This window comes from Arachis hypogaea, chromosome 3, assembly GCF_003086295.3.
Source record: "Arachis hypogaea cultivar Tifrunner chromosome 3, arahy.Tifrunner.gnm2.J5K5, whole genome shotgun sequence".
Classification (NCBI taxonomy): Eukaryota; Viridiplantae; Streptophyta; class Magnoliopsida; order Fabales; family Fabaceae; genus Arachis; species Arachis hypogaea.
This window is the reverse complement of record NC_092038.1, coordinates 42,553,662-42,799,220: the sequence shown is the minus strand read 5'-3', so window position 1 is coordinate 42,799,220 and position 245,559 is coordinate 42,553,662. Positions and strand designations below refer to the sequence as shown.

General features: G+C 31.5%; 22 protein-coding genes and 2 pseudogenes across 29 annotated transcripts; 13 read left to right on the top strand and 11 right to left on the bottom strand.

Moving 5' to 3' along the window:
* Positions 1-3,739: 3,739 nt before the first annotated feature.
* LOC112790404 (vignain) lies at positions 3,740-6,933 on the top strand. Its single transcript, XM_025832789.3, has 4 exons — positions 3,740-5,315; positions 5,679-5,914; positions 6,025-6,165; positions 6,455-6,933. Exons 1-4 carry the CDS (start codon positions 4,853-4,855, stop codon positions 6,716-6,718), a joined length of 1,104 nt encoding a protein of 367 aa, XP_025688574.1. The 5' UTR covers positions 3,740-4,852; the 3' UTR covers positions 6,719-6,933.
* Positions 6,934-7,377: 444 nt separating this feature from the next.
* LOC112790406 (peptide methionine sulfoxide reductase) lies at positions 7,378-9,183 on the bottom strand. The gene is made up of 2 exons (XM_025832791.2): positions 8,762-9,183; positions 7,378-7,819 (listed from the first exon to the last, which is right to left on the bottom strand). Exons 1-2 carry the CDS (start codon positions 9,080-9,082, stop codon positions 7,568-7,570), a joined length of 573 nt encoding a protein of 190 aa, XP_025688576.1. The 5' UTR covers positions 9,083-9,183; the 3' UTR covers positions 7,378-7,567.
* Positions 9,184-11,422: 2,239 nt separating this feature from the next.
* Positions 11,423-15,342, bottom strand: LOC112790405 (BTB/POZ and TAZ domain-containing protein 1). The gene is made up of 5 exons (XM_025832790.3): positions 15,078-15,342; positions 14,874-14,986; positions 14,347-14,650; positions 13,776-14,095; positions 11,423-11,816 (listed from the first exon to the last, which is right to left on the bottom strand). Exons 1-5 carry the CDS (start codon positions 15,174-15,176, stop codon positions 11,678-11,680), a joined length of 975 nt encoding a protein of 324 aa, XP_025688575.1. The 5' UTR covers positions 15,177-15,342; the 3' UTR covers positions 11,423-11,677.
* A 10,433-nt stretch (positions 15,343-25,775) lies between these two features.
* LOC112790402 (probable pectate lyase 5) lies at positions 25,776-29,965 on the bottom strand. Its single transcript, XM_025832788.3, has 4 exons — positions 29,785-29,965; positions 28,427-29,197; positions 27,561-27,699; positions 25,776-26,784 (listed from the first exon to the last, which is right to left on the bottom strand). The coding sequence occupies exons 1-4, from the start codon at positions 29,904-29,906 to the stop codon at positions 26,563-26,565; spliced, it is 1,254 nt and encodes a 417-aa protein (XP_025688573.1). The 5' UTR covers positions 29,907-29,965; the 3' UTR covers positions 25,776-26,562.
* A 14,614-nt stretch (positions 29,966-44,579) lies between these two features.
* LOC112790401 (probable Ufm1-specific protease) lies at positions 44,580-50,139 on the top strand. The gene is made up of 13 exons (XM_072232890.1): positions 44,580-45,068; positions 45,182-45,526; positions 46,019-46,284; positions 46,469-46,556; positions 46,661-46,836; positions 47,512-47,602; positions 47,806-47,928; positions 48,090-48,137; positions 48,211-48,287; positions 48,547-48,635; positions 48,928-49,039; positions 49,299-49,401; positions 49,581-50,139. The coding sequence occupies exons 1-13, from the start codon at positions 44,897-44,899 to the stop codon at positions 49,808-49,810; spliced, it is 1,920 nt and encodes a 639-aa protein (XP_072088991.1). The 5' UTR covers positions 44,580-44,896; the 3' UTR covers positions 49,811-50,139.
* Positions 50,140-50,888: 749 nt separating this feature from the next.
* LOC112790399 (uncharacterized) lies at positions 50,889-56,401 on the top strand. Its single transcript, XM_025832784.3, has 11 exons — positions 50,889-51,309; positions 52,523-52,739; positions 53,088-53,180; positions 53,254-53,355; positions 53,430-53,597; positions 53,732-53,820; positions 54,312-54,433; positions 54,546-54,727; positions 54,952-55,236; positions 55,420-55,567; positions 55,758-56,401. The coding sequence occupies exons 1-11, from the start codon at positions 51,059-51,061 to the stop codon at positions 56,129-56,131; spliced, it is 2,031 nt and encodes a 676-aa protein (XP_025688569.1). The 5' UTR covers positions 50,889-51,058; the 3' UTR covers positions 56,132-56,401.
* Positions 56,402-56,458: 57 nt separating this feature from the next.
* Positions 56,459-60,588, top strand: LOC112790400 (CBBY-like protein). The gene is made up of 8 exons (XM_025832786.3): positions 56,459-57,264; positions 57,509-57,579; positions 57,711-57,869; positions 58,405-58,471; positions 58,781-58,876; positions 59,027-59,073; positions 59,455-59,535; positions 60,267-60,588. The coding sequence occupies exons 1-8, from the start codon at positions 56,929-56,931 to the stop codon at positions 60,388-60,390; spliced, it is 981 nt and encodes a 326-aa protein (XP_025688571.1). The 5' UTR covers positions 56,459-56,928; the 3' UTR covers positions 60,391-60,588.
* Positions 60,589-62,032: 1,444 nt separating this feature from the next.
* LOC112790398 (DNA-(apurinic or apyrimidinic site) endonuclease) lies at positions 62,033-66,538 on the top strand. Its single transcript, XM_025832783.3, has 9 exons — positions 62,033-62,395; positions 62,935-63,027; positions 63,297-63,441; positions 63,886-64,087; positions 64,646-64,724; positions 65,128-65,189; positions 65,536-65,622; positions 65,776-65,879; positions 66,164-66,538. The coding sequence occupies exons 1-9, from the start codon at positions 62,168-62,170 to the stop codon at positions 66,241-66,243; spliced, it is 1,080 nt and encodes a 359-aa protein (XP_025688568.1). The 5' UTR covers positions 62,033-62,167; the 3' UTR covers positions 66,244-66,538.
* An 11,248-nt stretch (positions 66,539-77,786) lies between these two features.
* LOC112790397 (lysine-specific demethylase REF6) lies at positions 77,787-86,884 on the top strand. 2 transcript variants are annotated; one of them, XM_025832781.3, is made up of 7 exons: positions 77,787-79,065; positions 79,994-80,072; positions 80,659-80,726; positions 80,984-81,134; positions 81,570-82,246; positions 82,796-83,371; positions 84,144-86,884. In XM_025832781.3, the coding sequence occupies exons 1-7, from the start codon at positions 78,210-78,212 to the stop codon at positions 86,498-86,500; spliced, it is 4,764 nt and encodes a 1,587-aa protein (XP_025688566.1). In that variant the 5' UTR covers positions 77,787-78,209; the 3' UTR covers positions 86,501-86,884. The 2 variants fall into 2 exon arrangements, with proteins under 2 accessions (XP_025688566.1, XP_025688564.1); XM_025832779.3 differs by having other exon boundaries at positions 81,570-82,258.
* A 1,330-nt stretch (positions 86,885-88,214) lies between these two features.
* Positions 88,215-91,799, top strand: LOC112790396 (zinc finger CCCH domain-containing protein 43). 2 transcript variants are annotated; one of them, XM_025832777.3, is made up of 6 exons: positions 88,215-89,192; positions 89,716-89,784; positions 89,967-90,086; positions 90,181-90,459; positions 90,697-90,966; positions 91,402-91,799. In XM_025832777.3, the coding sequence occupies exons 1-6, from the start codon at positions 88,545-88,547 to the stop codon at positions 91,606-91,608; spliced, it is 1,593 nt and encodes a 530-aa protein (XP_025688562.1). In that variant the 5' UTR covers positions 88,215-88,544; the 3' UTR covers positions 91,609-91,799. The 2 variants fall into 2 exon arrangements, with proteins under 2 accessions (XP_025688562.1, XP_025688563.1); XM_025832778.3 differs by having other exon boundaries at positions 88,250-89,192; positions 91,408-91,799.
* A 264-nt stretch (positions 91,800-92,063) lies between these two features.
* Positions 92,064-129,102, bottom strand: LOC112790395 (callose synthase 10). The gene is made up of 51 exons (XM_025832776.3): positions 128,503-129,102; positions 126,978-127,075; positions 126,677-126,840; positions 125,503-125,626; positions 125,079-125,189; positions 124,767-124,892; positions 124,053-124,142; positions 122,942-123,039; positions 122,742-122,859; positions 121,532-121,660; positions 120,655-120,731; positions 120,509-120,587; positions 119,517-119,609; positions 119,287-119,389; positions 119,071-119,194; positions 116,810-116,999; positions 116,660-116,712; positions 116,416-116,476; positions 115,870-115,951; positions 115,152-115,201; positions 114,060-114,146; positions 113,482-113,567; positions 112,845-112,872; positions 112,501-112,598; positions 109,753-109,834; positions 109,145-109,308; positions 107,955-108,075; positions 106,851-106,945; positions 106,663-106,753; positions 106,430-106,590; positions 106,225-106,334; positions 105,301-105,435; positions 105,091-105,159; positions 104,827-104,998; positions 104,027-104,141; positions 103,228-103,347; positions 102,287-102,402; positions 102,103-102,186; positions 100,530-100,642; positions 99,915-99,967; positions 99,646-99,822; positions 99,500-99,547; positions 98,535-98,693; positions 98,320-98,433; positions 98,116-98,204; positions 97,870-98,028; positions 97,464-97,566; positions 93,439-93,558; positions 93,187-93,237; positions 92,907-93,089; positions 92,064-92,541 (listed from the first exon to the last, which is right to left on the bottom strand). The coding sequence occupies exons 1-51, from the start codon at positions 128,708-128,710 to the stop codon at positions 92,305-92,307; spliced, it is 5,718 nt and encodes a 1,905-aa protein (XP_025688561.1). The 5' UTR covers positions 128,711-129,102; the 3' UTR covers positions 92,064-92,304.
* Positions 129,103-139,624: 10,522 nt separating this feature from the next.
* LOC112790394 (uncharacterized) lies at positions 139,625-144,407 on the top strand. 3 transcript variants are annotated; one of them, XM_029297036.2, is made up of 9 exons: positions 139,625-139,765; positions 139,867-140,023; positions 141,581-142,364; positions 142,480-142,593; positions 142,818-142,934; positions 143,036-143,122; positions 143,299-143,403; positions 143,494-143,636; positions 144,017-144,407. In XM_029297036.2, the coding sequence occupies exons 2-9, from the start codon at positions 139,886-139,888 to the stop codon at positions 144,278-144,280; spliced, it is 1,752 nt and encodes a 583-aa protein (XP_029152869.1). In that variant the 5' UTR covers positions 139,625-139,765; positions 139,867-139,885; the 3' UTR covers positions 144,281-144,407. The 3 variants fall into 3 exon arrangements, with proteins under 3 accessions (XP_029152869.1, XP_025688558.1, XP_025688559.1); XM_025832773.3 differs by having other exon boundaries at positions 142,477-142,593; XM_025832774.2 differs by lacking the exon at positions 139,625-139,765 and having other exon boundaries at positions 139,768-140,023; positions 142,477-142,593.
* Positions 144,408-145,186: 779 nt separating this feature from the next.
* LOC112790393 (adenine/guanine permease AZG2) lies at positions 145,187-149,578 on the bottom strand. Its single transcript, XM_025832772.3, has 2 exons — positions 146,242-149,578; positions 145,187-145,829 (listed from the first exon to the last, which is right to left on the bottom strand). The coding sequence occupies exons 1-2, from the start codon at positions 147,476-147,478 to the stop codon at positions 145,423-145,425; spliced, it is 1,644 nt and encodes a 547-aa protein (XP_025688557.1). The 5' UTR covers positions 147,479-149,578; the 3' UTR covers positions 145,187-145,422.
* Positions 149,579-153,220: 3,642 nt separating this feature from the next.
* On the bottom strand, positions 153,221-167,264 carry LOC112790392 (uncharacterized; annotated as a pseudogene).
* A 1,801-nt stretch (positions 167,265-169,065) lies between these two features.
* On the top strand, positions 169,066-172,124 carry LOC112790391 (uncharacterized). Of its 2 annotated transcripts, none has more exons than XM_072232889.1 (10): positions 169,066-169,272; positions 169,501-169,517; positions 169,623-169,707; positions 169,822-170,031; positions 170,429-170,551; positions 170,657-170,714; positions 170,839-170,912; positions 171,004-171,092; positions 171,179-171,251; positions 171,340-172,124. In XM_072232889.1, exons 1-9 carry the CDS (start codon positions 169,165-169,167, stop codon positions 171,246-171,248), a joined length of 834 nt encoding a protein of 277 aa, XP_072088990.1. In that variant the 5' UTR covers positions 169,066-169,164; the 3' UTR covers positions 171,249-171,251; positions 171,340-172,124. The 2 variants fall into 2 exon arrangements, with proteins under 2 accessions (XP_072088990.1, XP_025688555.1); XM_025832770.3 differs by having other exon boundaries at positions 169,067-169,272; positions 171,606-172,124.
* Positions 172,081-174,003, bottom strand: LOC112790390 (uncharacterized). Its single transcript, XM_025832769.3, has 2 exons — positions 172,933-174,003; positions 172,081-172,827 (listed from the first exon to the last, which is right to left on the bottom strand). Exons 1-2 carry the CDS (start codon positions 173,712-173,714, stop codon positions 172,167-172,169), a joined length of 1,443 nt encoding a protein of 480 aa, XP_025688554.1. The 5' UTR covers positions 173,715-174,003; the 3' UTR covers positions 172,081-172,166.
* Positions 174,004-174,642: 639 nt separating this feature from the next.
* LOC112790388 (elongator complex protein 3) lies at positions 174,643-178,587 on the bottom strand. The gene is made up of 9 exons (XM_025832768.2): positions 178,016-178,587; positions 177,113-177,182; positions 176,858-177,030; positions 176,595-176,769; positions 176,058-176,224; positions 175,689-175,908; positions 175,471-175,575; positions 175,175-175,327; positions 174,643-175,017 (listed from the first exon to the last, which is right to left on the bottom strand). The coding sequence occupies exons 1-9, from the start codon at positions 178,501-178,503 to the stop codon at positions 174,859-174,861; spliced, it is 1,710 nt and encodes a 569-aa protein (XP_025688553.1). The 5' UTR covers positions 178,504-178,587; the 3' UTR covers positions 174,643-174,858.
* Positions 178,588-179,492: 905 nt separating this feature from the next.
* LOC112776673 (aluminum-activated malate transporter 2-like) lies at positions 179,493-183,858 on the bottom strand (annotated as a pseudogene).
* A 3,455-nt stretch (positions 183,859-187,313) lies between these two features.
* On the top strand, positions 187,314-190,412 carry LOC112790387 (replication protein A 70 kDa DNA-binding subunit A). Of its 2 annotated transcripts, none has more exons than XM_029297035.2 (11): positions 187,314-187,603; positions 187,724-187,994; positions 188,072-188,171; positions 188,294-188,418; positions 188,496-188,589; positions 188,690-188,825; positions 189,050-189,213; positions 189,307-189,421; positions 189,515-189,712; positions 189,811-189,897; positions 189,976-190,412. In XM_029297035.2, exons 1-11 carry the CDS (start codon positions 187,454-187,456, stop codon positions 190,159-190,161), a joined length of 1,626 nt encoding a protein of 541 aa, XP_029152868.1. In that variant the 5' UTR covers positions 187,314-187,453; the 3' UTR covers positions 190,162-190,412. The 2 variants fall into 2 exon arrangements, with proteins under 2 accessions (XP_029152868.1, XP_025688552.1); XM_025832767.3 differs by having other exon boundaries at positions 187,332-187,603; positions 188,505-188,589.
* A 6,290-nt stretch (positions 190,413-196,702) lies between these two features.
* On the top strand, positions 196,703-205,325 carry LOC112776665 (uncharacterized). The gene is made up of 8 exons (XM_025820898.2): positions 196,703-196,877; positions 196,954-197,145; positions 198,746-198,841; positions 199,187-199,261; positions 199,397-199,835; positions 199,958-200,880; positions 201,270-202,487; positions 203,653-205,325. Exons 1-8 carry the CDS (start codon positions 196,703-196,705, stop codon positions 205,323-205,325), a joined length of 4,791 nt encoding a protein of 1,596 aa, XP_025676683.2.
* Positions 205,326-210,254: 4,929 nt separating this feature from the next.
* LOC112790384 (uncharacterized) lies at positions 210,255-217,801 on the top strand. Of its 2 annotated transcripts, none has more exons than XM_025832762.3 (13): positions 210,255-210,560; positions 210,675-210,703; positions 210,850-210,952; positions 211,180-211,351; positions 211,506-211,691; positions 212,046-212,206; positions 212,767-213,043; positions 213,659-213,867; positions 214,232-214,330; positions 215,016-215,533; positions 215,802-216,580; positions 216,780-216,978; positions 217,381-217,801. In XM_025832762.3, the coding sequence occupies exons 1-13, from the start codon at positions 210,410-210,412 to the stop codon at positions 217,531-217,533; spliced, it is 3,036 nt and encodes a 1,011-aa protein (XP_025688547.1). In that variant the 5' UTR covers positions 210,255-210,409; the 3' UTR covers positions 217,534-217,801. The 2 variants fall into 2 exon arrangements, with proteins under 2 accessions (XP_025688547.1, XP_029152867.1); XM_029297034.2 differs by having other exon boundaries at positions 210,346-210,560; positions 210,850-210,938.
* Positions 217,802-218,192: 391 nt separating this feature from the next.
* On the bottom strand, positions 218,193-220,870 carry LOC112790386 (probable ubiquitin-like-specific protease 2A). Its single transcript, XM_025832766.3, has 7 exons — positions 220,696-220,870; positions 219,602-219,848; positions 219,361-219,525; positions 218,849-218,980; positions 218,696-218,777; positions 218,508-218,618; positions 218,193-218,407 (listed from the first exon to the last, which is right to left on the bottom strand). The coding sequence occupies exons 1-7, from the start codon at positions 220,751-220,753 to the stop codon at positions 218,339-218,341; spliced, it is 864 nt and encodes a 287-aa protein (XP_025688551.1). The 5' UTR covers positions 220,754-220,870; the 3' UTR covers positions 218,193-218,338.
* Positions 220,871-237,136: 16,266 nt separating this feature from the next.
* Positions 237,137-242,520, top strand: LOC112790385 (protein ACTIVITY OF BC1 COMPLEX KINASE 8, chloroplastic-like). The gene is made up of 10 exons (XM_025832764.3): positions 237,137-237,601; positions 238,569-238,763; positions 239,006-239,053; positions 239,131-239,259; positions 239,494-239,618; positions 239,914-240,024; positions 240,447-240,555; positions 240,695-240,813; positions 241,468-241,621; positions 242,215-242,520. The coding sequence occupies exons 1-10, from the start codon at positions 237,524-237,526 to the stop codon at positions 242,347-242,349; spliced, it is 1,203 nt and encodes a 400-aa protein (XP_025688549.2). The 5' UTR covers positions 237,137-237,523; the 3' UTR covers positions 242,350-242,520.
* Positions 242,521-242,666: 146 nt separating this feature from the next.
* LOC112776659 (F-box/kelch-repeat protein At3g23880-like) lies at positions 242,667-243,800 on the bottom strand. The gene has a single exon (XM_025820891.1). The coding sequence runs from the start codon at positions 243,798-243,800 to the stop codon at positions 242,667-242,669; it is 1,134 nt and encodes a 377-aa protein (XP_025676676.1).
* Between the last annotated feature and the right edge of the window lie 1,759 nt (positions 243,801-245,559).

Genomic DNA, 245,559 nt, shown 5'->3' with positions numbered 1-245,559 from the left:
AAGTTATACAACTAGATTAAGTTCCAAGCCTTTTTAGTTTGGACTGGATTAATTTAGTAGTTTTAACTGGGTTATGGATGAAATTTGAAACTTTAAGATGGGTGTTTACTTTATCTTCTTCAAGGATCATGGACTTACTTGGAGTACAAGCAAGATAAGTAACCAAGAATGCAATAACCAATAAGGCCCTGGATAAGCTGTATTAATTAATGCATTTAATTGGGATGAAATTAAAAACAACTCTTATGGGCAATGTCCATGTGATCTTAAATAAGAACATCACTCTAATAAAGTGGCCAAGTGGGTGTGTTTATGTTATCTCCATACTTTTAGGTATCTCCAATACTCATCATCCCATGTTCATATATATAATTAGCCATACAAGTGAGTATTCTTAAAATTAAGAAATTTAATTAATTTAGTTTAGTTTAGTTTCCTTCCTTTTTACAAGTTTCAAAAGATAAATTAGTTCCTAAAAATTGGGAAACTCTGGTATAATTTTAAATAAAAATTGAATTTTGATACACGATCGTAGTAAAACTATTTTATACTTATATCCAATTACATGATGATGTCATATTAATAAAAATAACTATCTTTTATATTGACTATGTTAATTGTCACGATCATTCAAGAGAATAATTATAATTGCATGACTGTATAAAATATTTTATAGTGTTAATGCAAGAAAATTGAAGTCATTTAAATAATTCAAAGAAGACAAAGGGTATAGTAGTCCGTTTAATTATATAAAGAAGAGATACTATGCCTTTCTTTAATTTATCCTAATTAATTATATGAGAAATTACTTAAGGATTTTCCCATGCTAAAAACACTAATTGATCTTTCAAAAATTTTAATCAATATTTACTAAAATAAAAGAAAGAAAGAATACACTTAAACTTAGTTTAGGTAAAACTTGTGCTTTCAATTTTTTTTAAATAGGAGTGTTTCTGAAAATACCTAATAAATTATTTTGCAAAATTAAAAATTTAATATAATTTTATATTAATAAATATCTAAATTTACTCTTATATTATGTTTGTTTATTTTTTATTTTAAAAATTATTTAATCAAACATAATTTTTGTTACTTGTATTTATTAAAAAATATTTTTAGTTTAATTTATCAAACACAAATATTATAGCGTTTAAAAAATTATCTTTTAAAAAGTTAACTTTTACTAAACTATTTTCAAAAAATAAAAATTTTATAAAACCAGTCAATTAGTCTAATCTTAGTAGATAATATTTCTTGGTATATATACTAAAAAGTAAAAACTAAAAGAAAGTAAAAGGATATCCAAATAAGGTAAAGCTAGCTTGTTATCGGTGAGGCAGAACTAGATATATAGCTCTTTCACAAAATTAAGTTAATATAAAACAAAGTCTTTAAATGCAATTAAGGCACGCCACCGACCTTCTTCTATTATTTATTTAAAAAATAGATCTTTTGAGTTCGATGTTTTTATCTTCCAAAAAAATTTATATTAAAATTTTCAAATTTTATAAAAGTAAAACATATAAATTTTTATTTTAATCAGATTTATTATTTTTATTTAGACAAATAAATGCTAAAAAATATAATAAAATAATCTATATATCTTATTTTTATAAAGTTTAAAAATTTTAACGTAATAAAAAAATTTTAATGACAAAAATATTCGATGCGAAATTTTTTAGAGATATATTTATTTTTTCATATAGAATAATGTAAGTAGCTATACTAAATCTGTCTAACAAAAAAAAAAAAAAATAGCTATACTAAATTGACCATAATAGCTAATACTTCATGTATAAGGGAATAATAGGTTATCATGAAGATTCAGCTTTTCCAATTTGGGGATTGAGATTAGCGGCGCACCATGCATTACGTTACAGCAATCCGTCACAACAAGCAACAAAATTAAAGAACATGTTCTGATATTCAAGCTCATCAACACTCTATACTAATGCTTTAATTTCTTGTATGTTGCTTTTGCCTAATGGAACATTCCAAACCAACAAATAATAGCAAGTTCTAGTTTCTAACCCTTTAGCAATTGATTACCAAATTCTCCTCATAATAAACTACTACTAAGAGTTTAGTTAATATATATAAACATAAAATAATCTTATAAATTATAAGTGAAAGTTGATTATTGAATGACAGTCTAATTATACAATCATATTGAAGTAAATTTTCATTCAATGAGAGTATTATATATTCCTAGTAATTTGAAATCATAAAACCAAATTTGTTAATTTTGGTATTCAATATGAGTTTAGAAAGACGAATATCCAAATATATGTGTTGATATGGGATAATTAGATTTGGTAATTCTTTATCTTTTGATTGTCATATTTTTTAAGGTTTGAAAAAATCATATCAATTATTGAATTGGTAATGCTTGAAATTCAGGTGTTTAAAAGTTAAATTGATATTTAATTAGATATAATAAAATAATAGAATATATTTATATATAAAATATATATTTTTAAAAATATTTTTTATATTTTATTATTTTAAACTAATTAACTACAAAAAAAAAATTGATTTGACTATTTTTTTAATTTTTGATTCATTCATAGGATTGAAAGTAAATTAAACTAACTCATGAACCAATTTAAGTTTGATTGGTTAATAGTTAGATAAGCTAAGTTCATCAACTCATGAATCAAATTTGAACTTGAATTTGAACTCATATATTAAATGAGACAAGTTTGAGTTTGAATAAACTCAGTTCATTAGCCCATGAATAACTAGATTATGTATATATACATACTTGTTATAATTATTTATATTAATATATTTTATATTTAATACAATAAACATATATAATTATGATAGAGGACACAATTATAATTGATAGAGATATAAGTTGTTATTTATATAAAATTATAAATTATGTTTTTGCAAATTCTTAAATTTTTGGTGAGTTGGGTTTGAGTTTTATAATTAAGTTCGATTATAAGTGAGTCGAGCTCAATTTTCGTAAGCCGAACTTGAGTTGGGCCTAACTCGATTTACTTCCAACTCTATCCATTTACTTGCAACTTTTTTTGAACTGGATTGATCTTGTGGTCAATTCATAATTAGCTTAATTGAACTAATCATTTTCATAATCAGCATCTCAGATTTTCTTGTTGATAAATCAAATATTTCTCATTTTAAAATAATTATTGTGTAATTTCTTTAGAAGTTTTCCGCTACTAAAAAAAAATTCTCTATAAGTCGTTGGCAATTCCACTCTATTTTTTCTAATCTATGTAGTATTTTTACTTTAATTTCGATCATTTCCCCTTATAAATTTCATATACAAGAATTTTACCTTGATTTTGACTCAAGAACTTAATTCATCAAACATGGTAATAAGTAATAAATGTGTAACAAATAATTATGACATAAAGCAAGTAAGTTGGTCAATAAACGGAAATGTATAAAGGATTAAGGATTAATGAACTTGTGAATGTTATACATCATCACTCACTCAAAGCCAAAATCAAATGTTTCACTAAATAATATCAATTTCATGCTATCACTCTTACGAAATTTTATTACCACAAACGCACTAGTGTACATATATAGTTGACACTTAAGAACATATTTTCCTTGTAACATTGTGTGCTAAACTTTAGTAGTCTTGTGGATCATATCATATATCAGTTATGTAGATAAAAATAAAGATGAAATCGGTTATATCATAAAGTTTCCATTCTTCATTTCCAAATATATATATATTTAACATATCATATATTATGGTGATGGTGTCTCAAAACTGAACGTAACCATGCTTTCATATATCACCATCTTCTTATTTTAGTAGCGTGATCTACATGCAAAAAGAAAGATTATCCTTTAAGCATACAATAACAGAAACCCATGACACACCAACATTTTTTAAGAAAATTATTGTACCCTTTTTGCTTCCATACATAAGCCACATAATAATAACCCTACTTACTAAAAAGCTAGTTACCTAATTTTTGTGATTAAAAAAAATCACATTTTTTTTTAATTAGAGTAACTACCTAAATCAGTCTTTTTAGAATTTTAATATCAGATATTTTAGTTTCCAAGTTTCAAAATACACAAAATAATCTCTAATATATATTTCTATTAGACAATATAATCCCCTTCTAATTTAATCTATTTAATCGAAATAACTGTTTTCAAATTTTTGAAATTTGTCAGAAACAGTTTTGAGATAACTGTTTTAAGATTTTTTTAACTTTTCGAGGACTGTTTTATACTTTAATTTACTCTTCATATTAAATTGGAGAGAGACGGTATTGTCTAATGGATATAAACGTTGAAATTAAGGTAGAAAAAATCAAGATTTATGTGAAATCAAAAAAATAAATTAAGTACGTAAAATATAAAATCTTAATAAGATTTAAATCGTAAAATCGTCAAACCTAATACAAATTTCGTAAATTCGACTAACTCATTTAAAATCGTAATATCGAAAAATTTTAAGAATTAAATCGATATTCTAGCTACTATGGTCGAAAATGTTTTGTATATTTTGAAATCTCAAAGACTAAAGTGTCCAATTTTTAAGACTACTTCAAGAACTCATATGATAACTACGTTCTCAAAAAATTAATTTATAGCCGAAATTGAGAATTCAGTATAGGTTCTTGATTATTTTCTAATGACACATCTTGGCATCTTCCTCATTACTCATTGTTGATGTCCATAAGGAACATGTAACTTGCACATTAATATTTATTTATTTATTTTCTATTGTTCAATTTTATTCTCATTAGTTAGTTGGTGATAACTAGCCTTCATGTTTTCCACTATATAAACCCTTCACATCCTACCATTTTTCTTCACCATCTTTCAATTCAAAATCTAAGCATTATATATGGAAATGAAGAAGTTCTTATTAGCCTTTGCTCTGTCACTTACTCTGCTTCTCGGCTTGTCCTGGCAAGCCGAGGGCTTCGACTTCAGCGAGAAGGATCTCGCGTCGGAGGACAGCCTCTGGGAGCTCTATGAGAGGTGGAGGAGCCACCACACGGTGACTCGAAGCATCGACGAAAAACTCAAGAGATTCAATGTGTTCAAGGCCAATGTGATGCATGTTCACAACACTAACAAAATGGACAAGCCTTATAAGCTTAAGCTTAACATGTTTGCTGACTTGACCAATGATGAATTTAGGAGCTCCTATGCCGGATCAAGGATTGATCACCATAGAAGGTTCCATGGGACACTAAGAGGGGCAAAAGAAACATTCATGTATGAGAATGTTAAGGATGTTCCTGATTCTGTGGATTGGAGGCAGAAAGGTGCTGTTACTCCTGTCAAGAATCAAGGAAAATGTGGTAAGCTATGATACTCACTATTACTCACTAATCATATTCTCTTCTTATATTATATTGTCTCTTTTTTTCAACTTTTTAATGTCATGGAATAGATTGAGTAAAGATAATATGAAAATATAAAAAGCATAGTATACATATGTACAGAAAAAAAAATAATAATACACCATGTATTCAAGGACATTTCTATATTTTTGTGTACACGTAGCATGATTGATTAACGAAAATCTTAAAAAGTTTAGAAAGTTTATCAAAAACAAGGGTGATAATATGTTCATGGACATCTTTCATCTGAGCAAAAATTGAGGCTCTTGTATGACATTTTTTCTTGAAGATAATGGTGCTGCTTATGTCTGTCTGTTACAGGTAGTTGCTGGGCGTTTTCGACCATTGCAGCGGTCGAAGGAATCAACCAAATCAAGACAGGAAAGTTAGTATCATTGTCTGAACAAGAACTTGTGGATTGTGACAATGCAATCAATCAAGGGTGCAATGGTGGCCTAATGGTGTATGCTTTCAAGTACATCAAGGAAAAGGGTGGCATAACAACAGAGGAGAACTACCCTTATAAAGCAGTAAAAGGATCATGTGACACATTAAAGGTGAAAATCTTATGCTAAACTTTTTTTCTTTCTTTTTAAAACCAAGACAATAATAATTGGCTAATAACTAGAGAAGCTTAAAATGATGCTGAAATTCATTCATGTTGCAGGCTAATGATAAAGCCGTGTCGATCGATGGCCACGAGACTGTCCCTGCGAACGACGAAGATGCGTTGCTTAAAGCCGTTGCGAACCAGCCTGTGTCTGTAGCCATAGATGCCATGGGCTATGATATGCAGTTCTACAAAGAGGTAAGGAACTAGTTTCACCTAATGAAAAGTAAAACCTGTTCAAAGATTTGTAATCTACACTTTAGTTTAGTGCTTAAACAAAATTAAAGTCTTCTAATATCATATTATAACACTTTAATGATAAGATAAAACTGTTATAAGTTGAAAATCTTTGGAAAGACTAATTCTTACTCTAGAATTACAACAACTACTAGTGTAATTATCAGATTAGACTGCGTACATGACACTTTTTAGGTGCAGTTCTTCTCTGAACCCTGCATTTTTTGCTAATAATTAATTAACATTACAGGGAGTATATAACGGAACTTGTACCACACATCTAAACCATGGTGTGACCGCAGTTGGGTACGGCGTAACCAACGACGGAACCAAGTATTGGATTGTTAAGAATTCATGGGGAGATAAATGGGGAGAACAGGGTTACTTCAGAATGCAAAGGGGAGTAACTCAGAAGGAAGGACAATGTGGCATAAATATGTTGGCTTCATACCCAATCAAAAACTCCTCTGCTAACCCAACAGGATCTTCATCTTTTCCCATTGATGAACTTTGATTTGAATAACTTTACCCTTTGGAATTTAAGACCTTTTCATCAGTTCATGGTTGTTGTTCTTGTTGTTTTCTTGTGTGTTAGGAATTTGCCTCATAGCCACAGGCATTAATAATCAATTAGGATTATAACATTTTCATATGCTGATGTAACCTTCCAGACATTGAGGCTTGTGTCACAAGCAAATAAGAATTTCAAATTTGAAATTTCTAACCTAAGCTGCAATTATTCCATGGAAAGAGTTTGTTTCGACAAAGTGGTATGTTTTCGCTTTTAATTTTTTAGTTAAGAATTTTGTTTTTTGAATGGAGCGACTTCATATAACATTAACACTAAGCAGAACTAAATGTCATTACACTCGGCTACATAGATCAAACGACAATAACATAGAAGGAAAAAAAATTTCAACTGGCATGCAAATATTCAAGCCAAAACTAGCACTCATGTCTGCAAAAAATTATAGCTTTTATTTCAATTTTGTTCCTTGCAATTTCTCATGTAAGTTGGTTAAAACTTTTATTCATCTAAATATGATATCTTATAGCTTTTAACATAAAACTTTTATTCATCTAAATATGATATCTTATAGCTTTTAACATAACTGTTTGCAATTGTTCAAACCAAACCAAGACCAGCAAATTCGCAAGAAACAAATATAAACATTTACACAAATCAAGTTTGTATTACATTATTAACAACAATAACAAGAGAGTCTTATCACATTGTTAGCTACATGAATCGGACAACGTTATCAACTTTTATTTTTCAAGATAACATACCATGCTTTTAGAATTGACGGCGGATAGAAAACTAGAACTGTAACTTGCTTCACAAGTCATTGATTCATTCATTTCAACCATAGCACCTTATGGGATCATTGCAACCCTTTTCAGCAGATTGCTTGAGGCCTCTACCACCACCTTTCTCCAGATACTGCTGATGGTATTCCTCTGCTCTGTAGAACCTCTTTGCTGGAAGAATTTCTGTGACAATCTTGCCCTTAAATTCTGATTGCTTAGCTTCTTTTGATTCTTGGGCTAAACGAGCTTGAGTTTCATTGTAGTAGTATATTCCTGATCTATATTGTGCACCCACATCATTGCCCTGAAATATATCCATATGCAAAAAAATCACACACATGTCACATTAGTAGATTTCTGCAAGTTAAATTGGTTCCAACAGTAATGTGACATGTAAATCTTTAGGGAAACAAGGCACTCGTATTTTTTCATTGATTTCTCACGGTATTCTCCAATTCGACAGGACAAAGACTAATTTGCTGCTGTCGCTAGTAAATGGATTCTTGCATACACAATACAGAATTCAAAACTTCAACATTTGTTTATGCAAACTAGTGAACTAACTACTCCACCAACCATGTTAGTTCAAAGCACTTGTATTTGAGCCATAGGTGTGAAGTTAATTTGTATATTGCATTGTTATGGTTTTAGTAGATTTTTGTACAAGCTAAATTAGTTCCAATAGTTATGTGGCATGCAAATCTTTAAGAAATCAAGGCACTTGTCTTCTTTGATTGATTTCTCGCGGATGGTCTACCTCGACAAGCTAAGAAGTAATCCATCATTGCAGATATTGACTCCATTTAAAAGTCTATAGCTATGGCTTGTCGCTGGTCAATGGTTTCTATATAGAGAAAGTCTAGGAGCCAGCACTTTTATTAAAATTTGGCTAGAACTTAACTATCAGAAGGAAAATGAGTAATCTTATACCGTTAGATGTCATCTCACACTATTAAAAATGTTGATGATGACTAATTGATGGCTATACATCACAAATTCTGTAGGCCCCTAACATTCCTCTTCTATATATACAAGGCGGAATTCGAACCCTCATCACTCATCTAATTTAAATTGGATTAAGACACTTGTATTCGAAGCATAGGTGTGAAGATAATAAACTCTAAATTTCAAAAGAAGTAAAACCATATATTTTGGCAAATTTAAATCAAAATTAAATTTATTTAACATACAGAAAAACTTAATTAACAGTTGAAAACAAGAAGAAAGCTAAAAAGATATTAGAGACCTGGCGATTGAGTGAAGTGGGGTCATGGCGAGACCAAAAGAGATCCAAGAGAGTGTTGTAGGTGCAGAGTTTGGGATCGAACTGCACGCGAACGACTTCGACATGGTTGGTGGTTCCGGTGCAGACCTGCTTGTAAGTGGGATCATGGGAGTGACCCTGCGTGTAACCAACCTCAGTTTTGACGACACCAACCACTCTCTGAAACGCAAGCTCCACCCCCCAGAAACAACCCGCTCCGAACTCTGCGAACTCGTGATCCGGGTTTTCCGGTTTATCTGTGTCCGGGTCATGGGCCGGGTTCTGCCCTGTGCTTGATGCCATTCTTATTCAGTTATTCGTAATATGGCGTGCTTCTTCTCACTTCCCTTGTGACTTGTGAGTAACTGCGTATCTCGGTTGACTTTATAGCTGCGTTTAGCTTCGTAAAAAAACGCCATTTATTTTTTATTTTATTAATTTTTTATAATTATATTTTTTATTAATATTTTGTGTATAAAAAATTATATTTTATAATTTATTTTTTATTTTTAATTTATTATTAAATAAAGATAAAAATTGAAAACTCACGTTTTTACGTTAATAACTAAGAACTGTTACATGATTTGATAGATTTAATTAAATTATAATTTAATTATTTTTAATTATTAATTTTATATAAAAATAATTATATGTGAATTTTTATTTTAAATAAAATATAAAAATATTAACTTTTGTATTTTTGCTCTTTAAATCTTATTCTCAATATTATGTATTATTCTATTCTCAAAATTAAATATAATCTAAATTATCAAGAGTGAGTGAAAATGTGAAACTAATAGTTTTTTTTTATTAAAGATAGAAATACTCAAATCCACAACTTTATAAATAAGTATGAAAAGATTATGTCATTTGAGTTATATCTAGTGAAACTAATAACTTGATAATGTTAAAATATATGGATTTCATTAAGAATTTTGTTTATTGTTGATTTATATATTCGACTTTATTTAATACAATGTCTTCTAAAACTAATAGTATGATAGTATTGATATAATTATATCTAACTAATAAATTCTTATATATATATATATATATATATATATATATATATATATATATATATATTTAGAATAAGTAATTATTTTAATTTGTCAACGAGTTATAACTCAAATGACATAATCTATTCATGCTCACTTAGAGATCGCAAGTTTGAGTCTTATTTCTAATTAAAAAAAGTAACTATTTTAATGAGTTAAAAAAATGAAAAAAATGCTAGAAATATTCATTTTTAAAAAAGCAAATAATTTTATTCAAACCGATGTTTTAAAAAAACAAATTACTTATTGATTGCAACTTTTTACTTGTACACAATAGCTGTAAGCTATTCTTAAAACGTGTTATGAATTTTAAGCTTAGAAAAATACAAATTTAAAATGTAAATTATTATTTTTATTTATAAAACTTTAAAATATCAATAAATTTACTTATAAATAAAAGAAATTAGTTTTATATTTATAAAAATTAATGAATTATTATTTTTACTCATAAAACATAAGAACGTTGAGAAATTACTCTCTAATCATAAAATAAGTAGTGTATCAAATAAGATAGTATGCGAATGATTAATAAGAATGGTATGAAATAATAAATATAATGAATAGTAATATGAGTAGATTATATGTTGAAAGTGGCATTTGAATGGAATGAAGAGGGTGAACAACACCAACAAAATTGGTCTGATACATGCATGAATAAATGTGGATACAGTTTAGTCAACCTGGCTCGAAAGTCTTCCAACCCCATTGCACCACAAAATAGGAATGGCAGAACCAAATCAATAATAATGGGTAAGCATTTTTCAAAATTAGTAGAAATTTTAAAATTTATTTTGTAATAAATACATGAAAACAGCTATATGGGTTTTCATTGACTACCAAAAAATCACCAATATTAATACACTTTTTCTCTTCAATTTCACTAATTAAAATAAAAGGTTCAGCTTTGTTTGTACAAATATGCTTTCACTATAAAATGTGATTATACAAAGTTTTTGAGTAGATTTTTTTAAATAAATTTTGTAATCATATACATTTCACAATTTCTCAAAAACATAATACTAATTATTTTTTTTTTGTTTTTCATGATATTTTTCAATTGACAGGTAAGGACTAATTCATCTTGGATCAGAGTTTTATTTAAAGATTTGTCATTAACCCAATAAGTGATAATATACACAAAAAACAGGATTCTAATCTCAACACTCCTTTAAATGGATTAGTTAGCTAAACATAATACTAATTATTATTTTCGGACCTAAAACATAATACTAATTATTAACTACCAGCCAATAAACAGTCAGCCCAAGATACAATAGTGAGCACATCATTGACATAGCCCAGTTCCTTCATGTCACAAATTATGGCCCATTTCTGCAAAAATTACAAAAGAATCTACCTCAAAAACAAAAAACAAAAAAACATCTAAAAGAGCTGAGCCATTGATTTTAAAGTAACTTGGAGGTTCAAATCCTGTACTCACATATTCTTAACCAGAATTTCGATCCGCCATAAATTAATTCTTAATCAGCTAAATCAAAAAATACCATAAAAATTCAAAGATAAAAAATTTTTAAAATCCTTTAATTTAATGTCTCCTTATACTAAAAACATATCTTGAACTTAATTATATGAAGTACTTAAAACTTATTTATTCAAGAAAAAAAAATACAAAACTATAATTATTTTACAAAATTCGGAAAGAAAAAGAGGCAAAATTTTACAAACAAAAAATATACCCACCTTAACTCTACAAACAAAAAATATATAAAAACTTATTTATTCAAGGAAAAATATACAAAACATATCTTACATTAGTTAAGTACAGATATAATTAACATAAAAAAAAACTTGTGATGGAGGATTATTGTTTGTGATCCCTCTAGAATTTGTTGAACCCACACTTGGTGTTTGAGAGTGACAAAGATGACATGGCTTTGGCTGAAGCCACCTTCCTCACAAGTAGTCTCCATCTTCCATCATCTTTTCTCTTCTCTTCTTGCCTCTTCAATTCAATTTGTCTTCAAATTAATAAACATCAAAGTTATTTAAACTCAGACCACTGAATAGAAAATTCCAAGTGTAAGACAAGACAATCATCCTATGGTATTAGAATAAAACAAGACAGTGACAATATGTGCTTAATTATTGGATTCTCTAAGTTTTTTAATTTTGTCTCATTATATATATAGTTTTCCTATAAATTGAGTTTGATATTGGATTAAAATGGTCATTAAAAGATTTTATGGTCGTTAATTTGGTGGTAAAAAATCAACATTTTGAAATTAGTCTCTAAAAAATATAATAATAAATTAAATTAGTATTTTTTAGATAATGACGTATCACAAAATAATAATGTCACGTTTCATTATTTAATTGATAAAATAATCAATTTGATTTATAATTATATCTTTTTGATATTAATTTAAGAAATTAATTTTTTAAAAATTAAATTGATGTCTGTTTGATATTTCAAAAACTATTTTGACTATTCGAAATCTATTTTTGCAGTTGATATTTGAAGGAATTTTTTTTTAGTTTTAGTCGTTGAACTTTATTATTTATTTATTTATTTATTTTTGTGTCAAAAAAAGGACACCAACTCCGTGTGATAAACAAATAATTAGTATAGTCACCAAAAAAACAAATAATTAGTATTACTCTAGTTGTATTGCGGGTTTTAATTTTGAGAGGGAACCATAATATATTAAAAACAGAAAAATAAAATAATAAAGTTGAGAGGGAGCCTTCACTATCATGGTTCTCTCCAAGTTGATGATTATGCATTTACCATTTTATGCATGTGGACTTTGTGAAATGATTTAAAACTCCTAATTTGTTGTGGAGAGGGATATAATAGAGAATGACAAATTATAATAAAGAAAATAAAGCCACCATAGCTCTATAATATAAGCGAGTGGCTTGCATTGCTTATATACAATTTCCATGAATTTTAATATTTTAAATTTTGAATTTTATTTTAGAGAGTAAAGTGTGAGTTTTCATCGTTTATTTCATAGGTGTGATCAAAAGTAAATATGAGAAAGAAATTATTTAAAAAAAAATCATACCTTATCCTCTAAAATAAAAATTCAAAATTTAAAAGATCTAAATTCAATTTACTTATATATTACAAAAAAAATTTTAATACTTATTTAAATAGATAAATAAATAAATTATTTGACTTATTTTAATTAATTGCATTTATCAAAGAATCTAATAATAAGTAGCGAATCGTAATTGTAATAATAAACCATTAAATTATATATATATATGTGTGTGTGTGTGTGTGTGTGTGTGTGTGTGTGTGTGTGTGTGTGTGTGTGTGTGTGTGTGTGTGTGTGTGTGTGTGTGTGTGTGTGTGTGTGTGTGTGTGTGTAAAAGAAAATATGATTAGTGTACACTAGAACTAGATGTTTATAGATGTCTAATTTAATTTGGTGGTAGTATAATATAATAATTTGAAAAACATTAATGAATGATATGATAGAATAGAGAGTTTACTAGAAAATATAAGATACAAAAGTTTATTTAGATGTTAAAAATCTATTTATCTTAGCCAAGGACTCTTTAGAAAAAGATAGAAATGTCCACCTTTCCAAAGTTTGGGAGAATGGACAAAAAAGCACTAATTCGTTGAGACATTCTTTAATTTTTTAATTTTTTTTGTTATATAAAAAAGACTGAATGATAAATCCAACAATATTAAGATTTATATATATGTATTAATTTTATGTAAAAATAATTAAAAATTATTAGATAATTTTATATATTTAATTAAATTATTTGATATATAATATGTATTAACATAATTATTATTCTCACGTAAAAATATTTATATGTGATTAATCATTAATAATAAAAAAATTATACATATAGCTTATCTATAAAATTTTTTCATCTTATTTTACTCCAAATCACAAATCCCTAAATTAAGAAAAATAAAATAATACATAGTAAATTAATTTTAAATCTTTTACCTGCAAAGAGGGACCTTGCAGGAATCATGGCGATGGCAAATGGAGGAGTGAAGCCTAAAGAGCTGCCACATGCGCTTGCACCTCATGCAGCCTCCACTATTCCCGTTCGTACACGTGGCAAAGTGTTGTATCAAAGCTTGCATCCCCTGACACGTGTCACCAAACTTGGTGCATGGTTCTCTCCCCTTTCGAAGTTCCACATCGTAGGGCCCCACATTGGTGCACCCTTCCGTACAAATGTGTTCCAAACACTCCATTGCTTTACTCAGTTGCAAGTACACCTTCTCTTGTCTCTTCCTCATCATCAATCTCTTCTTCCTCTGTAAAATATCAACCATCCTTAATTATAAGGTAAAAATTTAGGTGCGAATTCATGTGAAGTTGATTGCTGAAAACTGTTAGATAAAATTTTAATCAAATTAATCAAATCATTTAATAATTTTTAGTTATCAACTTCTGCATTCTGCAGATGAATTAGCGAATTTCCACCTAATTATAATCTAATCCAAAATATTATACATTATATATGAATTTAATTTACAGCGGTGAGCAGAGTTTGAATTTGATTTACGTTATCGTTGTCGTCAAGAATACAGAGGATATCTAGCTCGAGAGCAGGGTCATGGTTCTGTAAGAATCTCCATCCCTCAGTTCTCTCCACCTTCTTGAACCGATCATCCACCAACTTCACGCACTTGAGATAAAGATCCGGTGCGTCGCAGAGCCGCGACAGTTGCAACACGTCTACCACGCTCTCCTCTGTCACGTGCTCCCCCACTGCTTTCACGCACCTTTTCTTCAGCTCCGGCACCGCGTACACGTGCGATAGCGCTAGAAGGTGCATTCCGTACTTCTCCATCTCCTCCTTCCTGCACCTGCATCATTACCTCCAATTAAAACATCAATTGCTCATTGATTTCTCTTTTATTTATTAATTACCTGTAAAACTAATAAAACTCAAGTGTTCACGTGTAGCTGATAACCCAAAATCATTAGACGATAATTTAGTAAAATCTGTCAAATTATTTAACAATTCTCACTATTAATTTCACATTAAATCAACTGCACCTGAATTTCTGTCTTATTTGTTATACAAACCTGAAGGAATAGAGGAAGCGTAGGAAGGCAATGACAGCTCGGTGCGGAACGCCGGAGATTTTGATGATTTTGTTGGACATTATGATGTTCTCTAAAACCGGTGATGCCGAAGCCTTTGGAATTGATATAAATAATTGATGAATTTGACATTTGATTATTCCATAATGATAATGGAAATAGAATATAATGATATAGGAAACTTACCAAGATGCTGGCATGAACTGGAATGGGTGTTGAGACTGAAGTGTATAGGTAAAGGTCGGGTTCTGGTAACACCCGGGTGGTAGTCATAAACGTATCCATGAATTATTTTCTTTGCTTCAGTTTATTATATTATTATAGTTTTGAGAGTTGAAAGTGATGACTATTTTGAATTTTTGATATATGAATAAGAGTTAGAAGAGTGGAGGGATGAATATTTGGGAATAAGGGTTATATTTATAAAAGGCACCTAACTCTGTGTGTGGAAGAGGCAAATGGGTTTAAATAATGAATATTTATATGTAGTTATTTTTATGTAAAATTAATAATCAAAATTTATTTGTAAATATTTTTGTGTGAAGTTGATAGTTGAAAACGTTAAATAACAATTTAGTTTAATATCTCAAATCATCTCATGGTTCTCGATTATTATCTTTAGACAAAGACAATTACATATGCATATTCACCAAAATTAATAGTTAAAAATGTTAAATAATAATTTAATCAAATATAATAAATTATTTTACAATTTTTAACTAATAATTTCATATAAAAATAATTGTAAGCAAGTTTTTACTGATTTAAAATTGTAAGATGTATTTTTATTAAATGAGTAATTGTATTTTGGAGAGTAATTCTACTAACTCTTTTGTAGTATTATCTATACTTTTGTAGTATTTCTATTATTTCTGTTATTCCTGCTATATTTCCTTCTTAAGCCTTTTTATGTTATATTTCTACAACAATAAAATAAAAATTACTTTAGAAAAAATTTCGACGGAAGTTAAGAAATTATACATGTATATATATTTTTGGAAATTACAAAATAAGAAAACTAAGATTATAATATAAAAATATTTTTAAATGAAATATATCAAAAAAATAAATATTAAAATATATTTTGACGAGTACAGATAATCTAGTAAAAAATTAGTCTTTTAATAAAAAATAAAAAAATATTTTATTTTATAATAAAAGAATATAATAAATAAATAAATAAATAAAAATATCATATACAATGTATATTTTTGTTACAAATTTAATTATAATTTTTAATCTTAATCTAGCTTTATTACTAGAGAAATTTTCTCATATGGTAAAAATGAACATAAATAAGAATTAATTCACCAAATACTAATTGATGTCTGATTTAGTGAAATTCGATATAGATGATTTAAAAGTTATTACATACATCAGATATAATTTAAAGTTAAATATCAGATATAATTTAAATTTAATATTTATTTAAATAAACTAATAAATTAACTATTCACCATCCAAATTAATTTGAAAACTTTGTTATGTGAACAAAGACAACTAGACAAGGCCATAACGATGTTTTTGTGCCAAGTTGGCAAATTGGCACTAACAAAGTAATAATAAAAATTGTTACATGGATAAACCATCCCTTTGATCAGGGTTTAAATGGCTCTTCGGGGTTAACAAGAGTCTCCCTAATTAAACAATTAACAACTAGTCATAAAACAAAAATAATTAACAACAATTAATTAACAATAATTAACAAAACTCACCCTTGGCCTGTTCTCATCCATTCCAACATTCCAAGTCATCAGAGACACACTCAAAATTCAAGAAGAAAAACCGAAATTTTATATAAAATAAAAAAATAAATTAAATACGTAAAATATAAATTTATAATAAAATGATTAGACCTAATGAAAATGTTATAAAATTAATTAATTTATTTAAAATCATAATATTAGTTAAGAATTAAATCGATATTTTCTCTTATCCTTGATAATGATGGGATCCACCTCTAAGAAAGATTGCGATTGAAGATCTAGGTTGTTTTAAATTCATGGGACGTCCACATAAACTAATGATTATTGGTTAACATCATTTTATCTCCTAAAAAATTGTACACTTTTAAAATCCTATATGGATAAGTAGTAAAGTCGTTTAATGTTTATAAAATGTCACTTTTTCCTTTTTTTTTTCTTTTTTAATTATAATTTTTGTCAGGTATAAAGTGACAACTTTAAAATTTTAAATGTTTTGATGTTATATGTAATCTTTTTTTATCTGTAAAGTTGGTTAGGTTATAGTAGTTCACTTTTATTAATGGCGTTTAATTTATTAATGATATGTTTAGCTTTTTGTAAGTACTTTCCTGAAATCTGAACCATAATTTCATGATGTAATGAGTTTTAAAAATAAATCTTATAAATATTTTAATAAAATATGTAAATTAAATAGTTGAAATATATTAAAAAGAATTTAAACTTTACATTTTTAACTTTTTTTAACTAATATTTTTAAGATATTTTTTAATTAAATAATTTATTTTATATTTTTGATTAAGTAGTTAAGAAAAAATAATATAAATTTTATAATTTTAAGGTCTCAATAGGGTATTTTTTTTAAAAAATTATTTAAAGTAATTATCCAAATACTCCTATAAAAATTTGGATCAAATGCGCAAGTGATATTAAAGACAAAAATTATTTTTCATTTAATGAAAAAATATTTTTATTATTTTTTCGCGTTTTAAAATCTTTCATAGACATTTATTAAGCTATCTTTTGTAATTTTTTTTATAATAAGATAAATTTTTAGATAATATTCTAGAAATTTGGCCTTCTTTCTCCCTTCAGATGATAGGGTCGAATTTCTTTCTTCCTGTCCCTTTTTTTTTCTCGGTGAATGAGAGTAAAATTCAAAAACAACTCATAAAAGGCCTAGGAAGCCCAAGTCAATAATTACAAGGTAATGATGAGTGAAGAATCGGGCTGTGTTAAGCCCAGATGATTTTTTGAGTTCTTGAGTCTTGGAACTAAAAAATCTAAAGTCCGAAACCTTACTGACCAGAAAACAAAAACACATTTCTTTTTATAAATCATGTTATCTACCTTTTAGTTTCCGGTAAGTCATGGATCCAAAAAAGAAATTAAAATCGTTCCGAATGTTACCGAAATTAATATCATTCTAGTGTAAATTAGTTGGTTTGAAGGGATTTGATAACAATTGAATTTATTGTTATTGTTATAAAAAAATTGGTTTTATTTTAGTTTATTAATAAATTTAAAAATAATCGATTCATTAATACGTCCAATAATAAAAAAATATTTTACATATATTTATAAGAACATCCTAAAATAAAATAAGATAAGATAAGATAAAATCTAATCTAATCTAAATCAAATATTATTGTTTATAAATAACATCAATTGTCACTAACACCACCATACTTGGTTGATTGTTTCTCATACCAATAAAATTATCAAATATTCTTGTTTAAGAACACTTTTAGCTTCTTCAAGTCTTCAACAATGTCTTCATCAAAGTTCATCATCATTCTTCTCATGCTAATTATGTCCATCATGATGATGCCACGTGTCCCTGCCACTACTGCCGCCATCCACCCAATAGAACACTGTTTAAGAAAAGCAATAAACCCTCCTTCACCACCACCTCCAACCGCCACTAAAAGCGAACTTAAGCTGTTGGATTTTTCTAGGGTTATTTGCCGTGACTCGTTCCGTCGTGTCTCGCACTACGTTAAAGTGATGGAAAAGTTGCCCTTACAATACATGGAGGCTCTTTGTAACATCTATGATGATGATCAACAAAAGGTTGAGGGTTTTGTTAATAGCGCATTCTTCAATTATAATACACAACAACTCATGAATGGTGAAACATGTTCAACGGTGAAAGAAGAGATGTTACGTTTTGCTCCACCTATTTGGGAAGATAATAACCAAGAAAAAGAAGATCCAATCTTGTATAGGTTATTATGATCGAATCATTGATAATATTAAATAAAGTAAATTCTGATAATTTTTTGTTAATTTTTTTTATGACCAGATATTTTCGTATTACGGTATATGTAGACAAATAAAAGCAATAATATTATTGAACGAATTGAACTAGCCTTCCATGTGTTGGTACTTATAGTTATTCAGATTTTACCAATTCATGTTTCTTTTATTTTTTTAGGTCTATTATTATCCTCTTTTTATTTTTAATTTTGTCTTCTTTCTTTTGTTTTTTAATTATTATTATTATTATTATTATTATTATTATTATTATTATTATTATTATTATTATTATTATTATTATTATTATCATAAAAAACATAATAATCAAACTTGAACTTTTTAGATTAGCTTAATGATGCTATGCTGACATAGAATTTTGAATTTTGAATTTAATATTTAACTATTTAAATTTTAAAGTTTATAATTTAGAATTTGATATTTTTGTTTATTATATTTTATTTTAAGTTCAAATGTACTAACTTTTAGAAAAATTGATTTTGTATTTTGGATATAGAAGAGGAAAATTTGAGAAATTAAATAAAAAAAATTATTTTTCGAAATTCTATTTTTTAACTTTAATTTTTTAAATACGATTTTTTTTATTTAAAGTTTCCTAACTCGGTGAACTTCATTAATTTTTTAGAGTTCACCAAACTCTCAAGCGAACTTCACCCCAATTCTCTCTAAAATCAACGAAACTCAAATTTTTAAGCCATTATCATTGCCTCCAAGAATACATATATAGAAGTATACAAAAGTACATAAATAACAAGCATGGCTTCTTCAACATTGGTGGGACAATAGCAACCATTATCATCGTCTCCAAAAATATATAAATACACGGGAATAAGTCATATTTAATAAAAAAAATTTCATTATAAATTAAAAAATCTATTATTTTTCTAATAAAAATATGAGTTATCCTTGTGTACTCTTTGTATACTCGTATGTACTTTGAAGATGATAATAATGGTTGTCATTGTCTGTTGTGAAGTATAAGAATTTGAGTCAGCTAATTTTATTTTTTTTTTAGAATTTGAAGTGAAGTTAGTCGGAGTTAGACAAATTTATCCTAAATCCAAAAAAAAATATTTAAAAAATTAAAATTAAAAAATGGAATTTTGAGATACTAACTAAATAGAGGCTAATGGTTAAAGCAACTCAAATTAAGAGAAGATTTGTTGTGTAGAATTAGGTGAAAATGAAGGATATATTTTGTTGGTATTAAAAATGAAGGATATTTTTTTTTTTTTGATGATAAAAATGAAGGATATTTAATTTGCAGGAGGTACACATGGCCCAGGTTACTGAGGCCCAACTTGAGAGAGTGGCCGATCACTATTCATCAAATAATTATAACTAATTTTCACAAAAAAATTGCAATTTTGGCCAATAAATAGTGCTAGAAAATAGAAACAAGGTATAAAGTATACATAAGGGTTTTTTGTGCGGTTTAGATCGATTTTGAGTTAAAATTTTATTCTATTTGAATACTAAATTTATTTGTGATACTGTTTGGATTGGATGATATTTTTAAAAAAGTCTGATCCGATCCGATCCAATTTCGAGCGGGTTGGATTTGATTGAATTTGCGGTTTTGTAAATTAAAAAAAATTAAATATATATAATAAGTCTAAACATCAAATTTTAAATAACCAATAATATTATAGTAAGTCCAAACAATATCTTAAAAAACCAATGATAATATAATAATAAAAATAAAATTATAAGTTAGTTAAAAATAAATAAATAAATCACATTTTGAACATAAAATATTTATTAAATAATAATGCATAAAAATTAAAAAATGTATAACGAATTGAATAATAATAATAATAATAATAATAATAATAATAATAATAATAATAATAATAATAATAATAATAATAATAATAAAGCAACAAATTTTTAATATTTTGTAAAGTTTGGAATTGAAGCAAAATTTGTGGATCTTCTTGAATTTTGACTCTAAGTATTACTACGATTACATCCTATATGTAAGTAATACCGTAATGAGAAAAAAAAAAGATATAGTTAAAAAAAATAGTGGTATAACTTTGTTTAGGTTAACATACATAAATTTTTATTTTGAGTATATATATATATATATATATATATATATATAGATATATTCCGGCAAAATGTAATAATATAAGAAAAATGTTTTAGAATAGAAAAGAATAAGAGAGATTTTGAGAAGAATTAAATGAGAGAGATAATTTTATTGAAAAAATTTTTAAAAAGAAAAGATACAATTACTAATATTTTGTTTGTCAATTACATTTCTATTAAAATTAGTAGTATAAAAAATATTTCAAATTTAATATTATGAAGAAAAAATAAAAAAATAATATAAGGACTAGTTTGATTAATTTTTTAAATGTTAGTGATGAAAATGACTTACGTCTAAACTTTCAAGGACTATTTTAATTATAAAAAACTTTTTTATATATCAAGTGACATGTGGCATGTGTTACTGACTTGCCACGTGGCATGCCACGTGTCACTGACCTGTTACGTGGCACTTAACGTGACACGTCATCATCCAACTAATGGAAGGATTAATTTGGCTTACAATTTATCTTTCAAGGACTAATATGACTAAAAAAATCATTTGAGGACTAAATTAAAGAATAAGTGATCTTTCAGAAACGAATTTGAGTATTAATCCATATATATATATATATATATATATATATATGAGATTTGTAACAAGTCAATTTGAGCAGAATGGGATAGACTGTGAGAAGCTTTAACATTAAAGAGAGCAACCACTTTTGCTACCAACAATGTGCGACTCATTTACATATTTCACCATATTATAACTAACACAGCAAACTTGAAGGGCCCAAATGGGCCCATTAAGATTTTATTAGTTTTTGGTACGTACTTTTATTGGTACCATCCATGCTTAGTTGCACATAATAATCATTGAAATAATTAGTTGGATTCGGTGAGTGGTTGTTTGTTGGAATGAATCTATTATATATGTTAGTTGTTACATACTCTTGAAGTGATGAGCTAGAATTAAATTACATCAGACAAATCAGATTTTGCTTTTACACACATTTAACCTTTTTTTTTACTAAATTTATACAATAATATTGGAATTAGTATATAAGAAATTTTTAGTAAAAAACATTAGTTTTTAATAAATTTTGATTATCAAACCGGTTGTAATCTATAATTTTATTCCATTAGATAAATAAATATTTACGTCAAATTCTCATGTTAAATAATTTAACCAAATCAATCACTATGTTGGTTTTTATTTAAAAAAAATAGTATAAATGTTCCTTTTTTTTTAATTCTCAGATCTCTTCATGTAGTTGAACTCTGTTAACCTCTAACGAAAATATATAACATAAAAATAGATTTGTTTAATAAAATAAAAATTGAAGATTAATTTAATAATTAAAATTTATTAAAAAAACTCTAAGTATTCAACTAAAGATTTCTTAATTTGATTTTGGATATTACTCAAATTTATAATTCTCTAAGTATGATCTATCTCTAGGTATAAAAAATCTTTGTCATACTCATTTAAGAAGTTGTAGGTTCAAATCTTCCTATATTCATCTGAGAGGTTACAGGTTTGAGTCTTCTTATCTTTGGTTTGGTAAAAAAATATATATATATAAATTTTTTTAACTATGCATCTATATGTTAATATTGTCAGAATGTCAGCTAATATTTCACATTATTAATTATTAACAAAAACTGTTAGTGGAGTGTAAAAAGATAAATATAATTAATTTATAATTTTTAAAAAATTAATTTAATGGATAAAATTTTTTAATAGCAAATTTAAAAAATAATTTATTTTTCATGGACTATATTAACCATTCATCCTCAATGCTTATGGATTCTCGAAGGTGTATGTGATATAGTCAATGGGAAAAGTAAGCAACAAATCTAACCGAGGCCTAATTACTAGGGTTTTTATGCATTAATTAATTAATTATTATTACTATTTTAAGTATTCTATTTACAAGTTAAACTATATTAGTAAGACAATATTTTATACATTAAAATTAAATATTATATATTATGTATAAATATATATATATTATTAAATTTATTTTTAATATATATTTTATATTAATAAATAATTTTAATATATACCTAATATAATTGATAAGATAATAACATACTATACAAGATCAAATCTTAAAAGCTATAATATAGGAATAATTAAAGTGTGAATTTAGCTCCTAAAATTGAATTATTTACCTCAAAGTACGATAAGCTACAGTTTCATAATTAACTTGTTGACTTTATACAAGTAATCTTTTTGTACTTTTTTTAAACTAAAAGTAAAGTTAAAACCTACAACATTCACCTAACTTCAATTCATTATGTTCTTTGTCACGTTAATTTGTAATTACACCAACGTGGCTTCCAATTTGTACTTTGAAAAATGGAGTTCCCCTTTGATTGCGGCAAGAATTCGCAAGGGAACCAAAATTCAAACTTGTACAAACCCTACGCATAATCATAATATAATGACTATATTATATATAATGTATACCCAATAACCTAAGATTTCAACCAGAAAAATTAAATACGGATAGACATAAAAGACACATGTATCATGCGAGTGTCAATAAATATTAACATAATAGCTTGTATTGACTGCTGTAGCAATCGTCGCAAAATTAACATTTTACGGCAATTTTGTTATAATCGCCATAAAATAATACGCTGTTGGAAATCCTTCACTAATCCGCACAACAATCGCCGCCATTTTCCATCTAACAACGATTTTTGAGAACTGTCGCTAAAAATTCGTCGCTATCTGCTGTTTTTTTTATAATATTAAATACACAAATATGACAACTCAATAAAATGTCCATATTTTATAGGTTTTTTTTGTCTTATTCAATTTTTAAGTGAAGCTAAAAAACACACAACTTTAATTATTTCTCTAAATATAAAAATAAATAAATTTATATTTTATGTCTTTAAAATATAAATTTTAGTTGTTATTTTGGAATATACTAAAAAGGTTGTTAAGAGAATTTGTCTATCACTCAATTAATCAAATAGATCGCACGTTTAAACTTTAATTTAAATCCTAATTTATTTATTTTTTTTAGAAAAGGATAGAAAAACTTAGAAAGCAATTATCATAGATATATATGTATTCTATTCTATTCTATTGCATGTAATCATGAAAATTCTTGAGCTTATAACAACACCACTATCCACTACTCATAATGTGCAATGCATAGAGCCATTCATTCAGAAGCTTCTTTTCCTAATTAGTTCACTTTTTCTTTCTCTTGTTTTTTCCAACACATAAATAATATAAATAAACCCTAACTAGTATAAACGGGTATCCTTCCCAATCAAGATCCACCATGTGAGAAAGCTCAATCCGGTTTCAATGGAAATGAATTGAAGTGTCCATTTATTTTGATTGCATGTGATTTGGTCAAGTATTGTTGCTACTATACTATAAACAATAAACTCTATTTTCCTTTTGTTTCTCAAAAAAAAAATATTTCTCATTACTCAAGAAAGTGAAAGAATACTAAAAAAAAAAAGAAAAAAGAAAGAAACTAAAGAAACTCTTGAAACAAAGTTTGTCAAAGTTGTGGTGGTATTCCAATGTAAATCTTTCACCTATATAACCACAATCTAATCAAATGCCTCCATACATCAAAAGAAGATCCACTAAATAGTGATGCACCCAATGTGCTTTTTTTCCCCCCTCCTATTTTAAGCTTTTACATTATTCCACCGAAATTTTTTCCCTTGTTAAATGTTTGAATATTTTGGAGGTTTTTGTACTATCATCATTCAAGGATATATTTAAAATATAGGCTTTATGCTTGTTTATACAATTTTTCTTTAATTGAGTATTAGTTTTAAAAACCAAGCGTTATATGTTTGGCTTTATATTTTTCGAATTTAATTTTGATGCATTGTTAGTATAAAATAATTTTATACATGCATTTAATTACATAATGTCATTTAACCGCATGAATAATCATTCAAAAAAATAGATATTATATTACACGATTATGTAAGATACTTTACATTATCAATATATCAAAATTAAACTTTTTTTTTGCCATATATATTGTAGTACAAGTATCATGTGAGAGACCTCATGGTAAATATTTTTCCAAAAAATTTCTCCTTCCCCAAATTAACATTTAATTTCAATGTCATTTTCTTGTTAATTAGATGAAGTAACCATACGAATTAAATGTTATTGTTTTAATTTCTTCTTTTTTTTTTGTTGGTGACTATTGTTTTAATTTATTCATCATGATCATATTTATTTATAGACAAATCTTATACTTTTTTGGTGATCATATTTATAATTGAGCAATGCTAGGGGGCCAGTAATTTTTGTGATTGTTAGCCATCAACTAGCCATCAATGATGATTTGATGGTGTGAGATTGGTGTGAGATTTCATCCAATGAGTCACCTTCCTCTGCTGGTTACATGCTGGCCAAAATTCAACAAAACTGCTGGTCCCCTATACTTTTCCTTTATAATTTATAAAAAAAAAGTACATCAATTTCTACTTTATTTATACCCTTCTGTTGTTGATTAGTTAACAGTTATTTTGGTGGTTGAACTTTATATATCGATTACTCCAATAAAGTCTAATTTGAATTATTTTATTTTATGTTGTTTTTGCGTTACATCACATTAAATTTTCTATTATATATATAATAATAATAATAATAATATAATGTCGTACAAGCCTTAACCTTATTCATATTCTTAGTCAACACTGTTCATGTTTGGTTTTTTTTTTTCTGAGAACGTGTCGGTCACATAGAACGAGGGATAATTTGGGAAATGGAAGAATATAACATAAGATTACAAAAATAGGTTAACTAATAATTCTTAATTAATTAATTTTTTGAAAAAGGAAGAGATTGTAAGTTTGTAACATAGAGAGATGAAAATTTTCTACTATATTATAATTGATAATGATGATGATGATAACAATAATATCAACTCTTCAACACTTGTTCTTTCTCTTAGACACCATCGAGATTCTCCAAACTAATTCATTTGGTTCTAAGAGTAACATGTGGAGGTTGTAATCATGACAAAATTACCAAAAAACCCAAAAAAGGAAAGGAGAAAAAAAAGCAAACATTACAAAACAACCCTAAACAACAAAAACCAAAAAAAGAAAAAAAAAGGGGAAGGATATGAAAATCAAATAAAAAGTAAAATATCCAAATCCAAATTGACCATATATATAGGCATTTTTCTTCAATTTCCCCTCCCTTTTTCTCTTTCACAAAATATATATTTTCTTAATATATAATTTCCTTTACTTCTTGGGAAATTATATACCATGTATATATATTAATAATGGATCAAGGTAAGCAACCAAATTAATTATTAATTAATTAACAAGTAAAATAATAAATAAATCCCTGAAAATTTATATTTTAAATAAATTAGTTTAAAAAAAAATATCAATAAAATTTTTTAAGATAATAAACGTGGACAAATTAATTCAAACTAAGATTTTCTACCATAATTATAAAGACTAATTTAAAAGTCGTGTGTCCACATCTACTATCTTAAAAAACTTTATTAGTATTTTTTTAGAGATTAATTTATTCGAAATATAAATTTTCAGGATTTATTTATCAATTTACTTTTAATTAATTAATAAATAACAATTTTGGTTGATGAATTAATTGTTGAGAATAATGATGATGATCAGCATGGAGAACCTTTCTTGCAAAGAAGGGCACCAGAAGAAGTAGTAATAGAAGCAACAAGAGAAGAGGGTCTAGCACTGAGGCTAGAAGCCCTAGCATAGCTTGAAGAAGCACCAGCACCAGAAGCTGTGAAGAATGCACCATTAACAAGCATGTCCCCTTCTGATCTCCAATTCCAATTCTTCCATTCACTCTCTGCTGCATCCTCATGCTTTGTCACCTTCATTATTTCATCATATATACATCAATCAATAAATATACAAAACCAATCAGTTTTAATTAATTAGATATTATTCAATTTTTTTATTATCATAAAATTACTTTTAACTCTCATTTTATAGAGGGTTTCAAATTTAAGATTTAAGATTAGTTGAATTTTTTACATATATGTTACTATATTTTTCTTTTAAAAAAACTTTAGTGTAATTGTTTTTGTGAAATATTATATCAATTTATATTATCTTATTCTTGAATGATGATGTGTGAATTTTATATTGGACTAATATAAAATAATAATAGAAATAACACTTTAAAGTATAAAATGAAAATTCTGAATTGTTAAAAAAAGATTAACAACTTCTTATTTAATAAGAAAAAATGTACATGTATACCTACTTATGTGATATAAAAACTACTACTATATAAAACCAATCTAACTCAACAATAGTCATATTTGATAACAATTTCGATTAGTAAATAATGCAGATTGTAAATAATATGAACAATAAATTATATCTCAGATTTATTAAATATGAATAAATTTAATTAATTTTAAATTTAAATTTTAAAATTAAAATTAGTTTTTTTATTTATTATTTACGTTGTTCAAGAAAATGTCATTCTCATATATTTTTTCATTTGATAATTGTAGTTAGTAATAATATTCATATATATGTTGGAGAAAAAACATTATAATTTTTTAAATTAAATAATAATAATAATAATAATAATAATAATAATAATAATAATAATAATAATGTTAATTGATTTAATTACCTCTTTGCTGAATCTATCATTGGGTGCAACAAATCTATTTCCTTGGCTATTAATGGTAGGGTTAGCACTTCCTCCAATAGCATACATCTCCCAATGGGTATAGTCATTATTCACCACGTGGAAGTATCCAAGCCTACACCTACAAAGTAATATAAAAAATCCACCAATATTTTTTCAAACTTGATTTCAACTCATGCATATGCAATATAAATATATATGGTCCCATATGGTAATTAATTAAGAGGGATATTGACAAAGTTTAAAGGCACCCATATCCCCCCACTTTCATAAATTTCTATCATTTTCACTTTTCCAACTTTTTTTTCTTCTCTCTTCTTTTATTTAGCTTTAGTGGATTTTATTGGGTGAGACTATAAATGTAGTTAGAACTTAGAATTGCAAAAGGTGTTACTACTATATTTGGACAAAAACTCCAACACAAGTTAGACAAATTCAATATAAAATAATATATATTTTATTATTTTAAATTTTAAATAATATCTTAAGTTTAAATCCTGTAAATGAAGAAAATAAACTTTTTTTATACTATTTTTATATTCTTATAGTTACTTCGACTATGTTACGTGTACACAAAAATCAGCTACTAAAGTCAGTCACTAGTATAAAATATATGTTGAAATAGAAATACATACGCATTGAAAATAAATTAAACTACACATGTATTTATATACAAATACATTAGTGACTGGTTTTAGTTGCTGATTTTAGTGTACGAAACTACAAATAACATTTTTGTAGTTAACCTAATTCAAATTATATTATTCAAATAAGCGAGCATTATTTTCCTCTCTAATTAGATATTTTATGTCAATTTAATGTTAAAATCTTTTAAATTAAGTAATTACCTTGGCATTCTTTGAACAAGACCTTCACCAAAGTGGTTGAAAGCAATAGTGACTTGCATGTTCTTGTCTTGAGTATATTCATCACTATGACCAAGCAACATAACCTTATCATGGTGTGTCATGTAATTGTTAGATATTGTGATTGCTGTGGACCCATGAATTGCATCAATCAACCCATCATTGCAATTGGACAATGAACAATGGTCCACCCAAATGTGGGCCCCACCGAAGATCGACACGCCATCGCCGTCCGATACGGTCCTCCACCCGTAGTGCCTAGGAGAGTCACGCACCATAGCATTCCCCCCTTGCTTACAATCATGTATGTTAATTCCATGTATAATCACATTTGTCACATATTGTATAGTTATGCATGGACCATTAGCAATGTGTACACTAGCTCCTCTTCCATCAATTGTCTTGTAAGAATTCATAATTAATTCTTCTTTCAGTGTGATTATCATATCCTTAGCGAATATAATCCATAACGGCTCATCCTGAATCACTGCATGGCGTAGGGTTCCGGGTTTAGGGTTTACTGGATCATCATTTCCAGAATCATCTACCACGTAAATCTTACCATCTCGACCACCAATTGCGTTCTTTCCGAACCCAATTGCGCAGTCGGCTAGCTTCTGTCTGTTCTGTTCCCAATTAGGATCACACCTCCAACAATCATCAATGGGGTTGCCACTTCCACATGAAAGGTACCCTAAGTTTCTCCTATCACTAGCTAACAAGCTCCTCCTAGCAATGGAGGCATTGATTTGCCTGAAAAAATTGAAAACAAAACTAAGCATCAATGTCATTTTCCAAAGTACATACACATTACTATATACCCACATGCCATAAGAGAAAAAAAATTGCATCTTTTTGTTGTTTCTTAATTATTCAAACCATAATGTCATGTCAAAAGAGATAAAATAAAAATAAAAATAAAATAAAATTACTTTAACTAAGATTCACTCCTTTATTTGTACATTAACTACTTTTGACTTGTATATATAAAGTTATGTATTGCACATGTAATTAGAACTATACTACTATAGGTTAATCTCCATAATAATACAAATCTAAAAAGTACTGATTTAATTAAAAGGTTGAATTTGAATGCAAGCTAGTAGCTATATCATCTAAGATATATATTACATGGTTACTTTATATTGTAAGATCATTTTTAGAATTAATACTATTGGTACACAAATTCTATTTTTAGTTTAAAAATGACACTTAAAAGTGAATAATAATAATAATAATAATAATAAACAATGTATGTGCATATAATATAAAATATTTTAACATATATATGGAGAAGAATTAAGTAGATCATTATATATAAATATATTTAGTTATTTTACCTATTCACCTCTTGAACTACCAATTCAGGGTCTTGGACAGGGGAAGAGGAAATGAAGGTAGGGATGAGAAAAGAGAAAACCAAGAAAACCAAAGAGAATAGAATGCTTCTTGATATCATCATAATAACAATAATGTATATGTTGATGCTGGGTTTGAAGAAAATAGAGAAGTGAATGAAGAAGAAGTACTTAGTAGAAGGTGTATATATAAAGAGAAATTTTAAACATGTGGGACCCACTTGCTCCCTGATTTATGCTCTTTGGGGGATTCCTATTGGCTAGTTTTTGCCGTTAAGCAAGCCCTAAATCATGGTGCAACATTTTTTTTCCAAAAAGAAAAAAAAATAAAAATAAAACACAGTCAAAGATGAAAATAAAAGATGTAGCATGGGTTTGAAAAAGAGGATGGTTGGTTGGTTACCTTGTTTTACTACAAAGTAAAGTGTTGTTTTACCTTATTATAAAAATATTTGATTATTGGACTAAATTATATTCAATTATTTTATTATAATATATTTGGTTATTTTAACGATTGGCTATTTATTGAGAAAATATAAAACAACATATATAAATATATAAATTAAATTATTATTTTTTTAATATAAAAATTTAGCAGCGAACAATTCTAATTGTAGAAGATGTAAATTAATTTAAAGGTAAAAATTCAGGTGAAGTCGACTTTATGTGAAACTGATACCTGAAAATCATAAGATGAAAATTTAGCTAAATCAGTTAAATTATTTAACGGTTCTCACATATCAACTTCACGTGAAGTCGACTGCACCTGAGTTTCTATCTAATTTAATATATATAAGATTGTGTAAGTTTGACAAAAAATTCCAAAATAGATATATTTGTAATTTTGAACAAATATTACCGATTTTTTTGTTCCGTCATCAATAATAATAATAATAATAATAATAATAATAATAATAATAATAATAATAATAATAATAATAATAACGAGACTTATGTGGTTGGTAATAAAAACGTTGTCAAAAATAAATAAATAAAATTAAGTTAAAATTGCTTACATTTATCTTGTCAGTAAAAATAAAGTATTTTTTAATTATTTTTAAAATTTTATATTTACCATCGATGCTAGTTTTTATCCAACTTTTTTGTACTTGTATCAAATTAATTCAATTTGTGATAATTTTTAACTTAATTTACCTATTTAATGGTTAAAATTGTCAGTATTTAAATAATATATCATGGTTAAAAAAATTAATTTACTCAAATATATATAAATATATAATAATTAATTTAGTAAATTATATTTTATGTTCACAATATATATATACACACTATTAGCACACATTTAAATCTTCTTAGAAGAAAATTTACCTATCATTTAACCAAATTGATCTTGGATCCCTTTAAAAAGTAAAATTCTCTTAGTATAGGTTCTATTAATTAATTAAACCGAAGTAGTGATATATAGAGGCACGCCCACATGATTATACACAACTGCTTAGTTAGGGTAGTTAATTAGGTTTTACCTACCTTATTAATAATTAATTAAGATCTTAAGATGGAGGATTGATTATTTTAATATAATATTAGCATGCGAGGGTCCTCGTGAGGGGTGGGTCCGTAATATAATAAAGACGTAGTTTACAAGAATAATTTTTAAATCCAACTGAATGGCACTTTTGATACTTGAAAAAAATTACTAAAATATTTAATTTTCATCATCGTATTTTGTATACTTATTTATTTACATAAGATATTTAGAAATATTAAATAATAATATTATAATGCCTTGTGAATATTTTAATGTAATAATTTTTCTCTGGAGTCGGGCATTACTTGCAATGCAACAAAGAAGTAATGTAATGGGGATCTTTATTTATTAAGTTAATCAAATTAAATTGGTTAGTTAAACAGTGAAAATAATAAATTATTCCTCTACCCAACAACAACAATAACAAAAAAGCGTTCTCCTTTTAGGTGGAGTTGACTATATGAATCAAACGACGCTATTGAACTCTATCATATTTATAGAGAGATCGTTTACATATAAATTTCGTTTGACCATCTCATGGATAATCTTCTTAGGCCTTCCTCTATCTTTCACCCATTATTCATCCTCTATCTCATCCACCATCCTGACTAGGTGTTCTGTCGGTTTTCTTCTCACATGTCTGAACCACCTAAGACGCGATTCTACCATCTTTTTCATAATAGATGCTACTAAGCTACTTCAACTCTCTCTCTTATATCTTCATTCCTTATTCTATCCAATCGCGTATGACCATTCATCCATCTCAACATCTTCATATCTGCCACACTTAGCTTATGTTCGTGCTCCCCTTTGACTGTCCAACACTCTATACCATAAAATATAGCCGGTCTAATAGCAGTGCGATTGAATTTACCTTTAAGTTTTAAATGCACTTTTTTGTCACATATAAAACCAGATACACTCCACCATTTTGACCAACCTGCTTGGATCCTATGATTTACATCTTGTTCAATCTCTCTATTATTCTGTATGATCCACCCAAGATACTTAAAACTCTTAACTTTTTGTATGATGTTATCTCCAATCTTCACCTCTATATTAGAGTTTTCCTTTCGCATGTGAACTTATATTCCATATATTCTGTCTTACTACGGCTTATGCGTAGACCATACACTTCTAAAGTTTTTCTGCATAACTCAAACTTCTTATTTAGGTCTTCCCTTTACTCTCCCATAAGAACGATATCATCGGCAAAATGCATGCACCATGGTACAGGCTCTTGGATATGTTTTGTGAGTACTTCCAAGATTAATGTGAAAATGTATGGACTTAAAGATGATCCCTGGTGTAATCCTATACCAATAGAAAATTCTTTTGTCACACCACCTTGAGTCTTCACACTAGTTGCAGCCCCATCATACATGTCTTTAATTGCACGAATATATGCGATCCTTACTCTCTTCTTTTCTAAAATCTTCCATAAAACTCCGTTGGCACCTTATCATACGCTTTTTCCAAATCAATAAACATCATATGTAGACTTTTTTTATTATTACGATACCTCTCTATCATCCTTCTTAATAGGTATATCACTTCAGTGATGGATCTGCCTGACATAAAAACCAAATTGGTTCTCTTACTTGTGTCTCTTGTTTCAGCCTCCATTTTATCACGTTTTTCCATAACTTCATGGTATGACTCATGAGCTTGATCCCTCTATAGTTTTCGCAACTTTGTATATCCCCTTTATTCTTGTAGATAGGTACCAAGGTGTTATTTCTCTACTCATCTGGGATCTTCTTCGACCTTAAAATCTCATTAAAACGCTTGGTTAACCAACTGACGCTTTTCTCTCCAATACCCTTCCAAACTTCAATCGGGATATTATCGAGTCCTACTGCCCTGTCATTTTTCATCTGCTTTAGAGCCTCTTTAACTTCGAAGTCTCGAATCCTTCGATAGTAGTCGAAGTTTTGATCTTCTTCTCTCGTGCATAACCGACCAAGGCTCGGTAGAGTCTTCTGTTCTTCATTAAATAACTCGTAGAAGTAGCTCTTCCACCTTTCATTGATCTTCTCCTCTTGAGCCAACACCTCCCTGTCTTTATCCTTTATACCCTAAGCCTGATCCAAGTCTCTTATTTTTCTTTCACGGTTTTTTACGATTCTATATATACATTTTTCTCCTTCTTTCGTGTGTAAGGACTGGTAGAGACTCTCATATGCTCTTGTTATTGCTTCGCTTACAGCCACTTTTATCTCTTTCTTAGCCGCCTTATATTTTTTCCAATTATCTGCATTGCAGCACAAAGACCACTCTTTAAAGCATGCCTTTTTGCCGTTATCTTTTTTTGTACCCTCGCATTCCACCACTAGGACTCCTTGTCTCTTTGTCATATCCCTTTAGATTCATCAAAACTTTCTTTTACTATTCTTCTAATAACTTCTGCCATCTCTCTTCACATCTCTTTTGTACTTCCGTTTCCACCCTACTTTGCCTCTTATTCTACCCGTCTTAGGAAACTTATTTGTTCTTCACCTTTCATCTGCCACCACCTAGTTCTTGGATTATTCATATGATGTTTTTTCTCAATTTTTGCTCAACTCAAAAATCCATGACAAGCATCCTATGTTGTGTTGTTAAACTCTCTCCCTGAATAATTTTACAATTAACGCAAAACTTTTGGTCGACTCTCCTCAACAAGAAGACATCGATTTGAGAGCTTGTCATGTCACTCTTATAGGTTATAAAATGTTCATCTCTCTTTTTAAATCATGTATTTGCGACGAGGAGATCAAAAGTTGAGAAAAAGTCCAAAATAGTTACCCTTGGTATTGACCACCCCAAAATCATGGCCTCCGTGAATACTTTCATACCCAATCGCTTCTCTTTTAACATGGTCATTTAAATATCCTCATAAAAAAATCTTATCTCCCGCAGTTATGTCTAGGACCAAACTCTCGAGATCCTCTCAAAACATTATCTTGTGTTGCTCTTCCGAACCTACTTGCGGTGCATAGGCGCTAATCACATGAAAAGTACCTCATTCCACCACAAGTTTGGTAGAGATGATATGATCTCCCACCCTCTTGACATCCACAACATCCTTCTTCCACTGCTTATCCACGATAATACCTACCCAATTTCTATTCTTCACATTTCCCGTATACCAAAGTCTGAATTCGGAAGTATCCAACTCCTTAGTTTTCGCACCAACCTATTTTGTTTCTTGTAGGCACATGATGTTTATCTTTCTCCTTGTCATTGTATCCACCACCTCCATGGATTTACCTATTAGAGTGCCTATATTCCATGTCCCAAATCTCAACCTTCTGTTACCTCGACCTTTACCTTTTTCTTTGTGAACTAGGTTATTTATTCTCGTCTGTTCACGAAAATGCGGACAACCTTTGTTCATTTAACCCTACACCTGGGCACTGATGCAACAACTCTTGCTCATTTGACACTATATACGAGCCATTTTAATTTGATAAATATTCGATAGAGTATTATTTTAATCTCCAATATTTAAGTTAAATTTTAATTTGATTCTTAGTGTTTTAAATATCCTATTTTAGTTTTAAAAAATTTAAAATTTTAATATTATTTCACAGTTAAATACTTAAATTTGACACGAAAAATTAACATATTTAATAGTTAATATAATATTTAATTTCAATAGTAAGTAAATTGATCTATTAATTCTCACTAATGTAAAAAAAAAATTATTCGTTAATTAATCAAATCAAATTTAACCGTAGAAAAATATTGAATCTGTTTAAAACTTGTTAGAATTAAAATAAGGTATTTGAAACATTATAGACCAAATTAAAATTTAACAAAATATTAAAAATAAAAATAATCCTTTACTCTAGATATTATTTTATCGATAGAAACTAATTAATTTTTTTTTTCCCGGTGGAAAATATTGACTCGTTTGATCATTTTATTCTAATGGGTCCATATGTTGCTTCAATTCAACTATTCAAGTGCTATGTTGGAAAATTGATTTTACTTGCCATTCTACGCAAGAATTGAATTACACCTTTGATTTTGATATATAGGCGGAGAGGAAGGAACAATTGAAAAGATAAAGAGAAAAAGAAGGCAAGTAGTTATTAGTAACAAGATTAGAATTAATATAGTATCATTTTTAATTTAATTATGAATTACTCGTACACAATCCTTCTGAGAGTCAGATGAGAATGTTGGACTTGAAGGACATTATTCACTTAAACACTAAAAATGTTTTCTAAGAGCTTATTATTATTATTATTATTATTATTATTATTATTATTATTATTATTATTATTATTATTAAGTGAAAATTCCGGTACAATTAATTTCACGTGAAGTTAATAATTGAGAATCGCTAAATAAAATTTAGTCAAATCAATCAAATTATTTAGAGAAAATATTAGGAACCAATATTAATTGTGTATAATAAATTAAAAAAAGGTAAAATTAAAATTAAAAATTAGATCATTAATTAATTATTTAATTTCAAATTTTAAAATTTAAAAATTAATATTAATATTTAAATCCATTCACATTATATACGGTTATTTCTAATCTTATCGTAACTTTCAATACACGTCCAAAACTCACCGTCATCTTTTCCGGTTCTCACCTCGCGTCACTGAATTTCTCGTCGGCCATACCGAGGCCGCCGCATCCTCCCACCGACACCGTCCTTACCTCTGCCGGTCATCCCGATGCGCCTCGTCCTCGACGCTCAACCTAACGTTCGTTGCTGCCACTATTTTTGTGCCTCTCTTCTGAACCAACTTCGCTTTCTCCCATTTCTTTAAGCCTTTTCTCATCGATCATACCACCATGCTCTTCTTCTTCTTCGATCTAAGTATGGTTAGCTTCTTTCATAATTTGATCCCTATATTTTTTTTAACTATCAATTTTACGTAAAATTGATTACACCTGAATTTTTATATTATTATTCTTATTATTATTATAAACTTATTATTTAAAAGGTGATACGATAAGCATGTACACCGACACACACTAGCTTTAATCACGAAATGTGGGTGACACCACATTGCATGCATCCATGGCTTTTTGTCACTTATTGGATTATATTTCATTATTTGATTTCATGATAGTAGCTTCCACACCATATATGCATGTTTGATGTTAATTAAGCATTTAGGACCATAGAGAGAACTATTGGGTTTCTCCTAATTAACTTTTTTTTTTTTAATAAAAGAGCCCAACACAATATGATAAAATAAATAGACATAGTAATAAAAATAAAAAATAGAACATAAAATCTGTCATTAATTTTTATGTTATCTCTGACATTATCATCAACAATAGTTAGAGTTGACATTACTCAATTTTTTGTAATTCTTAACTGATGGAATAATCACTTTTGCAAAATTTAATTTTTTTTAAAAGATTCTTTGATTCTGTTTTAGTCATCACCCACTTCTTGCATTTCTCCTTCTTTATGTGGTCACAGAAATCCAACTCTCAAAATATTTCTCTACAAAAAATAAAATTAAAAAATTTATTAAATTAAAAACATTACTATTTGAAAAAGTGATTTTCACTTTAGTAGTGATTTTAGGAATCTAATATTTGATATTAAGATAAGGACCCGTATAGAAGCATCATCTCACTAACACACAAATTTATTTATCTTTTGCTGCTTAGCTTTATATATATGATGATATTTTTTGGATTTTATGGGGTCCCCAAACACCATATACTTAGCTTTACTTGTTTGTCAAGCGAAAACAACTCAAAATAACGATTTTTTTTTAATCATAGGTTGCATGCGCAAATGAAACTCTTGTAGCCAAAAGATGAAAAATACAAATAATTAATGTTTTCATATCATTACTAATTAGGTCATACAATTTTTCTTTTTTTTTATTTACATTTAGGGTATTTATTTAATATATTTTATGTAATTTTTGATACATTTTTTATTAATGAATTTTTTTAAAACATAAAAAAATGTAGTACGTGCTCAATGTGTAGAGTTTATAATATAGGTTTTAAGCCTTTTGCTATCTAACAAAAATATACTTGGGAAATAAAAACGTCACTATAAAAACAAAAAGACAGTTCACTACAAAAAGATTGATTGACGGAATTTTTATTTTTACCAATAGATTTCAGATTATTGACGAATTTCGTCCCTTAATAAAAACTTTATTGACAATATTTTGACCACTGATTATCAAATCCGTCAATATATTTTGTGTACATAAATTCTAACAAACCAGTTAAATCTGTCTCTAAAATCCGTCAATAATTCATAATCTTTTAAGTAATGAATTAAGAACATATATAATAATAATAATAATAATAATAATAATAATAATAATAATAATAATAATAATAATAATAATAATATTATTATTATTATTATTATTATTATTATTATTATTATTATTATTATTATTATTATTATTATTACGGTTACGGCGTTACTTTTTCTGTATTCAAATACAATAATATTTGAAAGATAAAATAAATTAAATAAAATAATTTAAATTTACGTTAATTAATAAAATAAATTTAAACTTTCTTTTTCTCTTTATCATTACCATAAATAATACCGGCACTAGCTTAATTAAAATGATGTAATAAAAAATCATAGATTTATTTTTTCTTTAAATGTTATCTTTCCTTCAATTTTTGTGTCAACATCTTATCATTTAACGTGGTATCCTAGATTTACTTTTGCCTTTGATTTTGTTATATATATATATATATATATATATAATGGTGACGTATACAAAATACAGTGCTATGAATCTTGATGTATTTAGTTTTAAATGTCTGAAATTACGTTGACAGTGCCTACATTAAAGGCGACTCAAAATTTATTTTCTAATGTAAGACAGTTGAGCTAAACTTTTTTTTTTAATAATTATTGAATCCGTGATCAAGGAAACATTGTATTTGAATATATTAATTTCTGAGTATATTTGAAACAATTTTTTACGTAAATGTTATAGTATTATGTACCAAAAAATACTTAAACTGAGATAAAAAAGACTAAAAATACCCAAAATATAATCATATTATATTTATTAAATGAATAAATATAAAAAATTAATTTTTAATTAGCTACTATTACCTAATTTTTATCATAAAATTATTTTTTTAACCCTCATGTTTTTAGAGGGTTTGAGATTTAGAATTAAAATTTAAAATAAAAAATAATTTTAAAAAATTAATTGAAGCAATTTAATTTCCTAATTGTACTCATTATTATATATATACTTAAAGAAATGAAAATATGCATGAGAAGAAGCAAACAATAATATAATGGTGTATTGGTGTGGTACACTAACTAAACTAACTAAAAATTGATGAGACAAAAGCATATGAAATAATGAATGAAATCCGTGATAATGAGTATAAGGGAAGGAACTGAAAATTTGCCTCACTTTGAGTTTGACAAATGATGTTTGTGATTTAATTAATTATGGCCATCCATCCCCACTATTCTCCATGCTTTCCAACAACTAGCACATAACCTATAAGAATCAAGGAACCCTACCATTTTTTCAATTTTAAAACTTGTTTAGGCTGTGTTTAATTAAATATTATTTTTATTTTTTCTCTTCATACCTACTAAATTCGGTTCAATTCGTTTAATCAGTGTAACGTTTTTGGTTGAATTATTTTTTTCGCATACGACTTAGTCCAATAAAAATAACCTTCATCTTATCTAATCAGGTGCGTCGAGTCAATCACCATTAAATTGAGTCTGTTAAATCGATTTTTTATTTGATTTAAAGAGCAAGTTAAATGCTATACTACTTCAAAAGTCATAACCAATTCAACATGACATAACTACCTTTAAAATGAAAAAAGTAACTGTCTATAAAACATTAGAAGAAATACACTTTATTAATGATCAAGTTATTACCCTTTGTCATAAATATCTACACACTTTAAGTATTTATCATCTAATATTCTAATGTACACTAATTCTATTAAAATTGTTACTAACTTAAATATTAGAAAGTTGCTTGTAAATACCATAAATCATATACATATTGAACCATATATATTAGTAAAACTTCGGTATAACTGTCACTGTGTCACACGAGTATATTTTGGATAGAGTCTATACGTGCACAATATTTTTGGAGCTAAAAAATCTAAAGGGTTATAAAATTATAAATTTGATCATCTATAAAAAGAGAAATATCCCAAATAAAAGGAGACATAAAAAAGAACAGTGATAAAAGACTAATAGCAAAAGAATCTTAAAAGATTCCATTCTTATTAAAAAATTCTACTGACTTAATCGTTTAAATATTTTTAGTAGAATCTCCTGACGTTTAGATACCTATAAAAAGAGAAAAGGATCTCAGAATACATGTAATTTGTGGGATTAATTTAAAAATTCAATCAATTAATTTATCTTGTGAAAATGTAATAAATTTTTTGTTAAAATTTCTAAAATTTAAACTATGATAATATAAAGAGTTGAGCATGCCTACTCCTATCACTTGGACCCATACAATATTGATATTTCATTTGTTTTTTCTAAGGCTTAGTGGCATAAACAAACATATCACAAGCAAAATAATATCAATTAAAATAGTAAGAAAAAAAAAAATAGTGACAAACTCACATGCTTTTGACCTTTTGGGTCTAAAATATAAGGCTTGGTAGGTCCAAAATATATCCTCTCTTTCTCATGCACTTAACATAATTCTAAGATTCTATTTGCTAATATTAAATCTTCCGAACCGCAAACTTCGCCGGAATTTTAATGCAACACCCCAAAAGAACCATATATTCCATCATTACATGGCAAAATCACAACCTCTATTCTTTGTTTCTTTCACAAGAAATTTATTAAATAATACAATATATTTGGATTTCACACTTTGTGTGCAAACTTTGATATAAGATCTATCAAATGTATATGAATGAATTATGGAAATCGTGTTTGTGGGGTTCTTTTTGTTTCACTCTAATTAACAATGTGCTTTGTCCTTGTCGTTGGACCTTGTTGTCAACTTGTCATGCATTTATTCGGAAAAATAAATTAGGTTAGTATTTAATTAATTAATATATAAGGATAAAAATATGTTAAAAAATAAAAAAAATAAGGAAGGAACTCGAAGAAAAAAATTATACATGATTATTAATTAATTACATCTTATTTTTATTTTATTTATGACTTTGTGAAAACTCTATCATTGTTTTTTTTTGTATTGTTTAAAGATGTTTATAATAAAAAATAATCATTTTTATTTTATATTTTTGAATTTGTAAATGTTTCATAAATTTAAATTTAAAATTTAAGATAGTAGATATTCTATTTTTCCTAAAATTTATTTTCTCATAAAAAAATATTTTAGGAGAAACAACTTTGTCCAATAAGAGAATCCACATCTAATCTCCAAGAAAAAATTGTACTTAAAAAATGGAGAATAAATGAATTTGTGTGAAGATTAAATTAATTAAACCCCTTCAATTTAGGATATTGACATGTCACCAATGATCTCCACTTTAATAAACAGTAGCAGTGTGTGAGTACAAGTGTACAACTTGGAAAAGAATTTAATTAGTGTTTTTAAAATTTTAATTAAAAAAATACATATATAAATTCCAAATAATTGGGTTTAAATCACACTTTATCTAAAAGTTATTTAATTTTGGGACAAAAACAACGTGGAGGTCTTTGTTAAGCAGTGAAGGTGGGGTTCAAATAAAAGCACAGCCATGTTAGTTGGGTTCTGTTGAAGAAGAGAGGTGGTTAATTTAGGAGAGTGACTTTCACTAGTTTTCTTATTTTATTTTATTATTTATTAATAAAACACTCTACAACATAGAACTTTATGTTTAGTACATAAATCAAAAGTGACAAGACGTAACGACCTCTAAAAATAAAAATACGTATATAATATAATTAAAGAAAATTGTAACTTAGCCTTAAAAGAGAAATTAATCAAAGACAAAATAGAAATCGTATATATCACTCATAAAAAATAAACATAAATGACTAAGCAAGATAAAAAAAATAAAGTTTAATATATATATATATATATATATATATATATTATATAGATCAGAATTTTAAAATACAGATAATAAACTCTGAACTCGACTTTCAAAATTAAAACCGGCCAGAATATACATATTTATTTATTGTGACAAGTACTTGGCAACTCCAATTTATATACATACTTAAAAACACTACTTGATTCTCATTAATTAATATTATATATGCTTGTAGTATAGTCTATTTCTCATCAAACCCAATTTTTCTTTCTAGTGCACATGTTTCACATCAAAGCCTTCATTTTCCATCCCCTTAATTTGCTAATAATTCCATAAATTATTGCTTAATTAATGGGTTATTATAACTCAACTTTGTCCATAAATTGTATATTTATAATCAAATTACACCATTATAAAATGTATATTTGTATAGTAATTATTACTTTTGTATATCTTATTTAACTATGCAATATATAAGTTTTGTGTATATATGATGGTTTATCCCTCCTCTAAAATATTCCTTAAGAATGTTCATATTGTTTTAAATTGAAAAATTGGTGTATTGGACTAGAGCTTATGTGTTTTTTAAAATAGGGTAGGAATACACCAAGTTGTGAATTATGACAAAGACTACTACAACACTTAATTAAAATCAGAAAGTGATTAAGAGACTTAGCTTATATATATATTGTTCATTTACATGCTTAATATACATTTGAAACCAATATCATAAAATAAAATAAAATATTTTATCCTTAAAAGAATTATTTTTATCATTTTTTAGAATAAAATAACTGAGCTTATTCAGCTGGTTTTTAATTTATCAATTTTTTATTTTTCTAATTTTTTGCAACTAATTTTTTTATTTGAACAGGATTGATTAGGTAATTAATTTTTTTGTAAATGCGGTTGAATTGGCCAATTTGATCCAATTCTTAACAATGCTAATAAACACATTTGTTTTCTTCTTTTTTTTTTCAATATGATAAAATTGAAATTGGAAATTTTGAGGGTTTTAATTTTTAAATTTGAATAGGATAATGGTGAAAAAAAAAAGTGTCATTGGCATTGAGAATTGTAATCATATGAAGTGGAAGAGGAAGAATTTTGGAGGAAGGTTTTTGAAAGAAAGGGAATGAAGTTTGTGTAAGAGAAAAGAAAATAAAATGCATAAATGTTGAATTTTGTGTTGTTTTACTAAAATTCATGTGTTATTTTTTTATTAATTTTTGTGTTGTTTTCATAAAAAAATTTCCTTGTTTTATCAAATTTTCTATATTGTTATGAAAAAAAATTGTATTATTCTAAAAGAATTTTTGTGTTATTTTGTATTGAAAAAAATAAAAAGAAAAAAAACCTCTATATTTTTTGTCACTTGTTTAGAGACTTGATTAAAAATCATTTATACAACTAATTTTTTCATAAATGTATTTCCTTATGCTTGTGCCCTAATTAATATATATTTTAGGAAGTGTGCCTTGTTTATCATCTCATCCTCATACCGGTTTAAATAAAATCCAAGAAACATTGAAAAAGATTAATTATAGCATTTGGCTTATATTTATATATATAAGATATTAAATTATTAATATTAATTCCCCCCATTTCTTATAGCACTCCGTGACTTACTTTCAAATATGTCTATTGTTATTTTTAATTTATTAAAATCCACCCTCACCAACCCAATTGTTTTGCTGACATAATTAAATATAAAAAAATTTAATTTTTTTATTACTTCTTATATAGTTTTACCAAATTTATAATTAGGTCTTTATATTATTTTTTTCAATTGAGTCATTATATTACTTTTAATCTTATAATTAGGTTATTTTCATGTCAAAATTATTAAAATTAATAGAATTTTTTTCAATAAAAATTTGTGATCAAATATTTCATTTACAGAAAATATTTAGTTTATTCTAATATTTTTTATACTAAATAATTTAATTATAAAATTAAAAATAATATAAAAATTTAATTAAAAAATAAAAACTTAATTAAAAATTTAATAAAATTATAAAAACCAACAAAATAATTAAACCTAAAAAAAATTAACTATTTGTTTGTTAAAAGATGCATATCGGTCATCCGTTATTAATTATTAATTAATTAGATAACACTTCATTACTCTCTGGCACCAATTATATATGCATATGCTTGGCAATTGGCATTGTTGTTGTTAGTGATAAAGCTACTCTAAAATAAAGACAACCATAGCTATATGTGCACTTTTGTTTTAATTAACAATATTCATGATAGGATATACGAGCTAATTATCTTGATTATTAGAGCTGGCAAAAATTAAAGCATTGTTAATAACCAACATGTCATGGTTATGTAAATTTAGTTTCTTAATTGGGCATTCTTATTAAGTAGTAGTTAGTAGGAGAATTCTGAAGGCCTAAAATTAAATTAGATGAAGGTACGTATGCTAATGCACTACATATAAAAAAATTATCGACAAATTTAGTGACAGATTTTGTCTTATAGTTAGATTTTTATATACCGATTGATATTATCCGTTGATAAAAATTTCGTCGATAATATTGTACTGATAAATTTTTTTAATATCTGATTTATAAATTTAGCCAAAAACATAAAAAGAAAAATTAATGGAAGTAATGATGACGAGTAATTTCAACAAATAAAATTTATCGTTACAATCTGTCAGTAATAAATTATTTTTTTATTAGTGACGAGTGTTTTAAAACTACTTTAAAAAATATAAAACTAGAGTATTTTAAAATTGTTTTATGGATTTATTTAGATGTTATTGAAAAGGTAAAAATGTATAAAAAGAATTTCACTCTTATATCCTTAAAAATTTATAATATATTGTAGTTGCAAAGTAAACCTTCAAAATCAAAGATACCATGTGCTAATGATGTTATTATTTAGTAGCATTGATTTTAGCTCCATTTGGTTGATCACATATTATATATCAACACGTAACAATTTTTCCTAGTTATATCATGGGTAAGGTCTCTCTTTTGCTTTCTTCTTTCTTTTTTTTGCTTTATCAATCATCTTGGCAGCAATATTCATGATTTAAAAGTCAAAATATTATTATTTTTTTCAGTTGACCACAGTATTTTAGATAAAAAAACTAATCCATTTTACATTTGAGATTCATTTAATGAACTGTGACATGCACAAAATAGTAAGTCTTATCATTTTTATTTATTTATTGCTTGGAATGGGCCTAGATCCAAATTCTATGAAAAAAACGGAGGCCCAATTTAATATTGGCCCAAGGCGAGCACAAGACCAGAAACTAAACCGAAAAAAAAAACGTTTCTTAACATTTGTGTTTTGAACTGAGCAGACCAAATAGAGAGATAGATGCTAATGTGTTGATCAGAAACATTCACAATTAGAAGAACAGGGAATGGAACATCCTTTTTGTAAATATTTACAGAGAAGATAATAGATGTGTTGATTGTCTGACAGGTAAAAATTTAGAATTAGATGTTGGGTTCCACTTTTAGAATACTTCTCCAAATGAGATAGTAATTTTTTTGTCTAATGATGAATAAGGAGTAGCTTTGCCCCGTTTAATTTGTAACTAGGTCTCTCTTCTTTTGGTTTCTTTACCCCGTTTCTAAACCAAAAAAAAAAAAAAAGAGAGATACATGCTATTATTCCATGGCAGCTCACAGCAACCGCCGCGTGACGCTGCTATGCCGCCCAACCAAACACCTCAGCTCAGGATCCGACCCGAAAGCATACTGGCTCGTCGGATCCCCCTTCTTACCGCCGCTCACCGTCGCATCCCTCCTCCTCCGCCTCTCCTCCGATGATCTCCACAAAGAATCAGGTTTTCCTTCTCTCTCTCTCTCTCTCTCTCTCTCTCTCTCTCTCTCTCTCAATTTCAAATCTTAAATTCACTTCAACTTTTTCTCTGTCTCGCGTTTTGGAATTCGTAAACAGTGGAGCTTCGGACATTGATTCCTAAAGGCTTTGAAGTAATTGGAGCGCTTGCTTACGGAGCCGACGCCGACGCTCAAGCGGCAGTTTATGCTGCTCGCAGACTGAGGAAGCTTCTATACGGTGAAGAGGAAGGGGATAATCGACCGGTGATCGGAGCTGTCGCCGCCGGTTCCGGCGAGCTGAAATTTTTCGTGTCGGAGAGTGGAAAATCGAATAGCCTCGAAGAGGTTGATTCAGTTGTTGAAGAAGAACATTCGGAGAAGTATGTGTGGGAGAATGGTTGCTTGGTTCGTTGTGAGCTTCCGATCAAGTTGCCAGTATATTATCCTCTCAAGAATACGAGTGGTTAGTTTTATTCAATTTTTTGTTTCTTCTAATCTCTAAGTGTTCGTTTGGATTGGTGTTAATTTTGCTTTGCATGTTCTGCTGGGGTTGCATTTTGAAATTAACTTCAATCAATTTATTGTTTTTGCATTGTCATATAATGAAGCAATCTAGGGATTGGAAATTGGGGTTTGTGAGCTAGTACCGTTAATTGATAATACTTTGATGATGGAAGTTATAGAGCACAGGACTTATGAGATACAATGAAAACTTTAGCTCCAAGTAACTTAATTTGAGTTGCAAGATGCCTTACAACTAAGAACATATGTGTGCGTCCACATGTACGCGAGTAATAGAGAAATGTGAGCGGGGAAGAGTAGTGGATTATTTTGATTAGGTAAAGTCAGTTTTGATATAAAGGAAGAAATTGAGTATGTCTTAGTAGTGTGGCATTCCTAAGTTTTCTATATGATAGATGCATGCTTAACTAGTTTCTAAATGCAAATTTCTCAGATGTTGAGAAAGCATTTGTGAGGGCAATTGAGGCTGTTGTTGCTAAGTTAAGAGATTCACAGGCTGTGTACATGTTAGAGGCATTAAACAAGACCTCTATGGATCTACCTGCACCCATTGTAATTCGTGGTGGGCATTTAGACTTTCGTGCAGACCTCTCCAACATCTGGCCTTTGGCTGAGGGTGGTGATAATTTTGATGTGAACTCTCTACCGTGTTCATACTTTTCTGTCATCAGTAAAGGATCGTCAGGATTTTCTGTGGAGGTAAAATTGTTGATTATGATATTCTTCATTTTAATTGTTTAATTGCTGCTGATGTTATATGATAGTATTTGTGATTTATTTTTAGTGGTTATTTATTTTTTTTGGCCTGCTACCATGAATCATGCGCATTGTGAATTATGAAATGACTTCAATCATCCATTTTGTGATATTTTCTTCTTCTTAGAATGCAGATACCATCCAAGTTAGTGTTCTCTTTAACAGCTTAGGGCCATCATCAGCGTCTGCTGTGCCTGTTGCAGAGTACATTCCAGGTCAGGAATCAGGAGTTAGGGTCAAATTGATGTCCTATATCCTATATGTTAGCATGATTTTTTTTTCAGTATTTTTTTAACTGAAGTTGAATTATTACCTTCAGCCCAGGATGAAGCCAGGCTCCTTGTTGTGGATATTAAACTAGATGTACTCTGCTATGCTTCTAAGAAGCTCCCCTTGAGGCATGCAGTTTCAAGATTAATCATCCCTGGTTTAGCTGATCAGTTAAATGCATTGCAGAATTCAATGTTGCCTAACCTTTTGGGACAACACCCTCAGGTGAGGCAATGCATTCATATAGGCAGCTTGGTTTTTCATTCCACCTTGAGTCTAAACATTTCGCAAGAACATATTCCTATGGTTAATGGATATAGAGGTACATATTCATTTTTCTGTCCTGTATGATGCACCAGGATTATGTGTAATTGTGCTTGTCTGACTTTTTCATAAGATTTCATTAGAAATTGGTTTTATTGTTTTGGAATGGTTTATGAGCTCTAAATAAGGTCATGACAATGATTAATGGGTTACTGGATTCTCATTTATTTATGAGTGATGATTCCCCACCCAGTGGGATAAGGTTTTGTTATTGTTGTTGTTTGTATGAGTGATGACAGCATTAGTAATTTCATATTTGGATATATATGTATCAGTGCTAAGAGATACCAATGTGTCTGAAATTTCCCAACAGATATTATGTTATAGTAGATCAAGATATGATTTAAAAAATCAGATCTTCTTCTGCAAATGCTTGTCTGTGCTAGTGGGATATTTCAGATGCAATTTATGAAAGAATATTGATTTTACTTTTGTGGATAATATGTCAACATAATTTCTGTTTTTCTTTTTATAGTTATCTATTTTGCTAATTTTTATACTTCAAAATTTTATTTTCACGTGTATTTAATACATACTTTTCCTTTTTATTGACTAATAAGTTTTTTGAATTGTCAGATAAAACCTTATCACTTCAGTCCTCCTCATGTTCTGCATCCAATTACTGTTTTCTATGAACTGAGTTTCGGGGAGACAGAAATGAAGCAAGGTATGCTTCTGTAATGTGAAATGGATAGGATATTTCTTTTAACATTTACCTGTCTCTTTTAGAAAATACTATCACAAGGCTATTTTGCCTGCTGTTGTTAAGTTTCATAGAAGAATTTACGTATTCTATCTCCAGACTTTTCCTGTTCATCGTTATGATCTTATCATGCATCTCTGTTATATGAAATATTTTGCTCTCTGCAGTTGAAGTTAGGAGATCCTTACACACAAGGTTGGGATTACCTTTTGATCGACCCCTTCTGAGAATCGCTAACGCCTTGGATTTTTCAAAATTGAAAAATGGTGGTCTTGGCTCTCAACAAAAGGGTAATAAGTAGATCTAATTTATTTATTTATTTTTTAATGCTTTATAGGTACTGAGAATTATGATTGCATCTGCATTTCCATTGTTTATTTTTTAGTAATAACTCCGATACTTTCCTCTGTTTTATGCCTTCAGTTACTTAATATTCTTTTCGTAATATTAGGTTCAACTTTACTCAGGGATGTACACATTGGGATTCCAAACAGTGGGGGTAAGTGCTATTTTGCTCTGTGTCTCAATGTAATTTTTCTCTGACTCATCTGAAAATGTTATGGTTTATGCAGTTTCTGGGGGAAGTGTTTCTCTTGTTCAAGGTTCCTATGAATACTTTCATTATCTTCAGGATGGTTTTAATGATTCGGTAATTTCCATCTTTCTGCTCCCCAATGGTTTTGAAATTACATGTCTTCTTTTTCATGTTGGCCTTTATTGCAATGACATAAACAAATACACTCCATTTGTAATTACTGAGTCACTGGTTTTAAATTATCAGACAAAGATAATTTGGTTTTATGCAGTTGCAAATCACATCTTGAAATTGAATATAATTAAAGCAAAATGGCTCTTAACTCTATTTCTTTGTAGTATCACAAATTAAATCGCTTACTTTGATTTTATAGGGATGGGGTTGTGCTTATCGCTCTCTCCAGACTATCATTTCATGGTTCAGACTCCAAAACTACTCATCTATAGAGGTTCCTTCTCATAGGTATTTTCAGTTTGCCTCATCTTAAGGATGGATTTTGTTACTAGGGGATAGGTCATTTCATTTTAATATTTCTTAGAAGTAATTTAATCTTAGCTTATTTCCGTATTTTCTCTTCAGGTTTAAAATTATACTGCACTTTATTTTTTTCGGTTTGATGTAGTAGTAAATATATATCATTGAAGAGGTTTATAAATCCACTAATCCAGCCAAAATTCATTCATATCGCATAAAAATCTTGGCATGTCATACTTGTGCGAATGATTCAGACTGACAAAAATGCAACCTTTCTCAGAGAAATACAGCAGTCACTTGTGGAGATTGGTGATAAAGATCCTTCTTTCGTTGGGACACGTGATTGGATTGGTGCCATTGAGTTGAGCTTTGTTTTGGACAAACTTCTTGGCGTAAGTATTCTCCTTATTACAGTATTTGTTAACATTAACCTTTAGGTTAATTAAATGCTAATTGATTAAACGTTAACCTTTGGTTTTTCTGTTCCAACTGGACAACATATGCTGAGCCCTATGCAAAGAAGGCTATCTAGATACTTGATCTAATCTGAACAGAGTGCAAACCTTTTTTTTTGTTTCCTCTTTCTAAATCACCTATTTGAGTTCTAGATAAATGATTTGACTTGACTGGGTTGTTTTCTTTCTGAAATAGGTCACATGCAAAGTGATCAACGTTAGATCCGGAGCTGAGCTTCCAGAAAAATGTCGAGAGCTAGCATTGCACTTTGAGACCCAAGGAACACCAATTATGATTGGTTAGTCAATAATATACTTTTATACTGCCATCTGTCATTCATCTACAACATTTCCCAAAATGATTGGCTTAAATTCCAAAGTATATATTTTCAGTTGCATATTAGCTTCAATGATTTGTCTTTTGCGCTCTGATATTTTCAGAATGAGTTGCTCTTAACCCTCTGGCATCTAAATGCAGGTGGTGGTGTACTTGCATATACACTCTTGGGAGTGGATTACAATGAAGCAAGTGGAGATTGTGCGTTTTTAATACTCGATCCACACTATACAGGCACAGATGATCTGAAAAAGATCGTTAATGGTGGATGGTGTGGGTGGAAGAAAGCTGTCGATAGCAAAGGAAAGAATTTCTTCTTGCATGATAAGTTTTATAATCTCCTTCTACCACAGAGGCCCAACATGGTTTGATAGGATCATTTTCATGGAGGGTAACAGTTCCTAGTTTGTACCAATTTTTTTGCAATGGAATGGTAGTTTTTCATGGTTGGAATTTGATAGTTCAATTAATTAGTTGACTCACTTTTGGGTTGGTGTTTGTAACTGGCATTCTGCGACTGAAGTCTATTATATAGGATTTACCGCTGTTATCTATTTGAGTTACTTGGACAAGTAAATGTTGCGAGCAAAGGGTATTCCAAGATAATTAGAGTATTATTTTATCATTTTATTAACTTTTTTACTTTAGAGGAATTTGATCCTCCAACTATAATAGTTATAATAGTTAATTTTTGTAATAATGATTCTTTTAAAGTTTTGTAGTTTAATATATTAGTGCTTTGACTGCGTTCGATAAGAATTAAGTTGACTAATAAAAAAGGGTTACTGTGAAAATTTCTAACCAGCTGAGGGTTTTGACTATGGAAATATTAGTTTATAGTATAAAGGTTGTTTTTAGGTTATATTTATTGTTCCTTTTTATTTTTATCAAACATTAAATTATTTAATACTTTAAAAGATCAAAGATATTTTGTCAAATATTTTTGTGTTAGAAATTGATCTGTTAAAAATAAAAATTAGCAGGAATCAATTTGGATTATTATTATTATTATTATTATTATTATTATTATTATTATTATTATTATGCACAAAAAGTGAATTTATTATACGCCATCATTTTATCTGAAATTTCTTAATTTTACATAGAAATGAAAGTGTTTGAACTTTTTCTTAGAATAAATGAAGTTAATAGCTTAATAAGTGTGGTGTTCAGTAATAAAGATTTAGAATAATAAGTAGAGAATGGATATTATAATGTTTATCTTAATAATATTATTTTTTTAAATCTTATAAATGTATTAACCTACAACGTAATAAAATTATGTGTGAATTAAAATTATTAAAAATAAGATTAACATTTTCATTTTATGCAGGGAAAATGCAAGTTAGTTTGTTCCTTATATATATTTTTTAAGTCAAAATAATTTTTTTCATATAAAAAATATGAGCTAAACCATATTTATTATTATTTACAAAACTGTTTTTGTTTGGTTAAAATTTGGTGAGAAAATAAGGATAATGAAGTAGGAAATATCTTTCTCCCAAAAGTTCATTAGCAACGAAAAAGGTAAAACCGAAGAAAACGCGAAACCTAACAGAAAGAAGAGAAGACCGTGGTCGTTGTCAACAGAAAGTAGAGAAAAGAGTTCTGAGTGAAGCATGAAAATGGCGGAACAAATCGAAGCAAAGGTCGCAGCAGCACCACCACCACCAACAACAACAACGGAAGCTGCAGAGATTCCTTCTAGCTCCAATTCCAAGGGTCTTAACCCTACCAAGCTCGTTGTTCTCGCTGACCTCAACGATCCTCCTGAAGCCGCCGACGACGACGACCCCCTCCCTCTCCCCCTCCACCATAATCTCCCTCCTCCTCCACCGCCACCACCGCTTCCGCCGCCTCCAATCACCAGGTTTCCTTTCTTCTTCAATTTCTGTTACTTAAGTGTCATGTTTCTTGTGGCTTTCCCAGTCTACCGAACGAAACGGATAATCTTCGAATTCTTTGTAATTAATTTAAAACTAGCTGTTTCTTCGGAGTATGTAGGGTTTTCCGTTTTCTTCATTCCGTTGTAGCGTTGAGTTGTTTGTTTCTGAGCTTGTAGTGTGGGGGAACCAGAGCTCTCAGTTATGACTTCTGAGTTATGAGTGCCACTTAGCAAGGTTGTCAAATTCGCAGGTCTAAGTAAACTTGTGGAGCTCACCTAAACTCGACTCATAGACTGGCTCGAGTTTAACTGCTATTCTTCTTAACAAAGAATATATATAATACATAAGATATATATATATATATATATTTACTCAAATCTAGACTTTCAAAATTAACAATTTTAACCACAAAACACATAATAAACTAAAATAGTAATAGGAGTTATAATAAGTACTTTAGTAGATTCAAATCATCAATAATTATGCAATAAGTACTTATAATTAAGCATTATAGGACTCTAAGCCCCAACATAGAACACATACAAATACAATCAATGCATCACATAGTAGATAACATAAATGAAATACGACAATCAACAATTAAACAATCAAGATCGACCTGCAATATTAATTCCATTGTCTATCGGTTGGAGGCAGAGTAAATGAGATGAGTGGAAGTGTGGGTGGAAACGGTGCAGAGAAGAGTGGGTATGAGTCGATGAGTGAGTAGTGAAGGTTAGGGTGGTTCTGATTTAGTGTTTTTTCTTAAGGCGAATCGGCACCGTTTTTGACCTAAAACAGGGCAAAATTTAAACTTGCAAACTTGTTCCTAGACTGGTGAGTTTGAGTGAGTCTATTCAAGTGAAGCCAAGTCAACTCGATTCTACTACCTAAAAACTGTATGAGTTTACGAGTTAACTCGCGAGTTTGACAATAACGTAGGGAATTGGCTAACAAGTGAAAGTGCCCTAAGGCACTTTGTTACAGGTATTAAAAGAGTAACTTGTGATGTTTTTAATGCATTTAATAAATTGTAAATATAAAAGACTAAATTATATTATGAAAATTTCCCCCATTCAGAAGTTAGAACAGAAGAAGCAATGGAACCTAGTGCTGCAAAATGGAAAAACACATCCTTTTTAGTAATGCTAAATGTGTTTCTGTCATATGTCGTGATTTTTTGTAATGAATCTCTAGGTTGGCAAATGATGAAAACAGCCAAGACAAGAGTTTGTTGTCCAAAGAAAATGATACAGTTGAAGGTGAAGGTAAAAAGTTGAACAAATTGGGGAAATCTCGCTCCAGACTTAGCAAGACAGATTCTTCTCTTGACTGTGGAGCTGATGCAGATGGTGATCAACATGTTCAGGGGGCTACTTCCTCTCGGGAGGAAAAAGTTAGCAGCATGAAAACTGTGAGTTTGCTTTGGAATAGTAAAAAATTATCACCTCTTCATGTAAATTATCCTGCTTCTAAAATCACAAATTGATTTTCATTTGCACGAGGAAAACGCCTTTATATATTGGCTTTGTTAGTTACTTATCCTTGCTGCTGATAAGTTCTCTCTCTCTCTCTCTCTCTCTCTCTCTCTCTCTCTGGGAGTAAAGTTGAAGGCTGATACCCAAAACTGTAGTCTTTACATAGTAGCTTTAAATAGTAGCACTTTATTACTTTATTGATAAAAATGTTATGGTGTTTATTCTTATCGTTCTTGTTGATTTTGTTTCATTACTTAGAAACCATACCATATTCACGCTTGTAGGGCTTGGTTCATGTTGCAAGAAAGATGCCCAAGAATGCTCATGCTCATTTTATTCTTGGCTTGATGTACCAAAGATTAAGCCAACCTCAAAAGGTAGTGCCTTAAGATTCATCCTTTATAATTTGACACATAGTTTTTTCTCGTTGGGTTATTAAAATTTCTTCAGGCTATATTAGCTTATGAGAAGGCTGCCGAGATCTTACTCAAGCCTGAGGCTGAGATTGACAGGCCAGAGTTGCTTTCGTTAGTTCAGATTCATCACGCACAGGTAGAGTAATCTTAATTTGATAAATTAATGATTCAAATCTTTCTGTCCATTGACATGATTTATAATCCTTATAGTGCCTGATACTAGAAAGTTCATCAGAAAATAGTTCAGATAAAGAACTTGAACCTCATGAACTTGAAGAAGTTCTCTCTAAACTCAAAGAGTCAATGCAGTCAGATATCAGACAGGCAGCTTTATGGAATACACTAGGTTTTATTCTTCTTAAGAGTGGCCGTGTGCAGGTATGAATACCTTGGTTTCTATCTAAATGTTTTAATATTCTCTAGGCACATATGATATTTCAGTTTCATCTTCAGTACCTCTTAACCTGATACCACTAACTCTGCTCTATGCATAAACCATTGCGCTGGTGTAGAGTGCTATCACAGTTTTGTCATCATTGTTGGCCATTGCACCGGAGAACTATGATTGCTTGGGGAACCTTGGGATAGCTTATCTTCAAAGGTTAGTTTGAATGGTAATTAGCTCTTCTTCTTCAATCCTGAATCGATGTATTCTGATAGTGTCACTTTCCGGGGGGGAAAAAAAAAAGAAGCTTTATTTACTCTTATATGCGGAGGGGCTGATTCTAGGTTTTAAACCTTATTTGTTACTTTTCGAAAAAACAAAAAAGAAGCTTTTATTTACTCTTATATGCGGAGGGGCTTATTCTAGGTTTTAAACCTTATTTGTTTTTGAATGAGTAGTTTTAAGTGAGAAAATTTAGAAGAGGGAACTGCCACATCTTGACATCTATGCACTAGTGGCTGTTGCTTTCCTAATTGAGATCTTTTGTTGTGTTCTGGTGACACTCCAACATGCTTTTATCTTGAATATTGCATTGAATTATTTGGAAGTTAACAATACTTTTGTTACTTTAGTTGACAAATGGTTTACAAGTTTCTAATCCTTTCATATGTTATCTAAATACTGTCAATATCCATTTTGTTTTCCAGTGGGAATTTGGAATTATCTGCAAAATGTTTCCAGGAGCTCATCCTGAAGGATCAAAACCACCCTGCAGCTTTAGTAAATTATTCTTCCCTACTTTTGTGTAAACATGCTTCAGTCGTAGCAGGTAGTCTCTTCTGTGCACTAATTTTTGTGGATTTTGCACTGTTTTGCCATTTATGATCAAGTGGTTGAAGAAATTTATTTCTTACTGTTATTAATCGCAAAAAACTTTGTAGGTGCTGGTGCCAGTGCTGCTGAAGATGCTTTGGCAGATCGTGCTATGGCTATTCATGTTGCTAAGGAATGTTTGTTATCTGCAATTAAAGCGGATGGCAAATCAGCCCATATATGGGCAAATCTTGCAACTGCATTTTCTCTTAGTGGTGATCATCGAACATCCAGCAAGTGCTTGGAGAAGGTGCTAATGGTTCCTTGCTACAGTCATATATAGAATATAGTTGAGTCTATTCATTGGTTTTCTGGTCCTTGTTCTTAGGCTCTTAGCTAGTCTGTTTTCTCATAAAATGTCTGTTCCAGTTTGGCTTGTGTCAATGTCAATTTCCGCCTTATTATGTTTTGATGATAAACTTTTTGGGAAATTTTGCTAATTTTTCCATACTTTCGGTTGTCATTGCTTTGTAGGCAGCAAAACTGGAACCCAATTGCATGTCTACTCGATATGCTGTTGCTATCCATCGAATAAAGGAGGCAGAAAGATCTCAAGATCCTAGTGAACTGCTTTCATGCGCTGGAAACGAGATGGCTTCTATAATAAGGGATGGTGATTCATCACTGGTTGAGCTTCCAATAGCATGGGCTGGGCTTGCCTTGGTTCACAAATCTCAGCATGAGATAGCAGCCTCATATGATAGTGAACATCATGAGTTGATGGAAGTTGAAGAGCGCACTGTTAGCAGTTTAAAGCAGGTAGTTTATTGCTTTATTTTAGTTTCCGAATTCCATTTCCAGGATGAGGTGCAGTTGTCACACAGGAGATGATGTTTGCAAAGATTACTCAAAATGTCATAATAATTCAATGTCTTTATATGTTTTGATGGATATAATATATTTTTCTTACATTATGTTGGGGTGTCATGCTTTTCCAACCAGGCTATAGCAGAAGATCCAGATGACCCTGTGCAGTGGATTCAACTTGGCCTCCATAGTCTTTGCGCTCGGCAATTCAAAACATCACAGAAGTACCTCAAAGCTGCTGTTGCCTGTGACAAGGACTGCAGCTATGCTTGGTCTAACCTAGGTATTCTCTCTCACTCTCTTACCAGAAATTTTTGCATCTAGATAGAATGACATACCAAAAAGTGACGCCAACGAATAAAAGGAAATAGAGGGAGCTCTTTATACCTTTTGGTGTAGCCAACTGTCTCTTTCCATCAAAGAACTATTATCCTTTTATCATTTGTTCTTATTGGTCAAACTTCCATGTATAGGTGTTTCCCTTCAACTATCAGAGGAACGGTTACATGCTGAAGAAGTATATAAGAAAGCTTTGTCTTTAGCAACTACCGAACAAGCACATGCGATATTATCCAACTTGGGGATTCTCTACCGCTATCAAAGACAATATCAACGAGCTAAGGCTATGTTTTCAAAGTCACTTGAACTTCAACCTGGATATGCCCCTGCATTCAACAACCTGGGTCTTGTGTTTGTAGCTGAGAGTCTTTTGGAAGAAGCCAAGTATTGTTTTGAAAAAGCCCTTCAATCAGACCCTTTGCTTGATGCAGCCAAGTCCAACTTGGTTAAGGTGATTTCCATGTCAAACTTGTGTAGAGACCTCTCTTCATGCCACGTTAAAGAATGATATGTACCATTTGAGGAAAAAAAATGAGCAATTGAGTATAGTGTGCTTCTTGCTCACCCCCAAGTATGTAATTATATATAGTCACTTAATTGAGTGCAATAATTGGCGCAAAGCAACTTAGGATGGTCAAAAAAGGGGAAAAGAAAGATACGACAGAAAACATATCATTTCTCATCATTATGAGCTCAAATGTTAAGCCTTGAGAGGAGAAATATTGAGTTTGTAATTGTATTATTTATAAATTGAATGGATCGTGAGCCTTAATGTAAATAGTAGAGTTAATATTTATCGAATTTTTAAAATTAGTAGTTAAGGAAAAGGGGGGGGGGGGTCAGGGGAGATTGTGTAAAATATTATTAATAAAATTTGTGTTTTGTTATTGTTTTATTTTTTAGGTTATTTTTAATAGTTTACCAAAACGATATGAAAGATGCTTGTTTTTCCCTTTTTTTTTTTGGGTAATTGAAAGATGCTGGTGGATAGTTAGGGTGATGTATAAAAGCTATGGATGTTGAATAAATGGGCCTGAAATATGAGACTTACAATGATAACTTTTATGTCCAACTCTTGTTTCATCCTTCAAAGCTTCAACAAATTTGTTGGATTCCACGTGGAGATTGCTCAGATGCCCAAGCCTAATCTTGCTGACATGCCACCAAAACCAAAACCTGTGTTCCAAGTTTGAACCTTTGACACTTTAACGGCCCCACCATTACCAATTTACAACCATATAACTTCTAACCAATTTTTGAGGATGTTATGCAATTGCAAGCACAATAATTGAAGAAGTTGCAACAATGGCAGCACTAACCACCATAATCTCTACCTCCCCCTCTTCTTCACTCTTAACAAAAACACAACATAGCCTCCTCAAACACAACAAAGACCATGATCATGTTCCTGTTCCTGTTCCATCATCATCCTTCATGGGCACCCCAACAACAATTTCCCTTAAGTCAACAAGACCAAGAACAGTGGGAATTGTTAGTGTTTCTTCTTTTAGAGTGAGCTGTTCAGCTGCTTCTTCTTCTTCCACTGTTGTTCCCTCTGCTCTTCTCTTTGACTGTGATGGAGTTCTTGTTGACACTGAGAAAGATGGCCACCGCATTTCTTTCAATGAAACCTTCGAAGAGGTATTTATATTGCTTTGCACTACTTCGAATATTTTATCTTTCTAGCTTGGAATACATTTATAAATATTTTGAATGCTATATCCACATTAAAAATAAGCTACCAAATCAATCACTATACAGATACATGTGTTATGACTGATTTGGTGATTGATTTTTTCTGTAACCGTAGCATGATTGTAAATATTTTTAAGAATGTGAGAACTTCAACAAATAACGATGGTGCCTTATTGATTGGGCAATGCAGAAAGAGCTAGGTGTGACCTGGGATGTGGACTTGTATGGAGAACTGCTCAAAATTGGAGGTGGAAAAGAAAGGTACATATATATTTTTCTTTCCCCCTCAATTCAAAATTTTATTGGAAAGCATGCCATTGTCATTGTTGAATTCCTTATTTGATTGAATATGGAACTATGCCACTGATGATGTAGCTCTCTTTTAATGTTAGGATGACAGCATACTTTAATAAGACAGGTTGGCCGGCGAATGCCCCGACAGGCGAACAAGAAAGAAAAGATTTCATAGCTTCACTCCACAAGCGAAAGACGGAGCTATTCATGGCTCTCATTGAGAAAAAGCTGTTGCCTCTTCGTCCAGGTGTTGCAAAGTTGGTTACTATCTGTTCTTTTTATCTTATTTACCAAACCCTGGTTTCTGTTTTAGATATAAAAAGTTAACAACTTTCTTAGTCTCTACTAAACAGCTTAATTATCTGGTTAATTTGTTTCTTAGCATGGTGTCTAAGTGGTTATAGGAGTTCATATTTGTTGCTCCTATTCTGCATATAAAACTATATTATGAGACATGGTTTTAGATTTGATCTTACCTCATGCTTTATATTTATATTGCAAGATTGGAAGTGTATGGTTTATGGTGTTAGGATAAGCTTTTGAAACTTTAAAAAAACAAAAAAGAAGGTATATTCAATATAAACCGTAAATTCTGAATCGAAAGAAAATATCTGCTTGTTCTAGTAAAACACAGAAAACAGATTTTTTTTTTTCCCCAGATTATGCTTATATATATAAGCCAACTCAAACTTAAGAAGTGCCTGTATTTTTCTTTGAAATAATACCATTATCAAGATACACTAAATATGTGTGCCTTTTCTTATTATATGTGTCTTCTTATCAAACATGTAGGCTTATTGATCAGGCTTTAAGCCAAGGAGTTAATGTAGCAGTGTGCAGCACTTCTAATGAGAAGGCGGTAAGCATAATCAGTTACACAATTCCTTAAATAATTTTCTTTTGTCTCGATTGAACTATCGGAATCTCGGTTCATAAGATATAGATATATAGATTCAGTTCTTAATAGAAGTAGCCTTGTTGTTTTGTAATGACATTGCTGTATAATTGTAGCAATGCATCTAATTTGTGCTATACAATTGGATTTGAATTATGATGTATGTCATTTTCTTATGGTTCAATCTATACCTTTTGATTCCGTTAATGCATGATATACCAAGTTCAACATAGTAATCTCATCCAATAGACCTAAACTTTGAGTTGCTTTTAGGTCTCTGCAATAGTATCATTCTTGCTAGGGCCTGAGAGAGCAGAAAAGATAAAGATATTTGCTGGAGATGTTGTTCCCCGGAAAAAGCCAGATCCGGTAAGACATTTTTATCCTTCTAATGTTAATTTGCTGGATTTCGATGTCACGGCATAACTCGAGAAATTATGCATTCATTCATTATAAGTGATTGAATGTACTACATGGCAAGATCTTTCAGCTAATTGCATTTCACTCTTCCTATAACAGGCAATCTATCTCTTAGCCGCTAGCACTCTCGGCGTTGAACCTTCAAGGTACCTCACAATGCTTAGGTTATAAATTTAGGGTAAAATTGTTGTTCATATAAGATGTCATAACATTGTGATGTTCTTGGCTAGGTTCTATACATTAGTTTGAACTGTTAGGACGCGTCGTTTGTCTTTAGAGATCAACAAGCACTGAAGTGTGTCTTACACTGCAACTTCAGTGCTTGTTGATCTCCTATGAAGAATTTTAGGATTCTATCATTACTCCTTTTTAATAATTTGCAAATAGTCCTTCTTTGTCTTTCGATTTACCGACACGTCACGTGTCTTACTCTCTTACACAACAACTTCGTTGCTTGTAATCACTCATTTGTTTTATTTTCATTGGTATCTCACATTTGAATATGAAATGCCATTTGTTTTCCACAGATGTGTTGTGGTTGAGGACAGTGCCATAGGCCTAGCAGCTGCAAAAGGAGCAGGGATGAAGTGTATAATAACAAAGAGCGGGTAAAATTTTCTCTAATGACAATGGAAAAAACTACTTTATGTTCTTCAAAATTTCTACTTGTTTGATAGAAATGTTGGATATCATGAAAGTTTCTATTTCAATGAGAGCATATACTAAAATGCATTTATTTCTTTATTCTACAACATTCATATCCAATTGAATTTTTCTTTTATATGGTTGTTTAATTAGTTGATATGAAAAGTAGTTATTTCTGTTAATAAAGTATTGTTTTAGTCCCTAACATTTGGTTTAAGCCATAATTTCATCTCTAACATTACCTATTCTTATCTCAAGTGTCTTATTTCGCCCTATTTTAACTTCTGCTCAATTTTTTTTCTTTCAAGAATACTCTTTAAACCGTAATATTGTTAGTGGTAATAACGGTGGTTGTAGTGATTTGAAAGTGAAAGTGGTAGAAGAATAAGAAAAACAAGATAACAATAGAGGGAAAATGGTATTTTGGGAAGAAGAAAGTTTTAATTTTAACCAGAGGACAAAAATGTAATGAAATAAAAGGTTTGGGACAAAAATACTACATTTTAAACGTTAAGTACAAAATTGAGATTCAACTAAAACATTAAAGACTAAAATAGTACTTTACTCTATTTTTCTTTTTTGCTAATGTAATATTACATTTATATGATTGACTTTCTGGTTAAAACTTTTTAACACTAATAATGCTGCATTATCTTAGTTTTCCACTAACTCTCTCTCTCTCTCTAAATTGTAGCTATACAAAAGATGAAGATTTCTTAAATGCAGATGCTGTGTTTGACTTCATTGGTGATCCTCCTGAGGAGAGATTTGATTTAGCATTCTGTGGAAGCCTCCTTGAGAAGCAATATGTGAGCTAGCAAGCTAACAAACTATTATTTTAGTTCATGCTCTTAGGATTTTGTTCAACTCTACTTTGCTTATGTGTATCAGTGCCCAATTTCTTTTTTTTTTTTCATGTTTTCATTCCTACCTTTTCAAATCAATGATGAAAAGATCACCATTTGGTTGTATAAAGAAGCTTTAACCATAAGAGAAATGTTATTTTAATATCTAAATTCATGTCTATTTTGTTAACTTTGATTGACATTCTTATTTCCACCCTTGGATTTGATTTGGTGTCCATAAACATGTTACTTTTTGCAAGTTCAAAAATTGTAACTCTAACATCAAAGAAGATTCACTCTTGATAAGTTAAATATTATTCTCAAAAGAAATTATGTTATTTGATCCATATAGTAGATTTTATTAGCAAAGACAATTTATTATTAATGATAAAAGAAAATAAATAAAAGATCTCAAAGAGTTTAACTAACATGTGCTCTAAGAAAATATAATAAATTTATAATTAATGAAAAATTCTAAATGTTTTTATTTAATTAATATAAAATAAATGCATTAAAAATATAATTTTTTATATTTTTAATAAATTTTTTTGTTATAATCTTAACATGTATTTTTTTTATCCAAATTAATCTCTAAGGTTTTTAAAATATGCAAAATAGTCCACAAGATTTGTTTTCCTTGGACAATTCGGTCTTCTCCGTTATTCACTAACGGTGAAATGGTGGAACAAAGAAAGGAAACAACCTACAAAGTGTGTAAAAAGTAAAATTACAAGGGCCAATAAGAAGCTACTATTGGATAGTGATGATGAAATACATTTAATACATGGTTAAAAATATACTGAGCAAAAGAGAAATAAGTTATTGGTGAATGAATTATAACTCAAATGACATAATTTTTTTATATTTACATAAAAATTTAAATGTTTGCGAACTGAAAAGTTAAGAATTGATTTGTCATTTTCTCAAATATATATTATAATTATTCATTTTAATTGTGCATACTCATAAAATACGAATTAAATATGTTCTAAACATATAAACAAAAAATTCTTCACATACTCAGAAAATACATTTTTTTCTTTCTACTTTTTAGAAATTCAAATATAAGGATTTTTTTAAAATGATTATATTTTAGTTAGAATCTAAATATAAATTAATTTTGATATAATTAATTATATAAGTTTTTCCAAACATACCTTCGAATTCATACCAAGAAAATTTTAAATTTCAAATAATAATAATAATAATTTAAATTTAATTTTGATGTACCAATAATATAAATATTTTTATACAATTATTTAATTATATTTATTTTTTTGAATGATTATTCACGTAATTAATGTAAAAAATAATTATTTTTACTCATCTGATGTTATCTAGATACATGTGTGAAAATTAAATTCTATAATAATAATAATAAGGTGAATTATAAGGTACAGATGTATGTTTACAAATGTTTCTTTTATTAGGATGAAAGAGAAATTAATAAAGGTAGGATCACATTTTGAATAATAATAAAATAATAAAAAATAACTATAAAAGAAATTTATATTCTCTTCTTATATCATTTTAATCTGTATAGTAGAGTGTCCTAATAATAATAAAAGGAAAAGAGTGGGAAAAAGTTTTTAAACATAAATAAAATAATGAACCTAAAAATCAGCACCATTTGTTAGTAGTTTACCTTGTTACACTCAGAACTGAGAACAAAACACTGTGAACTGAAAAAGAGTGTTTGATTTCAAATCGATGAACGAAGAAGAGTAGAAGAAAGAACGAAGTGAAGAAGATGAAACGTTTCTTCCAGGTTATCAACAAAGACTCCGATGGTTCATGCAAGAAGCCCAAAGAGGAAGGAAATTACGATAATGCCACTGACACTGACACTCAGAAGAAAAAGGAGCCATTGAAGTTCGTTACTTGGAACGCCAACAGCTTCTACCTCCGCGTCAAGAACAACTTCCCTGAGCTATGCAAATTCGTCACTTCCTTTGATCCTGACGTAATTGCAATTCAGGTCCCAAATACTCTTTTAACTTTTGTTTTCATTGTTTTTCTTGTTGAATCTGTGTGGAGAGGATCATGGATTAGGTTATTGTGTTGGTTTTTCAGCTCTTCATGAGAATGCCTATGACGTGTTTGTTTTATTGTTTTTAAGAAAAATGCAGTTTTTATTTTTTCAATTGAAAGCTACATATAAAAGAAATTAGGGTGTATAGCTAAATCCTTAAAAATTGAAAGATACAATTTTTATTTATTATTAGTCTTTTTCTTTGAAGATAGAAAGTGTAGTTTCTGAGAAATGCTATATTATCAATGTTTTTTCCTCCTAACTTAAGCATATGAACCCTTGTCTTATAAATAACTTGTTTCTGTGGAAGGCAAATAATTGAAGGGGTTTCACATAAGCATGAAAGTGATTCTGCTTTAGTTGTAAATTGTCTCCATGACTTGTTCTGTTTTGTTGGGACTTGGGGAACATTCTTATGATTTTATAGTAAACTTGATGGTAAGAAATTAAGAATATTGAGTATTCTAACATCAGATTTTCGATAGGAAGTGCGGATGCCTGCCGCTGGATCTAAGGGCACACCCAAAAATCAGGGAGAACTTAAGGATGATACAACCGCGTCCAGGGAAGAGAAGGCGGTACTTTTCTGTCATGTTATTTTGAGTCTCAGTATGCATTAGATTTCATGTATAACTTACGAGTTATGAGCCAATCCTTAGCACTATATATCTTTGACCTGCTGGCTTACTCGAGTTATTCTTAGTAGAGCCACAAGTCTGAGGATTTGATAATAAAAATGATGATTCAAACAGGGTTTGACAATTTTTGTCTAGTGGAACTTTTTCATTATCTGAATGGGACTATAAGATTTTCATTTGTTATCTGACTTTGATAAAAAATGATGCAGGCATTGATGCGTGCACTTTCAGCTCCACCTTTTGGGAACTATCGTGTTTGGTGGTCTCTGGCAGATTCAAAGTATGCAGGGACAGCACTATTTGTGAAAAAATGCTTCAAACCAAAAAATGTCTTTTTCAATCTTGATAAAATAGGTATAATGACGTTAATTTTCTATCCTGCGTTGAATTGCTCATCCTTATGATCAATTTTCAAAGAATTACTTTACCATAATATTATTATTACTACTTTCTTTTCTGAACGAAACAGAAAGAAAGAAATGAATTGAGAATCTAGAATTCTACTAAGGGTGAAGTGGGTACGAGTACGAATGCGGGAGGGGGTTTGAAGATTTCAAGAATTACTGTTTAAAAAAATTTCCTTCCTCAGTTTCAAAATATAATTATCATGTCATTTTGAAATGCCTTTAATTGTTAGGAACTTGTCATATATCATTCAAACTTCCACTTTAGTGTTTTAATGAATTTTAGATGTTCTAAACGACAATTGGGATAGTGAGTTTTACTGGAACATATTTTCATTGCATAATATTCAATAAGTTTTCTTTAATGCTTATGGAAAACTTTTTTTGCTGCCAGCTTCAAAGCATGAACCAGATGGCAGAGTAATCTTGGTTGAATTCGAAACCCTTCGGTTGTTGAATACATATGTTCCAAATAATGGGTGGAAAGAGGAACCAAACTCATTTCAAAGGAGAAGAAAATGGGACAAAAGGATTCTAGAATTTGTTACACAAAATTCAGACAAGCCTTTGATATGGTGTGGGGATCTAAATGTGAGGTAGCTAATCTCCATTTTCCTTTTGTCTCTGGCAGTATGAGATTAATAAATTCCAATCTCTTTGTTTGGTGGCATACTTTTCATTCTTGTCGTTGTAGCTATGAAACAAGTTCAGCTCTGTTAGAATCCATGCCATGAAGAAAACTGAAATTCAAATAGTTTGAGAGGATAACTAATATTGATATTTTCTTTTCATTTGGTGCATCTATATGCATTATATGAACTTAATTCATTTAGGTTACACTTTTCCTGTGATTAACTTTTTAAATATTGTTTTCACACCAAAAAAAAAAAAAACACTTAAATATAGTTTTACCTAACCTCAAACATCTTCCTCCCTATATTCATCTTGCATATCCTGAATTCTAGTAACTCTTATCGATGAATAATTTGGCCATTTCTATGTTACTATCTTACACCAGAGAATTATTTTGAGTGTTGCATGTCGTTTTTCAAAGAGTTTGATATATCATCCATATTTTTAATAATTCATCTATACTTTCATACTTTCAAACGAAGAGATTATATGTAAACCTCTCATAAATTCATTGTTGGCAGCCATGAAGAGATTGATGTGAGTCATCCAGAGTTTTTCAGTGCAGCGAAACAAAACGGCTATGTTCCTCCAAATAAAGAGGTCTAATCACTTTACTCTGAAGTTCCCTTTATTGACTAATCTCTTTCGACTTTGAAGATTTATCTCCTAAAATCTTGATATCTTAGTCTGGATTTGGGATGATTTATATTCTAAGTTAGGTTGCCCTCTCACACAATTCATATGGTATAGGCTTAATTGGTAAATAATGTATAAACTTTTGCCACATTTTCCTAAAGTTTAACTTAATTATGAATAGTGGGTGTAAAAGATATTGAACTTGTTAAGGACCCGTTCATATAAGCTCTGGTACAGTGTTAAGCATAAGTTTCCTTGAAGCTTAAAGTTCGTTTTCCTTAAAGCGCCCCCAAATAGTGCAGTATAGTTCTCCATAATTTATATCTTAATTAAAATCCTGATGATTTGGCTTTTATCTTTTATGCAGGATTGGGGGCAGCCTGGCTTTACTTTATCTGAAAGAAGACGATTTGGTAACATCTTAAAAGAGTGAGTGACTTCACTGTTCTTTTTCGTCGTTGTGTTCTTGTTTGCTATATCAGCACGGAAAATCCCATACCTCCCCTTGAACTTATCAACTTATCATTTGCTCATTGGATACTCTCAAGATTTGTTATATTTCATACCTGAATCAATCATAAGCTAGATTGTTAGGATCTAATTAGTAATATGGTTATTGTGCAGTTGTAAGAAATTTTCATAATAGAATTGCTAATTTAAGATAGTAGATTTCAGACTCAGGATTGCTTTTTTTTTTTTTGTAACCCGTGTTTTGGTCTCCTACAGTCCGTTAACCACTATATCAATTCAATAACTAAGAGTTTCATGCCTTCAGGGGACAGCTGGTAGATGCCTACAGATTTCTGCACAAGGACAAGGACATGGAACGAGGTTTCTCATGGTCCGGAAACCCAATAGGAAAGTAAGAAATTGAATCTATCTTGAGCTATATATCATTGCCGTTGATTCTCAGCATTATTGCTGGTTAAATGTGATGTTGAGCCAATGCACTTGAGTAACGTGAAGCACACTTTAGCTTTGGCCTGTTAGTCCTTACGATTGTTTTTCTTTGAAGGTATCGTGGAAAACGGATGCGAATAGACTATTTCCTAGTTTCAGAAAAACTCAAAGACAGGATCGTTGCATGCGAAATGCATGGACATGGAATAGAGTTACAAGGTAAGCTTTTCATTCATGGAATTGACACTCCTTTTTGGCTGCATATTTGTCTAAACACTCCTCTTCATTCATGAAGGGAAGTATGATTTGTATGGTTAAGGATATGTAATTATACTTAACTTTTGTTTCAGGGGCTAGATTATAAAATTTTATTTAGTATAAGGATATGATTACAAATTTATGAACTATAAAGGCCTAATTGAAAATTGAGTGTTACTGCACCTTACAAGTTTTACTTTTACTTCTTTCCATCTATACCTGACATTACTTTTTTATCTATGCAGGCTTTTATGGAAGTGATCACTGCCCTGTTACATTGGAGCTCTCTCCAAGTTCCAACTCTCAAAATGAGAATCCAGAATGACAATTTCTTTGCTTCTTATTGGACAAAACCACTGCCTTTCAATTTTTCTTTCTTCTCTCCATATTCAAATATTGAATATTTTGTTAATTAGGAAGTCATTGTAAACTTTGTGTCTATTCATGGAAAAGCTTAATGTTATGGTATTGATTAGGTGCTTTATTAAGCTTTATCATGGTCTATTTGTTGATAACTACCCACATTAAGTGAAACACTAACTTCTAACAATGCTATTGCCACAAATGGCATTCACTTTATTAAGTAATTGGGGTCATCAATTTGGCCTTCTATATCAAAATTAATTTATTCGGTATGTGATGGTAGGCTACAAGTACATGTGCTAAACGAATTTTCTTATGTACTAATCACTTTCATTAGATGCTTTTATATTTCCTTGTACTTTTTATGAATCATAATACCATATATATAGTGTAATTACATAGTTTAGTTTATTTGTAAGAGTAAATTTTATCTACAAACGGAGAGAAACATTTATGTTAAATTGAAGAAAAATTAACAAAAACATTTATGTTGGTGTTGAAAAACATATTAGTAGAAGGATTGGAGGAAGACAAACACTAGCATCAAAGACATATGGACAAAGACTAGAGGATATATACAAGTTCTAAATTATATGATATGTTGTTTAGAGCTTCCAAAATCCATAAGAGGAGAGCACTTCTACTTATGATGATTTGGGCTCTTAAGAAAAGTTTGTTCACTTTGTTACCGAATCAAAACAAAATTATATGGAATAATAGTGGATTAATAGTCAAATTCGTTCTTGAAAGATCATTTATTTTTTAAATTAGTTTTTAAATAAATTTTCAACAAGTGATCCCACAAATCAATTTTTTAATTATTGAGTTCTACCATATAAATTAAACAATAATAAAAATTATAATTTTAAAAAATTTAAAAGATTTAAATTTTAAAATAACTACTATATTATTTAATGAGATTTAAAATATTAAATTTTAAATATATAATCAACAATAATTTGATAAACTCGTTTAAATAAAAAAATTTCACTATAAAAAATTATAATTTTAAAATATAAAATTTTAAAATATAAATGACAAAATAACTTTATAATAATTTAATTATTTTTATTATTTTTTATGTAAAAAAAGTTTGTTTATTAAGGTTTAAAAAATAATATTAAAATTAGTACTATCAAAAAATATTTCAAATTTAATATTATGAAAAAATATAAAAAAATTATATAAGGACTAATTTGATTAATTTTAAAATTTTAGAGATGAAAATGAATTACGTTTGAACTTTCAGGGACTATTTTAATTATAAATAACTTTTTTACATATCAAATGACACATGGCGTGCTAAATGTCACTGACCTGACACTTCATCATACCATGTGGCACTTAACTTGACACATCATTATCTAACTAACGGAAAGATCAATTTGACTTAAGTTTTATCTTTCAAGAATTAATATGTCTAAAAAAATCATTTGAAGATTAATTTAAAATTTGAGTGATCGTTTAGGAATGAATTTGGCTATTAACCCGAATAATATTATGTGAAAATTACATAGAAGTACATATATATACATATTTTAATATAACATTGTAATTTTAAGTATTTTTTTTTAAATTTTGAAAAGTACATAATTTGGAAGGTCTGATTTATACCTCAAATTTTTTAATTTTTTTAACACAAATTAGACTATCCGATTTCTATTTCTTTAATTAAATAGTTACACATTTAAAAATAACATCTCAACAATCTACATTTCGAAAAAACAATATTATCACTTCAATATCAAAAACAAAAATTCCACAAATGAATGGTGAATTGGTGATGTCACTGTTATGTACCATAAAAAATAATTGGATTCGATCGTATAAAAAGATTAAGAAAAAAAGAAAACGAAAAAACAGAATTGGATTCGATTTACATGTCACAGCCTTCTCAACTGAACTATACTAGTTAATGGCTTAAACTAATGCCAGCAAATTAAAATGAAATCACTCAAATCAGTGAAAGTCAAGCACCTTGGGGAAAAAGTCAAAAGTTAAATAAAGAAACAATACAGCTTAATCTTTTAAAAGATGTTAATAATATAAGTTAAAAGCAACCAGAAAGGAACCAAGAATCAATAATTACATTTTTATCTACCAAATACCTTACAAATACTTAGTCCAGGTTTGGATAATTAAAAAAAAAAACTATTTTAAGAAAGTTATTGTTTTTTGGTGATTTTAGATGTATAATTTAAGAGGTTAGATTTACTAAACAAAGTTGTTTTCAAGCAAAAATCTAAAAAAAAAAATACTGTTTTTAACAATCTAAAAACCACATATTAAATTAAAATTACTTTTCAGCTAAATTATCTAAATATAAATTTATTTTTAAATAAGTGATTATATAAAAAAGTTTTATATAAATAAGTGATTATATAAAAAAGTTTTATATAAATAAGTGATTATTGAAATAAATATAATTTTTTGACTTACCGAAACATACCCTTAGAAAGAGAAAGGAGAAACTAAAAAGCTTTGTACAGAAAAATGTTATTAGTGTTTACTTGTTTTTGGATTATATAATATAATAAACATTTTCTAGGATCTCTTTATAAAAATTGTTGTGAAAGAAATTAGTAGATATATTTTGAATGTGCCTAAAAATCCAGAGTTGCACTTAGGCTTTATTTGCAAGTGTAATTTCTTGTCCCTACAATTTTTTTTTTCTGATTTATCTTCTCAATGAAGATGAACATTGATTAGGTATGAGATGTAATTATAATATGTTATTTACTTATTTTACTTATTTTTTTTAACACTCAAGGAGACTCAAACCCAAAAAGAAAAACAACTAAACAGAAATAATTTTAGAGTACGTTACACTCCTAAAATCAGCAGAAAATATAAAAAAAAAAATCTGTAACATGCAATTTCCTGCAACTTATCTTCACATATAAGCATTTCAACATTCTTGTATAATATTAAAATCAGCTTGTGAATTTTTTAACTTAATATATCAGCACTTTTTATTCTTGATATTGAGTTAATAGTAGTATTTTTTTTAAATTATAGATTATTAATTTTTAATGTAAAATTATTTAAGTTGGAGTGCAGAAATTAAGTCTTCTAATTTTTAAAAGGTATAGAAATTAGATGTTTTTATTTCTGTTTTAAAAAAAATAAAAAATAAATCGAACCTTTAATTTTAATTTCTTTTACATATTTAAAAAATAGTAAAAATTATAATATTAAGATAAAAAATATTATAAAACTATTAAAATTTATTATTTTTTTGTTATTATTTAATTTTTTACTCAATTTTTAGTCTAATAATTTAATTATATATTTTATCTCATATTTTTAAATATTAATAATTAATAAATAAATAAAAATAATAATTTTTAATAATTTTTTAATATTTTTTATGTTGGAATATATCACATCATTTTTTTCTATAAGAAAAAAAATTAGCAAATATATAGCAGCTTTTTTTTTAATTTATCCAGTTTCTTGATATTGTAACCCCAAGAAGTGAGCAGCAGAATTCAGTTATTTGATGCAGAGTGGGGGCCCCCCTTCTCTCAAACACTGCCTCATGGAAGGGTCAGCATGCCAATACCCTCATTAACTGCTTATCATATTATGACACGTGTCAGATCTTTTAAGCATTAACAGAGCCAGTGACATGTCATCCATTGGTGGGGTCCTCTTTGACTCTTCTCCCCAACCCAAATCCTAAGTTTAAGCTGACCAAAGTAGGATCTGATAAGTAGGAAACAGTGAAAAATTTACTATGTTTAAATAAGTGTTTGAATTTAATTTTATGTATAGAATAATTTATTAGTTAATAAAAAAATTTTAAATAAAATTTTAAATTTTGATAGATTAAATTTTAAATTTATTAGTTAATTTTAAATTTTAAATTAGTAAAAATAAAAAAAATTATTATTATTAAATTAAAATATAATATAAATTACAACATTATTGATTATTAAATATTCTTTTTCGTGAATGATATGTATTTTTTATATTATTTATATATAATAAAATAAGTCTTAATTAACTATGTTTATATAAAATACAACAATATAAAATACACAATAATGTGAATAAATATATAATAATTAATTTTTTTGCATATACACAATATTTTTATTTTTTATAATTTGATAGTAGTTATAAATCATCAATCCTGAATGACATCAAATTAAAAGTCACATAACAAAAAGGTTTGATAGAGCAATCTAATTATTAACTTGTTCTATTTTAGTTAGTAGAAAGTTTATAATGATAGTTTTTTGATAATGCAAATGAGATGAGTTGATTAATAGGTGGGTTTAACATATTTTTCGAATTTTTTCTTTGTTTGAATATTTTTAAGTCATTTATATTTTGTAAAGTAAAAAATTTCCATGTGGTTATACTTTTAGTTTTTATAATTTGACAGTATTTTTAGAAGTATGTAATTTTTATGTTTATTGAAGATATTTTTAATATTTTATTTTACTAATATAAACATTAAATTTAAAAATAAAATAAATCAACAATATTTTTAGAAAAAAGTAATAGCAATAATTACCCACCTAAATTATGGTCATAATCAAATAGTAATTTGATTTACAAGTGACTCAATTTACTTTGTTTATGATAAAAACAAATTGCTAAATGGAATTAAAAAATGATTTTTTAGATATTAAATTATTATTTTAAGAATGGTCGCGATCAAATTTTAAGAATTAAAGTGAGTTTTTACTCCGTAAAATATGATATATCTTCATATAATATTTGATATATTGTACTAATTAATCACCGTAAATATTAGACAGCTAAGTGTTTTACAATTAACTTAAACTAAATTTATTATATGTACGCATTTTTTTCATACGCTTCTTCGTTTACATCTTTTTTTTTTATCTACTTCTTTTTCTCTTTCCTTCTCTCTCTCTTTTTTTTCTCTTCTTTCGTCTTCTCTTTTTGCATCATTATCACCGTCATTTCCTCTTTTTCATTATTCTCTTTCTTTTTCTCTTATTTTTTTATTTTTAATTGATTTTTTCTTCTTTCTCCCCTTTGATTATCATCTTCTTCTTAGTTCAATATCATGATGTAACACACTGCCACACAAATCTTTATACTTAAGTCGTAAAACAAAGATGGTAAGGTATTACGATCTTTGAAATAAAATATATACATAAATATAACTGAAGTAACGCGTAACTAAGAATCTTGAAGAAAAGTTTAAGCAAAAAAACTGCAAAAAAAAAGCACATCACTCACGTATACGGATAACCAGATAAGAAGAACGGGTAAAGCATATGAACATAAAGAGTAAAATGTCAAAATATACAGAATATCAAGCTCTAGACTTGGCCTGTAAAGCCAAAGCTGGCCGGATTATAAATACATATATATACAACTCAAAAGTATCTCAAAACATAAGACTGACAACCTACTTCTCCAAGTCAACCTCCAAGAGGGACAAACATAAAATATATACAGAGGAGAAATCTATATATATATATATATATACATAATATAAATACAAAATACAGCATCTCAAGGACCAACTTTACTTACACGGAAACTCTAGACACTCAGCGAGATATTTCTCGACTTGCATCTGAAAAGCAACAATATATATATATATATATAAAATGAGAACTGGGGTTCTCAGCATGGTAATGGTGCCAACGTAGGTAATATATAAGCTCTCGAAAAAGTCAAAGGCATTTCTAGAACTTCGACACTCATAATTAAACTTAAAGGAATATACTAAACCAGAAATAGGGTAAATTACTAAGGCTTTCAAGTTCTAAATCTAACTTTAACTCAATCCTTCACTTTTTACTTTCTCCAATCCTCCGAAACACCGGTGGAGCTACCCTCGTCACGCCTTCGCCAAATGAGGGGTATCTCGGTTGCAAAGACATACAAAATAAGCAAAGAAAACACAAATAATGCAATTATAGCACATAGAACGAATAACAAATAAGCATGGATAATCATTTAGGTAAACCCAAGTAATGCACATTAAAAAAAATATACAAATGCATAGGATGTATGCATACTTTATAGTTGATGAGTCTCATCTGTCAGTTACATAGCCAAATTCGACATGTCCGGTAGACAACCTTGGAAGGTCCTTCCATGTGTGCATCCCAAGAGTCTATGCATATAATTACAATCATTCATTTATCATCTCATTGGGAGAATTTTCGAGGAGTTAAAGTGTTTGGCCACATCTTGCAACATAGGGTCAACAGAGTATCGAGTCTCAATCTGGAGCATCTGGTGGCAAACCATTGCGTCTACCCATGAAAACTCGTATCTCAGATAATAGAAGTACAATAAGCCATATAATTCATTCAAGATCAATTAGTCATTATCAATACAACCTTCATTTATTTCATATTCAATATTTTCGCACTTTTCAAACATAAATCTTCACTTCATAGCCTCTCTTCATTACCAAGTTAACTCCTCCTTTAGGTTCACCCATCTTCCTATAGTTAAAAACTAAGTATCGAACCTTAGAAGGTAGTTATACAGATTTAAAAAATTATAGGATTGGTTAAACCTTAAAAAATATCATTTTTAGCCAAAATATGGGTTCCGCGTACGCATGCCATGTTTCCCGTATGCGAGCCCCTTGGACAGGGAAGCCTTTCTGCGTCGCGTGGTACTGCCTGCGTACGCGAGTCTGTAAATCTTCCCATTTTGTGTACGCATGCCCAACAAAAGTTGCAAAAAGCTGTTAAGTCTGCAGAAATCAATTTTGCACACCAAACCAAATTTCAAACGCACATAACTTTTTGTTAAAAATTATTTTGGATCCGTTTTTCGAATGGCATAAACTTCACGGACCAAATTTTCATTTGAAATAAGTTTGACGAAATTTGAGGGTCCAAAAGTTAAGTTATATCTCGCCAAAATTGGTCAAAAATTAAAATTTTTACCAAAAATACCAAACTTCTATTCTTACCAAAACCTCCATTCAAAACCAATGTTTGATATTCCAAAACAACACCAATTGAGTCCAACACAATTCTATATCCATTCTATCTCTTTCACAATATACTAAGTACTCAATTATATTCACTTTTATCCCAAACAATCCAAAATCAAGATAACATAACTCATTATTCATTAAACTATCATCATCATAACTCATTGTTATCATCAAACATCACAATCATTATTGTTCAACACATTCTCATAATCAACTTCAACATTTTCACTAAAGTTACAAAACTTTAACAAGTTCCCATAGTTCAACTTATCTTACGGTTAACTAGTCTAAGTTTTCACGTAACGTTACACATTATCTACAAGAAAATCTTGGCCGATTCCTCCCTAATGCTCGGAATGTCTCAAATTCCACTGTTCCACAAGTTTTCACTTTTCCGCGACCACACCAAATTGGATCCCCAGCCTCCAAGGTTCAATTTAATAAGCTCAACCACCAATTGGACTTCAAATTAACACGATACTTACTCTAATTCACATAATATCACAAAAATCAATACAAGGGCTTACTAATCAATAATTCACAGAGGGTTAGAGGATTCTTACCTTATCCATGATTTAATTTGACACAACCAAACAATTTCTTCAAACTAATTCAACTTTAGAACATTGAAACATCAAAATCCTCAATACCCATTAACTAAAATTTCAAAATTTGAAGGGAGAAGTAACTGGGTGAGAAATAACTAATTTCTTACTATTTCATTTAGATGGTTTTGAAGAGCTCAACGCGATGGTCGCGTGGCCGCAAACACTACGGCAATCGGAGTTCAAAATTGAAAGATACGGGAGTTTGAATTTAGAACAAGGGTTACTGCTCCTTCTTGCTTCCCCTTCCTCAATTCTAAGCGTGATTTCCTTTGAATTTGGGAAAGAGAAGCTGAGTTCTCTCTTTTATACGTTGGGTTTTGGTCCAATTTGGTTCGATCTAATCCCTTAGCTTATTTTTAAACCAAAATCTTTAAAATTATGTTAAAATTTATATTTTTAATTATTTTTATTTTTTTGAATTAATAAAATTTAATTTCCTAATTTCTTTGATTAATAATAGATTTATTAACTAATTATTTATTAATTACGCAGAATTTACACATACAATCAGTTTAAAAATAACAACAGTACATAATTTTATTATAAATAATACATCAAATTTTGATGAATGATACAAAAAATTTTGAAAGACCACAAGTCTATAAATCTTGACTCAATCAACCATTAAAATACAATCAAATGTGTTTTAGATTCAAAAAATATATCAATTTATTGTAAATGACATAGAAATGACTAAACCTCTTATATTAGTTCAGTACTACATTGTTCAACGATAATAAAAATACATAATATAGTTATAAACAATACATAATTTTTTTTAGAAATGACACAATGAAATTTTAAAAAATCACAAGTCTAAAATCTTAACTCAACTAACGAACAAAATATATTCAAATGTGTTATGTATTCAAAAAATATATCAATTTATTGTAAATGACACATTAATAGCTAGACTTCTTATATTTGAGTTCAAAACCACTCAATCAATTCAATGATAATAAAACACATTATTTAGTAAGCAATGACACATGAATTTTTGGATTAAAAATTTTCGATGCTATTGGTTACACCTCTTATATATGAGTTCAATAATAAAAAAAAGGAAAAAAATTTGGTGTAGAGACTTAATTAAAAGGAAAAAAATTATCAGAATCTAATTAAAAATTTTACGAAACTATAGAGACCAATAGAATAATTAAAGCTAAAAAAAACACACCACTTAGTTGATAATGATACATAAATTTTTGGTGAATAACATAAGAAGTCTTCAAAGGAACAAAAATTAAGAATTTTTCTAATAATTTCTAATTGGTTAAAAAATTTTATGTGTCAGAACTAAAAAAATTTGATACCATAATTTTTAATTAATTAAAAATTTTTTATATCAAAATTAAAAAAATTTGTGTCATAATTAAAAAATTGTAGCACTATTTTTTAATACATTTTGTATAATTTAAATTTTTTTTATCTTTTTTTCTTCTTTTTCATCATATTTTTTATTTTTTTTTTATTTTTTTATTTATCTTCTCATAAATTTTTTGGTTTATTATTTTAAAAAATAAAAAAATTAAACAAAAAATAAAAAATACTGTAAGAATATCAAAGGAAAAAAAATCTATAATATCAATAGAAGAACGATAAAAAGAAAAAAATACACAAAGAAAAAAATACAAAAACAAAAGAAATGTATAACTTATATGCACATTACATAAATAATTTGTATTAAATTTGGACTAATTTAATTAAAGTTGGTCGATAAAAATGCAGAACAGGTATACCATTCAATGAGATCTCAATTTTATATTCATTTGCGAGTAAACAATAAATCAATTTTATTTGTTGACACTTCCTATATTTAAATAACTAATAGTATAACATAGCATTTTTTTTATAATATATATATATATATATATATATATATATATATATATATATATATATATATATATATATATATATTCACTTAAAAAAGTACATGATCTTATGACCACAATATTAAGTAAAGGTAACACGTCAAATTAGTTTGAAGTTGGCATTAAATTAGGGGAAGTAAACATTCAATAAGATAAGATAACCAAAATATCAAAATATAAAAACAATGAATCAGACAAATTTGTTGCTATTCCAATAATACTACTACTAGCATAGTATAAAACTATAAATACATGTGGATATAAATAATTAAATATAGATAAACATAAAAGAACAAAGGAGGTGCAAGCGGCAGAAAAAGGGCATATATGTTAAAGTTATTATTTTATTTAAGAGTATATATATTTTCACCTCTCTAAAAATTTTGTATCTAATATTATTTTTAAAAAATTATTATATTAAAATTTTTAAATTTTATAAAATAAAATATATAAATTTTTATTTTAGTTAAATATATTATTTTTATTTAAAAAATAAATTTCTAAAAGTATAATAAATAAATATATATTTTTATTTTTATAAAATTTAGCAATTTTAATATAATAAAATTTTTTTAATAACAAAAATATCTGATCCGATCTATTTTAGGAATCTATTTGACATTTTTTTATTTTTAATATTGGATTAATAATAGTATTTTTTTAAATTGTGATTTACTGTGATATTTTTTTAAAATGTGGGATGATTTAATGTACGGAGTACAAACTGGACCGTTTGATTTTTAAGAGGTACAGAAATCGAACCGTCCGATTTCTGTATTCGGACCGTCCGATTTGTGTACTCCAAATTTTTTTAATTTTTTCAACACAAATCGGTGAATCTAATTTGTGTACTCCAAATTTTTAAAATTTTTTTAACACAAATCAGTGAATCTGATTTATGTATCCCCATAATTTTAAAAAATACAAAAAATTACCACCTTAAAATATAACATTCATTCTACTACCATATCAAAATTTTTTAGTTTTTATTTGATATATATTCTTTATTTATTTATTTATTTATTATTATCCACCCCACTTATACGTATGCACAATAAGTGAAGACACACATCCATGCTTTGCTGTTACATAAAAGTCGTTGACTGGAGTAATAAAATTGATTAGAAACTTGTAATAATCTTACATTTTTATCGGAATTTAAATATTTTAGTAGTAATTAATAAGAATAGGTAAAGACATGCTATAATCTAGGAGAGTCTCATTTTGATATTTAGAGAAAATATTATTTGAAAAAAAAGTAAATCTAACTAAATCCAAAAAGAGATAAGTTTCTTTTGCTAATAAAATAAAGCAAAGAAACATTAAACACCATTATTAGAAAAACAGTTGAGTAATCTGACTCACACAAATTACACAAGTGTGTTAAATTTCGAATTGCTACTAATTATTCATACATATTTTTCTAGCCCTTCCTCTAATAGTAATAACGGAATGAATAATGTTATACGTTCAAATTTTTTATAAACTAAATTTAATTAAATTAAATAATAAAATTTAGAATAATATTAGTCATAACTAATTTAATTAATAAAAAATTTAAATGTATAATATTATTCTAAAAAAATATATGTGAATTCATCAATAAATTAATATTTGTATAGATTTATTTTACAAATTCTCAAATTAAACACACAACTAAAATAATTAGAATTATACCATTTAATTTTAACTTTTAAATATAGATTAAAAACAAAAGTATGCCTTTAGTAATTATTAAGAAATATTTAGTAATTTAGTATTTTACAGCACATTTTTTAATCTACGTCCAATTTAAAAAACAAAAATAATCTCATTTTTAGAATCTCTTATGAATAAATTTGTACATACTATATAGCTTAAAGAGTTGAATCTTTCTGAAACTACATTGACTCAAATCATGAACCCTAAACAAATTTAGGAAAATGCAGCAAGTCAGCAATACTAGGACTAGAGTTATTGTAAATAAGAGGAAGAATGAGTGGCATTTTCGGAAATGCATAACCAAAAAACCCAACCCGAACCCAAAACCCAAACCGAGAGATAAAACCCCAACTCACATCAGTCACATGTTCCACTCTCTCCCCTGCTTTACTGTGTGCTAATGCTTTCATACTTCCCCTGTTTTTCAATCTCTCTCTCTCTCTCATTATTTTTTCACCGTTCTCTTCTCTTTCCTCTGTAGGCATTGAAAACAGAGGAAGGGGAAACAACACATAAAAACAGAGAGAGAGAAAACAGAAAAGAGAAAGAGAAAGAGAGTGAGTAAAAAAATCACAACAACAATAAAGCACTCACTCACTTACTCACTCGCTCACTCACCCACCCACCATGCGAATCTGAAGAGAACAGAATAACTCACTTCTCTCTCTCTATCTTCTTTTCGCGTTCTCAATGGCCATTCATTGAGAACAAAACAAAAAACCTAAAAGGAAAAAAAATAAGAGTAAGAGTACGAGTAAGGTCTTTGTTTTATCTGTTATTACTTTGATGAATGGCGGAAGCAAACGGCGACGTTTTCCAGTGGCTGAAGTCGATGCCGTTAGCGCCGGAGTACAGGCCGACACTAACGGAATTCCAAGATCCGATCGCCTACATTTTCAAGATCGAGAAGGAAGCTTCCAAGTACGGAATCTGCAAGATCATACCGCCGTTTCCACCGCCGCCGAGGAAGGTTGCAATTGCCAACTTCACTCGCTCGCTGACTAAGCCCGACGAGCCTAACTCAAAGCCTACATTCACCACTCGCCAGCAGCAGATCGGGTTCTGCCCCCGCCGGCCCAGGCCCGTTCAGAGGCCCGTGTGGCAAAGCGGTGAGAACTACACTTTTCAGGAATTCGAGGCTAAGGCCAAAGCATTCGAGAAGAGCTACCTCAAGAAGCATCATCTTCACCACCAAGGCCACCGGAAGGGAGGAGGAGGTGGTGGTGGTTCCGGTGGCCTAGGGCCTCTCGAGGTGGAGACGCTGTTCTGGAAGGCGACCGTTGACAAGCCGTTCTCGGTGGAGTATGCGAACGACATGCCGGGCTCGGCGTTCAGCCGGAAATGCAGGGAGGAGTGTGCGGCGGCGCTAGCGGAGTCGGCGTGGAATATGAGGGAGATTTCGAGGGCGAATGGTTCTTTGTTGAGGTTCATGAAGGAGGAGATACCTGGTGTTACTTCTCCTATGGTGTATTTGGCTATGTTGTTCAGCTGGTTCGCTTGGCATGTTGAGGACCATGACCTCCATAGCTTGAATTACCTTCACATGGGTTCTGGGAAGACCTGGTATGGCGTGCCGAGAGATGCAGCCGTTGCGTTCGAAGATGTTGTTAGGGTTCATGGATATGGCTCTGAGATTAATCCTCTTGGTGAGTTTTCTTCACTTTTTGCAGGGGATAACAGAGTGTTTGTGTTTTTGGACTTTGGATTTCAATTTGCATTGTTGCTATCCCCAATTCCCAAATTGTAGCTAAGTAGCTTCAAGTATGCACTTTGAGCTTCGAGCTTCCAATTTAGGTCAAGATGTTCAGCGAAATCAAGTTGAATTGTTATAGTTTTGACCAGAAGTCCAGAAGTGAAGTTAGGGTTAGTTAGCTTTCTGTTGGACCAGAGGATAGTTTGTTAATTTGAAGCAAACAAAATCCTTTGGTAGCTCCTCTGTTTCTGGACATTTTTAGGTTTTGGTTATGGTGCTGTTTGATTGTTTATACTGTGTTTTATCATTGGAAAGGTTTTGGTTTTACTGTGAACTGGTTTGTGGAAGAGCATCATTGAGTTTGGATAGGAAGTCTTTAGGGATGTGTTTTGGTGGTGATGTTTGTGAACATGAGCAAGATGAGTGTTGAATGTTGACTGAGTTTCTGTTCTGGTTTGAATTTGGACTGCGTACTTGTGAAATGAGCCTGGGCTTAGGTTAGTCCGTTATTTAAGGTAGCAAAAGTTTTATTATCTGTGAGTAGTGTGTTCGGTGGCATTATGGTTCTGTTTCTCTGCTTTCTGTGAGGTGTTCTATGGTGGATTCCCAATAACTCTTTATTGAGGATTATAGAGTAATTTCTAATCTCTCTTTCCCAAGTGTTTATTTTTTATTTTATTTATCTTCTTTGTTTATTTTGGCCTTGTTGTATAATGTTATTATTTCAATCAGTTGTGGATCGATTTTCATATTGGTTGGTTTCATCTGGGATAACAGAGGAACTGATCTCCATATGATAAGACGATGACACTTAACTTTCAATGTTTATATATCAATCAGCATCTTATAAAACTTACATGTGAATTGTTTTCCGTCAACAGTTACTTTTTCTACTCTTGGCGAGAAAAACACAGTGATGTCACCTGAAGTATTGATAAACGCAGGTGTTCCATGCTGCAGGTACTAACCCTTGCTAATGCCATACTATAGGTTGTGGTAATCTTATTTGGTTACTCATCTGTGTAATTCTCATGTGTATATTACATAATACTTATATTAGCAGTTGGTTGTTAGAACTGAGATTCCCCTTATATTCCACTTGATTTCAATCAACTTAAAGCTGTTGAAGTTCAGTTTAGATTTCAAATTTGGTCTTGCTGGAAATGTATCCCTAGTTAAAAACAATTAATCTTGAACAATCAGTCAAAACAATTTCGAATTTCAAATAATTATCGGAATTCATCGCAGCATCCAGTTATGTTGGGGATTTTTTGTTCTGTTGTTAATTCTTTTTGGAATATTTTTTTTGTTCGGTACGATGAATGTTGTTAATTCTAAAGGTTTACTTGTTCAGCTTGATGAATATTTCTCATTTTCTTTTGGCTCAAAGGACCCTAACCCTTTACCTTCTTTTCATCTAATAATATTTCCTTTCTATATAACTTTTTAAAAATAATGGATGTTGGTAATTGTCATTGCAATAATTTGAAGCCACTTTTTTCTGGTATGGTGCTCTATCGACATCTTACCTTTCAATCGTTACCAGGTTGGTTCAAAATGCTGGGGAGTTTGTTGTGACTTTTCCAAGAGCTTATCACACAGGGTTTAGTCATGGTAAGACTCTTGGCAAGCTTATCTCTCTCTCTCACACACACACACGGTTGAGTTGTCTCCATATGACCTAAAGGTCACAGTTCAAACCGTAGAATCAGCCGCTGATGCTTGCATCAGATTAGGTTGGCTATATTACGTCCTTTGCGTGTGGCCCTTTCTCTGACCCTACATAACATAGGGTGATATGCACCGGGCTGCCGCTTTTTCTTCAGTTGAATCTTTCTAATGCTTTTGATGTATGTCACTATGCTGTGTAGGTTTTAATTGTGGAGAGGCAGCCAATATTGCAACGCCTGAATGGTTGAGAGTTGCAAAAGATGCTGCTATTCGGAGGGCTTCAGTAAATCATTCTCCTATGGTTTCACATTTCCAGTTACTTTATGACCTAGCCTTAGCTTTGTGTTCTAGGTTTGTCTTCTGCTATTATGGCTTCTTACTTTTGGCTGTAACAGGGTGATGCTGATATCTTACCAGAACTACATTTTCTTTTCTTTTTGTTTGAGTAGATTGATGCCATTGTTAACAGTAACTTATTAACAGTGTTCCAGAATGCAATCTAATTTTAAAAATATGTGAATCACTGGTTCTAGACATCGGAATGTGTGTATTTTTAATAGTGACAATTTGCCTTTTTAGGGTGGTCCTTGTTGAGGACTTAATGTCACTCCCCCAATATGATTTGCTCATACATGTGTTCTCTCCTCACGCACTCAAGTCTGCACTCCCACACGCGCGCGCACACACACACGCACACACACACACACACTACATATACAATGATTATGACAAAATGAGCTCTATAATATATTCTTCCTGTAAATATTTTTTGTATTCTACATACAGAATTCCTGAGAGTATCACTGCTGAACCACGGAGTTCTCGCCTTAAAGATAAGAAGAGGGGTGAAGGGGAAACTGTAATTAAAGAACTATTTGTCCAGGATGTGTCACAGAACAATGATCTGCTTCAAGAACTCAGCAAGGGATCTGAGATTATACTTCTACCTCGTAGCTCATTTGACATTTCTCTTTGCTCAAAATTACGATCTGGATCCAAACAACGGAAAGTGAACTCTCGATTTTCCCTTGGTGCATGCAACTCCGAGGAAATGAATTCCTCAAAAGGTTTTGTTTCTGATGATCTGGCATTCAGCATGAACAGAGGAATCAAGCAAGAAGGTTCCCTTTCTATAAAAGACAAGATTACTTCATTGTGTGAAAGGAGCATGATTTCCTCATATGATGTAAATGGCAACATCTGCTCTTCAAGTTCCAAGCAACTTCAAGGTGACAATGAAAGAGAAAGTGGTGAAGGGGATGGTTCGCCAGATAAGAGACTTTTTTCATGTGTCACATGCGGAATATTGTGCTTTCCTTGTGTAGCTATTGTACAGCCTAGAGAATCTGCTGCTAGATATCTCATGTCAGCTGATTGTAGTTTCTTTAACGATTGGGTAGTTGGTTCTGGAGTGTCTAGCAAAAAGTTTATTGCCCATGAAGAAGCGGCTTTTCCTGAACCAAGTATGTATGCAGGCAGGTTTTTATGGTTCTATTTCATGCCTTCCATATTGTGTTTCATATTGCACCAAAAGTAGTTTTTAAGTTTCTTTAAATCTTCAAATACAATAATGATGAAGCATCTTTGTTTTTGATATTTTTCGTGCCCTTGTCATGCCCTGATATGGAAGAGATCAGCTGGTATGACCAACCTAACCTGATAAATTCCTTCTGTAGAGCACAACACAAATGTTGACCCTGTAGGATGAATTGGCTTTGCATTAGTATGGATTGGGCCTATCTTGCTTTATTCCTACTGCCAATGATGCCATGAACTTGTAACTGATTGCATCATAGCATATGTCATTATCATAGGGTTGGGATAATAGGAGCATAGAAACATGCATTAGATCCCTATCTAAACCCTTCTGATATGCATATGAATTATCAAAGAACAACCTAGGTGTCTACAAATGCCTTTGATATCTCTTGCTTCATCTCTGTAAAGTTTGTCATATATAAATTAATGGTTAGATGAGTGAAACAACTTATCCATTTTATTGTGACATGCAGGGTGGACAGAAAAGAAGACCCAAGGATTGTATCAGGATCCTGTTCAATCTGCCCAGTATCAGCTACAGACTGCTGAGCGTAATTATGAGGAGTCCCTTGGAAAAAGCAATACAGCTCTTGCATTGTTGGCTTCAACATATGGAAATTCTTCCGACTCTGAGGAAGAGCATGGTGACTCAGATATTGTAGTTGATGGTCATGAATCACCTATGATTAATGCCACATTAGGAGGATCACCATCTAATTTTCAAGATGGCTGTACTATTCCCCTTACTGGACCTGATAGCAGAAATGATTTTAGTCATCAATCTTTTGACCACTCTTTAGAAAAACAGGATTGTGATACTTCTTCAGGGTTTGCATTAAAAAATATGAGGGCAATGTATACCAATGATACTGAAAAAACATTGTTGGGCAAGGCTATGGTTCCAAATGATGATAAAAATGCCTCAGTGATGCCACAAGGTGATCAAGACTCATCTAGAATGCATGTCTTCTGTCTGGAGCATGCTGTAGAAGCAGAGCAGCAACTTCGCCCAATAGGTGGAGCCCACATAATGCTCCTATGTCATCCAGGTGTGGTGATTGATCAACTAATCAGTTTATGCTGCATTACATTTTATCTCATCCCATGTTCTTGCATAAATATTCTACCACTTGTTTTTCTTCCCACTTATTTTTCCCTTTTCAAGTGAGCACCTAGTAAATTTAGAGTAAACTGCCCAAGAAACATCTCAACTTTTGGTCATGAAACGTGAGACTTTTGGGATGGAAGTTATCAAAAGGTGAGAGAAGTTACTTTTTTCATGATGAAATAGTTGTCCAAAGTCCATTCACTACTCAGTCAGTGAAACTTGTCACACTATATGGAAGTCATCATCGGAACCAACAAAGAAGTTAACTTCTAGTTAAAGGTTTTAGCATCTGTGTATGTGTGTGCGCGCGCGCGCACGTTTGTATATGTGTGTGTATGTGCGTGCGTATATATATTTTGCTCTATTTTCTTTTTCTTCTAGAAGTCAGTTGAACAAAACTATTCAGCATATATTCCTGTTTATGTTTCTCATGTTTTCAACTTTGTGAAAGCTCATTTAAGCTTTAATTTTTTGTTATAAAATCTATGATAAGCCATAACAATATTCTTTAAAACTTGGATATCAAACAGGTTTTTCTTGCTGATTTTGGAAAACATTTTCATAGTTTTTGTGGATTGATTATAGCTAGTGTGTATTACCTTGTTGCTATAATTTCTGAATCTCTTATAGGATTACCAGTGTTAATATTGTATAAATAGTGTTACTAGATATCCTCTCATTTGTGGGTCTTTTTTAATAATATATTTCCACAGATTTCCCCAAGATAGAGGCTGAAGCTAAGCTTGTAGCAGAAGATCTTGGGATTGATTACCTGTGGAAGAAGATTGAGTACAGGCATTCCAGCAAGGAGGATGAGGAGAGGATCCAGGTAGCCCTGGATAGTGAGGAAGCTATTCCTGGGAATGGGGACTGGTGTGTGAAGCTGGGAATCAATCTTTTCTACAGTTCAACTCTTAGCCGTTCTCCTCTTTACAGTAAGCAGATGCCTTACAATTCTGTCATATATTATGCATTTGGCCAAAGCTCTCCAGCAAGTTCACCATTAGAACCAAAGGTCTATCAGAGAAGGGTTAACAAGCAGAAAAAGATAGTTGCTGGGAAATGGTGTGGTAAAGTTTGGATGTCCAGTCAGGTACATCCTCTTTTGGCCAAAAGAGATTCTGAAGATGTTGAAGATGAGAAAAGCTTACATGGGTGGGGATTACATGATGAGAAAATAGAGAGATCAGGAAGCATCCCTAAAAGCGAAACTAGTGCCAGAAAATCAGGTAAGAAGCGGAAAATGACTATTGAGAATGGAAGAGCCAGGAAAGGCAGTTTTGCTGAGAGAGATGTGGATTTGGATAATCCAACTGAAGACAAACCTAACCAACAGCTGAGGAGGACTCTTAGAAGTAAGCAAGCCAGGGATATTGAGAGTGAAGGTGCGGATTTGGAAGGGGATTATTCTCCCCCATATCATAGAAAACCTTTAAGTGACCAAACAAATTGCACAGGAAGTGATGCAGTTTCTGATGATTCACTTGATGATAAATTTATTGACAATGATGTGGTTTCAGATGATACAATGGTCTATGATTCTGATTGCCATCAGAGATTTGAACATAGCAGCATGCAAGTTGAAGACATAGAAGATGCAGTTTCTGAGGATTCATTGGATGACGGTTCTCTTCAGCTTCATAGGAAGAATTCTAAAAGCAAGCATGCCAGATACATTAGAAAAGGCAGATGCATTGCTGAGAAAGAGGAAATGATGTCTGATGACCAATTGGAGCCACACAAGAAGAACAAGCAACAGAGGAATCCTAAAAGCAGGCAAGCGAAATACCTTGCAAGAGAAGATGCTATATCACATGGTCAATTGGAAGGACATTGTCGCAAGTATAGAAAGACTCCTAAAGGTAGGCTGGCCAAATATGTAGCAGGGGAAGATGTATCATCTGATGAGCAATTGGAGAATTACAGTCGGAAGCAGCAAACAAGTCTTCCTAAAAGGCAGACAAACAAAGGTGTATTGACTGATGACCAATTGGAGGACCATTTTCAGAAGCAGCAAAAGAGTGTTTCTAGGCGAAGGCAAAACAAAGGCATTGAAAGAGGGGTTAAAGACGAAATGTCTGATGACCAATTAGAGGATCACGTTCAGAAGCAGCAAACTAGTGTTTCTAAGAGAAGGCGAAACAAACAAATTGAAAGAGATGATGTAATGTCTGATGATGAAATGGAGGATCATTTTCAGAAGCAGCGGAGTAGTATTCCTAGAAATAGGCAAAACAGTAATTCTCATCTGGCCCATAAAACTCCTAAACGAAAGCAAGCGAAATGCGTTGATGATGATGATGGTGATGATGATGATGTAAATTCTGACGATGAAGTGGAAGATGATTCTCAGCAGAAGCAGCAGAGAACTCTTAGAAGTAAGCAATCAAAACCAATGACACTCAAGCAGATGAAGCAAGCTCGCTCTCTCCAAATGAAAAATCAGACATCCCGGTCTGTAAAACGAGGTGCTCAGACACTTAAGAAATTAAAGGCATCTCAGATTCGGAATAAGCAATCTGGTAAATCCAGAGAGTTTAGTTTGAAAATGGAAGAGGGGGAAGAAGGTGGACCTAGCACACGCCTTAGGAAGAGAGCCCCAAAAGTCGAGGAGTCTGATGGAATATCAAAAGAAAAGCAAACCAAAAAGAAAAGGGTGAAGAATGCTACATCTGCAAAGGCAGCTAGCAATGCTAAAGTGAAGGATGAGGAAAATGAATTCCAGTGTGACATTGATGGCTGCACCATGAGTTTTGGGTCAAAACAGGAGCTGATGCATCACAAGAGAAATATATGTCCTGTAAAAGGTTGCGGGAAGAAGTTTTTCTCGCACAAATATCTGGTGCAGCACCGACGAGTTCACGAGGATGACCGCCCATTGAAGTGCCCTTGGAAGGGCTGCAAGATGACTTTCAAGTGGGCATGGGCTCGTACAGAACATATTCGAGTCCACACTGGTGCGCGACCGTATGTATGTGCCGAGCCAGGCTGTGGGCAAACATTCAGATTTGTGTCTGATTTCAGTCGCCATAAGCGTAAGACTGGGCACTCAACAAAGAAGAGTCGTTAATATCAATTGGAGTAGATGTTGTTGTTACTTTAACATGGTTTATGAATTTATGAATCCATTGCTCAATTGACCATTCTAGGACTAGGTTTTATTAACAGTTTAGGATATCCCTGCAATTGCCATTTAGAGTAACTATTAATTCTGTTTCTTTTTGGGTATTTTTAACCCATTTGTTTATTCTAATTGAAGCAATTGCTTAGATTTGGAAACATGATATTCATCCAATTCTATCACATGCAAATGTTGTTCCAACATTTATGTACAATCCTTAAGAATTTGTTCCAGTGGCACTTCCCCTGGTTAAGGTGTATTTTGGTAGGGGTGTCATTTTGTAGATGATTCCTGAATTTAGAGTAGATTTATTATTATTATTTTTTATTTTCACTGTTGAGCTGAATTTTCTTGGAAATATTTCTTCTATTTTCATATGGTTTGTGACTGTATGTATGGCTATGTGTGGAAGCCATATATGAAGTCATTTGATTCATCCACATCTGCCTATTGATACCTCTAATCGTAGAAAGTAGCTAAGTCTCTTGTGAATATTTAGGTTTGGATTCTTTGGCAATTTTGAAAAAATTGCACCTTTTTTTTTGTCGTATATTTTTTATATGAAACTCAATCCATTTTAAGAAACAAGTCACGTTCACTTTTTTGGATACATTTAATATCGAGATGTATAAAATACTAGTCACTTGCATTTGACTATTGCACTTTGCACTCCTCTTTTGCTTGGGAAGAAAACCTCATCCTTTAACCATATGAAAACCACTTATGCAAAACTACATTAAAGACCTTTGTCCCACAGAATAACAGTATGATTGACGTTATGATTTTATTATTTTTTTTTGTATTCCAACTTGTAAACAAAAATGTCAATAAACAATAAATTTTCATGTCTTTATAACCAGAAAATGTATTTTTCTTTTAATTCATATATCATATTTCAACGGTTTTTATATTATCTTATTTTATTCTTGCATCTAATAGAATATTAAATGGACGAAAATATTTTAACCATGACTTACCACCTATAAAAGAATACGAAAATAAAAAACATTGATGAAACTCTTCTTATATAACACTTGAATTCTTATTTTATTTTCATTTCATTAAATTAAAGAATACAATTGTCCAAAAAAGCGACCGACAAATCATAAGAGGAGATCTTTCAATACCACTTAAAGTGAAGGAAATTACTTGAAATCAGAAGAAAATATGCAATTCCACTAAGAATGACGGCAGGGAAAATAGGGAGTGCTAAACTATTATTTTATTCATTCTCTAATAAAATTTTATTTGGAGAAAAAAATTAATATTTAAATATATAATTGAATGATATGTTGACACATAAGATTAAAGAACAAATATTTTAATAGGACCTTTACAAAAAGAATGGATACTTTAATAAACCTAATAAATTATTTTTCATATACTAAAAAAAACGTTTAATAAATATTATTTTATTTATTTCTAACAAAGTTTTATTTGGTGGAAAAATATTAATATTTAAATACACAATTAAATGAGATATTGACACAAAATTAAAAGAAAATTAATATTCAAATTAACAAATAATAACTCCTTTTTTTGTTGTCCAAATAACAACTCCTTTGGAATTGTAGATTTGTAGTATGATTTAAGTCTATTTAATAATGTTTTTAATTGTAGTAAGAAAAATTTATTACGGCATGGATAATTATCAGCTCATTTTGGTTCTAAGTGTCCAATGGTAGGCGTATACGGTTAACAGCAACCTCTGATCGTATAACAATACGTACTTCCATTTAAAGGTACATACTTAAATACACCTCACAAAACACAATGCAAAAAGTACACTGCGGAAAGTAACACCCCTTTGCGTTTTTGAGTTCACACTTGTTCTGGTCTTCTTCTGATTTTTCCCAAAATAATAAAAAAAAATCCAACCTTTATTTTTATTTTACTTTTGGGAGGTTTTCTCTCACCGTCTTGTTCCTGTTTCAATAATCTTTCAAACAATCTCCATTTTTAGGGTTTTTGCTTGAAATGTTGAGGAACAAAAATGGAACCTTCTGAATCAGAATCAGTTGGTTCCTCCACCACAACCACCACCAAAGACCCACAATTGGGTTCTCAGAGTGAACCTTCTTCTCCTTTTCCCAATCATCATCACGATCCTCAACAATCAGAGCCAGATCTCAGTCAAAATTTGGGGTTGCAGGATGAAACTCGTGATGAACTTGGTGCAGAGTTCCACAAGAAGTTGGATTTGAAGGATGAGGATGAAAGGGTAGCTGAAAATGAGAAGAAAGATTCGAACTTTGTAGCTGGTAGTGGAGAATATGGTGGTGAGGAATTGGGTGGTGAAGGTGGTTGTGCCCCGGAAACAGGTGAAGCACAAGGGAGTGATGATAATGATGGTTGGGATGATGATGAGGGTTATGGCTGGAATGAGAATGTGAAAGAGAGTGAGGTTGATAAGGTAAGTGGAGATTTTGATGTTGATGGTGATGGTAATGGTGATGATGAAGTTGAAGTTGAAGGTGATGAAGAAGTGGAGAAGAAGAAAGATAGAAGCAGTGGTAGAGTTCAGCAGCAATATCCACTGAGGCCTGATGCTGAAGATTGTGCTTTCTATCTTAAAACTGGAACTTGCAAATTTGGATTCAATTGCAAGTTTAATCACCCACTTGGTAGGAGGAAGAACCAGGTATTAATTATTCTTCTGTTCCTATTATCAATCTAGCACAGTGGTCTGGATTGCATGTTTGAAAATTAGGGTTGAAACTCACTTCTGAATATTTACTATTTGCCCAAGATTTTTTTTTTCCTTGTATTTTTAGCGTTATATATTATATCAATGGAATGAGTAGATTGAGATAAAGGGCATTTATGCTTAGCTGAATAATGTAGTATGTTTGACTTGAAGCACTGGTACCCTTATCATGATTTATACCAAATATTAAAACTTTAGAAGTTTCAAAGAGATTGCTTGGTCATATGCTTTTTAGCGTCCATCTTGAAAATGTTACTTTTTATATATAATATTGCTTAAAATTTTGGTTTTTGATGGACTCATTATGCTCAAGGACGTGGTAAATTTGTAACATTGTCCAAACTTCAAGACTTATACTTTATATTATTAGCTTATATCTATTGTACACTAATAACATTAAAAACTGCATTTTGTGGTACTTATAATCTATGTGTTGATTTTTTTTCATTGACTAAAGGCTGTTAAAGAGAAGGTTGGGGGAGAAAGAGAAGAACCGGCTGAAAAATCGGGCCAGATAGAATGCAAGGTTACTTTCAAAACTATGGTGTTGCGCGAACTTCAGATTTACCATTGCATTTTCTATTGTGTTAACTTCTATTTTAATGACAATGAAACATAGTTTTTTTTATATAGAATAAAATCGCATGTAGTCATTAAAGCGTATGATATTATTTATTATCTTTATAGCTTTATTTGCATATATGGCAGTATTATTTAAGGTCGGGAGGATGTAAGTTTGGAAAAGCTTGTAAATTTAACCACACAAGAGGAAAGCCTTCAGCTGCGCCACTTTTGGAGCTTAACTTTCTTGGCTTGCCTATACGATTGGTATAATTTAGTTTCGTCCACTTGTAGTGATATTTATTTTTTTTTGGATTTATACTCTCCTTTGTTTCTTTATTCTTAAACACCTCAATGACAGGGAGAGAAACAATGTCCCTATTACATGCGCACAGGCTCCTGTAAGTTTGGAGCAAATTGCAAGTTTAATCATCCTGATCCTACTTCTGGTGGTAGAGTTGGGGATTCTGTTTCAGGATTTGGTAATGGTAATTATGTACCCCTACAAGGCGCATCACAACCATCTGGTCCCTCGTGGTCATCTTCAAAAACATTAAATGATACTGCTCCTTTTGTGCCAATGATGCTTTCGCCTAGTCAAGCGGTTTCTCCCCGAAGTCCTGAATGGAACGGATACCAGGTAAATTGCTTATATTTGGGATCAAAGCTAACAACCTTCGGCAAGAGCCAATCTACTGCATTATTACTATTACACGAGTTTGCCAAATTTCTGCTTTTTAATTTTAATGTTCTCTGTTTTAATATCATTTATGTTGCAACATATTTAGTCCGGTTTCATATTTAATAAAGAAAAGGCAGTAATATTATATATAGTATTATGTTTCCAAGAAATTTGACCAGATTATGGTTTGTAAAGGCACCTGTCTATTTATCCGAGAGGAGTATGCACCCACCATCGGCATATGTCATGAACAACCCAACAATCGAAACACCCATGTACATGCACCAACCAAAGCAGACGCCAATTGAAGAGTTTCCAGAAAGGCCTGGTGAACCCGAATGCAGCTACTTCTTAAAAACTGGAGATTGCAAGTTCAAATCCAATTGTAAATTCCATCATCCAAAGAATCGGGTTGCAAGAATACCTCCGTGCAACCTCAGTGACAAGGGCCTGCCTCTGAGACCTGTAAGCTTACAATAAAACGTTCCCCTTAAATTTATTTAAAAAATAAGGATTTTTATTGAAATAAGAAAGGTTACATGAAAATAGTGAATGTTATACAAGAAAAATAGTTAAAATAATCTTTTACATGGTTGAAGAAAAATAAATAAATTTGGTAAAAGGCAAAGATTAAAAGAGTACAAACAGCAAAAGTGATTTTATAGGTCATAGTGGCAAGTATAGTGTGTTGATTTTGAACAAGGAACGTGTTGATTACAACATACAAACATAACCACTATAATAACAAGCACTTCATGCTGATAAATGCTAAAGGTAAAATATGCATGTGCACGTGAAATATTTGTTACTTCTGCTGGTAGACGAAAATATACATGTAAAATATGCTGAATTACTAGTTTACCTTATCATCCATAATTATGCTAATTATGAAAATTTCAGGATCAGAATGTATGCTCCCATTACAGCCGCTACGGGATTTGCAAATTTGGACCAGCTTGTAAGTTTGACCACCCGGTAATAAACCCATCTCCCCCAAGTAGTCCTGGACTTGATCAGCAAACTTCTTATACAGACACGCCTAATGAGATGACTACGATGGAGGGAAATGGAGATGCCAATGATGAGGCAATTCGTCAGCCTGTTTAGGACTTCATTTGTCAAAGATCTTTTTGCTTCGAGTATATGCATATTTTGTAATTTTCCTTGAATATTTATTGAACTCACCGGTTATGCTTGCATCAGCCACAAGCTTTGCTGATGATAGCTATATATATGTCAAATAGAATCCTTTGTTGACAGTAACTAACAGTGTCAGTAAATTATCTTTGTTCTGACAATCTGGTGTGTTTGAAATGTGGCCTTTTTTTATTATTTCGATGTTGGCTTGTTCATCCAAGATTGTGCCTTGCCAAGGTCTTTTATCTTCCAACGCATTTTTTCTTTTTTACAAACGACTCATTTTTACTTTTTCTTTTCACTTTCTTAGAATTCCTACAAATCTTGTTAAGCACTTAAGCTAGACAATTTTTCAGTTTCTCGTCCCTAAGCAAGAAACTGGAAAGCATAAACATCAGCATGGCAAGTGGCAACAACGTAAAGAGTGGTTAAACTATGGGAGATTATATTTAATTTCGTACTTACAGACTAATATTGGTGGGAACTGAACTGCAGACTATGCAAAACTAAAATAACTAATAATACAAAGAGAAACCCACCAAGAATGATCATACATTCTCACACTAAATGTGGAACCAAGTCCACACTGCACTGCAAAATAATATACATGTGAACTATAAAATCCTCCGCAGAGGTTCACAAGCAATAAAAGATGAGTAGAGAGAGTTAAGCCTCAACATTAGCTTTGTTTCCAGCAAGGATAAGTGAGATTTCGAGACCACGACTGAAGGCTTGATTGAAGAGAAGGCGAGACTGGAATGTCGAAATGAATGGGAACCATGATAGAAGCGCAATTGGCACAAAGATGATCATTCCCATTCCAGCATCATACATTCTTGCAAACTCGCGCACAGAATCCCACAATCCTAGACTCCAAACTATCCTCCTCCAAGTAATTGCCAACTGCAAAGAGCAGAATGGAAAATCTTATAAATGTTGCAGCAGAGGGAATAAGCTTTAAAGCACAAATATCAACAGGCACTAACAATTGTAAATATACTCCTTCCATCAATAATTATCAGTGAAAAAAATGGTACATTAAAAACTAAATGGATGGAGAAAACAATAGGCAAACTGATCCCTTGTGCATGCATTAAGTGCAAAGATAAAATGTAGAGTAGTTATTGTTATGTATAATTGGAGATTAAATCATTATGTTTTTGTCCCCACCCTCCTCAATTTAAATGCTGTGTATAATTCGAGATAAAGAATCAGTTACTATCCAAGTTGGCATGTGAATATTCATACATAAATAAATCCGAACTTACAGATAGCATTGCCCATCCAGTCGGGATAAATGCCAGGATGCTTGCGAAAAGGTCAGGTATTGTCAGATTTGTAAAGGCAACAACAAGACACACGGCTGCAACAAGGCCAATAGCTGCAACTCCCTGAGAAAAACGCATTACCAGCTGAAAATCTGCAGATTTCTTCGGGCTGTAGGTAAAGATCTGCAAAGCAAGGAGGTATCAGAATCCTAGGAAGAGGGGTAGGCCAGAAAGGTTCAAGGGCAAATATAACCAATACAACTAAAAAATTAGTTCAAACCTTAAATATCAAGACAACTACGACCAAGACAACCCATGAGAATCCATATACCTACAAAATAGCAAATTATCAGAACCAAGAAATAAGACTCGTATTTGCTTCAGATTCAAAAGATACAGGTAAAAATACTCTTTATGTAAATTTTATAGGAACACTAAAGTGATTTTCTATTTGATAATTGTCGGGACTAACGATGGTATAGGCTATATGCCACATGAAAAGTTAAATTCAGAGTAAGGAAAAAGATCTTACTGCAAGTGATGTATCTTTTCCAGTAAGATGTAGCTTATATACAACTCCATATTGAAACACGAAGAACCTCAAACTCAAAATTGTCTCCAAGATCCGACCTCTCATCGTTTGGATATGCATCTACAGCAAGAGCAACTCATTAAAAACCAACAGAAAAGGCATCAGCTCAACGACTACTATTTCATGCAATGTCCACAGTCTTACTCAAATCCTGAGAGAAGACTACAATTCTGTAACATTTATAATTCAATTGTCTGATTACAATTAGTAAAACTGAATAAACTTCACAAGGTCCTCACATGGCACCCTCCATCAATACTTGCTCTATGCAGCAGAATCGAATGACATGGCTCCGAAGAAGAGACTTCAGAAGATTTAAATCATTCAACCTAACTTTTTAATGCCATGGGCTTTCACGTGCTTGTTCCACTTACATGCTACCTAATCAAATAATATACCCATCTATTCAGAAGCTTAGTTGGAACAGATGGGAAAATCTTTATGGAGGTAGCTTGGATCATATTTGAAATACAGGGACTTCCTTTTGTGTTTGATCCCTTGTTTCGTTAGAGAAAACCTCCCTAACATGTGTAACATGGGGTTGAGAGATTCTGTGTAATAAGGCGGATACTAATTTTCCCCCATTACCACAATCCTATCCTTGCGGTACATAGCCGGTCCCAAACCCGGATAAAGGAGGGTTGTGTTAGGTCTTCGGCAACCAACAAAAATATAGCCGAACCCCCCATGACATGAATCAAAGACATTATTGCGCTAAAGTTAGGTCGTTGCCCGGAAGCAACGCGCCGTATGGCTCGAGTACGGTGTCAAAGCAAGAGCCGCTGCATCGGTGCCCGGATGTAGTGTTAAATGAGCAAGGGTTCTCGCGTTTTCGTGAACGGACGAGGGTAAATAAACTAGTTCACAAAGGAAAAGGTAAAGGTCGAAGCGACAGAAGGTTGAGATTTGGGACATGAAACATAGGCACTCTAACAGGAAGTCCATGGGGGTGGTGGACACCATGACAAGGAGGAAGATTAACATTATGTGCCTACAAGAAACGAAATGGGTTGGTGCAAAGGCTAGGGAGTTGGATTCTTCTGGTTTCAAACTTTGGTATACAGGAAAGGTGAAGAATAGGAATGGAGTTGGAATAATTGTGGATAAGCAGTAGAAGAAGGACGTCGTGGATGTCAAGAGGGTGGGAGATCGGATCATCTCTATCAAACTTGTGGTGGAGGGAGGTGCTTTCCATGTGATTAGCGCCTATGCACCGCAAGTGGGTTCGGACGAACAACACAAGATAAGGTTTTGGGAGGATCTAGAGAGTTTGGTTCAAGGCATACCTTTGGGAGATAAGATTTTCTTAGGAGGAGATTTAAATGGCCATGTTGGGAGAGAAGTGATTGGATATGGGAGTATTCACGGAGGCCATGGTTTCGGGGTGATCAATGCCGAGGGTAAAACTATTTTGGACTTCTCCTCAACTTTTGATCTTCTCATCGCAAATACATGTTTTAAAAAAAGAGACGAACATCTTATAACCTATAAGAGTGGCATGACAAACTCTCAAATCGACTCTTGTGGAGGAGAGTCGACCGGAAATTTTGCATTAACTGTAAAATTATCCCGGGAGAGAGTTTGACAACACAACATAGGGTGCTCGTCATGGATTTTCGCGTTGAACAAAAGTTGAGGAAAAGACATCATACGAAGAACCCAAGGACAAGGTGGTGGCGGATGAAAGATGAGGAACAAGGAAGCTTCCTAAGACGGGTAGGAGAAGAGGCAAAGTGGGATGAGAATAGAAGCGCGGAAGAGATGTGGAGGGAGATGCCAGAAGTTATTAGAAGAACAGCAAAAGAAAGTTTTAGTGAATCTAAAGGAATAGGACCAAGAGACAAGGAGTCCTGGTGGTGGAATGCGAGTATACAAGAAAAGATAAAGATAAAAAGGGAATGCTTTAAAGAGTGGTCTTTATGCCGCAATGCAGATAATTGTGAAAAATATAAGGCGGCTAAGAAAGAGACAAAAGTGGCTGTAAGTAAAGCAAGAACAAGAGCATATGAGGGTCTCTACCAGTCTTTGGGCACGAAAGAAGGAGAAAAAGGTATATATAGTATCGCAAAGAGCCGGGAAAGAAGAACGAGAGATTTGGATCAGGTTAAGTGCATAAAGGATAAGGATGGAGAGGTGTTGGCTCAAAAGGAGAAGATTAATGAAAGGTGGAAGAGCTACTTCTACGAGTTATTTAATGAGGGACAGAAGACTCTTCCGAACCTTGGTCGATTATGCACAAGGGAAGAAGATCAAAACTTTGACTACTATCGAAGGATTCGAGACTTCGAGGTAAAAGAGGCTCTAAAGCAGATGAAAAATGGCAGGACAGTAGGACCTGATAATATCCCGATTGAGGTTTGGAAGGGTCTTGGAAGAAAAGGCATCAACTGGTTAACCAAGCTTTTTAATGAGATTTTAAGGTCAAAGAAGATGCCTGATGAGTGAAGAAAGAGCACCTTGGTACCTATCTACAAGAATAAGGGGGATATACAAAGTTGCGAAAACTATAGAGGGATTAAGCTTATGAGTCATACTATGAAGTTATGGGAAAGGGTGATAGAACGTAGGTTGGGAAAAGAGACACAAGTAACAGAGAACCAATTTGGATTTATGCCAGGCAGATCTACCACTGAAGCGATATACCAATTAAGAAGAATGATGGAGAGGTATCGTAGTAATAAAAGGGATCTACAAATGGTGTTTATTGATTTGGAAAAAGCGTATGATAGGGTACCAAGGGAAGTCTTATGGAAGGTTTTAGAAAAGAGGAGAGTAAGGATCACATATATTCGGACAATTAAAGACATGTATGATGGGGCCACAACTAGTGTGAAGACTCAAGGTGGTGTGACAGAGGAATTCCCTATTGATATAGGATTACACCAGGGATCATCCTTAAGTCCATACCTTTTCACATTAGTCTTGGAAGTACTCACAGAGCACATCCAAGAGCCTGTGCCATGGTGCATGCTTTTTGCCGATGATATCGTCCTTATGGGAGAGTCAAGGGAAGACCTAAATAAGAAGTTGGAGTTATGGAGAGAAGCTCTAGAAGTGTATGGCCTGCGCATAAGCCGTAGTAAGACGAAATATATGGAATGTAAGTTCAGTCTGAGAAGGGAAAACTCCAATATAGAGGTGAAAATTGGAGAGAACATCCTACGAAAAGTTAAAAATTTTAAGTATCTTGGGTGCATCATACAGGATAATGGAGAGATTGAACATGATGTAAATCATAGGATCCAAGCAGGTTGGTCAAAATGGCGGAATGCATCTGGTTTTATATGCGACAAAAAAGTGCCTTTAAAACTTAAAGGTAAATTTTATCGCACCGCTATAAGACCGGCTATGCTGTATGGTACAGAGTGTTGGACGGCTAAAGGGGAGCATGAACATAAGCTGAGTGTGGCAGAGCTGAAGATGTTGAGATGGATGAGTGGTCATACGCGATTGGATAAAATAAGGAATGAAGATATAAGGGGGAGAGTTGGAGTAGCACCAATTGTGGAAAAGATGGTTGAATCGCGTCTTAGGTGGTTTGGACATGTGAGAAGAAGACCGATAGAACATCCAGTCAGGAAGGTGGATGAGATGGAAGATGGACAAAGGGCGAAAGGCAGAGGAAGACCTAAGAAGACCATCCATGAGGTGGTCAAACGAGATCTACATGTAAACGGTCTCTCTGTAGACATGATACATGACAGAGCACAATAGCATCGTTTGATTCATGTAGCCGACCCCACTTAGTGGGACAAGGCTTTGTTGTTGTTGTTGTTGAACGTGGCCATGTCTTTTCTTTTCTTTTGTTTTTTATTTTTTATTTTTATTTTTATTTTTTGAAGAGAAATTCCATTATAAATTAATAGAGCAAGACAGAATCAACCCTATTTTAAACCATAAATCATAAAAACAGAGTGACTATTATTTTGGGATAAAAGAACAATCAAGTAACTATTAATACCAACCTGCTCTTCATCCCACCAAGACTCCCAACTGTTATCTCCCTTCACTCCTACTCCTCCTCTGTAAAGAAGCCAACTTGTCCAATCATCAAAATCTTCCACAGTCCTACATAAGTTACTAAGTTAGAAAGGTACAGAATAGCTCATATAATTCATGTAACGATATCATCATATTTAAAAATTAGCTATCTTGAAACCAAACATCATCCAAATTAGAAGCAAGGAAAGAGTAAATAGCCATTTTAGTCCTCCAAAGATACAAGTGTAGTCAGTTTAGCCCTTCAAAAATAAATATGAAAACTGGTTGTCCAATATTAACTTCTGTATGTTTAAAGGACAAGAAATGACATGTAATATCAAGTATACAAATCGAAACTGAAAGCAGTAAATTTAACAGCAGGAAACTTACTTTTGCCACTCAAAGCCAGATGGGTTGAAAATATAAGGAGCAAAAAGCCAGGATATGACAAGGAACCAACTGCTTAGAGTTATCAAAATATATGTAACAGCACCTCCCTGCGCATACCCATATGCGATGTAAACTATAAGTAGTAGTGCTATTTCCAGCCTGTTGCATCACAGGGAAAATAAATAAATAAAACATTGCAATGAATTTCCAACAACAACGACAACAATAATAATAAAGAGTACTCACGCTTTGACGAAGTGGCTCCTAGAATATAGTCTGTAATTTTCAGCAAACTTTATGTGACGGACAACAAACCCTCTGCCAGTTGCCCGATACTACAATAAAAGGTCAAATTCAATCACGTCTGAGTTACACTGAATAACTATACATGTTCTGACTTCACATAGAGAGGGAGGAAAAACAAACAAATAAAAAAATACAGCAACTTACTTTTGCACCCCCATGGAGAATTGTACGCCCAAAATAATGAGTTCTAGTTCCTAATGAGAATGTAAAGAACACAGAACATAGCTGAAGTTGCATTGTGATGAAACTAAAAATAGCCTGCAATCATTTCCATGGCATATAACATTTTGGTTAAACACCAACAAATTATTTTAGGTTGATATGCTGTAAAAGAAAGATAAACAATTGTAGGGCCAAACCTTCAGCAATCCTAATTCAAGTATAAACCCCATTATCATTGGCACTGCAGTGAAAACACCAATCTGTACCAAAAATTGTGCATTGAGAGCTGCATCAAGTGCTGTGTTACCCAAAATCCTTGCTTCCCTCGAGATGCGTTCATCAAGACCAGAGAATGCCTACAAATGGTTGTAACATCAGAGAAGAACACCAAGCTCATAATAGTTCAAAAGAGTGATAACTGTGAGGAATGAGAGTGATAATTACAATAAATGAGAGTGATAATTTCCTATGAGTGCTTACTTTCGATACAACTAGTTACTATCTATGCCAAGTTTCAATTTATTCAATGTTTCTTTCCAACAGAGTAAGAGAAATAGTTTTCTTCATAGGAAGATAAGTGCATTAATGAGAAAGAAAAAGAGTACAATGACAGAGCATTATGTATTCAAGGACTTTAACCTTAAATATAGCTGCCATATACAAGGCAGTTCAAATGATCATTGTTGCTACTTAAAAGTTTTTTGTTTTTAAGCTGTGGTGGATGAGTGGCCAAACTAAAATGGACAGGATAAACTAGGCGGTGTATTATACATTTTATTATGCTTTTTTGAATGGTGGGAAGCAGTTCTATTGTTAGAGATGTAACTATTCATGTACCTCCTACTATTGGTTTAAGCTTTTGGGAGTATTTTCATGACATCTATTGACAATTTAACATCCCTTCAGAATTGAAAATCCAGTTCATGACATTGAGATCATCATGGTATTTAGGTAAAAACAAATGAAACCACCACCAGGTCAAGTAGGTGGAGTCCATTATATGGATGAAATGATGCTATAATGTCTTTCTTAAACGTCGTTTATTTATTGAGAAGAAGAACAAAAGTACCAGAACAAAAAAACTAATTACAAATAACTAGGAATGGTTTCATACAAAATTTAAGTAATAAGAAAGAAAATTTAAGTAATCCCATTAGTTTACCAGGTATGCTCTTCCATACAAAAATATATATACAGTGAGGACTGTCATCTGCAACAAAAAATTGGGAAAACATCAGTAAGAAAACTTTGACAAACAAACATCAAAGGATTTTTGAGGGGGAAGTTATATAGGCTTAAGGACTATACCATAGTGCAAACATAAAAACCAACAGTTGTGTAAAAGAAGGAAAGCATTCTGAAAAAATCAAAAAGTTGTCCAAGTCTGTAAACATCCCTGCTAAGCACTTGCTCTCCATTACCACCAGCCACTTTCCCTTCAAAGAGGGCAATCTGGTTCAACCCAACATCCCTTCCTTTTCCAACCTACAGAAAAAGCAGTAACCAGCAAATTAGAAAGACATTTTTTTTTGTGCAGTTGAAAGCATATTGCATCGTAATATAATAGTATATCCAACCTGAATGTATTCATGATGTGTTATATTTCCCAACCGCAGTGTCGAGTTGAAACCTGCAGCATTATTTTGTAGGTTATTTGATTTATGATAGAGAACAAATGTATTTATGCAAGGTTTAACAAATCTATAACCCCCTATTGTATGACACCCTATTATTATTTGTGTAAAAAAAAGTCAAGTTCTTATAGAAAGATAAAGATACAAAATCGCATGTGTCAGAGGAAGGGGAAGAGAGCCAAAAATTAAATTAAAAATAAAAATTCAAGCACTTAACGATCCCATTAAATTTCCAGGATATCCATGGATAATGGTGAAAATTCGAAACACACCCAAACAGACGTCAATCATCATAGGCTAACCCAAAGCCATAAAATGATTATCTTATCATTGTTGTTATTATCACTTCTGATTATTGCTACCACTAGGTATGTTTGGGAAATAATAGTTACAGAAATATATACAGGGAAAGAATAGACACAGCGATAGATGGCTAAAGAATTTTTCTTGTTTTACGTGTTAATATCACAACACCTGATATCAGAAAGACATGACCCATATTAACCCAGAAAATCTAGGGCTGGGCACAAAAGAACAAGAATTATGGATGGTTATTACCTGAGTATATGTCTTCGCTAATATTAATAACACGGGATGCTTTACTAATGCCTCCTCGAGTTATGTGAAATATCCTATCAAATACATCAGGATGTCCATAATGCATGCGAACTCTGCATATTTTTCATTTAACCAACAAAATTGAGAAAGTCTGTAAGATATAGGCCATGCTAAAATGATATGAAAGGTCTAAATTAGCATTGATTGACAAAACATAAAATTGAAAAAATGCCACCAAGGGTTTGTCTATGAGTTCAAATTAGGAGAGTTCTTTGTATTTGATAAAACACTAATTTCATTAAGATGAGGAAAAGGATAATACAAGATAAGGATAATACAAGATTGATGCAAAAGGGTTCCCCTATAAAAAAAGATTTGAGGGGTTTCATTAGCCATCCAAGAGCCTCCATAACACCTAGATTCTAAATATATTTGACTAAAATAATTAATTATATGAAAATATAACTAAGAAATATAGAAATAAACAATTGATTATTACTAACAAGTGTGAAAATGTAAAAGTAACTAATAGCCACTCTCATTTCCTTTTCTTGCTATACTCCCAAACAGCAAAGCCAAACCTCCTAAACACCCTCCTTCCTCTCGCTTTCTTTTCCTTCTTAAGTCTTAACTCCCAAATTAACATGGCCAACCAAAATTGTAACTATTTAGGCACATAAAAAATGAAATGGATTGTCAAGTGGGCCCTAAAAGACAAATTAAAATTTTTGGTTCCTTATCATCATTCACATAACTGGGTCAAAACGGAAATATTTAATGGAAGGATCTAACTTTTTTTTTTTGTTACATTTCTTTCCATTTTGCAAAATAAGATGAGGAAAAAAGATCAGGATTCTTATGTAGTATTTCAAAAGGAGTAACTTTAGACAAACCCATTTGGAAGTCCAAAGCTGCCTCTAAAGTCAAATAGTTCATATGGACATTTGTGCTTAACAGGATTAACACCAATGACTTGCTGCAGGTTTGAAGGCCACATAGCTGTCTTGCATTTCCCAATAGCTGTTTTCTGATGGAACAATTTGTTTAGCATCTTCCATAAATAGTTGGGTGTGCCCTGTAACCCTTGTTGACTAGGTTTGTTAGGTTTGGTAGTAGAAAAGAGGAAAAATTTTTGTGGCAATGTGCAATTTTTGCCACTATTTGGAAAATTTGGTTGGACAATAGTGCACGCACCATCAATGACAGATTTTCTGACAAACGTGTTTTATCGGAGGGAATTATATGCCTAGCATCTGGTTAGTGTAATGCTCTGATCTTTATAAGGGACTTTTCCTCTTGGCCATGTTGAGAGGTTGGAAAGTTATGATTTATAGATAAATATTTGTTTTTTGCTTTTGCTTTTGTATTGGGCTCCCTTATCAGTTATCCCCTAATTTGTATTATCCTTCTCCCCGTCTTAATGAAATTCTTCTTTTATCAATTTTTTTTCTAAAGAAGTAAATGCATCAAATTTTGGGATTATAATAGAAAAGCATATAAGGAGACTAGAGTAAGAATAATAGACAAAACATTGAAAGTAACTAAGATAATAAGCAAAACAAAAACAACTTACTTCAGCGGAGTAGCTAAAACACGCTGGCCTAAGGTTACAAAACTAGTTTCTTGATTTGACATGAACCAAGCCAAGGATGAAACACTGCACCAGAGTAAAATGTGATAAATTTGAGTTATTGAGAGCAGAGAAAACACAATCGTGTCAATTTGTTGATCAAATTTCTACTAAAATCAAGACAAACCTTCCAGTAAAAACATGCTCCCGCACACCAAGAATAGTTGGAGGGCGAAGGCCATGATTAGCATGAAATTCCTCAAGGAGGTTCCTCATTTTCATTGCTTCCTCAAGATAATTGTCCTGTCCAACAGAAGAATTCAAGTTAATTTATATAAACTTTCTTCAGCCAAACATTCAATCTCACACATGGTGGACAGAGAGATCTCTCCATGATGCATCCTTGGTCCAAAACACCAAAAACTGGGAATTTAGACACCGAAGAACAACGGATCATATAAAAGCGCAAGATTGGTAGGCACGCAAAAGATACAAAAATCATTGCATGTAAAAGTTAGGGGTGAAGTTTATATAACAGCATGAAACTCGGCTAAATGCATAGGGCTATACATAATAACATGTCTCCCATTTGATGAATAATAATTCTTACAAGCATACAGCATCAGCACAATATAAGGTCAACAACACGTCAGGACACGGACAAATGAACATGCATCATCATGTTAGGAATAAGTAAATTTCACATATAAGTAAAAGGCAACAATCTCAAAGCGGCTAAAAAACAACTTTTGTATGAAATAAACTTAAAGTGGAAGATACAGTAAAAGAAAATTTCATTAGTCGATGGTTGTTGGCATATAATGAATCAAAATCTGGTTCAAGTTCAGCACTTCCATTCAACAAAAATAACTAGACCCTACATAACCAAATATGGGTTCATGATTTTCAATGGATGCCCCAGTTATCTCCAAAAAAAAAAACTTGAAATAGGAAAGGGAAAAGATGCAAAATGCATGGGCAAAGGAAAAGATATCATCAACGAAATATTAAAAAAAAAGGAAAAAAAGGAAAAAGAAAGAGCCGAGAAAAGCTAAAAAATAAAGCATCACTTCCAACAGAAAAGTGTACTATGAAAGAACCAATAACCGATTGTGGCAATGTCGTCACCTGATTCATGTCAATAGTTTGAACAGCATCACCGCGAGTGAAAATTATAGCATGGTTTTGGTTTTCGGGCTTTCCTTCACCTAGCTTTGGATCCCCGGGAAGTTTGATAGAATATATTTCCTACAGAACAGAAGAAAATTCAGAAACCATCAAGACAGACTTTAATTTAAGAAAAACAAACACAGTAAAACAAGGAACATGATGTCCTAAAAGGATAAAACCATATAGGTTATAAGCTGTCAGAGCTCAGAATGAAGATTTCAATTTATTTTTTATATAAAGAGAAATTTATCAATGGGAAACAAAAAGAGTGAAAAAATAAAAGAAAACCCATCTTCACGAGAAAAATGAAAAGGAATTATGCAAGTCCTTCAAACAGTTATACTTATCCAAAGCATGCTGTGCTGTCATCATATCTTTTAAAGAAATATATCTAAAAAGACCATCAGCAGAAAATTGTGGCTTGGTAAGAAATTACAAATATAGCCTACCCTTATCAACCACAATGAGAAGACTTAATCATCTTCAATGCACAATAGCAGTCATCAGTAACATCACTCTGTTAATCTTGAGTTGGATGAAACATGATAAGATTCAGAATATTGTCCAAGGCAACGGTAAAAAGAAGCAAAAATGTATGTTTGACCGATATATTCATACCAATTCACTTCATATTAAGAAAAAGGCAATTCATAAACATCAAAAGCCATTGAAATACAAATAACATGTTTTAAGCACTTCTACACAGATTAAGGCAAACTGTTGGTAGAAAAATAACTTCTTTAGAAGCTTAATCCACCTGATCTTTTCCATTTATATCAGCTTTAACAAGCTTTGAATAAAACACTTTTGTTGTCTTTCCCTCAGTTGTACTTTCATCAGCATGGATAAAAGCAACTCGCAGTGCCTCATTCCTGAAAGAAAACACAGAAAGCCTTTATTTTTATGCAGATAAAACATTGAAATAATAGTTTTAAAAGAAATTCATCTGCAGTTATGTACAGAGTCTTCACCACTAAGAAAAGGTATAACAACATAAAACATTTGTGACTGAAAATTCTCCTAAAGACATCAGAGTCAGCAATATCTCCTAAAATAGACCACCACCGAGATTAACCAAACAAAATAATGACGTACCCACTCCAATGTGATCTCTACCACATCTAATAATACAAAAAAAAAATAATCCTAGGATTAGTTTCGTATCACTAATATTCAATTATCATTTCCTTATTTGATTAGGAATAGGGTTTTCCAATTATTATAAAAACGATTAGTTTCTTGCCCTCTTGTAACATACCACAACATAGTCATATCATATCACTATTTTTATCTTATCTTATAGCCTTTCTCTTATCTCTTTGTCCTTACATATCCAAAATCCATAATATAAACAACACAAATACACTAAAAGAAACTAAGTCAACCACTAAGTAATAACATAGAAGCCCTCAAAGTTTAAAAGAGGAGTCATGCCTCACTATCACAACTACTACACTACTTTACCTACATGTGTCTACATAAATTTCATTACCTTATATAGTCATAATCTTAGCATGAAAATAGCACGTGAGAAGATGTAAGGATTCAATTCCATACCTCTGTAATAGCAAAGCAATATCAGCAGCTTCCGGTGCCTTTCGCTGTTTCTGTTGTCCATATATTTGGCATGATACAACATAAGTAAACTTCAAATCAGCTTGTGCTCGTGATTCACGTGACAGTTCATATCCTTGACTTGTGATGAAGCTATTTGGAGAATAATTGTCCACTACTAACACAACAGATGTTAGCAACTACTTGCATGATGCATCACTAGAGAGGATAAAAAAAATTGCAACAGGATTGTTCTCGTATAGTTACCTCCTAGTGATCTGCTCTCCAGAAAGCTCTGCAACATTAATGCTCTTCTATAATACATCATTCCACGAACTGCAAACCAAAGAGGTAGGTGATTGTAGAACAGAGGCCGGGTTTAAGTAAGAAATATTACTATAAAAAATGTATTTCCTAGTTCCCACAACTAATTTCCAAGAACAAATGAGGAAAAAAGATAAATGGAACACTTGTAACCTGTCCTAGCTAGAGTCTGCCCACGATAAGATGCCCAGAAACGGAGCTCCAAAGTGTCACTGCTATTTTTTTGAAGTTCATCATCTCCAGTGGATGCTCCCCGACCAATTCTTTCAAGAAAGTTATCCCACTCATCTGCAATTGAAAAAGTTTTCAAAAACAATTCTAAATCCACTAAGGACAACAACCAAGTCAAATAAATAAAACCAATTTAAAAATGGGGTACAGCCTAAACCCTAGTCCTTCAATCGCAAATAATGCTTTATTTCAATACCAACTATCTATAAGATTCTCTCTATTTTGTTGCTTTGCTCAATTCTCTTATGCATTTATTTATATGATGCCATTGTGTCCTATTATAAAGACCCGTCAATTTTTTTACAACTATTCTATAATCCTTCATCAAATCTACTCCCCTTAGTGGGGCTTCAACAAGCATCTTCTCATGTTGCAAAACTTTGGGCAAGATTGGACCATTCCCCAAGTGCTACCCTACTTTTTCTCTAATAATTTCCCATAATTTTTTCTATGTGATGGACCTAAAGGTCACAGGTTCTAGCCAGAAGCACCCACTGATGTGATTACGAGGTTAGGCTGCCTACATTTCACCTGCGGCCTTTCCCGGACTCTGCATTAATGTGGGATGCTTGTGCACCAGGCTCCACTTTTTTTCTCTGGACACAAGATACTTAAAGTTTAGTATCATCACTCACCTCAAACCTCTAATATTTAATTAGGCATCCCCAAGTAAACTTACAGTACTTGATAGACACTCAAAAGATAAATTATTTTTCCACTACATGTCAACCTTCCAAACAAAGTGTTAAAACAGATAGCCATAATATGTGCAAACCAAATATGAGTTGAACAGAAAACATGTGTTATCCTTTGCTTTTGGGGAGAGAGTGTGCCTAAAGACATTACCTGGAAATATCTTTTGAAGGTAGAAAAGAATAGATATCCCATCTTCATTCTCCTTTTGCAATTCGGAAGTACTGTATAGCACAGTTTCACTATAGTATGGGGTGAAAACACTACAACCAGCCAGACAAAAAAAGAAGAATGTTAATAATGTGGTATAAAAGAATAAAAACTCTGCAGCCAATAATCTGTATAGCTATGTACATACCAGAATGGCAACGTTTCACTAACAGGCTTTGCTGAAGGCATCTTCATAAATAAAGAATTTGTGAAAAACTGTAATCTTCTTCTGGCTTCAAGATTCTTTGGAACATTAGCTGCAGAGTCCTTTACGGTAAGAAGGAGATGCAACCTCTTCACCAGCTCTTTCTGCAACAAGTGCATAAACATATTGCTAGATATGAACTATCAACAGAATTTGTGAAAATATAAGATACTTACAATTTCTGGATCATCAGGCCATCGTATCCTAGAAAAAAGGCGTCCCTCATCTCTAGCTCTAGCTACAATATTCCAAGTATCCAGAGCCTCCCTGAAAAATTATAACATGAATATTGCAAATTATGTGAAATGAAGAAACCAGTCTTCTTCTCAAAACATAAAGAAATCATACTAATGCAGCCGTATACCTTAAATCTGAAGAAACCAGGTCATGAGTAACAACATCATAGACTTCATACACAGCCTTAGCAGCACCTTTTGCAAGTTCCGGGTCATTTCGAATCTGATAAAGATAAATCATTTCACATAATTACACACAAAATATACCAACCACCAATATATAGTAGGATGGGAGATAGAGACATAACCCAAGAGATATTTCCCTCGGTTCCACAATTCAGATGTTTACATTTTCACAATATATATATATATATATATATATATATATATATATATATAGAGAGAGAGAGAGAGAGAGAGAGAGAGAGATTTGTCTGACTTATAATTGTGATTGATTAACTTCTCACTTCTCAATGTTCTGAGTCATCAGTTTATATACAATCTAAGGTTAGCTTGTGAGGGAAGCTACAACAAGGGGTAATTCAGCGGATTCACTAGTAATTTAGTAACAAGGGATGTAGTAGCTGACAGAGGCGGTTAGCCGGTTAGATTAGTCCTAGTACTTCCTTTCTAGTTCGGAGCAGCTGAGAGCTTCCCTAACTTATTCAATTACAAGTTACATTTCTAGGTCCCAAATCAAGTTAACAGAGGTGAAAATAGCACTTGATAAGAATGTCAGCTTGTCCAAACACAGTAAAATTGTGCGAGTAAAAAATGCTAACAAATTCTTGGTTCTTCTCTTTTAAAAATTATCTGGTCCAAGACACCAAAAGAAGGATCCTCATCAAGCTTTATGCCATAAAATACAAGAAGATTCATTATTTGTTTGACGCAATAACCATAAGGAAATCCTAGTAAAAAAATTTGCAAAAGTTCAACAAATGTGTTTGTTTATCGAATACGAAAAATACTACTGTGTAACAATGTCTATGCAATTGACCAATTATTTTTTCAAAAATTAATAGATAAAATTACAATAAGTTGATGATATATGGCCCATTTGGTTAAGATTATTTGAAAAGAACATTTTGATAAAAAGATGCAGAAGCAAAAAACTATTTCAGGTTTCAATGCAAATGTGAAAGTCCATTTCTCTCAAAATCATTGACAAATTTAATATGCTATATAACTGTAAAACACTAAATAAGGGACCACAAAAATAAAAGAATTACCAGGAGTCCAGTTAATGCTGTAAATCTTGATAAAGCAAGTGGTAGCTTCTTCAGAGACAAGGTTATAACAAGTGAACCTTCTGATATACTGGCATTGATCTCACGAAATATTCTTTCGACCCTGTCAAAGAGAATATTCAGAAAGAATATGTCTGAATCAAACAAAAAAGTATCACTAACTGGTGCAACAACTAGGAAACTATAAATTGTCATTTGGAATTTTTTTCCCCTCAAAACAGTTACAATGTTCCAGTAAATCCATAAAAAACGAGGTATCAGAAAATGACACATAACAAGAAAAATGCTAGCCAGTTAAATATGTTAAGATATGTATACCACCATTAGTCAGAGATATAACAAAACCCATTCATGCAATTCACATAATAGTTTGAACTTTGGTAAAAGTTGATTCTTGATATATACTACATGACTACTATAATAAAAAAGGCAAAGCATTATAACATCTCATTTGGGCACAATTTTTTTCCCAGTTGTATCCTTACTACAATATATCTCCAAATTAATACCCACTAATCCTATCCCATATATTCCTACATTCAATAGCAGTTATTTATTTTTGTAACTTTTAACTCATTCTCACTTCCCAAAATCGCTAGCAGTATTCTAACCAAATACACACACACACACACACACACACACACACACACAAAATAAAGCCTCTTTCGCTTGTACATCAAAAAGGTAAAACACAATAGATCTGTGCATATAAAGGCTTGAACCAACATTCTCCTTCCAAATTATGAAAAACAGGGTCATGGACTCATGCTTCAAAGCCCAAAGTGCTCTAGCCTAACAGTGGCTGTCACAGAAAAATAAAAGATATTCATTTGCTATCTCCTAACAAAATGAACATTGGAGAGAGTGCTTGACAGAGAAATAGCCAAAAGACTTGTATGTAAGAAGCACTTGAGTTACATTCAAAATATATCATCGAATACCATTGAAAGGTGCATGTTCAGCACAGTAAAATTTTATTCCCTTCAACTTCACAATGTATACCCAAATATATTTTCAAGTTTAGAAAACTCTGAGGAATTTAAACATCAAATTTAAACTCCCACCACATGGAACTTCCCTTTGTACACAGATAACCGAATGTGTCACTCAGAAATGTAATGTAACGTAAAAGCAAATGAAACACCAAAAAGCAGTGAAACGTAAATTCATACCAAAGTCTTCCTTCATGATCAACTATTATTGAATACAAAATTTTTTCAATGCTGTAATAGCACTCCTGCACTGCATAAGCCATATATTCATCCTTACATATCCTGCCCCACAGATCTGTCTGTGTATCTTTGCAATCCAAAGCCAAATCAATCGCCATCAGGATCTGAACAAAATATATTAGTTAAAAGCGCCCCACTACGTGGCCAACAATTTTTTGGTTAACTTGTAGCCGGCTCTCACATGATTGCTTAAAAAATAAGTGAAAGAAAAACAAAAACAAGAACAAAGTAAATTACATATTAACTAAAATAAGTTTGTTAGTAACATGTTGGTTAAAAAGACATCGGTCATCTAGACTATCCCTTTCTGGTTTCTGTGTATGCAAAATAAAACTAGTTCATGAGTGCATGATTCAAACATGTCTGTATACAAAAGCTTGACAAACTTGAGTGCAGCCGTATAAAAATACAGTATTGTCTAAGTATTGGCAAAAATAGCTTGACTCCTAAAATTTCTATAGTTAAAATTAAGAATTGGAACCCTAACAAATACAGAATGCCTATCAGAATCCTGTTCTAAATCATTCATATTGCATATCAAGTTCTACCTTACTGCTTAGAAGAAACAAAGGCCATTGAACTAATCTCAGACTTCCAGTGTTGCTAGGAATAGAAAGTAGGTCCATTTCCCTGTAACAGTTGACATTAAACAGATAAGCAACCTATAAAAATGCACCACGGGTGTCATAAAAAATTGAAACCAAGAAGCAAGGCAAAGAATAATGCTTTTATTACCATTTGTGCCTAAACAAAAATATTGTAAACAAGAGAAAAAGAAACAACAATGATGAGAAGGATGAATTTCCCTAAAGAAGAAAAACAAAGCCCTATCCACTAGGTGCGGTCGACTATATAGATCAAATGACATCATTGTGCATTGTCATATATCATGTCTGCAACAAAGTCATTTATACTTAAATCTCTCTTGTCTACCTTATTCAAAATCCTTTTAGTTCCTCATCTCCTCCTAACCACTAGTCTATTTTCTCTGTGTTCAGCCCTCCTGAATGGATTCTAACTCGATCTTCTCCTGACATGGCCATATATCCAAACAGCTTGAGACAAGACTCCACAATCTTTCTAACAATAGGCGCTCCGACTTTGTCTCTCAAGTCCCCATTCCTTATTGTAATTGGTGTATGACCACCCATCCATCTTCTTCTCCAAAACTTTCCATAAGACCTGCATTGATAACCTATCATAGGCCTTTTTGAAGCCAATGAAGACCAAATACAAATCCTTCTTGTTGCTCTGGTACCCCTACTTAATTATCCTTAGCAAATATATGACCTCCATGGTAGATCTACCCAACATAAAACAAATTGATTCTTTGAAAACTAAGTCTTTTGTCTCAACCACCTCTCTATCACCCTCTCCCATAACTTCAAGATGACTCATGAGCTTGATTCCTATGTAGTTTCTACAATTTTGTACATCTCCCTAGTTTTCGTAGATAGGAACTAAGGGTGTTCTTCCTCCATTCGTTTGATTCAAGAGCTTGGTCAACCAATAGATGCCTCTTTCTTCCTAACTCGTTCCAAACTTCAATAAGTATATTGTCTGGACCTACTGCTCTACCATTCTTTATCCATTATATAGCCTCCTCATCTCCATACTCCCGAATTCTTCGGTAGTAGTTAAAGTTTTGGTCCTCGTGTTATGTGTGGATGTTGTGTGTGGTCTACCCAATCAAGAAAGAGTCTCATGTCCCCCATTAAAGAATTTGTGGAAGTGGTTCTTCCATCTCTCACTAATGCTTTCATTTGTGAGCAAAACCATACCCTCTTAGTCATTTATGCACATAACTTAGTCCAAATCACTTGTCTTTCTTTCACGGCCCTATGCTATCTTGTAAATGTCTTTTTCCTCTTCTTTTGTACTCAGACTATTAAAGATTCTCTTATGCTCTCGTTTAGCACCATTTTGTCTCGTTTTTAGTTGTCTTACACTATTCCCTTTTTTTTTTGCATTCCAACAGAAAGGCCACTCTTTATAGGATTCTATTATTACTTTCACCTTCTCTTACCTACTTGTGTGCCACCAACACGATTCTTTATCTTTTGATCCGATACCTCTTTTTTCTCCAAAGGTTTCTTTATTACTTTTCCAATTACTTATGCCATCTCACCCCGCATCTCCTTTGCATTTCCATCACACCTTGATTTTTCTTCTGCCCAACTTTGGAAGTCTCTTTCCTTCTCATATTTCATCTACCGCCACCTGATCTTTGGTTTCTTTTCTTGATAACATCTTCTCATCATTCGCTAGACTCGATGACTCATAACAAGCCCTTATGGTAGGATTTTCTTAGTAAGAAGAAATTGAATTTAGAACATGTCACCCACTCTTATACGATGTTTGTGTCACTTCTTAAAGAAAGTGTTTGGTATAGAAACTTGAAAGTTGAAGGAGTCTAAGATGATTTCTACCGTGTGTTACTCCAAAACCATGGCCCACATGGATCCCTTCGTATTTGTTCTCATCCTTCCCAGCAAGCCTATTTAAATGTCTTCCTAAGAAAATCTTATCTCCCACCAGGATGTCATGGACTAAATCTTCTAAATCCTCTCAAAATTTTGCCTTGATCGAAACTGACTTGCAGGAAAAAAATGCTTACCAGATAAAAAGCATCTCTTTTACCACCAATTTTAGTGCAATGATGCAATCCCCGCCCTTTTAGCGCCTAACACGACCTTCTTCCACTATTTATCAATGATAATGTCTATCATATTCCTATTTTTCACCCTTCCTCTATTAGCAAAGTTTAAATCCTGAGGTCTCTTAACTTCTTTGCCTCCTCCGCCCCCACCAACTTGGTTTCTTGTGACATAATGTTAATCTTTCTCCTTGTCATATTGTCCACGACTTCAATTGATTTCTCTGTATGTCTACATTCCATGTCCCGAATCGCAGCTTATCACTCCCTTTGCCTATGTGAAGTAGCTTATCTAGCATTGGAGTTATTCCGAATTTGATCCATGGCCTTGTGATTCAACAAAGTCATACCATTGTTGTCAGAGGTCTAATATATCCCTCCTCTTTTCTCTTGGCTTCACTGGCCACGTAAAAATTATGCAATAAACTCAATATAGGAAAAGTTTCCCCAAAATATGAAATAGAGCTTGCAAGTTTCATCACATAAGCATTTGCTATTGTTGTTAAGCCATAGTCTCCTTTGACTCTCACAATAGAAGAAAAATGAGAACAAAATTGATTGAGAGGGACCATTGCAAAGTCTCTCTACACAAGGGCTTACTATGCATGCATTGCAAAGCAACATATTTCATGTAACTAACCTATTGCTAATAAAATCTTCCTCACGCAAGCTTATAATTATCTCATTCCAAACAGGAGCAAACATAGCAGCATTCAATTTGTTTGTATCCTGAGAATCCTGCAAGAAATACAGGTACAACAATAAGATAAACATCATTATTAACTTAAGCCAGTATGTAGAACAACTAAAATCTTAAATTATACGCTACCAAAGAAACCCCAATACCCTCAAAGATCATAATAACTACAACATTTTATACTGAAGAGGCTCTCAAAAAGGTAGTTAACACTGAATAAAAGAACTAGTTATTGAAGGCATCCATATTTGAACCCATCCCTCCCTCAACAAAGGGGAAAAGATCACCTGGGATGATTGTCCACTGATGGGCAACCTGAAAAAATAAATAAATAAAAATAAAATCATGTAGAAGAAATTTTACTAAAAAACAGCAACACAATTAAAAACAAAGAAGCTAATAACCAGCCTCAGCAAAGACCAATGATGGAAACAAACAAATTTACAGAAGGAGTGCCTACAGTGAACAGTGGAAAAAATTTAAAAAAAAAAAAGAAAGAAAAGAAAAAGGAGAAACGAAAATCAAATTCACCTGCCACCAACTTAAAAGATGTCACACCTGATCTAAGTCACCATGTCATCATAGAATCTCAGAACTTATATATATATATATATATATATATATATATATATATAGAGAGAGAGAGAGAGAGAGAGAGAATGGAATCTATCGTTTCAGTTACTCATTAGAGCACTGTTGTGATAACTGTAATTTAGTTGTGGATGTCCTATCCTAGCTGGCACTTCTCTAAAGCCAATCTACTGCTCTCTTAAGCTAATCCGCAACACACACTATATAAATAAATGTGTAGAGACTAGTATCAATGAAGATAACTACTAGATAAATATATAGACATCAGATCAGTTAAAACATCAAATTTTAAACCTTATTACCAACAAAAAGCTTGTAGGTAACATAATCAACCTTTTTGCTTGTGGAGAGGCCAAATTTTTTACAAATGCCCCAGGAAAACTCTCAAAACGCTTATGCAACATTTGAATTGAACGTATCTGCATCAAACCATAAGAAAAGGAACAATAATTAATAGTAAGATGAGACAGACAATTAAGAAAACACAAGAATCAAGGAGTAAATGTCCATTTGGGGAGAAAATTTGACATTGTCGAAAGAAGTTTGTCAAGAAAGGGAATGCATCAAGATTAGGATACCAATAGATCGGCAGCAATGACACCCATAATAGAGTTAATCAACTCGCACCCTTTCAAAACACATTCAATCGGAACTACTTATTACAAAAAAAGAACTAAAAACATTCTTTCGTCACTTGTTTTTTTTTTTTACTTTATTATAATCCTCTACGTCAGCTGAACTTCTATCAGCTTTTATCTGTTCAACGCTAAATAAGTCCTTACATATACATCTAGTAATAAGTAAACACAAACACCTTTTTACTGAATAAATATTACTAATCAATTTGGAAAAAAGGAAAAGAAACAATATCTAAATCCCAAAGTGTTACTTTGGAGCTCATACAGTTATACCTCACCGAGCCGAGCCCGTGCACCAATTACACCACCAACAATTGCTGACATGAGGGTGTACCAAATATGAATATCCATGAGATAAATCTGCATACCACAGATAAAGCATGAATGAGCAAGGTAGTATTTTTCTTTTCTGTTTTCTGATAAAAAGGTAAGGTAGTACACTGCCCTCGTATCTAACTAAAGATAGACAGGACAACTCGGACCTTAGCACTGCCTTCCACAGCAAGTTACTGTTTTCTTGTAAATAAGCACAGATCAGTGCCAAACTCATTCATAATGAATATTACACATACACATTTCTGGAGCTTTCTCATTAAGTCTCTGAATTCTCTCTTATCACAAAACTCTATTATGCTAACGCGAAAAGTGAAAATGGAAAGTGTAAGATAAACAATTGGAGGAATAATCTTTCTCAAAGTATGCTAACATTCTTCAAAACCTTCATCTGTCTACCTTGGAATATGTAGACTACTGGAAAACATGAATACAAGTAGATGTACAACTATAAGGCAAACATCAAACATAAGAATAATAGATCTTATTGTTATGCTGAACCTCACCCAAAAGTTTCAATCGAAAAAGGGAAGGTAAAAGTTGAAAAGCAATAGATCTTGATGAAAGGATGACATGCTATAACACAACTTAATACTAGCTAAGCACTGTCTTATTCTATGCTAAATAGCTAAGTGATGTACTAGTAGTATGGTACAACCAGCAAAAGCCCATTCTAATAAAACTCTAACACAATACCACTAATATCCTATCAAGTATTGTGGCGAATAAAAATTTAATGAGATAACCAAAATTTACGACAGACAGACCACACACACATTTTTTCTGCCACGTCCAGAGTTGATTTTCTAATCTTACCTGATCTATCCATTAGTTAACTTTCAACTGCATATAATTTTGTGTGTGTCTGTGTACACACCCGCACTTTCATGTATTTGTTTTAATATTTCACAAAACTCCTAGGTAAGTTTACATAAATTCAACAAAAGGACTATGGGAAACAAAACACAACATCACATGATTAACAAAGTCTACTTAGATTATTGAGAACAAAGTTAATTGAAGGAAACTCACAGCCACAACAGGAGCCCACAAGCTAACTATAGTCAACACATTGTTATTGTCTGCAAAATTCACATGCACAGATCAGTGACAAACACAACTATCTTATATTTATATGTTAAATATAAAAGAACAAAGAAAGACACTCATATCCAAATAAACACTTCATTAGCAAAATGTTACCTAAATGACCATTTATGGAAGTAATAATACAAATTATTTATGTAATGTCCAATTCCACCAATTTCTGTCTAATCTATAATGAGAACTGTCTTTCGACACCATGCCAGCATTAATGTAATATAAAATGCATCTCTTCCATCTCATTGAAGCTACAACCACCCAAAAAAAAAAACACTCATTTTCTATTGTTGCATTTGGTTGTTGAGACAAGACAAATGAAAAGACAAAGAGGCACCAAAATGTATTTGGAGCTGTACTCATGCATACAATACAAATTGTCCCAAGACACAAATTTCATGTATTTCCTGTCCATCGGAAAAAAAAAAAAAGGAAGGAGATAGAAGGGACAAATAATTTGTCCCAGAACACAAATTTCATGTATTTCTTGTCCTTCTAAGTTTTCTATCTGTTACTGTATATGTATCCTGTCTCAAATATCAAATGCAGCCTATCAGAAGAAGAATTCTCTCATTTAAAAAAAAAAAAAAAGAATCCTTGAACGAGACTGTGATCTGTTGAAAATGTAAGAATAACAACAGGAACTCACTTTTCGAGATTAAATCATGCCAAGAGTAATCATTAATGTGAAGATGTCGAATGATCCTGGTAGGACTGACAAGGGGTCGAATCTGCAATATTAGATATATATTACAGCAAGTTTTATACTACAATAAGTTTTAGTAAATTGCAAACATAAAATCTCTCAACATTGCATCTGGTTTACTATATGATTTCTTCTTCCTTTTTTTTTTTTTGAATATCAAATTAAGTATAGGCAATTATTGAATAAACAGCATTCAAATGTACAAACATTATGGAAAAAAGATATTCTATTTAAGAAAGAGATGAATGCACAAAAGCATTGGGACCTCCTTGCATCTTTTTAAAAATAAAATAAGCGGACATGCACAAACATCAATAGAAGTCTGGATTAGATTATTTTGTATTCAAAATGGGTTATAATCAAAATCTTTCTCACAGAGTCAATTGAAAAAGGTTTTTCCCTATACTTTTATCAAATTATAGTTAGTTTAGCTATCTGTTATCTGTCTTAAAAAAATGATAAATAAATATATAAAACGTAATGACTTGCTTGTAGAAAGTATGCAAAGGTAAACTTGCAGCCAAATATCACCAGCCAGAAGATCACATATCTGCAGGGTAGGAAACAAACGACATGGTAAGTAAATATGAATATTAGAAGTATAACACAACCTTAATAAAAACATGTTGACAAGCACTTGGCAAAAGTGTAAAACACTCTTGCTAAAAGTATTAATGTTACAGAACCAGAGGTAACTGAAATTTTTTCATAACTAGTTCAGAATACAACCTACCTACAATAATCACTCATCTTCTCATAAAGACCGCGCCCAACAAAGTATCTTTCCTGCATTAGTCATTGGAAAAGCCAAAACACCAGTCAGAACACAGAGAGAAGTACATTGAGGAAATTTACTTGTCAAACCTAACTAAAAATTACTCACTTGATAAATCCACTTAAAAAACTGAAAGAAGGACTGATCAGACATATCTGATAATGTGTGACAGGCTGGAAATTTGAGCAACAGTGCTAGGAATAGACGTAGACCAGCATAAACACCTAGTACAAGAATGTATATCCGGAAATAAAATGAATTGTCTGCGTTACGACTATTCCTTTCCTGCAAAACCTTCCTGCAATTGAATCATAATAATGGTCAGAAGTTTCACGGTAAAGAAGGTTTGATGATGTGGCCCTACAATGCATTTACAGCAAACAAATTTTTGGTAGTAATGATGTCTTCCAATGTACCTAACAACCAAGGAAAAAATCACTAGAAAAGAGGCTTTAAACATTCCTATTTATAACTGTCCAGAATCTGATACTGTGTTATCATTGATTACACACTGATATCCACAGTATCGCAAATATTTTGGATTGAAGTATTAGAAGTTCAACAACCATCAAGGATAAGGACACTGATGTTTCTAAATGTGATGTGTCTCACACCACCCAAGCTAGCTTTTGCGGTTAAGTCCTATAAATTTTAAAGATGGTATCAAGGTCTATCCGATCCAATGTTGTTGGGTCAGCCACCCATAAATGTTCACGCTCCAGATGATCATTCTTGTCCATCAGGAGGTGTATTACAAGTCCTACATCTATCAAGGATAAGATATCTATGAAGCTTATAAGTGTGATGTATCTATTACCTTTTGAGATGGCATTTGGAGTGAGTGAGGCCCACTCAATTATAAGATGAAGCTACTAAATTTAACTCATTATCTCCCTTTGCTCTAGTATTTGCCGTCATGTTTACTCGAGTTCCATTTTTTTGTATTGCAGTTGACCACTGATATTACTTGATTTCTAATTCTATCACTATTCATCAACAATTTGGTCAGTATTTCAAATTGTTTTGGTGTCTTGAACGCTTAAGTTACAATAAGAGTGAAGTACGGGGGTGAGTTGTGGACAATAAATACAGATCAAATGAGCCAAGGATACGGATGTAAATTCTAAACATTTTCATAAAATAGCAAACGGAGAAAGAGAAAAAGCTTTGTTAAGTAGTTAGAGGTCGGGGTTTGTTGTTGACGCCATGGAAATGGCTATATAGGCTGGACTAAGGTGAAGAGTAAAAGAATATCTTGTTTTTAAGTTTGACTTTGAGAAAGCTTATGATAAGGTCAGTTGGAGACTTTTTAATAAAGTTATGCAAAGGAAAGGTTTTTGTTCTTGGGGGGTAAGTTGGATTACAGGATCTCATACAAGAAGTTCTGTCTCAATTACTGTAACCAGAGCGCCAAAGTCATGGTTTTGTGGTGAAAGGAGCTTCAGACAAGGTTTGTCCGCTTTTTTGTGCACTTTAGTAGTGGACACTCTTAGTTGGAGTCTGAAGGATTAGTGAAGGTGTCAAAATGGGTTCTGAAGGGACTATGATATCCGATATACAATTTGTCAATGACACCATCTTATTGTTGGAAAATGATAGCTCGTTTTAAATGCTCTCTCTATTTTTCGGATATGTCCAAGAGTGGTTTAGCCGGGATTAATACAACACGTCATGACCTTTCTGTTTTAGCATCTATGGCTTGGTGTCCTATTTTGATAGTGGCCTCTTGTTTCGTTTGGTGGCAAACCTAGATCCATTTCCTTTTGGGATCATGTTGTTAAGAAGATTTCTTAGCACCTATTTTTCTCTAGGTGGTCGTATCACTCATTCAAGCATGCCTCTCCGATATTCCTCTACTTCTTATCCTTGTTCCATATTCTAGGGGGAATGGCCAGCACCATTTGAAAGATTATGAGGGACTTTCTTTGATGTGGTGCTTTGGATATGAAGTGGGACCAATTCGTGAATTGGGAAGTTTATTGTCGTCCTAAAGGAGGCTTGGGTCCAGGCAATTTTGTGTTTAGAACATTACATTGGTGGCAAAATGGCTATGGGGGATTTCCTTCAAAATCTCATTCTCTATGGCATCAAGTTATCATACTTAAAGGATTTTATAGATTCACCATGGCAGCTTGTTTATAAATGCTTTTGTTTTTAGTTACTTTCTTATTCCTATTCTTACGTTTCAATTCAAGAACACCTTAAAAAAATCTGCTTCACTTTGAGATGTGATTGCAGTGCCACATCGAAGTGATGAGGCTTGTTGGGGGGGGGGGGGGGGGGGGGGGGGGCTCATCAATCTGGGTTTTTGTTTCCCAACATCATTGCTAATTAAATGAAAACGTAGCTAAAGGAAACATGAAACTCACAAGTAAAGATATGTTATGGCCGTGGAAGTCAAGCCACCCCAGAAAAACCTTATAATTAGCCTTGAGACAGCCATTCCCCTTGCGGTGCTGTATGCCCCAAATGTAAGCAACACATCCAGGATGCCTATTCATCATTATACATATACTGAGAACTACATGTCATTCAAATGAGAAATAACTTCATAAGAAGTTAAGAACATAACACTAAAGGCTTACTCTTGACAAAATTCATAATTGCAAATGACGGCCCAATACTAAGTACTGTTTTAAGAGTATCCAGATCGAGATCTCCATCCTTGAAAGCAATTATTGTCAATGCCTGCATGCAATATGAGTTGGGAAAACATTATGTTTAGATCATTTGTTGGTAACCAGCATCTAAATGCCAGAGTAACAATGACAGAAAGAATGAGATTTTATAGGAAAGGTTGACAGAAAATGGAAACCTGCAACATTAATGCCAAGAAGATCCAAAGCCGATGGAAACTTCGGAACAAGTGCAGAAACGTTCTATGCTCTACAAAACTGCTTTTGCCAGTCTGTTGATTACATGTTTAACGTACGAGCAACAGACATAATCAGATAATCAATGTGATATAGAATACAAAAACAGCCCAACCCATATAGTCATGCAAACTAGTCATAACTCATAAGCAATTACATCAATGTCTCCAAGCCAAACAATGTCCACAGGAACATACTCTACAAGATCATACTAACAATAACTTTATAATACGTTGGTGTACACAATAATTTCTATAATATTCTTAAGTTAGTAAGCTGCTGATTCAGACCAAGGCTAAGTTAGTTGATGACAGCTGTATTAGCCGATCATTGTTCTGTCCAGGCTCAATGAAGCTGATGTATTTTGAACCAGATCTTTGTTGTTTCAAAAACACTTGCACTCATTAGATCTTGATAAGGCTTCCACAAACCACCATTATTACAAAAGCCAGCCACAAGACAAAGCACAAGATATAAACGTTTACCAGTGTAGTAAAAGGCAAAATTATATAATATAAAAGAAAGGAGGAAGCAAGAGAACCACATGTTTGTGTGTGTGTGTGTGTGTGTGTGTGTTGGGGGGGGGGGGGGGGGTAACATGACACCAACAAAAAAGTTAAGTGCAATTACCATTAACTATCAAAGCAGACACTAAATGCACTATGTAAACTAGCACATAAATTGAAAGAACATTCTAAAGCTACAATAAAGAAAGTAGGAGAAAATCAATTAGAAAAACAGCAAGAGAAAAATAAATATCATTTTTAACAGAAATGAAGTTCAAGAAAAATCATCAATGATAAATAAATTCCAAATGTTGTACAGATTGAAAAACCAAGAAAGATACACACATCGTACTTCTGAACAAAGCTCAGCAAGAATAAATACCTACATAACTTTTAAAGGATGAGTAATACAAAGATCCAAAACTAACCCTTCTGCGGCCTTTAGGTTTCCTTAAGAATGGGGAATCTTTCTTCATTGGCCAGCCCAATTCAAAACAAGCACGAGACCTACACATTACTGAAATTAGAAGGCAATTCTACATCCAAAATGTTTTGAGGCATCAGTGTTGCTGACCAAAAGTATTCGTTGAAGTCATCATAATTCCTCCATGCCGAGTGTGCAGCCTTCCCATTGTTGTTTCGATCAGCTTCCTGCATTTTTTTTTTTGGCAGAGGTGAGACTGGGTATGAAAAATAATTATGTATGTCGAATTATTAATAGAAAAAAGAAATTTTATTCAAATATCAAAGGATATAGAAAAGAGGATAAGCCCTCATCAGAAGGTCCCATTTCATCTCCGAAGCCTTGGATCAAAGAAAGTCTCATAATCTTATCAATAATTTAGCCATTAGGCAAAAACCCCAAGAGAATATGAAAGAAACATAAGAAAGAGTGGAATACTAGAGAGACAAGCTTTAATGAGGATGATTTCACCACGCCTAACGAAAAGTAGGCCCTTTTCTAGCTTCCAAAATACTTAAAAATCTTTTCCACAATAGGATCTCAAAATGAAGACACAAGTAGACGTATCTGTGACACCGGAGCTGAATCAGAATCAGAAGCTTCATTGATTTCATTTAACAAATTGGCTACCATTTATACTACTTAAGAACTGCTAAAGCCTGACCTAATAAAACTTCTAAGAACCTCAACAATACGAATAATTATCCTACCATTTCAAATGCTTTTCTAGGCTTCTAGCAAATCATTGGACTTTGCAATGGCTAATTACCTAGATGTTAATGTAGGTGAGGAATTTTAGCACACAAGATGTATGTGCACAAAAAGGTGACTATTGATATGATTTCTTTAACAAAATGGAAATCAGCAAATTCAAAATAAATATGAAACTAATTAGAAGGATACTTATAGATGAAAATGCTTAAATTCATAGAACTACATTACAACAGAGAAGGATAACATAGCAAGAGCGGTAAATAATGCAACTGACCGCAGCCTGGATCTCGTATATGGGACAAATTATTTGCTCAAGGAATTTCACAGAACCATCAGTGGCAGTACAGCTGGAAGCAGGATAGGCTTCTCCATGATCCAAAATAGCATCCAACTCTTTTGCCATCTAAGTAACAAATAACAGGAAAAAAGAAAATTAACCTTCTTCAAAAGTAATTTGAAATGTCTGAATGTAAAAGATACTTAAAAATAAATTATCCAACATTAGAAAGTGGGAATAAACCAATAACACTCCATGCAGTCGTTCCTTTCATCGATTAACCAAAAAAGAAAGCAGGGAAAACTTTAATGAAAACAGAGATACCAACAGCACTTATTTAAAGTTTTCCTGATCCAGACCTCTGAATTCAAAATATATAAACAACTCACTATAAATGATGCATGACTACCACCAGCATAAATTAAAAAGAATAAACTATGACCATGGCAACACCCATAAATTTCCACACCATTAGTGAATAGAAAATTTTGATTAAAGATAAAATCTGACAGAAACTAAGTTTTATATATAAAGAATAGCTTTCCAATCTCATAAGTCATAACATATCCAGGGAAAGCCCTATATACATGCTAGACGTCTGATCCAATCCCATGAAACTTGCTTGCTAGAAAATGTCATTGCAATGCAAGCATTTTGCACCAACCAAATAATCCAAACAATAAGTTATGCTTCATCATATGTACCTTAATTAGAAGCTAATATTTAGCAACACATCCTAGTTATCCAAAATTGATGTGAGCTGGAGGATATTAATTTCAATAAGAAAGAAAAAGAAGTCAAATATAACATACTAAGGTAAGTAAAGGTTATAAAATTATTCACCTTTATGCCAATTCAAAAGAGGGTGCAACCAGTGACTAAAAACAACAATAATGTATAATTGCATACAATTAATTTATTGATTGGTTTTGGAAAACTGTTTAAAATAATTACTTAATTTTAAGAAAGCAACCCAAAAAAAAAAAAAAAACTCCATCCAGAAGCTGTCATGAAAGCATTTTGGACGGAGTTATATGAAGCAATGGTCCCCAAAACAATAAAGGAGGAAGTACCAACCCTGAAAGCATGGAATCATATGTACAAGAAAAGATCAACTATAAAGAGTGGTTTTCTAAAATTTATTTGCAGTAAATAATTCTAGCAGAGGCAACGAAGTACCAAATTAAAGAGCCACATAAAGACTTACATGGTGGAATATATAGCAAAGGCACTCAGGGAGAAAGCGAACATTTGCTGCTTCACCCCAAATAAGAAAATAAAGGGAAACCAAAAAAAGTTTCCTATCCCTGTTAATTGCCTCTAAACTGCAGGAAACAGAAGATCCAATCAAGCAAAGTACAACAAAGCAAAGCTATTCAAATCATGAGCTATAGCAGATGTGATGACCTATTCCAAGCAAGTCGCATTCGCAAGTATCTGCACCATCGAATATAATTATCTAGTACCTTCAAGAAGACTTCATTTATCGCTTTCTCATCTATTTTCTGTACATCCCACCAAACCAAGAACAGATAAGTAGAAATATAAGTAAATATAATAAATCACATACCAATGCACAACAAGAAATTGCCATGCAATATACACCAATGGGCCATAACCATGTGCATGCACACTCTATAGTCTTCAAATGTAAGCATTAAAATATCTATTATAAACATACTTCAGACCTCACAATACAAGTACCATTCTTTCAACAGAAGATTAATAGTGGGAAAAATACAAAATGCTTAAAGAGTAAGATGCCCTCTTGCACATATAAAACCACAAGCATGTATGGAAAATATACAGTTCACCACATTTGTGTTTTGTAATTCAATAACCCACTTAAACACACCACTACAAACACAAACCACTTAACACAACACAACCTTCTCTTACCTAAGTTAAGCTTCTCTAAACCAAAAAAAATAAATACTTACAACTAGGTTATTGTTAGAGATATAACCATTAGTGTTACCTTCTCCTATCAGCTTAAGCTTTTGGGATGAGTGGTTTCATAACATGGTATCAGAGCTCTATGTCCGAAAGGTCAAGAGTTCGATCCTTGGTGAACCCCAAAAAGTGAAAAAAATAGCAAATCAAGCAAACCCAAAAAGAGAGGCTCTTGCTTGAGGGGGAATGTTAGAGATATAACCATTAGTGTTACCTTCTCCTATTAGCTTAAGCTTTTAGGATGAGTGGTTTCATGACAGTTATAAAATAATATTTCTTCAAATTTCATCAAAACATTAATACAGTTGAATGAACTTATGCTCAAGAATATGGTAAATGATGAAAAATCCAGTTAGATTATATAACGGTAAAAACTAATACAAACCTATCCTTAGAAAACTAGCTCCTTAACCACCAATAGAAACATAACATGTGCATCTTGTTAGCAATTTCATGTAGAAGTACTAAACCAACATTGAAAAAAAGCTAAAAGTATGGTAGCTAATGTGCATCAAAATATTGTGATTACAGCTAAGAATGGTAAGCAGCTCAAGAGAGCACTTACTGGATCAGTTCCGGTAGGCATGCCAAGTCGACATTGTGCATTTGCTATCATTAACACAACATTTTCACGCTGGTTCCTTACATTGTCTTTCTGTGTATATGACAATTATCATCAGTAAATAAGAACATTTTTGGCCAAACAAAAATATCACACTCCAAGCTATTGCATAATTCAAAGTTAATCTTGTTCGGTCATCACTATAAGAAACTTGCAGCAAAATCCCATTTGCCAAGTCTAACATCTGTATATGACAACGTCAACTATACAACCAGCAGAAAGGATGCAAAGAGAAAATTAAATACCGGGATATCAGATAGAGATATCCCTCTATATAGAATAACGAACCCCATGATGGACCAGGTAAGTGCAAGACATCAAAACTTATCCCAAACAACCTGCTTATCTGAAAGCCTTCCTGTCTTCCATAAAAATACAACTTATGCTCCAACTGAATCACACCAACATTGGCTAAAAGTCCCTCTATTGTTACTTATTCTAGTAAATGTTTATTAACATAATGCTAATATTGGGAAAATTTTCTAATCAATATGTGTTACACTTTCATCATACGTGGTTAGAGAGAGAGAGAGAGAGAGAGAGAGAGAGAGAGAGAGAGAGAGAGAGACTCCAGATCAAACCTATATAATGTGTCAATTACAACATTACGAACCGTAATACACAGCAACAGAAGAGGAAATTGAATACATTACAAACCTGGAAACCAAAAACATACTCCAAAAGATCAAACATGTCTGCATCCCTCTGTCCAGATACTTTAAATCCAGAAGGAAGTCTAGGAAACTGCTCAGTATATCTAATTGAAGATATTGCACCTTTAACCTGATATTCAAAGCCAAACAAAACCTTTCCAGTTATTGAAAAACTATCAAGCACAGGCTACAAATTTGAGAAAAATATATTACAGAATCATGCAAACAATAAGATGCAGGACAGCCGAAAAAATTCACCATAAAGGATTCTACCATTAGCAATAGTACCATAAGCCTTATGAAGATTTCACCTTACCTCTGGGAAGATTCTGATAGGATTGGTTAATGACGGTGCTTCCAAAGGGACAATATTATATGGCGTCAGCTCTCCAGTTAACGTCGTACTCGAAGATTTTATTTTTCTCAACTAAAAAAACATTAAGGATTACAAAAGTTAAGCAGCATCTTTAAAAAAATTCTTATAAGACATTTGCAGAAATAGAATGCAAAGCAGCCAGATGAGAACTGGGACTCAAAAAATTTCCTTATCTCATCATTAACTGTTATCCCAAAAATAAAAGGAAAAGTAGTAGCATATAATTATGAAAGTGAAATACCACTAGCTTAATAATAAAAAATATAAGAAATTGGTAAAACAATTTGTTACAACAGAGAAATTATTATTTGGAAAAAAAAATTATCAAGTTAACATTCCTATTTTTTTAACACAAAAGCAGTACCTCCTCCTTAATGAGGCCTCCAACTCCACCGGGATCAGCATCGCCACTAAGTGATTCCATGACATCCACCAAGGCACGAAGTGTGGCAACAACCTTTTTCATTTCTGATGCCCTTAGCCTCAACCTAGAACAATAGAAAACAATTCACATGTGTAACCAGCAGATCACAGAGTTATCAAGATAAAGTGAACTTATCGTTTTAATAAAGAAAATGGGGCAAGTAATTGAGATGGCCATTTTGCGTGCTTTACAAATTCAGCATCTTTCTAGTCTCAGTAACAAGTATCGCATGGCCTCCATGCTATTCATAAAAGTCTTTTCTTGTTATTATGATTTGAGGAGAGAGAACAAGAGAGAGTGAAAGGAATGCAAGTATGTAACTGAATCTGTTATGGAGATTTAATTGAGAATATTACGTTGTGCTTTATATAAATAGAATTGTAGCATGTTGAGAAAGCTAGTCTAAGAGGGAATACTGTCTTTCTGTTTTATTAGTTATGACAGTTGTGAGGTAATTACAGCAGTCCTATCCTAGCTGGCTGGCCCAGTATTGTCTAAACTGTTCTGCTACTCTCATCGGCTCACTATATCACTTGCTAATCAAATTAGCCAAAAAACAAACAACAAACAAAAAGGAGAAAGGCTGTTCCAACATCAATTTCACTCACTCGGTTCACTCCCTTGTAAATCATGTGGAACATTAACATATTTAGGGAAATCAAATGGACAGCTTTGCAGCCATTTCAGTGGGTTCCACATTGTTTCTAGATGAAATCCTATCAGCTTGAGCAACAAATCAGGCAAGCGAGTGTTTCTAGACGTTAAATAGGCAACTGTAAAACGCTGTGGCTGATTCTTGGTGAATTAGTACACAGGATTCTTATCTAAGTATTCCTCGGATTAGGAATTAACTGCTCCATTATACCGTTTTGTACATAGCTAAAGATAAGTATTTCTAGAGAGTTTAGTTACACACAATGGTGATCAAAATTATAAATGATCCTTCACACCCTAGCCTCCTAGCACCCCATTCTGACACCAACCTTTAAGACACAGTTAAAATAACAATTTTTAGGCACAGAAAAAACAGTAATTTGTGTTCTCAGTGACAAAACAAGTAGTGGCCTAAACTACCACAAATCTGATTAGCAACAAAATTATATGTTAGGCATACTCATCCAGTGTAGAACTAAAAGTTCCCGATTCTTGTAATCTCTGCTCTTCCCGTTGGATGTCATCCACTCTATGTCGTTGCTTGTAGCGCTGATAGAACTCCCATAAGTTCTCAATGTCACGATTGCGGTCAATCCTGGCCCCATCCTTTTTAGCAAGTTTTTGCTAATAAATGTGGCAAATGAAAATTAAAAAATGAGCAGATAAGAACTACAAAATCACTTGAAAGGAACAAAAGAAAACAAGGAAAAAGAAACAAACAAAAGGTTTCCTGTTACACAACCATGATTTGCTACTAATACCTTAATAACAGACATTAAACCAGTCTTGAACTGAAGAACTCCCCTGCCATCACTGCTGGGATCAAGATTCTGAGCCATGGTATAAGCCTGCTCACACACTGAAGCCAAAAAAAAGAAGGGTGTCAGTTCTAGTAATTCTACCTTCAAAAGTAAATTTACTTTGTAATGTCCAACAAAAGTAATGTCCAAACATAATCATTTTCTTGAACTTACTTTTGACATACTCAAAACAAAAATAACTTGATTCTTTTAAAAGTAATTATTTCAACTTACCCTAAAACAAGATTTTACCATCTTTTCTACAAGGCACCATAACAAAATGAGCTCTAATCAACCAGACAATTTATATTTGTATCATATATGATATTAAACAATAAACACAATATACACGACACTAAGCAATAACCACTAGAAACAAAGCAATGATTAGCTAGTACGAGAATACAAAAAGCCACATAACTAACAAGTTCTTAATTCCAACACACTCTCCTTTTAACCTATCCACCTTGCACAATTCCCTTATTTGTCACTTCTTCTCCCTCAATGACCGTTATTGGAAGTTCCATTTTATTTGAAACTTCAGTGATAGCGAGGTCAATGAATTAGAGTCCCTCTGTCCTTTTGCTTAATCATGTTCACCTATCTAAGTGTCCCTTATACTAGGATATGGAATCTTGACTGCTCTGATTTTCTTTTCTTGTAAATCTTGTTTCTAGTCCAGTAGTCCTTGACTTCCTCTTCTAACCCAGATATGTCTTTCTTGGCTAAAACTTCTTCTGAAATCTGAACCACCCTCTATGTTCAAAGATTTTGTTTGATCAGTCCTCCTTGATAGTATTAGCATTAATAATATGCTCTAGAAGCAGAAGCCTTCATGAATTTGCATTGTCCCATGGTGAGATCTCTTTGGAGTAGGCCCTTTGACATCAATGGATAATCATGGATTTGCCTTATTGACTTGTGTCAACTTTCTACCCTAAATTCAAAGGTTTTGGAATGCACAAAGAAGCAAGGATTTTACAGCAGAACGCAGCTTTTGCAGCGCTTTGGTGTATTTGGTTGGAAGGAAAATCTGGGGTTCTTAACAAATCCTTTCAACTATTAATTACATTTTACATAGGATACCTTTTTCTTACCACCTTTTGGTGCTCAGCACATGATCCAATTAAGGTGTTCCTTTAACTAACATTCAAAGGGATTGCAATCGTCTTTACATGATCCTGACCGTTATTTATTATTCGTATATTTTTCATCTCCGTGAGGATGACTCGTCCTCTTCTACCAAGCTTCATCCTAAACTAGCATCAGTCTAAGCTTCATCCTAGCTTTTATCCATCAAACTAAGCTCAATTTCCAAAACAAAACGCATGGCAACACAAATTTCACAAGGCTTTCTTCACTCACTCATTCAACAAACCAATCTATCCAGATCTCATATACATTTCCGTAAACAACATCCACTGCACAATCAAACACTAGATAAAAATAAACAAACAAAGATAAAGCAAGCACCGTGTGCACTTACAGATCCTGGCGACGTTAGGATCCTCGGCTTGAATCTCATCGGCAGCTTGGAGGATAAGGTCAATGTTCGTGGTCTGAGCAAGCGACGGCGGAACCGCACCGGCGATGCCGCTAGCGGTTCTGCCGTGTCCAGGTCCAGCATTTCGCAGCTGCTCCCTGGTGAGCGTCGCTCGAACCAGCCTCTCCCAGTTCTCGCTAACCCTAGCCATGGTTGGCGGTTACGCCTTTTTCTTCGAGACTCTCCTTTTTCCACCGAGCTTAGTAAGGAACTCAGTTCTCACTCTGTAACTAACACGATTTGAAAGAGAAAGGGGGTTTAGATGAGAATAATGGAAATGGAAGAAAATGTTGGGGGTTTTGTTTATTGTTCTTGTGTAGCTTAACGAGTAAGGGTTGCGTTGTGTTTTGATTTTGCAAGAAAACGCGGATCAATGGAAAATGGGGCAAATGGCGACGTAATTGGACAATGAAAAAGAAAAGAAAAAAGTGTCGCTTTTTTTCTTCTGTTTGTTCTGTTTTGCTTTTTCAATGGGTTCTTCCTTTGCCTGAAGAAAAAAAAGTAATGCGTTTCAAATTTTTAATGGCTAAGTGTGTTTACTAGGAATGTAATCTGATCAATGGTGAAACTTTATCGTCGATGACATGTCAAAAACATGTTTGGACAAAGAAAAATGTCAAAGAATTTCAAATTAAAACCATTGCTATCATTATTCTAAGAAATACAAAAATATAAAAAAAAATATTATTAACGTAACTAATTTTGTATTTCATACAAAATTCTGTAAAAAAAAAAAAAAAATTAGAATCCGGTGCTAATAACCATTATATTATTCTTATCAATAGTATTATAGTATCAAAATACTAATGTAGTACGTTTTAGTGTCAATATATATATATATATATAATAATATTTTAAAAAGGTATATTTATTTTTAGAATTATACAAAAAATTATATTTAATGACTAAAATTCTATAAATAATCAATTATTTTAATAAATTTAATTTATATGTTTTCTTATTGTGTATCAACCTTAATTAATATGATTTGCAAATAACATATAGAATAATGCTCTATCATAAAATTAATTACTAAATCAAATCCAACCAAGTTGCTATAACCTAATCGACATCAACGTGCAACTAAATACCCCACTATATGTAATTACCTTTTGACGACTTCTTTCTTTGTGAACTTTATTTTTTTGTTTAAATTTCTCTGCATTCTTCTTCTCACCTCCAATACTACTACTTCTTCCTCCTTTTTCTTAATTTTTTTTTCATTATTGTCATTGTTACTATCACCTCCTCCTCTTTCTTTTTTAATTTGAATTTCTTTGATCTCTTTCTTTCTTTTCCTCCTCCTCATCCATCATCATTATTATCGTCATCATTATTGTTATTATTGTCTTCTTTTTATATATATAACAGTATAAATTTGGAATGCACTGAAATTCCTTAATAATAATGACACACAAACAAACTTAATTTAAAACAAGTTCAAACCAGAATGCACCGAAATTAAATTTAGAATGCAGCAAAATTAAATTCAAAATTAAATTCAAAATGCACCAAAATTACCAAATGATAACTCAAAACTCTTCTTTTTCCTCCTCCTTCTTCGTTATCATCTTCTTCTTCTTCTTCTTCTTCTCCTCCTCCTCTTTTTTTCTCATCTTTGTTGTCGTCATCACTACCACCACCTCCATCTTCTCCTCTTCCTCTTTATTTTTTCATTTAATTTCTTCAATTTTTCTCATTCCTTTTTTCCCTCGTACTTCTCCATCATCATTATCGTTATTGTCATTATCATTGTCTTCTTTTTATACGTATAATAGTTTAAATTCAAAATGCACCGAAATTTCTTAATGATGACGACACACAAACAAATTCAATTTAAAACAAGTTAAGACCATGATACACCGAAATTAAATCCAGAATGCATCAAACTCAAAACTCCTCCTCCTACTACTTCTTCATCATTAGCATCACGTTCTTTTTTTTGTCTTGTTCGTCATCTTTTTATTTTACCTTCTCGTTGTTCTTCTAGTTTTACTCTATTAACAAGAGTAAAAGCAGAAAAATTAAACAAAAACAAAAAGAAGAAACGCATAATAATACAAATTCACTGAAAAGAGGAGGAGGAAAAAAAAAAGAACAACGGAACAATAAAAGAACGACGATATAAGAAGAAGGAACACGAAAAAAGGAGGAGAAGGAAAGAAACACGAAAACGTTCACGTAGTTGGAGCGTGTATCCACGCTCTCACTAATAAAATTGATTTTTATCGAATTTAGTTAAATTTAGTTAGCAAAAAGACTTGAATGTGCAATATCACTCTAACATATATACATTTCATTGTTTGATTTAATTAATCAAATATTTATTAAAAAATAAAATCTATAAATAATATCATTATATATTATATTATAATAGATAGTATTTTGATGCAAAAAAATGCTAGCTTGGAGCATTCTGGTGATATATGGAGACTTCTGTCTTTCTCAAAATATTTTAAAAAGGTATTTTTTTAGAGTTATACAAAAATTAATATTTAATAACTATTTACATTTCATTATTTAAATTAATTAGTCAAATATTCATAAAGAAATAAAACTTACAAATAATATCTTTATATTATTATATTATATTATTTTATTTTATAGCATTAATATTTTGATTCAAAAATATTGACATGATACATCTCATGTGAGTATGTATGTTTTTTTCTTCTCATAATATTTTAGTCAAATATCTTTTTTAAAATTATATAAAAATTGACATTTAATAACTAAAAGTCTATAAATTATCAATTATTCTAATAAATATAATTTATATTTTTGTATTATGTATCAACCTTAATTAATAAGATTTACAAATGATATATATATTATTTAAATAAATTAGTCAAATATTCATTAAAAATTAAAACCTATGAATAATAATATGCACGTCAAATACATGAATAATAATTATGTTGATTTTCATCATTGATATATAGCAAATAGCTAAAACTAGTTAAATATCTATTAAACTTCAGTTATTATTTGAAACTATATTTTAAAAAATTATGAAAATATTTACAATTATAAAAATATGTATAGTTACTTTCTAAGTAATTAATTACATGCTGTAGTGTGAATCGTCAAGTTTTATACATTTAATAATTGATAGAAATAATAAACATTTATTAATTTTTTGTGCATCATGTTTTAGCAAAAATAGACCATTAATATTTTTCGTGAATCAAGTTTTGGACATTTAATAGTAGGAATAACAGATATCTAATAAAAATTATAGCAATAATATTTTAGAAAAGTATTATTGTGCCTAATCCTATGCACAATTCCTATTGTTATTTTCTGCAAGTTTATTGTATGAATACATAACTGTTTTAATTAATTACGTAAAATTAATGATAAAAAAAATTATTGTAGAAGTAACAAATAAATGTATGCCTAGCAAGTTGAATTGTTTAGTTATATATATATACTTATATTTTAGACTCGATTAATTTATTTAGTATTTCAAATCATTGGAGGAGTAAAAAATGATGCAGTTTTTTATATTTTCTTTTTTCTTTGGCACTAATTTTTATTTATATATAAATTCTTCGCAACAATAATTACAATTATTATAAAATTGAGTTTATAAATTATAATTAATTTATCAAAATATTAAACAAAAAAGATTGTAAGATATTATTGGACTCAGCAAAAAGTATTTTTTTTTCTTTTAACAAAAAGATTGCTTTCTATTTCTAAAATCAATTATTAAAAGAATAAATTATAAATTTGCAATATTTTAATAAAAAGAAATTCATATATATTATGAATACGTATGTGTATAATTGTTAATGATTAAAATGATCTATTTGTATTATACAACTTAAAATTTTGAAAGAGATTATTAGCAACATATTACTAAATAGTGTTGATAAAAAAAAATTTAATAACTTGGGATGATTTGATGTGAGTATTTGAATTGGGTTTTTACTATTTGAATTAATTAATAATTTTATCTACAAAAAGAATATATTAAAAAATTTAATCGAGATACTATATGAAATTGAACCATGGGAATTGAGATTTTGAATAATAAATAGTATTGGAAGAAAAATTTGATGATATTTTAGAATTGTTCCTCATATTCATTTAAGTGAATAATAATACATGGTTTGTCTTATTTAATGTACAGTATTCTCATTTTAGTCATTTCATCCATAATTACACCATTGCATTGTAACATGTTAATTTTTATTAATCATATATGAATATATAATAGAAAAAATTGTTAAGAATTTTAAAAAATAAAAATTTATTAAATATTAAAATATTAGATTTAAAATTAGGGATTGTGTAACTATTTGGGAATTAAGATTGATATCACTCCAACCAGAATCAATCAAATTAGTAATAGAAAAGAAAATCTGACTAATTTTTTAAAAAATAAAAAAAAATTAAGGTGTAAATTCAGTATCATAGGTAATTGGCGTGTTTTTTTTATATAAATTTAAAATTTTTTATTTTATTTTAAATAATAAATTAGACTCTCATATTTAAAAAATTAAAATATCATATTTATATAGTTTACAACTCGAAAGGACTGATTTGCAGTGAAATAATCTTTTTTCACTTTCTAAAATGCAAATCTAACTTTTAGATTGATATTTAAAAAAAAGTTAAAAATAATAAATCTAACTTGACATAACAAAATAAAAATAAAAAACTACAAATTTAACCCTCAAATCCACAACATTCACACAAAAATATACACTAACTCTTTAGATATTGGGTAAAGCATAAATAGGTTCCTAAACTTTTAATTCGTGGACATTTAACTCCCTCAAGATTGGAAAATATAAACGATCCCTGACTTCTCAAAACGCCGTATAAACTGGTCCTTCCGTTCAATCTGCTTCGCAACACGTTACAGATTCAGATTACCTGGCGCTTATGTGGCGTAGCAATGGGTACGTGTCTCTAAGATGGTGTGAACGGGGCTGACGTGGTCCACTGGAAAAAGTTATGGGACATTGTGGTCCTTGTGCACTAAGACGACATCATTTCGAAAAATATTTTGTAATGGTTCTTATGAGATATGCCAATTTTGCCCATACCAGTCACAGAAAATTATAAGAAGCTCCGGCACTTACGTTTTTCCTCCAAAGAATACAACGCTTTGTCTCCATATTATCATCGTTGTTGTTCCGTGAAGTAGTTCCATTGAAGCTTTGTGGGTAGGGGTGGCAAACAGACCTAAATTCGCCGAGCGGGCCCGTATAACCTGCCAAAAAAGACGGGCTGGGCTGAAAAATTGGGACCGCCAAAGAGCGAAATCCCATATAACCCGCACCGCTTAAACTGCGGGCTTTGGCAGGGCAAGGGCGGGCTTCCCCGCTGGGCTTAGTTATTTTTATAAGGGGGTATTTTTGTAATTTTTTTTGCTAAAATTCGACTTCCCCCAACCCAACTTACAAGAGTATGAAGATGAAAATTGAGTGTTTTGGATTATTTATGTTGTTTTGGAGACAATATTTATAATTATGTTTTGGATTATGTTTATTTTACTTTGGAGAAAATATTTATAATTATGTTTTGGATGAAAATTTGGTTTATAATTATGTTTATTATATATTCTTAATTACAAAGACTTTAATGTTTGTGAATGTAAAAAATATAATTTTTTATGCCTTTAGAAATTATAAATTTATTAATACGGTTGTGAAATTATATATATTATTTAGTAGTTAATAGTAAAAAAAATGAAGAACTTTGGCGGGTTTAGCCCGTAATTAGGCGTGGCGGGGTGGGGCGAGCTTCCCCGCTTGCCACCCCTATTTGTGGGTCTACATGTGTCTGTTGTGGAGAGTGGTAAGTACATTGTTGTTCAAATTTGTTCTCCTTATGCCCTTTATTTGTTATCAATGTCGTAAGATGAGACTGATAGGGACTGTAAGTGAGTGTAATAGGTGATTAGTTGTGGGGTTAGTCATTTGTCAGGCATTGTTTAGTGAGGTTTTGGAGATTTTGATAATAAGGTTGGTTTTGCATTGTGTTGTGGATTGAAAAATTTAATAGATGGTTGATGTATTTGGTATTCCCGTGTTTCATCATGGGGCTACTTTTCAAGGGCACCTACCGATGAGCTAGTCTATCTGCATGGTCAAGTTGAGAGGTTTCTTCCGATGGACTTGGATTCTGTCAATTTCGAAGATCTAGTCACGATGTTCAAAGGACTGGGATATCAATCGTATAAGGAGGCTTACTAGTATGATCCAAAAAGCAAAGATATGGAGTCAGGGTTGCATGTGCTGAGGGTTGATGCATGGATCAACCAAACGCGACATGCTAAGTTGATAAACAAAGACACTGATGAGTTTTACATTTTTTACCATTTTGTTGACCAACCTGAGATCGCAGATGATGATTGTGAGAAAAATGATGAGATTGAGAAAGAAGTCAATCCAAATGACTTGGAAAAATTGAATGACTCATCCACTGATGATGATAGCGATGACAGTGAGAAAGATGAGCTATATAAACCACCATCTGCTGGTTATAAAAGTGGGAGTGAGAGTGGTGAAGATGACGAGGGCAGAAGGGTTAGAGCTGCCAAAGGAAAGAGAAAACAAGTGTCTCTATCGTCGAAGAAAGGGGCTGACTCCAAGGAGAAGCAAAAAAAAAAGCAACATATGAGTTTAAAAAGCTGAGATTTAAAGCAAGAAGGGTAGGCTCATTTGGAGAAGGTTCCTCAAGGTCTAATGGGCCTGCTAAACAACACATCACAAGTAGGCCAGGAGGACAGCCCAATAGATCTAAGCCTGCTAGGAAGCCCAGCATGAGGCCAACCATTGCAGAGTATATCAGTGATATAAACACAGAAGATGAGAACATTATGTTCGAGTATGAATCTGAGGAGCTGCACACCCCTGTCTCATCGGAGGATGAAGGAAACAAACCACACTAACTTGAGTTTGATTAATAGTATGACTTTGGAGAAGGTAGATTTGAGCAGTCACAAGATTTGCTACAATAGAAAAATTCAAGGAGGTTGTGAAGAATTCATTTATTGCTGAGGGGAGAAAGTTGGTCTGGATTGAAAATAACAAAGAAAGGGTTAGAGTTGGCTGCAAGGGTGAGGAATGTCCTCTGATTGCCCATCTCTCATACAATAAACAGCTGGAGTGTTTCCAAGTGAAAACATATAGGAGTGAACATACGTGTGCAAGAGATCTTGAAAACAACGCAGCTAACGAACACTGGATCAGCAAAAAAGTGGAGAAAAGGATGACCACTCATCCCCACATGAATACACATGAGGCTATTGATTTCTTAAGAGAAGAGTTTGATCTAGTTCTACACCCTAAAATGGTTTACAGAGCTGTGAGGGAAGTAAAAGATATGATCATGGGCAATGAGATAGAACAGTATGGGAAGATGAGAGACTATCTAATGGAGATACATTGAAGAAATCTAAGGTCTACTACCGTGCTAGACATTATTCTCCAGTCACAAGCACCCCCAACATTCGACAAAATGTATATATGTTCGATGCCTGCAATATGGGATTTAAGAGTGGATGAAGGCCTTTGATTCATTTGGATGGAGCATTTTTCAAGACCTATCATGGGGGCCAATTACTGTCTGCTGTGGCACAGGACGCTAATAACCAGTTTTATGTGATTGCCTATACTGTGGCAAGATCTGAATCAAAGGACTCATGGAAGTGGTTTCTGATACTACTACGAGAGGACATTGGAGATGTGCAACAACATGGTTAGAATTTTATGTCCGACCAACAAAAGGTTAGTACGTGATTTTCTCTATTTAATTTAAATACTTAAATTATAATTTGATGAAAACCTTTCTCGAATCAATCTGTGTTAGGGTCTGATGCCTGCATTGAAAGAGATAATGTCGAATGCACATGTGCGAAATTGTGTCATGCACATGTGGAAGAATTTCATTAACCGTTTCAAGGACTTATACATTAAAAAGATTGTATGGGACTGTGCAAAATGTACGACTGTGCCTGAGTTTAAGGCAACAATGAAGAGGTTGAAGGAAGTTAATCAGGATGCCTGGTAATACCTGATGAAATTTGACCCTGTAACATGGGTAAGGACCTACTTCAGTCATGGTCCAAAAGTGGATAACCTGACTAACAATATGTGCAAGTCTTTCAATTCCAAGATTTTCAAGTATAGGTACAAGCCTATACTCACAATGTGCGAGAAAGTGCACTGCTACCTAATGAGGCGTATGGTTCAGCACAAGAGACTAGTAGACAGCCATCACGAAAAGCTTGCACCGGTTCAAGAGAAAAGGTTGAAGTGGCTTGTCAAGCCAAGTAACAAATGGACTGTAGAGTGGATTGTTGATAACGAGCGCAAGCAATTTGAGGTCATATACAAGGGATTTAAGTTGGATGTGGACCTGATCAAGCATACATGCACATATAATAGATGGCAACTAACTGGTCAATGTAGACTTATGTTTACTTCAGTGAAAATTGCATTTCTCTACTTGTTTTTTGTTGTCTTTGCCTGCTTGCTGGTATTATAATTACTATAAATTGTATTTGTCTAATTGTTATCCTTACTTACATTGCTGTTACCAATATGTTGGATTTTTTGGAAAAGGAATGTCATGCACTTATGCGGTTGCAGCAATCAGAAAAAGACATGATAACATGGAAGATTATGTGGATCCATGGTTATTTATGGAATCTCTGAAGAAGACTTACGAGCACTTCATCTAGCCTGTTACCACTGAAGAGTTCTGGACACGGACTGATCAGACTAGGCCTGCTGCACCTGTCATTAAGAGGCCAATCGATCGTCCAAAGGTCCATAATAGGCAGAAAGACCCAACAAAAACTGTTATTGAAAGTAAAAAATTGAAGAGGAGTTTCTATGTGACCTGCAGCAAGTCTAGTCAGACAGGGCACAACTATAAGACTTGCAAGGGTGCGCCATCAAACCCAAATTGAAAATCTACGACTAGGAAACCAAAGAAGATGACCGATGACAACCTTTCACTTATGGTTCTACCACTGTCATAATTAACACCTGAGGCAGAGGTACTTGGCTGGACGAAAAGGTCTTTATGTCCTCCCGATAAAATGTTGAAGGATTTAGTTGTCCATTTTAAAAGTGTTAAAGGACATATTTGTATTTTTTTAATTTGCTTGACAACTTTACTGTCTTTCTTCATTTATGACATGAACATAACATGGTGTTTCAAGGCGAAGAGCAAAATTCAGCTATTCCAATCAACCAGAACCATTCTGCAGCTCCCACAACTCTAAATGTGGTCCAACAACAAGCTGCTCTAGAAGCTACATCTGTGCCTGTTTCTGCAGTTCCTGCAAGGCAAGGTCAGGTTCCATTCAAACCTCTAGCCAGAGTTACAACAATGCCATCCAACAGAACCTTGAAACCAAAACAACCAATTAGAAAGAAGGATGTTGACAAACAACATGTTCAAGAATCGCAGCAGCCAAGTGCAGAAGCAAGTGAAGGACCATCTGATGAGACTTTGGCTGCAGCAAGCGCTGGAACTAAAAGTATGTTTCGGTTCATCCCCACCCCACGAATGAACAATTCCAATAAATGTTGCTATTTTAGGAAGTCAGTCGTAGCTGATGTAAAAATTTGACAAACTTATTTTCATGTATTATGCATTCTAGTATTTTTTTGGCAAAATTATGATACTCAAGTTGTGACCTGTTATGAGATTGCTTATCACATTTTGTTAGAATTGTAATCCTTTAAACTTATCTTATAGTTCAATGTTTAATGATCTAAATTATTTAATGAATTTTATATACATGGACCATCATCATGATATTATATATAGTCATTTAAACACATGATATTACATCAACAACATATTATTGTTCATCAAAGGATAAACATAAACTACATTATGTCAGTTGTTCCTCACAACAGCGATGCTCAACATCTAATAACACCTAATAACAATAACAGTAGCACAAATTACTACCAAATATACAACAATAACCCACAGATTATATTTTTTTCCCTCTCTAGACAAGCAAGCTTTTTCTCCAACTTAACCAGCCTCTGTTCTACTTTATTCTTCCATAAGTACTGCTCCAGGTCGTCAACTTTGTTTTCAGTAATTGACTTCTCTGTACCCCTAATTTTTGCAACATAATCATAAAGTTAGATAAAAAATTTGCAGTGGAATGGATTTTTCAACTGCAACATCAACAAAAAAAAAAATCAAAATTCAGCTAAACACATGAACCAACTTCAAACTTCACGGAATCATGTTACCTTGAAGAAGGGGCACCCAAGAAAAACCGGTTGGGGTTAGTTGGCGTCCTGGACTTGTACAGTACAGCATACACGCCACACTTGCACATCGAAGTAATGTCGTCCTTCTCGTCTCCAACCTCAACGCAACGAATGTGAGACAGTAATCGGACTCGTTGGGTGCTCGAATAACCTCTTTCACTGGCCATAGACCCCCTAGACGCAATAAACCAATAACTATACAAGTGCGATGGTGTCTGAGACCAATTTAGAAAATTAGGGTACCTCCCCAAATGTCATCGTTTTCGGAGCAGAGTAGAAAGACCTTCTTGTCTTCCAAATGAATGTCAACATCTCATCCTATCCCGTAATGGATACATCACTCTATTACCGCCACATGGATGCCACATCAGCCTTGTCCATTTGACATTAGAGAGCAGATTGAACGGAAGGACCAATTTGTACGGCGTTTTGAGAGGTCATGGATCGTTTTGTATTTTTCAGTTTTAAGGAAGTTAAATGTCTACAAATTAAAAACTCATAGACTTATTTATCCTTTACCCTTAGATATTTAAAAATAGAAAAAAAGACAAATTAATCTCTATTTTTTTAATTGACAGACGTTTAAATTTATGAGAATTTAAAAATATATTTAAATCTTTAACCTTTTCAAAATTTAGACATAATAATCTTTAATCTAATTTATTCTATTTTAAAAACTCTCTTCCATATACCTCGGTATCAACTAAATCAATAAAACAAAAGTCACTTTTGATTTTTCGAGTTTAAGGATTTATTTGTCATTTTCTCTTAAAACCACCACCAAAATCTGTACTTGGAAAATGTGAAATGATCCATTCCCTCGAAAAGTTGCACTCCATCAAACGTCAAAGATAGTGATTATGACTAAAACCGTACAGCGCAAGCAAGCTTCCCAAAACGGCAAAACCTTCTTAACCCACCACAGTCCCTCATTTCTGGTAACGTTTCTTTCTCTTTTCACTTTCATCTCTTTGTGTTTTGAAAAGCAGTGATTTTTATTTTGTTTTGTTTGATTTTACTTTTTATTTTGCATCCTCAGCTGAGAAGAAAGGAAGAAGATGCGTCCCGAGGCACTAGTGTGTGAAGAATGCGCCTGCAGGTGTGTTTTGTTGCACGGAAACGAGAAGAAAAAATCGTCACTTTTTCCTCCTTCTTTCTTCAAGATCATGTTTGACTCGAACTTTTCCACTATTATGGTATGATTCTTTCATCTTCCCCGCTAAAATGTTGTTATTATTGCACATTCTGCACGCTGTTCCTTCAAAATTGAAACTTTCTTGAATCTTGAGTGTTACTTATTTGTTTCACTGTTAATCCCTTTCCATGTTCAAAAATCAAATGTATAGTATATTTAGCTCAGTTTGTGCATGGCTTTTTTTGAGTGTGATTATTTGGTTAAGATTGGACGCTATGTGAAAATAATCATGTTTATGCGAAGGAATAGTCATCTTTTATCAACCTCTATGTTTTGAGTTCAAATCCCAATCCCTAACCTAGCTTTGGTTTGTGACTTTATTTTCTGTTTTTGTTGTCCGGGTTTTCTGTTTTCTAGATTTTGCAAAGGAAAAAGAGAAAACAGTGAACACAAATCCTGTAATTATGTTTTCTCCTTTTATTTTCTCCTTTTTCTTTATAAATTTCTAATATAATAAGGCCTTAATTTAGCCCTTCATAATATAGTGCTTGCAAATAAGAAATCCAAATCAACTATCATATATAAATACATATATTATTTATATCATTTTCAATTTATATTTTGTATTTTAATATTTATTTTATACGATTGCCTAATTTGGTGGCCAGTTATTGTGTATAGGTAGCATGGCTGTGCCCACAAATAAGAAATACATATTCAAACAATTGATCACAATTTCGAAGTTTTTCCTCTTGATATTATTCAATTGCTTTATTAGTTCTCGAATTTGAAGCCTTTTTATTAGACAGACCCATTCATTGTTATAATTTTTAATATTTATTATTTTAACAATAATTTCTTTACATGTTTTAAAACTTATGTATTCCCATATTTTTATGTATAAATTGATAAAATAAATAAATAAATAACTAATGTTTGGATATGAGAAAATATAGCTTCAACAGCACCACTCTTTTTTTTTGGCTCCACAAAATTGCTCTTCAAGCTTCACCACTGCTTGTCCAAACCAGTGACCGATGCTACCCTTATAGTGTTATATTACAAGTGTGATTGTAAGTCCCATTGTTTGGATTAAGTGAAAGGATTTATATTTCGGAAAATCATGAATCCATTAAGTTAAGGTTTTGGGTCAAGAGACGGTGACAAATAGATTTGGTATTCATCAAGTTGATTTTGATATAATAATTTCTTTTAATGTCTACATGTTTTGCTAAATACATTGCTACCAAAATGCAAAGTTATCTCTTCCCGTCACTGCTTGGACAAATTGCAAGAAACTTGAAACATAGTTCTACTTAATGAGGTTCTTAGGTACAACCTATAACAAATTAACAATACATGTTGCATTTCTATTTGAGTGTTTATACTATCTCTTTCTATATCTGCCAAAAAAAAGGGCCAGTTCTATATATGTAACTTTTCTCCATGATTGGTATGCATTTGTTCATATTTTCTGTGTTGTAGCTCCTCGTTGACCTTTTGTTCCATCATTCATTTTCTTACTGCATTTATTTTCCTTTCTTTGCTTGGATTTTTATTTATTTTAATCACTGGCTCTGATCTTGTGTATTGTTGGATCATCTTTTTCAAACTGCAGTATCTTCCTGACAAGTTTAAACCTGCTGTAGCTGCCTCCGTTAATAAGAAAATCATTCTTGATGACAAAAGTGGGGAGAGATGGAAAGTAACTTTATCCGAAGCCGGTAGTCACTTGGCTTTCAAGGAAGGATGGAATAAGTTTTCGTCGGACCATGGACTTGAACGTGGAGATATTCTGGTATTCCATCATGTTACTGATGTGCACTTTTATGTTACAATCTATGATAAATATGCTTGTGAAAAGCTTTGTTGTTCGAATACGAGAAATAAGACAAAACGTAGAAGGGACAGTAGTGTCTCTCCAGTTAGAGATGTCATGTTGGCTACACCAGATCAAAATGCGTCGGTTGTTTCTGAGCCAGATGCTAAAAAGACAAATAGTCAGAACAAAGTGGTTGGTGTAGGAGGAACACCAAATAATGTAGAGAATATTTCAAAACATGATAAGAGCAATGGAAGTGTCAAATCTACGAGAATGACAGAAAACTATGACAACACTGCGAAAATTACAGCCAGAGAATCAAGAGTTTCTCCTGTCAACTACAAATTGTGCATGAATCCAGTCGATGCAATTCTATGCGACAACTCTCCTTCATTTGAAGAGAGATTCAGAGGAGCTGCTGCATTTTTGTCAGAAGCTGAACTATCTGGAAAAAGGGATTCTATTAGAAATACTGACAGAAGCACATACGACAATACTTCTACTTGCAAACTTGGAGAAAGAAAAGAGAAGAATGTTTTGAAAAGGGAAGTTAGAGAGTTCCAATATACTGAGGACTTAGGTACCTTATGAAACATATAGTAGCTTCCATTTACTTTCTAAAGACTTTAAATTTGTTAAGGGATCAAGTAAAGAGCTTTTTCCGATTTTTCATTACATTGGCTTATTTTCAGAAGGTGATAATAAGGTGGCAATGTCCAAGAAAGAACATGGCTTTCATATTGATGGATGTCTCAACACCAAACCAATGTTTAATGCCACACCGAATATCTCAGATGCTACTCGACTCAGTATGTCATCTATGAAGCAATCAATTAATGATTTAGCTTCCTTTTTATTTCTAGAAGCTTTGAATTTATTAAGGGATCAAGTGAAGAATAAACAATAGTTTTTTTTTTTCTTTTTTCCCCTTCCCATATATATGTTGGGATTCTAAGATTATTCCTTGCATTATGTGTAATGCTAACTTACATTTAGCTTTTTATGATTTTCAACTACATTGGCTTATTTTCAGAAAGTGATCCTATGGCAACGTCCAAGGGAAAACATGGATTGCAAATTGATGGATGCCCCAATACCAAAAATATTGTCAATAATGGCATACCAAGGGTCTCAAGTGCTATTCAAAACGGTTCGTCGTCTCGGTTTTCTTTTCTATTTCTTAATTTGTTTTTCTCGTTGGAGTCCTTTGATGTACCTGAAGCATTAAATCAATTTATATGACGAGTACAGGCAAAATCTTAAAAAAGATTAAGAGCGAGCAGGCAGACAGGAATCCCAGTGAGGAGTGCACTTTTAAGGACAAAGTGTGTGCAAAAGGTGTTTTCTTTTTGTCACTTCTGTTTGAAATTCGTTACTCACTCTTGATAGTGCTTGCAGCATGCTTTGGCATATGCTGCAATATACATGAACATATTCTCAATTGGTATCTGTTTTCCTAAAGAAGTTGCTTGATTTAGGCTAAAGCAATCAATGACTCATTATTCTAATTACAGGTGAAATGCCCAAAAGGATTAAAAAAGAGCCGCGTATGGATATGACTTACAACGTGTCCAGATTCAAGGATGAATTCGAAGCCAGAGGTATTGAAGTTCCCAAAGGTATCTAAGCCCTTTTTTTGAATCTTCTGTTTTTAAGTCCTTTTACTCACTTTAAATCTCAGTATTGGCAACTGCTTTTTGTGATTATAGGCTTGCCAAAGGTTATCAAGAAAGAGTTTGAGAAGAGTTCACACAAGACTGAACAAAATGATGATAACGATGATGACAGTGATAACATTCAATTGGCAGAAGTTGTGCGCTGCGTGGTGCCCGATCATAATGATAAATTTCTTGTATGATGTTAACAAACCCTTTTTAGCTCTATATTCTATAGTCTATATAAACCATATGAGTTTCCCTGCTTGGAGGAATGCCAAAGTTTGCTACTTTGTTTTAGCTGGTAACTTTCTACATAGAACACTTCTTAAAATCTTCAGAAGGTGACGTGTCATCCTATAATTAGAGGTAGAGAGAACCTTAGAAAACTTTAGAGGATACTGTTAAAATATAACAGTTATAATTTTGGATAGGACATGGTAGAATTGTTTGATCCATGTTGTTGACCCTATCTGAATTATTGTCTTCAAATGTCAACACTAAGTCCGTCTAAATTTTATGTCACAACAACATTTTTTGTATGTTTTTAATCATTTGAACATTACTTTCGATGCAGGAATTGCCTACAAACTTGCATCAGTGCCGGAACTACAAAAATAACAGGATGGTGGTGATCCTGCGAGATCCGCAGAGGAGACTATGGCCGGTTCTTTACCATGATCTTCATGATAAAAAAATGCATGGTACAAAAGCCTTTTATCTGATAAAAGGGTGGTCACAATTTTACAGAGCCAATAATGTTCAACCAGGAGATTTGTGTACTTTTGAACTTAAGGAGGAGGCTAAACACATCTTCAATGTAGATATAAACCACAATTAATGATGGTAGAAAAATATTACATATATTTTGGTTATATGTCTTATGCTGTGATGGCTTTGTATTAATGAACTTTCTTCACTTGTGTTTTTCTACTGGAGATGCAATTGCAAAGTTGTTTTAGCTTGAAGTTTAGAACTATTTTTTTACCCTTCAATATACTGAATTAATTTACTTTCTTGTATTATTAGGTAGTATATATGTGAAGCTTAGCTTATCTGAGCCATGCACCTCAACCACTCATCCAATAGTGGAGAAAGGAAAATGAGTAAATTCGTTGTACCATAAATAAAGAAAATATATAAAACAACTCTTTGGTGAATATCCCAATATTTAGGTGAAAAGTAAAAGTTAATTACTCACTAGAAGATGTTTTTATGTAAATAATAGTTAAAGCTAAAATGTGAATATGTGTAATATTAAACAATTTTATAAAGGCTCATTTTTTTTGTTAGGGAAACTTTGTGTTTTGCATGATTATGGGTTCTTGGGGTGCCACACTAATGTGTTACTCAGTTTCAATGTGAAGAACTTGGATCATGCAAGTTTTTTGTATGGAAAATGTGATGATAAAATCGGAGGGTCCGATTTGTATTTTTAAATTTTTTTTATTTTTGAAAATAAAAATCGAAGGGTCTGATTTTAACATTAATTTTTTTTTTATTTTCTAAACCACAAATCGGACGGTCCGATTTGTGATTGTTTGTTTAAAAAAACAAAATAATACAAAGAAATAAGAGGCACATTTGTGTAATCCATAGCAATGTAAAACACTTCTTTTTTCACAGCATCCTGTGATACACATCTCTCTCCCACACGAAAAAGAATTTACACTTTATAAAACATATCAAATTATTTAATGATTTTCAATTATAATCTTTATGAAAAAGACATTTTCATGTGAGCGAGTTATTAAAAAAAAATCCGCATACAATTGTTACTACTATTATCAAAACTTTGAGATTAAAAGTGCAACACATTCTAGTGATGGCTTAAGTTTTCTTAACTAGTTATTTTTCTATATAAGCAGCTAAAATCTATAAACAAGGAGTCTAAAAGAAAAAACAAAAAACTTGTACTATAACTAATAATTAAGACATAAAGTTGACAACTTAAAATTACAAGTATACCCCCAACAAAACATGTCAAATAATTTCCACTGTTGAGTCAACAGCTGCTGTGGTAGTAGCAGACACTTGATTTTGTTCCTTGACCACCATTCTTCTCATGTTCCTAAACCACTTTATGGTGCCTGAAGCATAGTCAAAAAAGTTAAGAGCAATATGAAGACCAATCCCACCAATGATCCCATTTGCTATGGAGTATGTTAGTGGCATTAGTAGCATTGTAGCAAAAGCAGGCACTGCCTCCTTCATGTTGTTCCAATCTATGTCCTTCACCACCTTCATCATCATCACTCCAACAAGAACCAATGAGGATCCTATGGCCCATGGAGGAACACTTGAGAATAATGGTGTGAAGAACAATGAGAAGAAGAAGAACATCCCAATGAACACAGCAGTTAGTCCTGTTCTGCCACCTTCCCTCAAACCTGTTGGAGTAAAGCAGTTAGGAAAACTCAAGGATTAAGTTAAAAATAATAAGGTAAGTTGGAGCTATATTTTGACTTAAGTGTAAGAATTTTATATTCTATATATAGTCTTATGTGTTAATACAAAAATTAGTTTGATGATGATATTATTGATTATTTAGTAACTGTCTTTTAGTTGACTACACTGACAATTAAAAATAATTAATTTATTCATTTGTTTTCTGATGGAAACATAAAATTTGGGTCTTTGATTCTTGCTACTACAGTACTACTAATGTCTAAAGAAATAACTAATAACTATTTATACATTTTATCAAATATACTAATTATACCAAAGTAATAATTATTAGAGGACAAAAGATATATTCACTAAATCCAAATTTTCACAACTCATTCAAAATTTTATGCATACCTGCTGATGATTCCACAAATGTTGCTGTGGTTGTAACACCCAATGTGGACCCTACAATGGTTCCAGCTGCATCAACAATGTAAGCCATGTATTCACCTTCAAAGTTACCTTTTTCATCCACAAACTCACCAATCTCAGCCATTGTATAAACTGTTCCAGTGATTGCAAGCACATCAACATAGAACAATGTGGCTAATGCAACCCAAACCTCACTCCTATTGAAGTCACTAAAACTAAGAACACCAGCCGTTGACTCTATCTTATGAAAGTCAACAACTTTCTTGAAATAGTTATAGTTTGCATCACCAAGTGGTGTATCAGGGAAATAAGTAACTCCTGTGTGCCTAAACCAAGACACAAAGGTTACAAAGAGAATACCATAAATCATGCTTCCTTTCACATTCTTCATGAGTCCATAGCTTGTTATGAGTAGGCCCAAAAGCCCAAGCCAGAATTTTGGGCTTTGCATTCTCCCACCAAGGCAGGCCCCAGTTACTGGGTCAACAATCTTACAGGCAGTGATTGTAACCAAATTTGAAGGATCAGGCCCAATAAGCCCAAGCCCCTGGTTTGATTGAAGGCCCACAAATGCAATGAAAAGCCCAATACCAGCAGCACAAGCAAGCCTAATAGAATGAGGGATAAGTTTTGCAAGCTTACCCCTCAAACCAAGAGCAGAAACAAGAAGAAAGAGAACACCTTCAATACACACCACAGCAAGTGCAGTTTGGTATGAGAGAGGCCCACCACTTCCATGGAAACCAACCAAATTAAATGCCAGATAAGCATTTGGCCCCATGCCCGGGGCCAAACCAAATGGCAAATTTGCCAATAATCCCATGGCCACTGTTGAAATCATTGCTGAAACAACGGTGGCCACGACAAGATCACTTTTTGTCTTTGCAAGACAAGCCTCGTAGCCTGCGTTAGGCTTGACGACGCAGTCTGCACTCTTAGGCGGAGTGCAGTCTGCAGTCGAACAAGTGCCACCGGAGACTGCGATGATGGTAGCATTAACAGTGATGATGTAAGCCATGGTAAGAAAAGTTGCCATGGCTGCACGAAACTCTCTTGTGAAGCATGTTTTTCTTGCTTCTAACTTGAAGTACTTGCCAAGAAAACACTTTGAGAATGCCCTATTTAGGGCTTTCTCCATTTTGATGAATGAGCTTGTAAACTTTGAAACAAACCCATCACCACCACCACCACCTTCTTCCATTCTTGTTCCACTACCCATCAATCTCTCACTTCTTCTCTGTCTAAGTTGTTTACGGTGCTCTCTCTAAGTTGATAATGAGTTATTTATATATGGAAAAGGAGTAATGGGGTGTCAAAGAGTATGATGAGTAGTGTATATAGAAAAGGAAGAGGGAGAAAGAATCATGAATATGAGATTTCTTTTGTTATTTGGTGGGTGTGAATGAGAAAGCTGAAATCATGCAGAAGAGAGTGAAGATACCGATTGTAACGTGTGGAATTAATATAGCATAGGTGGGGGGTTGCCTATGCTGTAATATGAACCTTGGAGAATTAATGAAGTATAGTGGACTTTTTTGAAAGTGGGAAACATTCATCGTATGAACTATAATAATAAATGACGTGTTCAATTCAATAAATTAGCATTAATTTGTAGCCTACTAAGTATGGACACTCAGTATTCATGTGTCAGGTACATTTTAGATACGATATTTATTAATTTTTGTCTAATATATATATTTTTGTAATATCTAATCGTGTCTTAATAAAAAATAAAAAATTATTTTTCGGACACATTTAAATATCATCGAGTCTTACTAAGGAGCCAATGACTTATTTATACAATGTATACAATTGGTTATATGAGTTACAAAATGAATCACTCATATTAATACCAAGTCATGATACCACTCATCTCAGAGACTTACGTTGATGGAAAAAGATAACACTAATTGTTATATCTCTAATACTCCATAAACCTCCATTATCAGCATTGTACAAATATTTTATTGGCTCCCCATACTTTTCCAATATCATCACGTGTCAATGTGTCCAACCTTATTTTTAACATGTATTTTTAAAATGAGTTTAAAAATTATTTTAAATACTTTTATATAGTTAAAAAAATATTAAAAATATTTAAGAAATTATTTTATATTTTAATATCAATAAAATATCAAAAATTTATTATAATTTATTTAAAAAATATTTTATATTTTATATATATACCGTGTTTTCATGTCTTACAAGATTTTAAAATTTATATCATTATATATTCGTATATTTCGTGTCATATCATGACGTGTTTCATGTCCGGTATTAAATATTAATGTCCGAGTATCATAATTTTTAACTAAAAACTTACTTATAATTATTTTTTAAAATAAATAATTAAATAATTTAATATATTTAACTAAATTATCAGATAATATTTTAATTATTATATTAACATAAAAACAATCATTTGCATTTTTCCTAATTATTAACTTAGAATATTTTCGTATAAAAATAATAACTAAAATATAGATATTTGTTATATTAAGTAGATATTTTGTAAAGCACATATATATCGTCAACGGATCATTAATGAAAGCCATTAAATATTTAAATTATTTATAGCCTTCATAAATTTGAAATAGAATCAATATAAGATTGTGTAATTAAAGAATTCTTAAATTGTGAAAGAAATAAATAATTTTTTATATTATAACACATAAATTTATTAAAGATTATTATTATTAATTAATTTTTACTCGAACGTACGTTTACTCATCATTTGTATTAAATGCTTTACTATATTATTATTATGAATAATATTTTTTATCTGATAAATTGTAATATAATAGTCAATGTATGTGAATTTCGCGTGATCGTTTTTAATAATTGAAAGACTTTCTCATCCTTAAAAAAACTGAATGTATATTTTTTCAGTTTAAAATATGCACATACATTATTGCATGCCAAAACTTTTTTTTTTCTTAGTATATTATCAACTAATGCTTGCTTTTGCATTTTTATTAGCGAAGAAAATATGAGAAATTAAATAATTTTTTATGCTCTATGTTGGTATTAGTTTCTCACTTTCTCTCCATATTTAAATTCCTTGGTGGTCCATGTCCTTATCATGATTCTTTATGCATAATCACCTAACCATACGTATATCTTTCTTTTTTGACCCTACATGGTTGAGTTCTATTCCTTTCTACGCTTCAAATCAATGAATCTATACCACCATTTTTATTTTTTGGGAGTATTTTCTTTTAGAGTTTTAATCTTTTTATTTACTTTGTTGGTTTCTTATTTTTGGCAGTAACGTGTAAATGTTTATATGTTACACCATGAGTTAGGCAAGAGGCATTTTATCTGTAAGTGATTTAATTCAACTAAACTACACAAGATCCTTAAAACGTGGATTTGTCCAACTAGGTTGTGTCACGTGTGGATTTATCGTTAATTTAGATTATTCTCTCATAAAAAGAAGAAAGAAAAAGGGTTCACATAATTCTATTTTAATATCTAAGTATTAATTACTTTAGTCTTTAAAGGTATGTTGGTAAGTTGTAAGAGATTTAAATCATTTAACCATTTGTCGAATGTTAAGCTTTGTTTTAATTTGTACGTATTTATGTTGTAAGGAGACTTTTAGGAACCAATAATACTTTTAGTGCAAAAAAAAAATTGATTGATGTTAGTTTAAATGTAAGACATCAATATTAGCATTGTTCTATAATTAAGTCAAAAAAATTCTTTTTACCTTACCTTACCTTAAATGTTATTAATATATTATCATGGTATAAAAATTGAAAAACGATAAATAAATAAAAGAGAACGATAAATAAGTCACTAACTTTTTATTTCAAAAAGAAATCAACTAATTGAACATATAAAAAGTCCCTCATTTTTATAAAATGCGAGATATCTAAATCTCTCCGAAAGACCTATTTATCCTTATATATTTTGGACGGAAAAACTTAGATGCACTACGTTTTAGAAAATGAAAAATATTTTTTTATTTTTAATTAGTCAAGAATTTATGTGTCTTTAAATTATAAAATTCAAGACCTATTTATCTTTTTTTCATAATAAAAACATATTTTTTGTTTTTTTGTTTTTAGTGTTTTGCTAACGACTCGGTATGAATCTTTATTAAAGACAAATAGGTGAAGTACATGGTCGTCTCAAGTCCAAATTTAGTCAAATGTTTGGTATAAAATATGTTACATAATTTAATAATCTAGTCCCACTAGATAAAAGAAAATGGAAATAAAATACTCGTGCTTTATTCTTTAATAGATTTGTTTTGAATTATGAACAAGCAAGACAAGTGAGTAGCTTGAAAAATCCAAATTCAAAATCTTCGAAAGATCAAATACTATTTTTGCAATCCAAACTTGGGAATCTTAGGAGCCTTATCTTGTGTGCATATATATAACATTAGCACCTTTATTCTTTAATAATTTATTTATTTTAAATTATATATTCGATTTCAAACTTTTGATGGTACTTTGAAAAGTAGTTACTATAATGTTTGAATCCATTTATTTATTTATCCAAATATATAAAAACAGGCAAAAAAAATTTTAAAAACCTGAAACAACACATACTTAAACGTGCCCAAATAAGGATAAATAATGTGCCTTGATGAATAAGATTAATGTAATTAAACTAGAGGATAATATAAAGTAAGCTACGTAATACTAGAAGTGAGTTAATTAGAAGAAGTTTGCATGATTAACATGCAATCATAAATTTAAGTAAATGTTACTGCCACTACAATTTTCACCTTCATTATTTTCATTACATTTTTCTTTCACTTACTTTTCTATTTTCTTTTCTTTATTACATTTTCTTTTTTATTTCTCCAAAAAAAAGTGAACATATATATAAAATGTAGGAAAAATATGAGGAACCAGGTAAAGAGGTATTTGCTTTTGAAAGCAATCGCGTATGATGTGTGTTTAGAAGCACAAATTAAATTAAAGTGGTTAAGGAAGATGTTAATGCATGAAACCAAAAATAGAAATTAGAAACGTGTTCTTGAAGGATTAAAGGTACCATATACAACCACCACCACCACCAACAGTCCAACACCAACATAATCAAACATTGTTTGACTAACTAGAAGTAGATTTTGAATATGGTTGTTTTAAAAAAAATGCTTACGATTCATTGTATGGGATATCTTATTGAATCATTTCTTATTCACCCTCAGTTCTACTTGATTAATGTTATAATTTTTTTATACATTAATTTTTTTATTTATCAAAAAAAAAATATAAAATGACAATTAATTTAAAATGGAGTCAATAAATAAAAAATGTTGACTTATTTAATGGGGTTCAAATTGGGTGATTAATTGACCACTCATTTATTTTGCAACATTTTAACTTATTTTGTTATTTATCCCCAAAAGATTGCTACTTACTTTAATAGTGCAACAGTCTTTTTTTTTTTTTTGGAAAATTAATAGAACATGGTCTTATAACTATACCCTATAGTTTTAATGGTATCGAGGCACTCTTCCATTTTAATCACCCAATTTGAATGTTATGATTCACATCTCTATTTCTCAATGGACCCAAGCTATTTAATTTTTGTGACTCATATGGTTACATAATCCCACAATTTTCACTTACAAATTAGAATTTCCAAATTTCTTGCTGAGATCATAGTTTATAATATTCCATCTTGTTTTGTACTTATGCAAAAATCATGTATAATATCATGTTCTTTAGTTGGTTACCCTACTAGGTGGGAGGGAATAAACTAATAAAAGTGGTATTTAAGAACATTTGTTCATTCAGGTGTCATTTAAAAAAATTAGCTTTAAAAGAAATTAAATTGATTTATTTTACCAATAAAAAGATTTACAGAATCATATATAAGACAATACCTTCTTTTTCATTTTCCCATAATTGTTACAGGCTAGATGCCATTCTTCATTATGTATTTAAGATCCCTCTGTTTCTTTTCTTTTTTATTTATTCTTTTAATTTTTTAAATCCATATTTTAATAGTAGGTTCAAAGTTATCCTTCTTTCTCGTTACTTGTGATTGTGAGAGAGATTCCACCACTATTTCAGTACATAGAACTTAAAAGTGACAATAACTTTGAAGCTGAATTTTCCCTCTATTTTCTTTTTTTTTTCACAAACATAGCCACGCGTGAGAAAATACCTGTTTTGATTTTATCTGTGTGAACACAAATGCAGCTTTGATTCTCAAAGGCCTCATATAAAATTATATAATTCCTGCATGCGTGACATAAAATTATTTCATCAATACATAAATTAATATGCTACACTTTCATATATATAAAATCTTAGAGTAGGGACTGCGGTGGGTTCTTCTTTTGAGATACGGTATCTGTATCGGTATGCCAAAGGGAGCCTCTGAAAGAGACTCTGTTTAACAAAGAATTAAGAAATACAATCATGTAGCACAAAGTAAGGAGGACCTTGTTACTTGTTAGGCTCTTCTTTTAATGTGCTTCAGGTTTAGCTCCCATAATTAACTTGCCCATTCTAAGTGTTCCTATATTTTGAAAATAATAGTGTTATTTCAATATAATTACTATCAAATAAGATAAATAAAACTTGTCAAGTATTCAAAAAATACCAATGTTATAATTATTTTAGCGGTTGATCTCAATCCTAAAATTTATATATAATTAAGATCAATAGATAAAAATACTAGAACACCGATATTCTTGAAATACTTAAAACTCTTCCGATGAGATATCTGTTTTAATTGTACTATCAAGGAACATTTTTCAGTTGACAACTAGTATTAGGGTTTGTACATGTGAGTGTGTGACATGTAATCATTAAGGTTTATTATACACACATGTTCACATTTATTATGCTACTTTTGAGTTTTGAGTATCAACAAATTTTTTTTTTTTTGAATTTTATCATTAGAACAATTCATAACTACTAAAGTTTCAGGACCAATAATGTTTTGATGATTGAAGACACAGAAATTGACAACAGCTAAAACCCAGTTTCAAGCTTAGAAATGTAAACATTATATAAAAGGGGAAACAAGCATAGTGAGTTTTTTAAGGCAAAAACAACTAAGGATCAATTCAAATTTCCACTTTTGTATAGTGAATTCTTTACTACTACAACATCTTGAGAAAGACATGCCTCTTTAAAAATTTGCAAGAAATGAAAAATCAAACTAACTCAAAATTGCAAATTGCATTTTCTATAGCATCATAACCTTGTAATAAGTTATCAATTTCTGGTTTTCTTCTTGCCTCTCTTCTTTGCATTACTACTTGTTTCAGGCCCTTCAGCCTCTTCAGCTTTCTGCTCAGCTTCTAATAGAGCCAGCTGCAGTGTACAACGAAGAGAATTGAGTACCCAAAAGCGAAATGGTTTTTAGGTGTAAGAATATAATTCCTAGTCCTAAGTTTTAGTGTGCAACAAAATATTACCTCATCAAGAATTGGTTTTAGCTCTCTGTATCGAGCTTCAGCAAGATCAAAACCGTCCTTGCGAAGTTCCTATGACAGTAGAATTTCGTCACAAAGACATGAAGCCCTAGTTAGTAACTCCATGAAAAATATGAAAAAAAGAACGCAGGTAGGGGAAGAAACTTATAAACAAAATAATTTTATTCCCTCCACTATTTGATAATGGCATTGGCAAAACACCCGTTTGATTTGGAATGTGCTTGATGCGCAGAAATTGCGAAAATGCTCTTCACTTTTCATTATTATTATAAATAAATATATTTTTTATATAACATAACAACAATTTACATTGAACATTATTAATTATTAAATCACTAAATACATATTTACTTTATTTTAATATAATATAATATATTAGCTACATTAACAATTAAAATTGCCCGAAAAAATATTAAAAATTAATTGGGCTTAATTCTACTGTTCTCAGCTTGAATAGGCTATTTATTATTTTGATGTCTAAAGCTGGTTACTAACCCTATGTAATCAAATAGTTTTTTAAATCCACATCCACACAAACGGATTTCATGGTACTCACTACCAAGAATAGGGAATAAGGGGAATGAACCCAACAATTTCCAGGAGCCTCTTAGAAAAAAAATAAGTTCCAGAATCCAGAATATTGCTCATTTTGAAAGAAACTCCCAATACTTCTACTCTATCCTATCAAATAGGTAGCTGAAATTTGATCGCAGTTGAAAACAGAAAAAAAGGCAGCAACATATAACTGAGCACCATATATCATTTGCAACTACATTTGGCAACATTTATTAAAATAATACACAATCAGGTCAACCCATCTACGTACATCCAAAATAAGAAATAACAACAACATAAACAGAAATAACAACAACAACAACAACAAAGCCTTATTCCACTAGATGTGATCGGCACAATAAGAAATAACAAACAATTCCAATGAGACATTAATTGCATTAATATCAAACCAACACTTTGCACTAGGCCGATATAAGAAAACATTTGAGATCAACACCAAATATACTTTGAAACAAAACATAAACAGAAATAGGGAAACCAGTAAAACTACTATAAATCAAATTATTTTTCGAGGAAAATTATCAAAATACTATAGTAAAGGAAAAAGAGAGAAGGGAGAACCTACCTTCCCAGTGTGCTGAGTATGTTCATGCGCTGCCATTTGCCAATACATATTTGTACGTCTGTAGAAGTCCCTCAACGATTCTCCTGGCTTTACATGCAACAAGAAACAATTAAGAATGCAGCATAAAAGTAGTAAAATTTGAAAGAGAAATGATTTATCTTCCTAACAATCTTTCTAACTAGTAAATGAAGGAAGAACTGAGTATCTTTTTAGGGTTTCAAAATGTTAAAAGTGTTATGAAATATTTAAATGCGGATGTCCTTATTGTTATCTGATTTTGGTTAGGAATTGATCAAATAGAATTAATTATAAATCAGTTATGAATATTTTATTTGATTTGGTTCATATATCTCATCTTTCACCTATAAATAGCCTTTTGGGTGCTCCACGTAACATATAATAAGAATAACAATAAAAGAGTTATCTCATTCTGTGTATTTCTTCTCTTCTATTATGCTTGTTATATTTTAACAAAAAGTATCGTTTACTTCATTTAGTAATTAAGAGAAATTTAGGAATACCACTTGGTAGCTCGAAAACAGTTGGTGTGAATAATATGTGTTGACTAGATCAAATCAAAATCAAATTCCTAATTTATTTTATGAAACTTTTCTGTAAATAGAATTAATTATAATATCCTTTCCAGTTTTAGTTTAGCTTATTTTTAGGGATTTTATGATTAGAAATCTTTCCTTATTTTAGGCTAGTATTTTTCCCATTTTTTAGTTATTTCTATTTCTGTAAATCCTCTATAAAGAGATGATTTCCTGTACATTTGAATATACATAATATTCAGACACTTCAAGTTGGTATCAGAGCAGAATCTCTGCACTGTGCCTCTGATTTATAGATATGGCTGACAGTTCCTCAGTCATTAATCATGAGGCTGAACAGGTTGAGCAGCTCATAAGGCTGTTAAATTCCAGTTCTTTATCTAGTACTCCTAGTGGTTCTTTGGCTCAAACAGGTAATTTTAGTATTCCTATGTCCCTTAACTGCACCTCAAACTTGAATGCACCATGGATTGTCGATTCAGGTGCATCTGACCATATGACCAGCCTCTCTCCTTTATTTAAAACTTATTCTCCTTCTTTTGAAAATGAGAAAATTAGAGTTGCTGATGGTAGTTTTTCATCCATTGCTGGAAAAGGTACCATTAAATTGTCTAAAAACATTGACCTAAAAAATGTCCTACATGTACCAAAGCTGTCTTGTAATCTCCTCTCTATTAGTAAAATCTGCAAGGATTCCAATTGTGCTGTGACATTCTTTGATACTCATGGTATTTTTCAGGACCGAACTTCGGGGAAGATGATTGGCAGTGCTAAGATGATGGATGGGCTCTATTATTTTGAGGATATTTCGGAAGATAAAGTAGCTCAAGGATTTAGTGGTAATAGTTCTATGTCTATAAAGGACCAAATAATGCTCTGGCACAATAGACTAGGACACCCTAATTTTCCATATCTCAAACATTTGTTTCCAAGTTTGTTTAAGAATATTGATTCTTCCTTACTTAAATGTGAAAGTTGTATTCGTGCAAAGAGTCATAGAGTTCCTTATTACTCTCAACCTTATCATGCATCTAAACCTTTCCAGTTGATTCATAGTGATGTATGGGGTCCATCGAAAATAACAACCCAATTTGGAAAGAAATGGTTTGTGACTTTTATCGATGACCACACACGACTATGTTGGATCTATCTCATGCATGAAAAATCTGAGGTTTCTAAAATTTTTCAATATTTTTCAAAAATGGTAGAAACTCAATTTGACACAAATTTCAATCTTAAGAAGTGATAATAGTACTGAATTCTTTAACAAAAATCTTGGTGAATTTCTTCAAAAAAAAGGTATTCAACATCAATCTACATGCCCCAATACACCTCAACAAAATGGCATTGCTAAAAGGAAGAATAAACATCTTCTTGAAGTAGCACGTGCCATTATGTTTGAGGGTAATGTTCCAAAGTATTTATGGGGGGATGCTGTCCTAACAGCAGCCTATCTCATAAATCGAATGCCTACACGTGTGTTAAATTACTGCACACCGTTGGATACTTTCAAAAAGAATTTTCCAGCATGTAGATTGTATTCTGATTTACCTTTAAAAGTATTTGGTTGTACTGTATTTTTGCATACACCTTCACCCCGAAGTAAACTTGATCCAAGGGCAGAAAAATGCATTTTTATTGGCTATTCCCCAAGTCAAAAGGGTTATAAATGTTTCAATCCACACACAAAAAAATGTCATGTAAGCATGGATGTTACTTTTTTGGAACATGAAACATTTTTTCAGAAAAAATTTCTTCAGGGGGAGAGTTTAAGGGGAGAAAATTTTTTGCATGAACCTTTACCCACTCCTATCTTACATATTGAGGATACAACTTTCACTGATCAAACAAATTCTGAAATAATTGCAAAAAAAGATGTGGAAATCAATTCTGAAATTGTGCCAGAACTAGTTGGAATACAAATAGAAAAAGAAATACCACAATCAGAAAAGGAGCTTCGATGTTATGTTCGGAAATATCCCAAGAAGAATAGAGACCAGCCCATCATCTCTGTATCAACCCAATCTGAAAACCCGGAAGACGGCCCAACTGTAGTACCTGAAGATCTTCCAGGTAAATCTGAAATTGTCACTTCTAATAATAATTTGCCAATAGCCCTTAGGAAAGAAACCAGAACCTGCACCAAAAAGGTACTTAAAACCAGCACCAACCATCCTATTTCCAATTATGTCTCTTACCAAAATCTCTCTCAAAAACATCGAGCTTTTACTTCTAAAATTACAAATCTGTTTGAGCCTAGGAATATAGAGGAAGCACTAGATGATCCCAATTGGAAATTAGCAGTGATGGAAGAGTGGCATGCACTCAAGAAGAATGAAACTTGGGAGATTGTAGATCTGCCACAGAATGCAAAATTGGTTGGCTGCAGGTGGGTTTTCAACATCAAGTGCAATGCTGATGGAAGCATAGAGAGGTATAAGGCTAGGTTAGTAGCTAGGGGATTTACACAAACCTATGGAGTAGATTATCGAGAGACCTTTGCTCCAGTTGCTAAACTCAACTCTGTGCGGATTCTCTTATCTCTTGCTGCGAATTACAATTGGCCTTTACATCAATTGGATGTAAAGAATGCTTTCTTGAATGGGGAGCTAGAGGAAGAGGTGTTCATGAAACTTCCACCTGGATTTGAGGCTGAATTAGGGAGGAATAAAGTGTGCAAACTAAAGAAATCCCTCTATGGATTGAAACAATCCCCAAGAGCTTGGTTTGAACGACTTGGAACGGTGGTGAAGGGACTTGGTTATACTCAAAGCCAAGCTGACCATACACTTTTCTATAAACATTCAGCAGTTAATAAAACTGCCATCTTAATTGTATATGTGGATGACATTATTCTGACAGGTGATGATAGCTTGGAGCTAAAAGACTTGAAAGAAAAGCTTGCCAAAGCTTTTGAAATCAAAGAACTTGGCTCATTAAAATACTTCCTTGGAATTGAATTTGCAAGGTCTAAGGAAGGCATTTTTATGAACCAACGAAAGTACATCCTAGATCTTTTAAAAGAGACGGGATTACTTGGTTGTAAAGCTGCTGAAACACCTATAGAGCCTAACTTAAAATTGAAGCCAGCTGAACCAGAAAATGTAATGGACAAAGGGAGATATTAGCGCTTAGTGGGGAGGCTAATCTATTTATCCCATACACGCCCGGATATAGCCTTTGCTGTGAGCATGGTAAGCCAGTTTATGCATTCACCTGGCCGAGAACACATGGATGCTGTCTTTAGAATCCTAAGGTACTTGAAGGGGTCGCCTGGGAAAGGGTTACTCTACAAAAACTATGGACATCTTCAAGTAGAAACCTATACGGATGCAGATTGGGCTGGGAATGTCATGGATAGAAGGTCAACATCTGGGTATTGCACCTTTGTTGGAGGAAACCTGGTTAGTTGGAGGAGTAAAAAGCAGAGTGTTGTGGCACGAAGTAGTGCAGAAGCTGAGTTTAGAGCAGTGGCTCATGGAATATGTGAAGCACTATGGGTAGAGAAAATCCTACAAGAACTAAAGGTTCCCATTTCTCCACCAATAAGGTTGTATTGTGACAACAAATCTGCAATTTCTATTGCCCATAATCCAGTTCTGCATGATAGAACTAAACATGTTGAAGTTGACAAGCATTTTATAAAGGAAAAGATTGAAAGAGGACAGATTTGTATCCCATATGTTCCGACCACGGAACAATTGGCAGATGTTCTAACTAAAGGATTACCCAAGAAGACCTTTGATAGCATAATAAGCAAGCTGTCAATGAAGGATATCTTCAAGCCAGCTTGAGGGGGAGTGTTGACTAGATCAAATCAAAATCAAATTCCTAATTTATTTTATGAAACTTTTCTGTAAATAGAATTAATTATAATATCCTTTCCAGTTTTAGTTTAGCTTATTTTTAGGGATTTTATGATTAGAAATCTTTCCTTATTTTAGGCTAGTATTTTTCCCATTTTCTAGTTATTTCTATTTCTGTAAATCCTCTATAAAGAGATGATTTCCTGTACATTTGAATATACATAATATTCAGACACTTCAAGTATATGAATTGTTCTGTATTCAATCAAAGAATGGCTTGCTTAAAATAAATGAAAGAAAATTTCTTATATAACAACATGCAAGTCACAATGACTTCTAACCTAATTTTTTGTGTTGTTAGTACCAAACACTTTTGTACCGTTTAGAATTTTCCTTTTAGGATTACTATATTATTACTCAATGTGAAATTCATATATTCGTTATCAACTGTTTAATCAATAAAAACCAATTAATTACCAATGGTGTTCTCTGTGAATCTGACAAGCCAAGGCTAGCTCTGATCTGCTCTATCCGTGACCTCCTCTCTTTCCTACGCAGATTCTTTCCAACTCCCTTTATTAAAGCAACAGCATCTCCCATCTGAACTGATGCATTCTGATTCTACTGACCAAAAAGTGAAGCCAAGTCAATAATACAGGAGGTTACAGTATAAACTATAAAGAGAAAAATACATAAAGAACAGAAAGATTTCAACAATAACAAAGTAAGTTTGAATAATGAAACTACAGTAAGAGGCAAAACTCCAAAAAGAGGATATGTTGTTGATCTTTTCTCAGTTTCTATTGTTTATACTGTTTTCTCCACCTTTTCTCTCTGATGGGTTAAATTGTTTTTAGAAATCAATCGCCTTCCCTTCTGCAATTTATTATACATTCAAAATTTTTTTATAATGAACCTACATAAATGTTAGGATTTGGTTGAATTAGTCCTACATTGCTTAGGATAGCAAATGGAGTGGGTGGCCTAGGCTATAAATATGAGGCTAAGTTCTCCATTTGTTTTTTGCACCAGTCAGAAACACTTTAAGCTTGTATCTGATTTTTCTTTTCCTCTGTACTCTTTGATTAGAGAGTGTTGTGAGGTGTAGTTAGATATTTGCTTTGAAAGAGTGTGGGTGTACTGGGGTGCCGGTGAGAGAAAGAAGTCTATGTGTTGTAACAATTTTCACATAGTGATATTCTCTGGTTGTCATTTGACAACGGCCGTGGTTTTTTCTCCGGTAATTGGAGTTTCCACGTTAAATTCTTGTGTTGTGATTGTGTCTATTTTATTTCTCTGTCAAAGGTGTTTTCTCAAGGGGGAATTGTGTCTTATTCCCAACAAGTGGTATCAGAGCTTCGGTTCGGTGGGATTTATTCTTAGTATGCTCTGTGGTTGCAGCCTAGTCTAATCTCTTTGGTTGCTGTTGTTGTTGCTGGAAGGCAGTGTGACTCTGTGAGAGTGCAGTTTGGAAAAGGTTCTGGCTAAGGAAAGACTTGGTATTTAAGTGTGTCCATTGTGACCCACCTCTCTTTCCTGGGGACCCTTCCTAGTGCACGGTCTACAGTTGAGTTATAATATTCCAGTATACGGTTGCAACAATGTCAGGATATTCAAGTGCTGTGAAGCTTGAAATAGAGAAATTTGATGGAAGAATCAATTTTGGCTTGTGGCAAGTACAAGTCAAGGATGTGTTGATACAATCAGGTTTGCACAAGGCGTTGAAGGAGAAGATCTCTGGTTGCTCTCTCTATGAGAGAAGATGATGTTCTCTAGAAGACAAGAAGTATCCTCATGGTATTACCGCACTGCCATGGATAAGGATGAGTTGTGGCAATCAGGTCCACAATTGCACACGGGCATTGGTTGGCGTTGAGATGCAAGGTGTGTGGCGGAGTTAGGTCGATGGCTGAAGAACTTCCAGGAAAAGCCAATTTGGAAGTTGCACCATGAATTTTCAGCAAGGTTTCGATCTGTACCAAGGCGAAATTCTTGGAGTGGTCTAATTCCAAGTGAGTATACTTTCATGGTGGAGTATGATAGTTCTCTGAACTATGATTGTCGGTATAGACAATGGCAGCAAAGAATTGTCGGTGTTGACAATGGAAGCTGAAGATGTGTGACTATTTCAATCAAGGTGGAGATTGTTAGGATTTGGTTGAATTAGTCCTACATTGCTTAGGATAGCAAATGGAGTGGGTGGCCTAGGCTATAAATATGAGGCTAAGTTCTCCATTTGTTTTTTGCACCAGTCAGAAACACTTTAAGCTTGTATCTGATTTTTCTTTTCCTCTGTACTCTTTGATTAGAGAGTGTTGTGAGGTGTAGTTAGATATTTGCTTTGAAAGAGTGTGGGTGTACTGGGGTGCCGGTGAGAGAAAGAAGTCTATGTGTTGTAACAATTTTCACATAGTGATATTCTCTGGTTGTCATTTGACAACGGCCGTGGTTTTTTCTCCGGTAATTGGAGTTTCCACGTTAAATTCTTGTGTTGTGATTGTGTCTATTTTATTTCTCTGTCAAAGGTGTTTTCTCAAGGGGGAATTGTGTCTTATTCCCAACAATAAATACTACAGAGGAGAGTAATTCAATCTCCATTTTTATTCTTGTTTGAATTACACAGTTTGAACGTGCACCTCTTCCTCCTCTTCTTCGTCATCTTCATTCTCATCGCTTCCGCTATCCCCATCAGATTCATCTTCACCATCCTCTTCCTCATCTTCTTCATCATCATCCTCCTCCGAGACTTCCACCCATTCAGATTCTGATGCCTGGGTTGTTAAAAAGCTAAGTCAGGCCACAGAAAATAAAGCTAAAAAAAAAAAAAGCACATTCAAATAGAAAATTAGTCCATTACTATCATAAGACATTCTATATTAAATAAACTGCATTCATGAAAAATCAAGAGCGATAGCATCATCAGGTTATATTTTACGACAGAATTTTTTCAAATTTAATAAAAACTTATAAGCCAGCCCAATTCACATTACATAGTAGACAAAGTTAAATAACAGTAAACAGTGCTAACAAGTCATAGTTTTGGGTATAGTTTGCACAGATACATATGCTCTTTATTTGCAGTGATGCATGGATGCATGTAATGGTAGGCAAAAAAGGGTTAAGAAAATGTAACAAACCGGTATTATGCACTTCCATTCATCAAGTTTGCTGAGGTTTAAACAGTACAAGTCATCAAGAGTAATTTCTTGATCTTTAATCTCCATCATGCCACCATATATATATAATGTATCTTTTCCAACTGCCATGCAGGAGTTAATACGTCCACAAGGCTTCACTACCTGCAGATTTCGGAGAAAAATCATTGATCAGAACTGGGAAAAACTTAAGAAGTGCCACAATATGCTAGTCCAAAATGACAACCTCAGGCAAGGAAGAACTCTGAACATCAGTCTTAGCACGGGATTCCTTAGACTTTCCTTCAGATTTGGCTAGTGTTTCACTATCAGCAATAGTCACGGTTGAAGCAATATTTTGAGATATATCATCAATCTCGTCTTCTTCATACTCTAAATCCTCAGTTTCTTCTGTCTTATTATCAACATCACCAATACACTTTTGTTCATTCTTTTTTAACTGCAAAACCATCTTGTTAATAAACAATATAATATTACATAGAAAAAAGAGATCTAAAAACAAGAGTTTTTGAAATGTACGTGGAATAATTTACATGGGATCTACCTTATCTTTTGTTGACTTCTCCTTTCTCAACTCTATAGGATACCTGTTGCCAAAACAAGAGCAATAATAAGCTAATCAAGATACATGAAAACCTAGTCTATCCTATCTAACAACTAATTATAGCATATTTTATTTTTAACCCTAACATGTGCATGCAGAAAATGCCAATTAGTGTAAATGCAAAATGATGAAAACTTAAAAATAATGGAAGAATTGAGTTTAAACGAGCAACTAGCAACTTCTGAAAATGATGTATTAAGCGCAGACACAATATAGGACTCACCAGCGATTGGTATCTAACTGGAAGCCATAAAGCTCATTCATGAACAAGCTCATCATCACATCACCTGCATAATTTTAGTGCAATTAGAAGCCTGACCATACAGCAAGCATAAACAAAGAAACACTCCCCTTCCAAAAGAACCTAGGTGAACTGTCAGATACTCAGATGCCATTACTTGTTTACAAAGGTCACAAAAATGTTAAATGGGCCACATAGAGGACTATATAATCTCATCTGATGGCTCCTATTAACTTATAGTAAGACTATATGCAATCACAAATGGCTAAAATTAATAATCATTAAAAAAAAGGAGCTCACCTTCTACTTCCATATCCACAACACCACCAAACAGAAGAGCCCTCCTCTTATGAACACACATGGAAAACCCAGCACGAGGCCCAGGAGGCATTCCACTTTTCTTAACCTATCATGAAAGGGGGCGAATGATGAAAAAATCAGTTACCTGAAGAGATAAATTTACATTATTTTTCTGGGTCCCTTGTGTGTGTATGAGGGAGAAGATAGAGAAGAAAAATATAAGAGAAAACACTATTAATTGAATACTGAGAATAAGTTTATGCTTCTGTTGAACACTGGCTATGAACATTTAAGTTTATTACAGATTTACAATGTGGGCACAACTATAAGCTACAAGAAAGCTCAAAATTTTCTAAGATGAAAACAAGACCAACCAATCCTTGTTTTATTAAGTGGAGTGAGCTATAAGAATTATGAATTATACAGAACTAGTCTCCTATCATAATTTCATCATCCATGTTTAAAGTTGAATGATTAAACTCTAAATCTTTCTTAATAATTCACTTTGCCTTCCTTTTTTTGTCTCTCTCTACTTCTGGCGATTACAATATTGTCCATGTACTCTTCTCGCTTACTGATGCTTCTATATAATGGTCATTTCCACACATGACCCGATGAGCAACTAACTAAAGTGAGATCCTATTATCCTTTTCACATATCTTCTAACCAAACTCCACTGGTGCATTAATTCCTAATTTTATCATGTGATGTCTAGCATATCAAGTCATCAGTTGCAATATTCTCACCTCCACAACATTAAGCTTATTTTATAGTTGCCTTTTGACTACTCAACATCAGTCACACACAACATCTTGTCATCTTCACAGTTATACAGTTGTACAGTAAAATTATCCCTTAAGAGCATCTGCCTCTACTTCTCCAACATTGTATGATGAATCAAAGATACTTAAACCATATTGCTCTTGATATGGATTGATATCTCATTTTCAAAACATATGAAAGATAGAGAGGGGAAAAGGATAAAAATTAGAACTACAAAAATTCATTTAATATTAAACTTCAAACTACTCACTACCTTGTTCCATTCCCAAGTCTTAGGATCAAGGGACCACATGTCTGAATGAACTATTCCTTTTTCAGATCCATTCTTATCAGAAGAAACTTCTTTCGAATAGCCACCATACAGAAATATCTGTAATATGGAAAGAACAATGTAAATAAGATAGTTTCTGAACTTAAAATTACTTCATAGACCCACCTTAGTGATTCACAATGACAATACAGCACATAGAGGAAAAATTGGCTATATAAGCATGCCTCCATGAAATTTAAAACATAAACTAGATCCATATAAGAAGGTCCAATAATTAACTCACATCATCTTGGTAAACAAATAATTGAAAGCCACTACGACCAGAAGGCCACATTGCTCCAGGCTTAGGCTTTATTTCTTGCCACTACAGGACAAATGATAACTCCATCAGTCCCAATTAATGAGTAAAAAATCAGCATTATTGTACCATGCAACTTGGCATATCAGCAGTAACATTAGACCAGCAGATAGCACATTAATATATTAATTGAACAAATATAGCCCAAGAAATATATTTACCTTAAATTGATCAAGGTCAAATACAAATAGATCGTTGTAATACCTGCATGATTATACAAAACCTGTTAACACTCATATGGCACAGAAATGTTATTGAAGTGAAGCATTTCCAGTTAGTTTGTGTTTAACCCAGAAAAAATATCTTAGAGCTCACTTTCAAAACAACTCTCATCTATTAGCTATCGCAAGCTCTTCATTGCAAGCAGTTTTATTATACTAAAAAGAAGGGGGGGGGGGGGGGGATATCAAAGGCATATAAGTTACAGAACTATGGACTTGATACATGTTGAAAAATATGGAGCATCAACAACCTCACTTCTCTAAGTGTATCATAGAAGCCACCAAAAAGAATAATCTTGTGCTTGTATAATATCTGCAAAAAAACCAAATAATAAAGCACAAGGATTAAATGCACATTAAGATTCATAATACGATATCACAAAGCATGATTACTATAAATTTAGATTTATGAAGCATAGTCCCAAACATAACAATAGCAAGAAAGCGGCATAAAATCTCAAATACAGCAGAAATGGAAAGAGAGACAAGCAGAATGTTTCACTTTGCTGGCTTAAGACTTTCAGAAAATGCAATGAGCAAAGCAAGCTAAGAGCTGGGAATATCATGTCCAAATGAACCAAATCAAGCTGTAAACCAAATAGACCATTTAACTTCCATATTTCCAGCAGAACTTATAAATAAAGCTTTGTTTTCAGAAATTTTGATTCGTTTGGTGTTGGTACGAGTATGATTCCAGCTTCACATTTGTGTTGCAACTAAAAGCAAAAAAGAAAAATAAAAATAAACTAAGAGGGGATCTATGATTTGACAGGTGACATATCCAAGACACAATCAATGGTAAGTAGTAACTCAACTGAGGAACTTTGCCATGCAGTAGTATTCTGGTTAAACAGAACCTGATTAAACATTTTAATAATCTAGCATTCTTATTAGTAATGTCTTAAGTACATCATACCATTCGATGTCCTGACCGTGGACTCGGGCATCCCTTTAAATTAAGCTGCTCCCACTGATTTGTTTTCAGGTCGAACATCCAAAAATCCTACATAGATCAGAAATTCAGAATCCAAAATAAACATCTCTATATAGCCAAACAGCCAATATAGCAAGCCACATTTCATTTGCATGACAATGGTAGTAATATAACACATCAATTAACCTTGTAGTGATGGAACCGCTCTTGATTCGGAGACGTAAATTCACCACCTGAGAAAAACAAACTTGATTTACGCTAGTACAGCATGACCTAATCTATGTAGATAAGCTCACATAGTATATCAACACTTAGTTTCTATAGTTGCATACGAAACTATGAGCAAACACACGGAGCCAAAGGACTAGTGAATCACCAAATAAATATAGTTCTTCCAAGCAACTGCCTGGTGAGCACTGCGTGGAGGCGGGCTATTCGGACTCGAAACCAATTTCCACTCCAGCTTCTCCACATCATACCGGTAAAGATCACCATACACAAAAGTCTGCACCAAAAATTTTCAAAATCACAATAAAGTCACAACTCAAAAACACTTCAATTTCCACGTACACAGAATAATCAATAATCAGAAGCATAAACCTTGTTTCCATTGTAGAATTCACCACCGTAGAGAACCAACTCTGTCTCTTTCAAGGGATTTACTGTGAGCTGCAAGCAAATCACAACAATAATATAATCACGAAATTAAAACGTATTTGACAGTTACACAATAACTGAAAACGGTTGGCTTTCGAAACGGCATTACCGTACAGTTGGAGCGAGGTGACGGTGCAGGGACATTGTCTTCAACGTGGACTTCCTTCTTCTTTGCCTCTTCCTTTTGAATACTTAGCTGCGAACAAAACGAAAATTTAAAATAAATTAAATTGAAAAAAAGTTGGAACTCGGAATCGAAAGTAGAGAGTAGAGTGAGTTGGTTACTAAAATGGCGTCGATGTCGTCTTCGGGAGAGAGCTTCTTGGAGTCTCTGCGAGCTCGCTTCTCTTCGGCTTTGGCGGTTTTTCGCTCTGTTTTTTCTTTGCCTTTGCCAGGCTTCTTCGTCTTCTTCCCCATTTTTATTTATTTATTTTACTTTCTTCACGGTGGTGAAGCAGCAGAACCAGCTAGCGGCGGTGGCGGCGGTGGCAGGGACGACTATAAAATACAAATGAGCACGGAAGAAAATGGACTTGCTTTTTGAGTTTCAACCTTACGTCGTCGTTTCGCATGAAATTTTTGAGTTCAAAACTATACCAAAAAAGAAACAAACAATTATGTCCCTAATTTTTTAATTTGAATATACCACTAATTAAAAATTTAAAATTATTTTTTATTTTTTATTTTTTAAAATATGAGACATTTAAATTTTTATTTTTTAAAATATAAGACAAATTAATTTTTGAAATGATTTAGATGTCTCATATTTTAGAAAATAATTTTATATTTTTAATTAATTAAAATTTTATTTATTTTTAAGATAAAAAAATTAAAGACTTATTTATTGTTTATTCAAAATTTCAAACTATATTAATCATTATGATAAATAAACTTATAAAAGATTAGATATAAGTCAATTTGGATAATCCATTCATACATGAGTCAAAATTATCATTCTATGATACTAATTTATCACAATCAAATGTTATGTGATATGTTAAAAATATGATATAAAAATATTGGTTTAACTTAACTAAAATTTTTTAAATAAATTTAATTTTAATATATTTATAGTATAAAATATTTTATATAGTTGTCTAATTAAATATACTTTTTAAATAATTATTTAAGTAGTTAATATAAAACGTAATTATTTTTACAAATATATATATATGTATATATCAATTTTTTTAATTATATAATTGATAAATGAGCTCATTTATTTTTTTTTAGAAATCATCTTATTCATTAACCCTTAATTATTATAATCTTTGAACTTCTACATGATAATTATCAATTTTGGAAAGTAAAATTTAATATATTTTCTCAAATTTTATAAGTAATTCAATGTATTCTCTTAATTTTCAAAAATTTAATTATGTAATTTAATTTAATTTTCTAATTTGAATTGACCAAAAATAAAATATTAAAAAATCATTTTATTTCAACATTTTTTCATTATAAAAAAGGATTAATATTCATTTAAAATTCTTACATACGCAATTATTTGTGTATTATATCACATATTGTATCTAAATTCAAATTAATTGATTTTCATACAAAAATTAATAGAAGAGTGTTACTCATACAAGTTATTTTTATTTACAAGTCTTATAAGTTGAGCTTAACATGCGCATTACTGAATGAATCATTTTCGCGTGTTTTATCTTTGTTTTCTTTTTTTGAAAAAGAAGAAGAAGAGACATAGAGAAAGAAGAAGAGGAAGAGGAAGCACGGAGAAAGAAGAAGAAGAAAAAGAGGCAAAAAAAAATGTGAAAACGGCGTGAATATAAATGACTTGTATGATTTGTATGGAAAAGCGTTCTCTCTTTGCCCTCAATCTCCTTATGTTTTTTTCGATTTTTATGGTTTTTGAAATTGTTTTGAAGAGTCAAAAATACACCCGATTACAAAAATACACCTAAAAGATTTAAGAAATACACTTAATATAGAAGGAGACAGTATATTTCTTCTTGAAATATTTTAATGTTTGGCTGGTTAAAGATGAGGCACATGACAGAGACAATCTAAAAAAAATTTAGAAAAATATAGTAAAATAGTACCTTGAATAATGTTTCTTCTTTTTTCTAGTGATTTTGATGAAGGAGAAAGAGAAAACGAAAAGAGGAGAAGAAATTTCAATAAAAAAAGGAAGGAAGAGATGGTGTTGACGACGATGATAACGAGAGAGAAATTAGGAAAAAGAAGAAAAAGAGACACGGAGGAAGAAGAAGAGGAAGAGGAAGCACGGAGAAAGAATAAGAAGAAAAAGAGGCACAAAAAAAATGTGAAACGACGTGAATATAAATGACTTGTATGACTTGTATTGAAAATCAATTGTACGTGGAGAATTACTCAAATTAATAATGCATTCTGTTTTTAGCAACGAAAGTTAGAAGCGTTGGAAAAAGATGGTGGAAGAGTCCATAGCGGTCCAAGTCCAGTCTCAAAGAAAGCGTAGCGATGAATAAAGCGATCGATTTTGCTTCAATTTTCTTACTCTTCACACTCTTTCCTCATCAATTTATTGTTCGTGTTTCTTCATCCAGTTCACCCATACATCCGAACCAGGTAAGTAACCAACCTTCTCTGATTGTTGCTTCTATGTCTTTCCGCTCAGCTCAAAAAGCTTCAGCTTTTCAAAGAAGAATCAATTTAGGGTTCACTTTCAACTTTCCTGATACAATATTTGATTGAGTTAGCTTTAATCTATATGAAAATCACAGTGACCTTGATTTTCAGTTTTTGTTATACTGCCAAGAGGTGCAAAATTGACGCTTGAATTTGTTCTTATTTCAGGGATATGCAGATGAAAGGTACTAAAATGGAGCCACAATTAAATTGTTCATTTTTAATATTCAGCCTAATTTAAATGTGGAATATGAATGGTGACCAATTACCATGCTTTTTTATTGATGTAGAATTCTCAAACCGGAACAAGAGCATGTCCATGAAGTGCATTGCTCTAGAGAAAGGAGCAGGGCAGCTAGGAAAGTAATAGAGGAGGTGTGGGAAATTTATTTTTTATTTTTTCAATTCTTGTGAGTTTATTATACTGGTTGTAGTTTTTGGCATATCTTTGTTGATTTTGTTTGCTTTGTTATGTGTGGTTTTTGTTAGTATTTGACACCATTTTTGGAGCAAGAAAACTATCAGCTTTCAAGCAAGTGCAGACTTCACCCTGAAAATGACATGTTTAGGGATCAAGAAGAGCATAAAATTTGCCTAGGCTTTCATGACTGGAAGTGCGGATATTGTAAGAAAAGCTTCCGAGATGAGAAGTTTCTTGATCAGCATTTTGATAACAGACACTCCAATCTTCTCAATTTAGTATGTAGATTCTTTTTATTATTATTATTGTTTTTTTTTTACCTTTCTTTCGTTCTATTAGGGGGGGTGTATATATAAATAAGTGTATTGCAACCCAATATAATTTTTACAATTATACTCTGCTTCCTATAACTTTAAACTCTGCTGTTTAAATACATTATTAGTCCACTCAGTTTCCATAATTCCATTATATTTGAGTGTGTGCCCTCATTTAATATACTTCTAATATTGGACATGAAATTCATTGTAATCTTTTATGCATATTGTGCTACATATTTTCATTCAAAATTTCATGTGTAAATAACTCGGTTGCAACTATGTAATCCAATTTGGATTTAAATAATTTATAATTGGAAAAGTTTGTTTCTAATTCTTGGGGGTGGGGGTGTATGTACAGAGTGATGGGAAGTGCTTGGCTGATTTATGTGGGGCATTGCATTGCGATGCTGTGATGAACAGGAAGTTCTCTAGAAGCAAGTGTAATCCAGCTGCTGCCACGAGGAATAAACACCTATGTGAGGTTGTTTCCAGTCTCTCTTTCCTTCTAACTTCTTTTCCAAGGGTCTTCTGCTGTTCACCGCAGCATTTAGTGTATGCCTAATTTGTATTCACTTTTTTCTTTCAGAGTCTTGCTGAGAGTTGTTTTCCTGTAAGTGATGGTCCATCTGCAAGTCGTCTTCATGGTATACTTGTGTAAAAAATGTTAAGATTCACTCTTCTGTCATTTGTGCCACTAGAATGTTATTTTTATATGATTGACATCTTTTATTGATTTGTTTCATGTGGCGATTTCCTGTCGGACGGCAGAAATATTTTTACACCAATTTTGTGAGGCCCATACCTGCTCAGGGAAACAGAAACCCTTCTCTAGAGGAGGCAAGGTAAGGACTCATTCCATTTATGTGATAATCACAATGTACGCACACACATATAAAGCTACTCTATATCATGTCATGGTTATTTGCTCTACAGGTACAAAAAAGTATCTTCGTTGTGGTTTCTGGAGCATTGATCTTGGTGCTACTTCCTTTGTTCTATCTTTTCCTTTATCTGGTACAAAGGTATATTCTTTTTTATATTTTTAAGTTTAATTTAGAGTATGTGATTTTCTTTTCTATATTTTATAATGTCATTTGGCAAATTGCAGAGATATGAAGAGTAGTACTCAAGAACTTCGCCGCATCTCAAAAATGGGACGGAAATCAAAGCCATCATGATTGGTAAGATTTATCTCTTTTTTAACTAGTCAAATCTTGGTTGTTATTTAACATTATGGTTAAATTGCTATCAGTTAATGATATTGAACAGGTTGTGACTTCTAGAATTTGATGATCCTGCTGTCACATACATCTATTCGATATGACGATGTGGACTGTGTTTTCTTTAATGTGCAACTTTCTCTGCTGTTATACATTGTGCATTTTGAATCAAGCTAAACCTTATAATGCTTGTCAACCCTTCAATCATCCCCATTAGGCCCTAGTCTCTTCCTTCTCCATGTCATGCGCCATCTAATTGCTCTTACTTCACTTAATGAGAACTTCACTCTGTCATGTGGAATTCCCTCACTGCAGGTTTGACACTTAAACAGTTGCAATCATAATAATGATTGACAAGCTGGGAAGATATACAAGCAATGATGTGCTTTGCATGTTTGTGCTAATGAATGAGTTGTGGAGAACAGTGATGGAATTGTGATAAGGAAATCAAACTTGGCTCTGTTTTAAACACAATTTGAGGCGAATTATTGGTTGCAGGATATCAAGCACGAATGGAAGGAAAAATATTTTTTGCAATCGTCATACACGTGTTCATTAAGCCGTTGCCAAGCACAGATCAATATTTTGACAGAATTGATTACTGTTTGAAATTTGCTGTAACTTGTAATGATGCCTTGTACCTTAAGTTGATTATAATAAACTAGTAATTATTTTTGTTAAGGAGATATGTAACTTGTATAAACAAAACGTTGGTGTTGGTGTTTTGAGACTGAGTAACCATCCACCTCCCATCAAACGCAGAACAATATTGTTGGCACTGTAAAATATAGACATAATTGATTGCTGAATATTATGGGTTATGGTTATAAATAACTTGTGTGATGCTTTAATAGATAATAATAATTCTTCATGCTCTCAAACAACCTCCAAGTGCTGAAGGCAATCCATGCAATTGTCAATAACCCCAAATGCAAGGGATATTAACTCATTTGATAAGAGGAAACCTTCTGGGTCACTTAGCCTTATATAAGCCAGCTTCCTTTCTGTATTTGTTTTATGCAGTAAAGAATTGTTGAGCTCAGCTATCCCCATTGTTCTTCTCTCTTCATCCAAACAAACTACATGTCCACTCTCAACATAAGGTATATAGGCCTCAATCAGTGATGAAACAATAGAGCTCCCAAATGATTCTTCAAAGCACTTCATGTCTAGGCCTCTTGCAGTTCTTAGGGACAGCATCACGATATCTGTGGCCGTGTCCTTAGCATGAATCTGGCCATCGCCGGAGCTATTCACTAATCCATTTTCCAAATTTTCCACAAACTTCATGTAATCGTTCACCTTCTTTGGTCTTGAAAACCTCAACCCACCAATATAACTAGCAGAGCCTAGGCCAAAGGCATAGAAAGGTTTGTTCTTCCAATAGGTAAAGTTGTGCTTGCACTCATATCCACTCTTACCATAGCTGCTGATTTCATAATGGTTATAATTGGCATCACAAAGCATCCTTGAAGCCATCTTATAGAAATCAGCAGATTGTGTCTCGGAAGGCAAAGGGAATTCTCCCGGTGTGTACCTGCAAAAATGCTCCGATATTCAGGTTCCAAATCATTACAAGGACAAAACATAACAAAAGCTACTTTCACATTCACAAGTCACAACAAATGTGAGTACTACTTACAAGTTTCCAAATTTTGTCCCCTGCTCAATTTGCAAATCATATACAGAAACATGAGTTGGTTCTGCCTCAATTGTGAGCCTTAGACTTTCCTTCCACATATCACTGGTCTGATGAGGCAGAGAAGCTATAAGATCAATGCTCCAATTCTCAACCCCACATAATTTTACAATATCAATAGCCTCATGAACCTCTTGCACACCATGAGCCCTCCCACAAGACTTCAATAGCTTCTCCTGAAATGCTTGAACTCCCAAAGACACCCTATTCACTCCCAACAACATCACCTCCTTCATCGTCTTAGCATTGAAAGTCCCTGGATCCATTTCCATCGATATCTCTGCATCCTCACTCAACCCAAACTTCATTTTTAAGGCCTCCAGGACCAAAGAAACCAACCTTGGAGGCACGAGGGAGGGTGTTCCACCACCAAAGTAAACTGTTTCAAGGGGTGCCTTGGCATCAAGTTCCACTTGTGTTGCACTGATTTCTCTGCAGAGCCATTGTATGTAGTTTACCACTCGCGGGTCGTCGTCTATTTGGGCCGAGGCGGAACCAAGAGCAACAATGGGGAAGTCACAGTAGTGGCAACGTTTTCTGCAGAAGGGGAGGTGAATGTATGCTGATGAAGGGGTGATGCATTGGTGTTGTTTGAGTGAGACATTTTGTCGAACAAGTGAAGTGCTGTTTGCGAAGGTGTTGATGATTACGTTGGGTGATAGCTTTGGAGACATGGGTTTTGGGACAAGTGCCCAGAAAATGGGAGTGAATGTTGATTTGAGCATGGTGGAAACGTAAGTTGTAGCTACTATAATTTACAAAGTACGAGGTACAATGATTTAGGCACAGGCATGCAGTATCCGAGTCACACAAACATAAGACGTAAATCTTTGTTCTTTGGTGATGTGTTGTATATATAAGAACTTCTCTTCGTTATCATATCATAATTGTCTTAGTTGATTAAATTATTTTAATCTCACCTCGATTAATAGTAAAAATTAGCATACTGTAAAAATCACATAAATAAAACTCTCATAATGAAAAATACCTACTAATAATGCATTTGATATCCATATGATATAATATTAGGTTACAGGTTTTAGATGGGGCAACCCTTGACAGGGACAAACTTGCATGTTGCAATACTAATTTTTCCCTCTAGAAATCGAACGTCTTATTTTTAAATGTATCTTTTAAATAATTATACAAATATTTACATAAAGAAAATATCAAATACAAGATTTGCCACCTATAAAAAAATAAAAAATGGTACATTTTGTCATCATAGATCATTTTGGATGGTTAAAATGACATCCTAAAGAACCATGTTATTAAAAATTGAATCTTTTGGAATCAAAATGATAATTTGTTCTTAATTAAACATTTGATCTAATTTTTCAATTAGTTCTTCATATTTTAAATTTTTTTAATCATATTAAATAATTGTTGGTAGTCCATATAAAAACCAAATAGTACATATTTTATTTTTGAAAAAAAAGTCACAATTTAACATATTAAAAGCTTTAACAAAGCCAAACACGGCATTGGGAATTTGTTCAAATGTTCAATGTAATCAAAACTTGTGTAATAATCAACTAATTTAGTTTTCTAAAAGGAAAATAGGGGATTATAAGTAGATATTAATTCTTAGCAGGTACGAAACTAGTTGCAACATAGTTGTGGATTATTATAAATAAAGCAAGAACCTTAGAATTAAAGAAACCAAACAATTTATTAAATTCCAAAAAATATAGTGAACTAAAAAAAAGTAGTTTCTTAATTTTCAAAATTTGGTATGAAAAAGTAGAGCAAGGGAGGTAGGGAACCTTTATGGACTAGTGAGGGCATTACAATAGGCGTATAACACATCATTTAACACATGCTATGCTACAAAATTACATTAACAAATAGCTATTACTAGTGATTAAATTATACTAGATATTTAACCATGTAAGGCCCTTCAAGCTCATATCCCAGTTTCCTGTAATAATGGCGGGTGCCAACCCCTGAAATTACAGCTATTTTTGTTGATCGGTGTTCTCTTAAAGCAATACGCTCTGCCTCCTCCATTAGAAGCGTACCATAACCCTGTTAACAATCATTTTTATTAGAGAACAATAGAGCGTAAATATATCTATACAAGCTAAAGAATTTTTTTTAAAAAGAAAAAAGGGGGAAGATGTTCATTCATTAAGATCATTTAAAAAAGTCTTATTGATGGAGCATATTAGCTTGAGAGCAATACCTGGTGTTGTAGCTTGTCAGCATCCCTCCCATGAACTGGTACAGCAGTTCCATAAACATGAAGTTCACGAACAATAGAACACTTGCCCATTAGCTCTGGGCAAGTAACGTTTCGGCCACATTTTCGCAGTCGTAGAAGACCAACAAGGATATCCTGTTTCAGAGAGTACAAAAGAGATCATCTCTACATTTCAGCAGCAGGAGCAAATTACATAGAGATTATTACAGACACTCGAATGTGTGGTGTATGACGTAAGGATGCCAGCAATAAAATTAGAGGGAAAGAGGTTAAATTACCTGACGTGTATCTTCATATGAGAGAAATGTCTCCCAGCCCTCATTTGCAGTATAATCACGACGTACAAGCTCCACCTCCTCTGGCCTAATTTGGTGGTGAATATCCTACAAAGAAATATTTAAATAAATTTAGCAAACTAATTGTGTCTATAGAACTTTCAAAAGCTTAGTACTCTATTACATAAAATTCTCAAACAAGACTGATTCTATATAATAACCTGGATTCCAGCTTCTCTGGTCCGAACGTCACGACATTTCAATCCCAGGTCTTCCATTCGAGCTAATGCTAGCTCTCTCAGATTTCCTTTCTCAACCCCAGATGTAACCAGAGGCATGGGAATATCCCGTTGAACTCTATAAACACGTGTCCAAGGTGGCACCATAGCAAGAATCCTAGCTATGATATCCACAAGTTGCTCAGGTGGATAATTTCTATACCTAAAATTGCATTCATTCAAATTTTCAGTCTCCAAGGAGAAGAATTTTTTCCCCCTCTAGTTTCCTCAGAAATAAAAATGTACTAAGAAAGAAATTGAATGGTCTCTCTCAAAAAGCTTTCTGAATAAAATAATGCAACTGGAAAATACCTCCCAGTTTTCCAGAGCTCATAAAGTCCAGTTCCACGTATTACAAGTGTAGGATATATTTTAAGCCCATCTGCTCTAAATGAGGGGCTCTCAAAAAACTCCCGGAAACTTTCCATGTCCCTTTCAACACCAACATTAGGAAGATCAGGCATCATGTGAGCAACAACCTACAGCACGGCCAAGAAAGTTAAAGGTAGCCAAAATGGTAGGAACTAGTCAATTTGATAGTATTCATAATCAGCATACTCTATATTTTCAAAGGAAACAATTAACATTCACAATCACCAAGTTGTAACATAGACAGTGGGATTTTTATACTAACATAAATACATATCCAATGCTTATCCAGATCTAGACAAATAGATGAGACATCATGTGTGATTACGTCATAAATTGAAAATCTGAATGCAGGAAAATTTACCAATGAATTTCTATCCACAAATTTGAAACATAAGGGACAAATAAAAGATTAATTAGTTTGGACTGAACTGCCTTGTCACAAAAGGTGATGATTAATATGAGAAACCAATAACAAACCTTGAAACCAGCATCTTTTGCCAAGGAAAAACAATCAGCCACAGCAGCTACTGTATGCCCTCTGTTAGTGTCTCGAGCAACATCCTCATAGGTGCTTTGGACTCCAATTTCCAACCGTGTACAACCATAGGAAAGCATTTGCCGCAAGTGAGGCCCAAGACAATAATCTGGCCTTCTGGTGTATTAAAGAACTCAAATTCATGAGCTACACTAGTACACATAAATCTAAAACAATTGCTATAAATATTTAAATGGCAACTTACGTCTCAATTGTCATGCCGATACACTTAGTTGCACTGTGCTCAGAGTATGCAACCGCTTCTTCTACATTGGCAGAAGTATGTCCAGACAAAGCATCATGAAGATTCCTTATGAAGTAATCACGGTAATCAGCAGGAAGCGACATGAAAGTACCACCCATTAAAATGAACTCAACCTGGAGTGGAAAATAACCACACATGTAAAGTACCATATTTCAGCCCTATGGATATTCAAGGGGAAAAAATTCAAGTATAAACCTTGTCTACACTGTGACCCAAACGCTTAAGCTGATCTATCCTGCTTCTTGCTTGGACATATGGGTTATACCTAAATCCAGGGTAGCAAGCAGGTACATAAAGCACAAAGTTAGAATGAGAAATATTCACTGGGAAAATGTTTACAATTATCTATCAACGCACAAGAAAGAACACGAATAAAATGGAAATAAATTAAGCCCTTTGATGAAATATTTAAAAGAAAACGAAAACAATCCGTGCACTGCATGACATCCATGTTAACCCTTTTGGTATAAAAAAGAATGCATCAATATGTCATTAAAATTCTTCATCCCCAAAGTTTGCCATTCAGCAATTTCAAACACTGTCTAACCTTGCCTCAAAAGTCTATCAACAAGCACAAACCTTTATGGAAGTCAAAACTATCTTATGCCCTCATAATCCCCGTATCCAAGATCGAAATTTTGTAATCCTTGAACTTCATTTCACTTACTTGATCATGAAGCACAAATCTATCAGCATAATCACCATTCATCACGACTAAAACATAACAGAATTCTCATTTAAAAGTCCATTCCGCAATGTTTGCCATCTCAAATCTACCGTTCCATTTAACATTCGATGCCTCATTAATATGTACTATCACCGCCTCCAACTTTCAGCCCCAGTTTACAATTGATTATTGAATGATTCAAAGAACTAGCTAACTTTCTATATAAAATTTCCCTAAACATGTCTACATATTCTATCAATCATCTCGAAGCTACAAATACAATCATCACTACTTGCAGCATTCATTCTATTCAACCTAACTCAAATCAACAGCATTCCTTTCATTTTTTTTCTCCTTAAAAAACACCTAATTAGAAACTAAACAACAGCTAAAAACCAAAGAGTGTCAGAAAACTTAACCGAAAACCCTACCTCGCTCGAATTGCACGCATACTAGTCGGTTCATAACCAGTGTAAGACTGAGTACTGTACTCAAAATCCGAGTCAGGTCCTCCGGGACAGTAAACGCATATGTTTCCGGTGGTCGCGATGTGCGGGCACCGATGCGGCTTCGACATAACCGCCACCACCGCGATTCCAGAGGCGGTTCGAACCGGTTTCGCCCTAAGCTTAGGGAGGAGCGCATCGCGCTCGGAGTCAGGGAGTGCAGCAATCATCTCCACGAGCTTCGGAGCGCGTGCGAGGCCATACTTGCGACACGCGCTAGACTTGAGCGCGTTGAGGTCGACGTTCTGTCCCTTACGCGAGAGCTCAACCATGGAACTCACGATCTCAGAGATTGCGCGCACGCGCGCTTCTTCTTCGCTCAGGCCGTGACCTGAGTATCCTCCTTTACCTGGCCGCGGTGCCTTTCGTGGCTGCTCCGCCGCCGTTAACAACTCCGTCTCCGCCGCCCCCATTAATGTACCGTGAAACCGCAACGCAGGGCAGCTTCTTTTTTCTTTTGTTTTCTCTAAAACCTTTCTGTTATGTTTATGTGTACTTAGCGTAAGGGTATATTAAATATTAATTTATATTAAAAAATTTGGGAACCAATATTAATTTAAAAATTAGCCGGTAATTAAATATTAATGAATATTAAAAAATCTAAAACTAAAATTAATAAGAATATAAAAAATTTAAGTAAAAATAATATCATATTTTTTAAGTCTTATTTTTTGAAAAAAAAAACTAAAATTTAATATTTATAATTTAAAAGTTTGTAGAGGGAAATAATAGTCAAAAGAAGTGCTAGTTTTTGTAATATATATAAAATTGAGAGGGGAATAAAAATATAAATTCAAAAATGAAATAAATTCATTTATCATTTAATATAGTTTATTCCAAATACAATAATCAATTTACAATTTAATTCATTTTCTTCTAAGCAATCAAGGCCTCCCATCATTTGATAAGTTTGAGGAAGATTGATTGATTGTAATAATAACATGATTAATATTATGAGGAGGAGGAAGTCCATTATTCTCACAATTACATGTTTGTAACTGTTTGTTTGAGTGTTATTAAATTAATAAAAAAATATATATTTTTAATGTATTGAACAAATTTTTAATAATATAAATAAAAATATTAAAAAATAAAAAATATTTTTTAATATTTTTTAAAAGGTTTTTTTTGAAAAAATATTTTTTTAAATAATAAATAAATAAAAAAATATTTTTATTTTATTTTATCTAAGTATAATTAATAAATAAATTCTTTTTATATAAAATACTCAAATATAAAATTATTGTTTTTTTTATACAAAATTTTTTAAAATATATTATTTAAAAAATATCTTTAAATTTTTTTTAAAATATATTATTTTAATAATATCCTTTTAGAAAATAACGCTCAAACAACTCCGAATGGTGGATGATCTTCCTCTTGATAAGGAGAATTTGAATCTTCAGCTACAACTTTTATTGTCCCTATTCTTAAATTTTGCTAAGGTAGATAGTTCTTGTATTGACTCAGCCAACTTTTCAGTGCAACAAACCACATCAAGTAATAGTGAAGCCACTGTCACAACAGGAATAACCTCAAAGAGATTGGTTCCTTCCCACAAAATTGAGTTCACCATGGATTTTAGGTTAATAGCAGCAACCCTAGATTTGGCAATTTGAGAGTATGCAGAAGTTGGTGGAACCACGTTTTGGATTGACATTGCTAATTCCTTTAAAGCCTTTCCTGTTTCTTTGCTCATTTTCATGCATGGCTCTTGTATTTTTCTTCTAACTTCCAAGGGTGTCTATAATAAGGTAAACATAAATAAACAAAAAATAAATAAATTTATTTATTTGAGCAAAAATCAATTATTATGTTTTTATTTTCTTTCCGAAAAATGCTTCTTCATATATATTAAATTAGTGTTTTTTTTGGCGTCATTAAATCGATAAAAAAAAATTTTCAATAATTTTTTTTTTACTTTTTAGTGTATTTGGTAAATTTTTAATAGTAAAAATAAAAGTATTAGGAAAAAAAACATCTGTTTTGAGAAGCTACAATTTACATCTTTTTTTTAAAAGATTTTTTCTTTGAAAAAAATATTTTTCACATAATAAATGAATAAAAAAATACTTTTATCTTATTTTACCCAAACATAGTTGATAAATAAAAAAATCTTTTTACATTAGATTTTCAAACATAAAATCACTTTTATTTTTGTAAAAGATCTTTTAAAAAAATATCATTTAAAAAATTTTTTTTGGAGAGTGACGCCCAAACAAATCTTTAATCATCTAATTAGTTACTAACTTACTATATATTTGTGTATATTTATATATATTAATTCACATATTTTTTAACTAAATACTCGGTCACTAGAATAATTAAATATGTCACAGTAAAATAAATAACCTGCAATAGATAAATAATCAAATTTAATTACAGTAAATAAAAAAATTATGAAATATCAAATATATTTTTTTATATGTGATGATTGATTAATAATTATTTTTTATGTAAATATACATATATAGCATGATTGTTTTTTTTTTACATAGTATTTTAGTAGATTAGAAAATATAAACACATTTGTTTTAACATAAATATAAACAAAACAAATTATCTTTATATTTTTAATTGAAATATCTAGACCTAAATTGATTACTACACAATCAATTGTATAAAAAAATTATATATAAAAAACCTAATCAAAGAATTTAGTACCTTTGAAGAAATGAGGAAGCTATTGAGGGCATCAATATGATAGGCACATTCTCTTGATAAGATTCCAATCTTCAAATATTGTTGCCAAGGATGATGAAATCTAAATGCACCATGGCAGGTTCCCACCTTGCAAAATTGGCCTGCAAAATATGTAATTATGTAATAAATAAATTAATTAATAAGTTTATATATATTTTTGTATGAGAATAAGCATAATTGTTAAAATCGAACTAGATCAGTTGCTTCAATAAAAAAAAAAAAATTGGTGAACTAAATTTTAAATTAGTCTGGTTTAATGTTTTGACCGTTTAAAAAAGAAAATCACTTAAAACCAATGAAAATTAGACAGAATTATAAGTCAACAATTAACCCAAAAAAAATTCTTAGGTTCAAACTTAGATTTTCTTGTATGTGCAGCAATTTGGCTCCCACAACTAAACTATTTTTTATTACATTTGTCTTTTTTTAATGTATAACATATATAAATTAAATTATATTTTTAAAATTTATATTTATTAATTATTAGTAATCTAATCGATTCGATTGTCAATTTAATTCTGAGAACTATAATAATAAATTTAGAACATATTTTTGGACATTTCTTCTCCTTACCAAGCTTTCTTCAGGCTGCTTTGAATTCAGAACACTTTTATATCCTTGTAGAGATGATTCATTAGACTCTCCACTTTCTTGTGTTTTAAAATATTCATTTCCGAAACCTGCCATTTGCATTGGACCAAGACATGAGAAAAACTTACTATCAACAATTTTGGTTTAAGAAAAAATAGTTTTTAATAAATAAAAGAATAAATTAATCTACTAGCTGTTTAAATTTTAGATAATTTAATTCTTCTATCGTATTAATGTTTTAGAAAAAAATATATAAGTAATTTGCATTTTATTTTATTAGAAATTGCTTTACCTAATATTCTAAAAGATCAAAAAGACTAGTTTGTGCATACAACTTTATTTTCTAAACTATCTCTTTCATTATATATAATTCATATAAAAACTTCAATCCACAATCTTTTATTTAAGTTATAAACAACTTATTACCATCTCAATTAATTTTATTTTGATTATTTTTACACATATTTAATAAATATGTATAAAATTCCCAAAATTTACTAAAACTTACTTATTTTAAAATTATCCTCACCTTCTATAAAGTTGCCAAGTTTTTCAATATTTTTTGCTACCAGATTATGAAGATCAGCACCTACCCACATAGGCCACACAAAAATGCTTACAAACACTGAAATGAAAGCACCTGCAAGAATTGTGATTACCCTTTTCTCTGCAATGTCTAGAATCTCATCATCTCTATAGCTAGATACAGATACCAAGCTATATGTTAAGATAAACACCATCAATCCATAATCATATCTTGCTTTCAATTGTGGTAAGAATCTCATATATGTGACAACTGCAGCTGAAATTATTTAAAAAAAATGCATTTGGTTAATTCCTACTAAGTAATTAAGGTTGTTTTTAAGAGGGAGACAGAATTGAGAGATAGAAATGGAATTAAATTTTTGTATTATATTTAGTATAAAATATATTAAATTGAGTTATGTCTCAATATTATGTTTAATTTAAAATAAATATAAAAATTAAAAGACAAATTTAGAATTTATAAAGTTAAATAAAAATATTTCTAAAAAAATGTTATAGAAATTTTAATTTCTGTTTCTAAAATTTTAATTTTTTGTGTCCCTACTTTTAAAAAATACTGAAAAACTAAAATCTTATATCTTATAATTAAAATTTTAGTCTTATTCTTTAATCAACAAACACAATACATAATCTTAATCCGTTAGTCTCAGTTCGAATCTTAAAAAACAAACGCAATCTAATAAATTTTAATTGAACAAGTATAAGTAAATGATTACTTAGTAGAAAAGTTATGATCCCAATAAGTATTTGTTCCACTACATGTCCTATTGAAATTGAATTAATTAAGTGATAAGTTCCAACTCCAAGAGCACCAGCCAAAAATGTTGCTATGCCTCTATTTATTCCTTTACCAAGTGTTGCTCCTGCATGTCACACATAAATTTGTTTATGAATTAAGTCCATAATGTATAGGGGGAAAATTGGGGGTAAAATTATTGTTTCAAAATTAAAATTTTACTCGTATATTAAAAAAACAAAGAAATATAATGGGTATGATTGATTTTCATTTAGAAAATTTTGAAAATAGAAGATTGAAAATAAAAATAAACAAATAAAACATAAACCAATGAGATTTTTAAATTTTCCATGCAATGTTATATAAGAACTTTTAAATTCTTGTTAGTTGTAGAATTAATATTGGTATATCACCGTCTTTGAATGATAATTAACATTTAGTGGGACTTTTAGAAAGAAAAGATTTTTGTGACACAATTCATATTCATATCTGAACACAAATAGAGATTTTGCTTTTTACTTTTGGTGTTAATTTCGATGGTATTTTTAACTAATGTTAAAATTTGATGTGTGTTTTTTTTTACGTAAAAATCACAAATCTAATATTTAGACGTGTGATTTTAAAATTTTTTTAATATACAAATCTGAGAATTAGATTTATTTTTTATCTTAATTTTTTTAAATATATAAATCTGATTTTATTAAAAAAATTTAAAATATGCAAATCAAACCTTCTAATTTACTTTAGTGAAAAAAATTATTTTAACATAAATCGGACTCTCCAATTTGTGTACTATAAAATCTAACCTTCATATTTTTTCTATAAATTTTATTATTTCACAAATGAGAGTCCGATTTATTATTTAAAATAATAAAAAAAATCTATAACAAATACACCAATTAATCATTATATTGAATTAGTCTATATATTTTGTCAAAAATAAATAAATAAATAAAATAATAAAAAATGACTTGCCTACATAGAATTCTGAGATGACGATGACAGTGAAAACAGCCCACATAGCAGATGAATCAAAACCATTGTAAAGAGGCTTAACATAGTAAAATGCTGAAACCAATGTGAGGGAAAGTGCTACTTTGAATGAATGAATAACCCTTCTAGGATCTTCTTCACCAAGTTTCTTCATTTGCAACATTAATTCAACCACTTTGTCAATAATTTCTCTAGACATCACAACATCACAACGGATTAATTAACCATACTTAATTAATTAGGTTCCACGAAACTGTCTTTTACAAATTACAATATAAAGTACATTGTAATAAACATGCAAATTAGTGGATGCCTATATTATTGATCAAGCCACTTGGTTTGGACTTTGGAGTATGTTTATTTCATCCTTTCATTGTGGCCCCATACCCATAGTATACTAGTTTAATATAAAGTATTTTTATGACATAATATATGTTTATTAAATACAAATCGTGTCCTTTCATTCATTATGATATATCAAATGGATCCATATTTTTTTTATTGATTATAAGTTCTTGTAACACATAAATAATATAGCAGAAACGGAAATAAAAATGTATTTTGGATGTTTTTTTTTATGAAAATTTTAGTTTTAAGATGGAAATGTTTTATTGTCTTTTTAAGGTATGATTAGTGCAGAATGAATGGGCAAACATAAAAAATTGGAGAACTTCTCATTGTTACTTTTAACTTAAGCCAATAGAATGTTACTTCAATTATTTTTTAATGGAAAACGGGACTTAAAGTAAAAAAAAGACAAAAATTACCTTAAAAAATATTGTTTGGTATGGTCCTCGGACGAACGGGTGAGGCGTAGCCTGGAATCGGATCGTGAGGGTGAAGTAGGGAAGTCGACGTTTCGAGTTCTCGATACGGAGGGGTGTCACCTGTAAAGACATTCCGACGCCTAAGTCAGTCGAGTGTGCAGGCGAAAAAGAGAGTAAGGTAGTATGTGACGTACTTTGGGGAAGGGGTAGGTCCCTCCCCATTTATACCGTGTCAGAGGTGGGCCCACCAAAGACAGACTCACCTTCCTCGAAGCTTTCTCTTACAGTAGTGGAGAACTATCAAGGACGCATGTCCGGGTCATTGAGTGAGCTGCACGTGCCCGACCGTTCGGGTCGGGTTATCAGTGAGTCGGGTTGACCCGCAAATAGCCTGGACCAAGCCGTAACAAATATAATTTTAAAAAAATCTGCAAAAAAAATTAAAGAAATACACAGAAAAATAAAAAAGTAATATTTTAATTGAAGTTCATATTTTGTCATATCAATTTATCTACACAAGTATTTGTTTCTTAGAACTCAGAATGGATATTCTAATTACTTAACCTATTATTATAGTGTTTTTTAATAGTCAAAACTAACGTAGAGTGCAACTTGATAGTTTCTTGAAGCCATGGACTTACTTCTATTTTAAAATTTACTTCCGTACAAACATTTATGTGTTTAAAGTTTAGAGTCAAGTTCAAATCTAGCCGAATACCTCAGACCTCTACTAAAATCAATATATATAGCACCTATATTCACACTATAACAAACCAAAAACTTTCTTTCATGGTCTCTTAATATACTTCTACAAGTGACCGTCCTTTGTAACAAATTTATAGGAATTCAGTTTAATAAAGGTAGCTAGGGTTTGGGGGAATCTAACAGGATTTGTATTTTTAGCAAAGCACCTAAATTTTTTTCTTACCCAAAACTGAGTTATACTCTTTAGCCGGTGCATAGCCAAATTATGGATCTTATTTTTATCTACTACATTGTCTCTCTCAAAAATATGCTTGTTACGATAACAATAAAGAGAGCATATGATGCAAGTAAATAAGAAAGGTCAAGAAATGCCTTGATAATGAAATTGAGATTATAAATTCTTTAACAAAAAAAAGGGTTGACAAAAGAATATACTAGAAGTCAATGAAATGTCTATGCTCTTCCATATATTTTTTGTGACTTTGCAATCGCAAAAAACATGGAATAAAAATTCCGAAAAGAACCACAAACTGAACAAATATTCTTTTGGATCGTGCGCTTGCGAAATCTAACCTCATTTGTCAAAAAGGTTTCATTAGTAACTAGCTAAAAAAAAATACGTAGTCTCTGAGGACTTCAACTTTTCGAATTCTCAAAAATAAATCATCCCTAGAGTCTTCAATTGCATTTACATAGAAGAAGTATGCTGACTTAATGCTAGATACAATTGGAATTGAGAAGCCACACTACCTAATTATCTCCCATGTTTGTTTTTGGAGTCTTCAAGGATGAAAAGACAGAGACTTAATTCTTTCTAATTTTACCTATATCCAATTGCCATTTGTCGCATATTTACTAACCATGTCGTTTAGTACATCCTCCAATATATATGGTTAAACAAAGTCTTTAAGTTTATTCACATATGGGATTCAATAATCTTTCTAAAATCGAATGTTATCACTATTACCGGTTTGTTATATCAAATTTCCTCTGAATTTGGGTTATACTTGCGCAATATCCTTCCAAACATTTAATAAAATTGAAACTTCTTGATGAAGAGTATGCTATTCTCCTACATTTATATTTTTTTCTAATGAGCTTGACCCAAAAAATATGGACTTTGCACTAAATTCTATGCTAATTTCGTGAGATTTGTATTGTTTATTATTTTGGATTATCTAAATTCCAAATTACTTAACTCTTCTTAGAGAACACAATTTCTCCCAGCTAATCAAATAGACTTTGTTATCCGTTCTGTTGCTATCTCCCACAAAATTTCTATAGACTTGATCAATTTTGTCACACATTCAATAGCAGTCTTATTATTTGTATAAGATAGAAAGGATAATTATTATAGTTAATTGAGTCAAAGTGATATTGTGTGCAAAAGAAAAATTTTGAGCCTTTTTAAGTACTAAACCAAGATACCATTTTATTAGAAATGAGTTGAAAATTTTATTTTTCTTATGCGATTACAAAATAAAGAAACTCCTAAATATTTGTCTAGATTAGACATCAACATCAACTCTAAAATTCTACTCAATTTTAATTTTTTTTTATCAAATATATATTATTAAAAAAATACTTAATTTCTCATATTTTTTTTTTTAAAATTAATATTATGATTATTATTATTTCCGATGTTAAATTAGTCTAGTATTCATAGAAGTACCTTAGATACTATTACTTTTCACTTAATATAATGACATTGTCTTGAGATTTATTAAAATATGTACTCATCTTTAAAGTATGACGTATAGAATTTTATTTTCATGTTGATCATATATTAGTAAATAGTTAAATTTCTTTAAAATAATTATCGAGTACTTTTATTTTAATAAATATTTTATTATTCATATTAGTGTTTTTATTATTTTTTAATAGAGATTAAATTTTTTTCTGTAATAATATTTTTAAGTTTAATTACCTTATAATAAATTTATTATAGATATATTAAAATCTATTAATATATAAAAAATAACCAGTACATGTCTTGATAATCGACAAGTGTTATAGCTCCATGCTCAACACGTGTGTATGATCAACTCATAACGTGGAAGCTGCTCAAAATATAATAACAAAAAACTTCAATTACAATAATATTATTATTATATATATTCGATCTACATCATCAATACTATGTATTATATAATATAAGCCAATAGTATATAAGACACTTCTTTTTGTAATGCCTCTTATTTTACACATTGGATTGAAAACTTCAATCCGAAGCTCTCAAAAAATTTGAGACCTGATTTCTCAGCCACATTTTTTTATCATTGGTTGTCTTTACTACATCACATACTGAATATTCATTACAAGATGGGTGAAAATTACGACTATATTTCTGATATCAATGCAAGAAAATTTTGTTGGAACTTTAAAGTATATGTAATCAGAATTTGGGAACATCCGAGTAAGTTCAACGAGAAGGAGATTGGAAGCATAGAGATGATCCTGCAAGATAGTAAGGTAACTATATCCCAAACAAAATTGCTATTACTAATATCTTGCACTTAAATCATTATAAAACACAAGTATAGATGTTTCTAATAAAATATATTTGTTGGTGTGTTCTATTGAAAAATGCAGGGTGGAAGGGGCCATGCTTCAATACCCAAGTCTATAGTTAAGAAATGGAGTGGTGTATTTCAGGTGTTTCAGATGTATATTATAAAGAACTTTATAGTGGTGGACAACAAAACCATAAAAAAACCCACTCCATATCGCTGGATACTGACTTTTTCACACAGGACGGAGGTCAATCACTTTATGAATCCTACTTTTCCTCTTGACGCATTTGTGTTCAAGACTATACCGGAATTGCTCACGGCCGAGAAGATCGAAAACTCAGAGCTATTTGGTGAGTTTTTTCCACAGTGAGTTTAAAATCATCATTATAGAAACCAAGTATAAGTGAGATATATTTTTTTTCCTTAGACATGATTGGTGAGGTAGTTGGAAAGCATGATCCCAGAGAGTTAGTCACCAGCAAAGGGAAGGAGACCAAACGGTTGGTTGTGGTGTTGCAAGATCTGGAGTAAGTTTTCTTATAAGAGAAAAAAAATGTAAATCATATAACACAACTCACATTCATAAACTACCTGCATTTTTTGTATGGTACTCATGGCATCCTTCTGTATGTGTTATTTTAAAATATAGAAAAAATAGGATTAACTGCACTTTATTTGGTGAAATGGTCGATGAGATACTACCACATCTGGAAGTTGGAAGGCTGGAGCCACTTATTGTAGTTATACAATACTTTAAGGCAATTAGGTGGAATGGTATGTACTCATAATCATATCATACTTTAATAAAATGATTCCATCCGGTATTTGTGATTATTTCTAATTTTATCAAGGGCATATAGGACAAACTTCGGTCCAGAGTCATTTTGAGATCTCCAAACTCCACATCAATGCAGAGTTGAAGGATGTTGTTGGATTTAGGGACAGGTTAGATGGTTTCATTTCACCTTTTTTCTGTTTCGGGGTAAAATTTGATTAAGCTAATGTCTAAACATTCTGTAAAATCACTGAAATTTATATGGTGTAGGTTGCTAAAGGGGGCACCATCCAATGCTTCAAGAATAAGTCAAATGTCATTCCAAAGTGGCTGGTCTGGCATGGAAGAGATTACTAATGGGTCTGCATTAGTTAAAACCATTGAAGAGGTCCTGAGTTCCAAAGAGGTAAATTAAGGATTTTTTCGTTAGGATATAATAGCTTCACTGTTATATTATGGATCGAATATTGCATAAATATATAGTGTTTTTTATTATTATTAGATTAGGTAATTTAAATACTTTTTATTGTCAGTGTTTATGTTCAATCATTTTCAAAAGGAAACAAATTATAGATGATTTGATTACTTTGTAATACAACAAATTAGATCTAATATTAGTTTGGATAGCAGGAGGGTCCTATTTGGGTTGCTGGAACTATTGTGGCCATAAATTGCAGCAAGAATGATTGGTATTACAAGGCCTGCAGAAGATGTCCTAAGAAAGTTGAAACACCAGTTGGTAATAGATACGAATGTGACAAATGCGGCCACACGCATGGAACTGCATCTATAAGGTTGTCGTAATGAAGATTTGAACCAGTGTTAGTAGCTACTTTGGTTTGTTATGAAGCATCCTAATTATGTATGTTTTCCATGCTGATATATAGATACAAGGTGGAGGTCATGGTCTTTGATGGAACAGGCAGCATTTCTCTCTTGCTATGGGATAGAGAAACAAGCCAATTATGTGGGAAACAAGCTGAAAAAGTTTTGGAGGAAGATGTAAGTATTATAATGAACATTACATAAGTTCTTTTTTACATGCTAAGATCTATTAAGGCTTTTCTTCATGATGCCAACATCTTATTTTTTTAGGGTGGACGTGAGGATGAATACCCCCTTACCCTAGACAACATGATGGATAGGAGACTTTTATTTAAGATAAATGTGAAAGCTGCTAATATCAGTGGCTATGATCAAGTGTTCACTGTGATGAAGATATGTGACGATGAAGAAGTTGTTGACAAAAACCTACCCAAGAATTTTGATGGAAATTCATCAATGAATATGACGGTATTAAAAGAGTTTACATGTACATTCAGAATTTTAGCTAATGCCACATCAACTGTACCTATAACACTTACATAGAATTGTGTCAACATTATTCACAGGAAAATGGGTGCAGTAACTCACTTGATATGTTTGGGAACATTACTGATCTTAATACTGACACTGACCCTGATGCTCAGTATACTATGGTAAGTAGTTCAATCAATAGTAAATTGTTATTGTTAATTTAAAAAATTAGGTTGATTATGATGTGGTCTTCTTTGTAGGATATTAGAGAAGATTCCATAACCAGTCTCAAGTGTAAAACCCCTGCTAAAAGAGTTACAAATGGCTTTAGATCTGGCTCTAGCAGTGCAATCCAAAATGAAGATGAGGGACAACTCTCAACAAACAAGTTTAGCCGAAAGAATGCCAAGAAGCAAAAATCTATAATGATAGATGGAGAAAATTGAGTTTTTAAATTAGTGTTTAAGCATTGGCTTAATATTTATGCTATTTTAGTGGTCTTTTGTTTTATTCTTGAGTAAGGCTTCAGTATGCTTTGTTATTGGAAAAAGCATGTACTCTTATAACTATGAGTTTCTCCATTGGTTGCTTTGTTATTGGAGAAAGCATGTACTCTTATAATTATGAGTTTCTCCATTGTTTGTGATGTTATTTTGATACCAATGGAATTTAAGCTTATGATATATGGTAGTCGACACATATTATGGTCTAATTCACATATCACACGTGTAACCTGATTATAACCATGTTAATAGATTTCAATGGTAAATTAGATGTTGTCTTACATAGTGAAAAAATCAATTATAACGTAAATCATTCAAAATACAAACAATATTCAGTGTCTTACTAATACTAGAGGTTATATTTTAGAGAAACGAACTTAATTAAAATAAAACAACTATGGATTACAAACCTAATTCAATGTGTTAATAAAACTCAATATATCGCTTCAAGCAAAAGGATTCATATGAGTTTTTTCAATAATATGCTCTGTCTTAAAAGGGGTGTTAACCAACAAAGAGGGACTAGGATACTTAGTTGTGAGAGTCAATTTTTTACTCAAGACTAAAAAAATGTTCAGATTCAAAACAAAAATGGTTAAGTAATTTGGATAACAGTGAATAAACAGCTTGGTCTTTGAATTCAAACGAACTCAATATATAAATTAAAACCCATTTCCCAATGCATATACAAGAATCGAAATAAAAGTTTTGTAAAGTATAATCAGGCAAGATTAAAATCTCATTACTTATATAAATCTTTTTATATAAAATTTACTTCTTTACTTTTCATAGGCAAATAGATTAATGCACTGACAAAGTCAGCTTATTGATGAATGTGGTGTCAGTAAAAAAAACACAAATCTATTAATATAGAGTCAAGATTGAATATGTATATAGAGTGACCTTGAGATATGGGTTCACCACGAAACCATTTTGAAAATCCTATCAGCTAATCTCTGGGGCATATCTTATAGAAAGGTAAATCATTTAGGAAATGTCTGTTTTAGAAAATCTATTTACGTATGTCATAGGGCTGATTTTATGGAGCAACTATTAAGAAGATCCTTCTTAATGGTAAGCTTTATAGTGTGTCAGATAGGAAGTTGCTATATGATTTATATGATAATTCTTATGTATATCAAGCAAAAGCATTATATCACCTTTTAGTGTAATCGTTCCAACTATGGAAAGGCTATTCATGGAAAGGGTATAGCAACTTACGTCTTTGAAGCCAAATAATCTTAAAAGAAGGAATTCTAATCCAATGCCCAATGCAGATTTAAAACCCTTACCAGAGTTGAAAAGATGTAAGCTCCATATTTTACATAAGCCTAGCAAAAGGACAGACTGATCTTTTTTTATATTTACTTGCCAATTGACTAAACCAAAATCAAGCAATCTATCAAAGCTCATTACTTATATAAATCTTTTTATATAACATTTACATCTTTACCTTTCATAGGCAAATAGATTATTGCACTGACAAATTTAGATTATTGATTAATGTGCTGTCAGTAAAAAAAACAAAACTATTAATATAGAGTCAAAATTTAATTTATATATAGAGTGACCTTGAGATATGGGTTCACCACAAAACCATTTTGAAAATTGGGTCAGCTGATCTCTGGGGCATATCTTATAGAAAGTTAAATCATTTAGGAAATGTCTATTTTAAGAAATCTGTTTACGTATCTCATAGGGCTGATTTTATGAGCAAATATTAAAAAGATCCTTCTTAATGGTAAGCTTTATAGTGTATCAGATAGGAAGTTGCTATATGATTTATATGATAATTCTTAAGTACAGCAAGCAAAAGCATTATATCACCTTTAGTGTAATCGTTCCACCTATAGAAAGGCTATTCATGGAAAAGGTACAGCGACTTTATTCTTTGAAGCTAAATAATCTTAAAAGAAGGAATTCTAATCCAATGCCCAATGCAGATTTAAAACCCTTACCAGAGTTGAAAATATGTAAGCTCCATATTTTACAAAAGCCTAGCAAAAGGAAAGACCGATCTTTTTTCATATTTACCTGCCAATTGACTAAACCAAAATCAAGGAACCTATCAAATCAATAGAAAAGATATTTTTTTAGGTAGGATAGACGTTAGGATATTGCGTGTTAGTAGACGTGGTGTCAGTAAAAAAAACACAAATCTATTAACATAGAGCCAAAATTAAATATTTAAATAGAATGACTTTGAGATATAGGTTCACCGCTAAACCCTTTTGAAAATCCTATTAGTTGATCTTTGGCACACATCTTATAGAAGGATAATTCATTCACGAAATGTCTATTTTAAGAAATTTACTTATTAAAGCAAACATAAGTAGTAAACATACAAACCACCGGTTAATTTTTATAGAAGTTTATCGAAGATATATTTCTGTCTAATCAACACAAAATACGAAAAATAATAGTCAAAGCTTTGGTATATATGAAATACCCAATGCACAAATGAATATTTTACAGTCAAGATTGAGAATATTAATATCTACAGGATTATTCATAGGATCCATTCCAACACGATTAGTTAATATCTAAAAAAAACTCAAAAGTTACTTTTGTTATACATTACACGTTAAGATTAAGTAATTTTTTTTTATCATAAAAACAACAGTTGTATCAATATCTTATACTAACATAGAAAAATTAATTTAAATTTTTTTTGGCTCAACGGTTTGTTTTATCTCATTCTAATCGGAAGAAGTTGGATGACGACAACTGACCCACGCTTGGAGCAATTCATTTATATGTTGATTGACTAAAATATCTTATACTTAAATTAATATTAAGTAAAAAAGCTTGACATAGTAAAAAATAGAATAAAGAAAAACTATATATAAACCCTTATTTCTGAACACAAATTTAATTACCAATTCTATATTAGCATCATATATTAATCTAAAAATTGAACATGTTAAATTTATCATATATTATGGCAAAACCATGCTTTAAAATTTCACATAATTTTCACCTAAACAAAGCATTCCTTATGACCACAGTTTAAACTTTTTAATAAAATAAACCTAGAATCATTAGTAAATAAAAGGGAATCATTGTTTATAATTGAACGAGTGTATTATTCACACATACATACTAGGTACCTTTTAATATATTATAGTCTCATCAACAGTGCACTAAGTTTATATCATGATATATATAGCCAGTATGGTAGTGCACTAAATTTATATCATGATATATATAGCCACATATATTCACAACTATTCATGAATATTTAAACATAGTAATTGTTACATGGTCAATTGGGTATGTCTATTTCTATTTTAACTTACTTATTATGACATTATGAGTACAAAATTCAGTAATTAGTTTTATTTCTATATAATAAAATAACACCTACAATAATAAAATTAAAAAGCATATTCATGTTCATAAATTCTATCAAATTAATAAAAAATAGTATCCTCCAAGCTGAAAAGGTATATCAGTTTAGTTACAACATATATTTAAAATTAATTATAGTTTACTATAGAGAATATGATTTGGTTCATTTAAGAAAAATATACTCAATCTTGGCTTAAATATGTTACACTTAATTTGGTGGGTTTGTAACTTCCTTCGTTTAATCTATTCTCTCCATTTAATACTAAGAAGATTCATATCTTCACTATTTTCACATCTTTTTAATGATGCACCTGAATAGACAAAACTAGCCAAAATAGTCACCTTAAATCCTCAATTCTAAAGAGGTCTCTTCGGTCAATTAGTTATTTGAATAGTATACAATAAACATATATATTGTAAGTTGTAAGTAAAGGTTATATTTAACAATCCATTGTTATAAATAATCAGTAACAGTTATCAATGAGAATAGAGAAAAATAAGCCTGTTATTGTTTGAAAAACTTATCTCAACCTTTTATCTATTGCCTTTCAAAAATGAGCGACATAGCACCCAGAAAATTTGATCTTCCACACCTTGGCGATGATCTCCTATGGAAGATCTTTGCCAAGGCTGACCCCAAATCAGTTGGAAGGCTCAAAACAATCAGTAAGATGTGGAATTTCAAACTCACATCACAATTGTTTGTAAAACAGAATTTTAGAGAACCAACATAAAAATAGTAGTGTCATTGTTGGTGTTGGATATCCCCCTTTGGATGATTTCTGTCAATGGTTTGTTCGAGCTGAGGCAGATAGCGGGAATCAAATTCAACTTAACATTCCTGTGGACATCAACAACTTTGGATTCTACACATTTGTAGGCTCTGACCATGGCATCCTTTGCATAAGGTTGTCACAAGGAGGCATCAATTCTTCCCTTTTTATTTGGAACCCTCTAACGAGAGAGTCCAGATTTGCAATAGATGTGGCAAGGAAACACTAATGTTATGCAGTGTCTCTTTATGCATTCGGGTTCTTACATGATTCTTTTGAGTATCGGGTACTACATGTGTTCAAAAAACAATTTTCAGAAAAAAACATGTTCTGGGCATTATACAACTCCTTTGATGCTAACTGGAAACACTCGGGAAGCTTCAGTAGTGACGTTAAAAAACTAGGCCCTAAAGCTGTTGTTGACAAGGGAGTGGTTTACTGGGTTGGCTGGGATGGACCAAGCTTTATTCAACCTTCACAAATATGCACTTTTGATATGCTCCAGCAAATGTTTTTCGAGTGCGACATTCCAGACGCTGCCAAGTCTGATTACCATTCTCTAACACAGTTTAATGGCGGTGTTGGATTCACATCCTACCATAATGTTGGTTTTAGTAAACAAATCGTGGTTTGGCAGCTTAAGAGAGATGGGCAAAACAAACTTGACTGGGAGAGAATGATAAAGGTCTCAGGCATAGCGATTCCATACAATCCCACAATCTTCGTTGGAAAAGACATATTCTCTGTGATGGAATTGAGGACCGGCTGTGGTGGTTCGAACGACACTGAGAGGACTGATCTAATAATAGCAAGACTAAAGTTTGTGCATCCTAGGATAGAGCATATACTTCACCATGTTTGGGAAGAGAATGTATATGTGAAATCCGCCATAATGCATGTTGAAAGCCTTTATCGAGTCTAGGGGTATTGGTAGCAATTGTTGTTAAAGAAGATGTCAAGTTTCTATTTGCTTAGTATCTTTCTAATGTCTCAGGTGTAGTTGTCATGAAGGTCTCATGTTGATCAGTGTTTTCTGTTTATTTCCTTTGTTGGTGGTTGGTCATTTCCTAAGTCTAAGTTAGGCCAAGTTAGAGTAAGTATTGTAAACAACTTGACTTCTGTTTTGAAGATTTAGTAGGAATCACTTAATCATTACGTGTTATGACTGTTGTTAACCACCAATTATGAATGGGATGTTGTTACTCATTAGTAACACTAAGGTTTTTTAATCCTTATCAAGAAAAAATTAACCACCGGCGTATGATTATTCTTATCTTGACAATTGGCATTCTAAGACATTAAGTATAACCCAATATTTTGAATAAAAAGAAAAGGAACATAAATGGATGATATTTACAATCCTATATGTAAAAGGAGATCTTTGTTAGTGTTTAAATATTACAGAAGAATATATCATTCATGAAATTTCTGAAAGGTAAAGATGATTTCTAAAGCAAAACTCATGCCTCTTACTAAAAAATTTTCTAAAATAGGATATTTAATTACTGAAGCAAAAGCCATGTCTCTTACCCTCGAAATTTCTCAAATAGGAAATTTGATTACTATATTTTCAATATTTATTCAATTCCATTAACGAATATGTTTTAGTAGCATAAGCTAAAAATTTTGTGGTTATGAGAAACTAATACTATGCGCATTGATATCCACACTACAAAAAGCTATCAATTTATTAAACCTTTAACTACTTGCAAATTTAATTTTTACTGTTACTATTATTAAACAGTTATTATCAAGAGGCATCAAACTATGGACATAGCTTGCACAAAAGGAAAATAAAAATTAATAATGTTTGCCCACCAAAAAATTGATAAGTGTTGTTTTCAAAACAAACAGACCAACCAGTAAAGTTTAGACAAAATCATTTAATTAGAGGGGCAAACAAACTATATGGAGGCTTCAAAATAGAGTATAGTAAGACACACATAGATAGGGGTGAAGCATGCTTGGATAAACAGACAACAAGTGAAGATAGGAAGAAATGGATGGAACAAATGCTTCTTCATCTAGAGGTAAAAGAAAGATTATTATGGATCAAAAAAGAAAAAGGTTGCGGACATCACAACCAACTTCTGAGAATATTCCACTGTTTAGGCCACCTTTACAGCAGATTAGTCCTAACACAAACTCAAACCTACCAGGTATGAATAGGAACTTATCCTTCAACACATTATTGTTATGAATTTTGGTGAAGAGTTACATCATAGCAGGGTGTGGAAACAAACTGAATGAGAAACATTATTGAGTAGGGGGTGGATATTCAGTTCTGATTTCTTAAAGTCTTTGGGTAAAACTATTATTCATCTTTATTTACAAATCAGGCAAAGCTAACATATATAAATATGTCAACAACAGCATATGTTAGTGGGAACGGAGGGTCAGTGTTTTTGGAGAACAATACAAACATGAATGCACAGTGTAGCAAAGCGGATTCCGGTACATCATCCGACCAAGGTTTTAGGGAGGCGTTAGCCAGAACAGAGGTAGAAATACGAAGCTGTGTTACACGAACAAGAGGTAAGCACAATTTAACAATCTGGAAGTAAATAGCTCATGGCTTTATTTGCAAAACTAATATATGTTGGTGTTGCAGGGACAATTAACAGTGTTTTGCAGCAACCAATCTATTTGGATGGTGCTAACAAAGAAAATAATCTACCATACACCACTAATTTAAATGCAAGTTTCCAGACAATGAATTCATATTGGAATGCACCAGCAAGAAGTTGTGAAAATATCGAAGATATCAATCTAGATTGGTCTGCACAGACCAACTGCTCAAAAGGTTAGAAATTTAGACTCTGCAATTATTAAGTTTCTAACAACTCATGATAACAAGAAGGTTCATTTTCATATAGTTCATTCTACGGATTGAATAATAATTCTATTGAGTTTGAGAGAATAAATTAACAGAATGTATGGCCCACGTATTAAACATAAGTATATGATCTTTTATAAATTTTGTGAAAGTTTTTCTTAAATAAATAAAATAATATTTTATAAACCACTTAAATTATTTTTCAAGAATATATGTTATTATAATAATTTTCTCCTTACAAAATCCCTTTGAAGGTTAGAAAATTAAAAGAATTTATCCGATGTTATATATATTGACAAAGCTTAATAAACCAGTCTATGAAAATTTTCAAAGAAAAATAAATCATAATTATGAAAATTTTTTAAAAAAAATAAATCTTTACTTATGTAGCTTAATAAATAAGTGAAGTTAGGAAGAAATGGATGGAACAAATGCTCCATCATCTTATGTCAAAGAAAGATTAGCTAAAGATTAATAAGTCTCTTCTCAAAATTTCATGTAAACAAATTTCAAATTGAAATACTAGAGTACTAAAGAATTCTGAGAGTACTAAAAAATAAAGTATTAAAATTTATTTAAATTTCTAAAATAAAATTATTAGATAATATAAAATATTTATTAAATTTATGTCCTTTTCAATAATTTTTATCTATAAGTTATTTTGAATAATATAATTTAAAGAACATTTAGATATGAATAAAATCAATTTCTTACAAAAAATTTTAATACAAACTATCAATGGTAAAAATTGATGTTCAAATAATAATTTTGCATTAATATAAAATAATGACATAGCAATAGTATTTTTAATAAAAAGATAAAATTACTTAATATTAGAGCAACTACCAGATATTACAAAGAGAAAAACTTACTTGATTTATTATTATAATACTGATGATATAGTTAAAAGTATAACATATCTTACAATTATATTAAGATTAAGTAAATCTTTTTATTATAAATAATATTCCTATATCATTATTATTATAATGAATTAAGGCATCATTTGTGGTTTCAAATTTTATATGGGTGGAGAAAAACCGGGTTGACCCAACAAACGTAAATAGGAATAGTAATACTTTTTTGATGTGTTTTTTTAATAATTAATTTTGGATTTAGATTACATGTGCTCTTATAACAAATGTTAAAATTAATCTACACGAAATTAATTTTGAAAAATAGTACAAAACTTGATTTTTAATATAATTATTGATTATTCTCAACTAATTTTTTATTATATGTAATTTATATGTAATTTTATTAGGTAGTTAACTAAACTGAATCACATCGTACAATATTCATAGTCTAACTCACATTTATAAAGTGCACTACCTACATGGCATAACTTAGATTTGGAAGAGGCAAAGCATAGTTTAATGTTGTGTATATCTGGATAGAAAAAGCAAAGGCTCATAGAAGAATACGACAAGTGTTGTTGGCAAGAAAGAAGCACTCCAAACACAGATTTAATCATTCAGGTGATTAAACGTGATTAAATGAATACATGCACAATCATGAGCGTTGTGGTAGATTAATTTATACTATCTTCATGTTTTTGAAAATTTAGGATATGCTTCTGTAGTATCAGTGGATGAACCAATTGACAACAGACATGACCATTCTATTTTACAACCTCATGATGGTGGTGTACTATCTCTACATGGTAAGACCCTCCTTTTGAAAACGATTTTAATATACAAAAGGTTTATTAAATGCAACTTTAATAATGCAATTTCCTCAAACTAACTACCATCAAGTTGTTCTCACTCCTAAATATTACCGGCACATTAAATTTGGATACACAACTGACCAGTGACATACCATGGAAATCCACAAGTGGGAGATTTGCTAATAATGTTGGAGTTTTTTCATTAATTAACAAAACTGACTGTTTACGTAATATAACAAAAACTATTGGCAGTTTTATAATTTTTTTACAAATTCAATCTACAATTTTTTGGCACACTTTTGTGTTTTTGACAATTAAGATTCTCTTGGGATTTTGCAGGAAGCAAAAACATGGTTGAGAGAAAAAGACCACAAATGAGAAATTATGTACCGCAGTCTACTAATGACAATGTTGGTATGTACAAAATCATTATTACAAGATACATTAGTAATTTTTAAATGTTTACATCATTGTTAAACTTACATATGTTTCTACCTACTCGACCGCGACAAACTTTTTAAAAACCATTATTTTGGTTGAATGTAACAGAATATTGGAACATGGGATATGTAGTGCATGAGTGTGAATACTGCAATGCTCTTTTTTGGTATGGCGAAAGGAAAGAAAAGCATTACAATACAAATGAACCTACGTACACACTATGCTGCAGAGGTGGACAAGTGGAGATTCCTCAACTACAAGAAGCTCCTAAGGTGCTATACAATTTGTTATATGGGAATGATGCCAGGAGCAAACATTTCCGAGAGAATATTAGAACATACAATAGCATGTTTCAATTCACATCTTTGGGTGCCAAAATTGATAGAGGTAAAAGTTCATCCAGAGGACCACCAACATTTATCTTATGTGGTGAGAATTATCACTTGATGGGGAGCTTGATTCCACCAGACGGATGTATGGCAAAATTTGCTCAACTATATGTAATCGACACCGAAAATGAGATCCAAAATCGGATGTCTATAATCGGGTATGTAATGAATTTTTATATATCTTTAAATGTATTTCATGAAACGCTAAAAGACATAATGGATAGCGTATTTATCTTTTATGGTAAAATTTTGAATTTTTCAAGTGTGTTTTACTGTTTAGTGCGGAAGAAAACAAGACAATTCAAGAAGAAGTTGTGAATGACTTAAAGATGATGCTAGACCAACACAATGTATTGGTAAAGGCATTCCGTAATGTGAAACAGTCAATAGCAGCAGAACCCACTTCAAAGGTCAAGCTTAGGCTTTTGGGAAAAAGAGGAAAAGATGGTAGGAGGTATAACTTGCCATCCACAAATGAGGTGGCAGCATTGATCGTGGGTGACTTCGATATTAACCGTACAGATAGGGATATTATTGTGGAGACCCAAACTGGAAGGTTACAACGTATAAATCAACTGAATCCATCATATTTGGGGTTGCAATATCCCTTATTGTTTCCATATGGAGAAGATGGATACAAAGAAGACATTCCTCTAAACAAGAAGAAGGGCAACTGTGAAAAAGGACGGCGAGAAGTGACAATGAAGGACTTTTTTGCTTATAGAATTCAAGAGAGATTGGCTGATGCTTCCCCATTATTGTACTCAAGGAGACTTTTTCAACAGTTCTTGGTAGATGCCTACTCAATGATTGAGTCGTCTAGACTAACATACATTCGTCTCGACCAAGAGAAATTTAGATGTGAGATGTACAAGGGTATTAAGGAAGCTGTTTTGACGGGAGAAACAACACCCTCATCAGTAGGGAAACGGATTATACTGCCTTCATCATTTACCGGAGGACCAAGATATATGATACAGAACTATCAAGATGCAATGGCAATTTGTAGAGTAGTTGGGTATCCAGATCTTTTCCTAACATTTACATGTAATCCTAAATGGCCAGAACTGGAAGACTTTCTTAAAAATAGAGAATTAAATGCAGAGGATCGTCCAGACATGGTGTGCAGAGCTTTTAAGCTTAAATTAGATCATCTGATAAAGGACATAAGGACAAATAAGATATTTGGAAGAGTGGTTGCAGGTACATTTTAATATGTTACAAACTTCTATCAGTATGATTTGTTACATATCCAGACTTTGAGGTATTAGCTAAAAAGATTAAACGGTGGAATATGTAATTACTAAAAAAGGACAATCCAAAATTATAACTATTAGTTTGTTTAAAGAGATGTAATTGCATTGGAAAAAAATACATGAAAAACAACTATATAATATGTTTGGTCAATAAGAATATCATTTATAATATCAGAAAATGAGAAATTACATGTGTGGAAGCAAATTGTTTGTATAGGTAATTTAGTACCAATAGAAACTATAAGTACTTAAGTGCAGTTTTTCATGATGAAATATTTAGTGAGTAGCTGTAATAATTTAATTTTAGCAACTAATTATGTGATTCAATTTTGATAGTTGTATACACAATCGAATTTCAAAAGCGTGGATTGCCTCACGCACACATTCTCATATTCCTGCACCGTGATGACAAATATCCCACTGGAGAAGACATAGATCGAATTATCACTGCTGAGATTTCAGACAAGCAGAGAGACCCGCTCTATTACGAAGCTGTTGAAAAACACATGATGCATGGGCCATGTGGGAGTGCTAAGAGAGACTCTCCATGCATGGAGAATGGCAAATGTATTCGTCATTTTCCTAAAAAATTTGTGGTCAATACAACAGTTGATGATGATGGATATCCAATTTATAGACGCAGAGATGATGGAAGGACAATAAAAAAATCTGGTGTTGATTTGGACAGTCGTTATGTGGTTCCACACAACAGGACACTATTATTAAAATATGGAGCTCACATAAATGTTGAATGGTGCAACCAGTCTAGATCAATCAAGTATTTATTCAAGTATGTTAATAAAGGTCATGATCGTGTAACTGCCTCATTTTATAAGAGTGCCACAGCTGACACTAAAAGCGATGATTGTGATGAAATTAGCATGTATTACGATTGTCGATACATATCACCATGTGAAGCAGTTTGGAGAATCTTTGGGTATAACATGCACTATAGAGACCCTTCTGTTATAAGGTTGGGTTTTCACCTGCCCGACGAGCAACCGGTGGTTTTTAAAGACGACGAATGTTTAGACGAGGTTGCTAGGAAAGCATCAGTTAAGGAGTCGATGTTTTTAGGATGGTTTGAAGCTAACAAAACTAACCCAGAAGCACGCTGCCTAACATACGTGGAATTCCCATCAAAGTTTGTTTGGAAGCCAGATACCAGGAAGTGGTTTCCGCGGAAATCACATTCAGTCATAGGAAGGATTTTCTTTGTTCCACCAGGATCAGGGGAAATTTATTACCTAAGGCTACTCCTAAATTTTGTAAAGGGTCCTACTTGCTATGAAGACATCAGAACTATCGATGGTGTCGTCTATTCATCATTTAGAGATGCATGTTATGCAATGGGATTGTTGGATGATGATAAAGAATACATTGATGCAATCAAAGAAGCAAGCCACTGGGGTTCAGGAGAGTACTTAAGGAAGCTTTTTGTAATACTTTTGTCATCCAACTCAATGGAGAGACCAGAAAATGTATGGGAAAATACATGGAAATTGCAAGGTGATGACATACTTCATAAGCAACGAAGAATGCTTGACAATCAAGGTATTTTAATTCTCAAAAAATTAGAATTGTTTCAGACGTTTTATATTGTCTAATTGAGAATTTATGCGTGGACCATACATACAATTATATAATTAGTAAGCTACAACATGACTATGAAATAAGTACATAATTTGTTCCTATATATCATAATATTATAACACGATGCTTTTTGCAATTGTTCAAAGCATTTTAATTCTTCAATGCATTTTAATTTGTTTAAGGTTTTAGTTTGGGTTGTTTATGGGCTATATCTTGGGGTTTAAGACTTTATGCATGGACTATTGATACAATTATTTGGTTATTAAACTACAACAAGACTAGAAATAAAGACATAGGCCGTTTCTATATACCATAAAACAATTAAAGAATTTAAGTATGGTAATTGTATATCACACTTATTTAATATATATCTAAATGCTAACTACATATATTGAAGTACTAAATTCTATATTATGCTTATAGATAATATATTTAAGCATGAACTATGGATAATCAATAAGAGATCAACAAAAGAATTAAATAGATTGATTATGAGATAATTAGTAAGAAACTTACAAGATTATTATAGGTTGTAGTCCGGTATAAATTTCTGTGTAGAGCAAGCTTATAGCACTCCAAGTCATTTCAGTTTATGGCAATTCTATTACTCAGTAAGAAAGTGTCGTGCTGTTGTTTGACGGATATTGCAACACCCTTGAAAATAATAGAAAGAATTTATATATCATTATATTGTTGAAGAAAAATAGTAGCTTTGAAATGTTCATAAATATATAGATGAATAACTTAAACTACTGCAATATAGTTAACATGTAAATATTAACAAATCTTCTATAAAATCTTTCAGTCATGATTGTTACAGGGTTAGGATATCACTATCATGCGCAAAGTAAAACTACTTTAAGAACAATTTAAATTATTAATATAACATGTAGTCCAAATAGTTACAAAGTGCTAAATTCAGAACCTTATGATACATATACCATGACTAATTTGTAAAATCGTATTCTTTAAAATCAAAGGACAACAAAAATAACAAAACAACATTCTTAAATGTGTATATATTTCAAACTACATGTTAAATCTGTGTTCTCATTGTTGTTTTATATAAATTAATTTGAGACTAATCTACATAATATTTTATATAAATACTTTACTTCCCCAACAGAGCTACAACTAACAGAACAGGAGCTGAAGGATTTAACTTTGATAGAGGTTGAGAGCATATTGAAGTCATACAACAAGAGTTTGCGAGATTACCCCACTATGCCTTACCCAAACACTGATACATCGTTCCAGCAGTTGATGTGCAGTGGTTTGAACCCTCTAATATGTGATGAGCTTAGATACAACAGACGCAAATTAGCAGGAGAACATGCTGCTTACTTACAACAGTTAACTGATGAACAGAGGGTAGTGTACAAGTCAATAATGGAAGCTGTGAACAGTGGGAGAGGTGGAGTTTTTTTCCTGTATGGATACGGTGGTACTGGAAAGACTTTTGTTTGGAAGACACTTGCTTCTGTAGTTAGGTCCAAAGGACAAATTGCTTTGACAGTTGCATCAAGTGGTATCGCATCGTTATTACTACCAGGTGGAAGGACAGCACACTCCCGTTTTGCTATCCCACTAAACTTGGATGAGTTCTCCACGTGCAACATCAAACAGGGTAGTGCTTTGGCTGAGTTGATAACAAAGGCTAAGATTATTATATGGGATGAAGCTCCTATGGTAAATAGACTCTGTATTGAGGCACTTGATAGAACAATGCGTGACATACTGAGGTTCAAGAATACAAACAGTGAGAACCAACTGTTTGGCGGAAAGACGGTTGTCTTTGGAGGAGACTTTAGACAGATTTTACCCGTCATACCGAAAGGCAGCAGGCAAGATATTGTTAATGCAACAATTAATTCATCATACATTTGGGATAGTTGCAAATTGCTTACACTCACAAGGAACATGCGACTACAAGCAGACAAGACATCTGAAGAATCAAAGGAGATAAAGCAATTTTGTGAATGGATATTGTCAATTGGTGATGGAAAATGTGGAACACCAAATGATGGAGTTGACAAAGTTAAAATCCCAGATGATATTCTTATTAGTGTGTGGGATGATCCTATAGTAGCCATCTGTGAAGCAACATATCCTGATTTGTTTGGGAGTGCAAGTTGTGTTCCCCACCTACAACAACGAGCAATATTAGCACCCACGCTACAAGCTGTTGACGAGATTAATAATTACATGATGAGTCTCAACCCTGCCGAGGCGTATACTTACTACAGTTCTGACACTGCATGTCAAGCAGAGTGCAGTAATGACATCATGGCATCCATTCATACTCCAGAATTCTTAAACACTATAAGATGTTCGGGCGTCCCTAATCATGAGTTAAAGGTGAAAGTAGGTACACCTATCATGCTACTAAGGAACATTGATCACTCTGCTGGCTTATGTAATGGAACACGTTTGGTAATATCAAAGTTGGGAAAACACATCATTGAAGCACAGAGCTTAACAGGAACAAATTGTGGCCAAAAAGTTTATATCCCAAGAATGACACTTAGTCCATCAGACCATAGGATACCATTTAAGTTTCAGCGGAGACAATTTCCGATAATGGTATCATATGCTATGACTATTAACAAGAGTCAAGGACAATCATTATCAAATGTGGGTCTCATTCTAAAGAAGTCAGTGTTCACACATGGCCAACTATATGTTGCAGTGTCAAGAGTTACAAATAGGAAAGGTCTGAAGATTTTGATTTGCAACAATGAAGATAACCAAGAGACAAACAACGTAGTTTTTAAGGAGGTGTTTAGAAATGTTGGTTAATGTACGATGAGTTAAGGAGGTCGAATTCTTACAAAGAGATTCAATGATAGGTTTGACTCAACGATTGGATGCCTAAGAATGCATGATGCATGATGCATTGATGAAGGTTAGTTACAGTGTAATTTTGTATCTGACAACTGATTTTAGTGAGACTTTAATTCATATGTAGCCTTTAATTTTTCTATTTATTTAAATGTAGTTTGGTATTAATCTGAATATTGGTTAATGATGTAATAACTGTGGAATTATATCTTTCTTTGACATAGGTATGTATTGGCAGTTTGATTGGTAGTCAGAATTCGTGGACAATGGCTTTAGTTCAGTTATGTTTTGAAAAAAAAAAGGATCTTTTACATCAGGAGTATTTGATGAGACTATAATACATGAAAAGATTCCTATCTTTTATATATGTGTGAGTAAGACCCTTATATTCTCTTAAACTGTGACAGAATTTTATTTACTAATGAATTTAGTTAAAATTATGTGTTTTATTTTATAATACAATGGAGGTCGTAATAAACTAGCATTGCTTACATTAAGCATTTTAGAAATTAATAACCGAAAAAATGGTGAATGAAAATTGTTCAGCCATGCATTCCAACTTAGATCCTTAACTCTGGAAAGGTTTCAACACAAATTATAGAGGACTTAACATGTACCTTCTCTTCCCAAATATGGTGCAGTAAATGCTCTATGAAGGGTTTATACATGATAAGAGACACTTATCAAGCCAAAATACGTCAAAGGTCTATATATACAACACAGATAAATCACATTTTTAAACATTATTTTCAATCTCAGCACCAACAAATTATGTTGTAAAACTACCAAATCAGGAGCTAAAGAAAACATTTAAGTTCGTTGGCATATACAGATGAGTCTTTTCTTAACTGCCTATCAATAATAGGTTCTATGAGTAGTACTCACCGAGTATTGTTGTATTTTGGTTTCCGAAGCGCATGCAATTAACACCCAGGGGACTGCTTCATAACCTGCGTTTGCACTAAAGACACATTATTTTTGTTCAGCTAAAGTTAAAACCAGAAAGTTAAGCAGAAAATAAAAAGCAATATCCTTTTGGATTTATTTTGCAAATAACAGGACCGGCATCATAGAAAGTACATTGAAATTTCAAGAGTATAATTGCCGGTGAATTTAATTTAGTTATTAGATATTCCAAATTAGATTGTTTCCCCTTTTGCTTAGCAATCTCTAGATTGAATACAAATGCTAGCCAGTAAGAAACTATTTAATTTACCTATCATGGTAATCTTTCTCTATCAAGTTTACACGCAAGTCAAGAATTGCAACAATAAAATATAGCAAATTATTTTGATAAATGCCTATCAACCGACAGTCTTTCCACACCGTTTACAAAATTTTCAGAAAGTAGATTGAGAGCAATGCAGATTACCTAAAAGGAGAAAATTGCTTAGCAATTAACAAAGAAATAATCTACAGTCCTTCATATTTAACAATTTGATGACAGCCAATAAGGTTATCATTCTACCACATTAATTTTATAAAGATCTCAAGTTACCAAAGTTTTTGGAAGAAAGGATACAGAGAAGATACAAATAAAATACATCAGAGAAAACCATAAAATTGCCGTAATAGCAATAAAAAGGCATTTAGTGAGAAGAATGGAACCTTCTTCGCCACCAATTTAAAAACCAAGCTTCCTTATTGTGTTGCCAAATGGAGTACTAGACCTGCAATTCAAACTGATAAAATAATTACAGGTTACTAAACAAATAATTGTAAAAATAGTCCACGCATAAAGTCCTAAACACCAAGATCTAGCCTATAAACCACCCAATCTAAATCGTAAAACAAATTAAAATGCATTTGATACTGATAGCTTTGTACAAAAAATACATGATGCTTGAACATTTTCTTAGCTATTACTAATGATTCAATTTAGACAATACATGAAAACAGAAATGGATAAAAAAGCAGAGTACTGTGAGTTGTTGAATCTGAATTCTCATGTAAATGACATCTCCAGATAAATCACAAATGATGGATGATTCAAAGACAGCGTTGTCTTCCCAAACATGGTGTAATAATATCTCTATCCTAAAATACATGAACTTAACATACTTAGCACTTCAACTAAATTTATAAAGGGTTTATATATGAAAAGCAACACTTATCAAAAGTTAGATTTGTAATGACAAAAAATTTTAGCTACAGAAAAAAATTTAACGAGTAAGATGCCTTTGAATGTGCTAATGTATGTAGAACATATAAACAATACGAATTAAGAGGCTTGGGTTCCGATCCACTCACCTATCTGATCTGATCAGATCAACAAGACTAATGTATATTGAAAATCGATATTGTGTATAACACCAAGATTTCCACAAACAAGTTAGGATCGAGGAAAACGATCGATTAGCAAAGGGATCCAATTTGATCTGGGTGTAGCTTGGCGGGTTATACTCAATCTGGAGTATGTGACTACGAATCTAAACAAAGGAATAAGTTGAGCAGTGGGCCACATAATGTTTCTCTCAACCACAGAAGTCTCCCTGATAAGCTTTTGAGTATCATCGCTAGCGTGCCACTATTTTGAAGAAAGCATGAAGTAGAAGAAGTGATTCAATGGCTGCTATCTATTAGAAAGCATTGGAGATAGAGGTTTAATTACTCCAAACAAGTATAACGGTTGAATCGGTAGGTGGAAATTTATTATTAGTTAAATGATGCATAGGAATTGGTGATTTTTGAAAAGTTTGAGATGGCATCCACTATACACTAGACCAGTTGGCATCATATGAGACATTAAAATACTATTATATTTTAAATACATCTTCAAAAGTTACCAACTTTAAATTTGGTTTTTTAAAATAAATTTGGCTTCAGGAGGTGAAAAAATAATTCTTCATAATTTTTGTTAAATTATTTTTTTGGTTTTATTTTTTTTATATCTTATTAGCATTTTGGTTACATATAATTATGATATTTTGGAAATTGAAAAGACTTGAAATATAAGACTGGACTTTTTGGGCACAATCTGATAGGACCAGTTAAATTTGGGGGAATATACATTTATCCAAATATTTGTTATCACTGTATGTTAATAAATAAATCAATAAGTTGAAGAAATGAATATAGTTGAGAACCCACACGAAACAAGTAATGCTTCATATATCATATATTTAATAAAGTGTTATGGAATACGTACAAATACAATGCCAATCGCTTAAAGCATCCGCGCGAAGCGCGGGCCCCCCACTAGTTTTAATTAAAAGTTATAAATGGAGCAGTCACTAAAATTAAGAACTAAAACTAATTTGAAACATTTGATTTTTTTATTTTAGTTATTATTTAAGAGTATGATTAGAAAAAATTACTATATTTTAAAAATAATCAAACAAATTTTTTTTTTGATTTTTTTGAAATAACAAAATTATTTTCTAAAACAAAAAAATCTCACATTATAGTATTTGGATCCTCTAAAGTTTGAATTTCACTTTAGAGAATAAAATGTGATCTTCTATCATTAAATAATTTCTCTTTCATATTTATTCTTAATCTCACCTATGAAATCAATGGTGAGAAATCACACTTTATTCTAGAGTTGCGACCTAAATAAAAATGATGCAAGTCGCCACTTTAGAGTTGCGACCTAGTTCAAAAAGAAAAAAATTTCTTCATTTTGTTGGCCAATAGAGAATTAAAACACTAGGAAAGACATGATATTTTGGCTAACACAACATGTACACAGTGGTTTTATGTGAACTATAGGGTAGCCTGGGTAGGCCTAGACGGGTGATTAATGCAAAGTAACGAGACATCATAATTATGCCTATTATTACACGATTATCAATGTAGATAAATGATACCAAAAGTGCCATGGGTGAATAGAGTGAAAAAATGTGTCGACACACACATGGTCTAATTTAAAGAGTATATCAAAGCATGATAGATATGGGAAAGGACACAAGGGAAAAACTCATATATATGATGAAAAATAAAACACTTATAGCTTGGAAATAGAAGAGCAGGCACCTTCACACTCCAACCATTAATTGATATTATGATGCAACTAAGTAGCTAGAAGCTAGATATGTGCAAAATATAGATGGTTGTCCCTTTGCAAGGATTTTATTGTTTGCAATATCCATTAAATAGATCCGGCACATGGGTGCCCAAAAGAGTTATACTCTTAAAGCAGCTACTTACTTAGGACGGTTCTACCTAAACTAGTTTGTATTAGATTAATTTTTTAAAAAATATTTATTTATTTTATTTTTTAATTTTTTAAAACACAAAATTATTTTATATTTAAATAAGTTTTTATAAAAAATTAAGTATTATAAATATTTTTTATTTTTATCTTTTAGAAAAATAAAGTATTATTAGTTTGAAAAAATAATTTATTTTTTAATAAAATACTTTTTTAAAAGATATACCGAAATAAATTTAAAATTAAATAAAAATATTTTATTTAAAAAATCAATCTAAATTAGTACTAAAATTTTTCTCAAGTAATGATTTAAACTTTTTGCCTAATATAATAACATTGTGGTGAGATTTACTGAAATATTTACTCATCTTTAAAGCATGATGCATGTAATTTTACTAATTTAACCCATGAATATTGTTCATAAATTAGTAAACATTTAATTTTTTTTTAAAAATATATCGAATATTTTTATTTTAATAAATTTTTATTGTTCATGTTAGTGTGTTTATTATTTTAAATAGAGATTATTTTTTTTCACAATAATATTTTTTAAATTTAATTATTTTATAATTAATATATTAAAAATTTGGTTGAAAGTTATAGATGACCAATCACTAAAATTAAGAACTAAAAACTAATTTGAAACATTTGATTTTCCTATTTTAATTATTACTTAAGAGTATGATTGGGAAAAAATGAAAAATCAAATAATATTTTTTCCTAATCTAAACATCATTTTCACTTTGGTGATCCTCTTTCTCTCTCAAACGGCGTCGTTTGCTAGTCCCCCGAAACCTTCTTAAGCATTGAACTAGAAACAGTTTTGAAGAAGAAGAAGAAAAAACTTCGTTGTGTGAGAGGGAGCTGAGAAAAATCGTAGAATCGCGAAATGGAGAAGAGACAACTGGAAGGTGCAGTAATTGCGAAGGTCAAAGAAGTCATTTCAGCTATAATGAACGCGAAACACGTTGATGAAGTCGTTTGTGCGCTTCATTCTATTGCCGCTCTTCTTTTCCCTCTTGATTCTTCTCTCATTTCAGGTTCATTTGTAGTATTAATTTTATGGTCCAGTTGAATGTGTTGTATTGTTTCTCGTTGATTTTGAAAGAAGAATTTGATTGTTTTTTGTGTGAATTTCCCTCAAATTGTTGCAGGTAGCATTGAAGAGTGTTACCGAGATAAGGTTAGTGTTGTTCGCATGTTTCCATGGAAGCTTGTAACTTGGTTTATAATCTTCAAGCTAGTTAGAACTGAAAACAAAGTTCATTATTATAATTATTATTATCATTATTTTCGATTTTTTTTTTTTACTTTTTCCGATGTGTTTAGGTGTTAGGAGTAAAAATTCCTTCAGTTGAAGAACGACATGATTGGTGGGATGCATTTTACAGAGGAGTTGGGTTTCCTACACTAGCCAGGTTCTTGTTGCTTGGTAATATCCTTAAATTAAATTTCTGCTTAAATAAACAAATAAATAAATAATTGTTTCGACGATGCAATGTTGCTGATTAGGTTAGTATAGTTCTTTATTTCAAGGACTATCTTTTTCTTTTTCCTTTTGATTTTGGGGACTGTAAATATAGTTTTTTTTTTTGGGGTGTTAGAGTGATGTGTGTTTCCTCTTCTTGTTGTTCTCTTATGATAAGCAACTTTGTGCAGATGTTGCTCCCAATTGGTTGGGATGTTTCCCCATTTCAGCACAGAAACATGCTTATGATGTTTTCTTCAGTCATGGACTTGTCAGTGAGGTGGTTCAGATTTTAGTTCCTTTTCTGCAGCAGAATGGGAGTGATGGTCTTGATGTTAGTGCTGTCATCTCAAATTCCGAAAGGTATGAGCATGCATATTGCGCTGTCTCTTGAATGTTGTTTTCTCAGTGTCATCTTATTTTTTATAAACATGCTTGTGCTTTATTTGGTGTTTACTAATAATCCAAATTAATTCATCAGTGGGGTAACTTATTCAGATTTTTACATTTATGACAGATTGCTTGTACTGTGCTTGCTTGAAAATTATGGGATGCTTCAGTTAGCAAGAGAGTTTGGGGATCCTTCTAAATCAAAAGGTTTTACTAATGAACGGATCAGACCTGCTGTGTCTAGAGTGGCACAGATTGTTGCGTCTATTCCTGACAAAGCTAGAATGAACACCCTGACTTTGTTGTCATCACAGTATCCTCCTTTTGCTCTACTTGGTTTAGATATTATATGGTTTGGTATTACGGCATGGTTTTGTATTTCTTTTTACTTGGTTAACATATCTTATGGTTTCATTCTTTTCATTTGAATATGATTTCTGTGTACATTTCCCAACTCTATTATAGGAGAAATGATAGACCTTCTAATCATCTTCCTAATATTATCCTTCTAATTATTAAACAGGGTAATGTCAAATGCATTTATTATATTAAAATTGGAAGATGTTTTGGATGATATTTTAGGTGGATATATCATTTTTCATATTTTGATGATTATGAGTTCCTTTAGAAGGAAAACTTATGTTTTTCCTTCACCAAGATTATTCAGTGTATTCTTCAAACAGATTATTGCACAGCTTCTTTCGCTAGCAGAAGAAAGAGACACGAGTTTGCTGGAAAATGTAGATGCGTTGGATGAAATGGACAAGAATGGTGCATTGTTATTTGTTGGGGAAATGTTTTCTCGTATTTCTCGCCGTGGTTTTGCTGGTAACTACAAAATCTAAGACATTGGAACAGGTTTTCTTTTTTCTTTTTTGGAACATAAATCAAATTGCTTTGAATTAATGTTCAACCTTTGTGAAATAGGAAAATAGATCATGATTCTTCATATTCATATTCATCTTCTTCTGTGAAAGCTCACGTTCTTCTCTCCCCCCTTCTCTACACCCCCCCCCCCCAAAAAAAAAAACCAAATTCATATTGCAATTGTTGAGTCATTTTGTGAAGAAAACGAGAAAAGCCATTTGCCATCTAGGCTCTACTTTGCAAAAGACAGTAGAAGTGTCACTTGTGTTATAGTTTGCAGAAGTTTATTTTCTAATGTTTGTGAACTGTATAACACAACACAAGTAAATGGAAGCTAGTAAATCAATGTGAAAATGACATCAGTTCCAACTATGAAGTTTGTCAAGGTTTTGAATGCATTGTTTCAGTCAGTTCAACTGCAGTGGCATGTGGTTAACTGGTTATGGACTACTTATGTTTGTAACTATTGAATTGTTTAAAATGTCTGAAATTATTTCTTTATTAGATCTTTTTTCTTGTAGATTTGCTATCAAGTGAATTAGTGCCTCGAGTTTTAAGGCTTGTCAAGAAATGCTTATCTTCATCTAACCATTCATCAACTAAGGGATTGCTTGAGTCAAATCCAGACTTTATGTGTTGGTCGATTATCATGGAAGCAATTAGGGATCCTTATACCATGGAAAGAATTTCTGAGCATATATTGCATCAGCTAGCAACTCATCATGCTGATGATGTCCAAGCCTATTGGGTTCTGTGGCTATTATTCCACCGCAATTTTAAGGTGCAAGCTTCCATCAGGTTAGTGTAAATATTATTTAGTTTTGCCTCTGTTCATGGATCATCTGCTCCATTTGGATCTAGGAAGAAAATTTGACAAATTCTTTTGAAATGAATGAAGAAAATGGTTCAAGGCAAGAAAACTCTGGAAGATTACTTAAGTTGCTATCTATAGAAATAAGGAAGGCATACAGAACTCTATAAATTACAAAAATGGTTAAGGTTGTGAGTCATATTATGAAGTTTTGATAGAGAGTGGTTGAGTGAGATTAAGATGGGAGACTTACATCACAAAGAATCACACTTTGGTTTTGTACCTTGTTAGGAAAATTCATAGGGATATACTCGAGGGATTAAAGAAATTTTTATATGATTGCCAAATTTGTATATTATTAATTTATCTGATATTTTATATTCAATTGAACTACATTTTCCTCTTTGATTGCCAGTTGCCCAGTTCCTACTTTATTAGTTATTGTTTGCATTATGTCTTTACACTACGATTCCATACCTTAAAACATGTAGGCATGACATCACTACCGTAAGTAGTATTTCCCTTTAGAATTGTAATCTACTTGTATTAGTAGAAGTGCTTATCTGTCTTTCTTTCTCTATGCTTCCATGGCCCCTCCTCAGGTCCATGTTTGTTGACAAATTCCTGCTTTGGAAGGTATTTCCTATTACCTGCCTGAAATGGATCCTCCAATTTGCTGTACATGAGTGCCCACCTGGTAATTCCTTGTCAGGATACAATCGTCCTAGGTTCTCGAATATTGTCGAACGGCTAGTGACAACATGGTCCAAGAAAGAATTTGTTCAAACAGCACCTATTGAGCAGCAAGCTTGTATCCTTTTTCATTGTGCTAATTCACTGAAAAACATGCAGGAAAAAGATGGATACATACTATAGTTTCTGTTTGATATGAATTAATGAAGGGAGGCCCAACGTATAAAGACAGCGTAAAAAGTGGGCTTTGAGCGTGGTTAAGAGACTAAGATGTTTGTAGCCTTTTCCCTGCAGGCAGAAAGGCATCTTTTGCAACTACTACCCATGATCTCCATGTCACAAGGCTACAACTTTACTTTTGCATCAAGGCTCATCTTGCTTTATGTGAATTACTGCATTCTCCTCTTCTGAGCATTCCCTGGGATTGATGTCACCTTTGTTATCGTGATTCATTTATTTTATATTTCCTATATTTATCTCAGATATATCTGCAGCTCTTGGACTTTCTTTAGAGACAATGTCTAAAGAAGAATTGGATAGGATGAAGGATTCCATGCATTTGATTCTTCAAGGAGTTAGCTGTAATTATTCTACACTTGATTGTTCAGTGTCTTGATAACAAGAATGGCAAATGAGATTTGTGGGATTGGAACTATTGCCTCAATTAATCCTTTATAGCACTATTTGAATACCATGCCCTTTTTAATATGATCCTGTCAATTGTCATGAAATGAATTCAACCATGTCAAGTCTAGTGATAGGTTGCTATTTAAGGCATATAATCTGCAATGATTGTGGTGTTTGTGTACAATGATTACCAAAAGTTCGTATCACTGCTCTTCATTTAGCTATGGTTTCCTGTTTAAGAAAGCGAGGTTGAACTAATTGAAATTAATGCTTCTGATTTATGGACCTTTCTGTGGTACCTTTGGTTTTCCGAGCTACTAGTACCAATGAACAAATTGCAATAAGAATCTAACCTGTTTATTAACTTATTAGAAGTTTTATCCTATCTGGTCCAAACCTATTTTTCATTTTAATTATCTATCATTTGAAAATATTCAAAACTTTTCATGTTTGCTTAATAAGGCATACTTCTGGTTATGTAATATAATTCTCAAAGAAAAGGTCATTGTATAGAAAATATTGAATGCTTTATGCTAAGAAGTGACTGGTTTGTTCAATTCCTTTCGTATGAGGTTCATTCCCTTCTTGCATAATGAGTGCTTTGAGTTCATCTTCTAATGTTTTGTGTATTTGTTTCAGGTAGACTGGAGAGTCCTAACGATTTAATTCGCAAAATGGCTAGCAATGTTGCCTTGGTGTTTTCTAAAATTATTGATCCGAAAAATCCTCTGTACCTCGATGATAGCTGCAGTGGGGAGACAATTGATTGGGAGTTTGGATTCACTGCCCTCAAGAAACCAAATTGTGGAGAAAAGATAGTTGAGAGAACGAAATCATCTGAACTGCCAAGCATGGACAAAGACTCCGACTTTCCTGTCAATAAAGAAAAAAGCATTAGTGTAAAGGTTAAAAAGAAGTTATTGGACTTTGATACTCTTGATCCAGATGAGATTATTGATCCAGCATCCCTCAATCTTGAATCAGACATCGATGATGATGACGACGATGATGATAGTGCAAGTGAGAATTCATATTCGTCAAGTGATTCATCTTTGCAGCCATATGATTTGTCAGATGATTACTCAGATCTGAAAAAAAATTTCTCCCAGTTGATTGATATTGTTGCGGCACTTCGAAAATCAGATGATGCTGAAGGGGTCAGCTATTTTCTCCCAGCGCAGTCCTTAGATGCTTTTTTACTATCTGCCATATCTACAATTCATAAATATTAATAATTAAATACTACCAAATATTTTATGACGTAATACAAATTGTATTGTTACAATAGTGCTGAAATAGCAAGTATTCTGGTTCAAATTAAGCTATTCAGAAACTAAATTGTTCTCTTATGTCAGACTGATCTGATGTATTCTTGCCTTTATGTTGAAACTTAATGTTTGGCAAACTTTCAATCTCTTGTTGCAGGTGGAAAGAGCTCTTGATGTTGCTGAAAAGCTTATAAGAGCGTCCCCAGATGAACTAAAACATTCCGCAAGGGATCTAACCAGAACTCTTGTTCAGGTTCGTTGCTCTGATATATCTTTAGAAGGTGCAGAAGAGTCAGCAGAAGAGAAAAGACAAAGAGCGTTAGTTGCATTGGCTGTCACCTCCCCGTTTGAATCGCTTGAGACACTGAACAAACTGTTGTATTCGCCTAATGTAGATATCAGCCAACGCATTATGATATTAGATGTCATGACAGAAGCGGCTCAGGAGCTCGCTGAATCAAAAATTTTGAAACCCAAACATCCAACTAGGGAGACTAGTTCCCTTATTTCAGTTGTTTCGGATACTCGACCTTGGTTCTTGCCTAGCAACTCAGGGACTCCAGGGGCAAGTTCCTGGAAAGAGATCTCAGGCACTGGAGCTTTTCAGAACTGGTCAAATACCTACGAGAGGGAACTTCCCCCGAAACCTAACCAGGCCATGAAAGGGAAAACACGCCGGTGGAGCCTAAGATCCCCCTTTGCAGAACAAAACCAGATGGAGTTTTCTCAGAACAAGTTTCCCATGTATGCTGCTGCATTCATGCTTCCTGCTATGGAGGGATATGATAAGAAAAGGCATGGTGTTGACTTGCTTGGCAGGGATTTTATTGTCCTTGGGAAACTCATTTATATGCTTGGTATTTGCATGAAATCTGTAGCCATGCATCCAGAAGCATCTGTGCTAGCTCCTTCCCTCTTAGATATGTTGAAATTCAGGTAATGATTGAGATATACATCATACTTTTGATTGCAAAGCTTGTTACAATTGACAGTGTTTCTGTGTGTGCAGATCCACGTAAAATAAACGGTTTGGTGCCCAATTGCTTATTTTGATTTATATTTTTCTCTTGGCATCTTAGTATAATTTTTTGTGATTTGGAAAAATTGCATAAATTTTTGTTATAAACTCATGCAGAGAGGTATGCCATCACAAGGAAGCATATGTGAGAAGAGCTGTCCTCTTTGCAGCATCATGCGTATTGGTCGCTGTTCATCCTACTTACATTTCTTCTGCCTTGCTCGAAGGAAATGTGGAAATTGCCTCTGGCCTTGAATGGATTCGCACATGGGCCCTTGATGTAGTAGATTCAGACACAGATAGAGAATGCTATATGGTAAGCAAAGCAAATATGAAACTTCCAAAAGTTTCAGATTACATGACCTCCCTTCTTTACAAGCTTTTCAATTATCTCTACTTGTATCTCTGGTCATATCAAAGGTTTAAACTTTCATTATTTGATTTACAGTCGTTTACTGTCTCAAAGATTGTAGATACAAGTAGTTAGTTAGTTAGTTATTGCTTCGTTAGTCTCATAAGATTTATGAGATGAAATTTTCACATTGACTCTACCTGTTGATATTATTATTGTGACTTCTATTTGCATATTTCCTCTTATGCTTCCTAATTATATGTAGGAATTACTCCTTTCCATTGTTAGACTTAGTTGTTCCGTTAATCTTCTCTTACCCAATACCGTTAATCTTCTCTTACCCAATACACATTTGCTTTACTATAGATGGCTATGAAGTGTTTACAGCTCCATGCCGAGATGGCTCTCCAAACTTCACGAGCTTTGGAGTCGGCAAAAAGTTCATTCAAGTCCGGTCCTGCTCTTCCTTCCGATGCATCCAAAGTGACCATTAAGATCCCCTATTTAAACAAGGATTAGTCATTTTTCTTGCTACTGTGAATGTTTTTTTCTGTTTAGTGCAGAATGTAAATTCAAAATCACTATTTTTTGGGTCAACGGAATCACTCTACTTTCCCAGCTGCTACTTTTTCATCTTAACTTTTATGCCACTCCTTGTATCTTGTATAAAATGTGTATTTATCAGTCTTCAGAGCTAGCACTTGGTATAACACCAATGTTCATATAGTGATATTACAAATGCGTTTCAAGTTTAGTAATATTTATTGTAACATCATTGCTTATTGTATCTGGGGTGCCCATCTTTTTCTATTTAGTTTGGCTACCTGACATAATTCCTGAATAGAAAATTCCAAATTGATTTTACAATAATTCTGATACAGCTTAATAAAAATTCGCCAAATAGAAAATTGAATTCCAGACATTTTAACTATTTGTTGCTGCATTATATATATGTGCAAAAGTAAATTTGGCAACATTGACATTCCCACATGTAATGAAACTACACGCAAAACATGTGGCATTGCACTAAAGTTCTTTGTTTGCCAAAGAAAAATCAACGATCTATAATAATAGTGTTAAATTTGAGAGGATTCCTTCTTTTAATTACTAACAATCCCATTGCATAAGAACTCTAACTTATTGTCAAATTAACTAAGCTAGCATAAAAGGTTAAAAAATGTTCCTACTAATATGCAAGTTTATTAACTTCATAAATATCCGTAAGAGTACTCGAGTATCAGTTCCATTAGAAAATAAAATCCGACAAAGTTGAATTGTACATATTGGTATGTTACAAACAGTTTCTACTGAAATTTTGGGACTTCTAACCCATTGAATCAAGTCCCTCACAAAACTTATCCAAGTCTTCATGGGTAAACCAATCTTTTTTCATCTGCATCATGCCAATTTCAAACAAAATATTAATCAACATGTACATGCTTTAATAATAATAATAATAATAATTAGCAAGAACAGCAAAAGAGAAAACTCACAAAGTAAGGATACCCTTCCATGCTAAAATCATCGGGTGCGAGACTAAGAAACAGTTTAATGAAATAGAGGACAAAGTTTCCACATTCATTACCGTCTCTTTGTTGCGGCACCTGCAATTATTTGTTTTTCTTCAATCAATGGTTATTTGGATAAATAGGGACAAAATCCTAAGTCGTCAAAATGTTACCTTAGGAATCAACAATGGAATTCGAGATATGATCTTCTTAGTTTCAGGCCTGTCCGATGCCTGATAAATGTCTAGCACAAATCTGAAAATGGAGATAAAAGCTTTAGAATACTGCTCCTAGAACAATGCATGATCCAAATAACAATGGCGAACCTTCTTATCTCCGGTTCAAGTCGCCTTGGATTTGCCATTGCAAGAGAATCTAGCAACAACATGCAACGTGATCTGGTATTTGTTTGCGCGCTCTCACCAAAATGGCAGAAGATCAAAAGGCTCCAGTGACCCCTGCAACATTTGCATGTCAAAGGATGAATTCCTCAAACTAATATTTAATAGTTTTTTTTTCTTTCTTTATCTATAAAAGGAAAATATCAGTACGACAGAAAGAAGAAAAATTCAAGAAAAGGAAGGATAGAGATCCTTGTTGTAAGAGAAAAATAATTTCTATGCATTGACAGCATAAAAATTTCAACAAATACATATGCAAGTATGTGCCAAATTAGCAAAGATAACTACCATCTATGAAGTAGCTTTCCTTCTCAGGAAAAAGGAAAGTCCTCTAAATAATCATGAACTTTATACCAAATAGAGTCAAAAATCTAGTCCTATCCGTAAATTTTATGATTGAACAATGCTTTGACAATTAAAAAACTGAATGCACTTACCAGCAAACTATTGGAACAAAAACATATGCCTTTGAGAAAATATGCGCCTTTTTTATCCAAGTCAGCACCTTGTCTTTACATGAGTCCCTCCTGTATAGGCTAAACCATAAGCTGTCAAAGAATGTGCAGCGCCTTCTCTTCTCTTCCGAGAAACTCCATATTTTCCTGTGAGAAAAGGTATAATAAGAAACAAGGACATGATTTCGATGTAGTTCCTTTTATATCGAACACTATAACTCACTCCAAGTATTCACCGAACAATCCACTGTCTAGCTTTTGTCTGGGTTTACAGAGTTCTTCCTCATCATCGGATTTTCTCTTCCTCTTTGATTGCACTTTCCGAGACATGTCACTCAAATAACAGGGCAATGAGTTGGTAACACTTCCTGTCACATCTATTACGGGCTCACTTTTCTTTCCTCGACGACTATAGACAAGCTCAATTCTACATCTTGGGCTTACTTCTGTATCTTGCTTCACAACACCCACTGATAAGAAAATCCCAAAATCAACATAGCATCTTGGTTTCCACATCAAATATAACACAACAAAGAACAGAAAACTAATACACCACCCACCCCCCTTTTTCCCCTTTTTCTTTAATCCAAAACAAAGAAACCAACCTTAAAGGTGAGAAAATTGGAAATGAAATCAGGAAAGATAGAGAAAAACCTAAAAAGAATGTACATGAGGTGGTCAAAGAAAACAATCCACTGTCACATAATATATGATAGATCTCAATGGCAGGATGCGGACTCTACCTAGTGGGATAAGACTTTGTTATTGTTGTTGTTTATTAGGAATCCAACTAACCCAACTTGAAGATTATGGGTGCCTCTTCTAGAACGGGTTTCCTTCCCTCATTGAGCTCAAACTCGAGAGTAACGAGAGATGACAAACTTGCCTACCATTCAACCACCCCTGAGCTTAGCTATAGTTTGTAAACTATGGTTCACCCTAACTAAAGAGCAAGTCTTTTTCCCTACTTATTCAAAACCATCTTCAAGTATAACTCAAAATAATCTTTTCAAACATGATATAACAAACCAATGTGTATACAAAATTTTCACAAAATTAAGATTTGGATTAAGAATGATCATGTTTATACACCCAAAACCAAACATAAGGGCACAACACAAACCCAATTACACTTCACAAGCATGTAAAACCAGCAATGTGGTGAAAACAAGAATCCAAAGCAAAACAACCCTAATTACACTATACATATGCAAGAATCTGAACTGAAGCATGTTCTGTGAGCAACAAAAAGCTATGATCTAGGTTTCGCTGCTATCATTATCTTAGAATCATAAACATAAGAAATAAAGAACTAACCTTGATTATCGCCATTATCAGCAGCAAGAACCTTTCGTGTTCTAGCTCTGGTTTTCATTGATGCTGATGCTTATAACCTAGCATGTACGGAAAGTTTCATTGGAGCGCGCTTCCTTTTCTTTTATCTTTTTCTTTTTCTTTTTTTTTAATTTATTTTGTTTCATTTAATGTTATCAATTACTCACTGTGACAGTGACAGATTTTAAGATATTTTTACTGCACCATGCTAACTGTGAAAGTGACACTTTTGTTTTTTCCTTGAAAGCAGTGTTATTAATTGTAAGTTTTTATTATATAATTTTTTATAGATTTTTCTTCATTTTACTTTAACATATATAGTATAAGATATTTCTTATTTTTATTAAATAAAGAATTATATTTAACATTTAAAAATTTAAAATTTGAGATTTATAGTATTTTATTTTTTTTATTATATTTTTACTCTACATTAATTTTTATCTTTTCTGAGCATATTGACATTCCTAATTTAAAAATCACTCTTAATAACAACAATTACAAAATATAAAAAAAATCCATAACTCACAATGGTCTACCATAAGAAAGCATTATTTTTTTTACTTTTTCCTTGAGAGCCCAACTGCTTGTCATATAAAAATTGGGTTTGGGTTTTTCATTTTTGATTAATCTCTACCTACAAGTGTTTTGCATTTACAAGTCTGAAAGAAACAAAATCTACTAAACGCGTTGGTTATGTTACGTTCCTCTTTAACAGACTTTTAAACCAATTCAAATCAATTAACGCACAAATATATAACTTCCATTTTTTAAAAGATTTCGTTTCTTTTTTCGAATTTCTTACCAAATTTGTTGGATCTCTTTCTTGCTTCATTTCTTTTTTCTATTTTTATAGTTTCTAAAATCAAGCTTTGAAATTATTTTGAAGATAATAGAACTTCAAAAATACACCCAAACGATTACAGAAAAGATCACCCAAAGAATTACAAAAATACACCAAGGATTTAAGGAATACACCCAAAACATGGAGAGACAGTATATTTATTCTTGAAATCTTTTAATGTTTTGCTGGTTAAGAATGATGCACATGGCAAAGACAATCTAGAAAAAAAACTTAGAAAAACAGTAAAATAATACCTTAAATAATATTTCTTCGTTTTTTCTGATGATTTTTGATGGAGATTTGTATCTTTTCTTCTTGATTTCTTCTACTCTTCGCGAGGAGTTGGAACGTGTCTTTGGTTTAGAATGTCACTTGAATCGTGACGATTTGCATTTTGATTGAGGAAGAAGAGGAAGAGTACGGCATAATAAACGCGTACGTTGGATGCTCGATTTTAAAGGAGTGGTGCGCGTGTTTTTTCTTGGACTTTGAACAACTTGTATAGTTTGTAAGTCAAAAAGACTTATATGTGTAGCAGACCTCTTTTATTTTTTGGTTAACTCTTGATAAAAATAAAATGAAACAAGTTCTATCATAAAAAAAATGAAACAAGTTCTGCTTGCCAAAAAGAAAATCACTTCCGATATAATAAAGTTGGACAAAAATATATAATCTACTTAAGTTAGTCATATAGTCAATTCACTCGTCAATTTAAACAATTGGTGTGAATTTGAATTTTGCTTGTTGTATGTACTATCTCGACCATAAAGAATAAAAATAATTCTAATTCTTTGACCAATTCATTGTCAATCAGTTTTTTATTTGAACCGAATAAATCTAATAATCAGTTTATAATTAATCCGGTTAACCCATCCGATTTGGTCTTAGTTTATGATTAAGATTTAAGACTATATGCAAGGCAAGGCTTGTATGATTATTGGTTACACGAAAATTAAACAGCAGCATCTCTTTTTATCTTTTAGCCCCACCTATATCCTCTTTCCAAAGAATTTATAACCATTCTTTGATTAGCAGAATTTATTAGTTTCGCGAATTTTTTTGCCAAACCAACAGGTAGCAATAGTGACAACTAAGGGTGATAATATTTATGCATTTTTATTATGTTTTAGTTATCTTTAATTATCTTTAGTATATTGCATATTAGCATTGTTTATTTTATTTTATTTTTAAAATGTCAAGCCTTTAATTTTCAGGTTAAATTAGCCTTTGCAACAGCTCAAATTCGAAAATGAATTTTTTCAATTTTTTTTAACAATTGAAAGAGTAAAATATGATATCTCACCATTAATTTTATAAATGGAACCAAAAATAAATATAAAAAAGAAGAGAACAATAAAAAATTAGAGATCACATTTTAATGCTTTACACTCCCAATTTTTTTTAACAATTAAAAAAATCTATTTCTACCAAATTCAATATTCATTAAATAGTTTGTAATAGGCTCAACTTACTGAACTTAGTAGACTTCATTTCAAACTACAATTAAAGATGAAATCTGGCCTAACTTATTTAAGAATTTATTTTTTATTCACTAATAATATAAAAAAGGTTTACTAAATGTTTTTACAAAATTAAACTCTCTATTTAAATTATATTCCATTTCTTAGTCATGTGTAAATAAATATATTTTATGTGAATTATATCTAAATATATTGATTTCATAAATACATTACAAAAGAATAAATTTACTATCTATTGGACCACAAATCACAAATAGTCCAACACAAGCATTTATTAAAGAGGTGATTGCTATAGTAGCTAAAAGTATTTGTCTAATTTATCAAAAAAGATTAAAAATTAATATTTAATTTTAAAAATATAAAAATAAATAATTATTAAATATTTAAAAATTACCATAAAAAATAAGTTAGGCAAAAATTAGATATCAAATTATAAGCATTATAAAATTCACCTATTAAAGAATACAGAGGCTCAACTATATTGATATTTTCTTTACTTCTTTATATTTTATTTATGATACATTTTATTTTTATTTTTTCTATATCAATATCTTTTCTGTTAGTTTTAGGAATCTTTGAGGATTTGTAAACATTTGATGATATGTACAAAATTTTCATTGTATATGTGTACCAATGTCATTGAATAACAATAAAAAAAATAGACATAATTTTATCAACATTTTTCTTTGTATTATTATGAATCAAATGAAATATTATAAAAGAAAACTGTGTATTCATATTCTTGGTAACATAATAACATACATATTATTCATTGCTTAAGTTTAGCGCACATTTTACAAAAATAATGATAGTTTTCCAATGCAAGGGATAATTTTTTTTGCAAAATTCAAGGCAGAAATGTAACACTTTTTAATATTCCTATTTATTATCAGAACATTTAATAATTTTAACTAAGCCAAACGCAATTGAAAAAAATAAAAGAACTCTTTTTTTTGGCCATACAAAAATATTATATACCCATATATTCATGTATATATACATATATTGATTCATATATTTTTAATTTATATTTATATTATAAAACAAAATATTATATTTATAATATTAAGTTTTATATTATCTAAAATTAAAAATCTAATAGTCTTCATAAATGTAAGACAATCCTTACTTTTTCAGCTAGCTTTTTGGAATAAATTAGATCTACTTAATTTATATTAGAGAAAAAAAAATAAAAAACGTTATTGGGTCATCCTCACACTACAAGCGTTAGATGAGTATATTAAAATTTTTTTATTAAAATAAAATAAAAAATAATTATTTTTTAAAATCTCATTTTTTAATTTTAATTTCCTAAATACAATTTTTTTTATTTAGGCGGAGTTCGTCTGACCCAACGAACTTCACTTCAAATTCTAAAGAATGGTTTACTCAAATTCTTAAGTTTCACAACGAATAATAGCAACTATTATCATTATCTTCAGAGTACATAAAAATACATAAGTGTACACAAGAATAAGTCATATTTTAATTGGAGAAATAATAATTTTTTTTTAATTTATAATGAAAAAAATCTTTTTTAAATATGGCTTAGTTCCGTGTATCTGTGTATGTTTAGAGATGATGATAATGATTTGTTATTACCGTTAGCAATATTGAAACAATGTTTAAAAAACCATGGTTATTGTCTTATTTTTGTGCATTCCTACTTACATATTTTCTTTTATTCTTTATATTTTATTTATAATACATTCTATTTCTTTCTTCTGTATCGATATCTGCTTTGTTAGTTTTAGGAATGTTTTAGTATTTGAAAAGATTTGCTGATATGTACAAAATTTTCATTGTATATATATGTACTATATCATTGAATAAAAGAAAATAGACTTATAATTTTATCCACATTTTTTTATTGTATTATTATGAATCAAAAGGAATATTATAAGAGAAAACTGTGTATACCATATATGACATATCTTTGGTAACATAACCTACATCGTATTCGTTGTTAGATTTGGCACACATTTTACAAAAATAATGATAGTTTTCAATGTAAGTGTTAGTTTTTCTTTGCAAAACTCAAGGCAGAAATATATAACACTTTTCAATATTCCTATATATTATCAGAACATTTAATAATTTTAACCAAATAAAACGCAATTGAAAAAAACAAAAGAATTCTTTCTCTTTTGGGCATACAAAAATATTATATACTCATATATACATGTATATATACATTTATTGGTTCATATATTTTTAATTTATATTTATATTCTAATAAAAAATATTACCTTTATAATCTTAAATTTTATATTTTTAAAAATTAAAAACCTAATAGTCTTCATAAATGTGAGATAACCCTTACTTCTTAAGCTAATTTTTTGGATAGATTAGGTCTACTTAATTTCTTACACAATATTAAAAAAAAAAATTAAAAAACGTTATTGGGTCATCTTCATACAGTCACACTAAAAGCGTGAGAGGAGTGTATTAAGGATTTTTTTTCTGAAATAAAATAAAAAAAATTATTTTCCAACTTCAATTTTAATTTAATAAATACGTTTTTTATTTCATTTAGTGCGAGTTCATCGCACTCCTCAGTAAAATCTATATTTTTTTATAAAATTTGTTTAATTATAGAGTTCGCTTGGTCTCGGCGAGATTTTAAATTCAAAAAAAATGGCAAATTCAAATTCTTAAATTTCACAAGGGAGTACATAGAGTACAGTTATATTTTTATTAGAGAAATAATAATTTTTTTAATTTATAATGAAAAAAATTTCTAGTTAAATATGACTTATTCTCATGTATCTGTATATATCTGGAGACGATGATAATGATTGCTGCGAGCAATATTGAAAAAGCATAGTTGTCTATATATTTTATACATTCTTGTTTACATGTTTTCTTTACTTCTTTATATTTTATTTATGATGCTTTCAGTTCTTTTTTTCTATCAATATCTTTTCTGTTAATTTTGGGAATCATTTAGTATTTGAAAAGATTTGCTGATAGTACAAAATTTTCATTTATATATATATATATATATATATATATATATATACACGTACTATGTCATTGAACAGGGCTGGAAGTGAGTCGAGTTGAGTCGAGTTAAACCAAGTTCAAGTTCGGCTCGAATCATTAACAATCAAGCCTATTTTTTAAGCTCAAGCTCGGCTCATCGGCTCATTGAAAGCTCATGAGCTGGCTCAAATAATAGAAACATAAATACATAATCTATAATTCTATATCAATAAATTATAACTTATATATTTTAAAAAATATTTAAAAAGATCAATTTTATATATTGTTATCTATCAATAAATTATAAATTTTTTATTTATGTCCTACATCAAAATTATATGTAAGAAGTAAATATGAAATTTTAAATAATTAATATCATTAATATATATGGTTATATAGTACTATTTCATATGTATATATATAATATTAAAAATATAGATTAAATGTATGTAGGATATGTGTATTAATAATTATATTTATATAATCGAGTCAACTCACGAGCTAATGAGTTGAGCTTATCTAAACTCAAGCTTGGCTCATTTAATTTATGAGCTCAATTCCAAACTCAAGCTTGGCTCAGTAGCTCACGAACTTATCTTATTGAGTTATTAACGAGTCGAGTTCGAGCTAGCTCATGTGCTGGCTTGACTCACTTCCAACCCTATCATTGAATAACAGTAACAGTACAGAAAATAGACTTACAATTTTATCCACATTTTCTCATTATATTATTATGAATCAAATGGAGTATTATAAAAGAAAACTGTGTAGACCACATATGACATATCCTTGGTAATATGATAACATACATAGTATTCGTTGCTTAGTTTGGCACACATTTTTCAAAAATAATGATAGTTTCCAATACAAGTGTTAGTTTTTCTTTGCAAAACTCAATGCAAAAATATTTAACACTTTTCAATATTCCTATTGTTATCAGAACATTTAATAACTTGAACCAAACGAAACGCAATTGAAAAAAATAAAAGAACTCTTTTTCTTTTGGCCATACAAAAATATGATATACCCATATATTCATGTATATATACATATATTAGTTTATAAATTTTTAATTTATATTTATATTCTAATAAAAAATATTACATCTATAATCTTAAGTTTTATATTATCTAAAATTAAAAACCTAATAATCTTCATAAATGTGAGACAATTCTTACTTTTTAAACTTGTTTTTTGAATAAATTAAGTCTACTTAATTTCTTATACTATATTAAAAAAATTAAAAATTGTTATTGAATCATCGTCACACAGTCACACTACAAACGTGAGAGGAGCGTATTAACTATTAAGGATTTTTCTCTGAAATAAAATAAAAAAATTATTATTTTTCAAAATCTCTTCAACTTTAATTTAATAAATACGTTTTTTTCTTCATTTAGGGCGAGTTCGTCGCCCTTCCCAGCAAAATCTATATTTTTTATAAAGTTTGTCTAATTATAGAGTTCGCTTGTCCCGACAAACTTCACTTCAAATTAAAAAAAAAATAACAAATTCAAATTCTTAAGTTTCACAATGGACAATCCAGATTACAAAATACATATAGTACACAGGAATAAGTTATATTTTTATTAGAGGAATAATGATTTTTTTAATTTATAATGAGAAAAATTCTGGTTAAACATGGTTTATTCCTAGAGACGATGATAATGATCGTTGCCATGAATGTTGATGAAGCCATGGTTGTTGTCGTGTATTTTTGTACATTCCTATTTACAGATTTTCTGTACTTCTTTATATTTTATTTATTACACATTTTATTTCTTTTTTCTGTATCAATATTTTTTTTTGTTAATTTTATGAATTTTTTAATATTTAGAAAGATTTGCTGATATGTACAAAATTTTGGTTGTATATATACGTATTATGTCATTGAATAATAATACAGAAAATAGACTTACAATTTTATCCATATTTTCTCGTTGTATTATTATGAATCAAATGGAATATTATAAAAGAAAATTTTGTATACCACATATGAGTATATGGTATATCCTTGGTAACATGATAACATACATCGTATTTGTTGCTAGCTTTGGGGCACATTTTACAAAAATAATGATAGTTTCCAATGTAAGTGTTAGTTTTTCTTTGCAAAACTCAAGGCAGAAATATTGTCCGATTTGCTTTCTTAGTGCTGACACCCTCGTATGCCAATCTTACAATGAAGCGGACCAGCTGTAGAATGGCGATAGAAAACAAAGTGGAGTATTGTAAAAGAAAATTGTGTAGACCACATATGACATATCCTTCGTAATATGATAACATACATCATATTTTTTGCTAAGTTTGATGCACATTTTACAAAAAATAATGATAATTTCCAATGTAAGTGTTAGTTTTTCTTTGCAAAACTCAAGACAAATATATATATATATATATAACATTTTTCAATATTCCTATTTATTATCAGAACATTTAATAACTTTAACCAAACAAAACGCAATTGAAAAAAACAAAAGAATTCTTTTTCTCTTGGCCATACAAAAATATTATATACCTATATATTCATGTATATATATTGGTTCATATATTTTTAATTTATACTTATATTCTAATAAAAATTATTACATCTATAATCTTAAATTTTATATTGTCTAAAATTAAAAACCTAATAGTCTTTATAAATGTGAACCAACCCTTACTTCTTAAGCTAGTTTTTTGGATAAATTATGTCTACTTAATTACTTATACGATATTAAAAAAAATAAAAATCTTTATTGGGTCATCCTCACACAGTTACACGAGAGGAGTGTATTAAGGATTTTTTCTCTGAAATAAAATAAAAAAATTTATTATTTTCCAAAATCTCTTCAACTTTAATTTAATAAATACGTTTTTTTTTCATTTAGGGATAGATTAATGCACTTCCCAACAAAATCTAAATTTTTTAATAAAGTTTGTCTAATTATAGAGTTCGCTTGGTCCAGCGAACTTCACTTCAAATTAAAAAAAAATGGCAAAGTCAAATTCTTAAGTTTCACAACGGACAATCCATAGTACATAGAGTATAGGAATAAGTTATATTTTTATTAGAGAAATAATGATTTTTTTAAATTTATAATAAAAAAAATTCTTGTTAAATATGACTTATTCTCATATATCTGTATATGTCTGGAGACAGTGATAATGATTACTGCCAACAATATTAAAGAAGCATGGTTGTTATCTGTGTATTTTTATGCATTCCTATTTACATATTTTCTTTACTTCTTTATATTTTATTTATGATGCTTTTTATTTCTTTCTTCTGTATCAGTGTATTTTTATGCATTCTTATTTACAAAAAATAGACTTACAGTTTTATCCACATTTTCTTATTGTATTATTATGAATCAAATGGAGTATTATAAAAGAAAACTGTATATACCACATATGACATATCCTTGGTAACATGATAATATACATCGGATCCGTCGCCAGGTTTGACGCACATCTTACAAAAAGAATGATAGTTTTTAATGCATGTGATAGTTTTTCTTTACAAAAGCAGAAATATATAACACTTTTGAATATTCCTATTTATTATCAGGACATTTAATAATTTTGACCAAACTAAAAAAATTTGAAAAAAACAGAAGAACTCTTTCTTTTTTGGCCATACAATAATATTGTATACCCATATATTCATGTATATATACATATATTGGTACATATATTTTAAATTTATATTTTTATTCTAATAAAAAATATTACATCTATAATATTAAGTTTTATATTGTCTAAAATTAAAAATCTACTAGTCTTCCTAATGTGAGACAACCCTTACTTTTTAAACTAATTTTTAAGATAGATTAGGTCCACTAAATTTCTTATATGATATTAGAGAAAAAAAATTAAAAATCGTTATCGGGTCATCCTCACACTACAAGCGTAAGAGAGTGTTTTTTCACTGAGATAAAATAAAAAAATTATTTTTCAAAATCCCATTTTTAAACTTTAATTTTTTAAGTACGATTTTTTTTTATTTAGGACGAGTTCGTCGCACTCCCCTGGCGAAATCTATATTTATTAAAGAGTTCGTGGCGAACTTCACTTCAAATTAAAAAAAAAATAGTTAACTCAAATTCTTAAACTTTACACCGGACAATGACAATTATTATCATCGTCTATAGAATATATAGGATGCGTTAGAACACAAGATTTTGTGTCTCTGTCCGCCAGTGTCTCTCAGTATCTTATCCTATCAGGTTCTTGGAAACAAGTGTACATGGGAATAAGTCATATTTTTATTAGAGAAATAATGATTTTTTTTAAGTTACAATAAAAAATATTCTTATTAAATATGGCTTATCAGTTATTTTTATGTATCTGTGTATGTTTAGAGACGATGATAATGATTACTGCCAACAAGGTTTTAAAAACCATAGTAGTTGTCCATGTATTTTTTACATTCCTATTTACATAATTTTTTTTACTTCTTTATATTTTATTAATGAGACATTTTATTTATTTTTTCTGTATCAATATATTTTTTGTTAGCTTTAAGAATCTTTGAGTATTTGAAAAAATTTGCTGATATATGTATTTTCTCATTATACTATTATGAATTATATGGAGTATTATAAAAAAAAACTTTGTATACCACATATGACATATCCTTGGTAACATGATAACATACATCGTATTGGTTGTTAGGTTTGGCGCACATTTTACAAAAAAAATAATGATAGTTTTTCTGTGCAAAACTCAAAGCAGAAATATATAACACTTTTAAATATTTCTATTTATTTTAATAATAATTCATAATTTTAACCAAATCAAACTCAATTGAAAAAAACAAAAGAACTTTTTTTTTGCCATACAAAAATATTATATACCTATATATTCATGTATATATACATATATTGGTTCATATATTTTTAATTTATATTTATATTTTAATAAAATTATTAAATTTATAATATTAAATTTTATACTGTCTAAAATTAAAAATCTAATAGTCTTCATAAATGTGAGACAACCTTTACTTACGCTAATTTTTTGAATAAATTAGGTCCACTTAATTTTTTATACGTTATTAAAAAAATTAAAAATCGTTGTTAAGCCATCCTCACACTACAAGCATAAGAGGAGTGTATTAAGGATTTTTTCATAGAAATAAAATAAAAAAAATTATTATTTTTCAAAATCCCATTTTTCAACTTTAATTTTTTAAATACAATTTTTTTTTAATTTATGGCGAGTTCGCCGCACTCCCCGGCGAACTCTATATTTTGTTATAAAGTTCGCCTAACTATAGAGTTCGCCTAACCCCAACCATCTTTATTTTAAATTCCAAAAGAATGACTAACTCAAATTCTTAAACTTCACAACGGACAATCACAATTATTATCATCATCTCCAGAGTACATACGAGTATACAAGAGTATACACAAGGTCCTTCTCCTCTCTATTGTCCAAGCTGGGATTACTTGATTTGTACAAACCAAGCAACACCAACTTGACATAATATGTGAGTGTGAAATAAAATTGAATTTAAAATAAAATACAAAAAATTGTTAGAAAGCTTCTAATCTTGTACAACTAATGAGTTTGTTACAATTTATTAGTTTGTTACAATTTTTTAGAGAATTAGTTGAGAATTAGTTATTTATCTGCTTCCTTTGTACAGATATATAAAGTATATATCTATAGTGTAGAATCATGATGCTTCATTCATTTAATATATAGATAATGTTCAACATCTAAATTTTTCCCATATTTTTATTAGAAAAATAATGATTTTTTTTTAATTTATAATAAGAAAAATTCTTGTTAAATATGACTTATTCCGGTGTATTTGTGTATGTTTGGAGACGATGATAATGATTGCTACCAGCAACGTTATGAAATCATGGTTGTTGTCGTGTATATTTGTGCATTTCAATTTACAAATTTTTTGTACTTCTTTATCTTTTATTTATGATACATTCTATTTCTTTCTTTTGTATCAATATTTTTTCTGTTAATTTTAGAAATTTTTTAATATTTAGAAAGATTTGCTGATATATATAAAATTTTCGTTATATATATATATATATATATATATATATATACTATGTTATTGAATAACAATACAGAAAATAAACTTACAATTTTATCCATATTTTCTGATTGTATTATTATGAATCAAATGGAGTATTATAAAAAAAATTGTATATTATATATAACATATCCTTAGTAACATGATAACATACATCATATTTGTTGCTAGGTTTGGTGCACATTTTACAAAAATAATGATAGTTTCCAATGCAAGTGATAGTTTTTTTTACAAAACTCAAAGTAGAAATATATAACACTTTTCAATATTCCTATTTATTACCAGAACATTTAATAATTTTAATCAAACAAGATGCAATTGAAAAAAACAAAAGAACTCTTTCTCTTTTGGCCATACAAAAATATTATATACTTATATATTCATGTATATATACATATATTGGTTCATATATTTTTAATTTATATTTATATTCTAATAAAAAATATTACATTTATAATCTTAAGTTTTATATTGTCTAAAATTAAAAATTTAATAGTCTTCATAAATATGAGACAACCTTTACTTCTTAAACTAATTTTTGGGATAAATTAAGTCCATCTGATATTAGAAAAAAAATAAAAATCGTTATTTGGTGATCCTCATACTACAAGCGTGTGAGGAGTGTATTAAGGGTTTTTTCATTGAAATAAAATAAAAAAAAATTATTATTTTTCAAAACTCCATTTTTTTTACTTTAATTTTCTAAATACGATTTATTTTTTATTTAGGGCGAGTTAGCCGCACTCCCCGGCGAACTCTATATTTTTTATAGAGTTTGTCTGATCCCGAAATAAAAAAAAGGCTAACTCAAATTCTTAAGCTTTCCTGACAATGGCAACTACAAGAACAAGTTATATTTTTGTTGGAGAAATAATTATTATTTTTAATTTATAATGAGAAAACATCTTGTTAAATATGGCTTATTCCCGTGTATTTGTTGTATGCCTGGAGACGATGATAATGATTACTACCAGTAATGTTGAAGAAGCTATAGTTGTTGTCTGAGTATTTTTGTGCATTTCTATTTATATATTTTCTTTACTTTTTTATATTTTATTTATAATACATTTTATTTCTTTCTTTTGTATCAATATCTTTTCTGTTAATTTTAGGAATTTTTTAGTATTTGGAAATATTTGTTGATATGTACAAATTTTTCATTGTATATATTTGTACTATGTCATTGAATAACCATGTAGAAAATAGACTTACAATTTTATCCACATTTAATTTTCTCATTGTATTATTATGAATCAAATAGAGTATTATCTATGATGCACGGACACGGGACACGATACGACACAACACAGTACACGACACGACACGGGACATGTCGACATGCAAATTTTAAAATCTTACATGAGACGGAGACATGTATATATATATATAATATAATATAATATAATATAAAATATTTTTTAGATAAATTGTAATGATATTTTGATATTTTATTGATACTAAAATATAAATTAAAAATTTTAATTATTTTTAATATCTTATTTTAATTATATCAAGTATTTAAAATATTTTCTTTAATAATATATACTATATCTAAATTTATTTTAAAAATATATGTTAAGAATAAGATTAGACACGCTGATACGTGATGATATTTAGGTGTGTCGGCGTGTTCAAAGAATAATTTTTTATTTTTTATTAAAACACGGTTGGATACAGTAGACACGCGTGTCGGTAAGTGTCAGTGTCCGATATGGACACGACGAAGTGTCCGTATTTCATAGAGTATTATAAATGACAATTTTGTATACCACATATGACATATCCTTGGTAACATGATAACATATATCGTATTTGTTGCTAGGTTTGGTGTACATTTTACAAAATATAATGATAATTTTTCAGTGCAAGTGATAGTTTTTCTTTGTAAACTCAAGGCAGAAATATATAACACTTTTCAATATTCTTGTTTATTATCAAAATATTTAATAATTTTAACCAAACCAAAAGCAATTAAAAAAACAAAAGAACTCTTTCTTCTTTAGCCATACAAAAACATTACATACCCATATATTCATGTATATATACATATATTAGTTCATATATTTTTAATTTATATTTATATTCTAATAAAAAATATTACATCTATAATATTAAGTTTTATATTGTCTAAATTTAAAAATTTAATAGTCTTTATAAATGTGAGATAACCTTTATTTCTTAAGTTAATTTTTGAGATAAATTAGGTCCATACGATATTAAAGAAAAAAAAATTAAAAATCGTTATTAGATCATTCTCACACTACAAGCGTGAGAGGAGTGTATTAAGGATTTTCACTGAAATAAAATAAAAAATTTTATTATTTTCCAAAACTTGATTTTTTAACTTTAATTTTTTAAATACAAATTTTTTTAGGGGCGAATTCTATAAAAGCTATAATTTTTTATAGAGTTCGCCTAATTATAGAGTTCTCTTGACCACGTCGAACTTTACTTTAAATTCCATAATAAATGGTTAACTCAAATTCTTAAATTTCACAACAGACAATGACAACTATTATCATCATCTCCACAGTATATAAGAGTACACAAGAATGAGTCATATTTTTATTGGAGAAATAATGAATTTTTTTTAATTTATAATGAAAAAAAAATCCTTGTTAAATATGGCTTATTCCCTGTGTATGTCTGGAGACGATGATAATGGTTGCTATTGTCGCCAGCAAGGTTGAAGAAGTCATGGTTGTCTGTGTATTTTTGTGCATTTCTATATACTCTTGAAGACGATGATAATGACTTAAAAATTTGAGTTTGCAGGATTTTGAAAAAAATTGAAGTCGAGTTTGTCGAGTTAGGCGAACTTTGTAAAAAACATAGTGTTCATCGAGGAGTGCAGCAAACTCACCCTAAATCCCAAAAAAAGTATTTGAAAAAAAAAAGTTAAAAAATCAAGTAATAAAAAAATTTATTTTTTATTTTATTTCTGAAAAAAAATCTGTGTATTAAATTTTACATTGTGTAAAATTAAAAGCCGAATACTCTTTATAAATATGAGACAATTTTTATCTGTTGAATGAACTTAACTTTTTATAAGAATTTTGTTTCTACAATTAAAAAGTTTACGTCCATATCTCTGTCTTGTGTTTTCTACAATCAAACAACTTTTTTATGTCCTGCCTTGTGCATGCAGCAATTCATTGGTTAGCGGTGGACCCTTAAATGGAGCTTATATCTGCGACGGATTAGTCATTGACCTGTCGAGTTGGGAGATACCGTGGGTAACAAAAAAAAAACTTTTTTATGCCCATTATTACTATTTGTTTTATAATTTTTCAAAAAAAAATGAGCATTGCCTATTTATAAGAAATATTAGTGACAAATACTTTTAGGGATAAAAGAAAAGGAGAATTAAATAGTATTAATTCAAATACAAAGTAAACACAAAAAACAATGTTAATCACCCACCACATTTTTCAGAATTATTATTGTGAGGGTTACCTTAAACAGGTCGCTTTGGGTCTCTCAGACTCCTTTTAGAATAGTACTCGACGTTTGTCAGTATCGAAACGCCGCGTCGTTCAAATTTTTTGCGAGGAGGTGAGGGTAGTACTAACAAGAAATTTCGATGCTTAGATTAGATTCGAAAGAAGGGTCAAAGTATTTATAAATGTAGATATAGAGTTAATAATCATCTTTTAGAATAGTTCTACATTTGATAGTAAATAACGGTTCCCTTCCTTTTTATTAGAGAGATTATTGAAATATCTCTTCTAAATAAAACAGAAGAATTTGTAGGAGTTAATTTATTGATCCAAGCATGTATGGCCAAGGTTCGCATAGTCAAGCTCGACTTCCATAAGGTGGGATAGGATTAGACTTTGCTCACTTTTGGGTTTAGTTATGTTTTGAGCCATGGAATGAATAATTATATATCTTGATATCTATCAATTTTGCCATGTTTTTAGTAAATAAATAAACAAACAATTTAGTTAAAATATATTTATAAAGATATATATGAAGCAAATTATAATGAATATTTTTAAAATTTTTATGTAACTAATATATTAAAAAGATATTAAAAAAACTCTTTTTTTTAAATAAAAATTAGTCATATATTTTTTTTATAAAAATACTATGTACACAATAAATTAGTCACTTATGAGTCACTATGTATTTTTGTATATAATATATATTTTTTTATTTTTTTATTTTATATCTTAATATATATTTTAAAATTTTGTAAATATTTTTAAAATATTGATATTCTAATAATTTTAACTGATAATTTTAATTAATATATATTATATATTCTTTAAAATTAAAATCAATGTTAAAATTATTAGAATATATATTTTTAAAATATTTAAAGTTTTTTTTATATTTTATATAAATAATTAATTTAGTAGCTCATTCTTAAGAGTACTAATATATTCTTTGGACTTGAGCACTTGAGCTTGAACCTCTGTTACAACCTAACTAATTAATGAATTGGTGAATTCTTCAGAGAAATATTTAAAAATTAGTAACCCGTCTCGAATAAAGTTGCAACAATATGTACGTACAAAATGCAGTTAACAAGGACTAACTACTTTCATGGCTCCTATGCTCCTCTTCTTTCTGCGCCACTCTTTTCGAACGTGAAATGCAAACACTTCACCTCTCTCTCACTTTCACACAAACATGTCATTCTTGCTTCCTCAGCTAGACCTCGTCAACAATCTCAGAGACACTCTCTCCTTTCAATTCCGTCCTTTGCAACGTTCTTTCCATTTCTGGACTCGCGCCATTGATATCTATGCAGGATATAAGGTCTCTCTCTTTCTTTTCTAAATATCTTTTATGGCTTGTGGTGTTCATTTCTATGCTGTGTATATGCTAAAAGTCAGCTACAAAATCAGCCATCTGTATGAACTACATATTGAAAATAATGCATTTATTTATGAATTTAATTTTGATACACTAATAGTATAAAATTTAAGCAGTCTTACAATCATATCTGTTCGTTTGGACAACTATTCAATAAAAATAATAGTTATTTTTGATGATGTGACGTTATGTGATTAGATGTACTGTCAATGCATTAACGTTAAATTCTTTATTTATATACAGTATTTTTGTTATTTTATTTGGTTTGTGTTTGTTGAGATAGGGTGTTTGTATTTGTTGGATATAGCTTGTTTTTTTTTTTGTTTGGTTGAATTATGTTTGACATTGTTGTGTTGAACTCTTTCTTTTTAAAAAAATTATCGACATGTTAGGCCGTGTTTGATAAGTATTTCAGGGCAGAAAAATGTCAATGACATTGAGGTCGAAAGGCAGAAATAAAATAGAAAAGTTGTATTTCTATTTCTATCTTGAGACAGTTACCAAATGGGACCTTCTGCATGTTTTGGATTCTACTTGAAAAATGTGAACTGAATTGTGTGTTGTGGTTTTGTTGCTATTAAACAGGTGTTTCAGGTGAGAGTGAGTTTTGAGAAAGATGTGAAAAAGCAAGAAGCAATGTGGGAAAAGCAGCACCAAGTTGCTGCTGATAAGATATATGATATGTGCACTCACCTTGGAGGTTTCTTCCTCAAGGTATTTGTTAAAATGTCTCAGATGGAATTTTATATCAAATTTCTATATATGCTTTCTTCAATGATCTTTTCTTTATTATTGTTTTTACTACCCTAAAGTGAGTATGGAATATTAGTTTCTCGAATGGTTTTGTTTATTAGAATAACATGTTTGAATGGAAGAAGTGAACAATAATAACTTTCGATCTCAAATTTCTGTTGTCCTTTTTCACAAAGAGGAGATTACCTTGTTTATCTTTGTTCTTAGAACATTATACATTACATAAAATACCTACACAATAGGAGTTAGTTTAGCAGAAGTGTGTTGAATCTCGGGACGAAGTCTACATGCAATGTCAGAGGTTTGAAATTTGGGAAACTCTTTTAGGGAGGGGCCTTATTGTTTACCATTTCAGGTCTTATAGAGTTAGGCTTCTCTGCCTAACCTTTGGCTTACCAGAAAAATATAGACTAGCTTTGAAATTTTTGGAGGATTTTCGCAATCAATGCATTTTTCTTTTCCTTCACAAATCTTGAAAACATAAATTTCTAAATAAAAACAGAAAATGAAAACACAAACCAAACACATTGGTTTCTAAAATGGTTTTGTTTATGAGAATAACAGGTTTGAATGGAAGAAATGAACAGTAACTTTAGGTCTCAAATTTCTATTGTCCTTTTTCCCAAAAAGGAGATTGCTTTGTTTATCTTTGTTCTTAGAACATTATAGATTACATAGAATAGCTACCAATGAGAGTTAGCTTAGCTAAAGTTTGTTGAATCTTGAGCCAAACTTTACATGCAATGTCAGAGGTTTGAATTATAAAGTTAGGCTTCTCTGCCTAACCTTTAGCTTACCAGAAAATTATAGACTAGCTTTGAATTTTTTGGAGGATTTTCGCAGTCATTGCATTTTGCTTGTGATATTGTGTTCCTTTTGATTTGTTGGTTAACCCTTTGTCCTTGGCATGATTTAAATTGTGAAATAGGTAGCCCAAATTATAGGGAAGCCGGACTTGGCTCCAGCTGCGTGGGTGAAAAGGCTCGTTACATTATGCGATCAGTCTCCTGCAACTCCATATCAGACTCTGAAGATAGTGCTGGAGAATGAGCTGGGGCAAGACATTGATGATGTCTTCGAAAGATTTGATTTGGAACCCCTTGGTTCTGCTTCAATTGCTCAGGTATGCACCCTTTTGTTGTTATATCATGGCTAGAAAAAAATTGATCAAGCATTTTGGTTCATGTGTGCTAATTTTTACATTAAAATAGTCCAAAAGTTACTGTTTACTCGGAACAAATCAATGACATGTTAAAAAACACACATCAAAGTCTTTTTTTTTTTACTTTGGAAGAGTATTGTTTACAACAGCAGTTCTTGGAAATCATATTCATGTAACTGGCAAATATCTTATCCTCGCATCAGGTTCATAGAGCAAGACTCAGAGGTGATAAAGATGATGTAGTAGTCAAGGTAAATGAACCTCATAAACCTTACGGATTCACAGCACATGTAAACTTTTCGATTCGGATTTCTTTTGTATATACTAGGTTCAACATCCTGGAGTTCAGGATATCATGATGACAGATATCCATAACTTGCAAGCATTTGCTTTATACATGCAAAAGACAGATATCAAATTTGATCTATATTCAATAACAAAAGAAATGGAAACACAGGTGAACTTCCTTTTCTGATTTGAATTTCTTCTATAGTTAATTCTGGTGGCACTTCTTTAATTAGCAGCCACTTTATTTTTATATCGACTCGTTTTTTCTTGGCTTGATGATCAGAGAAGTCCTATTAGTGAAGTGTGTTTTAACACCATTATTAATGCCCTTTCATGGCTCTACTGCACTTGTTCTGAAATTCTTCTACTTGATAATGTTCTATCTATCATTTTGACATTCTAGATTGGATATGAATTTGACTTCAGAAGGGAGGCAGATTCCATGCAAAGGATTAGGAAGTTCTTATATGAAAACAATAAAAGGTCCCCTATTTTGGTACCTCGAGTAATTCGAGATATGGTTACTAGGTATGTTAAGTCACATAGCAGCGGTGCAGCATTTTTAGAAGATTTGGATGATAATATCAACAATGGACATAAAAATTCTAAACTTACTATAGTCATGAATTCTGTTCAAAATCACATGTTAAATGCCATCTAATGATGCAAGAATGACTGATTTGTTTGCGGCTAATTTTCTATTACATGAACTTTTTGGCAAGCTAAATATGCATATTATATGTTTTATGAACAACTTTCAATTTAGATGGGAGTTCATACTTCATATGTATTTTACTAATCGTTCGACACCCTGCATGTACAGGAAAGTCCTAGTTATGGAATATATGGATGGTGTTTCAATAATGAAACTTGGTGATGAAATAGCAAAAAGAGGTATAAACCCCAATGGAAAGATAGCAACAGCAGCTAAGAAGTAAGCCTGTTTACTACCATACAAAATGTAGTCCTTTCATTTTGTCAGCCATTTTTCTTGAATCTTGATCGATAACTATACACGACAATGCAAAAAATTGAGAATCAGATAACATTTGGGTATAGTGAAGTCTTGATAGATTAACTTCATAATGTTGATGATTCTTCGTATATGCACATATGTATTGGGTATTTTTAGAGGATTGTGTGTTTAATTTTTTATATCTTCTTTCTAGCAGTGTTGCATGGTCTTTCCTCTAAGGATTTAATTTGTTATATCCTGTTTCAAGGATTTTTTTTTTTATCCTCTTTTATACTTTTTTTTCACTTCTAATAAAATTTATTTTCGTATATGAAAATTGCATTTACATATGCATGTAATGTTATGTGCAATACACCATTAATTTTCTTATAAAAGTGCAGGAAAATTCTTAAAAGCTTGACCCAAGCATGTGGTCAAATGATTTTGAAAAGTGGATTCTTCCATGCTGATCCTCATCCAGGAAACATCTTGATTTGTAAAGGCTCAGAGGCAAGCCAAAATTTCTTTTCTGAACCTCCTTGAATGTTTGTTTCGTTCTCTTTCGACGAATATTGAAATGATTTGAGTTAAAGCATTCTTATCAGTTCAGAACTTGATGCCTAATGTTGTTTTTTTCCCCTCTAGTCAGGTTGCCTTGTTAGATTATGGGCAGGTGAAGGATCTCCCTGAGAAATTAAGGATTGGTTATGCTAATCTGGTTCTTGCGATTGCCAATGGTGATACTTTAAGAGTCATTGAGAGCTTTAGGTACTGAATTTTGCATTTCAGTAATGTTAGGAAGTCAAAAAATAATCAAATCAAATCGCTCAAACTTGCCTTATTTAGCATTTATTTGTTACAGGATGTATTAAATAAAGCCAAAAATAATAAGTTCTGCCAATTTTTGGCTAATATTTTTTCGTTACCCAACATTTTCGTTTACATTTAGTGTTGTTCATCTAAGAGAAAGGATTTATCCTCCTAAATCAGCCAACTTTTTCTAAACAATGAAAGTCTTAACGAGTTTTTTATGTTTTCAATTAAATGCATTCAGAGAATTTTTTGTATAGAAACTAGGAGGATAATTAGAATGCGTTTGGTTTGCGTTTTTATTTTCTATTTTTATTTTCTAGTGTTTTCTGCATTCAAAATTTTATAAAGAAGAAGGAAAGAAAAAACAGGACATAAAAACATAAAGCAGTATTTTATTGTTTTTACTGTTTTTTTTTTCGCAAAATCTAAGAAAAAAGAAAATGCTAAAAATAAAAATAGAAAGTAAGAAGGTTTTTAGAAGGGTATTTCATTACTCATCCATTTGATGATCATCTAATGTTAAGTAAGGCCTTAATTCGAGGACAATTTAGTCAACCTTTTCTTTTAATCTATATGAATGTCTAAATGAATTTACTCTGATTAATGTAGGGAGCTTGGCATAGACACCTCTAGCACATGTGAAATTCATCAAGAAGACATGTTTAAACTGGCACAACAAATGTTTGACACAAAAATGCCTCCAGGGGAGTCGGTGTTGCAGCCTTTCTCGGACGATTCTTTAATTAAAAAAATTGGCGTCCAGGTATATATATGCTAGAACAAAAATATTACATATATACAAAAATCAGCCAGTATTTATGTATAAATACATGTGTTATTTAACTTATTTTTAATATATATTTTATATTTCAACATATATTCTATACAAGTGACCAATTTAGTGACTGATTTTTTGTGTACTCATAGTATAGTTGATTCTAGAATGCAAAAACCTTCCATTTACTCTATCACTCTCATTTGTGATTTGAGATGCATATCTTGCTATGTTGGTGCTTAATTACTTCTTAACAAAAACAAAATGGTACTTATTTAGAGAAGAGAGTGTTTTTATTCATTTGGTAGATTTGGTGAAATTTAACTCAGACTCGTCTCTGTTTCTAAAAGCATACATTAACCTTTCTTAAGATTTATGTAAACAGTATATTTTGCGCGAAATGCTTTCGTTCTTACTGGCTAAACAACCACGAAAAACTGTTTGTAGTGACATAGTTAGAGAATTTGAGAAAGTATGCTAGCAAAGAACTGAATTATTGAACAATAATAGAGATGAATTTGTACATTACATATGATGCTGCTACTTTTGTGTTAAACTAAATTTTCTATTTGTTTTGGTAGGCTTTTCCAGAAGAACTGTTTAGTGTACTGAGAACAGTTCAATTACTGAGGGGGCTTAGTGTGGGACTTGGAATCAATTATTCTTGTGCCGAACAGTGGAAACCCTTTGCAAAAGAAGCTTTGAACCAAGGTTGAGTTTATAGGTTATAGGTTATATATAGTAATATAGTATCGGTGTATTTATTTTATATGGAATATTATACACGCCGACCCATCTATTATTTATCATCATATTAGATTTTAATAATGTTTAAACTAACCTTTCTCATAAATAAATTACATGTGACAAGCTAAAGTTTAAGTTAATCTATAAGTTACTGTAGATAGCGATAACATAAGAAATTTAATTACGTGATGGCATAATGAATTTTGGTATACGTCTAATATGATCATTATAACTAAATACTTATCAAAAGTAATAAAATTTTATTGATCATCAAACTTGAATAGTTTTAATTAAGACCACAATAATGAGATGGTGAGACCAAGCTCTCCTGGCAACAATATAAATATACCCAATTATATCCGTGACGCACACGAGAAACTAGTTGGTTTTGACGTAAATTATACACACAAACTTGGCCAGTATCTAGTACCAAAAGATTATGATCTTCTAAGATATACAGAGGTACTACCAAAGAACCTAGCGAGATTCCAACATCGGATGGGATTGCGAACAACTGAATCCAAGATGTTTCAACTCCATGCTCCTTCATTATCCAGAGAGTGCAAATAATTGGTTCATACGGAGTGCGATAACAAACAGAAAGACAGTTATTGTGGACTTGCAAGGGAGGCATCTCGCAGAAGTCACGTTGCATTCTAGTAATAGGCAGACCAAACAACTCCGTTTCCAAGTCGAAGGTAAGAACGAACCACTCCAATTCACGATCTATAGTACTACTAGTAGGATCACACACAAGCCAATTGAGAGTGCCGCTCACAAATATTTCATTTCTTGCGCCACGAAAATCGTACGGAAACACCGGATGATCAACAGTTTTCCAAGAAGGATTTGCACCAAAAGTGAAAACTATAGCCCCAGATCTCACCTTGGAATCAGTTAGACGAGACGAGGCACAACAACCCATAACAAGCTTGTACTGGTCATGCAGAATATCATAGCCAAAGCCACACAAAAAATCGTTTCCGCACTCGTCGGAGCCCTCGAATGGAACGGATGGGGATACCGAACGAGTACTGGGATTGAGAAGAGTAAGAGTTTTATAGGGAAAACCTTCAGACAGGCAGAGCAATCCATTGCAAGATCCCCTGATGAATTTTCCGTCACCCGGATGTGACACGGGCTGGGGCTGATGCTGGCGATCAAGAATAAGAGATTGTGAAGAGCAATGCTTGATGTCGCCCGCCAGTCCCACCGGTAGCTTCCAACACAGCAATGGGGGCGGCGGATGAGTTAGCGTTGAGCGTTGAAGGTGGTGCATGGCGAATTCAGGGCTGGAAATTAAGGAGTTCCATGAACGGCATACGCTCTTCAGTTGCCAGAGAAGCCTCACTGGAAACCTCACCAAGATTTCTCTAAGCAGATCTACTGGAAGATTATCTCCGCATTCAAGGTCTTTCATTATCGTAGTCATAACAAAATTAGGGTTTACGTCTGTGTATATATATATATGGTGCCTTCTGTGATGGCCATTGCGATCTGTGCCTAGGATGGCTATGGGAGCTTGACTGTGATGACACGACACGTGTTGGGTTGACTGGCAAGTTGGATCACAGAATTCTAAGTTTGAAGGACGGTAACTCTTTTAACCAAGAGGGTAATTATAAATGTGTGTGGTCCGTGTTTAGCCTTGTAATTATTATTTAGTTAAAGTGTTAAACTTGTACAAAAATAAAAGAACGGAATTTTTTTAAAATATTAAAATAACATTTTTTTTATTTATAAATATATTTTTTTATAATTTTTAAAAAACTTTTTTTTTTAAATTTATTTTAAATTATTTGTGTTAATTAATGTTAATTTTATTCATTTTTTAAGATAAAATAATTATTTTTTATAAAAATATCTTTTAACAAAAATTTTGTTTTTTTGTCATTAAATTGTGTTTACTAAAATATTTTTTAATAAATTATTTTTTATTAATTAAATTATATTTTTAATTTATTCAAGGATATTTTGGTAAGTAAAATTTAATAAAAAAAAATAAAATTTTTGTTAAAGAGTATTTTGTAAAAAATAATTTATTTTTTTTGAAAAATAGATAAAGTTAATAATAGTTAACAAAAAAAAATTTAAAATGAATTAAAGAATAGGTTTTTTAAAAGTTATAAAAGAGGAGAACATACATTTTACAAATAGAGAGAAGGAGAATGTTATTTTAGTATCTCTGAAGAGAGGGAAATGAAATTTTTTCTTTTAATTATTGTTTTTTATTCTTTTTTAATACTAATTTAAATCTATTAATTTCTAAGAGAATAATGTGCTGATTTTAAATGAGTAATTTTAAATTACGTGATGCGCTCAGTTGCCCATTAATCAGTGAGATGGCCTATCTCCTCTATTATTTTGAAACAGTTCATCTTCTCTATTATTTAAAATTGTTTATTTTCATATTATTTAAAACATTTCGTTTTTACGAACTTGGTTTAATTTAAATTATTAATATTTTTTATTAGTTTTAAAAATTATATTTTTATATTTATAAATACACATACCTCGTTTACACGGTAAACAAAATACATTTATAACTATTTATTTCGATAATTAATGCAAGATAAATTAATGCGATATAAATTAGTAAATACACTATAAATTACATATTTTGTTCATTAAAATAATTAAATTATTTATTTAAAAAACCCAATAAAAAAACTACTTGTGGAAATTAAATTACAAAAGAGTAGTGATGACAGAAAAAAAAATTGACGAAAGAAGTAAATTTTAAAGAAAATGAAAATCAGAAATATCATGAATGAAACTTAAACGGTAGAGAGAGCTCTGAACGCCGGCTTTCATGGAAGAAAAAGTAAGGTTTCGACTGTTAATGGCGTAGGCGACTGGTTTGTTCCGATCAGAATTTTTTTGGTGTGGCAAAAGGAGGACCTTCTGGCAACACTAGGAGCTGGTTTTGTCAAGGTAGATGATCTTCACTTTTTACATGAGCAGTTTCGATTTTTGTAAGAAGTCATAGTCATGAAATTAGTAATATGTTGGACTTTCTATTTGCAGAAATTAAAAATTTATTTTGTAAATAGAAATCGATCTGGAAGGGGACTTCAATTTTTTAGGCCATTGGACGAATGAGTGGAGCTCGAACTCCGTGGATGAGGAGTAGGAGAGGGATGTGCTGCCTTTAAGAAACTAACTACGAAGTCACGTGT

Bases quoted from the DNA above. Each gene is read 5' to 3' on its own strand.
- LOC112790387 (XM_029297035.2), top strand. From the start codon at position 187,454: ATGGGTGAAAATTACGACTATATTTCTGATATCAATGCAAGAAAATTT. The intron at 187,604-187,723 runs GTAACTATATCC...TGAAAAATGCAG, and splicing joins TGATCCTGCAAGATAGTAAG to GGTGGAAGGGGCCATGCTTC. The intron at 188,172-188,293 runs GTAAGTTTTCTT...TTTAAAATATAG, and splicing joins GTGGTGTTGCAAGATCTGGA to AAAAAATAGGATTAACTGCA.
- LOC112790396 (XM_025832777.3), top strand. From the start codon at position 88,545: ATGGAACCTTCTGAATCAGAATCAGTTGGTTCCTCCACCACAACCACC. The intron at 89,193-89,715 runs GTATTAATTATT...CATTGACTAAAG, and splicing joins TTGGTAGGAGGAAGAACCAG to GCTGTTAAAGAGAAGGTTGG. The intron at 90,087-90,180 runs GTATAATTTAGT...CCTCAATGACAG, and splicing joins TTGGCTTGCCTATACGATTG to GGAGAGAAACAATGTCCCTA.
- LOC112790395 (XM_025832776.3), bottom strand. From the start codon at position 128,710: ATGGCTAGGGTTAGCGAGAACTGGGAGAGGCTGGTTCGAGCGACGCTC. The intron at 121,661-122,741 runs GTAAGTCTTTAT...TTTGTTACTTAG, and splicing joins TTTGCTATATATTCCACCAT to ATGGCAAAAGAGTTGGATGC. The intron at 109,309-109,752 runs GTAGAACTTGAT...TATTTTGTTCAG, and splicing joins TGTTTCTTCTAAGCAGTAAG to ATCCTGATGGCGATTGATTT.
- LOC112790404 (XM_025832789.3), top strand. From the start codon at position 4,853: ATGGAAATGAAGAAGTTCTTATTAGCCTTTGCTCTGTCACTTACTCTG. The intron at 5,316-5,678 runs GTAAGCTATGAT...TGTCTGTTACAG, and splicing joins CAAGAATCAAGGAAAATGTG to GTAGTTGCTGGGCGTTTTCG. The intron at 6,166-6,454 runs GTAAGGAACTAG...TTAACATTACAG, and splicing joins ATATGCAGTTCTACAAAGAG to GGAGTATATAACGGAACTTG.
- LOC112790401 (XM_072232890.1), top strand. From the start codon at position 44,897: ATGGCAGCTCACAGCAACCGCCGCGTGACGCTGCTATGCCGCCCAACC. The intron at 46,285-46,468 runs GTAAAATTGTTG...TCTTCTTCTTAG, and splicing joins CGTCAGGATTTTCTGTGGAG to AATGCAGATACCATCCAAGT. The intron at 46,837-47,511 runs GTGAGGCAATGC...TTGAATTGTCAG, and splicing joins TTTTGGGACAACACCCTCAG to ATAAAACCTTATCACTTCAG.
- LOC112790400 (XM_025832786.3), top strand. From the start codon at position 56,929: ATGGCAGCACTAACCACCATAATCTCTACCTCCCCCTCTTCTTCACTC. The intron at 57,265-57,508 runs GTATTTATATTG...TGGGCAATGCAG, and splicing joins TCAATGAAACCTTCGAAGAG to AAAGAGCTAGGTGTGACCTG. The intron at 59,536-60,266 runs GTAAAATTTTCT...TCTAAATTGTAG, and splicing joins TGTATAATAACAAAGAGCGG to CTATACAAAAGATGAAGATT.
- LOC112790393 (XM_025832772.3), bottom strand. From the start codon at position 147,478: ATGGGTAGTGGAACAAGAATGGAAGAAGGTGGTGGTGGTGGTGATGGG. The intron at 145,830-146,241 runs GTATGCATAAAA...TTACTCCAACAG, and splicing joins ATTTGTGGAATCATCAGCAG to GTTTGAGGGAAGGTGGCAGA.
- LOC112790384 (XM_025832762.3), top strand. From the start codon at position 210,410: ATGGAGAAGAGACAACTGGAAGGTGCAGTAATTGCGAAGGTCAAAGAA. The intron at 212,207-212,766 runs GTAACTACAAAA...TTTTTCTTGTAG, and splicing joins TTCTCGCCGTGGTTTTGCTG to ATTTGCTATCAAGTGAATTA. The intron at 214,331-215,015 runs GTAATTATTCTA...TATTTGTTTCAG, and splicing joins GATTCTTCAAGGAGTTAGCT to GTAGACTGGAGAGTCCTAAC.
- LOC112790397 (XM_025832779.3), top strand. From the start codon at position 78,210: ATGGCGGAAGCAAACGGCGACGTTTTCCAGTGGCTGAAGTCGATGCCG. The intron at 80,073-80,658 runs GTACTAACCCTT...AATCGTTACCAG, and splicing joins GCAGGTGTTCCATGCTGCAG to GTTGGTTCAAAATGCTGGGG. The intron at 81,135-81,569 runs GTTTGTCTTCTG...TTCTACATACAG, and splicing joins GCCTTAGCTTTGTGTTCTAG to AATTCCTGAGAGTATCACTG.
- LOC112776665 (XM_025820898.2), top strand. From the start codon at position 196,703: ATGTCAACAACAGCATATGTTAGTGGGAACGGAGGGTCAGTGTTTTTG. The intron at 197,146-198,745 runs GTTAGAAATTTA...TTGAAAATTTAG, and splicing joins ACAGACCAACTGCTCAAAAG to GATATGCTTCTGTAGTATCA. The intron at 199,836-199,957 runs GTATGTAATGAA...TTTACTGTTTAG, and splicing joins AATCGGATGTCTATAATCGG to TGCGGAAGAAAACAAGACAA.
- LOC112790385 (XM_025832764.3), top strand. From the start codon at position 237,524: ATGTGGGAAAAGCAGCACCAAGTTGCTGCTGATAAGATATATGATATG. The intron at 237,602-238,568 runs GTATTTGTTAAA...ATTGTGAAATAG, and splicing joins TTGGAGGTTTCTTCCTCAAG to GTAGCCCAAATTATAGGGAA. The intron at 240,814-241,467 runs GTACTGAATTTT...TGATTAATGTAG, and splicing joins AGAGTCATTGAGAGCTTTAG to GGAGCTTGGCATAGACACCT.
- LOC112790405 (XM_025832790.3), bottom strand. From the start codon at position 15,176: ATGGATACGTTTATGACTACCACCCGGGTGTTACCAGAACCCGACCTT. The intron at 14,651-14,873 runs GTTTGTATAACA...GTAATGATGCAG, and splicing joins CGCTTCCTCTATTCCTTCAG to GTGCAGGAAGGAGGAGATGG. The intron at 11,817-13,775 runs GTAAAAGATTTA...ATTAATTTGAAG, and splicing joins TGCAAGGTCCCTCTTTGCAG to ACAAATTGAATTGAAGAGGC.
- LOC112790386 (XM_025832766.3), bottom strand. From the start codon at position 220,753: ATGAAAACCAGAGCTAGAACACGAAAGGTTCTTGCTGCTGATAATGGC. The intron at 219,526-219,601 runs GTGAGTTATAGT...CTTTTCTCACAG, and splicing joins TTGTTCGGTGAATACTTGGA to GAAAATATGGAGTTTCTCGG. The intron at 218,408-218,507 runs GTGAGTTTTCTC...GGCATGATGCAG, and splicing joins TGGAAGGGTATCCTTACTTT to ATGAAAAAAGATTGGTTTAC.
- LOC112790398 (XM_025832783.3), top strand. From the start codon at position 62,168: ATGAAACGTTTCTTCCAGGTTATCAACAAAGACTCCGATGGTTCATGC. The intron at 64,725-65,127 runs GTCTAATCACTT...TCTTTTATGCAG, and splicing joins ATGTTCCTCCAAATAAAGAG to GATTGGGGGCAGCCTGGCTT. The intron at 65,190-65,535 runs GTGAGTGACTTC...TCATGCCTTCAG, and splicing joins TTTGGTAACATCTTAAAAGA to GGGACAGCTGGTAGATGCCT.
- LOC112790394 (XM_025832773.3), top strand. From the start codon at position 139,886: ATGCGTCCCGAGGCACTAGTGTGTGAAGAATGCGCCTGCAGGTGTGTT. The intron at 142,935-143,035 runs GTTCGTCGTCTC...TGACGAGTACAG, and splicing joins CTCAAGTGCTATTCAAAACG to GCAAAATCTTAAAAAAGATT. The intron at 143,637-144,016 runs GTATGATGTTAA...CTTTCGATGCAG, and splicing joins ATCATAATGATAAATTTCTT to GAATTGCCTACAAACTTGCA.
- LOC112790388 (XM_025832768.2), bottom strand. From the start codon at position 178,503: ATGGGGGCGGCGGAGACGGAGTTGTTAACGGCGGCGGAGCAGCCACGA. The intron at 176,225-176,594 runs GTTTGTTATTGG...GCCGTGCTGTAG, and splicing joins CAAAAGATGCTGGTTTCAAG to GTTGTTGCTCACATGATGCC. The intron at 175,018-175,174 runs GTATTGCTCTCA...GATTGTTAACAG, and splicing joins CTGACAAGCTACAACACCAG to GGTTATGGTACGCTTCTAAT.
- LOC112776659 (XM_025820891.1), bottom strand. From the start codon at position 243,800: ATGAAAGACCTTGAATGCGGAGATAATCTTCCAGTAGATCTGCTTAGA.
- LOC112790406 (XM_025832791.2), bottom strand. From the start codon at position 9,082: ATGGCATCAAGCACAGGGCAGAACCCGGCCCATGACCCGGACACAGAT. The intron at 7,820-8,761 runs GTCTCTAATATC...GATATATTTCAG, and splicing joins CCACTTCACTCAATCGCCAG to GGCAATGATGTGGGTGCACA.
- LOC112790402 (XM_025832788.3), bottom strand. From the start codon at position 29,906: ATGATGATATCAAGAAGCATTCTATTCTCTTTGGTTTTCTTGGTTTTC. The intron at 29,198-29,784 runs GTAAAATAACTA...CAATTTTTTCAG, and splicing joins GTAGTTCAAGAGGTGAATAG to GCAAATCAATGCCTCCATTG. The intron at 26,785-27,560 runs GTAATTAAATCA...GAAATAATGAAG, and splicing joins ATGATAGATTCAGCAAAGAG to GTGACAAAGCATGAGGATGC.
- LOC112790391 (XM_072232889.1), top strand. From the start codon at position 169,165: ATGAATAAAGCGATCGATTTTGCTTCAATTTTCTTACTCTTCACACTC. The intron at 170,032-170,428 runs GTATGTAGATTC...GTGTATGTACAG, and splicing joins ACTCCAATCTTCTCAATTTA to AGTGATGGGAAGTGCTTGGC. The intron at 170,715-170,838 runs GTATACTTGTGT...GTCGGACGGCAG, and splicing joins ATCTGCAAGTCGTCTTCATG to AAATATTTTTACACCAATTT.
- LOC112790390 (XM_025832769.3), bottom strand. From the start codon at position 173,714: ATGCTCAAATCAACATTCACTCCCATTTTCTGGGCACTTGTCCCAAAA. The intron at 172,828-172,932 runs GTAAGTAGTACT...GCATTTTTGCAG, and splicing joins GGGACAAAATTTGGAAACTT to GTACACACCGGGAGAATTCC.
- LOC112790399 (XM_025832784.3), top strand. From the start codon at position 51,059: ATGAAAATGGCGGAACAAATCGAAGCAAAGGTCGCAGCAGCACCACCA. The intron at 53,356-53,429 runs GTAGAGTAATCT...TAATCCTTATAG, and splicing joins TTCAGATTCATCACGCACAG to TGCCTGATACTAGAAAGTTC. The intron at 53,598-53,731 runs GTATGAATACCT...GCGCTGGTGTAG, and splicing joins TTAAGAGTGGCCGTGTGCAG to AGTGCTATCACAGTTTTGTC.